Genomic DNA, 288,358 nt, shown 5'->3' on the forward strand with positions numbered 1-288,358 from the left:
GGAAAAAAAGTAGCATATGTTTGAGAGTTTTTTGTTTTTTTTTTAAACTTTTCTTCTCTTAACCATGCTGGAGTCCTCCCCTTGCTATTCCACACACTGTCTTATTACAGAGTGTGAGCTGGTGAAATCTTGATTAGCCTCATGCTAAGTGGGGTGGTGGGGGAGAGAGGCATTTTTCAGATAGCGATAAAGTACTGTAGAGTGACAGAAGTCTCGTCTTTTCCTGGGTCTGTGAAACATTCTTGACAGCTTCTTCCCATCACCAACATGAATGTAAGCAGAGTCTAGTTACCCATCGGACTTTTCAGATCCCACTTCAAACATCTGTTGAGCCCACTGTGTTCCTCACTCTGCTCAGTAACTGGGACATGAAGATGGAAACAGGTCAGTTTGGAGTTTGATGCCAGCATGGCATTTCAGCCTTTCTCTAGGCTACGTGGAAGTGGAGATGGTTCCTTGTTTTATTCATGTCTTGATAGTCAATATATGAACAATTTGTCCCATGCCCTTGAATTGATGAAGATTTAGAATATTAATAAGTGAAGCTAATCTGAATTTGTAAAAACTGTCTTATACAAGAGGGCATACTAAGGAGCAAAAGAGCTGTCTTCTGAAGCCACTCAACAACAGTCTGTGTATAGTTCCTTAAGTTGATGCATCTGAACTGTATGAAAAGAATGCTATTTTCTCCGGTCGATTCCAAGTCTCTTTATAATGAGGGCTCCCTGATTTTGCTTGGTAACCTCATTCCTCAGCAGTAAACCTACGGTTTCCCACTGCAGCCCTTTTCCTACACATGATGAATGACACTGATCATGAGATGGGCATGTTTGACTGGTGACTGACAACAGGTAGGTTTTAAATTTCCCTCATAGCAGTCTCCCTGGGTTGTACACTTGGCGGTGGGCATTGGGGTCGGGGGAGGCCCCTTTTTTGTCTCACAAGGATTCCTTGGGAAAGGCCTGCCTACTGAGCAAAGCACTGGGGCTGTTTGTGATGCTGGAGATTCATGGAACTGTCAACCTTAAAAGGATGAGTCATCTTTCACATCTCAGACAGAATCTTTCTGAAAGCGACATCACGTGATTTGGATTCAAAGTGTTTATTTGCTGCCAAGAATCAAGTTGCAGGTAATCCTCTTACAGCCTTTTTTTTTGAAGAAAACAAACTGTAGAACTGCAGTGCACTCCAAGTGCCATATATCTATTTTATTCTTCAGGAAATTATATTTTTCTTTTACAGAGCACAACAGGAACCAAAGTAAAAGAGTAACAGATACAGCACTCAGGATAAATCAAATCTTTAAAATAATAATAAAAAATTTACACCTTGTCCTATATCCTGTTAGTATTTTCATAATATGGCCATGATTGAAAAAACAAAAAGCAAGCATTTACAATTTTTTGATAGACTTTTTATGCCAGGAATGGTTAATTGTCAACAAAAATTTATACTAATCAGGCTGATGTAAATCTATTTTGGTAGCATATCATTAACAAATTTATTTTGGAGATAGATAAAAATATTGCCCCTTGATAATAAATCATTTTTTTTCTTTGATGCAAACAGCTAGAACACCTTTTTCTTTTCCTTTTTTTTTTTGATATTCTAAGACAAAAGAAATGGTTAATCTTCAGATTAATAAATTAGGTCATTATAATAATAAATTAATTTTTTTTAAAGTTCAGCAACCTCTGTCCAAGTATTTACAACAATACTTGAAAGTTCCTTTACAAAACAGAACACGTTTTCTTTTCACATTAAGCATACTGGGTATCTGTGTCTTTCACAACAAGCATTTTTAAAAGAAAAAAAAAAAAATCAATGCAACAAATGGGTAATTAGTATAAAAGTGCTAAGAGCTGTTTGAAAAGTTTAACACTATAGTATACAGTCAGTTATATCTGAGGCAAACTACAACAGACTTCCAGCTTATTATGGACAATATTCCAGTAGTTGTTTCAAACAGTTGTTTGAAAGAAGAAAAAAATCCAGGAGCTGATTAGTGATGCAGCTAAAACTGCCATCGATGTCTCTGGCCAGTGAGTGAATTGAAAACCGAAAGCAAATCCAAATGAGGAGGAATTTAATAAAGGAATACCTTCTCCATGGCAGGTGTGGGGCTGACTGCTCAAGGCGTGTGCATACACACACATACACTCACACTCACACACACATTTCTCTTCCCAATTAAACTGCAGGTAGAATGAGATTTTGTGTTAATCAAAAATTTGTGATGGAATGCCTGTTTGTTTTTGTTCTGGTTAAAATCTCATAAAAATACATTCAACAGGAAAACATAAAATTGTATGTGTATAAATATATATGCATATATATATTATATACACATGCACACAAATACTTTTGTTTTTCTGAAGCATAAGAGTTACATAAATATTCCTATAATTGCTAGAGTTTAGAGGCATAATTTTTTTTTTTGAGCTTCAACCAAGGTGCTTGAATAATATACAATTAAAATGAAGTAGTTTCTATTTTGTAGATTCAGTATATAGTAAGGAAAAAAAAATATCCCCAAACAGTCTTTTTTTAAAAACAAAGTTTCTTTTTAAGCTAGAGCTTCAAGGAAAACTATGAACAACCAACAACAGAACAGAAGAAAGCACAACAAACAAGTGTAGCCCTGGAAATGCCTGGTGACCTCACCCTCTCCTCCTTCCTGCCACGTGGCCGTCAGAAAGCTCCAGTGCTCACTTCAAGAAACGACTCGGGTCCTGATCATCTGCTGACTCTGCTAGGAACTGGCTGATTGGCTCGGAAGAAAAAAGAAAGCAGCAAAAAGTATAACTGTGTAGATCCTTAATCACCCGCATTAGAGAAACGTGGCTACCCCATGTCTCCTGCTTCCTCACCGCCTACTGCAGCTGTGACTGTATAGAAAAGAAGCATGTGGCTTGAGGCCTGGGATGGCTATCAAAAGGGTCTGGTGCTCTTGTCTGGTAGTCTAAGGTGGTTACAGGCAGAAGGATCGCAAGGCCTGTTTTCCTGCTCGCTCAGGCCTGAGCTTTGCAGTCTTCCGAGCAACAGGAAAAGATATCCTCTGGGCCACTGGACTGGACTTCTCCCCGAGCCGAGCTGACCAACTGTGTCTTTCCACCACCACCCCCCTCCCACCCATTCTCCCCAACCAAACTCACTGTCCCCGCCCCCAAGTTTCTACAGCTATATTACAAGCAAATACATCTTAGCAACTTTGAAACCTTTGGTTCTAAGACACCACTTGGTCAGTGATCTTGAGGAGGAGTGGGAATGCTTGCTCTGAGTGCCGCCACTGACAGAGCCCAGCCCAGGAAGTCCTCAGCGCTGTACATCAAGTCACAATCCAATACAATCCACTAAGCAAGTGCACGAATTCGAGTTTACTTTTTAAAAAGCAGACTGAGTCATTTTTCTGTCTTTCGGAACCTCGCTGGCGCCACCTAGCTTCACACCGTTTGGTAGAAATTGTCTGCCTGTAGGTGGTTCTGTTTCTGCATGCTGTAGAAGCCACTGAATCTTGCATCTGGTTCCGCGATTCTCAGCATTCTCTGGGAACCGTCCACCTGGACCCGGGTTCCTTTCTTGCAGTCCACAGACACTAGCTGATTATTTAAAGAAGAAGGCTATTTCATAGGAGGAGAGGGGAAAGAAAACCATAAAGAATTAGCTGCTTTATGTATCTTGAATCTACAGATATCTAGGCCTCACTCAAGTGAGATGACAGCATCACAGCACATGGATGAGCGGACTACATGGGGTAACAGCCTGTTCTGGAGCCAACTATACTCTTTGGGGTGGAGGTGGGGGGGGGCATGCTGCATAGCACACGGGATCTTAGTTCCCTGATTAGGGATTGAACCTGTGCTTCCTGTAGTGGAAACAGAGAACTTTAACCACTGAACTGCTGCTGAAGTCCTACCGACTATACTGGGATACTGAAAAACTGTGTTTAAAGGCAAAATGCCAATAAATTATGTCTCCAATAAACAAGGAGGAGATAATAACTGAGAAAATACCGAAGTGACATAATTATTTTCAAATTCTTGAAGTACAGATCAGTCCTTAAGAGAGTTGAAGGATGAATGGAAGGTATCAGGTAGGCAGCTGTTGAGATAAATGGACCATTTCGATTCACTCAGGCTGTGGAATGAGCATCCCAGTTTGGGCCAGACCCTCTCTCCAGCCATAGCTTTCCCCAGCTCTGCAGCTGAGGACTGTCCTCTATAGCCTTGTATCCCAACCCAGCACGTGCTCAGCCCAGAGGCAATTTGCATATTTGTTGGAAAAAATCGGAGGCAGGCTATTCCATCTGATAAGTTTTCTGTGAAAGGGTTATCTGGATGATAAAATGGCTGTTTTCAATTCTTAAGGTTGTATGACTTTTTTTCTTGAGTAAATGAATTACTTCCTACTTTTTAAAACAGGCAGATAGAAGCCCTTTGTATCGACAGCAAATACATGTTCTTTCTGCAATACGAAATCTGGCTTTCTCCACCCTGCCTGGTATTATTTCACACAATGTCTCCGTCTTCTCCTCTCTGCTTGCCTTTGCCATGGTTCCCTGTCCTTTGGACCTCTGTGCATCTTCATGAGCTTCCAGCTCTCCTTCCCTCTTCTGAGTGTTACCTTCTACCCTTGTGACTGATCTTTCCTCTCCCAATTCTATGTTGATAGATGATTGAGAAATACCAAGTGAATCATCTAAGTTTTAATCTCTAATACAAACAACAATCACTTAAACAATACCCCTGGGTTGACTCCTATTTGAAAACTTTAAATTCAGGACACTGGACCTGTGAAAAAGGTCGGGTTCGTTAACCGATGGATGATGGAGAATTCATTCAGTGACTGATCAAGCCCCAGGCAAGTACTGTATATCTGATCACTATAGCCTGATGTACATTTGAGGCCATGAAGAGCAAAGTAAAATTCGGCTGGTAGAGCAGATATCCAGCAATTAAGGAAACACAAGCATGGAGGCTTTCCTAGTTTGATTGTTTAAGAGGTTGAAACTTTGTCAGGACAATACCTTAGTTGGTGTTCGATACCAGCAAAGCAGTGGTATCCACTGTTTCTTCTGATTGATGAACAGGAATGCTATTATGATAGAGAGGCCTATTATTATGGGAACCACAACCGAGGCAATGGAGTCCACCGAAGAATCTTCTGAGTTCAGCCTGGTATTATCTCTGTAATCTATCTGGGGGTGACCCATGTCTAGGAGAAAAAAAAAAATTACAAGCATTTATTACCTAAACCAGAATTTTTAAGGATTATCTTAATTACACTGCAAACAGAGATCAGTGGCTTGGTTTTATTGCTTCCCAGTACTTTAAGGCTGAAACATGATTAAAGTCTAATGTGGATCCAAAGAGCTCTTATGAAAGGGCAGAGCTCTTAGGATGGATGTAAAAAAGGAAATATTAGAAGGTTTAATAACTGGGCAGGATGATACTGATTCTAGCTAGTCAAAATAAGATTCTTATGTAGACTTTAAAAATGACTAAAAAATATTTTGATTAATGTTAACCTTTATGGTCCTTCTGAGATTCTGAAACAGAAACATCAGTTTTCCTCCCTGCTTATTTATACTCGCAAACAGGAGGCGAGGACAAAGTACATGCTTCTACTTAGTAGTGTAACAGATAAGACTAATCAGTAGTGCACTAGTGAAAACCAAGCCAGGATCAAAAGCTTGGTCTGTTGGTTGATATTTCAGTTTACTGAGCTCTAAGCAAAAATGCCTTACCTTTCATAAACTTAATGAAAATTCACTGGGCCTGTTAAATCATTTTCCTGTATAAGGGACATTGAATTTTGCTTTTATAAATGATGGGTCTTTTTGTTCTTTTAAATTACCATTCTTTAAGAAAGGTAAATATACATCAATCAAGAGCACTCTGAAAATGTCCTTATTTTGTTTTAAGTAAACCACTGTAGTCAGGATCAGTTAGTGAAAGACCAGGTTAGTGAAAGATGCAGAACACATACAATCAAAAGGACCTGATTTTGAACTGTTTTGGAGACTCAGCTCATCAAGCAGCACAGCTTTGTGATCTTAATGCTGTCTTTAATTTAAAACTGAGATTTTTATTAATATACTTCTATGTGTTTGTGGGGGGATGGAAAGAAGAGACCCTTCCTAGTCATTTTAGCCACCATAGATGATAATACTTTATTTTATTGGAGAAGGAAATGGCAACCCACTCCAGTATTCTTGCCTGGAAAATCCCATGGATGGAGGAACCTGGTGGGCTACAGTCCATGGGCTCGCAAAGAGTCGGAGATGACTGAGCGATTATAGGAGGTGGGAACAAGCAAATGTATTTGTCAGCATCAAAAAAAATGCAAAAAAGATAAAACATTCTATTGATGAATTCAGGGTGCAAATATACAATGAAGAATGAACGTGTAGCTTCCCACAATATAAATGATATTGGAAGTGTTTTTAGGAATATATGACATATAAGAAGATTATAAAATAAATTGAGGCTTCGGGAAAGAAAAATGAAGCTTCAATTGAGATCTGTTAAAAAAAAAAATTTAGTCTTTAAATTGTTTTACGGCCTAAAAGCAGGCCATAAAATTTAGCTTTAAGCTTTCTAGCAGCCAAAGCAAAAATGGAAACAAGCATCATCAGTAAGATTCACATTGTCTTTAAGATGAAAACAACGCAGTTGCTTAGGAGAAGCATAGATTTCCTTGGTACCAACACACGAGACCCCTACGGGTCTTTATAACACAACTACTCTGTAACTCAGAGTCCTCAATAAATAAGGGCTATTCTTGTGGCCAAAACTCAGCACTCAAAGCAGCATGTGGCACGGAGCAGGCACTGATATTTACTGACTGAATGACTGTACACATAATGCGAAAGCGCCACTCAGTCAGCAGTTATATAAGGAGTCAAAACATGGGTCCAGGAATTTGGCACTCTGGTCATCTGGCTTGATCCAAGCATAACACTTACACAACATCTAAAGTAAGCAATCATTAATCTCTCAAGCAATGAATTAATTTCTTCCAAAAGAAATAACAAAAACTGTCTTAACAATGATTTTGAAAATGTCCTTGGAGTAGACAGGAGGCAGTACTGAGTCATGGCTAAGAGCAAGCTTATACATTTTGATCAAGAGACCTACTTCTAGATAGAAGGTTGAGATTGACAGGAACTTTGCCCTGCTTTGCCACTTAGCTGCCGAGAGGCAGAATAACATCTCTATTGCACACAACTCAAAGGACAGAGCAAGAAAAAAAATAAAAGCATGGAAAAGTCTGATGAGTGGGAAAATCAACATATCAGTAATAAACTGAACTCTCACAGAGTAAAAACTACCTGGAGATGGAGGGTAGTCTTAAGGCATAAATGCTTGACAGAGGATCCACAGGGATAGGTGAATAATTTATTATCACTTTGCTTACAAAGTTTATTCACATACATACATCTGAGAGCTGGCTTAGAAATTCCAGATACCAAGCTTTTATGACCAGGAACATATTTCTTTCCATCATCACTAAGTCTCTGAGCATGTGGGGCCGGAAAAGAGGCATTTTATCTGCAGACTGACTTCATCATCCCAGGCTGTTAAATATGTTACAGCCAAGCAGGTCTTTCCTGGACTGGTTGTTTGAGATTACTTGGACATGTGATTTAACAGGTTACTCTAAACCAGCAGCAGCAAAAGAAGTTTTTAAAATTTAAAAAAAAAAAAAAAATGTAAATCATACACATGACAGATTTGAGAGAAGTGAAAAGTTGGTAAGACAGTACAAACTCCGCTTCCACTGTGCACTAATTGAGCACCTGCAGTGAAATAAACTCTGCTACCTGCTGACTTTGGCACTTACCTCTGGGGAGATGGATAATGTCGTTTTCACTAGGTGTGGGCCACAGGGGGACCTCCATGTCAATCTCCCGATGATTTGTCTTCTCAATGGGTATATTGGTTGGTTCTGGGACATACATTTCTAAAAAGAAGGGAACATTTTTTTTGTAAAAGATGATTAGGGGGGAGCACCTTATGGACTTCTGTCTCAACCCAGGTAGACGGTGCATTCAGTTCAATACAACACAATACAACATGTCCTGGGACACAGAAGATCCAGTTTCTGCACTGACATCATTAATGCCCGAGAATGACTACCTTTGCAGGGGTGGGAAACACGTCTTCCAGCCACTTAAAAGGGGGAGGAGAAGTTTACTCCTCCACTGAACTCAAAAGGTCTGCATTTTCATAACAAATGCTGCTGACTACAGACTTGTCCAAGCTGATGGGCACTGGCTGAAATGAAAGGATTTCTTTTACTTTCCATCAGATAAATTATACTTTAATAACTGTTGCTCTTTAATCCATGGGTGTTGAATCATTTATATGAAATATGTCACAGGAAGTGAAAAAGTTAAAGCACCTCCATTCTTTATTCATTTCCCCTTCACTCTCCCCTCAAGAGGAATGGACGTCAGCAGACCTCATGAGGTGCTGCCTGATTTAAGTCTTACATGTCTGCTCTGTTACTCCTGGAACCATGTAGACTGGAAACTGAACTTGAGTAAATATGTTTATATTATCTAACTCAATCACACAGACACTTTGATCAACAAGATACTAAAACATGAAAAAAACCCCGAGAAGAATGATACATTTGTTAACCCCAAATATCAGGAATATATTCCCAACGTCATCTGGCTAACAATTAGCCAACTTTTTAAAGAAATAATTCTTAAAAACCTCTTTTTCCAACATATGACAACAGAAATCTGCATCAAACACTTTTCTTGGCCAAGTCCTGCCATATTATTAACTGATTTTTATAATAAGGTTATCCAACATTGGCAATACTAAATACTAATAAATAGCCTTGTGCTGTGCTGTGCTTAGTTGCTTAGTCTTGTGTTTGACTTTTTGTGAACCTATGGACTGTAGCCCACCATGCTCCTCTGTCCATGGAATTCTCCAGGCAAGAATACTGGAGTGGGTTGCCATGCTTTCCTCCAGGGGATCTTCCCAACCCAGGGATTGAACCCAAGTCTTCAGCATTGCAGGCAGATTCTTTACCATCTGAGCCACCAGGGAAGCCCAATAAATAGACTTATTTAGACCAAAATAAAATACATGAAATATGTTTTTATAAGTTAGGATATTCCTCTCTGCTCAGAGTGATCGATGGTTATCCCAAAGGTACCAGTCTTTTAAGAAGTGAACCTTAAAAAAGACAGATTTGAGAGAAGTGAAAAGTGACAGAGAAGAGTATGATCTCAGCTTCCACTGTGCATTAACTGCCCAAGGTTATGCATCCAGGAACAGCAGAGCTAGGCTTCAAATGCAGTCCTGTGAATCTAAAGCCCAGGTCTTCCTACTGTCCCCAGGAATAAAGTCACTTTGGCTTTAGCTTTCTTAGTTAAATTTCAAGACCTCCCCCAGTAGCTCAGTGGTAAAGAATCTGCAGGCAATGCAGGAGCCACAGGAGCAATGGGTTTGATCCCTGGTTTGGGAAGATCCCCTGGAGGAGGGCATGGCAGCTCACTCCAGTGTTCTTGTCTAAAAAATCCATTGATAGAGGAGCCTGGCAGGCTACAGTCTGTGGGGTCACAAAATGTCAGATACGATTAAAGCAACTTAGCATGCATGTACTCAGACATGGCAGGAACTAGACACTCTTAAGAGTTTTGAAAGGTTTAACAACTCCCTAAAATCAAAAAGAGTTTACTGAAAACATTTTCATTTATAGAAGCACAGGCCTGAGTATCAACTAGTTGATTCCAAACTTTTCTATCACATCTGAGTCACCCAAGGCCCTTGGTCCTGATTTGATAGCTCTGGGCTGGGTGGTTCTAGGCTGTGTGTGGGCATGTGTGTTTAGCTTGCCCACTGAGACATCTTGATATGCAATGTGAATTTCCTGGAGGAATTTGGGAAGAAAACCCCTTGTTCAATGCTATGGTGTCCTGAGCCCCTGCCCTGCCGGGTTCAACACACAGCCTTGAGCTGCCTTATCACCCCAGGGGCTGACCTGCCATTGACCTGCAGCTGCCTCAGGAGAAAAGGCTAACATGAGACCCACACGGAAAACCTGTGAATGTCAGCAGCTAAGTAACAAAGACTTCTACGGAGTCCCCCAGGGCTGGGGTCAGCTCAGGGTCTCCCTGGGTGACAGCAGCAGAGAGAAGCAACTCTGAAATTCCTGTGCCTCATTCCTGCCTGGAGGTAGATTTCAGTGAAACCTCCCACACCACACAGGCTCGACAGTGTGCATTCTCTTCCCACAGGTGCTTAGAAAGGCTCTACCTGGCGACGGCTAGGAATGTTGGAAGGGTCTGCCCAGGATGGAGGAGGACTGTCTTGCTCAGTGGTTACTTAATCACCATCGCTTAACCAACATTTCATCAATACTTCCTATGTGGCAGGCACTGGGCTAAGTCTGGAGCACACCGTTGTGATCAAGACCAATTCTGCCCTCATGGGCCTCCCGTGATGAGTTTCATCTCCCCACAGCCTGTCCTCTGGATCAATTTGCTCTGCTAAACTCAGTTCAGCTCTGATTAAAATCCACCCATACCACCTCCTTTATCACCAAATATTCAAAGCTCAGTTCAGAGCTCTTGGGTCTAAGGGGAGAGGGTCATTTCCCTTTAATGTGAACTTAAGAGGGAAGCCACCTCTGAGCATTTTTGCCAAAAAGGATACATCTTTCCAAAAAAAGTGCTTGGAGAAACAAAAAGAAGTGTGGGTGCTGCTGTGCTTCCACGCCGAGACCGAGGCCTGCCATGGCCAGAAACTGCAACAACCCCAACTCTCAAACAGAACCCTTCTGACATTTACTGCAAGAGCCCTTTATAAAGCTGCTGGCCCTGTCGATGACAGGGGAGTGACACACAACTTCCCCTGGCCCCGAGGCACAGATCACGGGCGCTCGGTCACAACTAAGAATCACAGCTGGGGTCCAATCTGCTCTGAACTTCAGAGGAACCTAAGACAACGTAGCGGCAACATGTTTTCAATTCAAATACACAGACCTGGCCCATTGTAAGATTCACCTTCCTTAAAATGTCTGTTTCTGGAAAATGGGACAGGGTGCTTGGGACTTGCAAGGTGAGGACACCATTTTTGGGGGGATGGAACTCCAGGTTAACCCAGGTCCAGGACTCCCAGGTCTTCTGCTAATGAGCTGTGTGGCTTTGGATCATTCACTTTTCTGACCTTCAGTTTTCTATAAAATGGGGCAAGTATTGACCAGCAAACCACTTCACAAGTCTTTTACTCATATCCAGAGGTGGCAAAAGGAGGAAATGCTTGGTAAGGGCAGGGCTATTCAGAATGTCAGCTGATGTATGCAGGGGGCAAAGCCAAGTAGCCTGAACCATTTGGGGGAGAAGCAGCCATCTGAAACTTCACAGACAGGCCACGAGAAAATGGGACAGGAGCCCAGGCTTCCTGGCAGGCCACACTTAGTCAAACGTGAAGTGGCAGAGCTCAATTGACTATAAAATGTGTGGAGATAAAATGGAAAAATGATTCATCAATAATACATCGGAAGCAGAAAGGGGAGTTAACAGAAATTAAGTTCCAATCCAACAGTGCACGCTGACAGAGAAGTCACTGGAGAAATCTTTAGTCGTGAACAGATGCCAGTGAAACCTGCATTCCCTCCTGTATCACGTGTGCAGTCGGGGAGAGCGGACCTGCCTCTCTTCCTGCCACCATCACCTGGGACGTCTATAAGGCAAGACACAGCTGTCCTGGCCCCGGGTCTCCCGGCTTCAGTCCCTCCTGCAGACCCCGTTAGGCTCCCCAGAGCACCGCCATGATCTTGTGTCTCATCTGTTTAGAAAGGAGCCTCCCAAGAAGGATAAAGGACAAAATCTACCTCTCTGTTTGAATATTAAAGCCCTAAACATCTTGACCAAAGTTGTCTTCTCTACCTCCTGCTACTAGAACTCCCTATTCCAGGGGCATCTGGCCTCTGTCTCAGGGTCTTTGGTCAGATGACTCTTACTCCAATGAGGAGAACCTGCCTGTCTTTCAAGGCCCAGCTCAGTCCTTCAAGTGAAAGCTGCACAGACAGACCCCTCTACTCCACAGGAAAATCCTGCCTGTGAATCGAGCACCGTGGTCTGTAGCTGAGGGGTGCCATGGTTGTCTGTAATTCACCACCCACCCCTCCTTTCTGAAACCATCTAAGCAGGCTTTGCTGCCACCACTGTAGGGAAACGGCTTGTCAAAATGACTCGGATGACGCTAAATGCACAATGGTCAGTCCCTGCTTCTCACCTGATGTCACCCACCAGCACTTCTCCACCCTCTCTCCAGGTGGCTCCCAGGTCACAGCTCTTGGTGTCTTCCCATGTGGCAGGGGCTCCTTTTCTGTTCTCTATCCCCGACCTGCCCAGATCCCAAAAGTGGAGGGTTCTTGGGCTCAGTTCCAGACTCCCTTTTCTTCTCTATCTCCACTCACTTCTTGGGTGACCTTGTGCAGTTTCAAGGCTTAAAAACCTCCCATCTATGACAACGTTCAAGTTTATAGAAACATTTCCTCTCTCTCTCCTGAACTCTAGATATTCACTGTCTATTCACTGTCTCCACTCAGGTGTCCAATGGAGATTTCAAACTAAAACAATGCCCAAATAAAACTGATTTTACACCAGAGCTGCAACTCCATGTTTTAGTCAAAAACATTACAGCTGTTCACAGTGTCTCTCCTCTTCCTCTCACTCCTCACGTCGTGTTCAAATCCTGTGGAATCTACCCTTTCACTAGGATCAGAGCCCATCACTTCTCCCACCTCACATCTACTGCTCTGGTCTCGGCTTCCACTTCTGCAAGAAACACTCCATCATTGCTCTACTCAAAACCCTCCAGAGTTTCTATCTTATCTCAATAAAATTCTAAAGTTGCCCATGTGATCTCATATTTTGGTGCATGGCTACTTCTCTGCTGTCTTCTGGTTACCCTCTCTGCTCCAGGGGTCCCATCCACACAGCCTCCTTGTTTCTCTCCGAGCATCCACAGCATACTCCCACCCACCGGGCTCTCATCCTGCTTACGTGCAGAGGTTCTCCCTAATCCATGACTCCTGCCATCCTTCTGGGTCCCTTATAAATGTCGTCCGATCCGTGAGGCGTTCCTGGATCATCAGAACACCTCGTCCCCTCTTCCGTCCAGCCCCTCCCTCTCCCGCCCTGGACTGGCTCCGTGTCTCTCCGTGGCCTGTGTCCTTATCGTGTGTTCTCTTTGCTTGTTTGCTACCTGCGTCTCCCTAAGAAAACATCAGTTCTGTGTGGGTGGGGACTTGCTGGATTCACTGTTTGTCTTGCCCAGGCCTCAAGCAGTGCTTATTTGAGTAGGCATGAAATGAATCTTGGTTCAGTAAGTAAGATAAAGTTTTACCATTTAGATCATTAAAATTAAAAGCACATTACTAGGGAAACTGGTATGTAACTTGGGAATCAGGTGGAACGTATTAGGTAAAGCAACTTGGATGCAAAATACATGTTTCTCCTGATATTTCTCACGCAAAACACGCACAGATGCCGTTTCTCCAACGTGCACGCCTATTGATACAACATGGAAATGGTCTTCTGACGCTTGGTCCACATCACAAACAAGGCCAAGGGGACGAAACCATGAAAAGCACCCAATGGAGGGACCTGAAGAGGGCTCAGTCTCCTGACCCTTTTTAAGTATCCCCTTCTTTTTAGGGAATAAATGGACATTGTTAGAATTGTCTTGCTTACACAGCACCTAAACAAAAGGCAAACCTGCGCTGAGCTCAATGAAACCCTTGAGATTTAACTGACTGTCCCATTTTACAAGTGCATGGTATGGATGCCCTTCCAGGCTGCCGTGACCTCTAGCCCACTGTGCTGCTCAGAGCCAGAGTCTCTAATGCAATGCTACAAGCAAACACAGAATCGGGGTGAAGATGCGTGGGCTCTTGCCTTGCTAAGGAGCGCCCTGGGCTCCTAGAGTGAGCCCTCCCTTCGGTCTGTGTGGTCTGGACTGCCTGCAAAGCCTGCGTGTCCAGGGCTTTCGAGCTGGAACACTGCCCAGAGGCTGTCTTGACAAGGGCTCAGGCCCTGCGTTGCTGGGACGAGGGGCAGAAAACAAAGGAGTTGTTTTGGCAGGAGACACAGACAGGGAATCCAGAAGGCCTGGGGGAGGATCTGGGCAGCGGACGGGGGCTCAGGTTTAAACTGGGAGGCGGATTACTGGGCTGATGTGAATGGTGGGATGTGGAAACATGTAGACAAGCGGTCTATCTGCAAAGGCCAGCTGGGGGTGTGCTCTGTGGTTCCTGTCCTCGCTGGGAAGAGATGGAAAGTTCAGGGCAGACAGCCTGGGACCGCCGGAACTGATGCGCTAAAGAGACTGGGCCAGGATCGTATTCTTTAAATGCAGCTCTTCCGTTTTGGTTTTGGCAGACAGTCACCTTAGAAGAGCTGTCAAGTGTATCCCCTTCTGTGTCTGACCATGGACCTTTGTCTCTAGGCTCAGCCAACAGTGCTCTCAAACTGTGCTGCTCGGATACGGCAGATGTCACTAATACCCATGAGGGTGTGCCCATCAGGCCCGCCACTGACATTTTACAGAACGCCAATCAGAAGAACCAGAGCCATGCTGGCATGGAACCAGAATCAGGTGCTCGCCTGGAGGTCTGTCTCTCAAGCTACCCTCCATGTCTCTCTCTGGGCCAAAGGAATTAGTTCCGTAGGGCTGGGTCCAGGAGGCTCTCATTCTGCTCTAGTTTGCTCTTAAAATCAACATCACAGGATGAAAAGTGGCAGGGTGGCAGCTTAAGATACCTGGGCACATGGGGCAGCAGCTGCCTTCCACGTTGATGGGCTCGATGCAGGGGAGCGGCGGGCAGCTGACGGTGGAGCAGAGGGTCTGGCCCTGCAGGCAGTAGCAGTGTGTGCAGCTGTCGATGTCCCAGCGCTCCTCGTCAGCGTAGGCCTTCCCGCTGAAGTGGCACACCACCTTCTTTGGGATTGTGTCCTCTAGGGAAAAAAGAGGACAAACGCTGGAGTCACTCCGTGTGACAAGCACAATCTTTCAACATAGTTGAGACGTAAACGGGGACAGCACTGCGCAATCACGGCACGCTCTGGGATGCCCAGCATTGGGTGAAAGTTCCGCTTCCCCCGTCCTCTGGCTCAGCAGACTCATCAGAACACTCATTTTGTGGCCTGAACCTGCTCAAGGGCCATCAAGGCTGACACAGGGTGGTAATTATAGCAGCCAGGAAACATACTCGCTGTCCAAGAGTCACTGGACTGTCATTGCAAAATATACTAACTCAATCATTGTATGGCTGTTGAACATGCCACGTGAAAAAACTAAAACACAAATAGGTAGGGAGACATGTTCAGAGGTTTTGTTCCATGTGGAAAGAGATTAAAAAGCCCAGCTGAGCATCCTTATAGAAACAGCTTCCATCTCTAGTTACTCTCTGTAACGAGATGATGCAGGCGAGGGGGAAGGAATTTCGATGGCCTCTCCCAGGGAGCCGGCAGGTTTCCTGTGCTCTCCCACAGGGAACTCGGACTGAGATAACCATTGCCTTCATTTTACAGGAATGCTGGATGCATTTCCCTCTCATCAACCAGGACATTTCTACTTCAAAAACAACCTTATTTCAACCTATTATTTCCAGCAAAGTATGGTTTGTGAAAACAATACAGCTTTTTAAGAGTCAGTTTTTGAATATAAGAATTTACAGAAAATTGGCTCAGTCATGTCCAACTCTTTGCAACCCTATGGACTGTAGCCTGCCAGGCTCCTCTGTCCATGGGGATTCTCCAGGCAAGAATACTGGAGTGGGTTGCCATTCCCTTCTCCACAGGATCTTCCCAACCCAGGGATTGAACCCAGGTCTCCTGCACTGCAGGCAGATTCTTTATCATCTGAGCCACCAGGTTGATCTAAGAATTTACACTGTACACATTCTGCTCTTCTTCCTCTGTCGTTCCCGGCTGTCCTTGAATCCTCCCCTCCCTCAACCTGTTCCTTGAAAGTTCCTTTCTCTTGGATTCAACACCTCCTGATTTATCTGAACTTATTACTAGTGGTCACATTCCCTCCAGAACTCAGAGTGAGGCCCAATGACCAGCAAAACGGAGATGGGGTCAATCAATGGAGAGACACAGGATGGGCGTGGGGCAACCCCTCCCTGTCACTGGCCAGGCTGATAACGGGACGGCTTATACTAACCTGGGGAAATTCTATGCTCAGCTTCTACCGGCAGCTCCACTCACCACTGCATGCATGCTAAGTCGCTTCAGTCATGTCTGACTCTTTGTGACCCCATGGACTGTAGTCCCCCATGCTCCACTGTCCATGGGATTCTCCAGGCAAGAATATTGGAGCGCGTTGCCATATCCTCCTCCAGGGGATCTTCTTGACCCAGGGATCAAACCTGCATCTCTTATATCTCCTGCATTGGCAGGCAGGTTCTTTACCACTAGCGCCACCTGGGAAGCCCACTCACCACTGGTCACTAGTTAATGAAAAATTATGAAGGCATCTGGAAGGAAAGTTTCTGAAGAAAGAAGGGTGGGGAGCTCAGTTTCTCCCTGGAAGGCATGTAGGAAGGTCTGGCCAGAGCGGTGTTCACTGCCCAGGCACAAGGACAGAACTCACAGTGCCTGAGGGGCAAGGAGGAACATTTCTGTGCAGGATACCAGGCCCACACCCTCTGCAGTCAAGCGTTCCCGGGCGGTTGGACTCGCTCTGTGAAGAGCCGGCATGAAGCTTCCCATGGAGCTCTTCCAGAGAAGGATCACAGGCAGAACTATGTCTTTGGAATCCATACTCTCTTCTTACCAATCACTCAAGCATATGCCCCTGATGGATGGCACTAATAATGTCTCGTGACTCTAATATTTTGTGTTGCCACAGACGGACGTCTCAGTCCATAATGGAGTGTGTAATCATGGAAATGAGTCTGTCAAGTATTTAAATGCATAATCTCTCTGCTTCCCAATGCTTTTTCACTATTTCTGTCATTACTGTTGCCTGAGGTTCAGTAAGGGAGACAGTTGAGTTCTAGTTGTAAAAAATTCCACAGCAAGAAGAGAAGAGACTCTGCATGATGTCAATACCTTTAGACCATGAAAATTTTGCACCTTTGTTTTAATCCCTGGATATGTTCCAGTATTTCCTAGTTTACAGTCTGTGGGAACTTGAATAGAATTTGTATGCTGCTGTTGTGTGAAAAAAAAAGTTCTAGTTGTAAGCAGAAATTCTTTTTCAATATCTCTTTAAAATTAAAATGTATTTCATTGTATCTGGGAATACTCCATAGAAAGGGCTCTGGTGTATGGACCAGTAAGCTTAAAAATTCATTTGGAAGCTTTCATATCAAACTCATCTCAGAAGTTTTCGCTAATCTGAAATCCTTAGAGGAGGTGATTTTACTAAGATACCCAAAATGTACTCAGCGAATGGCTGAGCAGAATCACTTAATGAACTTAATTCAAGTAATACACTGACCTCGAGCCAACACTTGATTGAGGACATTAAATTTGCCATCAAATCTACAGTCTATTATGCAGAGGATTCTTTATGAAAGGAAGCATTTCTTCATAAAGCAGTATTACTGATTACATTTTCCATACACCTTGCAGCAGCTCACATGATGGACCAGTATCACTGCATAAAATTTGAGTAATGCATTACGGTGCAGGGACCTCCGGGGAGAAGGTCACAGTGTCACCTCGTCTCATCCATCACTTTATCTACTTTGTGTTTTTCCTCCTACAGGTATTTTGCCAGGTCTCTTCTTAGAGAAGAGGCAGAAGACAATGAGAAAGAGCCACAGAAAGGATGAGGAGTCATTTTAATAAAAGAAGTTCATCTCAAGGCCAACCACTGGTCTGTATTTTCTTAAGATCGAGGCAAAAACACCCATCGCATCTGAAGACGTTTAACTAATTAATGCTAATACAAGTCATATTAAAATTATCTATAATATTAAGATATTAAAATAGTAATTGTGTGTTAAACATTATAAAGACATTCATTCATTTAGTCCACAAACATTTATCATCAGTGGGAAAAAAGGCAGGACCTGGAGCCTGACCCAGAGGACTGAGCAAAAGTGGGGGAGAAAGGCTATGGTGACTGGGACTCCTCACCAGGTACCACGCAGCAGCCACTGTTTTGTGAATTCAACATGGAGCTGGACAACACAACTCGGAGGGCGGAGCGACTAACTCTGTTGGAACTGGGAGAGGCTTTGCCCAGGATTTGATGTTTTAGCTTTATTTTGAGAGATGAGTAGGAGAAGATGAAGAAGCTGGAAGGAAAGGTACTGAAAGCAGACAGTGGTGAGTCCAACAGCCTGCTCCACCAGAACAGTGGGAGGTGTCAGGGCTGCAGGCAGGATGGCTGGAGATGAAGCTGGGGTCAGATCGTAAAGGGCCATGAAGAGCAATGACAGGTTTAGATCCTTCCTGCAGTGCAGGGGATAGGCCTTAATCAGTTTGTCTTCAAGAAGAGAACTCTGGAATACGACAGTATGGAAGCCTAAATGCGATTAGGAAGATGGGAACATTGTTGACAGGGATGTGTTGTGGGCCTGGAGTGATGTGGTGATGGAGATGGAGGGGCAAGGCGAGGTTTAGAGCGATCTCTGAGAAACAGCCGTCAGGATATGGATGGTGGGGGGACAGAGGTGTGAAGGACCACTCCATTTCCTGAGTGGGAGGTGATGCAGAAGTAATTCCAATGTATGAGTCACTTTCCTGCTTTAAGAAATAAACAGCTGGTGAGCCTGTCAAGGACCTGGTCAAGCCTTATCAAACCAGATATTCCAGTGGGTCAATCAGCAGTGCAGTGGTTCACCTTCAAACTCTTTGGTTTTCTGTATGAACGCAAGCATGAAGCTGCCTCTAGGGATTTGGGGCTCAACAAGTAAAAGGGGTGCTGACAAATGTCCATCGAGTCAAAGCTATGGTTTCTCCAGTAGTCATATATGGATGCGAGAGTTGGACCGTGAAGAAAGCTAGCACCAAAGAATTGATGCTTTTGAACTGTGGTGTTGGAGAAGACTCTTGAGAGTCCTTTGGACTGAAAGGAAATCAAATCAGTCAATCCTAAAGGAAATCAGTCCTGAATAGTCATTGGAAGGACTAATGCTGAAGCTGAAGGTCCAATATTGTGGCCACCTGATGGCAAGGGCTGACTCATTAGAAAAGACCCTGATGCTGGGAAAGAATGAAGGCAGGAGGAGAAGGTGACAACAGAGGATGAGATGGTTGGATGGCATCACCAGCTCGATGGACATGAGTTTGAACAAGCTCCTGGAGTAGGTGATGGACAGGGAAGCCTGGCGTGCTGCAGTCCATGGGGTCACAGTCGGACATGACTGAGCGGCTGAACCGACCGGAAGTAAACGGGGACACTTTTTAGTCCCCAGTGGTGAAAATGTGTGGCAACAGGCAAAGCTGGCAGTATCCCTCATGTATCTTTGCAAACCTTAAACTTCCTTGATCAAATAATTCTATTTTTGTCAGCTGTCCCAAAGAAATAATCAGAAAAGACCTCAAATAGGTTGTTTACATAGATGTCCATCACAATATTATTTATAATAGCAAGAAATTAGGGGGGAAAAAAAACCTGTGTCCAACACCTTGGGACTACTAAAATGACTCATGGTACAATCATGTATGAAAGAATACTGTGCAGCTATTAGAATGCATCATGTGTAGTAGAAGCTCAATCACAGAAAGAGAAAAATTTAGAATTGTCTAGAAAGAAAAGAAAATGTTAACAGTAAGTAACTGTCAGGACCAAGGGTGAATTTTTCTTTTTTTTTCCTGCAATGATTATGAGTTACTCTTGATAAAGGCAAAAATATTAAATTATCTCAAACAGACATGTCCATGCATTAACCACCTGCCCCCTCATCCCAACACCGCCACCCCCGGCCCTGACACACACACTGAAGGAAAGAGCTCAGTCTAAGCCTGCTTCTAAAGAATATGGTCACGTGTGTGGCACTTTCGGAAGGCTGCTGACCCACTCTGAGGAATTTCAATGGATTGCAAGAAAAGAAAAGAAACCGCCAGAGATCAAGTGCTGAGCTGCAGCATAACTCGGTGTCCCTGGAACTACTAAGTCAGTAACTTACTGTATGGTATCACTGTCCCAAGGAGTATTCATCAAATGATAAAGAAGGAGAGAAACTACTCTGGCTGTCTTGGAAGGGAATGGGTTGAACAAAGAACTTCGACTATATATTAGATGAAACTAAACTTTTTCATTTGATTTTGTTACAAAAATAAGTCTTTTTCTACATTCAAGGAAGATGAAGAGTTCACAGCAGCGATGTGATGACAACGAAACAGTGAAAGCCGTTAACTGGGAACCGACATGCTGAAGCTGCAGCAGGCTCCACGCATAGGTGCTAAGGCAGAGCTGGGTTGGTGGAGCCCCAAGAGTTTCAGGGGCCATAATGAAGCTCCTCCCCTCCAGGGAGGGGGCTGACTACCATGGACCCAATATCCAGCTGCTTCTACCAATTTATCTCTATTCCATTCAAGTTCTCAGCACACTGTCTTGGAAACATCTCACCTTCAACTTCAGCTCATTTTCAACAGAATTAACTTTGACTTGAGGTCAGGAAGCTCTCTTATTAGGTTCAAACAATGGGTGTAGGCGAGGGTTGGTAGAGCTCGTAGGCAGATGCCAGTCAACAGCTGGTAGAAAGCAGGAGCTGAGAATGCATCTCTTGCTGGGGCTTCCCAGGTGGTGTAGAGGTAAAGAACCCACCTGTCAATGCAGAAGACCCCGGTTCAATCCCTGGGTTGGGAAGATCCCCTAGAGAAGGAAATGGCAACCCACTCCAGTCCTTCTGCCTGGAAAATTCCATGGACAAAGAAGCTGGCAGGCGAGTCCATGGAGTCACAAAGAGTAGGACACAACGGAGCGACTGAGCACGCACACACAGATCCAAAAAAGATCTTTTACAGGGACCTGATTGCAGGAACGAGAGGTCTCAAGGTTTGCCCAGAAGTCTAAAACCAGTGTTTGGGCTTGTGTGCAGAAATCAGCTGGACCACACAGCATGATCTAAGATCCATATGCCCAGCACTCTCACAGCTGACCTCCTTACAGACTGCAAGTCCGAGGATGAAAATGGCAGAGAGACGGTTCTGAAAGAAGGATTTAGGGCCAAGCAATGACGAAGAGAACTGCTGAGCATCTGTGGCACCGAGGCACCGTGCTCAAGAGCCCCTAAGGTTCAGCGAGAGGAAGGAATCTAATGTAACCAAGCAGCAGGCAGTGGAATCTGCTCCTGCCTCCATCTGACTGCAAAGAAAACCACTTTCTTTGCCCTGCCTACATGCATGGTCAGGTGTGTCCGACTCTGTGACTCCATGGACTGTAGCCACTAGGCTCCTCTCATCATGAGATTTTCCAGGCAAGAAGGCTGGAGTGGGTTGCCATTTCTTCCTCCAGGGGATCTTCCCGACAGGGGTTGAACCCCAGTCTCCTGGGTCTCCTGCACTGGCAGGCAGTTTCTTTACCACTGACCACCTGGGAGCTCTACCTAACAGCTCCCTCTCTTACCCTCCCAGGAATACACAGAGCCCTCTGCCTGTGGTCTTGACTATGCCTGGGCCTCTCTGAAACAGTGGACAGCTTTTGGGCTCTCCAGCTTTTTCAGGTGCAGGTCAAGCTGAATCCGATGTGCTGACCCGGGGTGAGCAAAGGTTAGCAGCGGACAGTTTACATCAGGGCCGGCCAGCTTAAGGATGCAGACTTCAGTACAGGACAAGCCCCATTTTCTTTTTTCAAGAGAGAAAAGTTCCCCCTGATGCTTGCAGTGGGTGGTTTTCTGTGATATCCTCAAATCTGATCAGTTTGAGTACAAAATCAATATATTTCATAACAGTACAGTTTGTTTCTTCAAACACGCTTTAAAACAAAGCTACATTTAAGATGTGGGTTGGTTACCACTCTGTGGAATTTTCATGTGAGATAAATGAGGACTCCTGTTTTTGAAAAAAGCCTTGACCAATTTTTTCCAGGGTGGCTGCTATGTGGCCCAGATTAGACTAGATTAGATTTCAGTTAATCAGATTTTGGCTAATGAGGCTTTATAGAAACATCTTTTCTTTAGACCAAATTTCATCTGAAAAGCCAATGATCTAAACAGAAGCCTGAAATTATGTTGTGAATTTCAGTTGACAGATGGATCCCGGTGCTATTTCTTTTCTTTTTAATTGAAGTATAGCTGATTTACAATGTTGTGTCAATCTCGGCCGTACAGCAAAGTGACTGAGTTTTACATATACATTCATTTTTAAAAATATTTTTTTCCATTATGGTTTACCCCAGGAGACTGGATTTAATTCCCTGTGTTATACAGTAGGAGCTTGTTATTTTGGAGAAGGAAATGGCAACCCACTCCAGTGTTCTTGCCTAGAGAATCCCAGGGACAGGGGAGCCTGGTGGGCTTCCGTCTATGGGGTCACATGGAGTTGGACACGACTGAAGTGACTTAGCAGCAGCAGCTTGTTGTTTATCCATTCTAAATGTAATAGTCTGCATCTACCAACCGCAAATTCTAGTCCAACACCCCCCTGCACCCCCAGCCCCTGCCCTCTTGGGAACCACAAGTTTGATCTCTACGTCTGTGAGTCTGTTTCACAGATAGGTTCATTTGTGTCAGAGTTTAGATACTACATAAAAGTAACATCATATGGCATTTGTCTTTTTCTGTCTGACTTCATTTAGTATGATAATCTCTAGGTCCATCCATGTTACTGCAAATGCCCCTATTTCTCACTTCTTTTCTTGGATGGGTCACGTCCTCCCATGGCACCTTTGGGTCAATTTGAGAAAAGCTCTGTCAAAAAATTTTAGAAATGACTTGATTTACAGGGAGATATGATGGCTAATTTACCTGATTTGAGGTTATAAATAATCAATAAAGTCATTGTAGTTTTTTTGGGGAAAACAACATAGCCTAATTGAAAGTCCACATTAAAAGCATTTTAAAGCATTTTAAGGTTGAAGAGGGATATAGAAATAGAGACACGGGACCTATCCAGCTAAAAGCATCTGAATGGTTTATATTTGGTTATCGAGTGGGTTGTGCCATTTCATTCTGTTGTATTCATCACTCCAAATAGTTGCTTATGCTGACAGTGACATTAGGTTTATTCTTCCACACCTAATAATAATCATAACCTCCACTTACTGACTGCCTACTCTGTCCTGGGCACAGTGCTAACCAAGCTTTTTTTGTTTTTTGTTTGTTTGGCTGTGCTGCAAGGCTTGTGGGGACCCTACTTCCCTAATTTGCCAGGAACTGAACCCAGGCCCTTGGTAGTCAGAGTACAGAGTCCTAACCACTGGACCACCAGGGAATTCCCTAATGAAGCATTTTTCACAAGTCAATTTCACATGCTTTCCACAACCCAATGGAACAGGGTATATTGGAATTCCACAGAAAACTGAGGCACAGGAAAAATAAGTAACTTGTGCAGAACGCATGGCTGGGAAGTGGCAGGGCCAGAAGGGGAACCACACGCACCTTGATAACTGCACACCGTCTGCCTGCCGAGTCCCCAGTGGGATAACCCTCGGGGGGGCATGTTCCTGGGCAGGGATCTGGGCCACACAAACAAAAGTGGCTACTGCTCATGCCTCTGGAGAACGGGCACTTGCTTCTTGCCCCAACATCTGATGAGGCTGGAGGTCTTTATAACACTTCCCTGACGGCTCAGCGGGTAAAGAATTCACCTACAATGCAGGAGACATAGGTTCGGTATCTAGATTGGGAAACTCCCCTGGAGGAATAAGTACTGGAAATGGCAACCTATTCCAGTATTCGTGTCTGGAAAATCCCATGGACAGAGGGGCCTGGCAGGCTACAGTCCATGGGGTTGCAAAGAGTTGACTGAGCATGCATATACGTCTTTGCCTTCAAAGGTAGATTACCCTTCAACCGACTATATCAGACATCGGGACACTCCTGACAGGACTGGAGACACAGTGGCTACTGAAGACTTGTGGTTCTTCTCAGGATAATTCATATTTAACACTCCTTTCTCTCTCAAGGAAGAGGACTAGAGAAGAATGTTCCAAGGAAACGTGATGTATGACACTAATATAATAAGGCTTATTTTTAAAACAAACACATTAGGAGCTATATACCCAAACAAACGTGATGCCCTTCTAAAACAGTCATTGTCAAGGGCTACAAACATACTCCAGCAGTTCTGCTCTTGCTCCATATGGCTTTGGAATTTTTCTTCTGCAAGGACATCCAGAGTCAAATTTTGAAACAAGCAAGGAAGATGGTTACTATTTTATGGCCACTCCTTGGTCGAGGTCAGCTCTGGTATTTGGTTTCCTCAGGTCTGGTCTCTATCTTATCCATCAGATTGGTGTGAAATGACTTTTAGCCTCTATCAGAAAGAAAGGTCCCTCCCTGCTAGAGGATGGAGGGTTATTCTGCATCAGTATCAGCATTGTGAGTTGCAGGCTGGGTGTTAAACTCATGGAGCGATCAGACATACATCTTATATTTTTGGATTCAAACAGAAGCAACGTTATCTTGCTTCTGCCTGACTACAATAAAAATATGTGATCTCTTTCAGTGATAGAGTTTGGAAGATTCGGTGTGGTTTTTCTTTTTTTCCCCTTTTTCTTGATTCTGGTTATATGAAAAGAAAGGAGGAAGAAATGATGAGATTTTGAAATATTAACTCCTTTTGAACTGATCTCTCCCACCACCTGAACCTTGCTAAGAAAAAAGGATTACCAGGCCATTAAAAGTTGGATTTTGCTTCTCATCTTGAGCTGTTTTACTAATTACACCATAAAGCTAATTCACAGCTGGGGAGAAACCTGGATACTAAAGTCGGGTGATTTTCCTCCTCTCTAAACGTCCAATTGAGTCCTTTAGGAGTCACTGGCACAGCAGTTCAGGTGCTGCTCTGAATCTGACCATGACACAAAGAAAGGGTTTTCAGACTCCCTACCTCCTTTCCTCTGGCAAAGGTTATAAAAACTAAAATCTGTTAGAAACTGCAGGACAGTTGGACTTTTCCATTTCTGCCAGGAGACAACTTTCCTACATAGATGGTTCAGGTTCTAAATCTGGCTGTGGTAGGTCATGAAGTCAGAGTCTCAGTGTGGGAACAACTTCCTGGGAGGAAGTTGGGCAGCTTTAGAAATGGCATCAGTTCTTTCAAATCTCCAGAGTACTATTTAGGGACCTGAAAAGTAATTTACTCTGGGATCCTAGTGGCCAAGAAACTAAATGCAGCTCCCGTTCCTGCAGCAACTCCCGCGGCAGAACAATCCAGCCCAGGGGTGCGGTGGGTGCTCATGCTCCCCACACCTCACTGTGGAGGGCGCCACTCTAAACACCGGGGATGGGGACGCGGCGGGGGAGGCGCGGAGGGCGCCGTTTCTACCCTCCGGGAGACTCCTGGATCCCAAGGATCTTAGCAGCTTTATGTGACTTTAGGTCCAAACGGATGTGCCAAATGACTTGAAAAAAACTGTGCGAACTCCAGGCCCTGCTAATAATAATACACTTCAAACTGGTTTCTTAAGATTAAGGTTCGAGGAATCTGAAAAAAACTTTAGTGCAATCATTTAGGCAGGTGGAGAAAGGTACCAGTTACACTCTGGGTAATGTAAGACTAGAAGTGAGTGGAAAAGTCAGCAAGTATTCCCACCGACACGGCTGAGCTAGGGAATTCCAGAGGAGGTGCTTTTTTAAACTGCTGGCTAAACTTCACAAAGCACTGAGAACCTACCATTACCTTATATTTCACTTTCTCTTAACTGACAGGACACTGTGATCCCTGCCCTGTGATATACTCGGCATTTTTATATCCCAAGCTGGGCACACTCTACGAGGGAGAGTCAATGGAATGCGGGTGCCTCCTGTTGGAGAAACTAGCTTTCCTTTTTCTTTTACATAAAGTGGGGATAAACAAAAATCATAACGAAAAAGGAGTCTGAAAAAATGAGCAGGTCACTAAGAAGTGGAGAGACTTGTAGGCACAGAAGGTGAAGGCTGGTTTTGAACATGCTGGTCTGCGGGACCTCCAAAGACTGACAAAGAACACAAAAGCAGAACTCAGTGAAGTCTTACTAGAAGCAGGTGCAAGGAGCCTAGACAATTTCAGTGAGGCAGAGATCTAACAGTCATTCCATCGGCAAATGATAAAGCTTTTGGCTAAAAATGAAAAAATAAAACTTAATGATTAATCTCAAAAACTGAGTACTTTAGCTTACAACTTTTAGCTTCTAACAAAATACTTGCTCTTAATTCACTTACATAGAAAGAAAAACTGAGACAACTGATCACAGTCAGCCATGTAGGCTGTCTCTTACCTCCATATACTGTGTTTTTTGGTATTTTTTTGGTGGGGGAAGGGGGCAGAGAATGGTTATGGCAAGGAGAAAGGTGGCTTGTACTCAACGGTCTCGATCTCTATAATGTCTTCACTGCTGAAAAGGCAGATCTGCTGGTTTTAAGACTTTTCCCGAAAGGCCCATTTCTGCTTTTATTCCATTTCTTGGGATGGGAGTCCAGGTCTCTTTACAAAGGCCAAAAGAGCCTTTCAGGTTTCTTCAACATATTGGAAAGAATAGGTGCTGACATAGGGTTCCAAGTTAATAGAGAAATTATAAACTTTTCTGAGTTCCACCATGAGAAATCCTACCAAACTGATAAACGCAGTGATCTCTGATTTCTGCTGCATGCAAAGAGGAGGGACTTTCTCAATGACAGAACTTATTCATCCTTGTATAAGCATGTTATGAGTTGATTAAACACTTCCTGGATAGAAGTTCAAGGAAACATTCCATTTTGAACTTTAAAGAGTATAAAGATTGACTCTTCTCTAGATTAAGAACACTCTGAAGTAGAAGCCAGTGAGTGGGCTTCCCAGGGTGGCCAGTTTCTGCACCAGAGGAGTTTCTGTACTTACAGGAGGTACTTCATCCCATTAGAGCCTGAGCTCGGTCAGTCTGCAGACTGACTTCAGGTTTGATTGTATTATTTCGCTGAAATGCAGTCCTGCTAAAGGGGGTCCTCCCTCCTCATCAGTGGGTGCACAATCAGGGCTGGCCCCCGGGCAGAAGCCAGAGGCAAAAGGCAGCTGCTACGACTCTGCAAGCACCAGTGCCAGTCTGCCTTCTGTGCAACAGATGTCTTTAAAATAAGAGCACAGAGCCAAAGCTCAGATAAAGACATGCCACTCAGAAGTTTCCCCCAAGTAACCAGAACAACTTGAATTTCTATTTACACAGCTAGGGGCCTGGAAAGGATATAGAAGTGAGAGGGGAAAGCTGCCTATGGGATAAGCAAGATGAGATGCTTCCTAGGGTGGAGGGCATGATCTAAACAAACTGAAATCAAACCCTGTTTATTTTTGTCATGACAACTTTAGACCAGTTCCAAAGTTAGTATACTGCATGACAACTGAATGTTATCCGTCTTACACCCTCCAAACAATACACAGAAAAGCATCCCGCTTTCCCTTTGCTCAAATCACTCGGCACTGTCTGTGACTACCAGGGTTGCAGAGCAGGGACCCCAGGGAACTAGAGCTCTGAAGAACATGCAGGAAGCACTCGGGTGCCTCCCCTGATAGTAAACACCACATCTTCTGCTTCCAGGAATCATAGCGGATCCTGTACAACGAGTCCACAGCTTCCCCAGATGGGACTAGCCTCTCAATGCAAACAGAAAAATAAAGGAGCTCCTTCTCTCTTCTGTGTGATGTCCAGAGGCATGGAAGGAAAGTGAAGCTCTGAAGCCTGGGGGCCAGGCACTGCTACCACCCAGGTGCAAAACAAACTTGCAGATAGCACGCTGCTTCCACTGGGGTCATGATAAGGTGACTGAGGGCATCATGGGCTATTTATTTAAACTAGAAGTGTGCAGGTATGCCATCAAAGTGTTTTCTCAGATAGTTGCGTCCTTCAGAAATTCATCACTGGGATATGATATCCAGTTTCTCTTGCAGAAAGGTGGGTGCTGTATTTAAAGTGAGATATGAAGAGTCCCTGTGGTGTCTGTCACCTAGGTCAGGTGCACCATGTGTTCAAAGAGCTGTACCTCTGAGCCAATATATATTCATATCCTATTTACCATTTTAAGGAGCTTTCACATACTGGGCTTCCCTGGTGACTCAAATGGTAAAGAATCTGCCTGCATATGCAGAAGATCTGAGTTTGATCCCTGTTCGGGAAGATCCCCTAGGGAAGGGAATGGCTAACCACTCCAGTATTCTTGCCTGGAGAATTCCATGGACAGAGGAGCCTGGCAGGCTACAGTCCATGGGGTCCCAAAGAGATGGACACAACTGAGCAACAGACCGACTTCGCATAAGTATGGACTTCTCATAAATATGGTGGCTCTGACAAAAAAGAATCTGCCTGCAATGCAGGAGACCCAGGTTTGATTCCTGGATGGGGAAGAATCCCTGGGGAAGGGAATGGCTACCCACACCATTATTCTTGCCTGGAAAATCCTATGGACAGAGGAGCCTGATGGGCTACAGTCCATGGGGTTGGAAAGAAGTCAGGCATGATGGAGTGACTAAGCATGCATGCACATATGTATATCACTTAATTTTCACAGAACTTTAGTGAAGTACAGAACAATATTATTATTCTCATCTTACAAATGAGAAAACTAAGCTACAGTTATGTCTTATCACCAAGACCTACAGGTAGAATGTGCCAGAGATGGTGTCATAAACACCTTGGCTTTAAAGTACATTCTCTTCCCAACACACAGAAGTTTTTAATTTTAGGAAAATATATAGGAGAAATAGCTGTGAAAAGTGTTCCAATGAAGATGCTAGTATTATAACATGATGGCTGAAAAATGTACAACGTTTAGTCCTATGGATTGTATATCTTCAGTTCAGTTCAGTTCAGTTGCTCAGTCGTGTCTGACTCTTTGCGACCCCATGAGTCACAGCATGCCAGGCCTCCCTGTCCATCACCAACTCAAGGAGTTCACTCAAACTCATGTCCATCGAGTCGGTGAAGCCATCCAGCCATCTCATTCTCTGTTGTCCCCGTCTCCTCCCACCCCCAATTCTTCCTAGCATCAGACTCTTTCCCAGTGAGTCAACTCGACGCATGAGGTGGCCAAAGTATTGGAGTTTAAGCTTCAGCATCAGTCCTTCCAATGAACACCCAGGATTGATCTCCTTTAGAATGGACTGGTTGGATCTCCTTGCAGTCCAAGGGACTCTCAAGAGTCTTCTCCAGCACCACAGTTCAAAAGCATCAATTCTTCGGCGATCAGCTATATCTTAGTGATGCTATATTAACTATTTCCTGTTTGATTCTTGGGCTAAGTTAAATACACAATAATCAACAGATGTTCCAAAGAGATAGTATTTATATTTATCTCTAAGAAAAGATATTTAAACAAATAAACAAAAATCTAGGCAAAAACAAATGCAGTATGATAGACTGATATAAAGCATAGTCATTACCAAGCTGTAAGTCTTGGTAAGTCTCCTTACCAAGGAAAAATATTATTAATCATTTGCTAGTTAAAGATCACTGTGGAGAGGAAACATAATGACACCAGTACAATTGAGTGCCAAGACTGCTGGACTCCACTTGAAAGCTCCAACTCAAATGTTAATATAAGACATATAAAAACATAAAAGTAGCTAATCTCTAATCAGACAGATGTTTTGATACAACCCACAAGAAAACCACTTTTTCATGTACCATCTATACTAGAACTCATTTTCACAGATCCTTAAAGATATGAGATACTTAAAGACACTTGAAAGATACTGATGACTTGAAGACATGTAATCAGAATATAATTTTGTTCACATCGAATTATGAAATAAATATGTGTGTGTGTAGATAAACACACAAAAGAAAAAATGACTATCCTCCCAAAATAACTAAGCCTTTGACAAAAACTTAAATGAGAAAGATGCAGTGACTCAGGATTTCCAGCCAATAAACTTGGCTCTAAGTATCTGACCTCAGATATTTTATAGAATAACACACAGCTACAAATAAAAATGCTTGCCAAATGCTAAGTTTCAAGACAATTCAGTAAGTCCCATATATATAGATGAGTTCCATTCCGAGAGCACGTTTGTAAGTCTAATTTGTTCAACAAAGTTAGCCTAGGTACCCAGCTAACACAATCTGCTAAATAAGCCTTCCCTGATGGCTCAGCAGGTAAAGAAACCATATGCCATGCAGGAGACACAGGAGACTTGGGTTTGATCCCTGGGTCGGGAAGATTCTCTGAAGAAGGAAATGGCAACCCACTTCATTATTCTTGCCTGGGAAATCCCTTGGACAAAGGAGTCTGGTGGGTTACAGTCCATGTGGCGGCAACAGAGTCAGACACGACTGAGCAACTAAGCATGCATAGAGTACTATACCGTAATGGGTTTATGATGCTTTTTACACAAATAACACATAAAAAACAGACACAAAGAAACAGAGAAAACATTTTTAATCTTACAGTACACTATCCTGGTGAGTGCAATACAATGCCAGCTGCATCACTGCTGCTTTTATGCTTGTTTTAGGACATCCTGGGCTCGAAATAAAGATACTGTACTACTGTACTCTATACAGTCCTGTAAAGTACACAAGAACACAACCACTCGTAGAGGCTACACGAACGTGACAGTGTATGCCAGACACGCAAACTCACTGACATGATTGAACATGTGAGGGCATGTTTTCATCTTTGAAAGTTTGCAGCTTAAAGGTTCATGTGCTGGGGACTTACTGCATTCTGTGCACTGAGTCGTACTTATGACTTCACCAACACAAGAGTTGCTTATTCAGCTCCTCATCTGGTGGGGGGTTGCGGGGGGGGACACCTGAACATCTGCATTTCCAAAGTCATCAGGTATGATGCAGCAGTGATATAGGCTTGAAGACCCCAAACATTAAATGAAGAAAGATCTTTATGATCAATGTAGTGCCCTTTCTTTATAGTATTTTATAATATTACAGAATATCTATAGTAATAGATACTATCAATTTTATAATGTTTTACATTACATAATTCAAAGATAATAGTTGTGAATATAACATTCAGGAATGACTGCACTCCTGGACATGGTGCAGGTCTGCTGGGCTACTGACAGAAGATGCCAGTCTGGCCCTTGGCAGAAGCATCAGCGACAGCAGAGCAATGGTGATATGTCAGCACAAGCGCCCCCTCAGGCACAGGAAGCGCTGCTGGCACACCACCTGCCGCCCTTCAGCAGTGACGGGACAAAGATACCACCGAAGCACTGAAATTAGGAAGGTTCCAAACAGGCACGAAGCATGCAGTCAGTGATTAGGCCCCGCTACCTTGCAGGTCTGACGTGGAGAAGGCATCTGCTGTTTCTAAGGAACCATGTGTCAAATCTGCTATCACACATTAACATTCCCACCAGGCCTTGTATCCCCACCTAAGCTACATTTAAGTCATCTCTTGATTCTCATTCTCCTTTCTTTAAGCCATCATGACAGCCAAAAAGCCTATGAGAATAAAATCTAAGTTTCTATGTGTTTGTGTAGGAAGCTGGAATAGAAAAAATTCAAGAATCTGAAGATGTTCCATTAAAATGATTGGGTAATTACTACTTAGCTTCTTTCCAGTACAAAGAGGAATTCCTTAATGATGGGTATTATAGTAATTAGACAAAGCTGTTCACTTTTCAAAATTAATCATCAATCCTATTAATTATGTCTGTATTACACATTCTATTAAATTAGCACACATAATATGAGGCCTTCACATATTAGAGAGAAGCATTATCATTGCACTTTAGTGACTTGATAATTTATCTGAAAGGAATACCAAACATTTGTAATAATACTATGTTTAGCAGGATCACCCTTTTCAATTCTCTTGTGGTAAGAAAAAAGGCTACTTTACAAGATGAAAGCAAGAACACTTTTCTTCAGAGGTTTTATCACTAAAAAAAGAAGTCAGATCAATGGCAGGTATCTGGTTTTTTAGAAATCTATATTTGATTGATTTGGAAGAAAATGCACCCAGGGAGGAGATCTGCAGCCATGGTGAGGTCAGCACTGCAGGCTTGGTGGAGGTACACATGACCCTGGGAACAGACTGCCTGGGTTAACAAGGAGCTGGGTTCACACTGAGAAAGCCTACAACAGGAGACAGTGAAAGCACTGGTCCTTGGAGCCTGCCGAGAAGCCATCGGGAGCTTTATGACGTGCAGAGTGATGGCCTGCCCACTTCTTCCCTTTGCTCGATGGTGTGGATGGGGATGCAGATTTTGCCAGTGAGGCAGAGCTGACAACTGCCCACAGGCATGCTACTGCTGCCCAGGCTTGGTGCCCTTACAGAGGGACCACGCTGATGGGAAGCTGACAAGAGAAGAAGTCTGGAGAGGTGAAGGGAGCAAACTGGAGGGTCAGAAAATCCTCATATCACAGTCATGAAAACGGCATTTGACTTCATATGCTTGAATATTAGCTAGGGAAAGAATGAAGCCCAATCTGAAAGGCTAATTGCAAGAAAGTATGACACGTACAGAAGCTCCTAATGAGTATTTCAGGGCTTCCCAGGTGCCTCAGTGGTAAAGAATCTGCTTGGATTACCAAACAGGAGAACTGGGTTCCATCCCTGGGTTGGAGAAGCAGGAAATGGTAACCCACTCCAGTACTCTTGCCTGTCGGAATCCCATGGTCAGAGGAGCCTGGCGGGCTGCAGTCCGTAAGGTTGCAGAGAGTCAGACATGACTGGGCAACTAAATGATAACAACAATGACTGTTTCAGAAATGAAAGATGTGTGAAGCAATGAAGACGAATGTGGCGACAACAGCTGACAGTATCGCTCACCAACTGGGAAAGATCCCCAGTACGTTTGGCAGAAGACACCTCACAGGTTTATACAACACAGTTATACCTGCAACCATGTGGCCGGGGCAGTGGGGGTGGGCGGGGTTGGGGATTATTTTAACAGAATCAAAATTCCTACTCTGTCATCATGAGTTTACGTGAACCACAATTTAGTGAAAGTGCTTATAATCTAATTTGAAATCAAAATCACAAATTGAGGCCAAACTGTTATTTTCCTCCTCACACTAAAGAATGTACAGTCTAGATGCAGGAATTGGAATAGGAAAGTATAAAAGCAAAAGCAAAAAAAAAAAAAGACAATGAACACAGAATACTATGATATGCAGGTTTCTTTCCATAAGTATCAATTTGTTAAACTGGTTTTGTGAGACAGTAAAGTGATTGACTATTATCACATGGAAACACATTAATTAGTTGAGCAACTTGCTAATCATATATTCAATTAAGGAGCAAAACACAACAGGCAATTTTTCATCTTAAAAAAAAAAAATCAGAGCGTTTAAACACATGAGAAATTCACCGCTGGATTTTTCCTCTGAAGGTTACAGAATTCTCAGGTTTCCTGGGCCCTGGTTTCCAACTGTGATCCAAGAACTCCTGGTTGATTTATAAATTGTCTCCTTTAGGACAGAAGTTTTGGTATTTCAATATGTTGGTCCTGGCTGTACATTTCCGCTCCCTCTACCAATGCCCTGGTCTGAAATAGTGACCTGGTTACACTTTTCATTCAGATCTCATCAAAGGCTATGCCATTTTTAACAAGATGAATACCAGTCAACTCTCTGAGAAGACATGTAGCAGTAAGCTGAATGGATGCCTTGATACATTTTTGGCATCTGCTTACAAGCTACAAAGCTTATAGGTATTATAGCAGATCTAAGTTCATGGGGTCGCTAAGAGTCGGGCACGACTGAGCGACTTCACTTTCACTTTTCACTTTCATGCATTGGAGAAGGAAATGGCAACCCACTCTAGTATTCTTGCCTGGAGAATCCCAGGGACAGAGGAGCCTGGTGGGCTGCCGTCTTGGGGTCGCACAGAGTCGGACACAACTGAAGTGACTTAGCAGCAGCAGCAGCAACGTCCCTGTCACTAAGAGGTGGGGCAACCATAGGTCCCCACTGGTTTGGGACACTCCTGGTCTAGAGCCTCGGTCCCATCAAAATTATGAACAGTCTCCACTTCACTCACAAAAGCACAGTTTAAAGAATAAACTGGATAGTCACCCTGTGAAAAGAAGAGAATCCATTTCACACGTAATTTTTAATATTCCCTAACCATGACACTGAGAAAATCAAGCTCTGTAAAATTTCTGAGACCAGAAACTGTGTTTTAAAATCTTTCCATCTCTTGTATACTAATGTGCAGAATAAGTTTTCAGAGGGAGTGACCCCACAGAGTGGCCAGAGGAGCTATCCTGAGAAGCTTGAGTGGTGGCCGATGGGCACCTGAGCGCCATTTACTGAGTCACCCACACGGGCTGCTACAAAGTCCTATGGCCAGAGAATTTCTCCTCCTCCTCATGCATTTACTTCAAATATATGCACTGACTTGCATCTGGAAAGCATGCAAATATCTTCCACAATAAATGCATGATGCCTGTCATTAATACAGCTTGCCTAATTTTTCACCTGCTAACTCTGATTATAGGTTCACAACTGGACTGGGATACGTCATTGTCTTTCACTTGACTTTATGAGTTTTACTTGAGACAGAAGTAATCGGGGAGAATGAGAGCCTTGGGAGTAGGGACTGTGCTTGTATCAGAGCTGCCAGCTGTCTGAGCCTCACCTTCTGGACTCCAGAACAGCATCTGGCTTGTGTACATAGGACCAGTTTTGGTATAGATGTCAGGGGCTAATATACGTATGTCCTCTGATCGTAAGACGCATCCCCGTGGGTCCCATGAAGGAGAGGGCTCTGACAGTGACACAGGCCTCACTCTGTGTCCCTAAGCCCCCAACGTGGACAACCGCATGGTCTAAATAGAATCGAGTAAGTGTTAGCAGACAGGAAGAACTGGGAGATTAAAGCAGCGTCTGGAATTTGGCTGATCTCATGGTAGTGGCAAGCTTCAGGCGCTACGTATGCTCTGATTCGAGACATGGTGGCTCTGTGTGGGCGCAAAGACCACAGTCAATAACAGGGTGAAGGGAGAGCGTTCCAGCTCTAACACTGAAACCCCCGAATGCCAGAGGAGCGCAGTGGAACCTGACGGCATGACAACATTATGACATCCTCAGGAGGCACTTCTGTACCCCCAGTGTGTTTTACCTCGGGAACACAGCTTTCACACCTTTGCTCCTCCTGCTGTGACCCACAGTGGGTCTGCGTGGTATGTCAGCCAGAAAGACGGATTTCAAAACTGCTAGCTGATCTAGGCATATAGCTGTCAGTAGAGAAGCAGTGGTCGCTGGGCAAGAGAAAGGATTTTTTTTCTTGGTCTTACCTATGCAGTAGGGACAACACTGGCCTTTTCTCAACACAGGTCTCTCACAGGATACAGAAGGGCAAGACTCGGAGTAACAGCTGATGACGCTATCCATGCACACGCAGCTGGTACACACGTCGGGTTTCCAGGACTCAGCTGCCAGGAATATATCCCCGTCGTCGTTTTTGCAGTAACTAGGCACACTGTCATTGTGGGATGAGGAAGGCCGGAGAGGTTCATCTGCAAAAGTGACCAGAAGGTCAGCAGGGGAAAGAAAACGCTGCAGGGTACCCACTGTGTAACAGAGTGAGCTTCACGCTGCCCCACACAAAGTGCGCTCGCCCACCAGCCATTCGTGTGTCTCCTTAAAACAGACTCAGGAATGAAAGGGCATGTCTGACTCGGACCAGGTCTGGGGTTTTTAGGCAAAACAACAGACACAAAAGGTCTGTTGCAGAGATTCTGTTAGTTGTGTGCACGCCATCCATGCTACCTTTTCTCTTTAGCATAACAAAGTCCTGATTTGGGGGACAGGAGGTGGGGTGGCTGGGGACTTGGACCACAGGTTGATACGTCAGATGGGACAATCTGCTCCTTCCTTTTCTAGTCTCCCACACACCTAGGGGCAGGTGTGTCACTAGGCTGTGGCTAATGGATTTACTGGTAATCAGGGGACCTCTGGGAAAGCTTTCGCTTCCCCCCTTTTCCTAAATATTTTTGCTTATTTTTGTTTTTGTGGCCACACCATGTGGTATGTGAGACCTTAGTTCCTCGACCAAGGACTGAATCTGAGCCCCCTGCAGTGGGAGTGGAGTCTTAACCAATGGACCACGAGGGAAGTCCCAGCTTTCCCTTCCTTAAAAGAACGGCAGATGTGAAGTGACCCCTAACCTTCCAGCCTGTGGCCTGTAGCTGTAATATCCTTCTCATACCTGTAAAAGAGAGGCCTTGCTATCACTAAGATACTAAATCAATGTGGTCAGCACCTGGCTCCAAGCTTCCCAGAATGCATGGAAAAGAAATCTCTACTTGTTTAAAATCTGAGCTGGATTTTCTCCTATTTGCAGCCCCATGCAGTCCTAGCCAACCAACATCCAAACAGACTTCTAAACCGCATGTGACACTTCAGTGTTCAGGCATTCACATTAATGGCTAAAAGGTAATGGGCAATGTAGTAACTCCTGAGGATGTACCTACAGAGAAACTAGCTGCAAGTCTTGTGTAGTTTCCCTACGTACAGACAGACCAGCGACTCGAAATCTTGCAACAACTTAACGGAAAAGAACGTCGCCAGAAAACCCCGGATATCTCTTTGGGTCTTAGCATTCACTGAAATGACTTGAGAACTGTTAATTCAAGCAGAAAGCTGATGGGATATAACAAAGCAATGCACAATTTGGTGAGGTTCCTGGTTGAGTAATGTCACCGACAGGAGGGCACTTCTAACCACCTCTGCACTTGAGAGTCTAGAAGAGGCAGGATGGTCCCACCCAGCAATTCTTGAAGAGAATCCCATTTTCTCAGTGGACACAGGGACAGAAGTATCATCTGTTCTTCTCAGAATCAATTTCATGAAGTCTGCTCTTTAATAAACATGCAGTTATCACAGTCCCGCAGAAGCCCTCAGTGTCCCACTTTCTGTCCCCCTCATGAGTACACCCTCCAGCAACAAGTCTGGCTGGACAAGGAGAGTCTCTATGAGAAGTGGGGTAGCTGCTTTGTTCTGGGCTCTGAGACCAAATTGTATAACTGTATCTCCTACTGCCAGTCCTGAAGGCAGCAACAGAGAAAGAACAGCCACTGGTTTCCACTGCTCCAAAAGTGCTCCAGGTTCAGTTTTAGGAAAACTGGATCACATGCGTGTGAGTTAAACATGGGAAAGCTTTCTCAGGGACCTTTTCTGGGTCATCCATGTTGAGGGCTAAGTTCTTTTTAAGAAACGGACTGACGTTAACTTTTGATTTGTCTGGCAATCAGGGCAACTCACACTAGTCTACATGAGGTTCTGCAAACTGGCATGAGGTTTCTGTGAGTTATGACAGCTTAGCTCTTGGCAAGCAACACCCAACCTGGTATCTGAAAACTCAGAAGCGAAAGCAGTGATGAACCATGAACTAGCAGCTGAAACGAGTATTCTACAGTCTGGAGGGGACCTCGGGGGACAAAGGGGTGTGCCAGCAGAGCTGCAGTGAGACCTGCAGCTGAGATGCAGTGAGGGCAGGAGACTAACTGAACCCTGATGAAGGTGTCAGCTGGTATCTTGCCCACGGTATCTTCCTTCGTTGGGCATCTTTCTATTTTTAGGAAGAAAGGAGAACCCCTCTTTATACATCTGATGCCAAATATTAACAAGTTCCTGACTAGAGACATGTGTTTTCTGTGATCCAAACATTATTGACTAGAGATGTTTCAATATTCACTCACATAACAAATTGCCGGTCATAGGCGTTAGTTTCTACAAAAATCCCCCGGTCAGTAGTGTGTTAACTTATTCTGTTTTTTACCAGTTCTTTCACTGGCGTTCATTCATTCTTTTTATTTCTATTCCGGCTCCCTCTCTCTTCAGTGCTGTCTTTCTCTCCAACTTTAAAATATCAAAAATGAAAGAGAATTTTAAAAGTGTGAAAAAGAAAGAAGTGCTCTTCTATTTTCTCCCTTTATCATCACCTACAGGGATGCTCAGTCTTTCATGAGTCCACTTCTAGACCTTATTCAAACCAGGCCAGATGAGAGTGTAAGTTAAGGACAGAGGGACCAACAAAGCATCCGAGGAGACCCAATCACTATAAGGGATGCAATTCTTCCAGTTTTATAACCTATATATCATTTGGGGACAATATTACAATACAATTATCCTAAGATTGGGCTTCCCAGGTGGCACTAGTGGTAAAGAATCCACTTGCCAATGCATGAGACGTTAGAGATGAGGTTTGCTCTCTTGAGTCAGGAAGATCCCCTGGAGGAGGGTATGGCAACCCCACTCCAGTATTCTTGCCTGGAGAATCCCATGGAGAGAGGAGCCTGGCGGGCTACAGTCCACATGGTCACAAACAGCTGGACACAACTGAAGTGACTTAGCATGACATAATCCTAAGATTAGAGATGGTATTCTTCTAGATGTGAAGTACTCCATTTACCAGTGCTGCTGTCGATCTTCACTGGGAGGTGAAGAAATTGATGGCTTGCATTTTAAGACTTTTTATCACTGCAACACAACTCTGAATGGAAAGTTCTGAAAGATCAATGATGGGGTAGGTGACTGATTTTAAAATATAAGATCATTTCAGGTACATGCTTATTCACAGATTTAAGTGTAGCCTTTGGAATACTGATCTAGGAAACAAAGTCCTAACATTTACAATAAAGGCTATCATTGAAGTATCCCTCAAGTTATATGCAAAGGAAGGAAGAGTCACCTAGGCATACATTAATAAAGGAGAGGTCAAAGACAGGTATACAGGAGGTGCTTCTTCCCTTTTCCTGGTAGAATCAGTAGGGCCTCTGCTCACGTGCATGGACCTTGAGGCCTGGCTCTAAGAAATCAGTCCTTAGCACACAAAGGAGTCCCATTTCTAGGGACCTCTTGTTCTTTGCCTGGGCTGAACCTCTGAGTCCAGTCAAAGGTTAAATCTGAGCCAGTGGTCATGGAGATGTCCCGTCCCCTAAACCAACCTCTGTATTTCTTCTCAGATCCTAAGATGAGTAGCAACTGAGGTACATCTCAATTTAGTTAAAGCCTCCTAGGTTACAGGTGCTTTTTACATTTATTCTTTAAAAAATATTTATTTATTTGGCTACACTTGAACTTAGTTGTGGCATGTGAGAGTTAGTTCGCTGACCAGGATGGAACCTGGGCCCCCTGCATTGGGAGCATGGAGTCTTGGCCACTGGATCACCAGGGAAGTTCCTACATGTGCTTTTTTTTAAAATGCTTTCCTTTCCAGGCACTCCTTTCACTCTGTCATGATTTACTTAAAGGTGGAATACTAGACCGTTTAGCTCTTCTTCTGGATTATTGCTTCATAAGACAGGAGTTGTGTCTGTTCTCATCAACCCCAGGATCCCCATGGCTCAGTTCAGGCATTCCCCAAGCACTTGTAAAATGAAGCTATAAATGGATTTAAATTCATGATTATCAATGAAAAGACCACTCAAAGTAGTTTTCATCAGGAGGATGGGAATAGTCATGATCATATATTAACAGAGAAATATTAGTAGGGTTTGTATCTAAGTAAAAGAGTTGCTGCTGCTGCTGCTGCTAAGTCACTTCAGTCGTGTCCGACTCTGTGTGACCCCATAGACGGAAGCCCACCAGGCTCCCCCGTCCCTGGGATTCTCCAGGCAAGAACACTGGAGTGGGTTGCCATTTCCTTCTCCAATGTGTGGAAGTGGAAAGTGAAAAGTGAAAGTGAAGTCGCTCAGTCGTGTCCGACCCTTAGCGACCCCACGGACTGCAGCCTACCAGGCTCCTCCAGCAGGGACTAGGGTATATCAGGTAAACAATCCTCCTGCAAGGGAGGAGACCCAAGTTCGATCCCTAGGTCAGGAAGATCCCCTGGAGAAGGGAATGGCTACCTACTCCAGTATTCTTGCCTGGAGAATTCCATGTATAGAAGAACCTGGTGGGCTAAGTCCATGGGGTCGCAAAGAGTTGGACACAACTAAGCGACTAACTCTGTCATTTCCAGGGTATATCCTAACAACATAACACATCTGAACTGGTACTTATACTAGAAAAGATGTCACACTAATTAAGCTTTTCAGATTAACATGGTTGAAAATTACACCAAAGACTCTGTACTAAGATAAGACCTAAGCAGCAGGGCATGGTGACAACAGCAAAAATGTGGCTTTCCCTACAATTTCATCTGATGCAATTAAAAATATCATCAGTGTGAACCCAGGAAGATTTTGGACATCAACTATGCTGGTTATATAATGACAGAATAATAGATTCCAGTTGGTTGACTAGACAATTCAATGTAAAGAAACTAATCAAATGCAAGGGTTTATGTTTTACTGAGCAAAAATGCTCTAAGAATATACATTTAGAAAATAAATGATTACTGATTTAAGTTGACAAGATAAAAGACTGAGCAATAACAAAACTACAGTAGTGTTCTATCTACTTGGTAATGATACATATACAAATTAAGTATCTTCTGGAAAAAAGTTATATATTCTGGCATTAATTAGAATTGCTACTTTAGTTGCAAGATCAGTAACTTATGTTTAAAAAGTCTGACAAAATTTCATTGTATTTGTTACATGACTATAAATTCATCTGCTAAGGCCAGATTATCTGAGGACTGAAAAAAAAAAAGAAAACAATAGTGCTCTTTGAACATATGCAGTGCTGGTTGTTTAATAGTTTTGGATCTTAATCACTGCAGATTTGAAAATGTGGGTGTTATGCATATTTTAGCAATTCTTCTGTTTAACAAAGTATCTTCATCAAACACATATATCTTACGTTTTTCAAATAATTTAATTTACATTCTTTATCAATAACTGCTCTTCACATTTTGCAATGACAAAGATGACTTTTCACAATAGCAAAATCATTTGGAATAATTTGGTGCAGGAGGACTCTCTCTTGAGTCTGAGATTTAGCAATAAGGGGAAAAAAAGGTAGAAAGACACAATTTTCTGTTATTGTCTAAAGTCACCTCTGGTGCAAAGCATACTAATGGCATAAACATTTGATCGACAGAAGGGAGTGAATTTAGGAAGCCGGCTGCCCGGGTCACTGCTGTCTGGGATCCTGCTGACCGGGCCTGGCATGTTACCACACGGGGCTCCGCCCGGCCCACTGGTCTTGCAGGATGACGAGGCTCGGGCTGGAGTCCCCCCCCCTCCCCGCCCAGTGCCCCCTCTAGACGCAGCGCCGGTTACCTGGGCACTGCGGGCAGCAGGAGTCCTGGGTGCGGGTGGGGCTCTGGCAGAGCAGCGGCGGGCACACCTCCGTCTCACACAGCACCCGCCCGCTGTGGCAAGTGCACTGGGTGCAGGTGTCGATGTGCCACGTCTCTCCCTCCACAAAGTACTCTCCCCCGGGGGCGTGGCAAATGGAGGGCGTGCTGAGCTCTGGCTTCTGCACCACGAAGTCATCTGGGGAACGAGAGAAGACCCAAACACAGGAAATGATCCGGCTGCAGTCTCACCAGCTAGTGAAGAATCCGGTGCTGCGGGCTTTGAGGGACAGAGGGGACGAACTGGTGGCTCCTACCCAGAGGATAGGGAAGGAAACATTCCATGCACAGAAATATAAGGCAGAAGAGCTATTTTTCAGGAAATGGTTCAAGTCTGTCAATATGGAATGACAGAATCTGCCGAGACAATTAAATTGCAGAGACTCTCATGTTGAAGGAAACAGGAGCCTCTTAGGGGATGTCTGTGAATGTGTAGGATCGTCTACAGTAAAGATCTCTCACTAAGGTCCAGTTTCCATGTTTAGTGCTTCACATGTGTCACTTCGTTTATTCCTAACACCAGCTGTGTGAACAGGTACTGTTATCCTATTTTACTTATGATGAAACCGAGAACTTAGAATATTAAGGGGAAACAAGGCATTTGAACCTAAGTCTACGCGTCCTTGCATCATGAATATGCCTATAGATTAAACAGAACTGCCAACTGGTGTGCGCTTCATCCTCTTCATTATCTCTGGGGCCCTGAGTCCTTTCAGGCTCAGAAATAAGTCCTGCTGTTAAACAGGACACACCGCACTATACACCAGCTGTCAGCCCAATGAACAGAAATGCTTTTTCATAATCTACAGTGTGAAACCTCACCTGAGACTAAACATTCGGTGATATGATCAAGAGAGGTAAATGCTCAGAGCTGACGGTAAGTATGAGCTCTTTATCCCCAGTGGAGGGGGGATTTGGAGCTCCTGGTGAGATGATAATGATAGAGAGGGAATTTAATGCTGAAAACGTCTGAAGAGGCAATGGGAGTTGCCCTGAAGTTGTGCTGGGGAAATGAGAAGTATGAAGATATTAACCGTGTTCGTATCATCCAAACACAACAGGCGTTTCAAGAAGGTGCTGACAGTGGGGAACCCTGTGGAGCAGCCGTCTGCAGACACTGCGGCGGGCTCATGCCTGGAGCTCAGCGGAAATCGGGCCCCAGTAGAACTACCCTGTTTGTGCAGAGATGCTCAGGGCTGACATCTCCTAAGAACTCATGGGCTGTGTCTTTCAAAGCAGTGTTCAGCCTGAGAGTTAGCAATACTGAGGAGATACAGTGGTGTGGACCAGGGTCCAGCTAAGAAGGTAACTTTTAAGACAGCTTCGTCTCCAGGGAGCTAGTAAAGACTGGAACTTTGACCAAGTGTACATACCACAGAAAACTGACATCAGCCAGCGCTTATGTGCATAAGCAACTGGGCCAGACATTCTAGTATATGAGGGAAGTAGAGAGGAAGATAATTAGAATAAAAATTGGGCTGGTATGAGATAAAAGTACATTTCTCATGGCTTACAGGAAAAGATAAAATTGTTCCAAAGAGTATCAGTGCACTAATGTTGGAAAGAAGCTCCCTTTGGAAGGGACTTGCAGAGGGTTGAGAATTGCTGCCCTTTTAAATGTGGACGACTAGGGAAAATGGTCAGACGGAAAATGACATGTGTCTGCAGGTGCCTTACTCTGTGATTTCCTTTGCTATATACATTCGTGTGCCTCAAGGCAAAACATGAATGATTAGATGTGACAGAAAAACTGAAAGGTAGAAAAAGTAAAAGGTAGAAGGTAAGAGAGATAGCGGAAAAAATCTGAGAAACCGTATCATCTAGTGAATCTTCTATCAGAAGAGTTCAGAGGTTGCTCATTTATCTCAGAAGGAAAAATAGCTGATCTCTGAATAGAAGATAGGAGAAAATACTCTTTAAAGTAGGGGTAGGAGTCCATGAATGTATCAGTGCTGGGTATCTATTCAGAAAGATCCATACATGGCAACTCACTAAAGATTTTTGGAAGAAAACATACCTACATATCTATATACGTCAACACCTGTATGTTTTTGTATGTGTATATCTAGATAGTCACTCATCCACAATTACACAGCAATAATTCTGTGTGTGTCTGCATAAGAACTTTTCGTATCTCTGTAACAGAGAAAACTACATTTGCTTTCACTGACTTTCAATATTCCAGTCAGTCATCTATTCTCAGTAATATCTTTGCATTTCCACCAGTTAAGAGTTCTTCATTGAGTATCAAGTTTAGCAAAGACCCAGATGCAGGCCACACTCTACACTGTCATGCTCATAATGAAAGCATGGGGGTCTTCACTGGAATAAATGATTTTTCTTTCCCCTAAGAGTCAAATCAGTTCTGTCTCTTTAGATTTGTTCATTTATCTTCTGTTTCAATAGACACTGGTGGTTTTTCATATTTAACTAGCAAAACATGAACCAGGGAACAGTTTTGATACAGAGCACATCTGGCTTAACCAGGGGAAACAAAACAAACTTAGTCATCTGGGCCACTATTACAGGGGCACGGCGGCTGCCTGGAACCCTCCTTAGTGATCGAGGAATGTGGACTCCAGGGCTGAGAAGGCCCTCCAGTGCCCCTCTGCCTATTCCCACCCTGGCAGGCAGAGCAGGTGCAGGCCAAGGTGCTAGTGTGTGGTGCCTTCCCTCCCAGGCTGGGCCTCCCTTGCTGCCAGAGGCCCAGGCCTCAGGTTCCTGAGTGCACCTGCTGCACAGGCAGAGGGAGATACAAAACCAGGACTGACCAGGGGAAATAGCCTCACTACTCCAAACTCAGACAGTACATTTCAACTTTAAAAGAAACCTGATGCAAGACTCAGCAGACTTCACGGCTCTCTGGCCTGCCAGCTGACGCACTATTTTACTTTGGTTAAGAGAGTTAATCTCTGTGTCTGTTTTCCAAATGAAAATCTGCCTGAGTTTATTTTTCCCTAACTCAGTGGCCTCCACTTAGTGGAAGAAATAATAAACATAAAACTGTGCTGAGCTCTTTGCTTGTAAGGCACTAGATGAGGTATTATCGTAATAGTTACTGTTATGGACAACCATAATTTGGAGCACTGTGAAACATAAATCTGTTCTTCTACTAACTTATCTTGATTATTATTATCATTATTATGATTTTAAATGTTTTGGATATGTGGTCACTCTAAACATCTCCATTTGGCAAGACTGCCATATATCTATTAATTAGGAATAAAAAAAAATAGCCACAGACTTCAGTAATTCTCTCCCTCTCGATTATTACTTTATAAATAAGAAGCTTTCATGGAATAAAATCAACACCAAGCCCCTCCAATAAACTAACACATTCAGCCTCAATACACTATCCATAAAGTGAAGGGCTGGAGTTTTAAGTACGTAAGCCCACAAACCTTTATACAAATGGAGTTCAAAGACCAATCAGGAAAACGGAGTTCAAACCTTCAAAATTTAGGAGAGTGCTTTTAGAGCTCTAGAACAGTCTAGTGGTTTCTGGCTAATCATTTATCATGCCCTGTTGATGCTTGTGGCTACTGCTGATGAAAACCAGAGAGCTGAGGTGTGTTCCAGGGGTCCTGCACTCCCCCCAGAGTTAGAGACGTGATGAGGCCCTAGGAGGCTAAGTCGCTTGCTGAGGGAGCGAATGAGGCGCCAGCCAGCCTTTACCTGAGCACGATGGGCAGCACCGTCCCGGGTGAATGGTGGGGTTACCACAGGCAGGCACGGGGCAGGTGATCAGGGCGCACATCTCCCGTCCACTGTGGCAGTAGCATTCCCGACACCCGTCATGCCAGCTCTCCTCATTTTTATGATGATGGCCATCCATGGACAGACATGTGCCTGACAGGACGGGTGGCCCGGCGGAGGCAGAGACCTCTGGACAGACAGAAGGCAGCCTGGTAAAGCAGCAGCTACTGCACAGGAGAAACTGCCTGCAGTGTCTTTACAGGCAACGCTACCCAGTCGCCAAAAATCCCGTCGACACAGCACAGTTCGTGATACAGCAAAGGATCATGAGAATAATTCATGCAAATATGCCCCCAATTTTGAAAAATGGGAGGAAAAAACCCTTGCAAATCCGTGTTTCTCCTGCTGGAAGGCTTGTAACTGAAATTTCTTCCTTTCAGTCTACACTCTCTTTATGTGCTCAGTCTGTCCAACTCTCTGAGACCCCATGGACTGCAGCCTGCCAGGCCCCTCTATCCATGGGGTTTTCTAAAACCAAGCGGGGTGGGCAGTGGGGGCAAAGTCCACGGAGCTGCAAGAGATGGTCCCCTAGAGAGTGACGGTGCTGTCAGAGCGGACAATGACCAGCGAAACCGTTTCACCGACAGGCTATCCTTTCCTTGGTTTCTGGGGAAAGGGCATGCACTGGCACTCACCTCTGCACTTGCAGATGAGACAGCCATGACTGTCCTTCTGGAAACCCAGGGAGCAGATCTTACTGCACCGGAGCTCTGGGCATTTCTTACAGCGACAGATGTCACAGCCGTGCTTATTCTTCCTGAGTAATTAAAATTTTGTCAGAGGTCAGAAAATCCGAAAGTCTCAACTGATGCCCAACTGCTCACCCCCAGGGTCATGGAAGTGGTATTGTCATTAAGCAGAATGACTTGACCTTCTCTCACGACCCCCTGGAGTGATGTGTAATTAGCTCCCTGGGGCCATGACCACCATCCACCCGTGGCCAAGGGTTAGAATTGCCCAAGCACTGAGGTGTCTCTAGGATATGACTATCAGAATCTCGATGACAGGACTGTTGATTTGAGTAGGAAAAGTGGTACCAAGTACAAAAAAAGATGAACGTGGAACTCCATGGATAAGAAGGTAAAGGACATGAGGCTGGTCAATGTTGGAGGCCAGCATTAAAGGCAGAAGTCCTCCTTTTGTTAGGGCCACTGCCTTCCTCACATGACCACATTCTCTTAAGAAATTTCAGATACCAGTAAACATTTTACTGTGATATCTATAGAATCTTGTAGTAGATAGATGGAGAGCTAAAGGACACACAGACATGATGAAGAATAAAACATGTGAGAAGTTCTACAATGTCCGATAATTATTTCGTTAATCAGTAAAGAATACCAATTGAAAAATGCTCCACCTATGGGGCATGACTGAATCACAGAGAATAAAGGAAAATGGGTGGATGAATATTTTTTTTCCCTTTAATAAACTAGAGTGCCTAAATTTTGTGATCAGAAAGATGATATTAAATAAATATGTGCTTATTAAAATATCACCATGGTTCAAGTGGACAAAAAATTCTCAGCAGCGATTCCTTATTTTCTCTAAAAGGAGAATGATCTTCTCCGTTACAAAAGGAGTCCATCTGCTCTCCTCTTCCTTCTACGCACTATCTGCAGCTCCAGGTCCTCCCTTAGACTTAACATCTCCTCTACACGCTCTGCCCTAGCTGGGCTTCCTGGGCAGCAGAGGAGGAGGAGCTAAGTCTAGCTACCTTCAGGTTTCATCCCAGGGAGCCCTAAGTGGCAACAGTGGTGCTCAACTAAAAGAAAGAAATAAACCCTGTTTTTTCTTATGTTGCACAAATTAAGAGATTCTAAAAGACAAGAGCCCTGTGGGAAACGTTGGTATGTAACTGACCAAGTGACAAACTACAATCTGCTAAGTGAAATGAGAACACACACCAGGGTTTACATATTTACGTCAATACAATGAAAACAATGGATTAAATGAATGGCTCACACTCATGCCATAGGCTGCGCCATCTTTGAGCCCTAACAAGTCTTTAATGGATTTGTTTGTACATTAATTTATTCACCTGTCCATTCCTTCTCTCCATCCCCCTCCCTTGTGTAAGCATTTGCTGCACAAACACAGTAATGATCCTCTCAGCAGGTATACATGAGCATTAACCTAATACTCCCATGTGGTGTCTGGCCAAGATTTCTCCTTCAGAGGCTGTCCTTGAAACACATGTGCTAGCCATTCATTTGCCTACAGGAGTCAACTTGTCCTCCTTGAATGTGTTTAATGACAGGAATATCAAGTGGAATCCACAATCCTCTAAGAGATTCCTCTCCAAAATGAAGTTTGGACTTGAGTGCAGCCTGGGTTCTGAACTGTTATAATGCTCTAGCAAAAGGCTGTAGGTACTGTTATGATAATAATCCTTTATTCTACATTAGCAATTAAGCTAAGAAATAACTGTACTTTTATGAGTATCGCATTCATATTTTAGGATTAAGAATAATGATGATTTATTAGTTAACTTGGGGAATTTTAAAGAATAATGTCTCCAACTTAATTATCCAATTAAAATTAAGGTTCCCCTCTCCCTGTTAAACATGAATTTCCAGGGGGAAGAATAAAAACAATGCCTTTAAGGTGCTGGGCAAGAGATGATGGCTCCAAGTCCCTTATACTACCAGCGTTATATAAATGTATCATATTGGAAAGGGAGAGAGACTAAAACGGAAGGAACCAAGGCAGGAAAAATTCTGAAAGGCTATTTTTAAGGAATAAACTTGACACATGCAGAAGGAGATGCTCAGACAGACAGTAAAGTAACAAATGTGAAATATCTATTTTCCCCGGAGAATACTCTGAGTGTTCATGGGGTTTGAGTCAATAAAGAATATTTGAAAATATAAGTCATAATTTTTATCTCCAAGGAAATTCATAAAATCTACTGCTACTGAAAAAAAAAAAGCATAGTGTAAACTGTAGACAAGCATCAAGGTAAGATAGGGAGGCAGGTAAGGATGCTCCTTATTGCAAATCAGGAGCTTGACAGCTACTGATTCATCCTAAAGTATGGATTAGATAGGTTCTCACAAAACAGTTGCTGCGACAGCTGTGCAAAGTCAAAGAGCTTACATCTCTGGGACCTCATGACAGGTCCACTGCCTTTGGCAGTGTCCAAAGGCCCTACCTATGAGGAAATCTCACCCAACAGCCCAAAGGCCAGTGTCATAACAAGGCTCTGGCCCATCCTCAAAGAAAAGTAAAACCTGATTCCTATCCTTGGACATACCTCCTTTCCCCACTTTCCGATTCCTCTAACAAAATAAGCATAGATATTTCGGAATTCAGTACATCACTGATTTGTTCACAAACACACAAAAACAGCCTCCAAAAATAGGTAACACACTTCGTCAAGTTACAGACAACTGAGAAGAGCTCTTCTGATTAAGAAATACATACAGATATCCAAACGGACAATGCTTCTCACAGACTATGGGTCTGCACTTCCTGGGGCGCGGGCGGCACTGACAGGCCTCACAGCCATAGGCGTCGGTTAGGAAGCCGAAGGGGCAGTTCAAGGTGCAGCCTCGTTTGAGGCCCGTGCAGAGCTCCTCCCCTGTGAAGACACACGGACAGCACATTTCTTCCAAAGATGAAGGGACCGGAACACCTCCGACGCTTCAATGCCTTCCCCTGATCTGCCAGTTTTCCACAGATGTGAAGTTCTCAGTTCTATCACAGCATCAGCAATGGTTAAAAATGATAGATGGTGCCACTTCATGTTTACCATGTTTATCGGAATGTAGCTTCATGTTTTGTACTAATATACAGAATAAAGTTCAACTCTGAATAATAGTTTCTGATGTTACTCCAGTCTAGGGCTGAAGAGCAGGCTGGCAACTACTATTTAAGATGTGGATAAAACGGAGTGCGCTTTCTCATGCAATTTGTTCTTACCAGTCTTACTTCAAACTTACTTACAAGAACTTACTTGTTCTTACTTCAAACCACTGATTACTATTTATTATTCAAATGTGAGAACTGAAAGCTTACACCTCAAATTTCATTATGCATTTTGTTCCTACTGCATGCCCATGAGAAGCACATTCACATATGTTTTATGAGTTTTAGATGTTACTGTATAATACTGCGTACTATATGGAGCACAAAGGTCTGCTGCTGCTGCTGCTGCTGCTAAGTCACTTCAGTCGTGTCCGACTCTGTGTGACCCCATAGACGGAAGCCCACCAGGCTCCCCTGTCCCTGGGATTCTCCAGGCAAGAACACTGGAGTGGGTTGTCATTTCCTTCTCCAACGTGTGAAAGTGAAAAGTGAAAGTGAAGTAGCTCAGTCGTGTCCGACCCTTAGCGACTCCATGGACTGCAGCCTACAGGCGTCTCCATCCATGGGATTTTCTAGGCAAGAGTACTGGAGTGGCTTGCCATTGCCTTCTGCTTACCTTTTAAGAGGTATATTTCTAATAACTAATACAAAGTGAAATAATCAGTGTTTCAACTAGATACTTTTATCCCCATTGCAGAAAAAATTCAGCTATTTAGATACACTTGGCTAACTGACAAAAAATGTGTATGGCAAAGAAATATCTAGATTAATGTTTACCCACTATTTGAAATGTTCAAACTCTCCCCTGTTGACAGAACCTGGAGTGATGGCTGACTGTCCTCTGAGTCAGTCATAACTTAGGAGAAGGGGGAAAAGAGGGAAGAAGAAATGGTGGCTGGCACAAGAAACTTCTATTAGTTTAATGGAAATCTTCTAAAGAAATTTAAAAGGTATGACACAGGGATTACAAGAGTAACATAAGCAATAAAAATGTTAAGGTAAATAAGAAAAGCATGCTTGGTGATGTAAATAAAGAAGTTGAGATTTGTCTAAATTAAATGCAGAATTTGAAAGATAGTCAAATTTAAAGAAGCAGATATGATGGTGAAAGTGTGGCAATGTTTAATTAGTGTTCTGCGTGGACTGGTAAAATGGGAAGCAGAGACTACTTTTGCTGGATAAATGCATTTATGTGGATATCCTCTGAGCATAAACATTGTAAATAATGTACGTATTACTGGGAAAACAGAACACGTGTCCCTTCCACACACAAATCTTTTAATCTAAATTTAAACCGTGCTGCTTAGTTGCTTCAATCGTGTCTGACTTGTGTGACCCTATGGACTGCAGCGCACCAGGCTCCTCTGTACATGGAAAGAGAAACAGAGTGGGTTGCTACGCCCTTCTCCAGGGGATATTCCCGACCCAGGAATCGAACCTGGGTCTCCTGCATTGCAGGCAGATTATTTACCACTGAGCCACCAGTTCAGTTCAGTTCAGTTGCTCAGTCGTGTCTGACTCTTTGCGACCCCATGAATCACAGCACGCCAGGCCTCCCTGTCCATCACCAGCCCCCAAATTTAAATCTTAACTACAATTAAATAGGTGAAATGGGTTCATGTTTTACATAAATATTTTTAAGATAGCATCTTTTGTGAATCTTAGCTGGCAATACTTGATATTTAATATGCTATCTTTTAAAAAGGATAATGTGATTTATGGTATAATTTTCTAGTTTGTCATCATCATAAACCTTTCATTACACATATTTAATGTAACCCCATGGGTCTGTATCACACAGTGAAGCAACTGATTACTAATTTGCATCCTTAAAAGCAATATTCTAAATGGCTCATTTAAAATTTTATAATTATATGACTTGAAAGGTCATCACGGCTTCCCCATTATTACAGGAATGATGAAGGAGGGAGAAGACTTTCATAGCCACACTTCTTTCTCTGACACCAAGATCTAAGTTGTAAATCCATTTTTTTTAATTGCAGAAATTTTAAGTCTTGACATCAAGTACATTATGTTGGGAAATCCATGAATTAAAAACACCCTGAGAACATCCCTGGGGATTGAATTCCTTGAAACTCTGAGTCTGAGCACCTCTGTGCTTTTATTTTTCTGGTGGTCCTGTAAAGACAAGGAGTTTTCCCATAGATCTTAAATTTGTTGGGTTGGCCAAAAATTTTGTTCAAGCTTAACCAGAAAGACCTGAACAAACTTTCTGGCCAACCCAATAGAATGGGCTTTCATCCTTAATAACAGCTGTTGTATCACTAAGCTTAAAAATTTTGAAAGAAACTAAGTTTATCTTTACCTCTGCTTTGCAGTAGAAGGGAACTTCAAACAAAGGCTGCTATGTTGAAACAAAAATACAGGACATTCATGGTCTTCAGACTGGCTGTGACTTCCTGAGTAGGTTGCCCTGACTTGGGCCAGCTCATCAGCCTGCTATCTCATTTCCCTCCCCAGATGAAGGGAGCTCTAGGGCAGGGACCCACTTATAGTCCAGGTGCTATCATGGTGTTCAGCATGGAGTGAGCACTCAACAAGTTACTTGCTAAGGGAAGGAACCCGTCAAAATTCTTGCTATTTACTCCTCCACTCTCATCAAGACTAACATGCTCATAGAAAATAATGGGATGAAAAAACTTAGTATCGAAAAACTTTAATGATACTGGAACTTGCTAAATGTCTCCAAATATCACCTAACTCAGAAATAGGGAACATTAAAGAGTTGAACACGACTGAGCGACTGAACTGAACTGAAAGATTTCAAAGTATTCCTAGATCCATGTATCAAATTTATGAATTTTTCTTCAGAGATGTATAACTTTAAGGCAAACATTTTACAAGAAGAGTAGAACAGATACGTTAGAAACACCTTATTTATAGATGGGTAGGGTTTATAGGTTTGTTTTAAAAGCTTCAGTAGAAAGAATGGTGAAAGAGAAGTTGCTCAGTCATGTCTGACTCTTTGTGACCTCATGGACTATAGCCGACCAGGCTCCTCATCCATGGAATTTTCCAGGCAAGAGTACTGGAGTGGGTTGCCATTTCCTTCTCCAGGGGATCTTCCTGACCCAGGGATTGAACCCGGGTCTCCCGCATTGTAGGCAGATGCTTTTACTGTCTAAGCCACCAGGGAAGCCTTTATGTTTATAATTTTTCAATGGTATGACTTCACTGTGATCCACAAATGCCTTCCAATCCAGAGGGGAAAATTCCCATTGAAGAGAAGTGATAAATAACGGCAAACTACAGAGTCTGTATGATATGGCTGGTTGACAGCAGCTATGCAGTAAACTTTGTTTATTTGGGAGAAAAAAAGATGCTTTTGCTCCCAGGGGCACAATGTGGCCCCAGCTGTGGGGAGCTCTGTTTGTGCTTTGCTTTCAGTGAACACCATGGGGACGGCACACTGAACACAGCATGATGGCACCCCTAGAGCTGTGCTGTGCTTCTCTCCTGTAGGACTTCACGCTCTGGGGTTCTGGCAGTTCCCATCAATCTGCAAGTTACGGATACCACAAATAAAGTTCCTAAGGCTGTTAAATAAAGAAGTGTAACACTGCAAACAGTGGTCCCAATCTTGCCCTTGATAAGTGTTTGTTCAGAGTAACAATGACATGAAAACAGGAGCCTGCTCCTGTGCATTTGATGCTGCAAGCTTCTTTAGATGATTGCTTCAGATATATATTTCATGAAAACTATGAAAGCTTTTTCCTCTTCCTGCTACCACTAGTTTTCTATGTCTGCATTAGTTTCTAGCTAAAAGCATTATTAATCCCTGGAATTACAGAATGTTAAAAACTGGAAGAGAAGTTACAAGTAATTTGATGAAGCCCACTTGATTTTATTTTTTTTATTTTTTATTTTATTTTTGAACAGAGGAAAATTTATGCATCGAACCTGGACTGGTCACTTATGATAATATGCTACAGTTCCATTCTCCCCAATCATTCCACCTTCACCCTCTCCCACAGAGTCCCAAAGACTGTTCTAAACGCCTATGTCTCTTTTGCAGTCTCTTATACAGGGTAGAAAAATGGTAACCACTTGATTTTAAAATGTAAACAAGATGCTCAAAGATCGACACCATTTAATTCATATGGATGTCACTTACTAGATACAGTACCTGCCGTAAGCAGAAGTGCATGATGTATGACGGCAAACATTTCAGGTAAAGTAATGCTACTAACAGCTTGGTATCAATAAAGTTATTTTTAGTAGTTTATCCAAATGATTTTGATTTTGACCTCTGTTTCTATTGAGCATTCTTAAGCATTTTCCACCATGTTTCTTTTCTTTATTCTAAATATGTCTTTGAAAAAATGAGTCAGGGACAGTTTAAATTGTCTGTATGCCCCTGATGCATTATTTTGCTTGGCAGTGTTATAAGAAATGCTATTTGTTACAGGTTAAAAAAGCAAAGTTACACCATGTTCAAATAAAATCATCCTTTGTCATATATATTTCAGGTTATTTTTAAAGATTTTTTTTTTGATGTGAACCCTTTCTTGAAGTCCTTATTGACTTTGTTACAATATTGCTTCTGTTTTATTTTTTCGGTTTTTTGACCCCGAGGCATTTGGGATCTCAGCTCCCTGATCAGGGATTGAACCTGCAACCCCCTGCATTGGAAGGTTCACTGGACCACTAGGAAGTCTCTCCATGTTCTTTTTAAGGACGTGTTTCAACTGGGTTTTGATTTCAATCTTCAGTGACCATCTATGATATGCTTGACTATAATGTAATAGCATTACAACCTAATTGCATATAACTAATATTACCAACACATTACCAATACTAGTCAGGGATAAGGTCCATTTTTATCTTTTTCGTACTCCTAGTGTTTGGCATACAGCAGCCACTCAATAACGGAGAAGGCAATGGCAAGCCACTCCAGTACTCTTGCCTAGAAAATCCCATGGATGGAGGAGCCTGGTAGGCTGCAGTCCGTGGGGTTGCTAAGGGTCGGACACGACTGTGACTTCACTTTCACTTTTCACTTTCACACATTGGAGAAGAAAATGGAAACCCACTCCAGTGTTCTTGCCTGGAGAATCCCAGGGGCGGGGGAGCCTGGTGGGCTTCCATCTATGGGGTCACACAGAGTCGGACGCGACTGAAGTGACTTAGCAGCAGCAGCCACTCAATAAACGCTAGAGGAATGAAAGGAATGAACCAGCAAACAACAAACCAGCCACAGAGGAGAAACAGTCATTCGGTGCTGGTCCTAATTTTAAGAAAGAAATCTTGACCCCAGTGGTTTATACATATAATCTAACACTTCGGTGGGATGCAGAAAAATAGGGTAAAGGAGAGATTTAGACACAATCCATACTTAACGTGTAGCTGCAATGGGCAAAAGAACATATTTCGCCATCCTTTAGTACAAGGGACTTTCATTTTTCTAAAACCAGGTGAAAGAGACTGAGGGTTAAAATGAAAGGCAAAAGGAAAGCTGTTTGCATGCGTGCCCTCAGAGGACAGGAAGAACCGGAGGCAGGCTGGTGTCGGAACAAAGGAGGGGAAGCTGGGGGCTTTCCGCGGCGGCCAGCTCCAGCTGACTCGGAAGAGCAGGTTACAAAACAGCTATTGTGTAGAGTAAACAATTACCATATGTCAGGTACTAAAGCTAGCTTTGCATTCATTAATTAGTTGTCCTCAAAATAACCCATTAATTTGGTATTATTACCTGCCCTTTATAGATGCAGACATAGAGGCTCTGGGAAATAAAGCAATCTGCCCAATCACCCAGAGACAAGTCAGTCTGATGCCAGAGGCTTGGTGGGAAGCTGGGTCCATACAATCACAAGAATCTGACAACGGAGGATGTAGCAGTTTGGTTTAATTTGATTCACCTATGAAAAGGTGTCAGGATTGCTCATGGCAGGGGATGACAGCAGGAAAGCTCTGTGGCTTTGTCATGTACCTTCCGTGTACTTTTGCTCGTTTGATACAGACAAAATGACAAATTCCAGTTGGCACAAAATGCAATGGTCTCCTGTACTTATTTCTTCCTACGTGTTAATGAAATGAAGGCATAAAGCAAGCAGGACGTGGGGCTGTTCCTTTGAGAAAGCCAGGCAGAGCAGAATTCTCTCCACAGACTCACCTTGCTAAAAGCCAGTCAGATGTTTTTGACTGGCTCCACTGACAGCTGAGGAAAATGGCTCCTTTGGATTTAACTTACAAAGGGCTCACTGTGAATCTGTTGCGTGCTTATCTAAGTGTGCCCATGTGGCTCCAAGTTCACAACACCAAAACCCAGGTGAAGACTGTGGGTGGGGTGATTAGGCACAATGAAACATAAATTGTTAGACTTCAAAAAATTCAGGGAAAAATATTAGGTATGCTCCCGTGATCAAAATGGGTGTATAGCTCAAGAGATACAAGAGAAGGATTAAAATATAAACTCTTTGTGATACAATCACCAATTATCTTGGGATCAAAAAACCCAAGCTGACCATTTAAGCCAACAGATACTGCTGCCAAAGCAGCTGCCTAGTGAACTTGGCCTTCCAAAGGGAGATATAAAAGGCAGATAGGTGTATAACAGGGACCTGCCCCCCTCTGAACAGAAACAAGCACAGGAAGGAACACAGTCCCTGACTGGTGGAAGCTTATGGGAAATTTAAAGGCAGGAACAGCCAGCATCACAGTAGTTTGATAATCTCCCTTGCAGCACTAACTCCATCTGGCAGACAGTACGATGGTAACAAGTAACTGAGAAAACTGAATTAAGCTACTTCTACTGAGTGTCTTCAACAAAAATATCCTTACAAAAAAAAGCGCTGAACGATTAAAAAGAAGAGGAACACAGAGTCCAAGAAAACTGATAAATCAGAAGGTAATCATCTCTCTACATTAACTGATTTCAACTCTCTGTGCCTAGGGTAATCATACCTAGAGGCTCACAGAGAACCTGCTGATTACAGAAGCACTGTCCATATTTGGAGACATCAGAGAGAAAAGAAAGAGATTTCAGAAAACTAAAAAAAGGCCAAATGTTGATTCAAAAGGGACAAAGGATCCTAACACTACAGAAACCTCTGCAGAATGAATGTTTAAACATGGGATTTTCAACATTTAGGAAAGAAACCAATGACTATCAGGAGGCAGCATGGTGAAGTGAAAGTCGCTCACTTGTGTCCCACTCTTTGCGACCCCATGGACTATACAGGTCATGGAATTCTCCAGGCCAGAATACTGGAGTGGGTAGCTGTTCCCTTCTCGAGGGTATCTTCCCAACCCAGGGATCGAACCCAGGTCTCCCACACTGCAGGCAGATTCTTTACCAGCTGAGCCACAAGGCAATATACCTTCGTGAAAAACAATCCACACCCTATCAACTTTGCCATGTTTAAAGTAGGGTTTCCAGCAAAAAAATGTTGCAAATAGAATGTATTTTGATCTTAGATAAGGTACAGGCCAAGAGTTTCAAGATTTCCTTGTGGACATGGAGCTGATATGATGCTAGTTGAATAACTCCAAAGAAAAAGTAAAAATTGTGTTCAAAGTCATTTCGCAGGTGGGTCTCTGGTGCTAACAGGGCCCTGTCCCTGGTTCTGTACAGTTTATTTTAGGGCAATGATTTAGATGAGGACATGTAAGTTACGCTCATTTAACATAAACTGAGAGATACAGATAAAGTATGAGATCACATCATTAAAATTCAAAAATATCCCAACTAACTCGTAGTCAGTTGAAAATGCTCAGGGTAATTTCTTGTCCAATCCAACCCTGCATTTGTATCACTAAAATAAAAAGAATCAAATGTCCAAATACAGAATAGATGAGAACCACCTAAGAGCTGCTGCTGTAAAAAGCACCAACTGGTTCCATATCCTTATAAACTCAGTGTTAGCTGATAGCGTATAATCTAAAGAGCTAACACCCACTTAGGCCACACAATAGCAGGGCAGTGATCAGACCAAATTCTGGAGTATTCTGTTTGTTTCCAGGCCGTACATTTACATAAAAACCATGACATATTTTAAGTGTATCAAAAGATGGAAAGACCCAACAGAATTCTAGAAACTGTCACCTGGAGAACGAATAAAAATGTTTATTCTGGTAGAAGATTTAGAGGAATTCAAAATAGTTTTAAACATGAAGGGCAATTCCCCCCGCCCCCCCGCCACCCCAGGAAGAAATGCAATCTACCCTATCTTATTTCAGAGATCATGGTGGAGACATGATTGGAATCTACATGGAGGACAGTTGGGGTCAATGAAGGGGAGCGCATTCTAAAGATTATGGTGCCCACGGGTGGAATGTGACACTTCTGTGTGAGTGACTTCTTTGTCACAGGATGACCCAGACAACGGTGGTACTGAGAGCGCCCGGAGTGTTTGGAATCCTGTGCCCCAGAGCTCCCAAGGCTGCACCCATGAAGCAGCTGGACAATAAGGAGTATCCTGATGTATAATGAAATGAAGGCGAAAAGCAGAATAAAGGGCAGCTCTTTTTCTGCAACTGACTGTGTGTTTACATTAAGTACACTTTTTTCCCCTCTTTCAGGTTGCTAAGGCAATGACATGAACAGGAATGAAAAGGATATTCAATCACATAATGTGCTTTGACAATATCATATTAGGCTCTGAAAAAACACAGTCTTCCATGTACTCACTGTTTTTGCACTGACAGGTTCGACAACCATTGTGATCGAGTTTGAAACCATAAATGCAGTCCTTCTCTGTCAGGGTACAGTTTGATAACTCCCCACATGCAGGTGGATCAATTGTGATGTAGGTTGGTTCTAATAACAAAGAGAGAGAGAAAAAAAAATCAATGAAACATATGAGTACCTCTTAAATGCTATTCAATCTTTGAAATCCCACACTATGGTAAGTTATAGGAAGAAAACCTAATCAATAATTTTCATCAGATCCTAAACTTTTATACCTTCATAATGTTCTTAACCCCTGAAAAAAGAGATATTTTTATTTAGATTTTTGAAAATCCGACCCTCTAGTTCTTTATGTTTGAGCAATTTATACATTGGGTACCTTCTATAGAAAGCAGGCAAGAAAGGTTGAAATGAATTTAAACTTTTAACTGTTCCTCTATCCTCTCCTGATGTTTTCTGACTTTTTAAAAATAATAATTAGGACACAGCTTCCAACTGTCAATTATCTTGCTCTCCATTTTGCAATACTTCTGATATCTGAGTATTTTTTTTTTTTAGTTACTAAATCAGAGATGTTTCTGAGACTTTAAAACATCTGGATTTCTTTGATCTGTTATGTGACACTCTCTCAATTATTACAGATGACAGAGCAGATAACATCAGCTATGGGAGCTTATACTCAGGGCCCAGGGCATATGGGAGTGGGAGTGAGAAACACGCATTCTGGAGGAAAAGAGAGCATCTGTCCTGGGATGAGACGCACAGAAGAAACCAAGGCCAGAGGCGATCTTGACTTTCCCTGCTGCGTTAATAATGAAGAACTGCTCTGGGTGATGACAGTAATCACACACTTGTATATACAGTGTATTACATATCTACATAATGTCCAAGGTGCTCCTCACAAATGCTTCCTCATTTTAGATCACAGTCCAATGAGATGGGTGTTATCATTATCCCTATTTTAACTGATGAGGAAATCTAGCATCCTGACTTGCCCAAGGTCATGGAGTTAGTAAGTGGCGGATCCCAGATTCAAATCCACGTGTTCTGGCTGTAGGGTCACACGCTCAGCTTCTGTGCAATACAAGGCACCTGACAAGGGTACCTGTTTTGCAGTGGCTGATAATGGACAGTTTACACAACCTCAGTCCATGGCAAGAGTGCCGTCCAAGGGAACAGGGACAATGGCATATTTACGTGGCCTCTTTTCAACCCAAAGATGCTATGAACTTCTTCAGAATAAGCTAGTTTTCACAATATCTTTGGGAAGCACTAAATACAGAATGTCTCTAACCTATGTTTTCACAAATGGAAAATATGAGGTGCAGAGAGGGTAAGTAGCTTATCTAAGTTTACATAGCAACCCAGTAGCAGGCTGTGAATAGAATAGAACAGAGGTTCCTGACCTCCTGTCCAACAGTCTATCCATTAGTCCACACTGTCTTCTCAAGTTTCATCTCCAGTTACCATGGAAGAGAGACCAAAAATAAGTGTTTTAGCTGCCACTGCTAAGATCAAGAGTTCTACGTTTTTATCCACCTGCTAAAAGAGGCCAGCGAGTCAACTCTTCACAGGTGGTGAGCAACGAGGGCTTTATTAAAGAGATGCTTTCATCAGCATTCTCCCAGCAAAAATACATATGAAGACGGCGTAGCACATTCTCTATTTTTATTACAGCACAGTTGAAGAACATCTCCCTGAAATTTTTATCTAATTTCCGCTGCTGTGAAAGTTCTAATTTTCTTTCATGACTTCGTTTCTTCTGTATCTGTTTTGACGGGTAACTACAAACATCAAAAAGTGGTTTAATTTTCAGGCAAGTTTTAAGAATTAGTGGATTAACTACAGTAGTTGCTTTCCTCTCTTCTCTTAAAATTCACTGTAAACATCGCTGACCAGTTGCTTTATCTATCTATGTTGCCCCTTGTGGCATGTGGTGATCTTAGCTCCACGACTAGGATCGAACCTGTGCCCCTGCATTAGGAACACAGATTTCTTAACCACTGGACCACCAGGGAAGTCCCACATCTTCAGTTTTTAAACCTACAGACTTTCCTTTATCACTACTCTTCCTACCCATTCAAGATAACTCTCTATCAGCCTTTAGCCATAAGACGGCTGAGGTTTTGTCAAAATTATTCTAATCACAAATATAAGATAGAGCAGGGGACCAGGATCGCATCTGAGTAAACCACATCACAGATAATCCCATCGAAAGAGGAGTTTAGGTCTACATTCCAGAGAGTTAAGGATCAGGGGTGGCTTCTAAACTCTTTGTCTAGTGCTTCAGTGAATGGCTTATGGGTAAAGAAATGTCTTGGGCACATCCACACAGACCCAAAGCTTGTATTCTTTACTGATATTTAAGTTGATGAGAAACTTCTGCCTTCAGAAAGTGTATGATGGAAAAATATATACTTGGGCAGATGACACTGACACTGAAAATGCAGAATAATCCCAGGGCAGTATGGGATTTTACTTTCAATGAGTTTTAGGGATTTGTTAAGAAAAATGGTGATGTACATGTGTATCACTGGTGATGTGCATCTTATTTTTGGTGCATGTCCTGACTAACGAATGAGATAAGGATTGTGATCTGGGGCTAGAAAGTAAAAGAAAAAAAAAAAAAAAAACCACGGCATTGAGGATAGAACCACAACACGGACTCAAACAGTACCACACTTTATCCAATGGCTACATCTGTTAGGTAATCAGGTCTCAGGTGTTTATCAAGCACACATTTCTCCAGTACAGGAAATACATTCAACATGCCTCCCTACAACATTCAGGATAACAACTTCAGCTCAGTTTACCAAATGAGCAAAAAAAAAAAAAGCATAGAAGCATTTAAGTAGGTGCTGGTTCAACAATGCTGCATTGTAAATATTTTAGGCAAAATAAGTCCTACTGAGTGTCTTCCAGGTTTTGACAATGTGGTAGATTGTAAAGAAGGAAAACATGATTTTGTGCCTCTAAAATTAATATTTTCCCATTCATCAGTGATGTACATCAGAGGGAAGAAACTGTAAAGCACAGAACTCTCAAATTCTGACTCCCTCAACATTTACTATTAAAACACAGAAAAACTCAACAAAACCATTTATTATTCAACAGAACTTAATTACTCTAAAACTATTCAACTGCCCCTCAACAGATTAGACTGAACACAACGCTCACTGTGATATGTTAAATATAGACAGATGTCTAAATTATTTTTAAGAAGCATTTTAACACTAGTCATTTCATTTTATTACATTAAACAAATAATTACTGCTTTTGTTTTCAAATACAAAGTGGAACAAATTTCAAAAGCCTTATAAGGGTGGAGGTGCATGTTTTGGGGGTACTTACTGCTGCTGTCCTTTGTCACTGGAGTAACTGCTGATTTGTAACACACACACACATGCCTGCTTCCCCGGTGGCTCAAATGGTAAAGAATTTGCCTGCAATGCGGGACACTGGGGTTCAATCCCTGGGTCAGGAAGAGAATGGCTAACCATTCCAGTATTCTTGCCTGGAAAACTCCATGGACAGAGGAGCCTGACAGGCTACAGACCATGGGATCGCAAAGAGTTGGACATGACTGAGCGACTAACACTTTCATAGATACATACAGGTAACTAGCTGTCACCTAACATTTTACCTAAGTTCAAACATTACGATCTAGTCCCTTTCAGCATTCTCTCAACAATCTAGTGCTCAGTTTCCCACCATGTGAGGCCGTCTCTATTTTAGAATTCCATTAAGAACAATATAACAACAGAAACATGCAACGGTAAACTGCCCAGCAGAATGCTGACATTATCATAAACGAATCTGAGTCTGCTTTCAATCCAGTATATTAATATGTAATCTCAGAATTGGTCTTATTACTAACATCAGGGTTAATGTTTTGAGAATGAAGTGCTGTGAAGCTACTGAAACCCAATTTCTTATTCTGCATAATGAACTCTGAAGTGAGACATATTTGATAGCATCCTGAACTAGAGTATTTCAAATCAACATCTGAAACATGTACAGTCCTTAGAGAATAACCAAGAGCTGGTTAGACTTTTTGTATAGTTTCGATACAAGGAAGTTCTTGGTGGGGAAAGAGGTAAGGTTGAAGAATCTAGAATCATGTTATCATGGTATGATTGTTTCTAATCCAAGTAAACAAAGGAGCTTGAGGAAACGTCTGTTGGGCTTGTTAGAGCATCCGAAACTTTTGTAATGGGAATTGTTATTTCCCGGGTAGCTCAGTGGGTAAAGAATCTGCCTGCAATGCGGGAGACCCTGGTTCGATCCCTGGTCAACATCCTGGAGAAGGGATAGGCTACCCCCTCCAGTATTCTTGCCTGGAAAATCCCCCTGGACAGAGGAATCTGGTGGGCTGCAGACCATGGGGTTGCAAAGAGTCAGACACGATTGAGCGACTAAGCACACAACACTCTTTCTTTAGTCTATGCAACAGTGCTCTGAATATGGAAAATATCTGGATGGGGTGTGGCCTGAAGACCAGATGATTCTTATTTGAAACCTATCTTTCTGTGCTCTTAAATGGTTGCTGTTGTTGTTTAGTCACTCAGTTCTGTCCGACTCTTTGTGACCCCACAGACTGCAGCACACCAGGCTTCCCTGTCCTTCACCATCTCCCTGAGTTTGCTTAAACTCATGTCCATTGAGTCAATGGTGCCATCCAACCATGGGGGTAAAATACTGACATGAAATGCCAGAGAGCATATGCCTTTTTAGAAGGATGATGGTAATGCCGTGTCCTTGGAGGGTATCAGTTGAACAGACTAAGGCTTTTGGAGACATTAATGCATCTGCCTGTTGTGTGAAGCAAATAAAATGGTGTTCCTTTAAACTGGTTGGGCAGAGATGTCTCTAGTGGGCCTCTTTCAGAGGCAAGAAATGCTCTTGGATCTCCTTATTTAGGAGAATGGGAAAATGCTTGCACAAAGATGGATTTGGCAAGAGGAAATTCAATCAAGTACTGCTTACAGGATCACCCTGAAATTCCATCTCATCTTGTATTGAATCAGCTGAGGAATTAAAGAAATACCTTAAAGTCCTCCAAAGGAAGAAGGCTTGAAACAGCAGGAATTCATTGTCTTTGGCTACAACTATTTCTAAAGGGAACCCTGGAACCGCTTCTTTGTGGAGAAGAACTCTAGAAATATTTTCTGAGCCTAGAAGCAATAAAGAACAAAAATGGGTGTTTGTTATGTCTATATCCATTTGCTGTTTCCTACCTTGCATCTGAGTGGGAATCTCTACTTTCCTCGACCTATCCTTTTCCTGAATGATTTTTAAAGAGTTTCCAGGTACCTATACCTAACACTGTCCAGAAGAGCTATTTTTCACAAGAACCCTTGGAACTGTGTCAGGAGTGCAGATGTTCAGCTACCAATTCTTATCCCAAGTCTCAGAAAACAAAATTCTGGAAAAAAAATTATTATAGCATGCAGTAACATAAGCAAACACATGTTGGTTCTTCATTTTATAGATTATTAAAATTTCCTTCATATCCTAGGAAGTCCAATGAACCTCTTATCAATAAAAACATTTCCAGGAAAATAATCACATTTTTCAAGACTTAGCCACAGACACTGAGTTTCTGAAGAACGCTACCAATATTCTGCACTGAAGTTCAGGTATTTCCTAGAAGCAATTTAATCCACTCAATAAGGATATTAAGGTACTACGATTGCAATGAATTTGGTTACGGGTATAAAGTTGAAATAAAATCATTATTTCTAACTCCAAGGCCACAGCACTAGACCATAAAGCAACATACATTTCATTATTCAGGAGGTATAAATGTGTTAAGCAAATCTAAGCGCTAAACTTTCTTGCTTCTTATTTTAAGGAAAAATTTCCAAAAAGAGGAAAGGGAATTAAGTTGAAACTCCAATCCAACCTTTTAAGGTCTTGATTTAAGTTTTAATATCAGTCTTATCATCATCATATTGGATAGTTCAACATGTTTGGAATGACAACAGAACAAAAGGGAATGTATTTTGACTACCAGTTAATTAAAAATGTGCAATAATAATGTGAATTTGCTTCTTGAACAATGTATATAATCACTGGTCTTTAAATTTCACATAGATATAGGTTAAGTGAAAATGTTCAGATTCTTTTTAACTTGGTGTCTAAACTGTGTTACTCCACTGAGTGCCTGGTTTTGAATAAACACAAAGTTCTTCTCATTACCTTGATTACTATGAGCTGTTTATCTTGCAAATAATACTAATTATCTCCATTGAGAAAAGTGGGAAGCACTCTTTCTGATTAGCAATCCTGGGAAGGCTGACAGCCCATTAGTAGCTCTTGAGGATGGGTGGGTGACCTGGAAAAACACACTCGTGTAAAGCATACAGAGCCAGTGTGCTTAGGACTGTCTGCAGAACTGACTCTATTAGGAGGATAAAAGTTAGCTCAGGTTCCAGATCCCAACTGTCTCCAGGTGTGCTGATCCCTCCCTGAGGTGTGTTCCGGGCGAGCGGCAGGTCTGGAAGGCCTGGCATGGGTAGCAGCTGCCTACCAGCATCCTAGATTCCTACAAACCCATACAAGTGCACACACGCATACACAGACAGACACATACCAAGAAAAGTCTTCCTGGGAAAAATCTCACTACAGGTAAAGTAGTTCTCTATGGCAGATATGTTCCTGTATTTCTTTTATGAGTTAAAAAACTTTCATACAGAAGTGATAAGATAAACAAAGCTAATTCTTATCTGTCTCATTACTTCTCCTTTGAGGATTTACTAATGATGTGCCTACCTCATGGAGCTCTTCCATATAAATATACAAGCCTGCTTATTCGATTGTGGGAGACAAAGATGACTAATGATGTTCTCTTTTCAGACCTAATTCAGGCATTTTCTTCCTTAAGATTTTTTGCCGGGGTGTGGTGGGGGTGGTGGTGGTGGCTGGGCTTGGTTAAGCCATGTGAACATCTAATAAATGGGAAAATTCCAAAGCTTCACTTGGTTTATATGGCCATATATATCAGTCCTCCTTATAGCCCACCAATTACTGGTAGCCTGTCTGGGATCATAAAACTGGAGATAAAGCTGGCCAAGTCAGAACCGAAGGAGCTGTTTACAACAGCTAATCTGTTTTACTGTGTTGTCATGTGTCATTCTGTTACCACAGTTGCTTTTCAAATGTGACCATAACTAGTCAGAAAACCATTCAAATAAATCAGCAAATTGTTAACATAATTGCAGCCTGGGAAGAGGTATAATAAAGATGAAATATTTCCAAATGAAGTTAGAGGGGAAAACTCTATTAACGTAGACGATGAAAGAAAAAGAAAACAACCAAAAACTGAGGATACAAAAATTCCCTAATCTGGAAGTGGGAATTTCCATGGGGTATGAGTGTGTATTTAAGAAAGTCTCATTAAGTCATGGAAAAAAATCTCCTACAGTTGGAGTTTTCAAATTCTTTCAGCCACCACACATTTAGTTATCCTTTTTTCCTTTGTATATATTTCTCATAACAACACCTACATCCTTGTAATTTCTAAAGTACTAATCTCAGAGCAGTTTCTTTATTTTAAAAATGAATGGTGTGAAAATGTTCCCAAGACTTGTATTATTTTATGGGCAGATAGGGGAGCATTATATTTATTTTAGGCCTATTTATTAACTTTGTATTCTTTTTCCAAGGAATCTTGGCTGTCAGTCATGTTTTTCTTCCTTTAGCAATCTCATATTTAATAGGAAAAGACAGTACTATGATTATGTGATTATTAAAAGACCACAAAAAGTAAAAAAAAAAAACAACAAACCCTCTAATTGAGAATGGGATATCTTTTTCTAGGAATTCAGCTTGCGAGAGCTCATAAAATGGTTGGATTCCAAGAATAATCTTTTAGACTTGTCTTATATTTTATCCTTGTATATATTTTTACTGTTCATTTTCATGGAGACTATATCTTGGTAAGTTTTAACTGGAAAAAATGTGCCATATTTATAAGTACATGTGTATATGTGTGTACATTTTAATAGCTATATTAAGCTGGGAGGGGGTGTCAGATGGGTCAGAATTCCGGGATCTCACCCCAACCCTCTGGGAAATAGCTGAGGTCCAGGAGGGAAGGATCTTGCCATTAGAGGCAATGGTTTATTCAGTGTTTACAACTTTAGCATTTAACACAGTGCTTGGTCCACTGGAGAACTTAATGAATGAACAAAGAGGACAAAAAGACATCTGACAACTCAAAGTTGGGACACATGTTCTGAGAAAGAGCCCTATTCAATATTGTCCTCTCCTGGCTGAATCTCTCATTTCCTAACTTTTCTATTAGGATCCTCATCGTGGCAGGATCTCTTGCACATAGTAGATACTCAATAAATGAGCTTCACTGAAGTAGCAAGCTAGATCAGAAGTCTGCTGTCAACCCAACACACTAACAACAATGAAAACTAAATGCACATCCCCAAACCCAAACAGTCCCAAACAAGATACTCAGTAGTCTATGAATATCTTAAGCCTGTGAAATGTTTAAATTATGATCTGCACTTTTGACCTAACAAGGCCCAACAGTACACAGAGCACTGTAGGCGGCCTGTCTTCAAAATGCTGAACATAAAACTTGACACCCCAAATTTCACTCATCTGGGGAATTCACTCTGTGATGACCTCATTCCTTGATGGTGCCAAATGAATAAAGTGTTATTAACATAACCTCAGAAATAGCTGGGCACTCGCTCAACCCCGCGGCTCATTTCATCCTGCATGAAGGACAGGCACTCGTGCTGAAGGCTCAGCCAATCTGCCTCCTGATTAAGCACAGTTGGGCAGGAATTAGAGGGAGATGAGGGAAGCGGGCAGGTCAGGATGCACAAGTGTTGAGGATGGTATCTCGGTGCTGGGCACACTCAGTGGAGACTTGAGCATCACTGCTCGGGGCCTTCAGCTTGGCAGGTGTGAATGAGGCTGGGCCCGTGGCAAGCATGAGGATAAAGACATCTGGGGAGACAACTCAGAGCTTGTAGGGGGTGGTGAAAGCCGCTTCCCCAAGTGGGAGAGGCAGGAACCTACTGGGGGAGCAGGCTTTCCAAGAGGTCTAAAGGCGAGGTCAAAATTCCAGATGGAGGTTCAGGAAAAGAACCCAGATCAAAGGTAGGTCACAAAAGGTCAAAATAACAGCAACTGGGTCTCAGCAATGAGAACGGAGCCAGGAGCAAAAAGGTTTTGAATCTGAGCCATGACAATCAAGTACTTTCATGTCCACTGACTTCTTTTCCTCATCCTCTCCCTCCTTACGATCTGGGTCTCAAGAGAAGCAATGCTAAAGACATGGGCTTGGGGTTAGAAGGCTCAGCGTGAGACTCTGTTCATTCATTACCTTACATGTGACGATGAACCTCTCTGGACTTCCATAAAGTAGGAATTTCCCCTATTTCTACCTCACAAGATCATTATAAGACCCCAATAAGATCGTAAAGAGGGGACTTATTCTGTAAACTCAAAGGGTGACAAAGATATTACTTGTTGCTGTAATTGTTGTTGAAATGACTATCATGCCGGCTCAGAGTCAGAAATGGTCTCAGATGATGGCTCAGTAGATGAATTACGAGCCCTTTTGCGGGCCTCAAATGTTCAGCTGATAAATGGTCTGACAACTGGCTTGGCATTGTGAACACTGTCCATTGTAACTTAAGCATCATTTCTATCTCCACTGATAACATGAAAAGCATCTGGGTCGTGGGTGGGTCCATGACATCCTTTCATATGGTCTGGTAAGCTTTGGAGCGTGTTAGTGACCAGCCACTGGCGCCTTTCACATTTGCTGAGCTGCAGTCTGAACATCATTGTTTCGACTTTTGACTGTGTCCATGGTGTCTCGAAGAGAAGAGAAATCTCTTCATAATCAGCTTATCCAGTGTGAGCTGAAACAATGCTCCTGTGTGCCTGGCTGACCCCGCACTTCCTCTCTCATGATGGGGGCCTTGCTGGATCTTCGGGGATGAAGGCAAATTCATCAGAGGACAATGTATACTGTTTTGGTATAGCTTTGCCAGTAGTCCTGCCATTCTCAAGTTGAAAGAGGGTATGGAAGTCCCAACTCTAAAAGATGTCTTTGATCAGCAAATTTTAGTTTCAGTAAGTCAGTGATATGAAACATATCAATATTAAGAGACAATTCAACCAGTACTTTCTTAATAATAGTTGTGTTTCAAATAATAATGTTCTCAGTGTCTGTCACAGCAATGTGGATCACCCCTATTGAATTCCTATGGCCTAAAATCTCCCTTGAATCTTTTAAAACTTGGTTCCCAAAAAGCATAGTTTTGAAAAGATCTAAGCTTGCTGTCCTCTCTTAACTTGCAAGGCCTGAGGCTAGCGCCAGCAGACAATTTATTATCTCTGAATATTTTTTTAGTTTCACTAATAAAATAGACACACCTGAATTGCTTTTAATGTAAGCTGATTTTCAGGGCAATAGCTTTCCAATTTGGGGCTTCCTTGGTGGCTCAGATGATGAAGAATCTGCCTGCAATGCAGGAGACCCAGGTTCGAGCTCTCGGCTGGGACGATCCCCTAGAGAAGGGGATGGCTACCCACTCCAGTATCCTTGCCTGGAGAATTCCATGGACAGAGAAGTCTGGTGGGCTACAGTCCACGGTATCACAAAGAGTTGGACGTGACTGAGCGACTAACACATATAACTTTCCAATTAAGGTAAAAAAGAATACTATTTTGTGTCTTCCTACAGATACCCAAACTATGGGTGGCAGGACCATAGTGCAAGCTGTGGGCATAGGCAACGGGAGGCACCGAGCACACAAACAAGCGTTAAATCTACTCTGCTGGATCCCAAAGCAGACCCAAGGCAGTCTCAAATTATAGCTTAGATGACACTGTTTAATTGCTATGTTGTGTCAGACTCTTTTGTGACCCTATGGACTGTAGCCCTCCAGGCTCCTCTGTCCATGGGATTCTCCAGGCAAGAATACTGGAGTGGGTTTCCATTTCCTTCTCCAGAGGATCTTCCTGACCCAGGGATCGAGCCCCCATCTCCTGCACTGGCAGGCAGGTTCTCTACCACTGAGCCTCCAGGGAAGCCCATATCATATATGTATACGTAATTAAAGTGAGAAAACGAAGACCAAGGTAACTTTTAAGTAGAAAGAAGACACTGCAGCCAGGGATGAGGTCCTGAGCACATGCTGTGAGGTCCTGCCTCACAGCTGGGGAGGTGGCTTACAGACTTAACGCTCAGTCTGCTCTAGCAGCCAAGGTGAAAAATCAAACCCAGAGCACTACATGACTCTCAGGGTCCCCCTGTTGGTCTTAGAAGGTTCTTGGGGAGTCTTAGTCTTGGTTCATGATGCTGCAAAGTAAAAGCATTCGGTTTTTTATTTGAATCGAATCTTGTCTTTGACTCACAGCAAATATTAAATTCTGTGGTCTCCAGTGGTCTGAACCCCTAAACGGGGCTCTGTTTCAGGCAAGTGTGTTAAATCCAGCTAATCTCTTAGATAGGAAAATAAAATTCACTTGATTGGTAAACAGGCATCTTGTAAATATACATGGCAAGTGAAAATTTGGTCAAACTGCTAATAATTCAAATCAAATTGAAAAATGTATAATGTGCAATGCATCACCATCCTCTCACGTTTCTAATAAATTTCAAAAAAGTACTAACGGTTCCTTATCGCTTATCTCATATCAAACTTGGATCAAACTGATGGTTATGACCCCTCGATCAAGATCTGATGTTGCCAAATACCCTGGTAACAGCTGTCCTAGTCTGCACGATGATGGACAGTGAGCATGTCAGGAGTCTCAAATGGAGAGGGTGACAGGTGGGTGTGATCCAGCTCCCTGTCACCTCAGCAACCACCTGTGTCGGGAGATCCATCAATGGGCAAGGGATGCTCTTTGACAGACAGCTTCATTCCTTTTGTCTGCCTTATTATTTTATAGCAATACTGCAGCAGATATTTTATCCTCAACGATCGGACAGACACAGCAAATACTTCAATAGGGCCTCTATAAACAGTTCACTGGGTAGCTTACCATCTCTAACCCTCATGTATTAAACGATAGAAATCACTTTGCTCATTTTAAGGTTAAGACTATACCATGAAGACAGTTTAAAATGGCACAATATATATAGGGGATTAGTCTAATAATTTATTTGAAAATAAGTCTGAATGGAGCACTTGCAATCCCACAAAAAGTTGAATATAATAGATCACCATTTAAATATATGCCTCTAGCCCCCAGAAGTCATATAAATACTATGTGGTAAATGGATTGATTCTTTTTTCCAATAAACACACCAGGAATTGTACTTACAAATAAATGTTATTGCTAAAAATGCTCACTTCTGGGGGTTATATGCTTGTACTAAAATGCTGCTCAAGCTAAAATTCTATTTGAAATTTCTCTTCAGAGTTGCTGCCAGAGGAGATTACTATGTCATAGAAGACAGAGTGCTTCTATTTTACTGTCACTTTTTGCTTCCTCTGAACAGTATTACCCAGCCTTTCCATCAGGCTTAGGTGTGAATGTCTTTGACTATTTCTAAGGGCCTAGTAAAACCTCTGAAGTCAGGGGTTTACAAAGCTAAAGATACTCAAAAGGATGTGTTGCAAGCTGTAATGTCAGTTTCAACAGAGAAGCACCCAAAATACTCTGAATGACTATACTCCTGCAGTAGCTGTACAGTTTCCCCATATATCTATCTTGCAAGGAGAAACACTTCACTTGGGTATGTAAACCTTGGTTTGTTTAAAAATGTCATTATGTTTAAAAATAATTTTATTACTTTATGGTTGGACCTTGTATGACTGGAAACAAATAAACGAGCTTCATATAAAAAGTGCTGTCAGGTGCTTTCAATACAAATGTGTTGAGACCAACCTACTCCTTAGAACCGAGGCAAACAGTGGGAGAAGGTGAAGATGAGGACGTTAACCTAAGATGGTCTAATCAGCCGTGGCTAGTAAAGCAGGGCATCTTTCGAAAGGGCAGACAATGTGATCACCAGTTAAAATATGAAATTCTGTTAGGCTGACAAAAGCAGAAGGGAAAGCAGTTCTGCTACTTCTGGTCAATGGCTGTACCATGAAGAAAACAGAATCTTTCTTTTTAATGTCCACAAGCCTCTTCTGAAGGGCATGTCTCTTAATAACCTTCATTAACTTCTGTTTGGCCTAAGAGTTGTCTCTTTTCCAAAAAAAGTTTAACACAGTCTCAGTAGAGATTGTGTTTATTTAAGCTTGTTGGAAAAACATTCCTATCATTTCAAGAATGACTAAATATTTTTCATCCACATAGCTGGCATTCCAGACTGTGTTTTCCTGCCTCCGTTGATTAGATGAAAATTAGCAGGCCCAAGTCTGAACTATTAGATTCGATGATTATCTCAGTAGGAAAATTATGAGACTCCTGGCAATAAGGCCCTTTTAGGGATGGGAAGTGAACAGCAGAGGAAGCAGAGAGGAACCAGCCCCTTCCAAGGCCATTGTTACAGGGAAATACTTAACAGTGGGGACTGCTGAAGGCTGGACAGTCAGAGACAGAGGTTTCTAATCAAGTGTTTCAGAATCAGCTCTGAACCATAACATTCTAAAGTTACTTGAAATACCTAAAGCTTTTTTAAATTCCTAGAGAAAAATCAGAATACTATGATATTCATTCATGAACAATTTCGGGTGCTTAAGTTCAAGGCCACCAAGCTTGACACAAGGTCATCTGCTATGCATCTGTTACCCCGCATATGACCTTATTTGGACAAGCCAAAAAACACACTGTGCTATATTTTAATTTCCATTTATGGAACTATTTTCCAGGACACTTAGAGTTAAAGGATGAAAGAACATGCCTAACAGTCTTTCAGATATTACGACTATTTTATTATTCTTGGCCTGCTAATAATAGCCTAGTATATGGCACTGAAGCAATATCACCCATCAACTGAGTTTTGATCCCTGTTATGTATCAGAACATTAATATCATGTGACCTATGGCATCTTTGACTTCACAGACTCTGGGGTCAGCCAAACTATGTCTGATTCCTTGCCACAGAAGCAGTAGCTTAATCATTTGAGATACTGTTTGGTGAGGAAGTATTGTGGGCAGGGTTGGAAACATTTTTTCTTATTTCAAGGAATTCCCACCCAGATATGTGCCTGGTACAGACTTTTCTGGCAGGCCACTAGAAATCACATTTGCAAGGTGGCTTGATTCAAACTATATCATCAGGATTTATAGGGAAGAATATAGTGCACCCATAAAATTAGGATTGATGATGAGGAAGACAGTCTATTTGACAGTTCAAAAACCTCTAGCTCTTTAGAGGAGTCCAGGATGTGATCTATCCAATGTGCTGATGCTGAAGTGGCTTACTAAATCCACAACAAGGGCAAGAAATGCCTAATGTCCTTGCTTCAAAACTGTCCCAAGTAGGACCAGGATTTCCAAAATAAGGGATTCAAGAAAGCCAGGTAAGCAGGAAGAAAGCCATTGCCTGGTTCCATCCTAAGTCCAGAGAATTAGAAAGAATCTATTCCTCCACTTCAAGAGCTGGTCAAGTCCAAGTCAGCAAAATTAGAAGGCCTGCCTGAAACTCAGTTCAGTTTCAGATAATAACTCTGCAAATAGCATTCATTTAAAGTTTTCAATGACAGAAAAATCTTTTAAATACCAAGGAAGGTAGAGTAATACGATGGACCCTCACACATCCATTACTCAGCCACAGCAATCTATGACTATTTGATTTCCTGAGTGAATCTGGAAACGGATTTTGCTTTTGTTTCAGAGAAACAGAAATAGTAGAAAGGAAAGTACCTGTTGTGATTGGAAAGTACCCAACCGCAAGCAGGGAATTTATTTATTAGCAACCCAAAGCGTAAGACTGAATGCTACCTAGTAAACTATTACCTATGTTGTTTCTAGTTCTTGAAAAGTGAGACTCTTGGCTTTGGCTCTGAAATCCCCAGGGTCATGGAAATTGTCAACTCCTCCCAGCAGGAAGACTCTGCACACCCTGGGCCTAAGGCACACTCAGGTCACAATGGCCACCAGGGCAGGGTCCAGCCACAGCCCAAGATGAGACAGCAGATGAGATCTGACATCAAGGCTCATGAAGGATGATGAAATCCTTATCTCCTGCATCAGGTGTCACAGCCAAGCTGGCCTCACAGTTGTCCACATAGCCTGCATTTTTCTGTTGAGTCATCAGGCCATGTCATTACATCATGCAGCCAAATTGCCCTCCCCAACACCTTATCTTACCTTTAATTATAAAACAGTTTTGTGTTTTTTTTTTAATAGAAAATGGCACTCTGTCTTTAGGGTCTCTCTGATGTTAAGAATCAACCAAGACAGCATTTATGTCTTGCATTACTGGGAAATAAGCAAATTATTCTCAATACCTAAAAGTGATATTAAAAAGTCTAGCTGGAAACAAGATAGTGGCCCCTATACATTCTCAAAAGCAGGTCGAAAAGCAGTATGTGAAATGTGACAGTGAGCATTAGCCTTGGAGTGCCTGGAGAAGGCACACTTGAACTCTGTGATTCTGGACTGCAGGGGATGAACTGAGAGAGAGGATGAATTGCAGTTTACAAACCAGGCTTAGAAGGTTGTTCCAGGGAGGGAATGAAGAGCTAAGTGCTCATCATGAGGGTGAGCGGCCACTCTGAGCTAACTGGTCAACCCACCTGCAGACATCTGGACCCACTGTGTGCCAAACATACTTCATACAGCACTCTGGTTTCTGTCCTCAGAGCACACTGTCAAACAGAAGCATTTCAACATTCTTCTTTCATCAGCTCACCAGAGGTCAGCATCTGACCTCTTTAACAGCACTGGTTAAGGAAACCCTAGATCAGGGTCTGCTGCCTTACTCCAGTCTTTTCCTCACTCATTCATTCATCATCCATTAATTAACTACTTTTAGCACCTACTTTACATGCCAAGAGCCATTTTAAGGATTCAAAAGCATATGGTAAAATCCTAGCTCATGGGGATGTAGCCTCTTTCAGGTTACTGGTCAACCCAGAGGATGCACAGCATTCTGTCTCAGAGGCTGTATTCCTGCGGGGTCCACAGTCAAGGCTCTAGAGATACTGCTCTGCAACTTTTAAGCTGTAGGAACTTGGGAAAGTCATACAACTTTTGAATTTTGGGTTCTGCCATCACAAGTTGTGATGGCAGAACCTGCCACAGAGAGAAGCTGTGAGTATCAAATGGGCTGATGCTCTTAAAGCACTGAGGTCTGACTCACAGTCAGTGTGCAAGAGGTAGTAGCTACTCTCATTAAGAGCTATAATAAGACAATGCAAATGGTGCTAGACGCTGAGGAAGACTCAATTCTGCTGCCCTTCTTTTTCACTTTTTGTTTGTTTTTAAGACAATATGGACATATCTCCCACATGGACGCTTAAAACTGAAAACTTTACATGCTCTTCTGTGTATTTCCACTCTAGCTTTTTACAAGGGCCAAAAAATAGAAATAATGTGACTGATGAATAAGAGGAGAAACAGAGAGCCAACAGAACAAAACATAAGAACATGATCAATTACAGAATGAGATGGCTTATCTGTGTACCTGAATTGGCTGTTGACACTAATTTGCTAAGACTTAATCATGAGAGTACTTAAGTGCCAATTTAAAAAGCACTTAGGTACTTGTGAATTGAGGTAGCTGTCAAGTTAACAGCATAGTCTTTAAGGGCCCCCAAGTTCACATCCCCAGTCCTCTAGGAGTAACCAAGCACGTTATGTTGTCATTTGGAAGGTATGTATCTCTAATAACAGTGGCAGTCACAACAAGGTTTCTTCCTCCCTACAGGACCTAACACACCATATTTGTTGATGCCGTGATTTATTTAGGAAGAATTTAAACCCACAATCCTTGTGTGGGATCCCTTTCATCAAATTTCAGACCCTGACTATGTACCTTGGGATTGCAGCTAATAAGGGTGAGGGCAAACCTTGTTATGCAATTGCGCTCCAAGGAATTTATTGTGTATAAATTTAATAAATACCAGTGTTTCTGTTTTCCTCCAAATAATTCTGGCTGATTATTCATTAAACAACAATACCTAGCTCTTTTCTTATTTTGTCTAATCCTTTGGCTCTTCTGAAATCACTTAAAATTCTATTTAAATATGCTATTGAATAACTGCTGAGAAAAATATTTTCAAATAGTTTCAGGGTCTTTCTTGGATCCTAAAAACTAAGCAGTAAGATTTATTTGCCTTGCATAATGTTGTAAGTTTATTATTATTAATAAATAAGTTACTATTATTCGTAAACAATAAAGTTTTACAATCATTATCCTAAGCTGTGCACTGCTTTTTGATCCCCATATCAAAAGAAGAGCGTTGCCGACACAATGGACACGAAATTGAGCAAACTGAGAGACAGTGGAGGACAGAAGAACCTGGTGGGCTACAGTCCATGGTGTCACAAAGAGTCGAACACGGCTTAGCGACTGAACAACCACGACCAAAAGAATCTTTCAGTCTTCTGAAAACATCTCAAAATCAGAATGTTACTGAAGAGTAAACACTATCTTATATGCAACTCACTACTTAAGTGACTGTAAGACAAAAACAAGAAACAGAAGGCAAAGTAGTTCTCCAAGAACTAGACAATGGAAACTTCTGAAAGCCTGGGTGAAGGGACACAAGTGCTGGGGCACAAGGCAGACAGAAAGGAACTGAGACCCTCAGAGCCTAACAGCTTGGAATAAAGACGCCAAGTCTGGTGGAGGAGACGACCTGGACGTGAGGTCTGAGAAGCAAATCGAGGCTGAGTCTCAAAGGTGTCCTTCCCCCAGGGTCCTCAGATTCAGGAGATCACATGGAATACACCCGGAGTAGCTGTCAAACTGCAAATGTCTTCCTCCCCGTCAACGGACTTCCAGGTCTCCAACACAGGGCCAAAAGCCAGAGATGGAGAGAGATATAAGGGAGCTAGAAATAGGGGTAGGAGGAGACTGAGATGACCTCTGGGAGCAGGGAAAATTGACACAAATGTAGCTGAATCTGTCAGACTTCAGTTGACCCCAGCTCAGCCACATGTTGGCAACTGACCGTGGAAGAATTTACCTAAATATCTCCAAAACCTAATTTCCTCATCTCTAAAATGGGATCATAAGGCCTACAGCACAGTGCTGATGTGAGGTTTAACGAAATCAGGTACACATAAAAAGCACTCATCCCATAGCATCTGAATACAGACATTCCTTTTTTTTCCTGGTTTAATTTAAAACAGCCCAAACGAGATGGCTGGATGGCATCACCGACTCGATGAAGGTGGGTTTGACTGAACTCCGGGAGTTGGTGATGGACAGGGAGGCCTGGTGTGCTGTGATTCATGGGGTCGCAAAGAGTCGGACACGACTGAGCGACTGAACTGAACTGAACTGAACCAGTTTCTTTGAAGTTTACTAGGAGATGTCTTTTTTCTTTGTGTCCAATGTGGTATCTGAATTACGGAAGGTGGTTAGTACATTTTTTGGAATTAATGGCTGGCTCAAACTGTCACTCTTTTCTCAAACAGTGGAAGATAAGATTACAACCTGACTCAAACATTGCAGAGACCAAACTCTAAGTGATCAAACTAATATCTCCTTCCTACCCAAACATCTACATAAGAATAAATCAGTTTTCTCATATATACTTTTTTTCCCCTTCTATTCACCACCTGCTTCCCTTCTCTGCTCACCCGGATGGAATTGCTGCTGCTGCTAAGTCGCTTCAGTCATGTCCTTTCTGTGCGACCCCAAAGACGGCAGCCCACCGTCCCTGGGATTCTCCAGGCAAGAACACTGGAGTGGGTTGCCATTTCCTTCTCCAATGCGTGAAAGTGAAAAGTGAAAGTGAGGTCTCAGTCGTGTCCGACTGAGTGACCCAATGGACTCAGCCTACCAGGCTCCTCCATCCATGGGATTTTCTAGGCAAGAGTACTGGAGTGGCTTGCCAGTGCCTTCTCCAGGATGGAATTGCTAATGACTGCAAAAGATGAATGCAAAACGATATGCATTTACTTTTAGAAATGAAGCCCTATATATTTTTTTTTTACAAGTCTTTTATTTTTAGTCTTATTTTCAATCTATGATTCAAGACTCCTGAAGTTAAAAGGTTAGTGCTTACTGGGTTATATATTATGCTTTTTAAAATTAAAAAAGAAATTCTTCATTATCATGCATACATATATACTTAAACATTGCAAATCAACAACAGATTATCCCTAATTTTTAGGAATAGACAGTCCCATTTCAATCTGCACCAGCAAGGCATCCTTCCTTGTAAAGCTGATCATACACCATCATACTACTGTGCACTCCATTTTCCAGCACTGAAATGCTTCCTTTAGGGGATAGGAGGAGTATATTGCAAGGGTGGGGGGGGGCGGTGCGTGATTTCCATAAAATTGGTCATCTGGAAGCTATAAAGTTTTGGAGTGTGGCACCTGCATTGTAAGTAGAGTAATGGTGAGGGAACTGGTGATGTCAATAGAACCAGAATCCTCCAGTTTAAATTTTTATATGACTTTTAAGATCTTTAATAACTCCAACCCCTCAGAGGTTAATGAAGCTAGTCAGGCAAACTCTGAAGACTGAGTTGATTAAAATTGAGGTAGAAGCAAAAGCCTTCTCCACAGAAGACTCAGTCCACTTGACTGAATTTCTGAAAAAACTGGTCATTTCCTTAACAGCTGTTTTTAAAAATTCTAGAAGGATCCATCTTCTATAAGGATTAATTTCCAATCCACTTTAGTTCATTTCACTATACAAATGTGTTTCTTAGTGATGGATACTCTCTATTAGATCTATCAGCATACATATTCAATCTCTGTATTAACAGATATGGACTGGGGATTAGACTGACTTGAATAAATGTACAAAGAATCTTCCCAGGACGGTGAAAATGGCCTAGCTTAGGGGTTGAGATGGAAAGACGAGTCCAGGATATCTCAGGCACCTCTTCACTAAAAAGGAAGAGAGGTCATGAATGCAGGTAACCAAGACATAAGTGAAAGCCTGAGAGGAATTGCAAAGCCACAGCCATCATGATAATAGAAACAATGGACACTCAGAGGGAGGACTCTGGGCAGTGAAAACTGCCTTTGATGGTTCCAGGTCTTTCTTCTAGCTGCCAGGACTCTTGGGCTTATAGAAGCATTACAAATTGAACAAACTATGCTTTGAGTATGGGTCTTATTTCCAATTTCATTTCCCTGATTTGACCTTTAGATGTTAATTAGGCTTGTGGTGAACTGATTTCAAATGCATATATTCTTTGAGTGTAAAGTATTCAGCTAAGTATTATCTGCAGTGGTAAAATAAAGACCACACTGCTCTCACTGTAAATCTGCAGCATATCCTCCAAATGATTAGCCTGGGCTGTATCATAAAATCATCTAACAGCAGGAAGCAGACCTAACACCTGAGGAAATAAAATCCAAGGAAGCACACACTGGTGGAAGTTGATCTGACACGAGACATTCACCAGGGGCTCACTAGGATCCACAAGGTTTACCTTCGCATACGGGGCAGCACTCCCCAGGCACTTTGACGGGGTTCATGCAGCTCTGTCCACAGGCCGTCGCCACGCAGTGGGGCTCCCCATTGATGCACTGGCAGAACGTGCAGTCATCTTCCCGCCACCGGTCCCCGTGGGCGTGGATCTGGCCATTGGCATAGCAGCCAGCAGGATTGTTCAAAGGATACACAGGATCTAAATTCAAACGTAAGTTCCAAGTAAGACCGAGGGCATTCTACATGTTATTTCTGCCTGCACCTAGAGACATTATTTCCCCAGGTTCTCCTCATCAGCAGTTCTTTTCCAGCTGTGCTCAGCAGAAGCTCGGGGCGGCAGGAGGTGTCTCTAGGGTGACATGCAAAGGCAGCCATCATGTAGAATTTATGCCCACCTATCCTGACATAGCTCACAGGGCAGGGGGCCTGAGGCATACAAGCCAGTGTGCAGGTGTTACTGTTTCATAAAGGTGCAAAACTTCGTGGATAGAGCTGTGGGGTGGTAATCAGAAAAAACAAAAAATGCAGATCCATTTTAGGCTCTGCAGATGCCTTCTGAATTGTCAATTTACAAGTTTATTATACCTCAATTTCAGCCCCCAGTAAAGTAGAAAGAATAACGCCCCATCTAACTTATAGGGGGCCTGCTATTTCTAGGGCTAACTGGAATCTATCTCATGGTGCCTGGTGGTCCCTGAGATAACAGTGAGATATAGGCAGGCCCCTAAGGGGTTTATTCAGGACAGACCTCAAGATTGCTGGGAGAAATATCAATAACCTCAGATATGCAGATGACACCACCCTTATGGCAGAAAATGAAGAGGAACTCAAAAGCCTCTTGATGAAAGTGAAAGAGGAGAGTGAAAAGGTTGGCTTGAAGCTCAACATTCAGAAAACAAAGATCATGGCATCTGGTCCCATCACTTCATGGGAAATAGATGGGGAAACAGTGGAAGCAGTGTCAGACTTTATTTTTTTGGGCTCCAAAATCACTGCAGATGCTGATTGCAGCCATGAAATTAAAAGACGCTTACTCCTTGGAAGGAAAGTTATGACCAACCTAGATAGCATATTAAAAAGCAGAGACATTACTTTGTCAACCAAGGTCCGTCTAGTCAAGGCTATGGTTTTTCCCGTGGTCATGTATGGATGTGAGAGTTAGACTGTGAAGAAGGCTGATCGCCGAAGAATTGATGCTTTTGAACTGTGGTGCTGGAGAAGACTCTTGAGAGTCCCTTGCACTGCAAGGAGATCCAACCAGTCCATTCTGAAGGAGATCAATCCTGGGTGTTCATTGGAAGGACTGATGCTGGGACTGAAACTCCAATACTTTGGCCACCTCATGCGACGAGTTGACTCACTGGAAAAGACTCTGATGCTGGGAGGGATTAGGGGCGGGAGGAGACGGGGATGACAGAGAATGAGATGGCCGGATGGCATCATCAACTCGATGGCCATGAGTCTGAGTGAACTCCAGGAGTTGGTGATGGACAGGGAGGCCTGGCGTGCTGTGATTCATGGGGTCGCAAAGAGTCGGACGCGACTGAGCGACTGAACTGAACTGAACCACAGAGGGCACTGCTTGTGCCCTGGAGGGAATGCCATGAACCTACACAGCTTTTTCTCCACCTGAGCTGAGCGGTCAAGCAGTAACTGAGGCTGGGAGACGTAGTTAACCAAGGCTACTGTGACAGAGTTTTCTGAGGTTGTTGATAGCACATAAATATAAAATCCCCAAATATCCTTATACATCACAGTAATCAGACAAATCACTCAACTTTCTTTTTACAGACACATAAAATCTGGCCTCAAGAGAAGCAAGTGCTGCTGTGCTGGGAGGAAAGTCCAGGCAGTTGTGAGTTTGGTCCTCTTTCTTTTGAAGAGGAAGAAAGTTTAGTTACAAGAGAGTCAGAAGGCCAGAACTGAAGGCCGTGAAGTCACAACTTCAGAAAGGCAGTCTGTCAGCCACGGAAGCAGCCAAGAGACCTGAGTCAGATAAGACTTCATAAAATTTCTTTATAAAAAAAAAATATTACACTGCATACTTCATTTCTACTTTGAGCCTGGATCTGAATTCCAGGAAGTGAGACATAACTGGATCTGTGGCCAGACAACTCGTTATAATTACTACACAGAGGTTCACATCTATGCTTTTATACCACCAACTGTCACCAACTTCAGGGACTATTATACACCGGCGGTAGTGAGGGGACAAATCAATCGGGAAGGTTAAAAGCTTGATGTGACTTTCTTAAATCCCCTATGACACCTAAAAAATCCACCTTTCTCCTATGTTAGCAAAAATAATTTCTAATAGGTGAGCGGGCCTCCCTGTTAGGAATGTAATAATATTATACAAATAATACAAATAATAGTTTGTATAATCTAAGCAATTTCAGATCTTCAGATTCTGTGGTAAATAAAGCTCAGATACTAAAAAGAAATGGGATTCTGAAAACAGAGCAAGTTATAGGACACGACACGAAATTCTGTCTTCTCGTTTCACGTGCGGAGGTTAAGGGTGGCAGGAGTGTCAGACGTGAGGTGGACATGCCTGACTCGGGACTGAAGGTCTGTGGCCCAGAAGAGAAGAGATGCTCATGAGACCCTCCCTTCTGGGGAAACTGTAGTGTGGTTAGACCAGAGACACAGTTGGGCACTGTTCCTGGCTTTACTGGAAACTCAAGAGAGGAGTGACTACTTTTCTGACTATCCTCATCCTTAAAATGTGTGGGATGTAGTGTGATATTCAGTTATCATTCTGAAATGTCTTATTTCTGGAGAGCAGAGACAGGAGGGTTGAGCCTATTGGAGGAACATGGACCTATTATTTCTTGGAGGGAAAAGGGGACTAAAAAAAAAAACCAGACCTTGGGGATCCTTCTGCCCAGGGCTAACCTGGACACTTGTCTGGGCCTTGACCAGGTGCCACACCACGGCCCCACTCTCACCAACACACTTTTGCAAATGCCAAGGGGCCCTGCTCTCACCTGGAGGGGCATGGGTATCAGAAAGGAGGCAGGGTCGGTCCTCTCTGAGTGGACTGGTTGAGGCTGTCAGTCACTAGGGCTGTCCTGTCCTCCTGTCCCCACCCACTCTGAGGGGAGCAGAGTGGGAATCCTACTGTCAGGATGAAGAGAAAGTCCTAGGACTTGCCAAGAAACTGCTGGAACTGCAGAGGAGGAACAGAGAGTGCCTCCGGGAGACCTCATGGTGACCTGTGGAAACACGACTGCTGTCTACACCCAGGGGATAATTTCCCTCAGGGAAGTGTTTCCACATCGTCTACCTGGCATTACCTAAAAGGCAAAACATGTGACAAAAACGGGGAATTCTTCAATCTTCCTCTATTTTTGAGTGAGACTGAATTACGTCAGTTTTGACGTTAACACTTTAAACTATGTCTATGATTTGCTGTTCAGTTGCTCAGTCATGTCCGACTCTGTGACACCATGGACTGTAGCCCACCAGGTTCCTCTGTCCATGGAATTCTCCAGGCAAGAATATTGGAGTGAGTTGCCATGCCCTCCTCCAGGGGATCTTCTAAACCCAGGGAATGAACCCATGTCTCCTGGGTGTCCTATATTGGTAGGCAGATTCTTTACCATTGAGCCAGCTGGGAAGCCTATTCTTATTATTCTCTGATTGGCAGCTTTCCTTACCTTCACACACAGGGCAGCACTCCCCTTCGGGCATGTAGTATCTCTCACAGCTCAGCTCACCACACTGGGCAGTGAAGCAGATGGAAACACCCCCTTGGCACCGACAGAATCGACAGTTGTCCATTCGAAACATGTCTCCATCACTGTACTCCACGTTGTTGAACACGCAGGCTGGCTTTGTTTCTAAAGGAGTTAAAACAAACAAAGCATATTCAAAGTCATTTCTGAGTGGCGTCCTTTCATGTTTTTCAAACAGCCTCTAGAAAATACTGCACGAGGTTAAAATTTAATGGAACTTTACTAAACTCAATATAATTTTTTACAACAGAAGCAATAAAGCTATGTAAAGTACAATAAAATAAACAAAGCACATCATTATCCTCATTATAACAAGGAATCAAAACTCCCCTTAGTAAAATCTACACTGGCTTCTCCTCACCCCAAATAAAAGTAATTATTTGACCATGGAACTGACATTTCTGATATGTGATTGAAAAAGATTTAGTTTTGTTAAACAAAACGGGTGTTTTGCTAAATCACTGTCTATCTCAAGTAAACGATCCTGAATCCACATTACGTTATGTTCTGCCTCAAAAAATTTATTTAAGCCTCTTAGGTTATGTTTCTGGAGAAGGCAATGGCACCCTACTCCAGTACTCTTGCCTGGAAAATCCCATGGACGGAGGAGCCCAGTAGGCTGCAGTCCATGGGGTCACTAAGAGTTGGACGTGACTCAGTCGAGCAACTTCACTTTCACTTTTCACTTTCATGCATTGGAGAAGGAAATGGCAACCCACTCCAGTGTTCTTGCCTAGAGACTCCCAGGGATGGGGGAGCCTGGTGGGCTGCCGTTTATGGGGTCGCACAGAGTCAGACACGACTGAAGCGACTTAGCAGCAGCAGCAGGTTATGTTTCTGTTTCTCCAGTGTTTTCTCTGAAATTCTTTTTTCTATTTAGTTAATAATCTATAATTATAATAGTGCTTGGCCTTTAAAAAACACTTTCTACATACGTTACTTCACTTAATCCCCCAAAGGTCTGATGTAGAAATACTTATCCTGCGTGTAGAAGCAAGGAAATCCTAGGTAATTTGTGCAAAGTTACACATTTAGCAAATGATAGAAGCCAAAACAGTAGTTCTTCAACTAAAAGCTTGTACTACTCGCACTGTTTTTCAAGACTATGTTTTCTGCTAAGGACTCAAAACCCTACATTTAGAATGATAACCATACCAATGATTTATAATTTTTCTCTGCACGAAAACACTCTCCCCTAAATCTACTCCTTAACTCTAATTTTGGTTGACTTAAAAGAACTCCCTCCAGATAAAGACATCCCAAGAAAAGGAAAACTATAGATCTATAGCTTTTATAAATATAAACATAAAAATACTCAAAAAAGTACTACCAGACTGAATCCAGCAGCATATGAAAAATATCATATACCAAGTGAGATTTATCCCAAGAATGCAAGGCTGGTTTAACATCCAAAAATCAATTCATGTAATTAATTGACTATAAGGTAATGTAATGTCTATAGAATAAAGGACAAGACCATAGGATCATCTCAACAGACACAGAGAAAACATCTGACAGAATTCAACACCCTTTCATGATAAAAACATTCAACAACTTAGCAGCAGAGGTGTTAAACAGCAACTTGATAAACGGCATCTATGATGTTAGCACATCATATTTAATAGTGAAAGCTGAATGCTTTTCCCCTTAGCTCAGGATTAAGACAATGATGTCCACTCTAACCACTTTGATTCAGCTTTGTACTGGAGGCTCCAGTCAGGGTAATTAGGGAAGAAATTGACATAAAAAGCACCCATATTAGAAAGCAGGAAAACTCTAATTGCCAACAACATGATTTTGAATTTAAAAAGAAGGATCTACTAAAAAACTATTAGAACAAAAAGTTTAGCGAGATTTCAGGGTAAAACTGCAACTTCAATAAATTGTATATCTGCTGCTGCTAAGTCACGTCAGTCGTGTCTGACTCTGTGCGACCCCACAGACAGCAGCCCACCAGGCTCCCCCGTCCCTGGAATTCTCCAAGTAAGAACACTGGAGTGGGTTGCCATTTCCTGCTCCAATGCAAAAGTGAAAGTGAAGTCGCTCAGTCGTGTCCGACTCTTAGCGACCCCATGGACTGCAGCCTACCAGGCTCCTCCATCCATGGGAGTTTCCAGGCAAGAGTACTGGAGTGACACTAGCAATAAACAACCTGAAAATAAAGTTAAAAAATTCCATTCACAGTGGCATCAGAAAGAATAAAATATTTAATAATAAGTCTAAACATAAAGTACAAAACTTGTACTTGAACACTAAAAAACTGTTCAAAGAAGATATAGAAGCCCTAAGTAAATGAAAATATATTCCATGTTCATGGACTGAAAGATAATACTGGCAAGATGAAAACATTCCCCCAATTGATCTACATATTCATTCAATCTCTATCAAAATTCTAGTTTTTTTTTTTTTGTAAAAAATTGACAAGTGAATCCTAAAATCAGTAAGAAATTCAAGGAAATCAGAATTGCCAAGACAAACTTGAAAAGAAGAACAAAGCTAGAGGATTCACACTTTCTGATTTTAAGACATACTACAATGCCATAGTATCAAGACAATGTAGTACTTGACATCAGGATAAATATAAAGTTCAATGGAACTGATTAAGAGTTTAGACATAAACTCTCATATTTAGTGACCTTTAACAAGGGTGCAATCTGATATTTGACATATATAAGAACTTGTATCCAGAAAGAATAAAAATAACCCAATTGATAAATGAGCAAATATGTGAACATAAATTTATCCAAATAAGATGCAGAAATGACCAATAAGCACTGAAAAGATGCTCAACATCACTACTTATTAAGGAAATACAAATCAAAGCCACAATGAGACATCAATTCATATCGTAGGATGGCTAAGATGAAAAAGATATAGATAATAACAAATGTTGATGAGGATGGAGAAATGGAAACTCTCATACATCTTGGTGAGTGCAGTTGTCTTGAAAAAACTGTTTGGCAGTTCCTCAAAATATGAAACAGAATTACCAGAGGATCCAGCAATTCTACTCTTAGATACACATCCAGGAGAAATGGACACGTCGACCCACATAAAACCTTGTACACAAATGTTTACAGCAATGTTATTCACAGTAAACAAAAAATGGAAAGAGTCTAAACATCAACCAACTGATGGAAGATACACAAAATGTGATATATCTATGTAATGGAATATTGCTTGGCCATAAAAAGGAATGAAGTTCTGATATATACTACAACATAAAGGAACCTGGGGAACATTATGCTAAGCAAAAGAAGTCAGTCAAAATATACCACATGTTGTGTAGGATTTTATTTATGTGACAGGCACATCTACAGAGACAGAAAGTAGATCAGTAGTTTCCTAGTGCTGGAAAGTCTGGGGGATATAGGGAGTGACTCAAAGAGCTTGGGGATTCCGGGGGGATTGATGACTGTGTTCTAAAATTGTGATGACAATCACACAACTCTGTGAATACACTAAAAATCATGGAATTGTGCAACTTCACTTGGTGAATTGCATGGTATGTATCTCTGTAAAGCTGGGAAAATAAAAGTAATTCCAAAGTAAAAAAAAAAGTTCTCCTGAGCTAATGCAACCTACTTAATAAAGTAGGAAAAACTGGATTATGACATACATAAGTCATGGGCTTCTCTGTCCTAATATCATTTCTCCATATCTCACCTTGCATGTTCGAAATACGTGAGATTTCCACTGCATTTTGAGTATATTTACATTTGTTTTGTACTTGGACAAACTAGTGTTTTCTAATTTGACTTTATAACAATGCTGTTGAGAATAGAGAACAAGTATTAACATCTACTTCTTCAATGAGGAAAATGAAATTTAAAGCGATGAGGCAGCTTGCCTAAAGTCACATCATTAGTGTGAGATGATCTGTGTGCATGTACTTTCACAAAGGCGGTAAATGTGCCTGTCTGAACCTCTTCCCTACTACTGGCTGGATATACTACTTTTTTTTTCCCCCAGAAAACTCCTGTCAGAAAGAATCATCTTATTACAACTCAGAAGTCTATATGCTTTCATCTAACACACTAAACTGAGCTGGGATTGGAAGGAATTGGGCAGTTATACCCCAAGTTCGAAAGTACAGGAAATGAAGCACTTTTCACCAATCAAATTTGCATGCTGTGGAAGGAGGCAAAATACTGCATTCTATCAAAATGCTGAGTTTCCGTTCAAACTGAAGAAGAACATTTTTTAAGAAACCAATCAGTATTAATTACCTATCTGCCTTCATCAACCACAATGACCATCTGGGTGAAGCGACAAATCTCGGTGCAAGATTTGAAGAAGTGAGGAGGAAAGGTTGTGGTTATGAACAAAGTGGCTCCAGATGAACTCGCTTTTATGGCGGGTTGTGCAGAAGCTTGAGTGGGAGGAGACGAGATTGACAAGAAGGCTAGGGCAGTTACATTTCACTAGCATAGGCAGCGGAGAAGGCAATGGCAAGCCACTCCAGTACTCTTGCCTAGAAAATCCCATGGATGGAGAAGCCTGGTAGGCTGCAGTCCATGGGGTCACTCAGTCGGAGACGACTGAGAGACCTCACTTTCACTTTTCACTTTCACACGTTGGAGAAGGAAATGGCAACCCACTCCAGTGTTCTTGCCTGGAGAATCCCAGGGACGGGGGAGCCTGGTGGGCTGCTGTTTATGGGGTCGCACAGAGTCGGACACGACTGAAGCGACTTAGCAGCAGCAGCAAGGCAGAGAGCAAGGGAGTGGAACTGAGAGAGATGGTGAGAACCAGAAAACACAGCCTTGAAAACACAATTGATTCTTTAAGATTAAAAAAAAAAAATCACATAATATAATGAAATCCCTGTTTGATGCTTAGACAAATTTAGAGAAGCTCTTCAGAAAAGTGCATGATAAAAACGGCTGGCAGTATTCTTTGAGGAGCAATGACCAATTACTTCTTCACCTGGGGATAGAGATGAATTTCAGAACCATAGGGAGGGTACCACTACCTCTGTAAGAGGACATTTTCCATGGATGGAGAAAAGAATAATATTACAAATAGAATAACTTACTATGCAACTTGTACTTCTCAATGCATAAAAGTGCATATGCACTGAGATGCACAAAGTATCTTTTTAAAGATTTTTGCATGTTTTTTTGTGTCTTTCCAATTAAATTTTATGTTTCTCAGTTCTGGAATCTTCTCTTCCCTCTTTAATATATTCCAGAACTCCTGAAAAAGAATTTTATAGTATAGATTGCTAGTAAGTTCTATTGCCTGGCCAAATCACGCTGATTGGCAGATGGTGACAGATATATAATTTTAGCAAAGGAAAAGACTAAAATGTAGAACTTCACATCAAATGTGAAAATGGAGGGGAAAAGTCCAAATAAGTATACTTCTGTTGCTTTTTCTCTTTAATATCTCAGTGAAAAAATGGCTGATGTCTTGCCTCTGGTCTCCTTTCTCTGGGGGTGAGTGTTACAGGAACAAAGTGGGCAGACTTAATAAGTCAAAAAAGAGATAACTGCATGACAAATGAGAAATGTCTGAAAATTTCTCCATAAACCAACAAACTGATGGAATCACAAAGGCAAGGTACCTGAGCTTCTATATATGCGAAGGAAGAAACCACCTTTTCTGTGTGGGGGAAGCTGGGTGTGTGTGCTGGAGCATACCGGACAGAGGGTACTTCAGGATAAGAGAAGGGGAACAGTACTGACAATGCAGAATGCTGTATGACTCTTATGCAAAATTAGCTTGGTAAGGCCCCCAGAACACAATGGATGCTCAACAAATGCATATTGCGTGGAATATTTCTTTCAAAGTGCCATATTCTCTCCATCACTGTAGAAGGAGACCTTAGAGCCCCAGAAATATTACTGAGCATCACTGCTATACAATAGGTTCTCAACAGATACTAACTTTTAATTAACAAACTGAAGGTCTGAGTTTTTTCTTTTCTTAAAGATTTATTTATTTATTTTGGCTGTGGTGGATCTTCATTGCTGCGCACTGGCTTTCTCTAGTTGCAGAGAGTGGGGGCTACTCTCTAATTTGCAGTGGTCAGGCTTCTCACTGTGGTGGCTTCTCCAGTTGCGGAACAAAGGCTCTAGGGCACTCAGGCTTCAGTAGTTCCGGCCCCTGGCTCTAGAGCACAGGCTCAGTGGCTCCAAGGCATGTGGAATCTTCCTGGAGCAGGCTTTGAATCCATGTCCCCTGTATCGGCAGGCAGATTCTCAACCACTGGACCACAAGGGAAACCCACGGTCTGAGTTTTCTAGGCCCAAATTTTACACAAGGAGAAGCTGACTTTGGATCTGGCTCTCCTATGATTGATTGATTTTACATGTTAGTGTCTGATGCTGGAAGAGTCAGTGGCTATGACACTCAAATGGCTATGACACTCAAGCCACGATGTTCCAGTTTGGCTGTCTGTGCATTTTTGTATGTTGGAGACCTGATATCTAAGCAACCAAATGATCGCTTCTGAGCATGGATGACTTCCCTATTCAAACCCAAATGCCTTTAGAAATGAGTGAGCTGGGCCAGTGTAAGGCAGTAAGATGTACTGTTACCAAATGGAAAAGGACACATGTCCATCTACAGCAGAGGCCTTCACTCAACCCCCGGTGACGGATGAAAAAGCTTGTTTTGGGCCAGAGCAGACACAGAACCATTTCCCCAAGAAGATGTGGGATTATTCAACACTGCTGTGGAGGCCATCCTTCTAGGTGATGATACTGATGTCTCATAAGTTCACACAAAAGGAGCACAAGCTCACCGCCTGCTCATTTGGTTTCAACAACAGGGTTCCCATTCAACTGCCACCGTGCTGGCACTCCTTTCAGCCCCCAGTCACAGACTGCCACAACCTGACGGGCAACTCAGCCAGCCTCCCACCAATACAAAACCAAACCCAACAGAAAAGAGGAGTAGCATTTATGGAGAACGCTCTTTCCATCCATTCATCTAGGCCAATGTTTTCAAAACTCAAGAGTTCTTGAACTCTTTTTAATCTTCTGTTTTCACTATAATGCTTATCTTTAAAAAAAAAAAAATAATGTAAGCCTATGGATTACCTGTATGGCAGCTAGTGAACTGAGTGCTGGCAGGTAACCTCCTTTTCTTCACATGGGGTTAGACAGCAACCTGCTGTCTCCTGAACTGGGGTTCCCAGATCTACTCCAATACCTTCCGACATGTTGCAGGGGTACAATGGTGGTGGGGGCTAGGGGGTTGGGCAGCATTCTCAAAATCAAGAAACAGATCTTCAGGCACCCAGGTTCCAGATGGGTGTTCAACTCACCCCTGAAAACTGCCTTCACGGAGGTGTATTTTAATATTTTGCTTTTATTTTTTATTGAGAAGAGCAGCCAGAGGAAATTGGGAGTAAAGCAACTGAGGACACAATTTAGTGCGTCATCCAGCGCTCTCTTTTCAAAAGTTTCCATACAAGGAGAATGCTGCCCTGTCTGGCAGGTTTCTTGTCTCTAAAAATAACAATTGTGGGTCCGATTCTATCTCCATTTCCACTTTGACGGCCAGGATGCCGGGGGCCTAACCTGACATTTAACTCCAGCAATTACATAGACAGATGCTATGGCTTGCACACCTGTGGGCACTTCCTTTTTGCTTTTCAACTTTTACATACAATTCTACAGTCTGACTCTCTTTTCTCATTAATATTTTACCACTATTTTATTGTGTCTGCTCTCAGTGTAAAATTGCCTCAAATCCTTTGTGGGTAAGTAAGGCTTTATATATATATATATATATATACACATATAAGGCTTTAAAAAATATGTATACATAAAATAGACCCCTGCTCTTCCGGGCAATGATAATGAATTTTTGATAGGTAATACCCTCTAATGGGGATCTTATGACAATAGTAAGATGTCCCCAGGGCACTGGGTGCCAAATAACCAAATATACATACACACATACAAAGATGTGTATGGAAAGGAAGTGTGTGTATGTACGCCAAAGAAAGTGAAATACAGACTTTGAGATAGAATTCCATAAATATTATCCTGTGGAATTTAAAATCTTCAGAGTACTGTAGTTTCTAGTCTCACCTACAATTAATGACTAATAGAGTAACAGACAAACTACAGCAGGACAAGAAGTAAAGCAAAGATCACCCAACTAATTTATGGTGGTAAGAAAGAGGAAAACACCAGAAATCCTGTTACTGCTTTGTCGTCTCAACATTTTCTCACAGTATAAGGCCTGTTCCTGAAGTCAGGGCTCTATAAATGGGAGCAGGCCCTGGAGATTTATCCAAGGCCATTGAAGTCAAGCAGGGGCAGTAATCAGCTGCCCAAACTGCATCACATTGGGGAGAGATGTAAAGTGAATGTACCGATGAGAAGGCCTGACACTTGCGTTTCTATAAATAAAAAGCAAAGAAAGAAGAAAGGTATTTCACTTTCTCACCCAGCGGATACAACAGCAAGTTGTATTACTAGAAGTATAATTTCCAGGGTATAAGAGACTTCAGATTAAAGTGTGGGGCAGTAAAAGATAGTGGATTCTCCCAAACAACTCCTCTATGGGCTGACAATTAACAGCCACTCTAGAGGGAAATAAGACAATATGAATCAGGTCACTTGCTTGCTCACCCAGCCATGCGTCAGCACCCAGGTGCCCCGTGAGAAACAGGCGACATGCTAATGTCACAGGCACAAGACAGATTCCCTGTTTGCTGGCAGCTCAGGTTCTAGGGTGAGAGAGAGACACGCAGAGGGGTGAGCACCAGAAGGAAGCACATCCGAGGTGCTAGGAGCCCAGGACAAGGACCAACTATTTCGGTCCCGATGGTACGAGTGAAATATTCACAGAATATCACTTACAGTCAATTAGCTTCAGCAGAAAGTACCAGAGGCTTGGCCATTTGCAGGTGGTGAAGACATTACTACCGGCTGGATGATAATGCAGGTGGGGAGAAGCACGGAGAAGAGTGTATGTGCGTGCAGCCTGCCCTGTATCTCTCCCTGCATGCTTGAAGTCAAGAAGCAACGTCCTGTGACGTCCAGGACAGTGAACAGGAAGGAGGCACACAGAATCAGAGAGACTATTTGCTCCTGAAGCACAATTTCTAGTGCTTCACATACAAAACCTCACTTCACTTACTGTTATTCTCTCCGTTTGACAGATGTGGCAACTGAGGCTCAGGGAGACCAAAGGGATGACCAGAGCTATACAGCTGCTAAGTGGAGGAACTGATTTTCAAACTGAAGTCATCCAGTTCCTGTCTGTGTTCTCTTTTAACCACAAAGCCATACTGCCAGTGCTTCTTCAAAGCGGGGAAAAAAAAGCAAAACATGTAGCCTCTGGCCTAAAAACTACAGGACTCAGTGAAACAAGTCTGGACTTTTCATATAACCCTTTCTTGTGGGGGAGGGGCAGCTTGGGAGAACGGCAGGAAACCCTCTGAACCCTGATTTCTTATGGGCAACAGTTAAAATGGACGCTCCTATCTGTATAATTTTGTTGTATCTGTCCACATTCAAAGTCATTTTCCTTGTGTGTCTAAGTACTGACTAAATAATGCTCTCTAAAAATCACTGACACTTCACTTGCTTGAGTTTATTCTTTGCTTTTCTTCTGAAAAGTCTGATGGAGGGGCACGATTTAGGCTCTCCTTCCTTCTAGCATCTAAATTCAATAAACACCAGGTTGTCACACACCAAACCCTCTGCTGAAAGGTGAGAGGGAGAGAGGTGGATTTTATGCGAAGGAATCCTGGGACTGAAGAATGGCTTTTCTGGTCCACAAGTTTCCAGCTTTAATGAGGACAATACTATTGACTAGGGGCTGGCCAGAGGTGTTTCCTCTAATCAGAAAGGATGAACGAGAGGAACACGGTCTTTTCTCTTTTCAAACTGTGGTCACTCCAGCGTGGCATTAGTTACACAGACTATGTCCAAAAGCAACGGGACGAGGCCTTCTGTCTGGAAGAACACGGCCACATTTTCTGTGGTCCTTTTCCTGCAATCCTAGAATTTCTCAACGACTGACACACGGCAGAATATGACGGCCACGTGTAGTCTGCGATGACCTTTTCAAAAATGCCTTCTCTAAAAGATGGAATGAGGATTCCCTTCCTAACTTTCCCTACTGCGTGGTGGGATCTTGAGCAACTCTTCTGAATTTCATCAACTCCCTGAGCATATTGCCTGCCTTTTAAAAAGACAGAAGCGGCTAGATTGAACCCTCCCTCCTCCTCCTCCTGCACAAATGTACACTCGCTGAGAACAAGAGAAACCCCACGTACCATTAACACATTCAAAGACATCACAGCACTTTCCAGGTGTCCCATCTCCACGAGAGACTATGCGGGGAGTGGATCCCACCTCACACATGGGGAAACCACATAAGCCAGAGAGACACTCGCATCTGAAACCAGAGAAAAGGGAAGGAAAACCCCGTGAATAAACAACAACATAGAAGTTGGGAGACCACAAACAAAGTGGCTGTGGCACACTCCTCACCCCTCTCCATGACACTGTCCTGTGTATCTGGTGTCACCGGGGAACGGGGAGTGGGTCCTAACGTAATTGGCATTCCAAATAACTAAGGCTCATCTCCTTAGTATACGCCCAGAAAATTTAACATTAACCATTTGGACAGAAAAATTCCTAAAATGCATTACTTCATTTCTTACTTAACCAGACTGGTATTGAGCATAACAGACACTTTCATGATGACTCAGGGCCATCCTTTTATGCATACATTATCCTGTCTCTCCAGACAACAGTGATGCTTGGACGGGCTGACACAGAACGGTGCTCCCGCATTTTCTAATGATTCTATGATGCTGCTTTACTGCTGCTGACCTTTAGTTTTTCAGCTGTTTTTTTTTTTTTTTTTAATCAGTGTGATTGTGCCTAGTAGCACCCTCCTCTGGAGCTACATTAATTTATAATTATATAATAAAAAACACAGATTCTGATTGAAGACCGAGGAGCTCTTTACAAATAAAGGGTATAAGCTGTAGCATTATTTTGCTGGATTTTGTGACATCTGGATGCTGAAAGTTTTAATGTTTTAGATTTTCTAAGCTGCATGTGTACATTCCTCTGAATGCAAACTACCTCTGTTGGCTCTTGCCCTTAACTTCAATTCTCCTGCAAAACGTGCTTGACCGCAGGAAAGTAAGAGGCAGGTTTAAAAAAAAAAAAAAAAGAGGAAGTAAAAGATGTTGTCAACTGTCCGATGCTGATGTGTCAGAATAAAATCGGAGGCAGGAAATGAGAAGCCCAGTGCAGCAGGGCGTCAGGATGTAAATGTAACACAAGGGAGGAGCAGCCAGGCTCTGCCTGGGACTCCCCTGGCAATGGAAGTGTGGGTCAGAGGTGGAGGATGACTAAGGGAGTTCCCAGGTCGACAGCAGTGAAGGGAAGGCCTCTTAAAAAGAGACATCCTTGCCGGAAGCATGTGGATATTTATGTACCAGAGAAGTCAAGATTTGGGGAGGGTAACATTCCCAGGAGGGAGGAACTAGTAACACATCAATTCATTAACTCTGTTTTTTCCCCTCTTCTTATTTGATTGCTTTGTTCTCTTATTTTTCTTCAGATCTTTTCTAAAATAAAATGTCTGTCTTCCACAAGTACTTCCATAAGCAGATCCAGAGATTTAATGACATTTAGTTAAGTGTAGAACTAAAACAGAAATGAATTCAGATAAAATCTGCACCAAAGATCATTAAAGCCACTGGAAAGGTGTGAGTGACCCCTCTGAGGCCTCTGTGGGGAAATGGCTATATATGCTTTATAGTGGAGTTGAGGGTGTTAGGTAATTAAGGTTTGGCTGCAATGGTATTTCTGACTGACTTAGAATAAACGTTTGGCTGTTTGGTGTGAGCAGAGCGAGGAGCTCTCGATTCATAACCTGTATTCCTACAGGACAATCACCTTCCACGGCTGAGTAAACATGAACTGAGCTTTTAGTCCCTGGAAAGGTTATGCGACAGTCTCTCATTTTTATGTGCGTGGCCACTGCAGTTTTAAACAGATGATCATATTCCTGTGACATTATGGTAACAATATATCCTTTACATTTACTGCACTTGACACTCTGTACAACTTTAACTTTTCAGAGTTCACAGACTAATGGGGAAAGAGCATTGAGAGGCCCCGCCCTGATTCCAGTATCTGGATATAATGACAATGAAAGCATCCTACAAGAACAGCTGACCAACCTTCCACATCTTTGGGGATTGGGTATCTTGTCTCCCACTGCTGGGTTCTAGGAAATCACTCTAAGTTAAACACCCGGGAGCATACAACCGACCAATAAATACCTCATCTGATGTCTTTTGACCTTTCAGAGATCTTGATTGAACACGCATGTGCACTTGTGTGCCAGGCTTTGTGCGAGGCTGTCAGAAATCACACCAACTTGAAAAACATAACTAAGTTCGCCTTAAGTCTATTCACCCCGCTTTGTTGTTGTTTAGTTGCTAAGTCTTATCTGACTCTTTTGTGATCCATGGACTGTATAGCCCGCCAGGCTCCTGTGTCCGTGGAATTTCCCAGATGAGAATACTGGAGTGGACTGTCGTTTCCTTCTCCAGGGGATCATCCAGACCCAGGGACTGAACCTGTGTCTCCCTCACTGCATGTGGATCCCTCACCACAGGGCCACCATGGAAGCCTGCTTCCCCCACTTTTATGTTTGACCTATCCCCACTTTTACATTTAACCTATTTCCCACTTTTTAAAATACTTTTCTTGTTTTCTCAGAGACCCACATGAGTTGTCTCTGGTCCGCTGCAGAAGATCTAAAACTGCATGACTGCCTAGTAACCCCCTGAAGAAAGGAAAACTCTTTAGGCTGAATTTTTATTTCTAAACCCAGAAGGACCGCACAATACAGAACCAAGGATTCCGACGCCCTGGTTTTGGCAGGTGGGCTTGCTCCTGCTCCCTTCCCCTTGGGCAAGCCCTCCGTAGTTACTGCCACCTTTGACTCCTCAGAACCTGAAACTAGCAGATGTTCAAGACCACCTTAAAAAAGAAGGAACCTATGAAGGAAACCAACAGGGGAAAATCTGGGCTCAGGCTGGATATCCAATGAGCAAGTATCTATTAGGTTGAGGCTTTACAAAAACTGCCTTCTTTGCAGATCAAAAATAGTCAAACGCAATTTCACACAGTTCAACAAAATACAACTCGTGTGAGTTCTCTTTTGATGGATAAAGTCTGTACTGTCTCAGGTAACAAATGAGGGCCGATCAGGAACCTTTTTCCCCAAGGAAATCTATTACATTATAAGTAATGTTGAGTTCAAGGCAGCTTGATCAAAATTCTCTAGTAAGATTACTCCAGATTCTCTGGTTTACCTACATTGGAGGTGGGGAGTCATCCCTTCCACAGATGGGAACAGTGAGGCAGGCAGCCTCGTCAACTGATCTGAACTCAAATAAGGTTTCCTATCCTGTTATTTATAGTGAGTCATGAGGAGGAAATGCTAAATTACAGAGCAACTGAAGCACGCAAGCGGAATCTTGCCCTTATCACCATTTCTCTTCGTTCTTATTCTTTTTTTGGTCCCTCCTCCCAATCTCCCTCTTACCCTTGACCCCAAAGCCTGGATAAAGAACAAGCAATGGAATGGGAAAACATGTGGGTTAGTGGCTGAGGAAACAGACTAACCTGTAAGCAAATCAATGCCCACACTTACTCCTCGCGTCTAAAACCTTCCATCCTCCAGTTTCCAGGTTCCGACCTGGTCTCCCCTCACCGAGGCCTCTCCTTCTCCCAGCTCACGCCACGCTCGACCCATGGTTCCGCTCCTGTACTTGCGTAGTCAGAAGCCTTCAGTGACTCTTCATTTAACTGGTAAACTTGTCAGCCTAGCATTCAACACTCTCAAGTCCGCCGCATACCCTTATTCAAATGCAGTACTTCTCTTCATTCTCTTGATGCTAGCCACCTTCTCCAAACAGGCCCTCCCTCTGCTGCCTCTGCACTGCCTACTCTACTCCCTGCTGAACATCCCTTATCTAGCCTTCATCTCCCGCTGTCTGTCTAGATACCATCTGTCTTTCTAGATTACTTTAGATAATAACTCCTCTCTGAAACCCTCAACACCACACTTCTCTTAGGACACCTGGAGCAGAAGTGCTAAGGGCTTTTTAAAGAAAACTGATAAATAAAACAACAGCTTTATTGAGACACAATTCACATACTATAAAATTCACCCCTGTACAGTATACAATTCAATGGTATTTATATTCACAGGGTTGGGCTACCATTCAGTTCAGTTCAGCCGCTCAGTCGTGTCCTACTCTTTGCCACTACCTAGATTTAGAACATTTTCATCATCTCATAAAAACCCCTGTACTTCCCATTTCTCTTCTCCCAGCCTCTGGCAACCACGAGTCTTTATTCTTTCTCCATGGATCTTCCTATTCTGGTCAGCTCATATAAAAGGAATCATAGGCTAAGGGCTTTTTAACCTCCAACAAGAACCAACTTGTATTTGCAATCTGCCTGCAAATTCAAGCCTTTAATGTTATCCTCGGTATTAAGATAATCATCAATCAAGGTACCACATTAATAAATGTTTGCATAATGTAATCACAGCTGCAGCCAGGTAGGTTAGTGAAGCTTTTTTCCCTCTCTAGTAGGTAATGGATCCAGCTTAGTGGCAAGCACAAAGATGAACAGCACTCAGAAAAATCATCTAAGCCCCTAGAGGGCACTCCCTTCCTTAGGAGGCCTGCGTGGGCTGGTTCTCTGGGCTGAAAGGCAGTGCACACTCTGGCCTTCCCTTTGTGTCGTTTACTTCCTGATCTACACAGACACTCCCAGGCAGGCCGGAGCCCCAGCACAACTTTTGAGGTGCTCCCAAGTCAAGTCTCTACTTATCTTCTAGCTTCCATATTCTGTGACGTGTGGAGGAAACAGTAGAATATGCCTGCACACATATGTGACACAGTGTATGCACATATGTGACACACATATATGCAGACAGTGACAATGGCAATCTGCGATCACTGAATCCTCCTTCCCTACCCCCATCACTCAGTGCCACAGCTCAGCCAACCTTGCTGTCTCAAATGCCTGCCTCTCTTTCTCCCCAGGCAAATTCCATGCAGCCTTAAGGCTGCCCGCTCGCTCCACAAGGCCCTCTCTCATCAAATAAGCAACCAGGATTAGTTAGCTCTCTCTCCTGGTACAGAGCTGCTCCTTGTACAAAATCAAAACCCTACTGTTTCTCCTGTGAATTCCCCTCGTGCAGGGACATGTCTTATTTGTCTTGTAATGAAAAAAATGAATGATATAAAGACATCCAAACAATAACCTGGAATAAGATTTTTTTTTCATGGCTAGTAAGTCAGAGGTTAGACCATGTATTGTTTTTAAAATTTTTATTTTTTTATAAATTTTAGACACAGAGATACTCAGTGCAGTGCTTTTCAAAACCAGTGTGTGGAGGGAAAGGCTATGGAATTTGTTTAGAATGCAGATTCCAGGGTACAATTGTCAAGGACTGTTTCTCTGAGAGTCTGTCTGGGGCAGGGCTCTAGAAGCTGCCTGGATAATAAGATCTCCAGGAGATTCCACTGGGAATCTGGGGCCCACTTTCTGAACAATTTGCTCCTAAAGGAAGTGATGCTGAAGTTGAAGCCACCTGATGCCGAAGAGCTGACTCACTGGAAAAGACCCTGATGCTAGGAAAGACTGAAGGCAGAAGAAGGCGACGACACAGGATGAGATGATTGGACGGCATCACCAACTCAATGGACGTGAGTTTGAGCAAACTCTGGGAGACGGTGAAGGACAGGGAAGCCTGGCGTGCTGCAGTCCACACAGTGGCAGAGAGTCAGACATGACCAAGTGACTGGATGACAACAAAGGCACAGTGTCTCAAAAATGTAGGTTGCACTTCCCAGTGGCAAAAGCCATGTACAACCAGTTTTGTCATTTTACTGAGTAGTATATTTTAATCAGCAGCACATGCTCTCGATCACTTACTAAGTCTCCTTCCTGCCTGAACATAGCTAGCCTATGAGTTAAGAGACGTGGAATGAAGAAAAGAATAACTGAATTCACTATCCAATACCATCACCCATCAGGAAGTGGATGACTGCTAGCCAGCCACTTAAACTTGGGATGCTCAGTTTTCTCCTCCTTAAAACGAGACGGTTGGACCTTCATGAGCTTTCTTCTAACTATAAAATCCCAGGATTCCAACACTGTCATTCCCATCCCAGTCTCATCCTGCTCATCCCTGTCTGCAGCTTCTCCTTGTCTGCACCTCATCCTTGAAGCACATCAAAGTCTATCCCTTCCCCCTTCCCCCACTCCCCAAGCACCTCAACCTTCAGGCCTGGCTCATGATGGGCCTGGTCTCTTTCTTTTTCACCCAAGGAGAATGCAGGAAAAGGAACGATACATTCAATGCTGGCATTTCCGTATTACCAGGCATGTCTTCATAGCTACATTGAAGAATCAACAGTCGGTTTCACCACAATGATGACAGAAACTGTAAAGGATGCTAAGCCACAGGGAGATGGCAGAAGGCGCTGCGGGGAGAAAGATCCTCTTGGCCCCTCCTCCCACCGCTCAACAAAGCGGCACTCTATCAGACTCCTCGTTGTCCCCGAGCAGATCCTCACTCCTTCCTGTTCCTGGAGCAAACACCACTTATTGAGGCCCCTGCAAACATGTCTCCCAACCCTGGATGCATTCCACATCCAAGCTGAGTGCTGAGCCCTTGGCAAGGAGAAAATCAGTGTCTATAAATAAAAAATGACTCTATTTAGGTGGGAGGCAGTGCTCTCTTTACACAGGAAACAAGAATAAATGTGGAATTAAAAGGGCAAAGCACGTGTACCACTAGGATTCCACACACCATAAAAATAAAATAACTGTCAGTAATGGAAGTTGTAATGACACATAAAACATATTCCTAGTCTATAAAGAGTAGTTTTAACTTTAATTAAATCTGATCTATCTACTATCTTTCTACTGGTTAAATTTCTAACCTCTTTCTAGCTATGAGTAAGTTCTGTGTTGCTTGTTTTTTTTTGTTTTTGTTTTTAAAGAAGGCTGCAAATAAAACCTCCAAAAACAAATGAGTTTCCCAGCTGAGGGCCTGCCTAACCTGATAGAAAACTGCCCTCCCTGTGTAAATTTCTCACCATGTTTCTCCTGCTTCATCTGAAAGATTTACTACTAAGTGACAACCCCCACCCCATGCCATCCCCAGCCCATTCCTCCACCATCTCTTTCATTTCTACCACCCAGGAGGTTCAGCACGTCCCTTAGCCGTAGCAACAAGCACAGGGCCTGGCTCCAAGGACCACACATCTCCTCCCAGAGGCCTCCTCACTCCTCTTTTCACCTGTAAAACCAGAAACCCCATGTTCTGCATCACTTTCCCTTCAAAGACAACAGTAAAATCACTCTGTGCTTTTTGGTCGTTGCTGTGTTTTGCATTTTTCTGTGGGGAGCAGCAGAAGGATGTGCTTCAGTAAAGGGACAGTATCAACGGAGGGCAAACAGAGAAAACAGTCCTCAGGACTTCCCGCTACACGGTATTAATAACAACAGTAAAGTCCACTGTAAGCCCTTAATGACACAGGCATTTGACCACCCTCTTCCTAACTTTATCAAGGGGCCAATGATTATGGCTGGATTCTCAATGCTGGCCTGTGGCTCAAGGAACTTAACTGTAGGTGCTAAGTTTGAGAGAAAAGTGCTATAAATCGTAAGACAATAGGAGCTGTGGGCTCACACCATTCCTAGAAATCACCTTCCACAGCCAAGCCCCACAGTAAGCAGGTGAGGTCAGGAGAAAGCCAGTGTACATTGCACAGGTCCTCTATCCCACACGACTGTTTAAACAAGAGAGTTGGGACTGTTCCCAAGAGTCTCCTCCTGGCAGCGGGGGAACCAGAGGCACAGACACACAGCTGGGAAGCGCCCCCAGGGCCCATGCCCCTGTTGAAACACGAGACCTCGGATCTGGTGGGGGTCCTGAACTGAACTCAGTGGGGTCCAACAACCTGATAACTACCACAACCCCGGACAAGAAGCTCTCTGCCTTCACCTCCCCAGGCCCGGAGCAAGACCCTGGTATGTGCTTCCACGGCGGGCAGGACGGCGGCAGAGAGGGGGCAGGAGTGAGAGGTGCATGGAGAGCCAGGCAGGAGGAGGGGATGCGTCGCACCCTGGGAAGGAAGAGTGGGTCTGGTGCGGACAGTGTGTTCTAATAAAGCAACATCAGGTGTTCCCAGTTCAGGGCTGGATTTGCCGACTGCCTTAGAAATGGATGCTTCAGGACGTGGGAGCAGCTTGCTGGTGAACATGCCGTGATCCTAGAACTCTCTGCCGGGTAGGTGCGTGCAGCAGGCACTCAGCTGGGTGGGCTCTGGATACACAGGGCCTGGTGCTTTGTTCAAGAAGTATGGTTTAGGGAGGTATCAGGTATATATAAACAAACCAGAGCACAAGCAGATGGGGACCATTCTGCCTCCTCCCTGTATCACGTGAAGAACAAACATCAACATCAGGACTATTTGGAAATGTGGAGACCCTCCACCGCCTGGGCTGCTAACGCTTCTGTAGGCTCTCAGAGCTGCTTGCAGCCTGAGCTGGCGCTGAAAGAGCCGACTTTGAGCACGCGTCACCTGGATCCCTTGGGGCTGTCGATTCCCAGACCTCTCATCCTTGTCATCAGTGTAAAGTGCAAGGTCCTCTGGTCTCCCATCCTCAAGGGAACGCACATCTTCAGAGACTGCCCTGCTTCCCAGGGACTCATCCTTTCGTACCCACTGCTGTGCCCCCTACCCGCACCCTTTCCTCTCCCAGAGTCCGATCATCACAAAGTGCACCATCAAATCTGTTCTAACCCTTACCTGGCTCAAATGAAACTATTACTTCCTTAAGGTGAGACCATGAACTCACCTTTCCCCTGGACTTGTTCTTCAGTGACTACAGGCCAGCCCTATGCTGCTGTTTTCCTCCCTCAAGCCTCCATGCAAGCCCCTCAGGCCCCCTGGGGCCTTATCTCCTGCCCATTTCCTACAGAGGGGTGGAGGTTCAGAGAATGTGCTCCGACATGCAGGAATCTTAGGTGTGAGTTCTGGCCACGTGGGAGCTGTATGACCTTGGGCCCCCCATCAGCTCTCTCAAGCTCACTTGTTCCACATGTAGGACAAGGATGATTCAAGCTTCCCTACTGCATGGGATTGCGACGTGGATTCAATATACTGATGTGTGAAAAGTAACCAGCACACTGCCTGGAACATAGAAGCACTCAACATCTGTGAACTGTTTCGTATCACTATCATTTGGAAGCTTCCAGGTCTATGTGGAGGACGCCTTTTCACCATCCTGACTCCCTCACCTGATCTTTTGGACTCCAGTCACCCTTGCTGCCCCTTCACTTCAGCCATCTGCTTTCACCAGCCACAGTTCTCTCAAACGTCAAATCAGACTTGCTACAATCCACAACACTGGGGGTTGATTTTGGCATTTCCAGGATAATGGTTCATTTTTCCTTTCCATTGTCTCAGGCCCAGGCTCCCACCACACTGACTCCTCAACCTTACTGAGACTTCTACTCCTAAATGGTTCCCTTTTATTCTAAGCCTGGGCCTCATCTGATGGTACCTCCTTCACAAAAAACAGCCCCCAAACCCATGGCATTTTACCTGAGCCACCAGTTTCATGATACTTCTAAATTCCATGCCCCTTTAACCTCCATCCATATCTTGTCCCTTGACATCAACCCCAAGTCAGATACACCCTGAAATGGCAAACGTGACTGTCTTCTTTCAAAGAGCGGAAGGGTGTTGTGGACAACTCTAGAGGGTCTGTGCCCTCTGAGGGGGCTTCACTATTCTGCATCTTCAACCCTGTTCTGCATCTTCAACCCTGGAGTCCCTCATGTGTCTGAAGACCTCCATTCAACCCTTAGGATCATTCTTCCAACTGCAGGCACAAAGAGCCGATGCCGTGTGTATGTGTGTGTATGAGCAGGGTAGTGAGAGTGGGCACAGATGGGAAGTGTTCATGCCACATGGGGAAGAGAGGGTGGAGGGAAAGACATTCCTGGAAGAGGGAAGAAACTACTCACATTTACAGAGGCAAGAAAGAACAGTGTATTTAGGCTGGAGCAAATGGTTCAAGTCATCAGGAGGATATTGTATGCTGGGCTGGAGAACTGGGGGATATTGTGGCGGAAACTTGCGGGAGACATGAACTAGTGAGATAGGTCAGAGCTGGGTAACAAGGGGCCTGGTGTACCATACTAAGAAGTACCTTTAATTGAAAACAGTAAGAAAGTAAAAAGTATCTAGATCTACTGATGTAGTTTTGCAAAAGGGACGATTATCAAAGGATAAAAAACCAACAACATGGGCATGAATTCCATTTTTCTTGAATCATCAAGTGTGCTGTGTGCTCAGTAGCTCAGTTGTGTCCGACTCTTTGCGACCCCATGAACTGCAGCCCGCCAGGCTCCTCTGTCTGTGGAATTCTCCAGGCAAGAATCCTGGGGTAGGTTGCCATTTCTTACTTCAGGGGATCTTCCTGACCCAGGGATCGAGCCTGCATCTCTTTGCGTTTCCTGAACTAGCAGCAGCAGCAGCACTACCTGCATGGCTGGGATCAGTGCTAATTTTTTAAAAATACTTAATTTGAGAATAATTACAATATTGTTGTGGTTTTTGCCCTACATCGACATGAATCAGCCATGGATGCACATGTGTCTCCCCATCCTGAACCTCCCTCCCCGCCCCATCACTCTGTCCCAGAGCACCGGCTTTGAGTGCACTGAACTTGCACTGGTCATTATTTTCCATATGGTAATATACATGTTTCGGTGCTATTCTCTCATATCATCCCACCCTCACCTTCTCCCACGTAGTCCAAAGTCTGGTCTTTACATCTGTGTCTCTTTTACTGCCTTGCATATAGGATCGTTGTCACTGTCTTTCTAAATTCCATATATATGTATTAATACACTGTATTGGTGTTTTTTAAGTTGCAAGACACATTAAAAATATAAAAATCGATGACCACAAGAGCCTATAATGCCCTTTCCTCTTTCTCCATCTGGTGAACTCTGATTCATTCTTAAAGACTGAGCTCAAAAGTCAAATCCAACAGTCAAATTCCAAATCAAAATCAGTATCTCTTTATAAGCTTACTGTTTTTTGCACAATTCTACTTCTAAAGCATGTAGCACTTTAAATTGCTCCAATTATCTACATCTGTCTTCCCTTTAGACTGTAAGCTCCTTGATATCAGTCTCTACGTCTTATTCCTATAAGGTTAGCAAAACATCCAGCACATGATAAACATTCAAATATTTGTTCTCCACACAGACTAAAAACATTATGGGATTCTGATGCTAGGACTTACTACAGCTTAACTACTATAAATTTAACTAAAAGTGTATACTGGGTATTACCTGTGATAGACAATGATGAGATTGAGACTTACAAGGTGCATCCTTATCCTCAAAAAAGTACACAATCTAACATCTTAGGAAGTGTCATAAGAGTCTTCAAGAATCCATGATCTAGTTAATGGAGATCAAAGTACTCCATCCTCTTATCACAAGAGCCATAGCATACAACAAAGGCAAAATCAGGAAAGGATCATTTAAAATGTACTTGTCTGTGTGATAATACATTCACAACAGACTGAGCAAAAGTCCAAAAGAAACCAGTTATCTCTACCTTCAGGGATGCAGTCAAGCAGTTAAATGTCTGCTAAGCTAATATAACTCTCAACCCTCTGCAAACTGTGTCTACACAATGATGAGTCTTATCACCTACAGCCCATGTAAAGGTGCAATGAAGAGTAAAATACAGTTCACAGTACTGGGTGCTGCTTTTGGTGTTTCTAGAAGAGGGAGGATTTTAACAGGTTAGATTTGCTTGTTAATTTCATAAGTAACTTCATAAAACATTTCTGCAGAACTGTCTGGAGCTATTCTTCCAATAGGCTGAGTCATGATGATGATGATGATGATATCAAATGAGAGTGGGTGGGGAAAGCCCTCTGAGATTCCATATTATCCAGGCTGTGGATTCGTCTTTCCATTTTTAACGAAAGTCTTATGGAATTCAGCTGAGTGACTTTCAGTGACAGTCAGAGGGCCATGTATTTATCACCTGGCGATGGCCAGTCTCCCTCATATCAAACTGAAAGCCCCTGAGTGACAGCCTAAAGCTTTTTGTTTCAGGAGTGAAACAAGTACAAAATAAGAACAGACACTGGTCAAATGCAACACTAAAGGCATAAGACACTAGTACAGGAAGTGCAGGGTTACACATCTGAAGTGAATTATTGACAAATTAAACTCTCTATTAGGGAGATAGTTCATCTCCAATAGGCAAGGGTTTTACTTCGAGGAAAGCATATTTTCTTCATTCTGGGGACAAGTCCAATAATAACATGGAATTCCTACAATTATTTTGTTTTACAAACATCAGAGTTTAATATAGACTCTGGCTTTTTTAGTCATGAGTTGACTTGCTCCTTTGGGCCAAAAATTACTGTGACAGAGGGCAAGAGAATAGAAGTTCTTTTCTTAGTTGAGAAAGAAGGGCTTCAAATATATTTCCAAATTTTCCTGCATGTATTTAAAAACAGAATGCTGCATGACAGCGTGTCAAGAGTCAGGAATGTTTTAAATCTGCTCTATGCTAATGCATATTTTACATACTGTATAAGTTAATTTTATTTATCCCCCAAAGCAGCTGGATAAATTATTCAAATGAAAGGGAACAAACAAAATATGAACTGAATTAGAGAAATCTGTCTACTAATAGATTGATCTAAAATAAAAAAACTGTTATTAAGTGCCATCTTCTTCAAGACAAGGTCTTGGGAACAGATGGACATGATAATTAATTACAAGACTTTAATTCGATCAAGTCCTTTTGAAAATGAAAATTCAGGGATAATTCTCACTAGTTAGTTTCAGTAAGCATCATACAAGCAACTTAATTACCCAGCACACTATTAGGCGCACAGGGATCTACAGAAACTGTTATTGGATGATCTAAAACTTAACACTGTCTCAGGGGACTCAGAGGGGCTCCCTAAGCTTTGAGAAGGAACCTGGCTTTTCTGAGCCACCTGCAGGAAGTTTCTGGCTTTGACTTCCCTGTCTGGTTGGGCTGATGTGCCTGTGATGAGTCCTGTCCTCCATGTTTCTGACCCTTGTGTAATCATCCCGCCTACCCGCTGGTCCCCAGCACCCTCTTAAAGACACCATCCAGCTGAAGACAGGCTGAGGTTCTAGAGTCAAGACTTGACTGGGGAGCTCTAGAAAACTGAACCACCCAAGTGCACGTGTAGGAACCAAGAGAAAGTTAAGGTATTTCTGACACTGACCCTCTAAGACTATTACTCAGCTGTGTCCGACTCTGCGACTCCATGAACTGTAGCCTGCCAGGCTCCTCTGTCTGTGGGATTTTCCAGGCAAGAATACTGGAGTAGATTGCCATTTCCTTCTCCAATTATTCAAAAGTGGACAGATGTTAAATGATGCAGAAGAGTGAGATGCGACTTCTCTATAAGCTGGGACCTGTAGATTCCAAGCTTGGAAACTACAGGCAAGTATGGAGGGATACGAAAAAAGATCATCAGTGATTCTGTCTGTGTGTATGCTTTTTGAGGTCCTTGATTTTGTAGTTTGGATTTAAGGCTTGCCTAGTCTGGATTTAAAGCTTGCTGTTTGCTTTATTGCTTTTTCTTAAATGCAGTTTTCATTATTTGGTAGAAATCCAGTCTATGACTTGACTCTTTCCTGGAAGGCAGATTACCTGTGTGTGTGTGTGTGTTCCTTTCTTACTACCTTTCAAAGGTCTGAAATTTTTCTGAGATGGGTGGAGGTGGTATTTGTGAGGTGTTGAGTTCCTTCAAGCCTAAGCCTTATCTTATTCATCACCACACCCCATACCAATCCCAGTATTCTCTGTCTTCCATGAGAATCTCAATGAGTCTTGGCTATTTAACTGAGCACTTCCAAATCTGCACCTTGTTTTCGCTCACTGCAGCTTTGTGGTTAGATTAAATTTTGATGTAACTCAAGCACTTCTGAAGGGAAAGAACAACCTGCCAAAGATTCCATTCTGCTGGCTTCATCCAGGATGAGTCAATTTCAGGCTGTAAATTCTGAAACCCCAGAAAGCTTCTTTTCTAAATATCTACAACCAGTCACAAAAACCAGTGTGCAGCAATCTCCAAGACTCTATTATCATAATACAATACCAACAAGGCAAACTTTCTTGAGAGTCCAAAGAGATCAGGATGGAGCAAAGAGAACTAAGCACCCTGGATTTTCACCTTGAAGCAGCAGCATATGACTATTTAGATGCTGTAGTAAAATTCATGACCTTCATTCTGGCCATTGGCTGTATATCTGATGTATCTTTCTTATACAACAGGGTTGGGCATCCTTCTTTTTATCTTATTTCCCTTCCTGGAATTACAGTATTTGGAGCTTTACGATATGACAGGGTATGAGTGAGAAACTGTCTTCTAAGGTCAAAGTCTTATGAGACAGAAATAAAACTGAGGCTCAAAAAAAGAAAAGGGACTGTAACTCAATAGACCATTTTTTACTTGAAGAGACATAGAGGAAAAATGGTCTAATCATAAAGCTAGAGAATCTAAAACTCCCACACAAATATAATGCTTTGTGTGTGTATACACAACTTAGTGTGAAATACAGAAAAATGCAATAAAAATATGGAGAACCTGGATACAGAGGTGTAACAGGGAAGAGAGACAGAGACGGACTTTACCTTAAAGAGCGCGGGGCAGCAATAGCTGAGGGCAAACAGGTACGAACACGGCTGTGGAAGCCAGTTGGCAGCCATGTACAGGTTGATGGAGCTCACACCGGTGAGCCTGAGGGGCCATAACGATGCTACACACATCACCCTCCCCACACTGCACACATCAAGGCAGGCTGACAGGCAGGGATGTCCACATTCTATTAGAAAGCAGTTTAATAGAGTAAATCCTTATCTTACGGATTCAGCCTTTGGCCAGACAGTGTCTGTTCCTGCTATATAAGGGGCTATCTATTTATAGATGTAAAAAAAGAAAAAGCAACTAGTGATATCCAGCTAGCCATTAACCAACAAGCAATCTCTTTTGTTGGATTACCACTCAGCCTTCACAATTCAACCAGTTTCTGATTATCCTGGTTTAAATGATTAGTCTATAACATTTTTACTAGACTAATAATTTATTTCATTTTGCCTTACCTAATTTTTTTAATAAAATAAAAAGTAACTGTAATTCTTGCATGACTTCCTTTGGACTTTACCCCCTTCCTATCATGATGAAAACCATCTCTCTCACTCTTTCATTGTCTTCTGACTCTTGGGATTTTCTAAAAATTTTCCTTGTCTTCTTTCCCAAAAGTCTCTGATCACCAGAAGGTTGGGTTTCTTTTTACCCCCATTCTAAAGAGTTTGGGAGAAGTCCAAGAGTTTAAAGGTAGAATTTACTTTTGAGATCATTAAATCCCTCCTCATGTCCTCCTCTCTCAGGTAGGAAAACAGACCCAGATGATGTTGGGAGGCTTATCCAGATTCATGCATAAGTGGACATGGATTCTAGAACTCAGATCTAGACACGGGCTCTCTCTGCTCGGCACCAGGTCATGTGTGGAGGAGTGTTCTTTAGCTGTCTACTGATATGTACACATTTGCTCACAGACTACAATGGAAAGGAAAGGGTAGCACATGGAGCAAGTGAGCTCAGGGCCACAGGGGCCCAGTGCTGCCCTGTGACTCATGCTCACAAAGCCATGCTCTGCTACTCAGCAGGCAGGACCCTGCCTGAAAGCAAAGAGCCATACAACCTATCTCCTGGGTGGGTGGGGGAACACTGGGATTCAGGCTCAGCTGCATTTTCACTGGAACTGTACTCAGAATCTAACGTGCTCAAGACATTCTGTTAAGCTTTCCAGTGAAAACCAAAGTCATGTATTAGTCAACACTGTAACTAACAGATAATCTAAAATCTTTAATTACTTTGGACTAAGTAATTCTTAGTCCAATGCTTCCAAATGTTGATTTAAAAATAAGACAGGATTTTCAGTATAGAGTCTCAGAAAGCAAGTGATATAAATGTTCCGGATATAGGCTCTGGAAGAGAATCAGACGCTTTAGTCAGAGAGAGGCTGGAGCCAGGAGGGAGCTTGGGAACCTGGCGTGATACACTGCACACAACCCAGGAGAAACTCTATTTTAAGTTTTTGAACATTATAAACAATGACTTCATTTATTTCCACCTCAAAATAACTGGATTGGGTTTTTCTCAATAACTATTAGGGAATGCATATTTAGAGACAGAAATTGATAACAGAACGTTTCAGAACAAAAAGTTTGGGACAAATCTCATTAAAATAAGTTTAGAATGGCTGACTGTAAATGACATATTACATTCATTCATCTTCTTAATAAAAACATAAGAGAGTCACATAACATAGCAGAAGAGGCATAATGATGTTAAAAAACTCACAATGTACAGTACGGAAAAAGGAAAGACAGGAGAGGTATTACTTTTTAGATTTTTAACTAGTTAACTTCTCTCCTGTGAACCTGTACCTAAAAATCCTGGTGAAAAATTACAGGGGCAAAGGAAAAACTGTAAAATGAGGCATGCACACTGGGGACAGCAAAGAATACGGAGCATAGAGGAAAAAAATCATGATCTAGGAGCTTTCTCCTTAAGACAGTCTAAGCTGGCTGACACAGGAGGGCATGGGATGCACAGAGGCACAGCCCAGACTGGCTCCACACTCCAGGCACACCTGGTGGGCCCAGTTCTCTCAGACAATCATTCTGTAGTCAACCAGTCTGGAAGGGAATTACCATGTATTGGGTTGGCCAAAAAATTCTTTCAGATTTTTCTGTTAGATGTAAGATGTTTTAAAAATTGACCCGGTTTTATCAGGCAGATCTTGTGGTGTCCAAAAATGGTATTTCCTATTATGTGATGGGGCAGAACTAAGTTTAACTAGGCAGTCACAACATTCCGCAAGGAGAGGAGTTAAAAATAATGATCAGCTAAATGAGGCTTAAAGTTTAGGCAGTGCTCAGAGGCTTCTAATCATGTATCTACTCCCAGGTAAACGGCTGACTGGCCAGGGAAGGAAGAAACAAGAAGGGAGTGGCTGGGAGAAAGGAGGCCATGAGCCCCAGGCCAGAAGGACACTGGTCTTTGGAAAAGAAAGTCACAGAGCTGTAGCACTCCACCAACTCTCCACCATCAGAGAAGGAAAACTAAAGGAGTCCCTATTGTGGTGACATGTATGTTATGGTGACTTAAAAATGGCCTCAAATTCTTTGCAGTTTCTCCCAGTTAGAGGCAGAATCCACTGCTCCATTCTTTAAACCAAGGCTCACCCTGTGAACTGCTTATACTAGTAGAATGTAGTGGAGGTCATGCTGCGTGACTTCCATGCTGGTCTCTTTTTAAAGCTTTGCTACTACCTCCCTTGTTTCTGCCATCATATGAAGAAGCCAGGATGAAGGACCACACAGGGGGCGACAGGCCCTTCTGGTCCACACATGTGAATGACACTGCCTTGGAGCATCCAGCCCCAGACGAGCCACCAGCAAGCTGCAGAAGAACCTCCCAGTTAACACACCAAGGCATAATAAATAATAAATCTTCACTGTTTTAAGCAATTACTTTTGAGGGTGGCTTGTTACACAGCAGTGAGTAACTAAAACATATGTATATTGTATTAATATGTACTATAATGTTATAAACAAATACGATGGTTATTAACTCATATTCATTGATGTGTTTCCTGAGCTTTACAACAACAACAAAGTATTGTTTTTTTTTTTTTTTTTTTAATGCAGTGGAGAGTACAGGGCTTTAAATCAAAGAACTTGGGCTAAAGACTTGGACCTGCTCAGTCCCCTGTACCAAACGACGCTTGTGATCTTGCACAAGTCACTTATTCTCTCGACCTCTGTTTTCATATCTGTAAATTCCTCATGGAGTCAGAAAGACAAAATGAGGACAGCAAAAGTTAAAAAAAAAAAGGGCTTTGTAAACGGCAAGGCACATTTTAAGTTAAGCTATCATTATTACTGCACGCAGATGTTACTTAAAGACTTTCCTGTTTTTCCCTTCCTTGCAAAGACATCATTTGATCAATGCATCTGACACGGCTTTCTTTTTCTAAGTTTTCTTTCTCATGGAGGCACTGGCAAGTATATCTGCGCACATGTACAAACGGCCTTATGAACCATGAAGTGTTGTGAGCTCCATGGATAGTCCCGTTTTTCCTTTTTGTAACCACGCAGGGTTCAGGACTAGAGCCACTATGACTCATTCCTTCCTACTATCTCCTGACAGGTATGATGAGCTGCCATTTACCTCACAATGTACTCAAGCTCCAACAGAACAGAAAAGGATGAAAAGTACCAGCAAGGTGCTTGAAGCCTAAACCAAGCTGAGGGAAGGAAGAATTAATCATGATAATTATATCACACAGAAGAACGATGTCTAAACAGGATGAAAGTGAAAGTTGCTTAGCTGTGTCTGACTCTTTGCAACCCCATGGACCGTATAGTCCATGGAATTCTCCAGGCCAGAATACTGAGTGGGTAGCTGTTCCCTTCTCCAGGGGATGTTCCCAACCGAGGGATCGAACCCAGGTCTCCTGCATGGCAGGCGGATTCTTTACCAGTCGAGCTACCAGGAAAGCCCTAAATAGGATGAAGTTCAAAAGAAAAGACAGAAAAAGAGGTGACAATGGAGAATGGGGCATTAAGAAAATGCAGAGATGGAGCAAGGAGAGCAGGACTAACCTATCCTTGGAAAGGGCAGGGATGGGTGGGAGAAGCAGTACTTGGCAGGCATGGAAGTGGAAAAAACACCTGGAAGGGAGTGTCTTGTCACCTGGAAGAGCTCGGCTCAGCTCGTGTTCCATGAGTGAGGGAACAACTGAATGAAAAAATGAACTGAAAACAGGCAGCTCCAAAGAAGATTCGCAAAGTGAGCAAGGACTGAAGTAGGGCAGCCAGCGGCCTGCACGGGCCACAGTCTCACTGAGAGCGGCAACTCCATGCGGATGGGAACGGAGCTGGGAGGAGTTTATTCTTCAAGACGAGGGGAAACATGTCCACAAACTCCTCTTCTAGTCTATGCAAGTACAATAAATCCTACAGAAAAGGGGTCTGTGACTTCTGCCTAAGGTAGACCTCTCCTGCTAAAGCTTCCAATACTTTATACTCCATCCTGACTGTAAAGGGCTTCTACCCCAGAATTCTCCATATAATCAGTTCTGATCTCAAAAGGCTTTAACTTCTTAACAATGCTCTTTATAAATATGCTGGTAAAGGTCAAGTCATCATAACAGGGTTTTGCATATTCTAAAATGATCTTCTTTATATCTTATCATGGTCTCAAAGAGAAAACTTTTGATGTGGATCACACACAAGGAAAAAGTTATGTAGCCTTTTCCCCCTTAAAATATTATCACTATTACAACATATTAGGCTTTCTTTCTATTTCCACTTTCATGTGATTGTTTGGGTTTTTATTCTCCTGACAAAGAATGACCTGAATGCCATCCTCCTTAATAAGCAGGAAGCTCAATATGCTCAAGTCAAGTCATGATCTGAGTCTATTCTGCATTTACTGATTCATTTGAAATTAACGCATATGCAGAGGAAAAGAAAGAACACAATTCCTGACCTGTAGAAATGTCCTTTAGCTGGTGAGACAAGACTTTATCCATGTTAACAGTTACATAACAATGCAAGGAAGTATATGATTAATTGGCAACATGGACAGGATATGTTGGGAGCACCTAGGGAGCAAGCTGCGTGTTGGCTGCAGAACAAAGACCTCGTGGATAAAGTGGAATTTAACTGAGAGGTGAGCCCAGTGCTTGGAGCAGAGGATTTCTGCAGTACTAAGAACTGGCCGTAAAGGAGTTGGGGGAAAACTGCAAGGGTTTTATAGTGAGACAAGGAGGAGTATTACCACCTAATGGCAGAAAGATAACGTTTCTCTTCTGCAATATGTAAGTCGTCATGGCCAACAGTGGGCCTGTTCATTCATTCCTTCATAAATGTAGGTTCACATTTTATACCATATGGAAAGCTATAAAATACTCCCATCCCTTGAGAAGCACACAGAGTTTAAGAGAGACTGCCCCCCCAAAATCACTGATTTCAATGTATTATGAAAACTGCTATGATAAAGAGATACATGGGAATTATTATTAATTATTATTAATACATTATAAGAGTAGAGGAGACACACCTGTCATCTTTAGGGGCTGAAGACTGAAAAACACTTCAAAGAGAAGGAAATGCAGTCCTGAAAAAGGAGAAGCTTGTAGAAGGGGAAGGGCCCAAAGCCTGAGAGCATGACGGGGGAGGGCAGGGTGCAGGGGAGTTAGAGGGGCTATTTCAGGTGGGAACACAGGATGCACATGGACAAGGGGCAGCAGGGGAGGAAGGGTCACTGACTATTTAGAATACAGGAAACCGAAGATCTGTGAGAACTCCCTCCCTGCAAATAATTTACCGTGGGATTTCTGAACGGCTTTTCTCCATATTTCCAACTTCTACATTAGAGTCACCTTTAACTGACCACTCTTTGTTTCTGAATGCCAATGTAAAATTATGTCAACATATAATAACCATCCCAAGGTTTATGTTTACAGAACTCACAGAAGCACGGGGATAAAACAGAAGGCCTCTACTCGAACCTCCTTTCCAAAGTGATGTTTTTCCTAAGCATCTCTGGAAGGTGGCCATCCAGAGGGAGAGAAGGCTCTCCAGCCACAGGGAGCTCAGTTTATCGCTGGAAACAGCCCAGTTCATGACTGTACACCATTAGTTGTGAAAGATTATTTTTTCCTTAAATTGAGATTAAATATGTCTTCCTGTGGCTTCTATCCATTTTGACCCCCTACCGTGACTGAAAAATTAGCCTACTGTGCCTCCTACATGCAGATGGTGCTACATTATGTTCATAACAGTGCATTGAGACTTGTCCCTTTTCCTCTCTAAGGTCTTGTGAATCTCCAACTGGGTCAGTTTTGATTAAGTGGTCTAATATCATGTGCCACCTCTCTTTTCATGAAGACCCTGAAGGGACATCTGTCGCTGGTAGCAATGCTCCATTCTTTCTTTACTGATAAGTAAATATGTTTGTACAATACTTCAACCCTTTCCAAGCATTTCACATAAATTAGCACATTGTAATGTCATAAGAAAAGGCTGCACCACTGCATTTTAGTAGGTCACAAAAATCTTTGCATGTGTTTTATGATACACTATAAAGGACTGGGCAAGTCCTGTAAAATATGTCTGAGAGAATCCTATGGTTTCTCTCAGGACAATGATTAGGAAATGCCAAAGAATTAAAGCATTTTAAAAGAAGAAAGAAGAAACCAGTAAGAAGAACCAGTTCTGGATGTCTACTACTCCAACCACGGACAAATCACCAATACTTACCGTAACTAGAGACCACACACATTCCTATCTTAGCAAACCGTTTGTATCATCACAATTACTCATGCAACAGATCTAGATGCTAAGTGCCTGGCACTGGGACTGGGGGAGGAAGAGGCTAGACATGGGGTTAAGGAAGACACCATGTTAACTCTGGATATTAACTGTAGACCAGAAGTGGAAAGGAATGAGATGACTTGTCAGAATCATGACTTAGTGACCTGGGAAAGCTGGAGGGGAGGGCAACTCAGCAGGGGAAACAGCATGTAAACCCCCAGTTTCCAAGCTCGGTCTCTCCAGAAGCAAAGCACAAAGTGCCAGCTCTATGGTGGTCCTAGGAATCCCGGCGAGGGTGGGGTCTGGGCACCCCTGAGTTCTAGAGTCAGCCTAGTCCCACAGGGTTAAGGAGACGTCATGCTGCTAAGACTAAAATGACAGCAGTTTTCCCCCTATCAAGCCAAAGAGAGATTTGTTACTTCAGAAAGCAGTATAGAAATCTAAACTCATTGTGGCCTAGGCAAGTTATGGGTCTGGGCAGATGTGTAATAACAAACGTCCAGGATCCCTGAGGAGCAATTCGATGACGCATGCAGGGCTTCGTCCCATTGGACACAACAGTTAAACACCTTAAGATTCACTGTGGAGGATCAAACGACATGCTTACCGTGGATCCATACCTCGCTGCCTACCTGGCTACATACTGAGGGACACACGTGCCTGCACAGGACCCAGCCTAGAAAGTGCACAGGTGCCCCAGCCTGAGGACTCTCTAAAGATTAGGGACTTATCCTGAGGACACCTGCCTTTGACCCGTACGTGGAACTACCAAGTCACAGCAACAGTTAAGTGACTTCCCCACACAAACAGGAGGATCTTAGGGTTCCCTGGTCCTTGGGAAAAGCAAACTGCCTGCCTGAAATTGATTTTTAGAGGCAACCACACTGGACAGAGGAGAAAGCGTGATAAACAGACAACAGACCAACCTTGTTGGAAGAGTGCAGCAGCCGTCCGCTGTGAGTCTGACTTGGGTTTCGTAGCTGTCCAGGGGACACACGGTTTGCTGAAAGGAGGGGCACTCCACGGTGCTGCAGTCCACACTGAAAACTGGGGGCAGAGAGGCACGGGTCACCGTTACGTTCACTCGCACTGAACAGTCCCCACATGAAAGTCCTGGCTCTTGGAATGTTTGCAGTTTCCTTGTTTCCTGAAAACCCTGTCTTGGCACTGGCATTTTCATTTCAATCAATGCGAGAGAACTATAATATGACCCAAATTTTCTGTTCAAGAAAAGAAGGGAACAGGACACTGAAGAGTTAAGATGCAGACACAGAGAAAGACAAAGAGTTAGACCAATGGTGGTTCTGGGGATGGTGACGATCAGCCAGAGGAATTTCAGATGGAACAGTTCAAGAGATGAGCAAGGGATGGTGGGGCTTGAGCATTTAACTAGCAGTTAAAAGAAAAAAAATCTGACTAATGGTTAGAAACTTTCAAAGAGGCAATCACTCCAGTCCAGAGACCTATTCACAGACCACAATGCAGTCATAAGAACAAGGACGCTAGAAATGCCATAAAGCAAGGAACAGTTGGGACATGACAACAAAACAAATGTGGCAGAGAATTTGAGTAAATAGTCAAAGATGACTTAGCACATGCTATAAAGTCAGCTGAGGAATGGTGGGGAGCTGGCAAGAAGACAGACACGGGCTGAGTATTTCACTATAAGATGGCTGGTACTTTGATGCATATATTTATCTAAAAATAACTTTGTTTTATGTATGATGATTGTTTTTAAATGTAATACTTTAAAATGACAGATATATCTGCAAATGAAGATGATGACCTTCTCTGGGGGAATGAAGGAGGCAGCCATAGGACCATAAATTTTAACCCTACTGCCCCTATCAAGCAAACCTTGAAGGAAAAAAAAAAAATGAGGAGAAAAAGCCAGGATCCCTCTCTGAAGGTGCAAATGTACCAGTTGATTATCTGGTCCTCTGACTGGAGGGCAGAAGTCAGACTACCAGTAGCTCAAAGGAGCAGGTCTGCAGAGCTCATCAGCATCGCGTGTGTCGGGGGGTGGGGGTGGGGGGGATGGGAGGTGGTGGCTGGCTGCTGCTACCCTCTGATGCAAAGCAGCGAGGCTGCTGGGACCACACCTGTGCATACCTGGTTTGCACTCATAGAGGTCACAGCACTCTCCCGGCTTCCCTGAGGCTTTGGACACAAGGATGTTCAGGTATCCTGGCTGGCAGACTTTCCGCAGGCAGCCCGCGGGGTCACACACACAGCGGCTGGGGAGGGGGCAGCACTCCCCAGGGGGCGCGTAGCCCTCGATCAGAACGGAGTCTTCTGGACAACGTGGAGAGAACTGGACTTCACAGCGGGCCTTGGAGCAATCTGGCTTCTCTTCTGAATGGGAGAGAAAGAGTTTAGCACAGGCCCAAGGGGGCAGCGCGGAGCACTTTCCCCAGAAGTGCAGGCAGTCTTTATGATCTATCTAGGCAAGAGGAGGTGACATACAGATAACCAGCGAGAACCTCAAATGCAGCTGAGACTTTTGTGGGACTCTCTCCCGAGCAAGAGGTGGACACTGCCTCTCCCATTATCCTATCCCCCTTCCTTGTGCTGAACAACACATGGACCAGATGAAGAAAGAACAGGGGAAGATACGGACGTGCCATGGAGACTCTGAAAACGGGACTGAGTCGCTGACCAACGAAAAGATCTTTAGTTTGAAGTTTTAAGGGCTGTTCTTTGTGAACAGTGCACGTTTAAACACCAAAAACGGACCCACAAATACCTAATGGCTATTTTGGGGTCTGAAGACAAGGTGCCTGGCAGTCAACATGGAGGAATCTGACCTCCCCCCTCTGAAATTTGAGGCGATGAAGTACTAAGATGATATGAAAGCTTCAGCAAGATGGAAATTGAGCCCAGTTCCCATGTCATTTCCCTAAATGACATCTAGAGTGTTTCTATCCCTAGCAGAGGTCCATCAGATGTACCTCGTTCTCCCTTCTCCAGTACTGTGTCACCAACCTACTGCTGCACTTCCATTTTAAAGAGTAAATAAATAAATCAATCAAGCAAAGACAGACCAAGTTTATGAAGCCCCAGTCTACAGCTCAGTTTCTTGGTTTAAGCTTTCCGGAAACCTAAAGCAATGTTAGGCCTTGGAGAAAAACCCTGAAATAAACCAAAAGCACATCATCACAGCCCTGTGACCTTTGCGAGAAAAGAGTTTGGGACTTGTTGGGGGAAAACACACCATGCGGTACTAGGGTATGTTCGTAAACTGTCTTTCCTAGAGCAAAACCTACAAAGAATCACAAAGCTGGGTAAGGTGCAAGAGGTCTCCCAGTTTATCCTTCTAAATGAAAAATTTTAGTCTGTTTTGCAGATAAAGACCTAAACCCCTAGCATTCAAGTGATCTATCTAAGGTTAGTGGTAAAAATAAAGCAAGAATCCAGGCCTCCTCACTTCTAGTCCACTTAGCTCTTTACATTATAAAAGTAAGCCTATTAACAAAATCTAAGTGCCCCTCGGGTCATTTTCAACTTTGATCGCTGTATCTTTCATTTCACTGTCCATCTCCCTTGTCTAACTATTTCTTATCTAATCAAAAGATAGCATAGGTGAGTTCTCATACTCATAGTTCTAGTAAATTCATGCAAAGATATTTCTTGAGTGCCTGCTGTTCCAGCAGCCTTGTTTCCACAAGGAAAACAAACGTAGATCCCTGACCTCATACAGTTTACAACGCAGGAGAGAGTGGTATAAAACAATCGGTACAATAAATAAGCAAACTATATAGCAGGAGCAGGTGGTAAGTGCTGGCTGTATGTGGGGCGAGCAGAACAGAGCAAGGGGGAATCATAGTGCATGGAAGAAGTGGCAGGGGTAGGGGGTGGGTCCAGTCACAATTTGGTCGGAACAGGCATCACTGGGAAGCTGATGTTTGAACAGGTTTACACAAGTGAGGGGTGGGCCACGGAGAAGCGTGTCCCAGCAGAGGGCACAGTTATGGCACTTCTGCGTGTCCCAAGAAGAGCAAGAAGCCAGTGTGGCAGCAACAGGACGTACAGAAGATGCATATACCCGATTTCACATCACCACCCTGAGCAACTGCCCTGAGAAGAGAACATAATTAAAAGGAATTCCGTTCCTGGATCCCCATCAGTGTGGGCAGAACAGATCAAAGAGCTGAGGAGGAGAAAGCTGTATGGGAGATGAAGCATGTAAAGTACACTGATGCATGATCTGGCAAATACAAACACATGGTCTCATAATCAGTAAGAGGGCTATGACTTTAACTGCAACCAGCACTTAATTTCTACTCTTGTTAATGTGCTGTCATCGATGTATTCTGCACCACATTCTACTACATTCTAATCACGCAAAATATTTGTTACATATGATCAGACTTCTCAAAATGCTTCAATACAACCCAACACATTAGATCTTCCTATTTATTCTGCTCTTCAAGTTTCTTTTAACAGTTCCAACATTGTCACCTACTGGTATATATTTTGCAGCTCAAGCCTTGAGAGATTTATTTAAGACCTGCCTTAGTCTCACAGGTGGGATTAAGATAGGCCACCATAAACACTGTCTGAAACAAGTCTGAAATGACTTAAGAATGTTAAAAACAAGGATTAAATCTTACTAAATGCTTTTTCAACTTTTGTCAAGATTCATACTGGCTTTCCCTTTAATTTACTAATATGATCAATTAGTAGATTTCAAACCGGTCTGAGGATAAACCCTCTTTCTAAAAACCCAACTGGATTTGACTTCCCAACATTTTGATATTTTTAGATTAATAAGTTTGTAACACTAGCCTGGAGCTCTCTGTGTGTATGTGTGCGTGCATGCTGGCCTCAACCAGTCTTAGTTTTAGAAATTTCTTAATGAAATGTTTATCATTCTACCTCATTCTACCTCTTTCTCAGCTATAAAGCAGTTCAAGTAACCCAAGATTTATCTATTCTTTGATGTTTTCATACAATTCACTTATGAAACTACCTGAACTCAGTAGTTTTTCTGTTTGTTTGTTTGTTTTTTTAAAGAAGGAAAGAACAGATTTCTTCTTTGGTTACTAGATTATTCAGGTGTTCCGCCTCTTTCAGAATTATCTGTACAAATACATATTAGTTAAGAAATAGCTCATTCACCTAGATTTTCAAATTCACTGCAGGCTTTACGGACCCAGCTTTCTTTATTTATATGTTCTAGGGTTCTTTCAAGTTTTCAAATCTATTCCTTCTTTGTTTTTCAGAATGTTTAACTGGTTTTCCTGTAAATTTAAAGATTGATATTTAGTTCACTCTTTTATTTTCTCAGAAGTATGAATAATTTTAATTATGATTTTAATACTTTAGCCAGATGCTGTTTTTGTTTTAATTTCTGATATGTACTACTTTAATGTAACTCATCATTTCTAATTCAATTTGATCTCCTCTTTAACTAAAGACATTTAAGAACAGTGTTACCAAATTTCAGCATGGGTAGATTGTCTTTGGCTTTCTTTTTGAGTTTAATTTATAGTTTCACTGCCCTACTGTCAGAGAATTTAGGCTATACGATCTTCTACTTCTGTTAATTTCTTAAGTTTATCCACTTTTGTTTTTTGGCATGGGGGTATGTTTACATGGCCGATGGCCAACTTTAAAATATATGAATATTAATAAAGGACATATATTCTGTTTATTAAATACAAACCTGAAAATCTATTATATCAAGCTTAATTATGACCCTCAGCTTACCCTGAATTCCAAGAAGTATCTATAAAAATCTCCCACTATGAACCAGCAGGCATAAGATTCAAGCCTGTTATACTGACTTGGCAAACTGTAAATGATGATGCTTTCAAGGAATTTAGATTTCTAAGATACGATTTTTAAATTTTGTAATCATTAATGTTCTTAGCTTTATTCTTTTCTTCCACCATCTATTCACCTTTCAATAGATTACCTAGAACACTCACTCATCCAGCATCCTTCCCTTCTTCCAACCAGTCATCTGTCTTGTCACTTAAACCCAACTATGGTTACCATAGCACCAGGAATTGTCTAATACCTTCTTTCTCAGCCTGTTTCTAAATAATTCCTGCAGTAGAATTCATTTATTCATTTGTCTCTCCTCCATCTCTCTTTCATGGAAAAAATAAAGAGAAAACTATAGACACACCACATATTTTTCTATCATTTAGAAGGCTGCTATGACATTACCTCTGAATTTTAAGTTTTATCCATTCGAACAGAAGCCTCTCCTAACTCTTTCCCTATGGTGTCTAAGAAATCAATATATAATACTTAACTTAATTAACAAGCTTTTCAGTCTTGTTCCCCTGGCAACACTTTGCAACTGGCATCTTAAAAAAAAAGAAAAAAAAACTGCCCCAGATATAGAAAAACTAAAATGACAGTATCACTTACAAGAGAGATAACTAAGGGAAATAAGCTGGTTTCATCGTATTAACATTATATTAATAATCTTCCTTTAAGAGGTGAGTCCTCAAAATGCTGAGAGTCACCCAGTATTAAAGTGACATTATAATAATAATGGCAAGTTTCTATAAATCCTCATCACTTTAACCCATGTACCTGCATCTTGGCTATTTGTAGACTTTCTCCAGGTCCATATGTCAGGAGGAAAAGTACAATCATGATCTACAAGTAGCAAATGCATTCAAGGTTTTATTTTTTATTTTTATTTTTTGCTTTAAACACAGATTTAAATAAAACCAGAGCCAAATGAAAAATGACTAAATAGAAAAAGAAAAATTTAACTGCCAGATCCTCATTCTATTTAATTTCTGTAGAGTCTCACACATCTGACACTGAAGCCTTCTTCCTTTTTCAAAATCTCTTAAAATGGTCACTTAAAAATAACAGCAGATACCCTGTACACTTATTAATGGAAAACAGGCCACGTGAGTGAAAGTTGCTCAGTCGTGTCTGACTTTGTGACCCCATGGACTGTAGCCCACCACGGTCCTCTGTCCATGGAATTCTTCAGACAAGAATACTGGAGTGGGTTGCCATTTCCTTCCCCAGGGGATCTTCTCGACCCAGGGATGGAACCCGGGTCTCCTGCATTGTAGGCATATTCTTTACCATCTGAGCCACCAGGGAAGCCCTGCTACTGCTGCTGCTGCTAAGTCACTTCAGTCGTGTCCGACTCTGTGTGACCCCATAGACGGAAGCCCACCAGGCTCCCCCTTCCCTGGGATTCTCCAGGCAAGAACACTGGAGTGGGTTGCCATTTCCTTCTCCAATGTATGAAAGTGGAAAGTGAAAAGTGAAAGTGAAGTCGCTCAGTCGTGTCCGACCCTTAGCGACCCCACGGACTGCAGCCTACCAGGCTCCTTCATCCATGGGATTTTCTAGGCAAGAGTACTGGATTGGCTTGCCATTGCCTTCTCCGCAGCCCTAGGCCACGTAAAATGGACTAGTTAATTGCCCTAGGCAACTGCAAAGCCAATGCTTCTGGGCACTCTGCTTTGTTGAAGTCTATCCTGCTTCTCATATATACAGCATACATGCACACAGGGGACCCGTCGTCACACACACAGGGAACCCATCATTATTCTGAGACAACCCTTGGGCATTCCTAACTATGGAGATAATTCAAGGGACCCCAAATTTGGATTAGAAATAATGTAGTAGGTAGAAGATGGCATTAAGAAGGGAAGAGTCTGGGATCACTGTTTTCCCCACACCTCCCTGGTAATCTCCTTCCTTTATTATAACCTCATTCCTTTATAATCCAAAGTCCCAGAGTAGCTATGGCATTGACGGAGGGTACCACAGGGGCCACTAGGTGGTCCTGGGAGACACATCTTGGTACCACTTGAGATACAATCTATGAATCCTTTTTTAATCCATTTATTCAACACATATTTACTGAGTGACTTCCATGTACCAGGGGTTCCAGGCAGAGGGCTTAGAGCAGGCAATAAAACAAGGTCCTTGCTTGCCTTCCTGGATTTACCATTCCAGAGGAGTTACATAATAAACAAAGAACTACACAGCATCATGCCAGATAGCAACAAATTCTTGGAAGCAGAACTGGCCATCTGGGTATAAAGTACTGGCCAGGTAGGTGAGGTCAGGACATGGCACCTGCACGAAGACCCGGATAAAAGGCAGTGGAAGGTGGGCAAATGTAGGGCCGGGGGGTGGGGGTGGGGTCCCAGATTTGGGAAACAGAAAGAATAAAGGCTCCAAGGCAAGAACAAGCTTATTCTCCATGTAGAAAATATTTATCTCATGATAGTTAAGAAGAAACCTGATTAGTACAATTCACAAGTAGAAAATACCAGTAAAGACAAGAAAAATATTCTGATGAGGGACAGTTCTTATTAAGGATTCAATTCTCACTACCAGGCTAAGGCACTGAAAGCAGCATCTACCCACTGGATACACTCTCCGAGGGAGGAGGCACCCTGCCTTGCCTCGTGCTCACGCCCCTTCACCCTCCCATGTGAAGGAGATGACCTCGGGATCGCTACTTGGCAGATGAGGAGACAGGCACAGAGAGATTAAGGAACCTGGCGGAGGTCACGCAGTTAAGTGGCAGAGCCTCCCAAGCATAGTCTTCACACTAATGCGCGACGCGGAAAGCAAGAGAAACTTCAGCTTTCCTGGTATTTGCGTGTCTAGTCAATGGCGACAGTTTTGCTCACACGTAGAATGCGAAGGTCACTTGCAAAGATAAAGAGGTTCAGGGTCTTCGGCTGTGTCCTCATCACTTTCTGGCTGGCCATTCTCCCCGTCTCATTTGCTCTTTGGCCGTACAGACATAAAGGAGGGGCTTTCTTACATCCAGCATTATTTTGTTCTGAAAGCTTCTATTACAAATGCAAGAGACATGTCATCCTTATGCTTTTAAAGACAGACTCCTTTAAAGTCACACTGTGAATTCTTTTCATTCACATTCCATGATTTTATCATAACCTTTTTTGGCAAGCTCTGCAGTGAAGACTTGTTCCACACAATCATAACCCCAAGGGGAAAAAATTAGGCTTGTTGATACAGTCCCAGAAATATTTCATATTTCAGCTCGTTCGGAAACACCAGCTGTACTTTCCCAGCACTTTCTTTCAGAATTTAACAGTGATGGAACCCATGCAGAGCCTTTCCTTGGTCGTTTATTAAGCATGCCATATTAAATTGTTTTCAAATACCTAATAAAGTTGTACCAGAGTGGAATATAAATTAGCCCAATATAAAGAACAATAATTAAATGATCTGTAAGACCACAACATGTGATTCTTAAACTCAGTGGTTCTCAACCCTGGCTGTGCATTAGGCTCACTTACAAAGCTTTTAAGTATGCCACTGTCTTGGAGCCCATCTCAAATCAATTACATCAGAATTTCTGGGGGAGGAACCTGGGAATTTCTATTTGTTTCAATAGCTCCGTGGTGAGTCTATCCTGTGATAAGGGTTGAGAACCACTGTGCTACTTCTTCCAGCAAAATAAGAATCTTTACAATGGAGTTCTCTATTGACAACACAGCTTTATCAGGGGCACGTTCAAACATCCTGGCAAATGGCAGCTGGCCAAACGCCAAAGAAGTATGAAGCCCTCCAGATGTCTTTCTGCCACTGAGTGGTCCAGGCTGTATGCTGAGCCCCTGGTATCTCCAGGAGTCTTCCAGACCACACATCTTTTCCAAGCTGGATATTACTGACCTGGGTTGTAAACGATGCTTTCAATTAGAGCCTGGTTGGGCCTGCAGCACCTGCAACAGTATCAGCTGGGAGCTTGTGAGAGCTATAGAAGCGCAGAGCCCGCCCATGCCAGGCCTCCTGAGTCTGAATCTGCATTGAAGCAAGATGCCCAGAAGCGACAAAGTGCTTTAGATGGGTGGTTCTCTAACAGTGGTCCATGGACCAGCACATCAGCTTTTCCTGGGAACTTGCTGGAGAGGCAATTCTAAGGCCCACATCTGACCAGCAGAATCAGAAACTCTTAAGCGTGAGGCCTGAACAAACCCTCTGCTGAACAAAGTCTGTCTGAAAAAACCCTCCAGGGGATTCTCATGCGTGTTATCCTTTGAGAACCGCAGTGCTAGAATTCTGATTCTCAACATCAGAATCCCCTGTCGAACTTTAAAAGGTTCAAAAGCTCAGAATACATCCCAAACCAATTAAGTCAGAATCACTAGAAGTGGGACCCCAGTATCAGTCATTTCTAAAAGTCTCCTAGATGACTCCAATATATAGTAAGGATTTATTCACTGTTCTAGCACACACACACACCACTCCCATTCCCTGTTCCATGGACAGAGGAGCCTGGCGGGCTACAGTTCATGGGGTTGCAAAGAGTCAGACACGACTGAGTGACTAATGCATTTTTTTTTTTTTCACTAGCATACACACAGCACTCCCATCCCTTATTCAAAGCCGGTTTCAATATTAGGAAATGGGAATCAACAATTTCTCTGGAATCTTCCTAAAAGAGGTCATAGCTTCCTGGGAGGAATGAAAATAGCTTGGAGGGGTTTCCAGGATCTGTTTCAGGTGGTAGGTGCTGGGGAAGAGGGAGCAGGGCGTGGGAGACAGAGATCCCAAATGGGCCCCATATGCATCTGCCAGGGTTTTAAATCATAGTTTATGGAAGTTTATTAGAGTTATTGGGCCCAGAGACATTTTATTTCATCATCAGTTAATTCACACCAGGAACATATATTGAATTTACTCCCAGAAGGATTTGCCATTCAAATAATTAATTCATATATTCATATACGGTAACAAGATGGACAGGGAGGCCTGGCGTGCTGTGGTTCATGGGGTCGCGGAGAGTCGGACACGACTGAGTGACTGAACTGAACTGAACTGAACAAGTTTTCAAAATGTAACAATGAATTCATTTTTTCAAAATTCTGGCAATAAAATAAGGCCTAAGGAGAGCCTGGATAAATGTAAAATAACTGAAGATTGGTTTCAATAAGATTAATTTTACCTAATAAACTATATAGCCTTCTCTGAATACTTCTTGTCCCCTTCTTGCCATATATGCGAGCCCACAAAAAATGAATGAAAATTATCAGAGAATAAGACAAATGACTAATGAGGAAAGACTTAAATGAACTAAATTTGTACAGTCAGTTCAGCAACATCTTAAGAGGAATCTTCATAACAGCTTTAAAATGTCACACAGGCATAAACATTAGAAATGAACTCTCCAGGGTGGCGAAAATGGAAGGCACCATCCATTATCAAACACAAACAAAGCCTCTATTGTGCTGAGTGGTTCTGAGACTTTTGGGTGGGTCATTTTCCATACTTCAAACTTTCCTCCAGAGGAAAAGGATGCTGCTACTAACTTGGTTCTTACTTTGTGTAAATGTGACATGGATTTGAGAAAACAGACTAAAATGCCAGATGTTTAAAAGGTAAAATGGAGGATCTGATCTGGTGCGTCTGTAAAATGAGGCACTGGCCTTTGTGGGCGCCTAATGGAGAAGACTCTTGAGAGTCCCTTGGACTGCACGGAGATCCAACCAGTCCATTCTAAAGGAGATCAATCCTGGGTGTTCACTGGAAGGACTGATGCTAAAGCTGAAACTCCAATACTTTGGCCACCTCATGTGACGAGATGACTCACTGGAAAAGACTCTGATGCTGGGAGGGATTGGGGGCAGGAGGAGACGGGGACGACAGAGAATGAGATGGCTGGATGGCATCACCGACTCGGTGGACATGAGTTTGAGTGAACTCTGGGAGTTGGTGATGGACAGGGAGGCCTGGCGTGCTGCGATTCATGGGGTTGCATAGAGTCGGACGCGACTGAGCAACTGAACTGAACTGAACTGAATGAACCTATTCCAACCAGAAGTCCTGTGAACCCTTCCTCTGTAATCAGGTTCTGGGGGCTCTTGGCCTCTGCTTGTTTAAGGAAGACCAACAAATAACTAACTGTTGGATTAAAGGAGGGACCAGTCTTTTTTTTTTTTTTAAAGAACTCTAATATTTGTTATCACTGTAGTGCTTTTGCAGTATAGTAGGAAATGTGATCTTATGTGATTTTAAAAATCAAAGAACTATAAACCAGGGGCTCTGTCAATAATATTGTCAATAACTTCCTGAGTCCGAGGTGGTATATGGATCTCAAACATCTTCAGAAGGACTCCAAAGAATATTACGTGCCAATCTAACATCTTCAGAGGTTCCTCAAAGTGACTATATTTATGTGGTTAAAATGATAAATCAACCACAAAAGGCAGATGAATAAAGGACAGTAGAGTCTACAGAACACTGCTGCTGTTCTGTCTCTGCTGACAACAGCAGGCAAATAAAGAACAGCAAGTTCTCTTACTGTTCACCTGGTAGTTCTCATGAGGGTTTGCACATTCTGGGGAGAAAAAAAACACATGTGGCTAAAAATATAGAAACAGTTTTGAAAAAATATTTTGGCCACTTATTTTTTCCTTCCTCTTCCTACTTTTCTTATTTCTGTTTTACTGAAGATAAACACTTGTCTGTATCACCTATTGGTCATTTAACAGTGGTCACTTTTTAATTTTCCTTACATGGGAGTCAGTTAAGCTATGGCTTTACCACTAATGTTTGAGAGCCAGAAAGAACTATGTTCAAATCTTGACTCTTCTATAACTAGTTGTGTGATCTCTCTGGGTCATAATTTCCTCAGGGTTGTTGTAAGTGTCAAGGAGATAAATATTACAAGTAGGCCTATACCTGGCACATCTACGTGCCCAACTAATAGTAGTTCTTATCATCCCCATCATTAATTACTAGAAAAAGTCTGGGCTTTGAGTTAGACCTCAGAATACTCAGCACACCTGTGTATTGAACAGGGCATAAAAATACCTGTTCCACAAGGACTCTTGTGAAACTGTAAGATGGCACAGGGAACTCTACTCAATGTTATGTGGCAACGTGGATGGGAGGGCAGTTTGGGGGAGAATAGATACAGGTGTATGTATGGCTGAGTCCCTTTGCTGTCCCCTGAAGCTACCACAACATTGTCAATCGGCTATATTACAATACAAAATAATAATAATAAAAAAAAACCTTACTTTACAAGACTTCTTAGAGACTAAAAGAATATACATTTTTTCAAATATAAAATATTATATAAATATAAAAGAATATTTCATATATTTTATATGTATGCATATGTATGTGTATAAACACACACACACACAACACTCATAGGCTCTCTGATTAGCTCACTTTCTGTCTCAGTTTTAAACCTAACGCCCAATATGATGCCTGGGCATAAGGAACAGATAAGATCATTAAATGTTGGCTCTTACTGACAAAGGTAAGTGTTAGTCACTCAGTCGTTTCCAACTCTTTGCGACACCATGGACTGTAGCCCACCCAGTTTCTCTACCCATGGAATTCTCCAGGCAAGGATACAGGAGTGGTGGGTTGCCATTCCCTTTTCCAGGGGATCTACCTGACCCAGGGATTGAACTCAGGTCTCCTGCACTACAGACAGATTCTTTACCGTCTGAGCCACTAGGGAAGCTCAGGAAAAACAAAGGTAAAGATGACCACTGCAGATGTAAATACGCCATATTTCACCCCCCGACACACATACCTTAACATGCCCAACACACAGCATCATCTTACTGCGCTACAAGTCGTGCTCGAGTGCTGTTTCTCGGTCAGCCTCGACTACTTTATTCATTCCTTTTTTTGTAAAGGTTACTTGTAAAGACTAGTTCCTCACTCTAGAGAGAAGACAGGCAGCTGACTTATTCATGTAGTTTTCCCTGGAGAGTCTTCCCCAGCTATTTCTGCATTCAGGATGTGTGGATGGGCTCTGCTTCCACAGAGACCTGACAAGACGGCTTATATGGTAACAAGTGACTCCCCCACACCAACGCCTCCTGACATTTACCCTATGCCCTGAAGGAAGGCTCTCCCAGTGGGAGAGACCACCTCTTCACTGCAGACTGCCTTTGACGGTCACCTCCTCTCACAGCAGCCTCACTCCCTTCCCATGACTTTCTGTGAAGACTTCACCTCTCTGACCTTTCCCTTGGCTCCAGCTCCAACTTTCTGACCAGACATGCGCCGGGCTGAGCCCCCGAAAGGGCCCCCCGTTCCTATGCCGTCTTTGTACCCTCTGTGTGCCCATGTTGCAAACCCTTGTCTCCTGCGAAGGCACCCGGAGACTACAAATATGTAAGCTGCAGCTGAGCAAAGGGATGTGTTTACTTTCCATCCTGAACTACAACTTGACCTGCAGCAAAAACAAAAATACTGCAATGTGTATTTTTTCCCAGAAATGATAATTATAGCACTCCAAACATTTTTCAAACTTCAACTACCAAAATGGAAAAGGCATCTCAAAAAATAATTTATTAAATAGGCACTTATATTCTTGATAGCCCTTACATGGCAATTCCACTTTTTTTTTCTTCATAGCCATGAAAGGGCTTGGCTCCTGGCTCTACACCCCCTTCCAGATTAACGTCGGACTCAGCCTGCCAGGCTGAGAGGTAAGTGGCTGAAGAGCCTTCCCTCTTCATTTGCAGTCAGCAAGGGGCTACAGCACTTTTCGCCGCTTTAAAAGTACTGGCAATGGTAAGGAGCGAAGTCTGTCCCCGGGGTGGTACAAAGGCATATCTGTACAAGTGGCGAGGACAGATGTGGAAGCAGGAGGCCACATTCAGGAGGCACAGCATTTAGACCCACTTTAGGAGCAGCACAGGAATCCCAGCTTACTTTTCCTCCTCTCTCTGAAGAGGATGTTTCCTCACCTCAATCCCCACTTGGTCCTTTTTCTCTAGCTGCAGTTTTTCTGGACCAGTAACTCTCATCAGTATACAGACATTGTAACCAACACTCTCAGCTCTTCCACACTCATCAGAGTCTCCTCTAAACATGGTGGAAGGCTTCAGAAACACAGGCTCTGAACCTCACCTCCAGAGCTGTTGACTGAGTTCTGCTGGGTTTGGGCCTGAGAATATGCATTTCTGACAAATCCACAAGTTTGATGCTGCTGTCTGAGTATCAAGCTTTGAGAACCACTGCTGTGGACCATATCTGTTCCCCTCTTGTAAGCTCAGCCAGGTTTCCCAGGTGGCTCACTGGTAAAGAAATCGTCTGCCAATCAGAAGACTCAGGTTTGATCCCTCAGTCAGGAAGATCCCCTCGAGAAGGGCATGGCAACCCACTCCAGTATTCCTGCCTGGGAAATCCCATGGGACAGAGGACCTTGGCGGGCTACAGTCCATGGGGACGCAAAAGAGCTGGACAGGACTCAGCAGCTAAACGGAAAAAAGCTCAGCCAGCCTCTCCCCTGTCCCTAGGCAAAGCTGTCTCTCTACCTTTGTTTTTGTCTCTAAAGGCATGTCGTGGAGCCTGCTTTAGGGACAAGAGTGAGGCATGCTGGATGAACTTGATGAAACTGAACAACAGAGGCCCTAGCCAATCTCACCAAGTTTCATATTAAATAGCAACTCGCATGGAGTTACCATCTCAGGCCAAAGCGAGGGTTCAGAGAGCGACTCATGGAGACAGCAGGCACTCTGTTCAGGCCTAAATGCTAGATGGCAAGAGAGGGTTGTGTTGCTGCCAATGAACACCATGCTTAGTGCTGGAGCTGCTCCCCCACTTCAGGGACATAGCTTATTTCCAAATATTTTCAAATACAACAAAGGACATAATGATTCCATTAATAAGTCTAAGCAGAACAAATTAAAAGGGGACATAGAGGTTTACGATGAAACAAATCTCACAAATGCATACCCTACTAATTGGGAATTTGTGGCAATTTGGAATAAGAGTGCCATGAAATTTAACTTCACGTGTATTATGGGCTCCATGAAGTTGCTTGGCACCTAAGTTCCTTTATTTTTTGGCGCTTCAAAACCTGCTGTGTTAGGGGACTGCTCTGGCAGTCCAATGGTTGAGACTGTGCTTCTACTGCAGGGGGTTCAACTCCTGATCTGGGAACTAGGATCCCACAGGCTGTGTGGTCAGAAAAGAAAAAAAAAAAATTTAATGGTGGAAAAAAAAACACAACAACAAGCCTGCTGTGTTAGCCCGTGTTCATAGAGTCTTCCAAGCAGTGGGAAGGGAGAAAAGTGGAAGCAAGGCACAGCTCTCAGGGTGTAATGTGAAAAGTTACACTATTGCTGCTTCTCTCTCTACATAGCCAGGACTGAGTCGCACAGCCACGCCTACCTGCAAGGGAATCAGGAAGCGTCATCTTTATTCTGGGTGGCCATCTCTCTAGTTAAAATTGTATATCACTGGGAGAACAGGGGAATGGACATGTGGGTATGAGGATGAGAAACCCTGACAGTAAGTTTCCTAGGAAAGTAAAATGTATAAATAAGGGAAGTATCTTGCTTGCCCTTTGAGGAATGAAAGTACAAAAAGCATTCTGAAAAATCACCTGGGAAACACTCAAATAAGCAATACATGTGCTTCATACCAAAGATCCACATCGAGATGTTAAAAGTACCTGGAGGATGCTTATTCATTCAGCAACTCCACAAATATTCAATAATCAATTACCATGAATGAGACATGGTAATAAGTTTTATATTTTAATAAACCCTTAGCTATCAGTGAGCCTAGATTTTTCACACATATAAACTTCAAGCAGAAAGCCTGGGCTTTTTTGAAATGTTCTGTAACTCACAATTTTCGACAAATCAACCTGATCTTTTCTATAACTAAAGTATAAAAAAAAATGATGGACTGGAGATTTGAAGGTTTAACTGCAAAGGAGTAGAGGAATTAATATACTTGTTCTTACATAAAAATGTGGGAATAGTTCTATCCATAGGACTTACTTGTTGAAGGAGAAAAAAAGTTTTCTTCATCAGAAATTCTTATATCTAAGTAGAGAAGACAGTGGCCTAGAGAAGCCAAGTGACTTGCCCAGATCACTGGACCTAGAAGGGCCAATAGCCAGGTCTCCTGGGGAATCCCACAGTGGTTCCACCAAGACACACCATCATCATCCTAACTTTCTCACCTTTCAGTCTGAAGTCTGATAGTCACCTCTTCCTTAACAGCAAAAACTGCTTAGATTCTAGCTTAAATATCTGATCATGAAACTTTATCATGATATCAGCTAAATATACAAAGCAAAGCAAACCAAAAATAACCTTTGTAAGCAGAATGGCTAAGAAAGGTCAGAACAACCTCTGGTCACAGGGTGGCTGGGGTGCTATCCACCACCCAGGTGCTGATAGGCTACACACCCACACAGGCATAGCCTCACCCTCTGAGACACAGAGAACAAATATGCTGGGAATGGGAGGGATGGCAAGCCTGCCAAGATGGACCACTGGGGAATCTGCGTGCACACCAAAGGCCCTGGGACTGGGCCATGAAGGGAGACGACTCCCAAGAGAAAACTCCAGTGCCTTCATACCATAGGGACTTCTCTATAACAATTCAATCCCCAGGAAATTTAGAGCTCTGGCAATTTCGCCAGCCCATTCAGAATATGAGGCCCAGCCAGAAAAAAAAAGTGGAAACTAAGACCAGAGGAGCTGGTCATACCAGACAGGGTCTTTCAGCATTGAAGATGATAGAAAGTTTCTTGTGGAAGCTAGAGACCACTCTCTGCTCTAGTTCTGCTCCTAGGTTCTGTGGTAGAACGGGCTTCCCTGGTGGCTCAGACAGTAAAGAATCCGCCTGCAATGCGGGAGACCTGGGTTCGATCTCTGGGTTGGGAAGATCCCCTGGAGGAGGGCATGGCAACCCATTCCAGTCTTCTTGCCTGGAGACGTCCCATGGTCAGAGAAGCCTGACAGGCTATAGAGCATATGGTTGCAAAGAGTTGGACACGACTGAGCGACTAAGCACGCGTGCACGCACAGACTTATCTATACATCTGCTCCTGGTGAAACCCTATAGATACGCATAACCCACAATGTACAGAGACTCAGTCTTGATGCTGAGTGTATGCGTCTGCCTGCCCAGTGTCAGAGCACTGTGGGTTCTTCATCCAGCAATGAGCAGAGAGCCAGCTGCTCTATTCCCTGCCTTTTTCTTTTCCTTACTAGTTTCCTGTTTAAAAATCATAGCTGTCCTTATCCCCAGGAAAGCCACTCTTTAAAATTCAGGGTTTATTTATGTCAATACTATCCTCTGTCCATGTTAAAGCTGGGAGTTTAAAAACTTGCTTTGGACGGAAACTACATATGAACAAGGTGGCGCAGGGGGCGAAGGTAATCCCACAAGTTATAGTGATACTGGGAGTCTGATGCTTTGCTGTACGTGAATTTCTATTCTAAGCACTTTTTAACAGCAGAGTAAGATGTCACCTTTCTCCCTGATCTAATGCCCAATCTCAGACCTCCAGGATTTAGGGAAGATACTGTCCCAATCTCCAGTTCTACTTGGAGACACACTGTCTCACTGCCCTCCCTCTACAGGAGGATTTCCTCCTAGGAGGCTGGCAGAATCTGATCAGCCAGATATTCTTTTTGGAAAACATAGCCAGGTGTTTAATACAAGTGGTTACTAACATATGCTAGGAATTTTACCTGATCTTAAAGACTTCAACAACAAGAGATTAAAGACATCTCAGCTGACCTACAAGATTAATGGTGTAATTTAAAAAGGTTATTCAGTCACCATATCACTCCTCAGCCTCTGTAAAAGAAAAACAGGTGGAAATATATTTCAGTCAGAATTCCACAAGGGAATCCCCAAGGTCTTCACAAACACTAATGGGTGCACGATGGATGCCACAGATTACAGGTGTCCAAAAAGTGCAGTCTTATACACTGGTCAGTGTACTCCCTGAGATATACCTAGAAATTGCTCTTATTTTTGAATCACACATTTCAGAGATTCAATCTACTGCCGACCATAGCACACCAGCTTATACGTTTGTCCCAGATTTCTGTTTGTTTTCTGGTTAAAAAAAAAAAACTCACTCGTAGGACCTCTTTACTCCTCTTCAGTCTTTATCATGATCCCTACCAACGGGCTTTCTTTTATAAAGAAAAAAAAAAGAATTGACCAGTTCAAGACTTCCTACATACATGATAATGAGCTAAAAACAACTGGACAGTCAGCTTGTCACCAGCTAAATGATCTGCCCTTGCATAGGTATTTCAAGCACACCTGATTCAAACTACAAATTACTCTATGTCATGGATCTTCTGGGTCATTGTTTCATGAATAATTGAATTCGAGAATGTTAAGTCAATGAATCTGCTGTGTTGCTTTCTGTGTAATGAATCTTGCATAAGTCATGGTTGTTTCTAGTTAGCAATAACCTTGTACCTAGCTCCCCCCTCCCCAGTGCCCACTTGAGAACGCATTCAGAAGGCTACACCTCATCTGAGCCTCTAATGTTGGGGACAATAGAATTTGTCACCAGTAAGCCTCCTTTCCAGTCACAGAAGAATTACTCATTTAGCAATTTCAAGGGCGCTGTAAGGTCTAATTTCCATCCTTAATTATGTCGATAGGAAGCAAATATTATTAAGAAAATTGCTTTTTTAGTACTGGAAAATAACTTAGACCAACTTACAATCACAACTGAAACATTACTAAGCTTAAACTGACAGAAATAAAGAAAGCTGGCTGAGCCCCTCAAGTGAGTTTTAAGTAATGAATCAAACAGCCACGTTTAAGAGTATCCTGGTGAAATTAACAACAAAAATCCCGCCCAGCAGCTGCTCTTCTGAAACTAATTCTGAATGAACATAGCTTACAGTTGAAGCCTTATTCTCTATACATTTAACGTACTAGATAGATGCCATATTTTTAAGCTGAGAACCTCACCATCCTCACGTCAGCAAGAGTGCCAAAGTGATACTCACTCTTTCACTTATGAAAGCTTCTAGAGCAATTATGTGACCCCCAGTCAGTGTGATACATGGTTCCTCATCTCCAAAAATTCACAACATAGTGTGGGAGAAAACAAGCACAGATCTGGCTCTGGCCACAGACTTGAGCCAGTCACTGCTTATAGGATCTCATATAACTTTTTGCTTCTCTCTGGGCTTCCCAGTTCCTCCTCTATCAATGGGAAGGTTAACAGATGATTTCCAAGCTTCTTTCCACTCCAAGAAACAGAGAACAATACAGGAGAAGTTTAAAAAGCAACACAAAACTAATTACACTGTAATTAAAGAGATGACCCAAGGCAATACATTATAAAGTGTGCATGAGTGCTACAGACAAAATGGGCTGTGATTTTAGAGATGGGAGAGCTACTGCTCCTGAGAGTTGTGGAGAAAGCCTCCTGGAGGAAGTGTCACTTTTTAATCAAGGCCCTGAAACACGGATAGGATGGAATGCGGGTGTGTGGGGGGTGTGGGACACAGGGACCACTGCTGGCCCAAGAGGGACACGGTCGGGGAGAAAGGACAGTGGTGCTGATGTAGCTGCCAGCCACACATCCAGAGTCACCCTGTCGAAGAGCAGGGCCCTTACCTGCCCTGTTTTCTCACCTGGGGCAGCCACACCCTCCAATGTTCCTTCCCCAGGCTCACCGCTAGCCAGATGCCGCCACCTGTCCATCCAATGCTCACTGAGCACTCACTACATCCTGCATACTTTGCTAGGGATTCAGAGTTATATTGTGAAAATACACAATCCCTGTTCTCCCAGAGCAACTGGTCATTTTCAAGCAAAAGTCACCGCCTCTGTGAAACAGCCTTTCACCTCTGTTTCCCCCAAGTCTGATTCCTTCCTCTATTTTTACAGACTCTGTATGAGTATCAATTATACAAAATTTTCACACCGCGTTATTAATTACTTAAATCTTGGCATTCTATGACCAACTATGATTTCCATGAGGGTGGACTTGAGTCTTGTACTTTGTTTTCCTACTGCCCAAAATAACGCTGAGGCCACAGCAGGAGGCCAATTAACTCTTACCTCTCATTAATGTGCCCCACCACTTCTAGTGCCTTCACTTCTCTCAGCTGTCTATCTACTGCCTACCTACGTACACTTACAGAGTTCTACTCCTTACTACTAGTGTAGGACCCTGGCAACCTCTCATGGCTTTGGTTTCCTCATCTGTAAAATGAGGATAATAAGTTTCTACCTCTCTGGTTTGTTGAGAGGTTTAAGGAACATATGTCAAGAGCTTACACTAATACCTGGCACATAAGTATTATAAGCATCCACTTGTTAGCCCTGATTATCAGTAACTGCTGGCCTTAAAATAGGTACAAAAGGTTCTGGGATCTTTTTGGAAGACATGGAACCAAATCAGCAATGTAAAGTCAAAGCATCAAATGATACAAGGGCAAAGGACTCAAATAATTTAGCACAATAGTTGGTGGCACCAACCCAGAGCATAAGCTTTCCACTCTTAGCTATACAATAGCAAAAGGCCTGGTCTCTTTAATAACTGTGTAGTTATTACTATTATCTTCCTTTAGACATGTCTGCATACAATGAACTACACATTACCAGAATACTGTACTTCAGCCACATTGATTTTTGTTAACAAAGGAATCCTGTAAAATTGATACAGTCCTTAATTAAGTGACTGAACAGAGGCTGTGTCTCAAGAGGTAATTAACTTTAAGGACTTTTCAAAGGTCTCCAGATCCAGCCTGATAACTATTTTAAAGTGTTAAAAACATGCTCTAACAAAAGCCTCACACAGACATGCAATTCAGTGAATCTTGGGCAAATTTAGTTTCAGTTCAGTTCAGTTCAGTCGCTCAGTCGTGTCTGACTCTTTGCAACCCCATGAATCACAGCACGCCAGGCCTCCCTGTCCATCACCAACTCCCAGAGTTCACGCAAACTCATGTCCATCGAGTCGGTGATGCCATCCAGCCATCTCATTCTCTGTCGTCCCCATCTCCTCCCACCCCCAATCCCTCCTAGCATCAGACTCTTTTCCAGTGAGTCAACTCGTCGCATGAGGTGGCCAAAGTATTTGAGGGGCCCCCTAATATGACTAGTTACCCTGAGAAATACAATGCTGCTACTGCTAAGTCACTTCAGTCGTGTCCGACTCTGTGTGACCCCATAGACGGAAGCCCACCAGGATCCCCTGTCCCTGGGATTCTCCAGGCAAGAACACTGGAGTGGGTTGCCATTTCCTTCTCCAATGTGCGAAAGTGAAAGTGAAGTCGCTCAGTCGTGTCCGACCCTTAGCAACCCCACGGACTGCAGCCTACCAGGCTCCTCCATCCATGGGATTTTCTAGGCAAGAGTACTGGAGTGGCTTGCAATTGCCAATTCTCAAAATCAGTTCTGAAAACAAAAACCTAAATTTACTTGCAGTTTTTAGAAGGTTATAGTGCATTGAACTGAATTCTAAAGTACTCAAAAATCTCTGAACTATACAATTAGGAGATTCCACAGTCAGAGTTGTAAAATACTCTACTCTAATTCCTTTCTCACCCAAGGACTCTCAATATTGTTTCTACTACATATACTACTGATACACTTGAAAGCTCATTTGAAAGAAAAAAGACTTAGTCTGGATAACACATTGGGGTATTTTTTAACTAGTCCTTGGGTCTGACATATTCAAGGAAGCTGAGAAAATATGACAAGAGGAGACAATGGACAAGAATCAAGACAATAAACTTTTGCTTCAGAACCAGTACTGACAACACAGACAGATCCTGGTGAGAACAACAATTTTGGAGGGATTAAATGGAGTATTTGGGGAGCTGCAATGAGAACATGACAAAGATGAAACTGGCATCATTAAATCTGGGGTGGAGGAGACATGAGAGACAACAGATAATCTAATTCAAGAAGCTGACAAATACCACATTATTTAAAAATTTGTCCCTTGGAGAAGGGAAAGGTTACCCACTCCAGTATTCTGGCCTGGAGAATTCCATGGACTACAGTCCATGGGGTCACAAAGAATCGGACACGACTAAGCGACTTTCACTTCACTTACTATAGTATTACATCATGGTCACTGACAAACCACACTTTTAGTATCATAATAACAGCTACAGGAGCAGAAGCTTACCCCTTTCCAGATGGGGAAGTTAACTACTTATATTAAGGGTGAGCTGGAGGATGAATTAGTGGTAAAATAAGTTGTATAAAATAAGCCCTGGCAGTTACTGAGAGCCAAACTTTTCAGATTCTGAGAAACAATGTTTTGGGGATAATCAGATTTTCAAGTGATACAACCATTCAATTACACAGGGGAAAAAAGGTTTGCCATATTACATCCTATTAGTTCTATGTGCTGAAACCTCTGCCATCTGGTGCAAGTATATCCACACATATACAGTAATATACTAATTAATATTCTTTTTTAATTAAAAGATATAATATTTAATGTACAGATTATGACCCCCAAAAAAGGGATAAAGCCCTCAAGAAACAAAATAACAGGACTCACACATTCAAATCATGTTATTCTGCAAAGTCACCTTTATGAAGTTATATAGTTATTCCAATTCTGCCATTTCTGAACACCTTTCTGTAGAGTTCCTTTTGACATTTTCTTTAAAGGCAGTTCATGAGATTTATTATAACAAGATCAGCTTTAGTGTCTAATAGTTCTAGCTTATATTTTAACAAAAATAGAATTCCCCAAAGGGCTCACCTATTTTATTAATCAGGTATAACTCTATATGCCTTTTGATTATTTCCCCAAATAAAAATTCAACTTACAAAGGGTGAAAGCTGCACTACCAAAGGCATTCAAAAGAAAAAAGCTACAAATGCTGAGAGCAACTAAAAACAAAACAAAGACAGGGGAAAAAAGGAGAAAAGGAAGAGCAAAAGGAGAGAAGACGACCTCCTAAGGTACTGTGGACATCTTCTAGATTTTAAAGCATGTTTGGAATTTGATTCAAATAGTCCCCACCTAAGAAGCTTAATATGAGGTATATCTTACTACATTTTATTCTACTCTTTTGGCCAGGGAAATTCTTTCCCTAAATAAGGTAAGGCAATACTTTTGCACCCTGATTGAAATGTTTATCTTCCCTTCAGTTTTCTGACTGAAAGCAGAAGAGAATGGGTTTTAAATAAAAAACAAAACACACAACTAGTTTCATATCTAATCATTCTAAGACCAAAAAAATCACCGACTAATAAAATTGTTTTTTGAAAAAAATGCCATCAAGAAATATGTTGTTAGCTTTATGAAGGTTACGTTTAAACACTAGTTGGCAGAATAAGCATTTTAAACGTACTGATTATATCTCTTTGTGAAGTCACTCAGTCGTGTCCGACTCTTGTGACCCCATGGACTACAGCCTACCAGGCTCCTCCATCCATGGGATCCTCCAAGAAAGAGTAGTGGAGAGGGTTGCCATTTCCAGCTTCCCTGGATTCCAGGGTATCTTCCCAACCAAGGGATCGAACCTGGGTCTCCCGCATTGTAGGCAGATGCTTTACTGTTTGAGCCACCAAGGAAGTCCAAACGCTTCTTCATAGCATTACTTAAATGTGTAATTTCTCCAAAATGTTTTAAACTTAATTGGGAAACAAACCACAATTGCACAAAAGCCATACATTTAAGCTTACATAAAAACTTCTTTGGAAAACATCTCTCTATTAATCTTACAAGTGAAGTAGCCACACTTGCCTCTCGAATGACACTTAGGATCCAGTCCTGTAAGAGGAGGGGGTCTTTGTTGCAGTTCTAGAGTCTGTGTGTTTAGAAAGGTACAGTGACATCACTGGTGATCACTGAATCTCACTACTGCTGCTGCTGCTGCTAAGTCGCTTCAGTCGTGTTCGACTCTGTGCGACCCCATAGACGGCAGCCGACCAGGCTCCGCCGTCCCTGGGATTCTCCAGGCAAGAACACTGAGTGGGTTGCCATTTCCTTCTCCAATGCATGAAAGTGAAAAGGGAAAGTGAAGTCGCTAAGTCGTGTCCGACTAGTAGCGACCCCATGGACTGCAGCCCACCAGGGTCCTCTGACCATGCGATTTTCTAGGCAAGAGTACTGGAGTGGCTTGCCATTGCCTTCTCCGACTGAATCTCACTGGTGACTGCTAAATCTTGACAGACTTAATAGTTGCGACAAAGTAACAACTAATTAAGAACATGGGATCCAGAATGATCGCACTGGGTAGGCTGTGCAACCATGGGCACGTTACTTCACCTCTTTAACTTATTTCATGGGGCTCTTGTGCGTATTAAGTAAGCCATACAAAGTGCCTGGTGACAGCCAGTACATGGTAAGTACATGGTACGCATGCCAGAAATGTTAGTTATTATTACATCACAGTCCCATTCTCAGATAGAAGAGGCTTGCTGCTGCTGCTGCAAGTCGCTTTAGTCGTGTCCGACTCTGTGCGACCCCATAGACGGCAGCCCACCAGGCTTCCCCATCCCTGGGATTCTCCAGGCAAGAACACTGGAGTGGGCTGCCATTTCCTTCTCCAAGGCTTACTCTTAAACGAATAGGTAAGAGAACATTTTAACCATGGAAGATCTGAAAGACAAGATATAAGAAGACAGAGGGCAGGAAGTTGGAGAGAGAATTAAATATGTGTGAATTAAGGCCTCAAACAAAGACAGGAAACAATAAGACAGAGGAAATAAGAGTCAAAAGTAAGTGATGAACACTGAAAATAAGCAGAGAACAGAACAGGATTTTAAAGTTGCAGGGTCAGTAGAACAAAGAAAACGATCACCTCATTGGGCCTTAATGCTATCAATTTGGTATGAATTTATTTACGGGCTGCCATCATTTCTTAATCTCACCACCAGATACAACCACTGTATACGACCACATCGCGGGTATTGTAAATGTGCTGTGCAGAGCACCCACATCAGAATGTCTCCACAAGTCCTTCTTTGATTTATTTACTCATGCATTTCTCACCTTTAAATAATAACTGGCTCCAGAGAAAATAAAATGAACCCTTATGCTCAGATTCTAACCTAAGCTTCAGGAGTAAGAAAAGTAATACTGAAAAAGCTAACAGCTCCACTGGCCAGAGACCTCGATCTTAAAATCAGTGCATTCAATCTCTTCCACGTGATAAATAAGGTAAGTAGACAAAGAACCTGGCACATTACAGAGAACATGGAATGTCAGTGCCCTGGGTACAGCTTTAACAAGTTGCCAACATCTAACCTACCTAGTCTGGGATGCCAATGAGTCCATTTCAAGTGGCAATAAAATATACTCTTGTTGATAATGCAAATAGAAGACTCTAACATCAACCTAAGTACTTCAGGAAACTGCGATTTTTACTGAACCATATGTGTGTCCTGACGCAGTCTCAACTTTCCAAACAAGTGCTCGACGTAAATGAAAAGGACAAGGCTACTAATGAATCTAACTAAAGTGTATGCACATTTTAACGCTGCAAGGAGTCAATTAAGTCCTCTCTCCACAAAATCATGAGGTCATCCAAATAATAAAGAGGTATTTGTATGCCTAGAGCTTTTGTTTTAAGCCTTAGGATACTTTCTGCTTAAACACTCCAAGCCACTTTGCTAAACTGTTAGAAAATTTCTTTAAATATGTGAGTGTTGAATCAGGAACATCCACTTATATTTATCACAGGATAAATCAGGTTAATAATTACAGCAGGAGAGGGAACAGAAGTGAGGAGGAGAGATGAGGTGGAAAGGCTAGAGCTTGGGTGTGTATCCAACTTTAAACAGCGGTGGCCTAGGACGGTATCACCATCTTGCTTTAACAGATAACAGGCTCCGAGAGGGTCAACTTGTGACCCAAGTCACAAATCCACGAAAACCTCAGGATGAACACCCAAAAGAAATAAAACTAATAAAACTTTCAATCAAGACAACCATGACTCGGTTTTCTGAATCCTGCCAACACAGTTGTAGATGTGATTTCCTGTTTAGAGACGGTCACTTTCCCATTTAGAGAAGGCAAAAGGAGAAGAGGGCAGCTGAGGATGAGATGGTTGGATAGCATCACCAACTCAGTGGACGTGAACTTGAGCAAACTCCGGGAGATAGTGGAGGACAGGAAGTCTGGCATACTGCGGTCCAAGGGATGGCAGAGTCGGATGCGATTGAACAACTTTACCTCATTTGGGGGGCTGATTCCATGGCTCAGTGGCTTCACCCACTTTGCACTGTCAAGGGAGCCTGGACACAGCAGAACAAGGGCCAACATCTAAAAATCAGTACTTCAAGGAAAGTGCTATGCCATCTGGGGCCTTATACTCTTGTTTTGTACCTTGACTTCCTCCCTCTTTGCTGGCTCTTCCCCTCCTGTTTATAAGCATGCTTAAATTTCTAAAATTTAGAAAGTTAGAAAACAATTTTCCTTTAGATCTTATAATACCTTCAAGGCAACAATTCTAAGCTGCTCCTGTTTCTTTCCTCACCCTTCAGAAAGTTAGAGTCAGCACTCACTTATGGCAAGCCCCCCATAAGTGAGCCCCATGGGAACATCCACACTCCCCCTGCACATGAGGGGTGCTTGTCTACACCCTCCACCCTACCTCCTGCGTCTGGAGGGCCCTTTGTCCTTCTCCATCTATCGAAATCCCATCCATCCTTCAAGGTTCAAATAAAACACTGCCTTCTCTGGGAAAGAGACTTTCCCAATCAGAATATCACTCTTTTCTCAGCACCCTTGTAGACTTTGTATCTTTAATTACCAAAGTATTTATTTCATTCTACTGGATTGTTTTCATGTCTGCCTCCCCAAGAAAACCGGAAGCACCTTGAGCTAGGGCTCCATGTTACTCACTGTTGTGTGTGTGAATGTTTACTGAATGCAGTAAAATCTTGGTAAGAACTTAACTGTGACAAATTTATTTTGGATCTTTCTATTACCGTTTTTAAGATATCACAGATACAGTGGAGACTGTTTACCTCTGAAGACCCCAGAAGGATCCCAAACTTCAACAACTAAAATAATAATCTCCTGAAATAAAACAGATGGAATCCAGAACAAGGAAAACAAGATAGAAAGGTAAATAAAATATATGATCCGCTATAACAGAATTTTATTATTTCAGGCTACCAATGCTTCCATAAACTGCATTAACTTTATTAAATGAGCAAATATTTTAAGTTGGTAAAAAAAAAAATGAGATGCATTAATATTGCTGGAACGAGGCCAACATACAAGGCAACCCCTTTGTATTGGGGGAAATGCAATGGTGGGGGATAGATGGGAAATGAATTAGAAGTATGGAGGAAGAGATAATAAAGGAAGAAAGAAGATGGGTGAGGAAAAGGATGTCAGGAAAAGTTACAGAGCAAATTAATCACTGAAGACATAGGAGCTAAGTGGCCTGGACAGGAGTCAAGAACAGAAGAATAAAGGAAGAATTACAACATCTACATGGAGGAGAACAACATGCTTCTGCAGGGGACATGGTGTCCAATGTGAGTAAAGGGATTTTGATTAGAGGCTGTTGTGCTTCTGTTATCAGCTGAAATGTCTAAATTGATCTGGCTGCTCTTCCCACCTCTCTGCTCTCCCAGCTCTCAACCCCAACGTCTGAGGCGCTGAGGACGGAATCAGAAGCAGAGGCCTGGCAATGGCTTCTGCTGTGCAGCTGGCCACACTCTGGAGCCAGGACAGACTGGGCTCAGGAAAGAGGCTTTTCAGCTACAGAACAGATTCTCCAATTAATCAGGAATGGTCATGGGAGGAAGAATCTGAGCCAGTCAGCTACTGGTTTGGATATTGCTAATAATTTCTCTCCTTGGTTTCTGCAGGATCTATGCCAGGGTTTCTTCCAGCTACATACAGCAAGCATAATTTTGCCTTTGTATCTGAAAAAATTGGCAGCAATAATACCAAAAAGAAATGTGACCAGGACCAAAAGGGTAATAAGCTTCAATGAAATCAGGCATCAATAAAATCAAGTGATGGGTGAAAAAAAATATTAAACCTGTATGTCTCTTCCTTTCAGAGGACAAATAAAAGTATTACAGTGTTGGGTTGGTGTCCTGTCTTCCATCACCTGGAAATCTCCAATGATTACATACTTCTCTCCTTATCAGGTCAATGACAATATTCATGATCACAACCTTGAATTTTTCTAAATTCTGAATATGTTTTACATTTGAGGATACCTTCTGATATGCACCCTGTTTATACTGCCTCTTTATTGACTTTCTACTCTTAACCCTTCTTCTTACAAGCCTGCAGTGGATCCACAGTCTTCTCCCATCTCAGCAAAGAGGAGCCACTGTTGAAGCCATCAGTGTGGGGTCAGCCTAGAGCCCACCTGCTAACCTGATCTTCTGATCCAATCAATTGGAGACTTTTTTCTTTTTGTTTTTTTTTTTAACTTTATGGCCTTTACGGTAGCACCACATGGCATGTGGGGTCTTAGTTCCCAGACCAGGGATGGAACTGTACCCCTGCATTAGCAGTCCAGAGTCTTAGCCACTAAACTGCCAGAGAAGTCTTGAGACTTTTTAACTGTACCTCTAAATGACACACAGAATCCACACCTTTGTCTCCAAGTCCTCTGCCCAAACTGCTGTCTGGCCTCATAGCACCCTCCAGGCTCTCTCTCTGTGTCCTCACTAGCCCCCTGTTCGACTCTCCCTCTTGTGACAAGACCCTTTCCTCAGAGCAGCCAGAGCTCACCCATGCTATCACCATCAGAGGGCATCCGGTCATCTCCACTTGAAGCTCAGAACCGTGTGATGGCTTCTGATCACACTTGGAACAAAATCCAAACTCCTCACCTTAGAATCTCTGTGACTGAATCCCTCCCTCTCCCCATCTCTCACTCCACTACAGCCCCTAAACCTCTCATTCCCAGCACACAAAGCTTGTTCCCTCACCGAGGGTGTTCATCCTGCCTAGAATGTGCTTGCTCAGGCTCTGTGCACAGCTACTTCCTTCTTAACTCTCAGTGCCACTTAAACATCATCTCTTCAGAGAGACTTTCTCAGCCCTCCTATCCTGGTTTCAGCATTCTGTTATCCAACTGCTCTTATACTTTAGAGAAAGTGTTAGTTGCTCAGTCATGTCTGATTCTTTGAAACCCCATGGACTGAAGCCCACCAGGCTCTTCTGTCCATGGAATTCTCCAGGCAAGAATACTGGAGTGGGTTGCCATTCCCTTCTCCAGGGGATCTTCCTGATGCAGGAACTGAACCCAGGTCTCCTGCACTGCAAGCTTCAGTGGTGGCTCAAGTAGTAAAGAATCCACCTGCAGTGCAGGAGACTCGGGTTCCATCTCTGGGTTCGGAAGATCCCCTGGAGAAGGAAATGGCAACCCACTCCAGTATTCTTGCCTGGAGAATCCCATGGACAGAGGAGCCTGGTGGGCTACAGTCCATGGGGTCTCAAAGAGTCAGACATGACTAAAGTAACTTAAGCATGCATGTTCCGGCATTGTAGGCAGATTCTTTTTACCTTCTGAGCCACCAGGGGAGCCCTTTATTATACTTTCATTTATGGCTCTTTTCTCTGTCCCCATAAGACTGGAAGCTTGAGGGGACTGGGACCTTGTCTGTCCTGGTCACTCTGCCTCTACCACAGTGACACAGCGAGGGTTCCACACATATCTGTAAAATGAATGCATGAATGAATGAATTAGGGGAAACTTCAGAGGCATCTGCTAAGGGCAATGTGCGTTTACAGGATAAATATATTCAATACATAAACTTCAGATAAAACAAGATTTTATGAGTCAGATGGCTTTGAAAACTACTTTTAAGGCTACTTTTAAGTCTGTTAATATCTCTGCATAATAGTATTGCTTCCTAACTTCTCCATCTCCTAGAACTACACAAACAGCCCATAAGAACTGGTGATGTCAAAACCTGAAGGTCTGTAGCCGTGAGTGGCCACAGAGACCACTGTAAAGAAAGACACAGGCCACCAAACTCAATGCCTCTGAAAAAAGAACACCTTAGAGAATGCTGCTCCATATCATTCAAGATCTCAAGGAAAGCTCACACACACAGAAGCTTATTGGATGCAAAGCTGAGAAAACATGAAGATGCTCCTGCCTTACTGTTTTGATGGAGTATTAAGTTAATGGCTAATCAGATGCCATAGAATCATTTCCGAAAGCTTTAAGGGACCTTTCCTCAGTGATAAATGACAAACATGACTGAAATACTAATAGAGCTGAAATAAAGTATCCATGTCAAAACACATACACTTTATACGCACTTATATTAAACTAGGTTCTCTTCTCAAGCTACAGAAGAAACTTTGGAAAGAACAGCTTCAAGCAGCTAAAAATGCAGATGAAGATCCTCTAACCAGATACAGATGAAATACCTTGAACACAGTGGCAATGACTCCAGAAGCTCAAAAAATACATAGGCCACTGACTGTTCATAGTAAGTTTTGAGTAGGTATCTAATTTTATACAAAATTTATATTTGTGTGGGATTCTGTTTGTCTGTTTTCTGGTTCTCGGCTCCCTCTGAAACAACAAGCCATTCAGTGAGGCCCTGCCGTGGAACGCCGAGCAGAAACATATTGCTTCTGGCCTCACCACTGTCCTTTCCCGCTTGTGTGAGAAGCCTGTGTTGACTGTACCGTGAAAAAACTTGAAGGAAAGAAAAGCCCCACTGTTGTAACTGTGCCAAGAAAGTATAAAGAAACAAAACCCAGATGCTAGAATTTGAGGCATTTCCTCTGTTATGTGACTATGTCCTTTAACTGAAGGTCAAAGGAACATGAAAGGACTTCAATATTTTAAAGCCCCAAATGGGTATTTTTGTGGCCCTCTCAGTTTCTGCGTGCCAGCCACACACATTTAACTGACATTTAACAAGCAGAAATTATTCAGCAGCATTCAAGGGAAATCCTGGTATTGCTCTCAAACACGATTTATTTAAATTTCCAACGCTTTATATTAATACAGATTGGTTCATTTCCCTGACAGCCTGAGTTTTTCCAAAATGCCACTAAGTGAATAGTCCTTTTTAAAGCCCAGTCCACATCTACCTCCTAACCCTTTAATATGTCTATGGCTTTAATTTCATAACCTCTTCTTCGGGGGACATTTATTTCTGATGCTACAGATAATAGTAAATAATGCAAGATATAATCATGTTATTTCTCAGGAGGTACCTGACATCAGATTTTATAAAGACTTCAAATGTGTTTTCTGGTCACAGAAAACAGTATCTTAGCCCATGGGAAATATAACAAAATCAACCATGTTTTATCATGTTTGGGAAAACATATATCAAACAGGCCACCTCATTTGGTAATGACTCACACCAGTCAGTCTTCAAAGCATATCTGAAAGAAAGGAATTCTTTTAGAAGTTGGCCAAAAAAAAAAAAAACAACCCACAAAACTTGATGGAAAGGTTAATATGATTGAGGAATAGATGGATAACTCAAAAACCTTGAAGCATCATCTCAGTATGTGATTTAATTAAAATCTCTCTGAACTGAGCAGTGAGACAACTATAAGATGTGGCAAGGATGGTCTAAGGGTTTCACATTAACCAATAGAGCACTAAAACACATGAAAGAGCTCCCACTGCAGGGCTCTGATGGCCATATATGGAGGCTCTGGAAAAACACTATTTCTCTTGGGCTGATCCAGAATGAGCTAACCTCAGAAATGTGGAGACTTCTATTTTCTGTTGGTCCTTACCTTCTTCCCTAGCAGTCTCCTTCCCCATATATAGAAAACTGAAACCGCTTGTCAGTTAACAACCACTCCCCTTTTGTTTACCAGAATTCTGAGTTATTCACTGGAATGTTTTAAATAATTCTGTTGGGAGTCATCAGAGTTACTAATGGACATACCATCTGATCATGACCTGTAGCCTCTTGTCTACCCAGAGGGAGACAAGCTTTCTGACTTGTTGCTCTAGAAATGTCAACAAAAGGAAGACAGTTTTCAACGTTATCTCTCATATTTCCTCTGCTGTTCAAAGGGTCAGGTCTGCTAGCGTGTGGGAAGCAGATAGACAACACAGTGTAATAGCAAAGTTGGGTGTGGTTGTTATGGTGATAAGGGAAATGAAAGTGGAAGGAGTTTGAATAATATTTATTTGAAGAGTCTTGCCTTTTCCTTTATAAGCTATTCACAAAGTGCATAATATTACACCAATTCTTAAGAAGAATTGTTGGAATGCAGAACGAGGGTTCAGCTTCTATGACTAATTTCTATCATCAAAGATGAACACAGTTTTCAGAAAACTCTTAATGAGAGAATGTACCACCATTATCAGCACTGTCATATTTATTAACATAAGTAAATATGGACATACATGTATCAGGAAAGATAATTTATTATTATTATAATTTACTATTGCATTTATTTCCATGGATTAATTATAATGCCACCATGCCTGTACGTGTGCTTACCTACATCGAGTTACAGATTTGTACATGCACATGGATGTTATATACATAGATTACACTTTCTGGCACAGAAAATACACAAACGCACATGTGATGTGTATTTTTTTCATAGGCAAACCATATTTCCTATGCACACAAACACACACTATTATAATCCAAATGGGATATACTCTCTGGATTAAAAATGTTTGCTTAGTTATTGATGGATCTAAAGGACCCTTAAGGAAAACACTATAATAAGCCCTGAATTTAGGGAGACAGAAAGCCAGGCCAGGAAGCATGCAAGAACGCAAAGAGAACATTTTTGGGAGTTCCATGTTGCACTATGTTATGACACCACAGTCTAACTGGTCTGAAAAATTCCTAACGGAGACAGAAACAGGTCAGTTCTCAATCAGAAAACATTCAGAAGGTTCCACTGTGAATAGCAACCCAAATGCCAAAGGCACCAGGAACATATAAATGGGATCATACTTTCCTTTTACTGCCAAAGAGATAAAATTTCACTTAAAAAAACTAATTGCCACAATCTGGGTCAGACACAATAGAGATGGTTAGATTCGTTTCAAGCCTTAGAAAGGAAGCCAGCCAGGTCCTTTAATGCCACAGCAGGACCCCCACGGGACAGGTCACCAGTGCCCTTGCTCGGTGTGGTTTCAAGGATACTTAAGGAAGTCACTGTAAACCACCTTTGCCATGAACTCGAACTGCTGAAACAAGCATCCTTTCATGGCCACTCTTGCAAAAACACACCCGTGATATTTAACAAAGCTCTACGAAGCAGTTGGACTTTATTTGTGCCAAAACAGCAGAAACAGTAAACAGCAATTTTTTCTATAAAACAGATAAATAAATCAGAATGTATTCTAGACAACTTTGAAAAATGTCCTTCTATTAAGGGGACAAAAACTGGTCTTACTTATCTTTCTAATTTTCAGGACTTTGACTCTTAACAACAGACCATGGGAACAGATTCATCCTTTATTTCATTTTTTAAACTGCATAAAAGGGCAGGCAGGGGGCGGGGAGGGACTAAGAAGGACTTGATAAAATATGATCTCATTTTACTGACATGCAGTTTTTATCTATGTCTATAAAACTTGGATTTTATCTACAGACAAATATATGGATATATTCAGAAAAGGGGGTATCAATTTTTAATATTATTAAATTCCTGTATTGTTCTTTTGTTATTGCAACAGGAAAAGAAAGGCTACTGATAAGGAGAAGGCACTTTACTTGCTTTTCGGGAAATTAAAAAAAAAAAAAAAAAAAATCCCAGTGACAGAGAATAGAATAATGAAGTGTAGGAAAACCAGGAAGTTGTCAGCCAGAAAGGAAAAACACATTCACAATTTAAAGGAACATTCCAGTCTCTGAAAAAACCACACAAATATTAACTCATCATGTGTTAATTCCTTCCCTCTTCCAACTTTACAGGCACTACTTATACCGCTACTTCCTCCTGATGCAAAGAACACTTAGCAACAGAGACCGCAAACCGAAAGCAGGAAGTCACCCTATAAAAGGGTGTTTCCCCAGCTTTCGATGTTTCAACAACCAATGTGAATTCACTTATCCTTATTTCAGAGACCATGTACCATCAGAACAAAGGTCTCATAAGTTTCAAAATAAATTATTTAAATGCTCAGAACAGTATCTTAGTGGTCAATATGAACGAGGGAATGAGTTAGGTTTTATTTTCATTAGAGCACTTCTATTTTAAAAAAAATCAAATACTGACTGCTAGTGCTCTTAAATACCTTTCTTGAGAAAGCTATACATTTCACAAAAAATGCAGCACCAGCTCTGGAAGTAAACATAGTATGTTTATGCATCACAAAATAGCATGTCAACTGATTGCCTACCATGTACAACTGTCCAGGCTGGGAATGGCCACTCTGCTCTGATGACAACTGCCTGTGTGTCCATCTTATCTCTCCCACTAGAGGTGATGCCCTTTCCATGTCCCCTTGATGCCCTGGTGCAGCGGGGCTGGACCCAGGTCCACGCTCCCCAGGTGTGCAGGACACAGTCAGAAAGGGGCAGGATTAACATTTGGGATCCTTGCTCCATGCTAAAGAGCTCTCCTCCTTCTGGGCTGAATCCCTTCAATAGGAATTCCACAATTAGAAAGGAAATGTGAATGAATGCTCGATGAAGCAACATTCTAGAGTGTAATCCATCAATAAGAGGTTAAGTATTTAAAAAATTAAAACTCCTTTTATTCAAAAAAGTTTTTTTATTGTTGTTGTTTTTTGCCTGGAGGATCTCTTAATCAAGGTACTAGGTAAACACTGCCAAGGCTGGAAAATGGAAAAATTACACTATCTACCAGAAAATCCTTATCTATTTTGATAAAATTCTAAGAACATCTGAAATAATCACTTTTTGATGGAATGCAAATTCCTGCTAAAGTTATTATGCCCCCAAAACTGTTTCTTGAACTTCCCTTTGAAAAGATTCTTTTCTTCCATGAGCAGAACTAATGCAAACCACCGAGCTTGCCTGAGTTGTACAGAAACCCAGATTACGGTTTGGGAAAACTGATTACACTAATTAATGAGGTTTTAATGGCGTGAGTCTGGGAATGACAACTCCTGATGGTCCACACCCTCTGAAAAGCTGATGGAGACAGCTGGCCTGGGGCTGGACGACACAGAAGGGGTAGCTCCAACTCCCCGCAGAGGGAGATGCCTTGCTCTGGGGAGCAGGCCCCACCCGGCTCCCTTTGTAGAAGCTCGAAGGCCTCCTGGTCTAGGATTCCAGACCCTTCGCTCACGTCAGGAAGAGCCTTTGTGGAGGCCAGCGGTTAGATGGACACAGCTGGGCAAAGCAGCAACTCAGCAGCTCAGTGTGAGAGCACACGCCAAACCCTGGGAATAACTGAGAGGTCACCTACAGCCAACTCGGAAACCACAAATCCGCAAGGGACTGCTCAGCGCTACCCAGAAGCTAAAACATTAACCTGCTGAAGGCCGGCATTAGACCAATATTTCTTAAGCATCCTTGGTAGGTGGAAATACAAAGTTTTCAGGATGGCCCCCCCAAAACATTATTTCTCTGGCTGAAGGTGTCAGGTTGCTTTTTTTGTCTTTTAACAAGGAATGTGTGTGTGTGTGTTTTTTAACAGTATTACTAAGCATACGGTATTTAATCTTGAAACAAGCATACGGTTGTAGTAAAAACTCTTCACCTATAATTTCTGGGACTCCTGTCACTAACCTGGGGGAAGGTATAGGACAGACAGATGGTTGAGCTAAACACAACTTGGGACAGAAGAGATGGACTGAAAGCACACACACAGAGCTAAAGCAAAGAAAGGGGAAGGATGTGAGCAAGTGGAACAAAGCACTACTGCACACAAGCATCCTTCTGAGGGTCAGGCTTTTCTGAAAAAAAGGTCCCTCGAAACACACACACACTCCTCTCTTAGCACAAGGATGTAACATTTTTATCATGACTTTTTTTTTTTTTTTCCTGCTGGGCACAAGAAATCACAACAACCAGAAGGTCACTGTATAACTTCTAACAGTTAAAATGCAGGTATAAATGTTCAGCCAACTGCTCCTCTCCACCGGGGTTTATGCCAAGTTCCCCAAGTTTCCTGTTTTGATTTCCCAGATATTCGAAACTGGCTTCCACCTCTTGGTAGCTGTTTTGGTTTTTCTTCTCCTTCCCCCGCCCCCATGCCAGTTATCAAGACATCAGAATAACAGCTTGTACCTAAAACATAAAATTATAAAATACTGACTTAGTTGTCAACCTAAATAAAAATACTTCTGTCTACACTTTCTTTCCCCAGGACACTGCTGGAATTTAAAGTGAAACACATGTATTTAGATTTCAGAATCAGTTTACATAAATGAACCCAAAAAAGAAAGACATAGCACATTATCAACTTGTGATTGCCTTTATAGAGGGCAACAGCAGTACAGACTTATAGTTGCCTAAAAGCCTTACTGCCTTAATTAAACAAGTATCCTTAATGGTACTTGGGCAGCCTCAGCAAAAATCAAAATCAGGGAGACCTTGACACTAAGGAGGTACCTTATCTACCTGGAAGGTATGGTTAAATATGTTTATCTGGTCAAGGGGAGGGTTTGTGCTTCCAAACTTGGTAAGCAATGTTAACTGAATTCCTCAAAAATATATTTTTAAAACAATTGAGATGGTCTAAAGCAATATATTCACAAACATAACACTAATTTCAGATATACCGAGCCTAAGAAAGATAGAATCTGTGATGAGTAATTTTAATGAAATAAAAAATGACTAACTTAAAAATTGTGAATTGGTACATTTGAAGGTCTGGAAGAGAGATTGCAGAGTCTCTAAACACACAACGCTTGCCTTCAGAATAAGAACCAGAGTTGGAGAGGCTCTCTCTTTTTTTTTTTTGATAGTTCAGTACATATATTTTATTATAAAGGATTATGGCATCTGGTCCCATCACTTCATGGGAAATAGATGGAAAAACAGTGGAAACAAGTGTCAGACTTTATTTTTTTGGGCTCCAAAATCACTGCAGATGCTGATTGCAGCCATGAAATTAAAAGACGCTTGCTCCTTGGAAGGAAAGTTATGACCAACCTTGATAGTATTTTAGAAAGCAGAGACATTACTTTGCCAACAAAGGTCCGTCTAGTCAAGGCAATGGTTTTTCCCGTGGTCATGTATGGATGTGAGAGTTGGACTGTGAAGAAAGCTGATCGCCGAAGAATCGATGCTTTTGAACTGTGGTGTTGGAGAAGACTCTTGAGAGTCCCTTATACTGCAAGGAGATCCAACCAGTCCATTCTAAAGGAGATCAATCCTGGATGTTCATTGGAGGGACTGATGCTAAAGCTGAAACTGCAATACTTTGGCCACCTCATGCGACGAGTTGACTCACTGGAAAAGACTCTGATGCTGGGAAAGGTTGGGGGCTGGAGGAGAAGGGGACGACGGAGAATGAGATGGCTGGATGGCATCACCGACTCTGTGGACATGAGTTTGAGTGTACTCCGGGAGTTGGTGATGGACAGGGAGGCCTGGCGTGCTGTGATTCATGGGGTCGCGGAGAGTCGGACACGACTGAGCGACTGAACTGAACTGAACTGAACTGATGTAACAGCAGTTTTGAAAGGCCAAGGGCTTCCCAAAGTTCCCTGAACTTCATCAACCTCATAAAATGTACAACAGCCACTCCCTTTTCAATTCTCCCTCCAAGAGAATTATCATACTGATAAGTTGTAAGGATCTTATAAGTTTAACGCTGCTCTATCACAATCTTACAGTGCATGGCAGTTATATTTTGAGAGAACATGTAATTTGACTCTTGTATGTCTGAGTCTGTGAGTTAACAGTTACACTGGATCATCTCTACTATGGTCAATACTATATTATGAAAGATTTTGCAATGATATTTAATACCAAGCAGATCAATACAACTGTATGAAAATCCATAGACATAAGGGCCTAAACATATTTCTAAAGTTTAGCAAAGATCGAACAGGTAAAATTACATAGAGGATCATCTCTACTAAAAACAAAACAATTTCCCCAGGATCCACCTTTGGGGATTTGCTTGTTCCTCACTATGTGATCCTACACAGGCACCATGAAATGTCTCAGTGGGGTTTTAATCTCTATTCATACTAATTGGAAAAAAGTTTTAAAGTCATACAATGGAACTATTACCATGTATTAATACTTGAAGTAAAGTAATTCATATACAGACTCTGTTTTTAAAAACAAAAAGTATTAGAAAGTCCAATGATTACTTAAAGCCAAGATATTCTCTTACACCAGCACAGCAAATCCAGGGACAAAGATTCATATAAACCCTCTATGACTCCGCTACTCAAAAGTGTGGTAAAAAACCAGCAGGACTGGAAACACAGATTCCTCTGCCCTGGTCCAGTCCTGGTAAATGAGAGTATCTGTGTGACGGTCAAGCTCTCTCAAATTTAAGAAACCTACTTGGGACTTCCCTGGTGGTACAGTGGCTAAGAACCGCCTGTCAACGCGGGAGACAAGGGTTCGATCCCTGGTCTGGGAAGATTCCACAAGCCACGGAGCAGTGAAGCCTGTCTGCAATTACTGAGGCCTCGTGCTAGAGCCCAGAGTCTGTGCTCTGCAACAAGAAACGCCACAAGAGCGAGAAGCCCACACACCACAGTGGACAGTGGCCCCCACTCTCTACAGTTAGAGAAAGCCACGCACAGCAGCGAAGACCCAGCACAACCACCAAAATAAACGACTTTTAAAAAAAGAAACCTATGTGATTTCCTCTGCTTGATACCCAGGGCTTGCCATGGACCTCAAGCACCGTGTGGAAACTCAGGGAGGGACAGAGCTGGGTGCATATGCTATCTCTTTTTATATTATGGGATGGCCTCAGACTTCTTGCTCAAGATGTGTCTCTATCCAGCGCTGTTCCAGTGGGAAGAGGGTCAGGAGGGAACTCCACTGTACTTTCTCAAAAACGGAATGGATATTAAACAGCATGCTAAGCTCTGTTGGATGACATTTTCTTGGGGTGCTTTTTTTGTGAGCATCCTACTAACCCCACAAAAAAATCCAAGAACTTCTGAGTAAGAGAGTTCTGTGAATAAAAGCGAATGGCATCATAATTCACTAATAAAATGTGTGTCTACTGACAAACATTACAGATGGCTTCAAGAGCTAGAATATCTGATTAGGTCACACAGCACAGGTTGTACTGTAAGCTACAGACCAAGAAAAAGATACCAACCAAGAATAACATTTAGCACTTACACTTTACTTGTGTGAAAAAAGTAAGTGCAATGTAGAGAAAACTAAAAATGGAGTAAGATGCTCACGTAACATTAACATTTCCTTAGGTAGGATTGAAACAGTGAATTTAGGGCACAGAATAATTAATAAAACTTAAGGCTCTGAAACACCTGCTATTTGGATTTTTAAAAGCTGAAAGAAAAGTCTATTAATCAGAAGCCATTTGTCTATATCAAAATTAGTTTAGCTTCAGAGAATATAGACTTACACAATATAAGAAATCAAACTTCCCTTTGCTTTAAGCCGCAGAAAAAATACAGATATGAAAGCCCACATATTCTTTCTAACCTTTAATTTTTGCCTAAGCATATAAGAACTGATGCTGAAGCTCCAACGCTTTGGCCACCTGAGGCAAAGAGCCGACTCACTGGAAAAGACCTTGATGCTAGGAAAAACTGAGGGCAAAAGGAGAAGTGGGTGACAGAGGATGATATGGTTGGATAGCATCATCAGCTTAATGGACATGAGTCTGAGCAAACTCCAGGAGATAGTGAAGGACAGGGAAGCCTGGCATGCTGCAGTCCATGGGGTCACACAGAGTTGGACATGACTTAGTGGCTGAACAACAACAAAGCATATATATCATGCAATGTAAGTTTTGGAGATAGACAAATACTTAAAAATATCATTTAAGACACCTATAAAATATCTTTTAAAAAAAGTCAAAATTCCATAGTGGATCTAAAATGTGTGTTAATTTATGCATCCTGCATCTTTCAGGCCATTTAGACAATGGTCCCTTAGTCAAAGGCAAGACAAAGTCAAACTAGTAGCATCTGATGTGCAGTGACACAGAGCATGTGCTAAATATTATTATTTACCTTTTGAGTAAACAAAGGAATGAATGTGGGCTTCCCTGGTGCCTCAGACAGTAAAGAATCTGCCTGAAATGCAAAAGACCCAGGTTTGATCCCTGGGTCTGGAAGATCCCCTGGAGAAATAAAATGGCAACCCACTCCAGTATTCTTGCCTGGAGAATTCTATGGACAGAAGCAGGAGGGCTACAGTCCAGGAGGTCGCAGAGAGACACGACTGAGCGACTTAACATACACAAGGAGTGAAGAACTAAAGCTGCTCTAAAGTGACAGCAGTGGCCTCAGAGGGCGCCTGGAAAGAGTGATGAGGAAGGGAGCGCTCTGGGCCCACAGAGCCTACAACTATCCTGCCATCTCTTCATCTTCCTATCCCGTTATTTAGTCTGAGTGCTCCTACTCTGAATGGCTCAAACCTCAGCTGCGTCTGACCAGCTCTCTCAGACTCAAGACACTTTAAAGGCCTCTTCAAATAAGGGTACACAAACAAATGAATTAACCAATCAGTTAAAATGATATATTCTGTTTTATACATTCCACTATCACGGGTGCCAACATCTGTGTTCTAGGTTAACTTTCAGTCAGTTGACATAAGTGGTCCTGAGGCTTTCTTCCACCAAACTAACAAAGCATGCAAATGCGTCCTACACCATCACCAATACACAGGTCATTGCATGCCACTTTTGGTGTGTTAACACTGATAGTCACTCTTTTTCTTCCATTATGCATGTAACTGTCATTTAATCTTCCTAAAAATGCTCATACTCCTCCCATTATTTATAAACTCCAAGGTCACTGATAGCACCATATTCTCTCCCTGGGAGGATGACTCACAAATCCTTATCTCCAGCCCAGATCTCTGAGTTCCAGACTCATAACTCCCATTTTCCCCTTGATTCTCCATAGATGGTTCCCAGCTGGCTCAGTGGTAAAGAACTCTCCTGCCAATTCAGGAAATATAAGTTTGATCCCTGGGTCAGGAAGATCCCCTGGAGAAGGAAATGGTAACCCACCCTGGTATTCTTGCCTGGGAAATCCCATGGACAGAGAAGCAAAAGAGTCAGACACAATCAAGCAACTAAACAACAAACCTCCACAGTAAGCTCGAACATAACAATGCAGACTCAGTATCTACCTCATCTTACCGCCCATAAAGCTGCTATCCTTGTATTCCACATCCTAGTACATGATACCACTATATAGCCTGACCACTGGGCCTACCCCAAGGATCCAAACAGTCACCCCTCCCTTCCAATTCTGGGAGTCTTTCTCTTCCTCATTCTCCAAAGTCAGCTGCTAAAGCCCATTGACTCGCCACTTTTTCCTTCCCATCTGGCCCTCTCTGTCCATTCTCTCTTTGCTACTCCAAGGCTCTTAAACTCTCCTTTCCCTTCTGTTGAGCCGCTTGACATGTCTCTCTGAGTGGGACTCCGTCCCCAATTCCTCCAAGATGCCTTCCTGGCTTTACCCTTCCCTACAGCAGTTCTTATTTGTCCACCCTGCATAACACAACGATATAAAGTATCTCAAGACAATTTTTGACTACCTTTTCTTTAAAACATCTCACAGAGAAAAAAAATAATATAGCCTAAAATTAAAAAACTTTAAACATTACCTCTAAGGGCTTTCAGCTAAAACAAAGGAGGACATTCTTAAGTTCCAAGAGTCTTCCTCCTTTGGCAAAATATTCATTGTGTAGCTCCAAACAGGAATGAGTTTCACAGAACCCATACTATTCCAGTAAACCACACGATGCATGATACAGCAGTGCCGAACATGCAAATTTAAGAACACATCTTATGGACCCCACACAGATATCCCTCTGGCTAGACTCTGCCTGGTGATAAATCAGTGTGAACTGGGTTGATATTATTTTTCTTTAGAAGCTCCCCACAAGGCTAGACCTCCATATAGAAGGAAGGAAGGAAGGAAGGAAGGAAGGAAGGAAGGAAGGAAGGAAGGAAAGTCGCTCAGTCGTGTCCGACTCTTTGCGACCCCATGGACTGCATGCAGCCTCCCAGGCTCCTCTGTCCATGGGATTTTCCAGGCAAGAGTACTGGAGTGGATTGCCATTTTCTTCTCCAGACAGAAAGGGCAGATTTTTCCTCAAGGATGTGTGTCTATCTTTGTAGTCCCTAACATACTTATCATGAAGATATGGATGTATGAATGCTACTTAACGAGTTAATTACATCAAAAATTATCTAAATAACAAACAGCTCTACTTGGGTGTCAAGTTTAATTTATCTGAAACAAAGCTCCCGAGTTCCCCCTTAAATCTACTCCTGCACATAGTAAAAAGTATTACAATTAGCTTAAACTCCAAATGTAAGAGTTTTCCTAGATTCCTCTTTCTCTCAGCCCTACATGTAATCCATCAATAAGCCCAGTACCAAATCACCTCCCATACACGCCTCCTCTCCATCTCCAGCTCTCTCGGGTCTGAGTCCCCGTTCTCTCTTACCTGAACTACTACCTGTGGACTCTTTCCCATTCTTGCATCTTCCCAGTCTCCCCACAAGTCTTACTTCTCCACCGAATTCTTGTTTGAGAACATGGATCAAATCACATGACACTCTAGTTCACAATCCTTTAGCCACTTTCCTACGTACTCATCACAAAATCCTGAGCATCATCTACAAGGCAGCACGTGATCTGGCCCTCACTCCTGTCTCACTCTCATGACCTTCCCGCCACCCTGACCTTTCCTGCTTTCTCGTGACATTCTTTCAACTCACCAAGCTTGCTCTCACTGAGGGCTTTCCCGCTTGCAGTGTCCTGTGCATGGACTTCTCTCCCCTCAGATCATCACCAGTTTGACTCCTTCTTACAGTCGGATTTCAGGTCAAATGCTCTTCCTTCAAGGAGAACTTTCCTGACACTGACATCCATATCCAAAACACCTTCCTTAGTCAGCCCAGTAATTCTCTGTCATATCATCCTGGCGATTACTCTTCACAGCTCTTATCACACTTGGGATACTTTCCTCTCACTTCTGAGTTTACCGTCACCCCTCCCTTTCTGCATGTGAGCGCCACAGGAGCTGTATCCGCAGCAACTGAACTATGACTAGTACATATTTGGCACTCAGTGAAGACCCGCTGGATGGAACAATAGAGAAGAATGTTTTCCAGTGTGGTTGACATCCTTCTCTAAACTGGACATGATTTCATATTCCTGATTACTTCTCAAATTTACTTCAACCACTCTGAATTATAGTACATATTTTTGGGAAAATACTTACCCCAATCTGGAGTCAAATGCAAGCTTAAAAGTCCAACTTATTCACCATATCATGGAAGTCTTTCATATCAACTTTAGCTTCCATGACTAAGACCAAAGAGGTCCCTCCAGTAAACCTTTGGGGCAGCTGCAGAGGCTAGTACTGCTCCTGTTAATGTGCTCCCCTCTTCTGATGGTCTATCAATTTAACTTTTGGGGAGCTCAGTACAGCATGCACCAAGACAATGAAAAATAGGTAGCATGGCATAAAACTACAAGCTTTGTTAAGATCGAGGTGGGATGACTTACAGGTCATTCCCTGTCTCTCCTTCCTCAGAGAAATACAGGTGATTCTGACAAATCATTTTGTACATAAGGCATGACTGGCTGCTATCCACTATCGTATTTCCTCTAAATTTGTGACAAACAAACTTTATGATGCTGTATTCATTAAAATCCAGGACCAACGACATCCCTTTTAAACAAATAAAATACTCAGCAAGCTTTTTAAAAAAATACCCTGAATCATCATGATTCTTCACAAATCTTTATTGACTAAAATGACTTTCATGCATTTTTTAAAAATGCTGTTGCAATTATGCCTAAAATTCAATTCAAGTTCAGAATTCACTCACAAAACATAGAAATGAAGACCCATGCTTTTTAGCATGATGCTCTGGCAACAACACTAGACCTTTTCTGCCTTATCCCTAAATACATACATACCTTCACACTAAAGAATGCCCCAGAGAACGGGGCTTAAACGAAGGCTTTCATTAACTAGTCACCCTCTCATAAGAAACCGCAAAAACCAAGTCTAAATTTATCAGGTCATGCATCATCTTGGGACTTAATCTCACTTGGCTCTGCAAAATCACCCATGCTCTGCACAACCCTCCCTCCTGAATACCTACTGGGCTTTCTAGAACTCAGACTGTCATCACCAACATCCCTTTTGCTGTCATTCTCCCCTCCAGATGCTCCTTCACCTCTGTGCTCTAATGAACACCTGCGTCCTCCCTGACTGCACTCTGCCCCCTGAAATCCTCCCAAGAGGGGATGGCTTCACCTTCCACATGCCATAAATCCTGAGGGTGGGGGAGGGGTCTTCTTGGTTTTCATCACTACTTTCAGATCATTCTTCCTTTTCCCCTTTAAAAAAAAATACCTTGTTTGCATGAAGCACATGCAATCAGATGCTGTCCCAGCTCCATGGAAGTGTTGCATTATCTTCTTACAGAACTTCTGCCTCTTGTTCATTCCCTATTCACTGCTGCTTCCTCCTTGCCAGCAGTGATGGCTTGGCTGGTCACCATCTAAGTACTCTCCTGCATAACTCTACCTCGGGGCCCTTTGCTTTCTATAGGACTCACTATGAAAAACCCTTACCCTAGTTAAATCCACCTTTCCACCTCCGCTGCATGCGCCAGAGCCAGAGAAAAGCACACAACTGTGCTGGCTGTTCTCCCTTCAAATTTATAGCTGCTAACCTCAAGCATGCTGTCAGCACTAGCAGATGACCCTAATACACTTCCCTACTTAATTCACTCCTCCTCTCTCTGAGTTGTCTATTTTCCATTTCCTCTCCCTCCTCAATTTTTCACACCCTTCTTCCACCTCAACGTTAGCTAACGACCTTGTTTTATAACCTCTGAGAGACAGGAACAATTTTGCCCCTCTCCCTCCTCAATGCCTTTGCTTCTACAATCATTACTATTCTTATGTTATTAGTTTCTCCCTTTTTACTAGATCATTCTTGTCATCAAACATGCTGCAACATTTGCCAAATTTTTAAAGTCCTTTTTGATCTTAGATCCCTCTGAAACAACCACTTCACTTGTCGGTTCCAAGTTTTGAGATGTTTTCCCATTGCTGTTACTTGTACCATCACTCTTCCACTATTTCAGGTTAGGAAACCAGAATTACCTTTGTATATTTTCATCCCTCCCTTACCTATAAGCAGATACTTCATGTTCTTCCATCAAAATGACACGCATCTGTTTGCTCTTCCTTGCCTTTCCCTTGCCATCCCCTAGACCCGTCTCTAGTGGCACCACATCTAAATAATGTAAAGAGCTCTCCTATAAGCCTCAACTGCAGAATCTCTCCCTGCAAATTCATTACACAACTCCAATCTGCCTAACACTGATTTCTTTATGCTCTGCTGCTCTTGGCTCATAAAGCTACAGTGACTTTTGATAGCTCCTGTCACTGGGCCTGAGTTCCCTGCACCACGTGAAAGACATTTCATTATCTGGCCCTGTCCCGACTCTTCATCTTTAGTTCCTATTTACCTACAGACACAAAAACTTGCTCTCCTACATTCATTTCCCAAGTATCTTACACATAAGTCATGCAAATCTCACCTGGACATTTTATTCTTTGGTCCACATCATTGTGCCTGGAATCCATCACCATCCAAATTCTAAACTGTTCAGACTCCAACTCCTCCACAATACTTTATCATAATTCCAGGTAATTATAATTCCTGGAATTATGATAATTCCAGGTCACATTTTTTTGGCCCTAAGTTCTTATGGCATTCCAAGTCCTCAATGCTATTAATGATTTAATTATATGCAGTGATATACCATCACTAACTTTTTCATTTGCAATATATTTGAATATAGAGTTTTTTCGTCAACGTTGTCTCTCAAGAAAGGAAACCCCACAGTACTGACTTCTTCAGTTCAGTTCAGTTCAGTTCAGTCGCTCAGTCGTGTCTGACTGACTTCTTACAAGACCTCCAATACTACAGGGTGCTTTATTTAAAAAAAAACAAAGTACGGGTCTAAACAGACATTTCTCCAAAGAAGACATGTGGATGGCCAAAAAGCACATGAAAAGATGTTCTCAACATCACTAATTATTAGAAAAATGCAAATCACAACTACAAGGAGGTATCACCCTACACCAGTTAGAATGACCATCAGCAAAAAATCTACAAACAATAAATTCTGGAGAGGGTGTGGAGAAAAGGGAACCATCCTACTTTATTGGTGGGGATGTAAATTTGTACAGCCACTATGCAGAACAGTATTGCATGTGTGTATGCTCAGTTGTGTTGGATTCTTTGTGACCCCATGGACTGTAGACGGCCAAGTTTCTATGGGATTTCCCAGGCACAAATACTGGAATGGGTTGCCATTTCCTTCTCCAGGAGATCTTCCCGACCCAGGGATCAAATCTGCTTTCCCTGTGTCTGCTGCATTGGCAGGTGGATTTTTTTTTCTTATTGAAGAATAATTGCTCTACAGAATTTTGCTGTTTTCTATCAAATCTCAACATGGATCAGCCATAGGTATACATATATCCCCTCCCTTTGAACCTCCTTCCCAACTCCCTCCCCCATCCCACCCCTCTAGGTTGATACAGAGCCCCTGTTTGAGCTTCCTGGCCATACAGCAAATTCCCATTGGCTATCTACTTTACATACGGTAATGTAAGTTTCCATGTTACTCTTTTCATATGTCTCACCCTCTCCTCCCCTCTCCCCATGCCCATAAGTCTATTCTCTATGTCTGCTTCTCCACTGCTGCCCTGTAAATAAATTCTTCAGGACCATTTTTTAATACTCTGTATATGTGCATTAGAATACGATATTTCTCGTTCTTTTTCTGACTCACTTCACTCTGTATAATAGGTTCTAGGTTCATCCACCTCATCAGAACTGACTCAAATGGGTTCCTTTATTATGGCTAAGTGATATTCCATTGTGTTCTTTATCCATTCAGCTGTTGATGGACATCTACATTGCTTCCATGTTCTAGCTATTGTAAATAGTGCTGCAATGAAAAATTGGATTCGTGTGTCTTTTTCAACCTTGGTTTCCTCAGGGTATATGCCTAAGAGTGGGATTGCTGGGTCATATGGTGGTTTTATTCCTATTTTTTTAAGGAATCTCCATACCGTCTTTCATAGTCGCTGTGTCAATTTACATCCCCACCAACAGTGCAAGAGTGTTCCCTTTTCTCCACACCCTCTCTTCAGTTCAGTTCAGTCGCTCAGTCGTGTCCGACCCTCCGCGACCCCATGAATCACAGCACGCCAGGCCTCCCTGTACATCACCAACTCCCGGAGTACACTCAAACTCATGTCCACAGAGTCGGTGATGCCATCCAGCCATCTCATTCTCGGTCGTCCCCTTCTCCTCCCGCCCCCAACCTTTCCCAGCATCAGAGTCTTTTCCAGTGAGTCAACTCGTCGCATGAGGTGGCCAAAGTATTGCAGTTTCAGCTTTAGCATCAGTCCCTCCAATGAACATCCAGGATTGATCTCCCTTAGAATGGACTGGTTGGATCTCCTTGCAGTATAAGGGACTCTCAAGAGTCTTCTCCAACACCACAGTTATTATTTGTAGACTTTTTGATGATGGCCATTCTGACCAGTATGAGGTGATATCTCATGGTGGGTTTGATTTGCATTTCTCTAATAATGAGCGATGTTGAGCATTTTTTCATGTGTTTGTTAGGCATCTGTAGGTCTTCTTTGGAGAAATGTCTGTTTAGGTCTTTTTCCCACTTTTTGATTGGGTTGTTTGTTTTTCTGGCATTGAGTTGTATAAGCTGCTTGTATATTTTGGAAATTAATCCTTGGTCAGTTGTTTCATTTGCTATTATTTTCTCCCATCTGAGGGTTGTCTTTTCACCTTGCTTATAATTTCCTTTGCTGTGCAAAAGCTTTTAAGTTTAATCAGGCCCCACTTGTTTACTTTTGATTTTATTTCCATTAATCTAGGAGGTGGGTCATAGAGGAACTTGCTTTGAATTATGTCATTGAGAGTTCTGCCTATGTTTTCCTCTAAGACTGGCAGGTGGATTCTTTACGACCGAGGCACCTGGGAAGCCATGGAGAACAGTATGGACGTTCTTTAAAAAACTGAGAACAGAACTACCATATAACTCAGCACTTCCACTTCTGGCCATATACCCGAAGAAAGCCATAATTCAATAATTGGAAAAGACACATGCATCCCAAATGTTCACTGCAGTACTACTTTACAATAGCCAGCACATGGTAGCAACCTAAATGTCTATCAACAGAGGAATGGACAAATATGTGGTACATATACACAACAAAATATTACTCAGCAATAAAAAAAGAACAAAATAATTTCACTTTTGAGATTGTCAAACTGAGTGAAGACTCAACACAGGAAGACAAATATCATATAATGCCACTTATGTGTGGAATCTAAAAAAGGGTACAAATGAGCTTACTTACAAAACAGAAGTAGAGTATTTGGATATAGAAAACAAATTTATGATGACCACGGGATGGGAACTGGGACTGACACATATGCTTACCATACATAAAATAGATAAGTAATAAGGACGTGCTATATAGCATAGGGAACTCTGCTCAATGCTCTATAATGGCCTATAAGGGAAAAGGATCTGAAAAAAAAGATATGTATACATATACATATGTACATGTATAAGTGATTCACTTTGTTGAACACCTGAAGCTAACACAACATTGTCAACTACACTCCAATAAAAATTAAAACAAAAAAAACAAACAAAAAAGCCCCATGAGATCCCCTGGAGTAGGAAATGGCAACCCACTCCAGTATTCCTGCCTGGAAAATTCCACGGACAGAGGAACTTGAAGGGCTACAGTGCATGGGGTCGCAAAGAGTTGAACACGACTAAGCAACTGAGCATGCACACACAATCTGTGGAAGATACAGTAACCTTAAGTGACCTCTACCAATCCTACGTTTGGATTTTTTACACAGAGGCCATCAGACAGAATCTGTTAAAAAAAAAAAAAAAAGCGGGGGGGGGCGCGGGGAGAGCATAAAGAAATGTAATCAGCCACAGTAATTATTCCCGAGGGAATGATCTCAAAATTGGAAGTGCTAGATCTTGTAAACAGCCTTTTCAGAAACACTTTAAAAATCAATGCAGTGAACTGCCACATTGTAAAGATCATAAATATACACCTCACTAATTAAAAATGTAACTGTCCTAGTTTTATGTGCAAAGATACCCCTGTTTGGAACAAAATTTGTGATAACCTGGATTCCAAATCAGCTGTATCTCCAACAACTTAGATGGCAATGAGGAAGGTGTCCTCAGAAACGGATGTTAAATGACACAGAAAACAGCTCCAGCAAAGACAATGACAGTGACGGAGATGCATTTGAGATGTGACTAAAACAGTTAAGTAAAATATAAGAAGAGCAAAAAGTAATCCTTTAAACTGCTATATGATGTGACTTAGAATATGCATGAATAATTAAATGAATTAAATAGATATTTGACCACTTATCTATGCGCCTGAAAATTTATACACTGAAGTTGGCAAAAACACTGAAAAGCAGGCAATAGAGGTGAGGACAGGGGTGAGCAAAGAGCCTCAAGACAATATAAATAAACTTGGTTAACTGTTGTCAACAGCATAATATGATTCAAAAAAGAGTTCACAGGCCTGTCAGTCATCCAGTGTGTAGAGCTGAAGTTTTCAATTTTCAAACTGAAGGACTAAACTAAATGTTATCTAAGATTCCTGAGGTTCTAAAGCTTTCTTTTGTTTTCTCCTCTACCATTTTAATGATCCAGCAACACTGGAAAATACAAACAGAAATGTTATTTTAGAGGCTACTATACGTTTCCACAGATAGCAAAATGGCTGTCTGAGGAGGCCTTACAAATAGCTGTGAAAAGAAGAGACGCGAAAAGCAAAGGAGAAAGGGAAAGATATAAGCATCTGAATGCAGAGTTCCAAAGAATAGCAAGGAGAGATAAGAAAGCCTTCCTCAGCGATCAATGCAAAGAAATAGAGGAAAACAACAGAATAGGAAAAACAAGAGATCTCTTCAAGAAGATTAGAGATTCCAAGGGAACATTTCATGCAAAGATGGGCTCGATAAAGGACAGAAATGGTATGGACCTAACAGAAGCAGAAGATATTAAGATGCGGTGGCAGGAATACACAGAAGAACTGTACAAAAAAGATCTTCACGACCAAGATAGTCACGATAACGTGATCACTGACCTAGAGCCAGACATCTTGGAATGTGAAGTCAAGTGGGTCTTAGAAAGCATCACTATGCACAAAGCGAGTGGAGGTGATGAATTCCAGTGGAGCTATTTCAAATCCTGAAAGATGCTGCTGTGAAAGTGCTGCACTCAATATGCCAGCAAATTTGGAAAACTCAGCAGTGGCCACAGGACTGGAAAAGGTCAGTCTTCATTCCAATCCCAAAGAAAGGCAATGCCAAAGAAGGCTCAAACTACCGCACAATTGCACTCATCTCACATGCCAGTAAAGTCATGCTCAAAATTCTCCAAGCCAGGCTTCAGCAATATGTGAACCGTGAACTCCCAGATGTTCAAGCAGGTTTTAGAAAAGGCAGAGGCACCAGAGATCAAATTGCCAACATCCGCTGGATCATGGAGAAAGCAAGAGAGTTCCAGAAAAACATCTCTTTCTGCTTCATTGACTATGCCAAAGCCTTTGACTGTGTGGATCACCATAAACTGTGGAACATTCGGAAAGAGATGGGAATCCCAGACCACCTGACCTGACTCTTTGAGAAACCTGTATGCAGGTCAGGAAGCAACAGTCAGAACTGGACATGGAACAACAGACTGGTTCCAAATAGGAAAAGGAGTACATCAAGGCTGTATACTGTCACCTTGCTTATTTAACTTATATGCAGAGTACATCATGAGGAACGCTGGGCTGGAAGAAGCACAAGCTGGAATCAAGATTGCTGGGAGAAATATCAATAATCTCAGATATGCAGATGACACTACCCTTATGGCAGAAAGTGAAGAGGAACTCAAAAGCCTCTTGATGAAAGTGAAAGAGGAGAGTGAAAAGGTTGGCTTGAAGCTCAACATTCAGAAAACAAAGATCATGGCATCTGGTCCCATCACTTCATGGGAAATAGATGGGGAAACAGTGGAAACAGTGTCAGACTTTATTTTTTTGGGCTCCAAAATCACTGCGGATACTGACTGCAGCCATGAAATTAAAAGACGCTTACTCCTTGGAAGTAAAGTTATGACCAACCTTGATAGTATATTAAAAAGCAGAGACATTACTTTGCCAACAAAGGTCCATCTAGTCAAGGCTATGGTTTTTCCCGTGGTCATGTATGGATATGAGAGTTGGACTGTGAAGACAGCTGATCGCCGAAGAATTGATGCTTTTGAACTGTGGTGCTGGAGAAGACTCTTGAGAGTCCCTTGTACCGCAAGGAGATCCAACCAGTCCATTCTAAAGGAGATCAATCCTGGGTGTTCATTGGAAGGACTGATGCTAAACCTGAAACTGCAATACTTTGGCCACCTCATGCAACGAGTTGACTCACTGGAAAAGACTCTTATGCTGGGAAAGGTTGGGGGCGGGAGGAGAAGGGGATGACAGAGAATGAGATGGCTGGATGGCATCACTAACTCTGTGGACATGAGATTGAGTGAACTCCGGGAGTTGGTGATGGACAGGGAGGCCTGGCGTGCTGTGGTTCATGGGATCGCAGAGAGTCGGACACTACTGAGCGACTGAACTGAACTGAACTGATACGTTTCTTAATGGGCTTCCCTGGTAGCTCAGCTGCTAAAGAATCCACCTGCAACGCAGGGGACCCCAGTTCAATTCCTGGGTTAGGAAGATCCACTGGAGAAGGGATAGGTTACTCACTCCAGTATTCTTGGGCTTCCCTGGTGACTCAGACAGTAAAGAATTCCCCTGCAATGCAGGAGACCTGATTTTGATCCCTGGGTTGGTAAGATCTCTTGGAGAAGAGGATGGCTACCCACTCCAGTATTCTAGCCTGAAGAATTTCATGGACAGAGGAGCCTGGCAAAGTCAGACACGACTGAGCAACTTTCACTTTCATATACATTTCTTATTCTTTACAACCATTTAATATGTCTTGGAACAATACAGTTCAAAAACTTCAGTATTCCTATACTGTCTTTATGAGCTTGATTTTGGACTTGAAAAACCCTTGGTATTCCAAACTATACAACCAGCTTCTCCATCATCATAGAGATATAAAGTGTATTTTGCAGTGACATGGATAAACCAAGAGACTGTCATACTGATTGAAGTCATAGAAAGACAAATATGATATCACTTACATGTGAAATCTAAAAAAATGGTTACAAATGAACTTATTAACAAAACAGAAATAGAGTCACAGATGCAGAAAACTCATGGTTACCAAGAGGGGAAAAGGGGGTGATAAACTGGGAGAGTGGGATTGACATATATACACCACTGTGTGTAAAACAGATAACTAATAAGAACCTGCTCTATAGCACGGGGAACTCTATTCAATGCTCTAATGAACTACGTGGGAAGAGAATCTAAAAGAGTGGCTATATGCATACGCATAACTGATTCACTTTGCTGCACAGCAGAAACGAACACAACACTGTAAATCAACTAAACACCAACAAAAAGAATTACAGAAAACAAACACACACACACACAAGAATGTCTCATTCAGCCCTCTTTTCCCCCCGAGTGGAACCTGGGGCTCTGAGATAGTTCACTGCTGCCCAGGGGCACGGCTGAGTCCAAAGCCCAGGCCTCACCCTCTGTGAATTCCGGCAACGAGCCGCGGCACCCAGCTCTGGCTATGTCACTCCTGATTACTACAGTCATGAATCATACTTTCAAGTCCTCCACCTCTCACCTAGGTTTTATGCATGAATGTACAAAAGTTATGGGCCACTTTAGTATAATTTTCTTGTTATTTTAATGTGATTTCTGACTTCACTCTAGAAGGGAAGCACCCCATGACCTGGGCACCTACGTGGTTTTGCCCCATGGCAAAGCCCACCTCAGCCTCCAAGAGTCGCTGCACAAGGCTCCCACCTCCTCTAAACTGCACGTTCTCGCCAGACTGCATTTCCAATCGGCACTCTCCTCCTGGAGCACCATTCTACGGTAAATCAAGCAGAATGGACATGGTGACAACAGATGCTGACCTCAGGCACGCCTTGTGTGACATCATCCGTTAAGCAGAGGTGACCTAGGCAGGCAGGCACAAACTACTCTGCCCATACTGCCCCGGCGTCACCATCCCACGGCTTTTAAGAAACACACACGTGTGTGCAGACACACACGCACGCATACACCATCACATCCGCACCTGGTCAACTTTCGGAATCCTGTTTGAGATCAAAGCTACTACCCTTTCTGTAAGCTCGCCTTTGCCTTTTCCAGGTCAAATACCATCACTGCTCAGAGTTATGTGATGCTAAGGCTTGCGACCAAAAATGAGTACTCACCTTCAATCCTCTTTAAAGCTGAAAGGCACATATCCTTCCTTGGAAACTCGAAGGGATTGTTACAGGTTCGAATGGTGTCACACTCACATTTCCCATTGATTAGATTGCAGCCAGAGACAAGGTTTTCATTGCATGGTTCAAAACCAAGCAGTTGGTCATCATCCCAGTTCTCATCTGGAAAACAATTAACAACCACATAATGTTTGCCTGTTAGCTTCATTCAAAGGCCTGTCTGAAAGCAAAAAATGTGTGAGGGTGTCAAGATTAACATCCAATTTTGAACCTCAATTCAGGAAAGGCAGTCTGGCTGCAATTTTACAAATGAATGAAACCCAACCTCCTAATAAATGAGAAGACTGAAATCACCAGTCGCATCAACATTAGTTAGCTATATCTACAAACATTTCTAATCAAAAACTACTACTCCTCTGATGTGTTATTACAGTAACAATTGAGATTCCTTTAAAGTTTTTCATTGTAAACAAAGATTCCAAGATTTCCCATGTTCAATAAAACTATAGGAGCTGCATCTGTCAATCTACAAAATTATTCCAAGAAAAACTCCAGTTTTTTTTTTTTTTTTTAACCGCATCTGATAGAGACTAGTTTCAGGTTTAAAATAGTCCTGAAACTTCATACATCAAGGCAGTGCTAATAAATATAAACAGACACCACCCTCCAATGAACACACTTCAGTTCAGATGCTAAGGTCCACTACTGCCCAAAACCAAGGTCAGGAAAAACAACAAACAAAACTGAGGGCTGCAGCCTAGTAAGAGGCTGAAGTTGTCAAATTCTGAAGCTGAGACCAAATCAATGCCCGGGTCAAGAAATGGAGTTGACTGTAAGAAATAAAGTGAAAGTGTTAGTCACTCAGCTGTGTTCAACTCTTGGTGACCTCATGGACTGTAGCCCACCAGGCTCCTCTGGCAATGGGATTCCCCAGGCAAGAATACTGGAGTGGGTTGCCATTTCCTTCTCCAGGGGATCTTCCCAACCCCGGGATTGAAGTCAGGTCTCTCACATTGCAGGCAGAATCTTTACCAATTGAGCCAGCAGTGTGAATGAAAGTCACTCAGTTGTGTCCGACTCTTTGCAACTCCGTGGACTATACAATCCATGGAATTCTCCAGGCCAGAATACTAGAGTGGGTAGCCTTTCCCTTCTTCAGGGGATCTTCCCAACCCAGGGATCAAACCCAGGTCTCCCACATTGCAGGCGTATTCTTTAGCAGTTGAGCCACCAGGGAAGACCCTAAAATAGATTTTAAAACCAACTTTCATGGGACCCAGTTCAGAAAAGTGAAACAAACATGACAGAACCACAGGCAGACACCATCCTTCATTGAATTCCTCATAGTTGAAACACCTCTTCAGGAAACCAGACTATTTCTCTGAGTCTCTGGTATGTTATATGAGTTCCCTCTCTTAACATTATCTTTAATAGATACTTTATCACACCTTAACTGGGTACTGACTATTAAATAGTAAACATGTTTCTGATAACCATATCTTGAGAGAATATTTTTAAAGTGCTTGAATTTAAGGCACTTAAACCTGTTGCTCAAAGTAAGGCAGGTATAAAGCCATCTTAAGAATGTGTTACTGCAGAAGACAGTGCAAACAAATGGGTATGATTTTTATAAGGCCAACTTTTCCTTCTGGTGACACTACTGACTGACTAAGTCAGGAAAAGACTGTTTTCCCTCATTGAAATAAATAATTTTCTTGTCAAGGTGTCTTTAGAAGGATATCATTTACAAAACAAAGGGCTTCTGGGTGATTCTTTGAAAAAGGAGAACAAAAAATCTCCTGTGTTTTGATTTCAGAAGACCAGGCTCTCTTATTTGATGAAACCTTCAGCTCTCAGTAAAATGATTTTAGAAGTTTAAACAAAAACAAAAGTTACCCGTTTGAAGATCTGTTTTCCTATTTAGTCTGTATTTGGCCTTTAGAAATAACAGATACATAACATGTACACACACAAAGGGACATTCCTATCTTCAAGATGGAAAACCAGAAAAATACACCAAAACAATTCAACAAGGTAAAATAGGTGATAATTTTGTCTGCAGTTATAATACATGATGAAATGGCTCATGTAGATGATTTCTTATCTCTATATTTAATTGCTGACATGTCATTAGTACCACCAGCCTAATCCAGTTCTGTGAAATTTACCATGAAGAAATTTTTTGACTGAATATTCAAATTTGGAATTCAAAGTTAATTCAACCCTAAGAATGTAAAAGCTAGTAAGAAACTCAAGTAACATTCAAACCACTGAAAAACTATATTTCTCCTCTTTCCTATCTCGTTCCATGAAGAAATTTTTATCACTATCATTTTAAATATGTATAGTTACTGTATCAACAATGTGTTGAGGGGATTCTGATGCAGATTTTCCCTCACAATAAACACCCCTCCCCTCCATTGTAACTGGAGTTCCCTGACACATCACTCCTCTGAAGCACGGCAGCACCCTCTCACCTGTCTCCTTGCATTACCCCATTAACTCACTCTGTCAGCAGAATCTTCTTCCTCAAAAGACAAACTAGCTCATTGGCTCTCTCCTGCTAACAAGAGAAAGTCCAAACTTCTCATTGTAGATAAGATTCGTTATGATACAGCTTGTACCTACCTGCACAGACTCACTGTGCACCAATCCCTCACACAACCTAACGCTCCAATAAGTACACAGATTCTCACCACAAACCCTCAAGAAACGCTCCCAAGCCTTTGCTCACAGAGTATCGTCTGTCTAAAACACCTCCTTCTCCCCTTCCTCTTGATAACTCCTATTCACTCCAAGACCCAAGTCAAGGGGTGGGATGAGTTGGGAGACTGCATTGACCTACATACACTACTATGTGCAAAACAGATAACTAATGAAAATCTATTGTGCAGCACAGGGACCTCTACTCAACGCTCTGTGGTGACCTAAATGGGAAGGAAATCCAAACAAGTGGGGATATGCATAGCTGATTCACTTTAATGTACAGCAGAAATTAACATTATAAAGCAACTGTACTCCAATAAAAATTTTTTAAAAATTAAAAAAAAAAAAAACTAAACTAAAATGCCCAAGTCAAATGTCACTTCTTCAAGACGTCTACTCCAGCTCTGAGCTGCTTTATCCTCCATGTTACTATAAATACTTGTGCACACCTCTTATCTAGTAATGGCTTCATATAAGTCAAACTTCCCCATTAGACAAACAGTCCTCATGCACAAGAGCCAGGTCTTATCCAACTTTGAACATCCTTAACCCCACGACACAGTACAACATTCAATAATCATATTTTTCATGTCACTGATATGGTTAATGCTGTTGTTTATGCTTTAAAAAAAACAACAGAAAATGTCTTGTTAAAAAATGTATAGATATATATCAAGGAAAATTATGTTTCATTATAATGAACTTGTTTACACAATAAAAATCTTATTCAAAAAGCTTATTAGTAAAGTGTTAATGAGGCAGGCATTTTGAAAAAAATTTCAGACATACTTTGGTACTTTTAGGCATTATCTGTCATTATCTCTTTTCCAGGTCAGCTCTAGACTTCAGCCTTATCACCTGAATGGCATCAAGGGCACTTCCAAGGAGTTCATTTCAGGGCCAATTTGTTTTCACTGCCAGATGTTTTTCTCTGCCTCCCCACAGGAAGACCATTTTCCGGGAGTGTGGAGTCAGAATTAAAAGGCAACTTCCCTTAATACCTACCGCAGCTCCTTACTGTTCTCAGCAGAAGCCTCTTGGCAGCAATGACAGGCTGCATCTAACGGTGCACAGGTAAGCCTGGCCACCCCCTCAGGAAATGTCACGGCCACGTGTCCAGTCAGGAGGCATCTGACTCTAAAGTCGAAAATGTCTTATATGCTTTTATTTTCTTTCTTGAGAGGAAACCCTTCCAATTCTATGCCCCCATCTTAATCAATACTTTGTTTTTCTTCTTGGCAAATAGTTTCCTTAGCAACCGCTGCTTCACAGGATCAAGTACAACATGCTCTTGAGACAAATGCTTTTGTGTTTTTCTATTACAGAACATTATACTTTAAAATAATTGAAAAGCCAACCAACAGGGACTGAAAAGCAAAAATTCAGTGAGGTTTGATTATACAGAAATCAAATCTGAGCCCAACAGTGCTGCTGACAGCACTTGGCAAATTTGATGTTTTAAAATTTCTTAAGTAAATCCATGTATATAGCACAAGGATCAAGGTTCTGATTCTGATACAGTTTTTCATTTCTCCCTGGACTGGTCAAGGGTTAGAAGGGAGAAAAGAAAGGAGTTAATAACAGGAATAGCTATGACAAACCTGGACAGCATATTAAAAAACAGAGACATTACTTTGCCAACCAAGGTCCATCTAGTCAAGGCTATGGTTTTTCCAGTGGTCATGTATGGATGTGAGAGTTGGACTGAGTTGGACTGTGAAGAAAGCTGATCGCCGAAGAATTGATGCTTTTGAACTGTGGTGCTGGAGAAGACTCTTGAGAGTCCCTTGGACTGCAAGGAGATCCAACCAGTCCATCCTAAAGGAAATCAGTCCTGAATATTCATTGGAAGGACTGATGCTCAAGCAGAAGATACAATTCTTTGGCTACCTGATGTGAAGAGTTGACTCATTAGAAAAGATCCTGATTCTGGGAAAGATTAAAGGTAGAAGGAGACAAAGGCATGACAAAGGATGAGATGGTTGGATGGTACCACTGACGTGATGGACATGAGTTTGAGCGAGTTCTGGGAGTTGGTGAGCAAGTTCAGGAAAGCCTGGTGTGCTGCAGTCCATGGGGTCACAAAGAGTTGGACACAATTGAGCGACTAAACTGAACTGAATAACAGGAATATTGCCTTTATATCAAGTAGTTTTACTCTGGTGCTCTCCATATGACAAAAAGTAGTCTTTGAGACTGAAAGGTCAAGATATCCGACATACCTCTGCAAATGTATTTTTAAGATTGTAACTTCTGCAAGATACCAAATCCGAATGCTATTTTTTCTCAATATAAAACGAGAGAAATTTTATAACTTCATGTATGAATTAAAATACATGCATGTTCAAATATAACTAAATATTTGAGTACTCTAGAGAACAGTCAGTTATAACCATGGCTAATCTGACCTTCCAACTGGGATGTTTATAAGACAATGTGATGCTTTTCCTCGAGACAACTGTGGGATTTCAGTAGGTAGGATTTTTTCACGTGTACTTTCCATTTCATTCCACAGAATATTCATAAAATGTGTAACCAATGAAATTTAGGAAAATTAGCACTTCCCTTGTGGTCCAGTGATTAGGAATCTGCCTGCCAATGCAGGGGACACAGGTTCGATCCCTGATCTGGGAGGATTCCATGTGCCATGGGGCAACTAAGCCTGTGCGCCACAACTACTGAGCCCGCAAGCCTAGAGCCTGTGCTCTGCAACAAGAGAAGTCACACTATGAGAAGTCCGTGCATCACAACCAGGGGGAGCCCCCACTCACTCCAACTAGAGAAAGCCCCCTCGCAGCAACAAAGACCCAGTGCAACCAAAAATAATTTTAAAATGAAAATATTTTTTAAAAGAGACTTAATAAAGTTAGTAACATGTACTACTTCAATAAAGGGCATTGTTAAGGGAAACTGATTTTTTCACTTGGTTATTAGTATTAATTTACTGCAACTGAATGGTAGTAACTGACTAACACAGTTTGGTGTCACAGCCTCTGCTCAGGCTAAGATGTCAGCAGTTTTACCAGTATTGCTTTTGTACCACCAGTGCCAATGTTGACACACAGAATAAAAGCAAATAATATGTTAGTATTACTGTGAAAATAACTCTGACCTCATGCACTACCTGAAAAGGTCTCTTGCGGTTCCCCCAGGGGTCTGTGGCCTGCACTTTGAGAAGTGCTGTTCTAAAAAGCATGCCTCACTGGTATACTTAGGCCAAGACAGCACAGGAGCCAGGTTTAAGAACTAACAAAAGGACACTGGGTACCTCTTCTACTAAATGCTACTACTGAATCATAAAAACATGTTTCTCTAATGTGACTTTACTTAATACATAATTTGGAACAAAATGATGTCAGTATAAAGCAGAAGGTGGGCTGTTCATGTGTGATTTTAATGCTACATTAATGTTATAAAAAGATCAGGAGCAAGTTCTCTAACAATAAGAGGAAAAGTTTGCAGTTAATGAATATGTTAAGAAAATATCTTATAATCTCATTTAAATTCCTTCCTCTAGTGCAAGAAATGGCTGCTCCAGTGGCTGAACTTTTCACTACATTCAACTGTCTAGGGAGGTTGTGAATGAAAGAGCTAGAGCTATTCTCCTCTGTGTTTAAAAATCATGATGAAGAAACTACCTCTGGATGTTTAATTCTGATGAAACCAGTCTCCATTCAGAGTAGGTATCTGTGAGGCCCCACCCCCGGAGGAAGCAGCATGTGGGGCTGCAGAGATGGGCTGCCAGAGCCCAGATGCAAATGTAAAGGGCGGCTTAACTGAGTCTGGATCTTTATTTGGATTTTTATTTATATTTATCCTCTGGGTATGCAGTTCCATAGGTTTTGCATGACCTGCCGTCCCTATTGTCCCCAACAGCTCTCTATAGTCTAATGAATGATTTAACAAAAGAAAAAAAAAATTTAAGAGTGTGCATGGGGTGCCAAATCAGAAACACTTAAAACACCTGTACGAACAACAGCCACCCTCAGTCTTATTCTGGACTTGGTGTTTCTGCTTCATGGACTACTTTCCAACATTCTTGATGATGCCTGAAATTCCTTCTTCCCACAGTTGATATAACAGATTGTAAGTGCAAAGGCTAGTGAGAAAGGAGCTGTGATCCTCAGGATAGGGGAGGGGAAAAGGATGTGAAAGAGGAGGAATCTTGGAAGATGTACGAAGACTCATCAGCCCCAGATCTGGGAAGCAGCAGTTGTTGTTTAGTCACTAAGTTGTGTCCAACTCTGCTGTGACCCCATGGACTGTGGCCTGCCTCGGGGGTTATATCCGCTCTATGCTCAGGAACCAGCCACAGCAACCCTGGCCTAACTGGACCTAGATTCCACTTCTCTACTCTTCAAAATATCTTTCCATCTGCTTGCTGGAGTCTGAAATTCCACTAACATGGAAAAAAATGTTTCAGGTATGACTGCACATATTGGACAAAGTACTGCGTGTTCATCTGAAATGTCCAACTTCCTGAAGGCACAAAGGATTCCCAGACTCAGAGCCTTACCTTTCCCACCTCATAAGAGCTTAGGGTACCGCAGCTTACTCCAAACCCAGATACAACTGCACCCCATTATGTGGTATTCCTCTCACCAGAAACACGCTATAGCAGCTATTAAAAAGCAAGACACAAATTCATAGTACACACTCAGAAGCTCACAGTAATGGAATTCTGTTGGCAGAAGAGAGGCTGCCGGGAATATATATCAGATTAATTCTCCAGCTGTTCACATATCCCTGTGGCTACAGTAAGATGCAAATAGCTAATACTGGCATCTCTTTCCATGCCAGCCTAGAAACTGTTGTAATGTAAAATCGCGGCTCTTAACTCCCCCAGTTCCTGGCTGGCTGTTATCAGGCATTCTGTTCTGCTCAAGGAGGAATCTGACACAGCAAGCTTTCATTCTCTCCCCTTCCAGCCTACGGAGTTATGTTCCAAAAGCTGGTGCTTCCCTCTCCCTCTCTTCTGCATGCTGCGATCGGCGCAAAGCAAGAAGGGCAAAATTATGGTTATCAACAGAAATGACTCACGTTATAAACATTCGTTTTATAGGCATTTTCATAGAATAAAACTATGTTAGGCATAGGAAGCTATGTACCAGAGTGGACAAAGTCTGAATCTAAAACAATGGAGATATTAAAATATGCACACAATTTTTTTGGAAAGATTCTTAAACCAAAGGAAACCTCTATAAATATGTAAGAAGCAAACATGACCATTGATTCATATTATGTCCAGGTAGGGAAGTCTTCGAAAAACAATGCTGATTCAATTGATTAAATCAATTTATAGTAAAACATTTGTGAAGGAAAAGTAAATGTTCCATTGCTGTAACTTTTGTCAGACACCACGACAATACAGCTATCAGACGACAACCACAGAGGAAGTACAGCCATGTTAAGTCATCCATCCATCCATTTCACACATTCATTCCTCAGTTATTGGTATTCTATTAGAAATCAAGAACTGAACAAGGAAGGTACTAAGAATTTAAAACACTAGGAAAGAGGAGTTTACAGTACAATTTCCCACCACTCTAACCAAAATCATACCAAGTATGTGAATAAAATGTTCCTAGGAATCCTGAGACAGAGGAAAAGATTAAGGAAAGGATAATTTCCTTTTTGATAATAGGAAGCTGGTGGGGACAGAGAAGAACTGAAGGAGTATCTCTAGAAACAAGGAATTCATGAAACAAGATGAGGAAAAGAAAGATCAGGGCTGCAGAACACAACTCTATTTCACAATCCTGCCTAAAGCCGGGACTGTCTACCCGCAACTCAAAGTGGAAAAGTAGAAAGCCCAGAGGTCTGTCCCCATGGAGAGGGGATCACAACCTTAGTTCTGTCCCTAGAGTGACTCTGAGTGAGGCAGTTGGTCCTCTCGGCTCCAATTCATTTCATCACTAATTTGGAAGTGTAATGGATAATCCATGAGGTCCCTTCAGACTTCATCCTGTGTTTCCTCGATTCTGGCACCTCTGTTGAAGTTATACAATTCAATTTACTGGACACAGTGTCAGAGAACCACATGCTTATAGTGGTCATAATTTAAATTTAAAATAATTTCTCATTTATCAGACCAGTTCAAGGTTTGGAAACCAATCACTATGCATTGTAAGGCAAGCCAAGAGTGCTTTTAATATAACAAATATCACTCTGCAGGACATTTCCAGCACATCCAGTCCTAGAGGATTTACTGGCTAAGGTCTCAACAGATTAAAACCAGGATTGGCCTTGAATTGATAACTACTAAAATCACTGCAGATGCTGATTGCAGCCATGAAATTAAAAGATGCTTACTCCTTGGAAGGAAAGTTATGACCAACCTTATAGTATATTAAAAAGCAGAGACATTACTTTGTCAACAAAGGTCCGTCTAGTCAAGGCTATGGTTTTTCCCGTGGTCATGTATGGATGTTGAGAGTTGGACTGTGAAGAAAGCTGATCGCTGAAGAATTGATGCTTTTGAACTGTGGTGCTGGAGAAGACTCTTGAGAGTCCCTTGGACTGCAAGGAGATCCAACCAGTCTGTTCTAAAGGAGATCAATCCTGGGTGTTCATTGGAAGGACTGATGCTAAAGCTGAAACTCCAATACTTTGGCCACCTCATGGGAAGAGCTGACTCACTGGCAAAGACTCTGATGCTGGGAAAGGTTGGGGGCGGGAGGAGAAGGGGACGACCGAGAATGAGATGGCTGGATGGCATCACCGACTCTGTGGACATGAGTTTGAGTGAACTCCGAGAGTTGATGATGGACAGGGAGGCCTGGCGTGCTGTGACTCATGGGGTTGCGGAGAGTCGGACATGACTGAGCAACTGGACTGAACTGAACTGAAAGCACTGCGTTGCTACACAGTTGCCTCAACTTCTGTGTATATTTGGAAACTTTCATGATAAAATGTTTTTTAATGGGAAGAGACTGTAGGAAAATTCACCAAACACCTCAAATGAAGAGCAATAGAAATGGCACAGGTTGATATTGATGGGACACAGTTAAGGCAGTGTTTAAAGGGAAATTTCACAGGAAATAAGGTAAAAAAAAAAAAAATGAGCCAAGCATTCCATTGAAATTAGAAAAAGAGCAATAGAGCAAATCAAAAGAAACAAGAAAGATAATATATGGAGAAAATGCAATAGAGATAAAAGCAATAGGGGTGATTAACATAAAAACTGATTCTTCAGAAAGATTATTATGGTATCTCATAAATGGTTTATGACTAACAGTCCCATCACTGCATGTCACCTCATCCAGGTAGGTACTTGGACGTATATTAATACTGTTTTCAATAGGTTTCTCTTCAGTGGTTTTACCAGGAAGTTACTCAGATATTAAATGGTTACATTTTTGAAATTTTTTTAAATAATCAAAACAAGATACTTCATTACTCATGGAAACTCTTCCCTAGCTACAATTAGTCTGACTGAACCCAATGGTGTAGAACTCAACCCCCTACATTTCTTCTACTTTGAGACTGAATCTCAGTATTTTTAAAGGAAAACTTCAGGCCTTCTCCACCACCCCATGCTTGTGCAGTGTTAGACCTTCATGCCATTATTAAGCCACACAGGCTTCTCTGAGCATGAATGTCCACTAAAACATGTAATTTCCTTGTTTAACCAGCTTTAAAGAATATTGGCACTGTTATCAAATGCACTGTTACTTACCAATTAATACATCTGAGTTGAGGGAAAACTTATCTTGGAGAAGTATTTAATTCTTTCGCATTTTCTCTCTTCATCTCAATTCCCTAAAAGTCATCCTTTAAGCTAGATGATTAGCCATCCCTTGGGCACCTGGCTCACAGTGTTTTATTTTCCTACAGAAGCACTTCGATGTAAATAACACCTAGTAAGGGTGTTATAAGAACTGCCCTATCAAACTTCTTAAGGAGGTGGAGTCAGGAAACAGCAATTTCCAAATGAAGTCCAACATCTGGCCGTTCAAGTCTCTGGCACAGAACACAAAGCCTTGTTTAGATTTGATCGCAAACCACCTCTTCACCCTCATCTCTCCCACTCTTCCCCACTCACTGCAGCAATATTTTATAATGGCGTGTTCCCAAAGGACCCATACTGTTCATGACCCCCCGGTTTTGCAGAGCCATCCTCTCTGGCTAAGAAAGCTGCTTCTCTTTACCTGCTTTGAAAGCTCCTATTTAATCTTTAATACTTTCTCTGGGTTTCATTTGCTTTGTAGGGACTAAATCAAGAATTATCTCCTCTGTAGGAGTTTTATTATATATCTATTAGAATTACTTCACTTATGGCAGTATAATGAAATTGCTCATCTCATCTCCACCAGAAAAAGTAGGTTCTTTTTTGTTGCTGGGCTATCACGGGGCTTGCAAATGGTAGCTTAGCAAAATAAATATTTGCAGAAGGAATAAACAGGCACAGGAGGACCTGAATTTCAACAAAGCAATCCAAATCTTTAAGTGCCAAACGTTTTTGGAAAGTAAGTTTGGTGGTAGGAAAGACAATTATTCAGAAATGACTGAGAAACACCTTTTGATCCCAGTTTTTCTGCTGAAACATTAAAACTGAAAACATTTCCTGTGAAACATTAATACTGACTCAAGTTTTCTTTCAGCCTCAACATTTTATTACCCAAAATTTCCAAATATCAATAAATATTTATGACGTGTTGAACGGGTGAACGAATGTAATATTCCTCAACCAACATTGGATAAATAATAACTTAAATAATAATAAACTCTTGTTATCTCCCTTCTTACCACTTTTGTCTATCATGACCATAATTAGATAATGTGACACAAGTTAATGCTTCTTGTCAGAAAGGTAATTGTGAGTATGAATAATACACAGTACCACTTGATAAATATAAATGTATGCTCCAACCTAAAATCTGTTAGTCAAATGATCAAGAATCAAACAGAAGACTAGATATGGGACTGACATTTTTACTTGACTGTACTCACCCAAAAGTATAAAGCACGACAGGGAAAAGAAGAAATGTGACCAGAATTCAAACAAGAACAACAAAATGAGCGTGGTATTCCAAAAATAAGCACTCTGAGAGCTGTAAATGTTTCATTATACTAGCTGAACAATTAACACAGATAATGAAACACATTTCGCAACATGTCCCACCCCTTGAGTCAAACCTTCTGATAACAGCAAACATTTCCTGAGCCAAGGACCTTACTAGGTGCTTTCCATAGATTTCCATACAAGCAGGCAACAGGAGGATCTGAAGAAAACAGGGAAGGGAGGTGGGCAAGAGCTGGACAAAACGTCAAGTCCCAGAGTCCAGAGAACCCGAGCACCATGGAAAAGAAAGGGAAGTTAAAGTCCTCAGTCGTGTCCGACTCTTTGCGACCCCATGAACTATACAGTCCACGGAATTCTCCAGGCCAGAATACTGGAGTGGGTAGCCTTTCCCTTCTCCAGGGGATCGTCCCAACCCAGGTATCGAACTCAGGCCTCCCGTATTGCAGGCGGATTCTTTACCTGCTAAGCCACAAGGGAAGCCCCAAAGAAAGGGAGGAACACTGTTATTCTTTCATCTCACACTGGAGCAGCCCATCTCAAGTGAATGTGATGGTCCACGGCTGATGGTCATTAGCCGAGGAGCCAGCAGAGCCTCTGACACCTTCTTAGCCAAGACGATGGTGTTGCTGGTACCTTTGGAAACATCTGGAAACCCGACAGTATGAACATGATCTCAACTATTCTGTCATCCAGGAAACAAGGGTTTCCTTGTGAAAGTAATAATGCCTCCACATAAAGCAATACTCCTGAGGCGAAAGTAATGATTTCTAAGAGGTGTAATGATCTGTAAGTAGCATTAAGGAATCCTTTCAGGATAATGAATTAGTGAAACCAGTTAGCAACTGTTTTGAAAGAAATGTCTTTATAAATCAACTTGGGCACTGCTGTGAACCTCAACCTAGTAATTTTTCAAAGTATACCAAGCAGAAGATGATAAGTGAAAGAGTGATCACCTTTGATTCCAACAATTGTATTTCTGATTCTTACCACAGTCTCAATACTATTCTACAAAAAAATATCATCCCTGAATATCACGTACCCAAAGCTTTAAATTTTTCTGTGAGGCAAGTTTCTATGTGTGATCTTATTTATCCCTGCACACTCCATGGATCTCCAGTTACCTGGTCCTGGCAACAAAACACAATTTGCCAGCAATATTCAATAAAAACTTTTTTTTTTTTATGTTTCATTGTAAGTGAACGTTTGATGTATATGTCCAGATCTCTTTTCTCTTAAAAAAATATTAAAATCCACATTGCTACTGTATGCTTATATGGGAAGAAGTATTAGAAATTAGTAATGAGACTCAGAGAAGTCCCTGGTGGTCCAGCGGTTAGGGCTTGGCACTTTCATTACAGGGGCCTGGGTTCAATCCCTGATTGGGGAACTAAGATCCCATAAGATGTAGGGTGTGGTAAAAAAAAAAAAAAAAAAGAGAATCAGAATGACAACTGTGGTCTATTAAGAAATCTCACACCACACAGGGCCTCTCTGATATACTGATTCTTAAGGTCATCAAGTCTTTGAAATTTACCCTGGAACTCTCCTCCTAGAAGCAAATGTAGATAAGGGGGCAATGAAAAACAGGACTCTTCAACTTCCCTGGCTTCACCTTCCAGTGGTGAAGACTCTGCACTTTTAATGCAGAGAGCAGGGGTTCAGTTCAGTTCAGTTCAGTTCAGTCTAGTCGCTCAGTCGTGTCCGACTCTCCGTGGGGAATTAAGATCGCACAGGCTGTGCAGTATATGTGGGGAGGTGGGGAAGGGTGGGTTAAGACTCTTGCCTTAAGGTATGTCAAGAAAGGAACATTAATCACTTGGAAGGTCTATGTTTTATACAGCAATGATTTTATCCCTAAGATTCACGTGAAATAGACCATACAAGCAAATATAGCAAGGCCATTTAAAAAAAAAAAAAAACACTAAGCAATTTTAAGAACATGTTTGAAAAATACATTTGCACATTTCCCTCAATACTGGAGTTTCCTCTATGTAGTAATCAAATCCCTACAACTCATGGATGTCAAGTTCTGAGACCCTGGGGGTCTCAGCAAAGACATCAACTCTACCCAGCCATCTTCAATGGCTCCCACTTGATTCCAGAGTCAAGCCTAACCCCTCACACTGATAACTGGGACCTGTGCCTGGACCCAACTAACCTCCCAGTAACCTACCCCCTATTGAGTGGCCAACAGCTCTTACCTCCAGCAATGAAGCCTCAGGACCTGGGAACCTGTGTCCCCTCCACCCAGATGTCCCCTGCCCCTTCTGTGCCCACTCTCCCACCCCTTCAGGATTGCAATCAAACTCAACTACTTGCCAGGAAGTTCCATGACCACTCCATTCAAACTGCAAACCTCTGCACAGCTGTTCCCCTTCTCGGCTTTATTTTCCTGCACAGACTGCATATCCCTCTGGCACAGTACATGTCCTATGTACTATTTATAATATTATTCATTTTGTGTCTACCAGAAAGCTCCAGATTGAAAGAAATTTTTGTCTCTCTTGGTCATAGCTCTGTCGTCTGTACCTAGAACAGGGCTTAGCACAGTAGGTCCTCCATAAATACTTACTAAATCAATTCTGAGGTTTCTGCTTTTTCTATTCCCTCTGCGAGGCATGGGCTTTCTTACACTAACTGGAAATCTGCTACCATCTTCCTGTGTGTGGCTTAAATGTCTTCTCCTTGAAGTTAACTTGATTTTTTCCCACCCATTTCACTTATCCAAAGACACTGCTGTGTGTTTGCAGCTGGATTCTGAGCTGCTGGGGGAGTGGGGGACTGTGCCTTTCTTATTTCTAGAGCCACTTCATGATGTACTGAGTAAGATCCCAATCCTTACTTGATAAATGGTGAAAATGAATGGGAAACTAGTGGACTACTCTATTAACAATATCCCATTGTGGGGTGGGGGTGGGAAGCAGCAGCTTTAAATATATTTAAAGATATTCTGTGTAAGATTCAGGTTTACTTATGTTTTTCAATCCTTATGCATTTATATTTCATATCCTTCTGGAATATTTTAAGTGTAAAAGAATAAGCTTTATAATTCATGACTACCAGAGGCTTAGGAAGCAAGTATCATTTTAGTATTTTAAAATATTGCAAAGAAACTTTCTTTCAAAGTAAAAAAAAGTTGATGAATTTCTTTCTGCATTTCTAATTTAAACACACACATGCATAAACATACACATTTAGAGAATAACTAATTTGCTACCAAAACAAAACAAATAAAACCCACATGAATCGCCCAGTCCTTTTCCAAATTCTACAAAAGCATGTATCCCCACATGCAATTAAGTAGGTGGATTTTGCAAGATCTCGATTTTTTAATGTTATTTCATTCAAAGTTAGTCTTTGTAGAGTAAAAGAAGCATCAAAAAAAAAAAAGTTCAAGTGAGAAAACTCATCATTTCTTGGAATATATGGAAATATATCTACCTTAACTCCTACCTGAAAGGTTAAAAATTATTGTCTATTTTATTAGGTTCAAGATACCTTTCAAGAACCCATGGCTATTAGGATATAAAGGAAAACTTTAAATGTCGACCATTCCCAAAGGATGCTCTGCTCAAATCCATATCTTATTTAATAAGGATTAGAATATACAGAGATACATAGCTTTGAACTTAACATACAAGCACTTCACATGTTCTTTAATAATTCTGTTGTTTTAAACTTTCAAGTTTAGAGGACTGCTAGGTTCTCAGAGAAGTCCTCTGATGCACACCTTGAGTAGCGAGACACTGGCCTGCTCACCTGCTGCACTGCCTGCAGCATCCCCACAGGCCTCCTGGTGGCTTCTGGTATCAATCAGGTGGAGGAAGGGTGCCACATGCCCTGAGGTTCGCAGGACAAGTGAGTCTGAAAACCAAGACATCTCCACTTAGCCTCAGGGCCACTACTCCCAGGACTCTGTACAATCTTACATGAGAAAGGAGACATGAGTGTCCTCACTTCAGCAGGATGTGTGGGACCACAGAACACTAATTATCACTTAAGACAACCCTGGGCATGGGAAGAATGAACTGACTCAGCCTGGAGAGATTCCAGCTGCAAAGGAAACCCAACCCCTTCAGGAATGTCGGCAGTCAGGAGGGTTCTCTTCTTAAATGGGTGTTGCAGAGACACCTGGCCACATCTTGATTCTATTCCTTTCCCACAAGCATGGAATTTAATTGCAAATACCACCCCCCCCTCAATGAAAAACTGTCTTGCCATCCTGGCAGACCTCATGAGCAGTCTGGCAACAGTGCAATGCTCCTGGTTTCACAAGGGCCCACATGGGGCATCTCCAAGCCCTTGCTGTGCATCCCGCATGGTGCTTTAATAGGGAGCAAGTGGAGGATATGAGGTGACCTTACCCCAGAGCCAGTCAAGGAGCTGGTGTGGACATCATCACTGAGGCCTGACCTCATGGTTTCTGAAAATCTCTTCGAGGGTGGTAACTGACCACAGTGTGTGCAAAGGAGTGGGCTGTGGGGTGGGGTGGAGTGGGGGATGCATCCGTCACTGACAGAAAACAGAAAGGGATTACTAAGTGCCAGTCAATCTCACAGCTGGACGGACAGCACCCCACCTGCCGCCAGTTTACCAACTCTGTCTTGCAAAGGGAGAGCATGTGAAAAAGCTCCAGGGCCTCCAAACGAGGCAGCGGCTTCTCCAGAGAGGCCTTTCCCACCTTCTGAGGTATCTGGTTTCTACAGTGAGACTGTGTCTGGTCTGAACAGGGATTGGACAGCCTTCCTTCCATCTGCCGCCCTCACGCCCACCAGCTCCTCGGAGTCTCCCCTGCATTCTGGTCTGCTGCTCCCCTCTCCCCCTCAAACCTCTCCCTCTCGGTCCCACATGCTCTGGCCGCGCAGCCCTGCTCCCGCACGGAGGAAGCCTGCCGGTTCAGTCTGCACAAGGTGCCCTGCCACCTGCTCTCCCGTGCTGGGGAGCCGGCTGGGTCTACGTGGGGAGGCAACAACGGCCGGCGCTTCCTTTCCCTCAGTCCCACCCCAAGGCCAAGGGGCAGTCTACCCCTCCCCTGAGGCTTTCCTGTTTCCCAGGCCAGGTCCATCCAGGACACTCACTGCCAGGGGTCAGAGTGCCACATTCCAGTGGCTTCACATCCCCACAGGGAGGGCTGGGATTCCTGCATGGGGGGTAGGGGTGGGGTAGGGCGGCGGGCAGGGAGAGAACTGTTCAGCAGAGGCTGACTCGGCCATTGTGCCCATTACCCTGAGACCAAGGTCAAGCGGTGGGAAGGGCAACAGGAGTCCCACAGCTCCCTCCAGAGTGAGCAAGAAAAAGCCCCTCAACCTCGTTGGGCTTGGAAGAGGCAGGAGTAGCAGAAACTGCAAAATGCAGTCAGAGAACATAAAAAGCTGGGCCTCAGTTCCTTAATCTGTAAAATGAGGGGGCTGGCCTAGAGACGCTGTTCCAAGGGCCCTTCCAAGCCTGTGATTCTGACCCCTGCTACAGCAACAGTTCTCTGGCCTCAGACATTTCAAGGTCTGATGTACTTTCGGCTACAAATACAATGCCATCCTCATTCAGCGGGCAACCAACCCTCTTTAACCTTCCAGAGCAAAGCTCTCCTCTGGCAGCACCGGATGCCTCTGCCTCCAACTCCGTGCCTCCCAGGGTCACTCGGCATCTTTCTTGTGATCTCTGGGCCCCGTGAGTTTCAACTCAAGCCCTGCCTTCTCAAAGGCTTCCCAGCTTCTGCAGAGCCCCAGCAGAGACCAGGCTCCTGGATGTGCATCCATTGAGGTCACCCTCTGCATTCCAGGCCACAGGGTGGTGGGACTCGACACCACCCGCACCAGGCCTGAAGGGTGGGGGTCGGGGGCACTGAGAGGCCTGGCACCCAGTGCTGCTGAGAACCTCAAACACAGAAGCTCCACTGCACAATCAGAGCTGTGGAGGAATGAGATGCTGTGAGCCCAATGTGATCGCTATGTGAATGGAAGAAATAAGCCGACTCCAGCCTGGGCTTGGGAACTCCTAATCCCTCCCAAGGATGCTCAGGGTGACTTCCTCTCCTGGAGGATGGGGGTGCAGGGCTGGCATTCAGCCTCCTCAGGACAGGAGCCAGCCTGCTCATCAGCTACTTGACAGATGGCAACAGAATTTGAAAGGGAAGGTAAATAAGATATGGTGCTGAGGAGAGTGGGGAGGAGAAATAAGTGAAGAAAAACCCACTGAGGGCTGCCATTCATGTGATAGACAAAGTCATAAGCAGCTTTTGTTAGCTGGGTTCTGCCTCTATAATATGCTCTGTGGAAAACACACTCCTACGTGGTCAAAATCTACCATTTCAACCAACTGTCTACCTTTCCTTTTTTTTAAACCAAGCAGTTTTTAATAAATCCCTATGAGTAAAGTCTGACAGCAAAGACTAAATCTGTGGATAAGATGATAAAAACAAACCTGTGAAAAGGTATCCTGATGTAGAGGCATCTCACTCTAAACAATTGCTTTTATTTAAAAAAAGAAAAAGAAAAAACAGATTCCCTGATCAATTTCTTCTGGTCAAGCCAGGATTCAACACAGAACACTCCCTTTATTTACTAAGACCCAAACAGTAGTGAGAGAGTACGCATTCTGTGTGGTAAATCATCTGGAACTAACTAGAACCTGGACTTTTCCCCCCCACGAAGGTACTACCTTTCACAGGAAAATAGTTCAGAGTTTTGCTCAGTACAAGCTGCACGTCACAGCTCTCCCTGTGCTGCCAGGCTGATGGCCACACAGGAACACAGGGTAGAGCTGCAGCAGAAGCAGTCAGGTGGCCCACAAAGTGAGCCCTAGGAAGCGCATCCTTTCATGAAGAACAAGTTTTAAATGGGCCGCTTCAATATGGGTGAGGGAGACAGAGGGATGGTGATCACACACTCCTATTCTTTTTATAAAACCATGAATCCAGATGATTCACCTGTGAAATAATCCTGCCGGACAAGAACCATACTACACGCATCTTACACTGGAATAAATTTATTTTTTTGAAGTTGGGTACCAGGGGAGAATTCAACAGTTTAAAAAAAATTTTTTTGGAATACAACGAGACATTAAAAAAAAAAATGGGGGGGAACCATGATTAAAAAATGACGACAGACAACAGAAATGGCGTTTTTAAAAGGCAGAGCAAGCTTTTTGGTTTGAATGAGTATGCGTGTATGTTTGTTTAAAGCTCTTCCAGTTTCTTCATAAAGAAAAAGGGCTGTTGCAATCCTGTTGCATAAATCGTTTTTTGAATCCATAAATAGTTTTAGAATGAAATAAGCACTCACAAACCACTGACAACGGGCTTCAGGATTATGTTCTCGTCACCTTTATGGGTATGATTGGTATTTTGAAATCATCGTTTCCAAACTGTAATCTCCAGGTCCTGGTCAAAAGTGCTTGTCCTTGTGATCACTGTCCCGACTAAGAGAACACAAGGATATACATTCTTCAGTTCTCACCACAGCAAATATTATCAGCGTAAACTTTTAAAACCAACTTTCTTAACTTAAAAAACAATGACTCACCTCTTTCTATTAGAGCTGTGATCTTCATCCTGAGTATGGCCCAGACGCCTCATCAAAGATGAGTGATGGTGCCCTTCTTCCCACCATTTCATCAAGATTTTATTTGCAGACTCTTTATTCCTCTCATGGTAGATGAGCAGTAACTCTGAGAAAAGCCCTCAATTCAATACCCCAACAGCAGGACAGAAACACTCGTATCAGGTAGCAACTGCCTAAGGGTAAAATCGTAAACAAAACCTCCTAAAAGGAACTTCCAGGCACTGGTGTGATATAAAGGAGAGAAGAATGTCCCATGATTTACTTATTAACTGAAAACATTATTTACTGAGCAACTGCCACTTCTAAGGCCTCACGCTAGGCGCTGGGTGGGCTACAAAGAAGCAAGAACCTATTCAATGAAAGGGCACCTTGCTACTCATCTCCACCTCAAAAGCAAACATACGTTAGAATGTACAGTGAACACATAAAGTGAGAACAGAGCCTTGTTTCAATATAGTTATCAAATATGCTGGAGTCTGAAACCTTCCAATAACAATCCTCACTGGAAACAAATTACCTGATTAAGCTGTTTTGCCCTTTCAAAATTACCTTGGGAGCCTGTGAACAGGAATCAAACTTCTGCCATACTGAGTATGTTAGGTCTGATGAACAAATCATGGGCACACGGTTACTGATAATGAATTTGGAACATTCTGCTACCCTATCCCCAACCACAGGATAAATGTCTCCATGCCTACAATGTTTTGTTGCAACCAAATATTACTACTTTCAAGGCAAGAGATGAGGAAATAATTTTTGCATTTTCTGAATGTTACAACTATTCAACAAAATCTTTAATGAGCGCCTATTATGTATAAACCACAGGGTTCAGAGAAAATGACAACTAACATTTAGCATGCACTTACTATGTATAAGCCACTCTTCACATGCTTTACACAAATGAGTCAACTTAAGTCATTCCTCCTAACAACCCTATGGATTCCTCATAACAATCCTACTTTACAGATAGAAACTCTACACAGAGGTCAAGTGGCTTGGCCAGGACAACGCACCAGGCAAGGCGCTGGGTGGGACAATGAACTGACTTCAGAGCCAGGATGCCCTCCAGTATACAATACTGCCTCTCTCATTAATAAAACATGGTTTCTCCTTAAGGAACTTATTATGTACACTTCTCCTGAGAAGTCATTTCCTCTGGGCAGTGTTGAAGACCGCAACCCTAAAGCAACCAGGGAATGCCTGTGAGCCCTTCAGGCAGGTAAATGCCCCAAGTCCAGGGTGATTCACGGTCTGGCGAGCAAGCAACAGAGCCAAGGAGGCAGGGCCAGCACTGGGAGCCAGGCCAGTGCCACCACTGAAGGCAGGCGAGTTGCCCCAAGATGAGGAGGGCTGTGGTCGGGCGGGCTGGGCAGTGTCCCTGAGCTCGTGACGGCAAAGAGCACCTGTGTGCAAGACGGGGCTGACCCAGGGCAGGCACTGGACGTGAGGCTTCCTGAACCCACATGGGTGGGAAGCAGCGGAAAAGGACTCAGAACCTGCACAAGGGGAGGCAGGGATCACAAAGAGACCAGAGATTCGGGGGAGCTCAGGGGCTCAGAGCTGCTGTCCTCGCTCTGAATGCCCCTGTACTCGGTAACATATACCCAGATCCACACAGAGCCAGAAGGCCTCGCAAACACACCCCGCCCCACTCCTGCCCCAAATGCTATATATGCGGATGCTTGGGAGTTCATTATTAAAAAAAATAAAAAAGTCTCATGACAGGTCAGGAAGTTATTTCACTACAACTGCAGAAAGAAAGGGAAGAGTGGCCATGATTGGCGCACCGGAGGAAGACTTTTGAGACACCCATACCAGTGGGATCCAGACACTGAGCTTCACCCCTTGGAAGCACCAACTCTGAGAGGTAAAAGCGTGAAGCAGCTAAAAACAGATCCATCCATAAACAAATCCATCCAGCACTTACCCTGGCGAGAACCTCTGAGTCTACAACCTCCCTCAAACTCTATTTATGACTGCGCCCACAGTCTCACATCGCAACAGCCAGAAATAAACTCAGGGCTCTCAAACCCAAACCTTTCCTCCTCCCCCTCACCCAAGCTGGCCAAGCTCCAGGGCTCTGTGAGCAAGGAAACACAGCCCAGCGACACTGTGTGAGCACTCAGCCGCTGCTGGAACATTCCGCTGAACACAGATGCTTACTCTCTACCATGGGACAAGGAACACATACGTCAATTTCATTATCCATTGATTTAAACATTCGTAATCACATTATTAGGAAGGTTCTGAAAAGAAAATATAAGTAGTTTGGGTTCATAATAAAGATCAGCTGATTAATGATTAACTGTTCAGCACTGGAGGCAATCTGTTGATTCCCACTTTCAGATAAAGTTTCATAAACTGATTCCAACAGGAGCTACGGGCGCTCTCCCCCATGTCACACTTTTTTCCAAAGGGTGGTCGCCTTCCCACGCCTCTTTATATTCATCCTGGAGACACAATTTCAATACACATATTTTGGTGGTGGTAGCAGGTGTCAAATTATTTGCTTACTATTGTTGAATGTAAGTATCTATTAAACTTTGTGCTTTAATTTTGAAAAAACCTTAACAACACACTTGTTGACATTATGTTACGGTCTCATGAAAGAACTAAAATTCCACAAATATCCAACGTTAAACTGTTACATTTGATGTGATTTCACCTTCAAATTACTTTTTCAATACAAAGTGTACTCTTATTTTAAATCAATATGCCAATAGAAAAAGTATTTATTAAATTCCACTTGTACACAGGCACTGCTGTGCTGTATGCTATGGCTTAAAGAAGACGGAACAGGTACTCTCTCCAACCGACAAGAAGTCAGGTAAGGTAAATGTCCAGTGCTTTCTGGACTGAAATATGTTGACTGGTATATATCATGCATGATTCACAAATTTTCAAAGATTTATGATTTAGAAACTGTAATATTAAAGAGGTAATACAATTTAGGTCTTCCTTTTGATAATCGAAGAAGCACTTGGAATTTATATAAAACCTATCTGAAGCCCGGTGATTTGATTCTGCACAGTTTGCACAACTGAGAACCTATATTTTAATTTTAAAAGTTACAGAAATGAATCTGAAACAATATCTGTACCTTTTGAATGTAAAACTGGATCCGAATTGTAAAAACCATTTTTAATATTGTATCATCAATAACAATACAAGGAAAAAAAGTGTTTCCCTGATAGAATTTCAACAAACTTAATTGCAAAAATGATCCAGGTTTTTTGAAGTGTTCTGTGTGTGCCTTGCTGGATAACTCCCAGTCCTCTGGTAGAAGAGGGCAACTATTTCAAGTCCTTGGAATCACTGGTAGCGTCGGTAACAAGAGCATATGTCGCATGCATGCAAAGCACAAAGGCTGCAAATTCATCTTGGAGTAAATATCTAGTCCCTGTTTAGGGCATAGTTAATTATATCCATTTTTCATACTAAGTAAACATTTGTAATCCAATAATGCACTACCAAAAAGCAACAGAATTAAAATGTCTCTACCCAGAGGGCTGGTTATTTGCACAAACCCTACAAGTCATTTCAGGGCTTCAGTGTCCTCAGAGTCAGTACAGTTCTGGTGGCAGCAAAGATCTAAGACAGAACAATGAAGGGCCGCAGAACTCACACCACAAGTCCCAGACACAAGTGGTCAGACCCTTAGTAAGGGGAGAGACACAATCATGGGCATCTGCTTGGAGAGACCAGGCATTCATGAAAACAAAGACTACACAGAATTTTCCCATAAATTTGCCTTGAATGACGATTTTTTTTTACTTCTTGCCTTTTACACTGTCCTGGGGAGAGGAAGTGAAGAAGAAAGTTGCAGCCAGTACACCTGGATTAATCTGCTGACATCACAATAGAGACTGTGTAGCAACATAGGAAGATGAATTTGGTGTAACTTTAGGTTGAAAGAAGATATGAGATGTGATTAAAAAAATATATATACACAGAGAGAGAGAGAGGCAGAGAGGGAGGGTGAGACAGAGAGAGATACCAGACAGTTTGAAGTGGAAAGAAGCAAGATGTAAGGTGTAGGATACAAAAATACATGTATACAGCGAAAGACTATACAAGATGTATATATAAGAACACACAACTGATTGTCCTTGGAATATGAGCATTTTGGGTCACTTTATCTTCTGTTTTCCAAACTGACTAGTACCTTTATAATAGTTTCCTTAAAAACAAAAAGAAGGCAGAGCACCTGGTATTTGGCCTCAGGACGAATACTTAGTTATGGGAAGTAAGATGTTCAGGAAATACAACTACAGAGAGGAAACTTAGGTAACACTTTTGATCACAAAAGAGATTTGGGTCTCTTTTTACAAGGCAAGGCCTTTTCCCACATGTAACTAAGCTCCAAGAATCTCTGAGTATGAACATTTCTAGGGAATGTCTGTCGGAGAAGGCAATGGCAAGCCACTCCAGTACTATTGCCTAGAAAATCCCATGGATGGAGGAGCCTGGTGGGCTGCAGTCCGTGGGGTCGCTAAGGGTCGGACACGATTGAGCGACTTCACTTTCACTTTTCACTTTCCACTTTCACACACTGGAGAAGGAAATGGCAACCCACTCCAGTGTTCTTGCCTGGAGAAGCCCAGGGACGGGGGAGCCTGGTGGGCTTCCGTCTATGGGGTCACACAGAGTCGGACACGACTGAAGTGACTTAGCAGCAGCAGCAGCAGGGAATGTCTGTATCAGCCCTTTTGATGGTCTAACCTTTTTGACACATGGCAAGGGTAGGACATTAGCCACCACAGATGTGATGAGAAACTTATTAACTGCAGAAGACAAGGCGCAGGAGCGAGACGCCCACAGCATTATGTAAGTTGCTTAGGAATCAATCTACATGTATTTATCTATATAGATTAATAATGGCACACATAGAAAATTTTTTCTGTTGGAATTAACAGAACCTAACACTCCAATTAGAAGAAAAGGCTATCATCACAGAGAAAGGGACATAAGAGACAGACTATCAAGACAAGAACACGGACCCCAGGAGGAATTTTTTCACATGTTTGTGCACTGCACATACGGATGTGCAGCACGTCATTTGCAATGTGTGCACAGCTGCCCACTGCAATGACAGTTTTCTACTGGAACAAAAGACCAGGTCTGTGCTTCCATGAACTCTAAATTACACGCACATGTGCAGCCTGCCCACTGCCTGCTGCCAGTCCACGGGTTCCCCTGCAAGGCTTCCCTAGTCACTGACGAGTCAGTCTCTACTCCTCAGAGAGCCCCATCTGCTTGCTTTCTCTGGGACAAGCATGACATTTTCCCCCCAAGTGTTTTCACGGGGTGTGGCCATAGGCAGGACAGCCAGTAAGAGTCTGGTTCAAGAAACCAATTTCTCATAGCTCTGTGAGGTGACTTTTCCGGACTCAGAGCAACACGACTATCTATACAGCTGGAAACGGTACTTGAGGGTCACACTTCACACCCTCTCCTGCTGGTCCTTGGCTTCCAGGAAGTCTACTTTTCAGTTACAAGGACTGTTTACCTTGGCTTCTGACCTGAGGGGCACCTCCCTCCTTCAAGTGTGTTCCCCAGTCCTCTGCCTCCATTCATTTATTTTATTAAAGTCTCAGGATAAAATGTGCTGTTCCGGCAGCAAGAACAGCTCTGGACCTTCACCCATCGCCTCAAATAAACTGAAGAAGCCCAGGTTTGAGGGGCACACGTCTTGAGTTGAACAGCCTCCCCCATTTAAGTCAAATACTCCCCCTGCTGATAAAGAGGAACACAAGACAACGGAGAACACACTTGCCCCCAGGGTCTGAGAGCCGACTTTTAAACTTTCAACAGTAAGGAAGCCACATGAAAGTTAAAAAGAGTATTTTTAAAGAGTTAGAGGAACATCAAATGGACCCTCAAAAATCATCTCACTTAGAACCTTCACCTTTCATTGCCAGCTAAGCATTATATTAACAACTTCACTTAGCAATCAGTTCCAGCTTGCCCTCCTCCCACCACTGTCTAACAACCAGTGGTGAAGAAGAAAAGGCTCTAAAGTGAGTTACTGGAAAGCCACCAAATCATGACACCCACACTTCGAACAATTACCATCAGGTTGCGAGATGAGTTAAGGCGGAAAAGTTGAAGGGACACGCTATAGCGGTGACATCAAAATTAAACTTGCCCTTAAACTTAGCCTAAGACAATGGAGCTCTCTGGGCACATTCACTGGAGTGATAAAAGGGTTTGGGTGCCTGAGCTTATACCCAGGATAGTTCTATGTTGTCTAGGAACCTGTATACTTGATCTTGACCAAATCTCTTTCCTCTCCCAGTTGAAAAGCTTAGCGCCAAATATATGACCCAAAGGTCGTAATTTGCTGTTGTGTCCTTAAGTGTCTCAAGTTGCACTGTCCGAATTTGCAAACCGCTTTCAGACCTTCAGAAAAATAAACAAGCAAGCAATGGGTTCACGGCTAATGGTGAAGGAAAAAACAACTCCACACTGCTCAGTAACAAGTTGGGACTCTAGCCATGAGTCATCAAGAATTCCTCCATCTCTGAAGTCATAGGGCTTGGAGTGAATCCAAATGGGATTTTGCTTTTTAAATTCCTTATATTGCATTCCTACGGGCTTCCTGTGAAAACCATTGTGCGGCGTTTTTATTATTCACAGTCATACACTTCCACCCTCCCGTTCCTTCCTCAAAGAAGCTGTACAGTTAAATTCCTGAGGACACGTGCAGATCACCTGGGGGCAGTAAACAGGCTGTGTCATTCACTGGCACAGCACTCAGACTATTCAGTGCACGTTTGTTAAACTCCCTCCTCACGTGTCAACATTTTCGTCTTAGACCCAATCTTGGATTCGCTGAAAATCCAGAAGTTTGTTTCATCATCATCGGTTATTCGTATGGCCACCTGGAACTAATTCATACTTGTTTATCAGTTGTTTACAAGCAGCTGATTGCCATGGCATCTCCACCGCTGCACGCACAAGATCCCTGGGTGGTAAAGACCTTATAAAGAGCCACCCACAAGGATAATTCTTACCAATGGATGAAGGCTTGGTGGATGAAAGATGACACCTGTATGACAAACTGGCCAGAAGAAAAGTCCCCACAAATCAAAATTGCCTTTAAATATTTACCAAAATAAATACAGCTGAAACTGACCCATTGCAGCAAACTTTAAAAAAAATAAATTCTAAGAATGATCTGGGGGAGAATTCGCTGGTGGTCCAGTGGCTAAGACTCCCAGTGCGGTGCGGGTTCAATCCCTGCTCTGAGAACTAGATCCTGTATGTGGCAACTAAGAGTTTGCATGCTTCAACTAAAGATTCCACACACTGCAACTAAGACCCAGCGTAGCCAGATAATTAATTAAAAAATAAACATTTAGAAAAAGAATGATTTGGGGAAAAAGGGGTAGGAGAGGCCATGAGACGGTCTCAAGTTGTCTTCTGCCAATAATAGGAGACTCCTCCTAGGTAAGTGTCATCTATTTTAGTTTCCACAATACAGACCAAACTGTTCAGATGGAAATGTTTTTGTAGGATATCTTCAGTTCAGTCGCTCAGTTGTGTCTGACTCTTCGGATATCTTAGATGACCTTGAATCGAGATTTAGTCAACAAATGCTCATTGAGTTCTTCCTGTATGCCAAGCTCTAGAATAACACACTATCCTGGCACTCAAGGGGATCACAACCAGGCCGGGAGACTGAAATGTGAACTCTAACACAGTGTGAAAAGTGCTGTAACAAGGGAAGGATAAAGTGCTATCTATGGGCAGGGGGAGGACTGGGAGGATGGCATTATTTTTTCCCTGGCAGGGAAGGAAGGCTTCACAAAAGAAGCAGCATAAAATTGTGGAGGCTGAGGATAAGAAAACATTTTGAAGGATATGTGAAGATAACTCTGGGGAATCTGAAAGTCAACACCACATTGATTTTCCAGTGGCTACTTTGCCTCCACACTTTTGAGGGCAACAGATACTAGGAAGTATGTGTCAAACATACCTCCTAATTTTCTGAGTTCTCAAAGGGTGTTTGTCCAAGATAATCTTGAAATAAATCATAGTCAGGTACTGAATGAATTTCGGAGTCAAATTTTCCTTTACCTGTGGGCTTTTAGTAATAAGATGCAAATTACTAAGGCTCTAAGGGAAGTTAAACGCTTATTACACTAAGATTATTTTAAAAAGTAAAGTTGGGATCATTATGCATAGGACAAGAAAAAAATAAAGCTCCCAGTTCCTTCCTTCCTGGTCGTCATTCTTCCTGTCTCTCTCTCTGCAACCCTTGACGCCCTCTACTTTTCCATTCTCTCAAGAAATAGTACTTCTGATGCAAAGGCACAGGCTCACATATTCACACACAGTTTAGAAAATATAATACATAGACTATTTTCAGTGCCAAATGCAGCTGTAATTATATATTTCTTTTGGACATGTTTTATGTTATTAAAGCATGTAAATACTTTATCTCCCTCAAGTTTTCCAGAACTCTATTGGCAGAGAGTCTTTTTCCTTTCTCCTTCCAAAGCATCAAATACAATTTCCTTAAGAGATAGTCAATAAACTTGCTTGCTAAGGGCTCACCTTTTCCCAGCACAGTCTTTGGAAATGATTTATCTCTTTCCAACAAAACACGCCTCTGGTTTCTTGTATCTCCCTTTCTGCGCACCCCGCCCCCACTCCCAGAGGTGTTCCAATTCTCCCCCTAAATTTCTATTTTTCCTATCACATGTAAAATTCCCATGTAAGGCCAGAAGTTATGTTTAGTGATAATCTACTATAAATCAGCCCACACCGCCTTAAGGATAGTAAAACTTTGGTCCCAATCACCAAGAAATGAAATCAGTCATTTTCCCAAGCTCCACTTGTCCAGATAGCTATCCCAATTAACCAGGCAGTTTAAAAGCCAAGGCACTTTAATTAAAATTGTTTTTTTAATGTCATAAAACAATGCACCATCTTTATTTATTAAGAAGTCATTTTCAGTTTGCTGATCTACAGAGTAGATAGTACACTTAATTTGCTTCAAGCATGGAAGCTGTTCTCAGCATGTCCATAATACAATGCAAAGTATTCTTCGTGTTGTGCCACAGCAACTGAACGCTCACATGCACACGTACACACTCTATATGCAAAGTCATAAAGAAGGAATTATCACAACTTCCTGTCTCTCAGAGTCACATCTGTAACTGGACCAGGGGCCAGTTGCTGATGCTACGGATACATTTTATCATCCTAGACACATCTTCTTAAGCCAGCAAGGCTACCACAACTTCATAAAGATTCTTATATTATGTTTTTAGCACTTTCTAATCCACAGTATCATATTCCGCAGTGTCAAACGAGTTCCATGTACTGGCAAACACAGCTTTCCCCCCAAACATTTCTACAGACTCTTCTGCCAGTCTGCTAGCCCAGACACCATTATCAGAAGGGTCCTCATCGAGGATGCGACCCTTGGCACCTTCTTTTCAGAGGTGGGTTATGTACAGCCAGAGAGAGAGCTGCATGCACCCATACTGGGGAGGAGGTGGAGGCAAATGGGAAGATGCTTGAACACGTGCCTTTCCAATGGCTTTCAGAGCACGAGATTCAGCTACACTGGGTCATGGCATGGATTCATCAGGAAAGGAGGAGGGCCAAACCACAGCACAAAGCTGTGGATGTGAGAGGTACCAAATGGACCTTCTAGAGGACTCTTCTGCTAACACATATACACTAAACCCTCTGGCTGCTTCTAAGAGAGAAGTGTAGGGCCCCAGGCATTCAGAGTTTTCTTACCGCCCCCACAATTTAAAAAGGTCTTAAGTTAATATGCATCAACCAAATAGGAAGAAAACCAAATAAAGACCTATTGAAACAGCAAAGAAGAGTTAAGCAGAAGCTCTTCAGGCAAAAGCTCGGGTTACTAAATGAATACCACCCACCCCTCAATGGCTATTTCAGATGCCACCACTACTAGCTATCCAGAAATCTACCCTGAAAGAGAGAGGATAAGAGCCGGAACAGGATTTAACTTTTAATATTATCTTTAAAAGAGAAAAGGAGGAGAGACAGAGCAAGCCATAGTACTCCACTAGAAGTGTTCTCCATTTAACAACATAAAATGTCTACTCAGTTATTAATAAACTTACAAAAGCTTCGCAGATTAGAGCAAAAAAAAAAAAATCATCTTTGGGTGTATAAAGCAGAATGTCATAGAAAACCAGAACTTAAATAAGTTCACATTGCTTCACGGAAGAGATCTACATAATAGTTGCTGAGTTTTCTCCTGTCGCACACTCCCAAATGGAGTATTTAGCGCTCAGCAGACTTATTAACGAATAAATGCCCAACTGGAATTTACTATACCTCATTCTGGAAGGCTGCTCTTGGCAAAAATGTAACATTCACGAGGCACAGCAGGCTGACTACTGGTGCACATCACGGGCTGGGCTGAGCAGCGCATTCTTTAGAACCACACGTATCACATCAAGTTTAAGAGCCAGAGGCGCACACCACCTAGCAGCACAATGCCCTGTCACTGGACAACGTGCAAAGTAAGGGGGAAGCTTCCAGACCCCAAGAGACAACTTTCCAAGCTTCACGGCTGACCTGGACGGGAGTCTTCACTGAAGACTTGCCATCTCGCGCACCTGCAGAGCGCTTCCCCGTGGGGGCGGCAGGGCCTCCGCAGAGCCTCCTTCACTTCACCCTCCCGTATGAGGCGCCCGAGTGCCCTGCAGCCCCGGCCCCTCCTTTCGTGCATGATCACTGTTATGCTTCTTTAAATTCAGCTGCTGCTTAAGGAAACTCCCTGGCAAGTGAAAACAGCAGCAAAGGTAAAAGAATGCTGAGAATTTGGCTGCTGCCTGCAGTATTAGGAAGAACAGCAATTACTCAACTCTCTCCGAGTGTCAGAGGCAGAAACGAGCATGTGAGTTTGGGCAAGTTTTGGCCTGTCTTTGCTCAAGCTTCTGCCTTTGCAGTATCTGTCAACTACCCACCTCACAGTCATAGTAACTAAAGAAGTAAATGAGAAAATGGAGAAAAGAGTGAAGGCATCAGACGAACACAGACATAAAAGAAGTGTAAATTCCATCCCAGATCCAGATTAGATCATAGTTAATGCAGCTTAAAGATCACCAGCGTTTGAAAGATGTCACCGACTTCCCAATAACTGTGATTGCGGTCTCCGTCGCCTCACAATAAACATAACTACAGGAGAACTCCTGATCTCTTCCTCCAAGTCCTTCCGTCTACGGCATTTGGCATACAGTCATGTAGACACTACTGCTTTTTCCTTCTCTGGCTCTGCAGACACAAGGTAATAGTTGACTCTTGCCCAGGACTTCTAGGTCATAAAAACATTGATCTTATGACCAGAAGGGCCTTAAGATAGCATCTGGTTCAGTTCCCCTGCCTTCGGGTAGGTAACTATTTAATTCTTTTTGGACAAATCAAGGCAAAGTCAAGTCAAGGGAAGCTGAGAAGGTTTTATTTCAGTTACCGGCGATTAGAGGATGGAGGAAGACCTGGAAGCCAGGGCTACATTTTTTCTCCTTAATCGTACTACATTCATGTACAAGAATTTTGCAAAGTCTACTTTTCTGAGCAGCCCTAAATCCTACCAGCAACAAATGAGAATCTATACAAATCCACTCATTCTTTTGATTAAAATATGGACATATATTTGGCCTTTCATTTTAATGTTTAAATTTAATGGACACGGTAATAAATTTTCCTAAAATCTGTCTGAAACCTAAGAACTCAGTATTTCTGAACACACAGCACACCCAATCTTTCTCAAATCATTTAACAATCCTTCAAAGACTCTGGCCTTCAGCAAGAAAACTGTCTAAAAATCTATCCCCTTTTCCTCCCTCAGAATGTAAATGCCCTTTCCTTGAAAAAAGGCAAAGCTTCCAACTATGGAAAGTAAGAGAAGTTTTTTCAAGATGTGCATCTGACAAGATGATGGAGTGTCCTTCCTCTGCAGAGTCATAAACACACACTCTGAGGGGACAGAGCCCACACACCCTGTACAGGATTCCTCACACTTACAGGGCTGAAGTAGTCCAACGAATCCTCAATATTCAAAGTCCAGTTCAGGCTACACTTTTTCAAGACAGTTTTGCCTTATCTTGGCAGGTCTCTTGGAGTCTTTAAAAAAAAAAAGAAGAGGTATCACAAGTCTCCAATATTGAGATGCCTTTTGTTTTATCGGTTGTGAACAGTTTCGCTTGTGGCCTTTGGATAAGATGCTAAGTTACTTCTTGTAGACCGAGATTTTGCAGGCTCAGGTTTCATTGTGCCCTGCCAGAAATTCCTTTCTGTTTTGAATCTGAGATGTTTGTTTATGGTTTTTGTTTTGAAATGCTAAATAAGATAGGCAGAGTCTCTAGTTACAGCCTATACCTTTATTATTATTATTATTTTACCTTGCCACAGCCAGAGTGGCTGGTTGCTAAGGACACAGCTAAAATTTCCAAAGGGCAGACTCTTGTGATTCTCTTCTCAGGGACTTGAAATGTAAAATACCTGAAAACACAATGAACCCTTAAACGTTCATAAAACAAATATTCCCATGATATTTCAAAATGAAGGTGTTCTTTTTGGATTTGACAAACAAATACTTAAGCAGAACTCTAAAATGTGGACGTTTCTCACCTTGCCTGTAGGCTGCATATTTGAATATCCACACTTGTGATGAAAGAAGCACTACAATGATAGGTATTAGAGAGTCTCAGTAAAAAGAAAAAAAGTCAATTTTGACTGTGTAATATGTTTTGGTTGTCATGAAGAAAATAAAGAGTTGTAAACTACTGATTTCAAGGACTGTATCATCATTGTGTTTCCTTCCCCATGGGGCATAATAGCCAATATAAGGCATTTATTTGCCTTGTAAGTTCTCAGCCCATGTTTACTGGATAAACAGAGGACTTAAAACAGTCACACTTCTGTCTTTCCTAAGTGGGACCTCACCTACACTAGGAACCAGAGAGACAAGAACATCAGGTGTTTTAATTCTAGGTTTTCTTTTCTAGCCTTCCACTGCAGCACACACACTCCAGAGAAACCACAATGCAAATCCCCAGTAAAGCTGCAGCGTCAGTCCATGTGGAAGATGGATGGAGCGCGTCGGATCAATCAGAGCAACGCAAATGTACCCTGAGCACCACCTCCTGCTCATCCCCAAGCCTGCCCTGGTCTCTGAGCCAGCGGGCCTGCTGCTCTTTCTTCTGGAACCCCAGTGACCCTATCTTGCCTTGGCAATGCTCCTGGGGGCTGTGAGGTCTCCAGCTATGTCTGGAAACCCACAGAAAACTTCTAACAATAAAATACCATTTAACGCACTTCCATGAGTCCATATGCCATCCATACTAAATAGGTCACCTTTTAACAAAAATACTAATTTGAAATAGCTCTGTGGAAGCAAGCATTCAAACCGCAAAATAAAGTGGATGGCCACATTCTCTGAAGCACTGAAGGAACTGAGAATTACAATCACACTGGATCAAACCTATGAAGGTGCTTTTGGTACAGAGATCCTCAACTCTTGGGGATTCACTGTCCCCTTCTCTCTGACAAGCATCAAGAGGCCATAATTGTCGGAATCCCCTGTTAAAGAGATTTAGTTAAGTGTAGTCAATCCACAAAGCAGAAATTTTAGCTTACACAGAGAGAAAGCCATAGACACACAAAAATATGTGTAATGGCCAGTAGAGTACCTGGTACTGAAAAAGATAGTTAATATTCCGATTTCCATTCTGTTTTTTGTCTTCTCTCTCTCTCTTTTTATATGGGCTTCCCTGGTGGCTCAGAGGTTAAAGCGTCTGCCTCCAATGCGGGAGACCCGGGTTCAATCCCTGGGTCGGGAAGATCCCCTGCAGAAGGAAATGGTAACCCACTCCAGTATTCTTGCCTGGAGAATCCCACAGACGGAGAAGCCTGGTAGGCTACAGTCCATGGGGTCGCAAAGAGTCGGACACGACTGAGCGACTGAACGGAACGGAACGTATGCATGTATATACATAACACACATACATGTAATCATATATATTTTAATATATGTAATAATTCTCTCCAACCCTCACTGTAATTACTTGATAAAGCTATTACTATTCCATTTTCACAGATAAGGAAACTGAAACTCAAAACAGTTAAGCACACTGGTAGCTTACAGTTGAACACGGTTGATTTAAACACAGGTCAGTCTGGCCCCAAGGCCTACTTTTCCCTACCACACCCTGCACAGACGGGCGAGGAGGAGGAAGGAAAGAGATCCCCTCAGGCCTGGCTTGCTGCGGCACCCCCCTAAATCCTTCTTAGTAGTCAAAGGTGGAGTTGGGGCCCCTCTTAGCTGCCCCTGAGATGCCCAGCACTTCCTAGCTCAGGCCTTACTAGCTGTAAATTATTGTCCTGGGCTACAACAGGTGGTCCCAGTTTTCACTGTCTACCTTCAGACCACGGCCTTTGTGAAAGTCGGGCCCCTATCATTTATTTTGGTTGAAAACAAATTACTACACAGGTCTTACTGTCATACGCCATACTCACGCTATATGCTTTACGTGCACTATCTTTCTGCTATTTCAAGTGTGGTCCTGGGACCAGCAGCATTGGCATCACCTGGGAGTTTATTAGAACTATGGACTCTCTGGCCCTATCTGGACCTACTGCATCTGAACCTGCAATGCTTAATGAGATCCCCAGGTGATTTGTGTGCACATTAACATTTCAAAGGCACAGTTTTATCTCATTTAATCCTCAGAGCAAACCTAGGTGGTACCTATCACTATTAACAGCTGGGAGAACTCAAGCTTAGAGAAGGTAAGTGGTTTCACGAAGACCAGAGCTTCAGCAGCTGGTCGGTAAATACTTATGGGCAGAGGAGAGCCGGGAAACAGGTAGGGCTGCAAAAAGGACGGAGGAATGGCCTGGCTGAACGCCTGACCTCTGGTTTTCCCTCGTTTGCACCTACTCCGGGGACAAGTGAGACTGTGGCCCCTTTGCAGGTAAGTTGCAGCTCTACAAGCTGTTTCTGCTGCTCAAGCCAGGCCAAATCCCATGCTGATTGCCAATGTGGACACCCCAGGAGCTAGGAGCAAAATCTTCTTCCAGAATACAATGTGACAGAAAATGCACACTGCTAGTAAGTGTGAGTTTAGGTATTCCCCCTCCCTCAAATATTAGTCCACAGACAAATGGTTAAATTTACGGTTCCTACAACCTGTGGCACTAGTGGCAAAGAACCCGCCTGCCAGTGCAGGGGACACGAGACGTAGGTTCAATCCTCTGGGTCGGGAAGATCCCCTGGAGGAGAGCATGGCCACCCACTGCAGTATTCTTGCCTGGGGAATCCCAAGAACAAAGGAGCCTGGAGGGCTACAGTCCATTGGGGCACAGAGAGTCAGACACGACTGAAGCGACTCAGCACAATGCAAAAAGTTTCAGATTCCTCCCTATTTTTACTCCAAATATACAAATTTTACAGAAACTATTTAGACCAAGTATAATAAATGGGCATCAGGAGAAAGGTAGCAAATAGCTTCAGAGGCCTTTTAAGTTTTTTAACTTGATGAATTTATGGTGTCGGGATATGAGGGGACCTGAATTCAATAATAATCTGCTCCCTTTCTAAGAGCCCAAACTCCTTAACCACCAATGATGAAACACTCAGATGGCTGAAGGTTAAACAGAACAAGAAAATGAGCCTGTATCTGATTATTTTACTTCTGCTGCTTAGTAGCTTTGTTGTCCTTCAGTGTTTACCATATGCAAGCCGTTGTTTTAAGTGCTTCACGGGGTTCACTGAGTCCTTACAGAAACCCTATTATTAACCCCACTAAACAGAGGAGAAAATGTAGATGCACAGAAGCAGAATGTAGATTTGACCCCAGAAACCAAGTTCCTAACCATTACACTCTTGGATCAAGATACAAGTATTTCTCACAAGGAATTAACTGGGGTTGGGAGAGGGAGATAAGGAATTGAACCCTGTTCACTTAGTAACTACAGAAGAAAAAGGAACCTCTTGATTTTTCATTTTTATTATTTAATGTGGGACCCAAATGAACCAATGTTTACCTTGAGGGCATTCTTAAGAATAGTTCACCACATCTCTGTCCTGTCTGGAAGACCAATGAGGTCTTATCCAAACTTGGAGGTTCTCCATGATTTGATCAGACTAACTGGCCAGCCCAAGCAGCAGAGAGTGGTGAAATCAGGAGATGCTGATAAATAGTTCTCAGTTCACTGCCGACAATGCTCACATGCCTAGCGGAACAAGCTAGAACAAAGAGAGAAGTGCTCCCAAAAGGAAAGTGCCACTTTGAACAGCTGGTACAGCGTTAAGAATGAAGCCTCATTCTCAAACATGTTGGGAAGCACTCTTGATATCTATCACAAGAACTCTGAGAATGGGCAGGATCCCTTCCCCATCCCCCACTGAAACAGAGTTCTTACTCAGGCTTCTGTACCTTATTGGACTTTGAATTCTCCTTTTCAGTTTTGCCACCTGAGCCTGAAAAGATCACCTCAGATCCTGTGATTCCTACAACAAATTTTAACCACATCTCTCACTCACCAACTAATCGTATACAGACCCGAGAAATCACTTCTACTTGGCTTGAACTTATGATGTAGACTTTTGAACGTCTTGCCTCATTCTTTATCTTGATTATAAGTGTGGCTGGAGTAGGGCTTAGGTCTGATAGGACCCCAGGTTTTCCAGCTCCCCCGCCTCCCCTGCCGCCCCAGGAGAAAGCCTTGTACAGAGTAGATCAATGAATGACTGATTGATTTCTATGCAGAGACAAGCCAGAACTTAAAAAATTCAGCTTTGGAGAATTCAGTCTCTGAGAAGGAAGGATTTCAGTTTGCTATTCATTCATGCTTGGCTAGCCTACTGTTTCTTCCTCAAATAATTCATTGAGCTTTACTGGGGTGTCTCCAAAACCCTCATCCTGCATATGCCCTGTGGAACACAGTGTCACAGGAACCTGCTTCAAATATATTTACCTTCCACTCATTTTACCATCATCTACCTGATGATATTTACACACAAAAGCGGCACTGCCATCTCTCATGTTAGTGCCATCTCTCATGTCAGTTAGTGCATGTTAGCCTGAACGACGTTAAACACACCCACATTTTTCAGGAATTTCACAATTAATGTCTGGAATGTGTTTTGGATTATTCTTCAAAGGATGACACAGTTGCCCTAAGATGAATTCAGTATTTTTCCCTTCTCCCATTTGTCATTCTTTAGTCCTCCCACTCCATTATCTTTCGGGGCCATCTGTTTTGTCTATCTCCCCCCCCGCTTTGTAATTCCTGCCCCATGCTTCCCTGCAGCATCCCCTTGTTCATCCAGATCATCACATTTTAAGCCACAAACACAGAAACCTGCACCACACTGGTAGTTCTCCAGGCCAGAATACTGCAGGGAGTAGCCTTTCCCTTCTCCAGGGGATCTTCCCAACCCAGGGATCGAACCCAGGTCTTGCAGTTTGGATTGCAGGTGGAATGCATTGCTGGCAGATTCTTTACCAGCTGAACCACAAGGGAAGCTCAAAAACTCCCACAACTGGTTTGTTTTAATGCCCAAATTCTAAGGATTATTCAGATGGTTTTCTTCATAAATTAATAATATTTATTATAGTAAATTTACCTGTATGTTCATCGTGGTATTTGTAGAGTAAATGCATGTTAATGGCAGCAAGATCCCCAGACTTGTTATTTTTGCCCTTCCAGTGCTATGCCACTCATCCGCCCCTTGCCAAGTGTTTTATGTGACTGGACTCTCGAAGACAGTGAGGGTTCTGTAAGCTTGACAGTCAAAGTCATGAAGTCTTGTCATTTGAATATGTGCAGTGAATATATGCTCCACATTTTGTCAATATTTACCCTGGGGAAGAACTAATTATTTCCTTGTTTACTTACATTGGTTCCTCTTCCCATGCCGTATTAAGGTGATTTCATAGGCCCTCTGCTTGCTTCTGTCTCTGGCATCTAAGAACTTTACCTAAAGACTTTTGAGATGGAAACTAAAAAACCTTCCTCAAAAACAAAGAGCTCTGGGTGTTTTCATTTTTCTAACATCAACACAAGAATATTAAGTTTGCCCATCCGCTCTTCTATTTAACTGGTAAAAATCCAAATCCATGTCTGAGTCCTACATTATAGATGGATGAGAGGAGATCTGTGGCTGGTGTACAACAAACTGGTTTGATTTGTTCCTTAGCCCTCACCTCAGATCCTCCACAAACCTTCCAAGGAGTCTCCAGTAAGTGAAAAGAAACCGTAACCTTCTAACGTCAACAGTTTCAGAAAGCATTCTGCTCTCTGCTATGAATACCCACCCCACATCCTTGGTTTTACTTACTGCCCCGTGACAAGTGGGCGGAAAGAAAAGTTAAAATACCTGAGGGAAATCAAAGGATTGAGTTTTGAAAGAGACAGTTCTTACATGGCAGAGGTGAAAACACAGTTCCATTCCATAAACACGAAGCACTGAGTAAATAATCACCAGGTGGGGAAAATGTGCTTCTCTGTGATAGGGATCGCCTGGCTCTAATGCAAAGTTCTCAGAGCAAAGCACTCTATAGTGTCCACCAGGTTCCTCACCACTCTGCCCTCACGAACCGTCAATCTTAAGCCATCGCTGCCCTTTCCTTACTTACAGAAGGCTGGTCATGCTCCCCGCACCCACCCCTTCCTTTCAGAAGCATACTATACGAGTTCACAGAGGAGGAAAAATGGACCTCACCCCTTGTCTGAAACATAAACGTCACTGGCCAATCAAAACATTCTTCCTAGAAAATCTCATTTGAGTATTTTTTTCCAACACTGTCTTTCATCTCCCAAAGAGGTCTCCCACCCAGTCTTCTCCCTCAGGAGTTCAGACTCCAAACTTATTTCTATGGCTTCTAGGTGATTTACCTAGAGGCAAGCACCTTCACCAAGGAGCAGGCCACTTAGGAAGCTGCAAAGGGCACCAGGAAGACTCACTGAATCAGTGGAAATGGGAAAGGGATCTTCCCAGGGGCCAGAAACTACTTCACAGAGTAGAGAAAAATGGAGGTATCTGGCTCTCTGCTCAACTTTAAATACAGACGTAGCCAAAGATTTTTTTTTTTTTAAGGAACAAGTATGTCAGGATTTACTTAGTTAATAGTCTAAATGATGCAGAAAAGAAGTCCAGGTGTATGTGTCACATGATGCACTCTTCGCATCATTTAACCTTTTCAGAAAATATTTTTCCCTTAGTGTTCTTTCTATGGAAAAAACTGTTCTTCCATGTATTCAATGCACATTCACTGAGAGCCTACTATGAGCCAGCATGCCTTAAAAACCTAAGGCAGGGAGCCACAATTTGGAAGGGGTCCATTTCAGACCCTACTTTATCCACTCACTTTGTGAACTGAAGTTAAAAACCTGATTTTTTTCTTCTCTCATAAAGCCAGTACGGGGAGTGATATAAATAAAAATTACGGCAAGTTGGCAGATAGAGCAATGTAATTTGTATTTAAATTATGTCAACGAAAACAGGTTAGTCATGATAACATTTCTATACCATGCAATATGTTTTCCTCAGTATAGTCAGTTAAACAAGTTTCAAAAGAGTTTTCATTAACAGATACAACCAGTAGGGGTCATTTTAGTGCAAAAATTGCAGCAATAGACTTCCTCATGAATAAAATGTATCAATTTCTATTTGTTAGTTATGATAATTATGTGCAAATTTCTGAATAAAAATGGAAACTGAGGGAAACACTGGCCATTGAGAAATTTTTTGCCAACTAAGAGAAAAACAAGAGAATGTCAGCATCCTCTAGGTAATCACTGCCATAGAATGACTCCTCTAATTCTTAAAAAGGAGGAAGAAAAAAGGCTACTCACTTGTTTTCCATAAATCTTGTAATCACGAGGAAATTCTTGAAATTTTAGACACCCTATTGAAATAGCTGTCTAAATACAATCATCATGCTAGGTAACACTGTCCTTTCTACTTTGGGTCCATAGATTGCAACCCGATTGCTGCTTTTAGAGTTCTATAAAAAAATAAAATAAAAAAATGCCCTAAGCACACAATTTTGGTAGCTGAAAACAGGCTGGCTAGATGGAAAGTGTTGTTAAAGAACAGTAAATGTGATATCATCATGCCAATAAATGCTTCCAAGCATTTTCAAGATTAATACCAAGTGTGTAGAGTGTTAACAGAAGAAACGAAGCTATGAGGGATCACCTCATTTCAGAGGAATAAAAGGCTCACCAACAAACTGCCAAAATAACTCTATACTATGATACCAGGATATTGGTGCCAAAGCACTTGATTAGTGTGAATGTTCCCTGAACTCCACATTTCCTTCACCAGAAATCTATCATGAAGTAACAAAACAAAGGTTAGAATCTTTAGAACCTTCCCAAGTCCTTCTCAGAGCACAGCAGTTTCCACCACATTTAACCTTGTTTCAGGGAGCTTGTTCTTTTCAGATTTATGGGAGGCTGGCTTAAGTAAATTACACACTCCAAGTAGCAGAGTTCAAAGCTGCATCTTTTGGTCCAACTCATTCAGAATTCCCAAAGTCAAACACATAAAATTGTATCAGAAGTTAATCTCCTGGCCATTTTTCTTCTTTGTGAGAAACAGAAACATGTTACACGGTGGGACTTAACACCAGGTGAGAGGCTTTTGTACTTGAGGTAAACAAACTCTGGTAACCCAATGTCCTCAGGGTGCATCGATGCACTTTCCTGCAAGGGTTCCCTTCACTCATTACTGCCCACTAGCTTCCAAACCAGAAAGGCCATCCTGATTTTCCAAAACTGTCCAAAGTTTAAAACCTGCCTGATGGCTCAGTGATAAAGAACCCGCCTGCCAATGCAGGAGACGCAGGTTCCATCCCTGGGTCGAGAAGATCCCCGGGAGGAGGAAATGTCCAGCCACTCCAGTATTCTTGCCTGGGAAATTCCGTGGACAAAGGCGCCTGGCGGGCTATATAGTCCATGGGGTCTCAAAAGAGTGGGACAGGACTGAGCAAACAACAATAATCAACAAGCATGCGTGTATGTAAAGAGAACCACAGAATGGAAGCCTTTCAACAGACCCTTAAGGCATCTACTTCCTTTCTCGGTTTCCCAGCACAATAAACAGACACACAGAAGGATGCTTCAGAATAAACCCCTCCCTGGTCTCCCGCGCGCAGGCTGTGAGGATTGAGGAAGACAGGAGCAGGGGTGCCTGTCCCTCCTCCGCCCCTCCAGAGTAAGGCTGCTGCGCTCTGCTCGCACACCAGGATGCCCCAGAACAGCATCACCGCCCCAACGTCAGCCCGAGCAGGGATCCTACGTTTCACTGGTGCTCACTATTTGGCATTAGCCAAATAAAAAGAACTCACTGCGTCTCTCTAGACCCCAAACCTGATCAGGCACCCCGAGGCCGGCGGGCAGGGCTGAAGGCCAACACCCATCAACAGTGATTCTCCCAAGAAGGAGGGCTCCGCTAACCCAATCATTCTCCTTCCATCAGACACCACGGTGCACAATACTTCACTGGAGAAACCAGCAGAACAATCCTCGTTATTAAACACACAAAAAGAATAAGCAAGACGACTGGAAAGACGCGGATATCTGATCTTAAAAAGCAGCCACTAATAGTACAGAAACAACTTTTCACTCCTAGGTGCAAGCCCCCCGCCCCACTTCATTCAGGAAAGAAAGCCTTTGACCGCTTTCAATAGGCAAATAAATGAGTAACCACCGTCTGTAACTTCCCCTGGGCTGACATATTCCGGAGCTGAAACTGATTTATATGCGCAGGAGGAGGAAGGGGGTGAAGGAAAAGCGCAAGGAAAAAATAATACAAGAGTCACACAGGGAGTGTGAGCTGGAGACACGTCTCCTCCGCCAGCAGAAAATGGACTTGAGTGGACGTGGTGCAGCACTGGGTTCCACACTGCGCTAGTGCGGGGAGGGCGGCAGGGGCCGGACTCCCCGAGGGGCTCGCCGTAGCCTCCGCAGTGCCCCCTGCCCGCGGCGCCCCCACCTCCGGGCGCAGAGCCCGGCCACTCCACCCAACCCCAACCCGATGGGCCACACGTGTCTGTGCGCGGCCGGGGGCGAGCTCCCACTCGCCGGTCCCCGCCCACGCGCCAGCCTCTCCCGCGGCTGGCCGGGCATCCGGGGGAAGCAGCGAGCTGGGAACCCAGGGACGCGGGGCTCACTGCCGGGGGTGGCGGGCGCCCCTCCTTGCCGAAGAGCCCTCTTTCCTCGGGAAAGTCTCGGCCAAACTTTGTTCGGCGCCAGCAGCGCCGAGGGGGCGGCGCGGGCCAGGTGGGAGGGGGCCCGCGGCGGGCGGCCGTACCTTCGCAGACGCCCACTTCGTACTCGGTGATGGAGTCGCCATTGAGCGGGGGGCGGATGACACAGCGCAGCCCCCGGTCGCAGGCTCCGTGGAGCCCGTAGGCGCCGCCGCAGCTCTCGTTTCTCTGGCGGGCGCACATGTAGCAGCAGCCGCAGAAGCCCTGCACGATGCTCCCGGGGCAGCTCTTGGGCTCTTCGCACTTGGACTCGTCGCAGGGCAGGCAGACCAGCGCCCGGGTGCCGGAGCGCGCCAGCAGCAGCAACAGCCCCAGCAGCGAGACCAGGAGGTGCCCGCAGCCGGCCAGCCCCCTGCCCCCCGCCACCAAGTACATCCTCCTGCGCCGCCGCCGCCTCCTCCTCGCAGCCGGGCCGGGAGCGGGGCGGGCGCCCTCCCCTGCGCGGGGCACACGCGCCGCCGCCGCACCCGCAGCCCGCGGTCCTCGCCGCCCCCCTCGGGGCCCCCGGGGCGCGCCTCCCCTGGCGGGGCGAGGCCCCCGCTCCCCTTGCGGGCCGCGCCGACCCGGAGCCCACTAGCGTTGGCGCCAGCAGTGGCTTCCCCTCCTCCTCCTCCTCCCGGGAGGGAGGGGGAAAAAAGAAAAAAAGTTTCCTCCCGGCAGCTCCGCTTCAACCCAAACTTCTGGCGGCGGCGGCGGCGGCTGCGCTCGGCTCCAGCCCCGGCTGGCGGCGCCTCCTCCCTCTCTCCTCCTCCGCGGCGGCGGTGGTTGTGGCGGCGGCAGCGGCGCAGCCTCCGGGCCGGTCCCCGCCTCCCGAGCCGCCGAGTGGGCGCGGTGGCGCAGCAGAAGGTCCGCGGCGTCCGCTCCGCGCGCCCGGCTCGCCTCACTCCTGCGCCGCTCCTGCGGGCGCTTGTTTATGGCTCGAGCCTCCGCCGCTCGGGCTGCGCCCTCCCCCATCCTACCTCATCCCCCAGCCCGCGCCCCCCCGCCCCGCGCCGCGCGCAGCTCATTGGCTGCCCCCCCACCCCTCCCGGCCGGCCCCCTCCCCCCTCCGCCCTCCCTCCCCGGCGGCCCGGCCCTTCCTCCCTCGCACGCCTCCCCCTCCTCCCCCGCCGCCTCCCGGAGCCCGACGCACCGAGCCGGCCCTGCGGCCGAGTCTCCGCGCGCCTCTCCCGCTACGGCATCGCCGGCGCGCTGCGGCTCGGGCGCACCGGCGAGCTACGAGAGTCGCGGCGTTCCCCGGCGCCCGCCCGCCTTCGGGGCCACCGTGGCTGGCTTGGGAGTCCCGAGGGCGAGGCAGCTGCACCTCCGGGAGACGCTTTGAGCTCGGAGAGTGGCGGGGAACCCGGAGCTCGGGGCGGAGGGGAAGGCTGCAGCCCTTGGCTGGGGCGCCCGCCCGATCGAAACCCGGGCGAGGGAAGCAAAACGCATGGAACCTCTGCAAAACTGGATGAGAATCCATCTTCCACTCGAGCTGGGAATAGACTTTGTAAAAGATATTATGTAATGGAGTCTCGGAACGCTCGAGACGTCTCCAGCGAAGCTGCTGGCGAATTAATTAAGTGCTTTAAAAGGTCTAGGTAGATATACCGGAGGGAAGACTGTTGGGGGCCGCTGGAGCTCGAGTGCGTTTTAGCTGTCCACATCCTGGTGTGTTTTGTCGCTCTGCCGTCTGTGCCGAGGTGCTTCGTTAAAGGAGGGGGCGGATGGAAAGTAGAGGTGAATTTTTCGCCCTTGAGTAAGGCCGAATTGGATTACTACAAGTCTTGACATGACTAGACCTGCATATCTCGTGCATCATTAATGTCATCTGTCATTGCCCCCTTTTCCCCAAGGTGGTGGACAAAAGTGGGTTTTAATTTTTTCATTTTCTGTGAATGTGCTAATAAAGAAGATGTTCTTTGTGTTAAACCAGGTAAAGAAGCAGCTGGAGGGGTGCAGAATGCATCGTGTGGAGGTTGTTTCTCATCTGTCGCTGTCAGAAAAAGCATCTCGAAGTGATAGGCTCTGTAATGGCCCACCATTCACAGGATGTGTTATAGGGTCAATAAAATTAGTGAATTAACAGAAAGTGACTAGGATCAGTGTGGGGGAAAAGAAAAATCAGATCTTGTGGCAGGTGTGAGATGGGAATGGCCTGCCGACCTTTTGATCCAAGATGGTCTGGCTGCAGGAAGGCGGCAGCCAAGTGGATCTGAAAATCCTGACTAATGAACCCAAAGTTAATAGCAGAGCAGTGTAAGGAGAGAAGAAACAAAGATGCCTTTGAAATCTTCTGTTTGCGGAACAAATTTATACTTCTTATAAACATTTTGGTTTAACCACTCTAATCCTGAATGGAAAAGCCAAAGGTATCAGTGGAAGATTCCCCAGTCATTGGAATCAGAAAACTAAACATTTCTCCAATCACAGTTCTTTGTCCTGAGAAGGGGAAGAGGCTCATTAATTATCACTGATTATCAGCAGTGGAAAGTGGGGAGTGAGCATACCATTTTCTGGAAGCATTTAAAGAGCTGTTGAGATGACTCATTTCCAGGGATGTTGTAGAGACAGTTCCTGCAGTTGTGTAGGAGGTCAGGTTAGATGATCTCCAAAGGACCTCATACCCTAAGGTTCTATAATTATAAGTATTAAGTGGGAAAATCATTTCAGGTATGCTTGATATTCCATTAGCAAAATTCAAGAACAATAAAACATACAACGCTGTTAAACATGATTCTTGGACCCCAACAAGGCACCAGTACTCTACCGTGGGATTTGCCAACAAGCTGTCATCATTGAGCTGTGTTAAAAGGCCCTTTCCACTCTTGCAGAGGAGGTTATCTATATTTCTGTTCAAATGCAAGTATAAAGACATTATTAAAATGTAGCAGATAACATTGTAGGACTTAAGAGGAAAAGCCAAGGTCAGGTGATGGAAAAAAAAATACAGAAGTGAGAAAGCTACTGTAGTTGAAAGAAAAGAGAATCATTGCCATGGTCTTGCTTTTATGTTTGTTTATTTTTAAAGGCAATATATTAAAGTTAGAGAAACCTGGAGATTGAACACAAGCAAGGGACATCATTCCTGGGATTCCAGAGGTAGAACCTTCTGGAAGGTAGATCAACACAGGTGATAGTCTGACTCCTCATGGGAATTGAAGTCAAATGTACACTAATTTGGATGTAACCGCTGAGAAAATTCCTTACACATGGTCCTTTACCATAGCCTTAATAGAGAAACAAAAGAGAAAACAAGCATAGTTCCTTAAAGCCTGTTCAGTTCAGTTCAGTCACTCAGTCATGTCCGACTCTTTGCGACCCCATGAATCACAGCACGCCAGGCCTCCCTGTCCATCACCAACTCCCAGAGTTCACTCAAACTCATGTCCATAGAGTCAGTGATGCCATCCAGCCATCTCATTCTCTGTTGTCCCCTTCGTAACTAGTGGCAAATAAGAAACCTGCAAGGGCCTGGCAGCTTATCTGAAACAGGGTGTAAAATAGGAGCTCAGTTATGAAATAGCCATTTCCCCTCTGGGATCCAGGAGAGACAGTAGGTGGCCAGAAGCCAAGGCGATGAATTTGGGGCTCAGACACAAAAGAATTCCCTCATCTTCAGAAAACAGACTAAAGATTCAGAAGAGAGATTAGGTGGGCCCAACATGGTGACAACTGGGAGTCCAGGGAGAGAGGGAACTGGGGGGGATTATACAGACCCTGAAAGGCATGTACAAATGTAAGAGTTAGAAGCATACATGGAATGTGGTTTAACGCCTCCTCTTCTGGGAAGCGCCTTGAGCTTATTCCCTTAGCTTATTCCCTATAGCATTTTGTAATCACCTCTGCTTACATTTATCATGTTATATTACAAATGCTTATATATATATATAATATGTAAATAAATATGTTGTAACATAAGCCTTTCTCTAAATAGTTCTGATTCACCCCCATTAGATTGTCAGCTTCTTGGAGAGGCCAGAACTTCTAAGAACGTGTGAGTACAGGAGTGGAAAGAGAGGGATGGAAGAATTACAGACAAAAGGTTGTTTGAACTTTTCCATCTGTCGCCCTTTTCTCTAGATTTTAGAAAATGCCTCTTTTAAAAAAAGCACTTGAAAGGGCTGGTTGGGGAAGGAGAGAGTCTTCTAAACTGGGGTGGGGTGGGTTTGGTACCGAATAGTTCTGAAAGGAAAAGGAATCAGAGTTATGTGGCTGGTAGACTTCTGGAAGAAGAGACAGTCCGCCCTCTATTGGCCGATGCGGGGGTTGGAGGGGAGGGGTTTGCTACATCGTTGAAAATGACTGAGAATCAGTGTCCAGTTGAGGGCCTAGCAGCAAGTGGAAATGAGATGATAAAATAGCCAGACCTAGTGTTAAGGCCCTCCTCCCTAGATACAGTGTCTATCTAGCCTAGCCTCTCTACTGTAGTCAGCTCTAGGAAGTTGCTGTGCGGATTTTCTGTTCTTGAGACGAAAATAGAAATGTAGAAGTTATCTTTTGAGTCAGACACACAGACTCTTAGAATTGAGTTGCGGAAAAAGTCTCGTTGTTTTATAAAGATGTTGCATACATACGAGAAAGATCTATGACAAAACCAGGACAAGCAGTCTAACTGCCTTCACCTTCTTCCCCCATCTTTCTGCTCCTCCTCAGCTTGGATTCACTTGGATTCTCAGTCTTCTAGGCTTGGCCATTTCAGTGACACAGGAGGATCCCTAGATTGGGGGCTGCTGCTGCTACTGCTGCTGCTGCTGCTAAGTCACTTCAGTCGTGTCCGACTCTGTGTGACCCCATAGATGGAAGCCCACCAGGCTCCCCCATCCCTGGGATTCTCCAGGCAAGAACACTGGAGTGGGTTGCCATTTCCTTCTCCAATGTGTGAAAGTGAAGTCGCTCAGTCGTGTCCAACCCTTAGCGACCCCACAGATTGCAGCCTTCCAGGCTCCTCCATCCGTGGGATTCTCCAGGCAAGAGTACTGGAGTGGCTTGCCATTGCCTTCTCCGAGATTGGGGGCTAAGCGTCTGATTTTGGACTCTGAATTTGGTACTTGGACTCATTTTTACCAAGGGAGAAAGTGGTCCCTGTCTTATGTGTCCCGCCCATTTATGACCGCTGCTCCAGAGTTGGCAAGGATGTGCACAGAGCACAGATTCTCTTTAAGGTTTAGCCTAGGATCTTGTCCACCACCACCTCCACACACACCTCCCTTTGCTGTTTACACACCATTTTGAACAAAGTGTTCATCTTTTCTGAATCTGTTTCCTCCTCTGTAAAAGGGAGACCAGAATGCAGAAGACCAGTCACCCAGGGTACAGTGTGGATACAATGGTTGTTCTCTTTTTATTTTTAGAGTCCTTCCACTTGAGAGTCTCCTTGGGTTTTATGCTTGAGTTGGGATCCCTGCTCTATGATATCTCAGCACCTATTTCTATGCAGCATCTGCCAGACCAGAAACTTGCTTTTCTTCTTCTTCTGATCAGTCGTTTGGTCCCACTTTGGCACTCTGTCTAATCTCGGGGTGTTTGTGATATTTTCTTGGACCCATTCCAGTCAAAGACTTATTTTCAAGGGTAGTCACTAATAATAATGATAATAATAATAACTAACCTTTACAGAGAGCTTGCTAATAAGCACATCACATGGCTTATTTTAACGAATCTAGAGAATAGCCCTATAAGGCCATTGCCTTAAAGAATCTCCAATGCCTCTGTGGGCTCCACTTCATAATTGAGGAATCAGAGGCACAGGAGGTTGTGTGATTTGCAAGGGCTCAGAACTGTATTTGTGACTTTCCTGTTTGGAACCTAGTGTACTTAACTGCCTCATGCAGTAATTTGAGGAGTGGCAGGTTGCTTTCCTTTGCAGTTTTACTGTATTTTGTGAAACTACTTTAAAATTATTAGTATCTATGAGGGTATCTTGCTTTCTTCACTAAGTTGCATATAAAAATAGTGATTTGTATTTTTCTAAAAATGGAAATAGCTCCATTATTTTCCTAATTACTGAATTACAATATTTATATAGTGTTTGCTTTATGCATATTGACTAATTACCTGGGTGTATTACCACTTCTGGGTAATTACCACTTCTGGGGCTTCCCTGGTGGCGCTAGTGGTAAAGAATCTGCCTGCCAATGCAGGAGGCATGTTTTCAGTTCCTGGGTCAGGAAGATCCCCTGGAGGAAGGCATGGCAATTCACTCCAGTATTCTTGTCTGGAGAATCCCATGAACAGAGGAGCCTAGCAGGCTACAGTCCATGGTGTCACAAAGAGTCAGACATGACTGAAGTGACTTAGCACAACATAGCATATTACCATTTCTAATCCTCACTCCAGCCTGATGAGGCAGGTACAGAATTACTTGCATTTTGCAGTGAGAAACCAGAGATACAGAAAGGTTAAATTATATGCTCAATAGAATATTTATATAAAAGGAAAAAATGGGATGCAAAACAAGGCAGTATGGCTCAGGAATCCACATTATGCAATACTACTCCTAGTATATATTCTTTATAAATATGTGCCCATTGAGGGGGAGGTTGAGAAAATATAAGGTTTTTTTTAAAGGAAAAAATTAATGCTACCCATAAACCACTCTAATAACATTTGTTATACATCTTGAAGGCTTTTTTTCCCCTATCCAGTATAAAATGAAAGATGGACTAGTCATCCTAATTTATGATTGCTTTTTTACATATTCATATACATAGCATATTAATTTTTCGGGTCATATTGATCTTTAGGGTCAATAACTGCATCCTTTTTATCACTGAATATCATTTCATTGAATGGGTATACTATGTTATATTTAATCATGACATAATATACTTTTAGGATTTTTTGTTTGTTTATTTTATATTTCCACTGTCATAAACAAAGCTGCAATGGGTTCCTACTTAGCCAGATTTACAAATTGTCTAATGATTTTCTTTGGGCATTTCCTAAATTGGAATTGATAATTGTGGGTCCAAAAGTAGGCTATTTTTTCACATGCATTGCCAAATTGCCTCCTACAAACTCTTATCAGCACACATTCCCTCCAACATTTAGTGAAAGTACTCATCTCCCCAGGGTAGAGGGCCTTGTTAAAAACCTTTCCCTGTTGGTTGGAAAGCACATTACATTGCAAAACTTTTCCTTTTAACTTAAAAAAAAATTTATTTTTTGGTTTGCATTCATTCTTTTATTAGACGCTTTAAAATGTTCAGTATTTGGAGGCTGTAACTATGAATCATCAAATATGTTAATATTACATATTAACAAATCATGTAGCCTGATAAACTGTATGCAGTAGGATTTTAAAGGACAGTGTTATGTCCTTAATTAAAAATTTTCTCCCAAGAAAGGACTTTTTATAAAACCAAACTAATGAAAGGGAATAAATGAGATCCATCCAAAAGGTAAAGCTATTTTAGTTGATATTCTCTGCTTATGAGCATTCTTCTCAATGTCTGAGAAAAAACAAGAGTGAGAAAATTGAGGAGAGACTCTTGAGCTATGGCGATAAAGAGATTTTCACTCTTGCAGTGCTACCCACCTCCCCATATTCTCTGGTTACTTAGCCGCCTGTTCTGTTTCCTTGTTTGAACAGCCTGAAGGTTCATAGATCCAAACTGCAGATGCCTTTCCCCAAATCTAAATGGCATCTGGGCTTCCCTGGTTGCTCAGTGGTGAAGAATCCACCTGCTAATGCAGAAGACTCAGGTTTGATCCCCAGGTTGGGAAGAAGGCCCTGGGGAAGGAAATGGTAATCCACTCCAGTAATCTTGCCTGGGAAATCCCATGGACTAAGGAGCCTGGCGGGCTATAGTTCATAGGGCTGCAAAAGGGTCAGACACAATTTGGTGACTAAACAACAAAAAATGGCATCTATGTTAAGAAATACAGCTATATTTTTTTCAACAGTGATATCATTACTCAATGCATTATAAAAGTATTTTGGAATTGCCTTGTGAATCTCTTGAAAAAATAAAACTCATTGTTTAATCTTTGTATCTGACCCAACTTATTGTAATTTAATTTTTATGATATCAAATTCATCCTCTAAGAATGGATATTTGTTGTGAATGTTTAAAAGAACCAACACATATTCCAGAGAAAATCTTTTTAAAAAAGAGTTTAAAACATGGTGATCACTTTACAACATATACAAATATTGAATCATTATGTTGTACACCTGTAAATTATATAATGTTATATGTCAATTATATCTCAATTTAAAAAAAAGTGAGAGTCATCAGTGGCTTTCATGCAATAAACATACAGCTTTTCCAAGTAACAGCAGAAAGGAGAGACATCACTTATCTCAACGTAAATTCTGATATGATACTGTTCATCAGAATCCTGATTTTTTATATTCATAGGCTATATATCATAAAGCTGTTTTGTCACTGAAATGAGAATTTATTACCTATTTTCTGGTGATAATGATAGTGCTTACCAATATCCATATTCCTTCTTTCATTCTGGACACACAACTAGACAACACTTGGCACTTTCTTTTCAGTAGATGGGCACCTGGAATATAAATAGGTGTGGTGGGGACATTGTCCAGGTTTACCTTTATTCCTGTGTATTTTCCACAATCCTGTGTATTTTTTTCTTCTCTCTCAGCTAGCTGGTTGCAGAGCATACTATGGGGGATCCTAAAGCCCTGGAAGAATCTCAAACCATTAAGTAGTAGATCCTGAGTGCCTGCATGACTGCATGAAGCAGATCTCCTATATACAGATACATTCACATATACCTACTTCACGGAATCTCAGGAGTCTGTAATTTGAGTGAGAAATGAATCTTTACTGTGGTAAGTCACTGAGATTTGGGGCTTATCTGTTATAGCAGTTAGCCTAACCTGTTATTTTAAATAGAAATAACATTAACCATTTATTCTTACATTTGCTATTATTATACATTCTCAGACAAGATGCAATTTTGACATGCACTTATTACTAACTTGCATTTGTCTGTAGACTGTATAATGAATAAATAATGACTAGGTTACCAATCCTGGCATTTAAAATATTTTAAATATTATGGTGTTCCAAAAGACTTTTTGTTAGTACTGATTAGTGGCAATAAAATAAGTAATATCAAAACTTTCCACTTACTCAAATAAGAGGATGGTCAGCTAAATATATCATGTTTACCCAGTGAGTTTTATTTCCTGAGCTACCACAGTCTTAGACAGTCTCTGCTGCTGCTGCTGCTAAGTTGCTTCAGTCGTGTCCGACTTTGTGCAACCCCATAGACGGCAGCTGACCAGGCTCCGCCGTCCCTCCCTGGGATTCTCCAGGCAAGAACACTGGAGTGGGTTGCCATTTCCTTCTCCAATGTGTGAAAGTGAAAAGTGAAAGTGAAGTCTCTCAGTCGTGTCCGACTCTTAGCGACCCCATGGACTGCAGCCCACCAAGCTCCTCTGTCCATGCGATTTTCTAGGCAAGAGTACTGGAGTGGCTTGGCATTGCCTTCTCCGATAGACAGTCTCTACGCATGACTTTTTTATGGGTCACCAAGGTCCTGGGTCCTGTGCAACTCATTAAAGAAGGAGACGCTTCAAATCCCCATTTTCCTTCTTTTTTCCAAGTCCTTCAGAACATACTGCTTCCTCTCCAAATCTCTTTGTCAAGACTGCCTATGTGTGCTCCTCTTTGAAGCCTTCCCACTAGCATCAACCTCATTACATCCACAGACTTTAAATCAACACCTCCTCTGATTTCTCAATGGATCTTAAGGTATATTTTAATATTTTGGTTTTGTATTTAGTATATTGATATGATATCTATATTCTCTGTCATTAATTATCTTTGATAGCTTAATGCATCTTGATCATCTTGTTGTTGTTGTTCAGTTGCTAAGTTGGGTCTGACTCTGTGATCGCATGAACTGCAGCACGCCAGGTTTTCCTTTCCTTCACTATTTCCCAGAGTTTGCTCAAACTTATGTCCATTGAGTTGATGATGCCCTCCAAACATCTCATCCTCTGTTGCCCCCTTCTCCTCCTGCCCTCAATCTTTCCCAGCATCAGAGTTTTTTCCAATGAGGCAGCTCTTCGAATCAGGTGGCCAAAGTATTGGAGCTTCAGCATCAGTCCTTCCAATGAATATTCAGGGTTGATTTCCTTTAGGATTGACTGGTTTGATCTCCTTGCAGTCCAAGGGACTGTCAAGCATCTTCTCCAGCACCACAGTTCGAAAGCATCAATTCTTTGGCGCTCAGCCTTCTTAATGGTCTAACTCTCACGTCCATACATGACTACTGGAAAAACCATAGCTTTGAATATATGGACCTTTGTCAGATGTCTCTGCTTTTCAATATGCTGTTTAGGTTTGTCATAACTTTTCTTCCAAGAAGCAAATGTCTTTTAACTTCATAGTTGCAGTCACTGTCTGCATTGATTTCGGAGCCTAAGAAAATAAAATCTGTCACTGTTTCCATTGTTTCCCCATCTATTTGCCATGAAGTGATGGGACCGGATGCCATGATCTTAGTTTTTGGAATGTTGAGCTTTAAGTCAGTTTTCTTCACTCTCCTCTTTCACCCTCATCAAGAAGCTCTTTAGTTCCTCTTCACCTTCTGCTATTAGAGTGGTATCATCTGCATATCTGAGGTTATTGACCATCAAATGGTCAATACTGAAATCAGATTGATTATATTCTTTGTAGCCAAAGTTGGAGAAGCTCTTTGTCAGAAGTCAGCAAAAACAAGACCTAGAGCTAACTATGGCTCAGATCATGAGCTCCTTATTGCAAAATTCAGGCTGAACTTGAAGAAAGTGGGGAAAACCACTAGACCATTCAGGTACGACCAACCTTGATAGTATATTAAAAAGCAAAGACATTACTTTGCCAACCATGCTCCGTCTAGTCAAGGCAATGGTTTTTCCCATGGTCATGTATGGATGTGAGAGTTGGACTGTGAAGAAAGCTGATCGCCGAAGAATCGATGCTTTTGAACTGTGGTGTTGGAGAAGACTCTTGAGAGTCCCTTATACTGCAAGGAGAGCCAACCAGTCCATTCTAAGGGAGATCAATCCTGGATGTTCATTGGAGGGACTGATGCTAAAGCTGAAACTGCAATACTTTGGCCACCTCATGCGAAGAGTTGACTCACTGGAAAAGACTCTGATGCTGGGAAAGGTTGGGGGTGGGAGGAGAAGGGGACGACGGAGAATGAGATGGCTGGATGGCATCACCGACTCTGTGGACATGAGTTTGAGTGTACTCCGGGAGTTGGTGATGGACAGGGAGGCCTGGCGTGCTGTGATTCATGGGGTCGCGGAGAGTCGGACACGACTGAGTGACTGAACTGAACTGAACTGAAACTGAAATCATATCCCTTATGATTATATAGTGACAAATAGATTGACTATTGACTATTCAATATAGAGGTGACAAATAGATTCAAAGGATTAGATCTGATAGAGTGCCTAAGAACTATAGACAGAGGTTCATAACACTGAACAGGAAGAAGTGACCAAATCTATCCCCAAGGAAAAAAAATGCAACAAGGCAAAGTGTTTGTTTGAGGAGGGCTTACAAATAGCTGGACAAAGAAGAGAGGCAAAAGGCAAAGGAGAAAGGGAAAGATATACTCGACTGAATGCGGAGTTCCAAAGAATAGCAAGGAAATGTAAGATTTTTAAGTGGACAATGCAAAGAAATAGAGGAAAACAATAGAATGGAAATGACTAGAGATCTTTATTTTAAATTAATTTATTTTAATGACGCTAATTACTTTACAATATTGTGGTGTTTTTTGCCATACACTGACATGAATCAGCCATGGGTGTACATGTGTTCCCTATCCTGAACCCCCCTTCCACCTCCCTCCCCATCCCATCCCTCAGGGTTGTCCCAGTACACTGACTTTGAGTGCCCTGTTTCATGTATCGAACTTGGACTGGTCATCTATTTCACATATGGCAATATACATGTTTCAATGCTATTCTCTCAAATCGTCTCACCCACGCCTTCTCTCACAGAGTCCAAAAATCTGTTCTTTATCTGTGTTTCTTTTGCTGTCTCATGTATAGGGTCATTGTTACCATCTTTCTAAATTCCATATATATGTGTTAATATACTATATTAGTGTTTTTCTTTCTGACTTACTTCACTCTGTATAACAGGCTCCAGTTTCATCCGCCTCATTAGAACTGATTGATTCAAATGTGTTCTTTTTAATAGCTGACTAATATTCCATTGCGGAGAAGGCAATGGCAAGCCACTCCAGTACTATTGCCTAGAAAATCCCATGGATGGAGGAGCCTGGTAGGCTGCAGTCCGTGGGGTCGCTAAGGGTCAGACACGACTGAGTGGCTTCACTTTCACTTTTCACTTTCACACATTGGAGAAGGAAATGGCAACCCACTCCAGTGTTCTTGCCTGGAGAATCCCAGGGACGGGGGAGCCTGGTGGGCTTCCGTCTATGGGGTCACACAGAGTCGGACACGACTGAAGTGATTTAGCAGTAGCAGCAATATTCCATTGTGTATATGTACCAAAGCTTTCTTATCCATTTGTCTGCCGATGGACATCTAGGTTGCTTCCATGTCCTGGCCATTGTAAACAGTGCTGTGATGAACATTGAAGTACATGTGTCTCTTTCAATTCTGGTTTCCTCGGTGTGTATGCCCAGCAGTGAGATTGCTGGGTCATATGACAGTTCTATTTCCAGATTTTTGAGGAATCTCCACACTGTTCTCTATAGTGGCTGTACTAGTTTGCTTTCCCACCAACAGTGTAAGAGGGTTCCCTTTTCTCCACAACCTCTCCAACATTTATTGTTTGTAGACTTTTTGATAGCAGCCATTCTGACTGGTGTGAGATGGTACCTCATTGTGGTTTTGATTTGCATTTCTCTGATACTAAGTGATGTTGAGCATCTTTTCATGTGTTTGTTAGCCATCTGCATGCCCTCTTTGGAGAAATGTCTGTTTAGTTCTTTGGCCCATTTTTTGACTGGGTCATTTATTTTTCTGGAATTGAGCTGAAGGAGCTGTTTGTATATTTTTTAGATTAATTCTTTGTCAGTTGGTTCATTTGCTATTATTTTCTCCCATTCTGAAGGCTATCTTTTCACTTTGCTTATAGTTTCCTTTGTTGTGCAAAAGCTTTTAAGTTTAATTAGGTCCCATTTGTTTATTTTTGCTTTTATTTCCATTACTCTGGGAGGTGGGTCATGGAGGATCCTGCTGTGATTTATGTCAGAGAGTGTTTTGCCTATGTTTTCCTCTAGGAGTTTTATAGTTTCTGGTCTTACATTTAGATCTTTTATCCATTTTGAGTTTATTTTGGTGTATGGTGTTACAAAGTGTTCGTTTCATTCTTTTACACATGGTTGACCAGTTTTCCCAGCACCACTTGTTAACAAGATTGTCTTTCTTCATTGTATATTTTTGCCTCCTTTGTCAAAGATGAGGTGTCTATAAGTTCGTGGATTTATCTCTGGGCTTTCTATTTTGTTCCATTGATCTATATTTCTGTCTTTGCACTAGTACCATACTGTCTTGATGACTGTAGCTTTGTAGGATAGTCTGATGTCAGGCAGGTTGATTCCTCCAGTTCCATTCTTCTTTCTCAAAATTGCTTTGGCTTTTTGCATTTTTAAAAAAATTTCTGTACAAATTGTGAAATTATTTGTTCTAGTTCTCTGAAAAATACCGTTGGTAGCTTGTTAAGGATTGCATTGAATCTATATATTGCTTTAGGTAGTATACTCATTTTCACTATATTGATTCTTCCAATTCATGAACATGGTATATTTCTCCATCTATTTGTGTCAACTTTGACTTCTTTCATTAGTGTTTTAGAGTTTTCTATATATAGGTCTTTTGTTTCTTTAGGTAGATTTATTCCTAAGTATTTTATTCTTTTTGTCACAGTGGTGGATGGGATTGTTTCCTTAATTTCTCTTTCTGTTTTCTCATTGTTAGTATATAGGAATGCAAGGGATTTCTATGTGTTAATTTTATATCCTGCAACTTTAACTATATTCATTGATTAGCTCTGGTAATTTTCTGGTAGTGTCTTTAGGGTTTTCTATGTAGAGGATCGTGTCATCTGTGAACAGTGACAGTTTACTTCTTCTTTTCCAATATGGACTCATTTCTTTTTCTTCTCTGATTGCTGTGGCTAAAACTTCCAAAAGTATGTTGAATAGTAGTGGTGGTGAGAGTGGGGCACCCTTGTCTTGTTCCTGACTTTAGGGGAAATGCTTTCAATTATTCACTGTTGAGGATAATGTTTGCTGTGGGTTTATCATATGTGGCTTTTATTATGTTGAGGTGTGTTCCTTCTATGCCTGCTTTCTGGGTTTTTTTTTTTTTTATCATAAATGGATGTTGAATTTTGTCGAAGGCTTTATCTGCACCTATGGAGATAATCACATGATTTGTATCTTTCAATTTGTTAATGTGGTGTATCACATTGATTGATTTGCAAATATTGACAAATCCTTGCACCCCTGGGATAAAGCCCACTTGGTCATGATGTATGATCTTTCTAGTATGTTGTTGGATTCTGTTTGCTAGAATTTTGTTAAGGATTTTTGCATCTATGTTCATCAGTGATATTGGCCTGTAGTTTTCTTTTATTGTGGCATCTTTGTCTGGTTTTGGCATTAGAGTGATGTTGGCCTCATAGAATGAGTTTGGGTATTTACCTTCCTCTGCAATTTTTTGAAAGAGTTTGAGTAGGATAGGTGTTAGGTTTTCTCTAAATTTTTGGTGGCATTCACCTGTTAAGCCATCTGGTCCTGAGCTTTTGTTTGTTGGAAGATTTTTTTTATTACAGTTTCTATTTCTTTGCTTGTGATGGGTCTGTTAAGATTTTCTATCTCTTCCTGGTTCAGTTTTGGAAGGTTATACTTTTCTAAGAATTCATCCATTTCTTCCAAGTTGTCCATTTTATTGACACATAGTTGCTGATAGTAGTCTTTTATGATCCTTTGTATTTCTGTGTTGTCTGTTGTGATTTCTCCATTTTAACTTCTAATTTTGTTGATTTGATTCCTCTCCCTTCTTTTCTTGATGAGTCTGACTAATGGTTTGCCTATTTTAATTATCTTATTAAAAAACCATCTTTTAGTTTTGTTGATTTTTGCTATAGTCTCCTTTGTTTCTTTCTCATTTATTTCTGCTCTAATTTTTATGATTTCTTTCCTTCTGCTCACCCTGGGGATCTTCATTTCTTCTTTTTCTAGTTGCTTTAGATGTAAAGGTAGGTTATTTGTTTTATTTTTCTCTTGTTTCTTGGGGTAAGCTTGTATTGCTATGAGCCTTCCCCTTAGCACTGCTTTTATTGAATCCCATAGGTTTTGGGTGGTTGTGCTTTCATTTTCATTTGTTTCTATGCATATTTTGATTTCCTTTTTTATTTCTTCCATGATTTGTTGGTTATTCAGAATTGTGTTGTTTAGCCTCCATATGTTTGTATTTTTAGTATTTTTTCCCCTATCAGTCAGTTCAGTTCAGTTCAGTTCAGTCGCTCAGTCGTGTCCGACTCTCTGCGACCCCATGAATCACAGCACGCCAGGCCTCCCTGTCCATCACCAACTCCCAGAGTTCACTCAAACTCATGTCCACAGAGTCGGTGATGCCATCCAGCCATCTCATTCTCCGTCGTCCCCTTCTCCTCCCGCCCCCAACCTTTCCCAGCATCAGAGTCCTTTCCAGTGAGTCAACTCGTCGCATGAGGTGGCCAAAGTATTGCAGTTTCAGCTTCAGCATCAGTCCCTCCAATGAACATCCAGGATTGATCTCCTCTAGAATGGACTGGTTGGATCTCCTTGCAGTATAAGGGACTCTCAAGAGTCTTCTCCAACACCACAGTTCAAAAGCATCGATTCTTCGGCGGTCAGCCTTCTTCACAGTCCAACTCTCACATCCATACATGACCACGGGAAAAACCATTGCCTTGACTAGATGGACCTTGGTTGGCAAAGTAATGTCTTTGCTTTTTAATATACTATCAAGGTTGGTCATAACTTTCCTTCCAAGGAGTAAGCGTCTTTTAATTTCATGGCTGCAATCAGCATCTGCAGTGATTTTGGAGCCCAAAAAAACAAAGTCTGACACTGTTTCCACTGTTTTTCCATCTATTTCCCATGAAGTGATGGGACCAGATGCCATGATCTTTGTTTTCTGAATGTTGAGCTTCAAGCCAACCTTTTCACTCTCCTCTTTCACTTTCATCAAGAGGCTTTTGAGTTCCTCTTCACTTTCTGCCATAAGGGTAGTGTCATCTGCATATCTGAGGTTATTGATATTTCTCCCGGCAATCTTGATTCCAGCTTGTGCTTCTTCCAGCCCAGCGTTCCTCATGATGTACTCTGCATATAAGTTAAATAAGCAAGGTGACAATATACAGCCTTGACGTACACCTTTTCCTATTTGGAACCAGTCTGTTGTTCCATGTCCAGTTCTAACAGTTGCTTCCTGACCTGCATACAGGTTTCTCAAGAGGCTTGCACTCATCTCACATGCTAGTAAAGTCATGCTCAAAATTCTCCAAGCCAGGCTTCAGCAGTATGTAAACCGTGAACTCCCAGATGTTCAAGCAGGTTTTAGAAAAGGCAGAGGCACCAGAGATCAAATTGCCAACATCCGCTGGATCATGGAGAAAGCAAGAGAGTTTCAGAAAAACATCTATTTCTGCTTCATTGACTATGCCAAAGCCTTTGACTGTGTCGATCACAATAAACTGTGGAACATTCTGAAAGAGATGGGAATCCCAGACCACCTGACCCTATAGTTGACATTTAATCTTACTGCATTGTAATCAGAAAAGATACTTGAAATGATTTCCATTTTTTTGAATTTACCAAGGCTAGATTTATGGCCCAGGATGTGATCTATCTTAGAGAAATTTCCATGTGCACTTGAGAAAAAGTGAAATTCATTGCTTTGGGGTGAAATGTCCTATAGATATTAATTAGGTCTATCTGGTCCATTGTATCATTTAAAGTTTGTATTTCCTTGTTAATTTTCTGTTTGGTTGATCTATCCACAGGTGTGAGTGGGGTATTAAAGTCTCCCACTATTATTGTGTTACTGTTGATTTCCCCTTTCATACTTGTTAGCATTTGCCTTATGTTTTGAGATGCTCCTATGTTGGGTGGATATATATTTATAAGTGTTATATCTTCTTGTATTTTGATTGATCCTTTGATCATTATGTAGTGTCCTTCTTTGTCTCTCTTCAAAGTCTTTATTTCAAAGTCTATTTTATCTGATATGAATATTGCTACTCCTGCTTTCTTTTGGTCTCCATTTGCATGAATTATATTTTTCCAGCCCTTCACTTTCAGTCTGTATGTGTCCCTTGGTTGAGGTAGGTCTCTTGTAGACAGCATGTATAGGGGTCTTGATTTTGTATCCATTTGCCAGTCTTTGTCTTTTGGTTGGGATATTCAACTCATTTACATTTAAGATAATTACTGATAAGTATGATCCTGTTGCCATTTACTTTGTTGCTTTGGGTTTGAGTTTATAAACCTTTTCTGTGTTTCCTGTCTAAAGAAGCTCCTTTAGCATTTGTTGAAGAGCTGGTTTGGTGGTGCTGAATTCTCTCAGCTTTTGCTTGTCTGTAAAGCTTTTGATTTCTCCTTCATATTTGAATGAGATCCTTCCTGGATACAGTAATCTGGGTTGTAGATTTTTCTTTTTCACCTCTTTAAGTATGTCCTGCCATTCCCTACTGGCCTGAAGAGTTTCTACTGAAAGATCAGCTGTTATCCTTACAGGGATTCCCTTGTGAGTTATTTGTTGCTTTTCCCTTGCTGCTTTTAATATTTGCTCTTTGTCTTTGATCTTTGTTAGTTTGATTAATATGTGTCTTGGGGTGTCTCACCTTGGGTTTATCCTGTTTGGGACTCCAACTAGAGTTCTTGATCATCTTACTGTCTACGTTACTTGTTCTTCACTAGCTTTTTCAAACTCCAACTAAAGTTCACAGGATAAATCAAGTTCATTGACCAACTGCTAGTTACCAGTAGGCTGTAACTGTGTAAATGACTACTGGTCTGAGATTAGCAAGAAAATTGGAAGATTAAGATAAGACGTGAAACCTTGCAGGAAGAAAATACAGGAAAAAGATGCCAAGAGTGTCTTCATCATCAACTAATTATTTCCAAAAATCTTGTCATATTTCCTATCAGATTTGCCAGGGAGAGCAAATTAACACTAATCACAGGTGATTGAAGAAGACTATCCATTTTTTCCCTTGACAAATTATTAGCCAAATGAGGAATCTCCTCAGTGATGATGAGGTACTATGCCATAAAATACCCTAATGGAAAGAGTTTGATCTTGGTAATCAGATTGACCTGGCATCAAATTCAGATTGTGCTTAACACTGTCTGTGTGACTTTGAATATGTGATTTAATAAGAGTTTCATTTTTCTCACCAGTCACTTAGGAAGTTAGCACCTGCAGGATTCAGTGCATATAGTAAGTACTTAGTAAATCTTCTAGTGTCTTTAATGATGGTTTTTTTTATCTTAGCCTGTAATAGGTTCAGATATTCACTAAAGGTTTGCTACTTGCAAAACTTGTGAGATGGGTTATAGTCTGTGATTCATAGCACTTCTGGTCTATACGAGGTTCAAACCTAAGAACTCCACCTCATAGTGACTGTACTCCCTAGCAGTCTGTACTTTCTCAAAAATGTCACTTATTTCTTTTGCCACAAGGCACAGCATGCAAAACTTCCCTGACCAGGGATTGAACCAGTACCCCTTGCAGTGGAAGTGCAGAGCCTTAACCACTGGTCTACCGGAGAAGTTCAAAGATGGCACTTTTCATGTCTTTCTCCCCACTTAGGGTGCATGATTTCCCACTAGGCAGGAAAGGGACTTTGAAACCAGGAAGCAGGATTCCACATTCTTAATCCCTATCCTGATTACAAAAATAAATGTCACTTTTTTCTGTGCTTGAGGAGCCCGCTGTCTAGGATGGACAGCTGGTGCATTAACTGTTTCAAGACCGTGTAACAGAAGCTTACAAAGTTAAGTCTATATGAGAAAAACTGGAGAAAGTTTCACAAAACTTTTTCATGAATGAGAAGATGGTTGGTTTGGATCTTGAAGGAAAAATAGACATCTGGTTTTAGGGGTTGAGAGAGGGAGATTCAAAATGAAGAAAACAGTGATATACTTAAAATAGGGCTTGGTATATAGTAGGTGTTTAGTAAATGTAGAAGGAAGGAAGAGAGCATATGATTTTGCAATTATAAGAAATGATATAAATGAACTTATTTACCAAACAGAAACAGGCTCACAGGCTTAGAGAATGGTCTCAAGGTTGTTAGGGGGGAAATAGGGGCAGAAATAGTTAGAGAGTTTGGGATTAACACGTATCCACTGCTATTTTTAAAACGGATAACCAACAAGGACTTACTGTATACCACAGGGAACTCTGCTCAATGTTATGTGGCAGCCTTGATGGGAGGGGAGTTTGGGTGAGAATGGATACATCTGTATGTATGCCTGAATCCCTTTGCTGTTCACCTGAAACTATCACAGCATTGTTAGTTGGCCGTACATCAATACAAAATAAAAAGTTAAAGTTAGATTGGAGGCAGCTTGATAGCTGGTGGCATGTGTTAGAAGACAAGTCCAGTAAGGTTGGGTAGGATAGTGGAGGCCCCAAATCTGTTGCAGAGTTCAGAGTTCATCCTATGGGCAGTGTTTGGAAGCTTCAGAGCCAAAGGACCTTAGTTGATTCCTATTTTATAGACATACTATTTATTATTGATTTTAAGACACACTTTAGAAACAGTTTAATAACTCTGAAACTCAGAAGCATCCCACAACTGATGGTGTCATAGATTAATTAGCAGTTGTCTATTTTCTTTCTCAGAAATATATAAAATAATGTGGTTGCTTACAAGTGATGGCACCTTATGTTTTGACATTATAGCAGCAGAGTAAGAGAGGAACAATGAATGGAAGCAAGAAAACTGGTCAGGAGATGCACCAAACAGCAGAGCTGTGTGATAATGAGCTATGACACAAAGCCAAACATGCCACAATAGATTTTGAAATTCCAAAATAAAGGAGGCGTTCCTAAGTTTAATGGGTTAGACTTAGCTTTCGGCTTTCCATTTTGTTATTTGCCACATGGTTAGAACCTGAGCACAAGTTTCTAGCTTTTCATTAAAACCATACTTTCTCAGATGAATAACAAGCATAAATAGTATTACTCAGCATCTACCAGGCAACAACATTTTGTGAGGAAGGTACAAGACCATTCAAACTAGAGGCTTGAGATTTCTAACAGAAATAAAGGAAACTTATAATACTGGAAGAGGTTTCAGAGATCCTGAGGTATAACTCCTTCATTTTATAAATGAGGAAAATGAGGTCCTGGCTGCTAATGATCTTAAATTTGCTGGCTCTTTGCCATTTCCTACATGGTGAGTCTAGCATGGAACCCTCCACCATGCTCCTTGACACCAGCCGTTTATTTGTTTACTTCTGCTTTTACTCTGGTTCCAGTTCTACTATGGAGCAGGCAGTATGAAATGACATTGTGCCTCCAACTGCCACAACTTAGAGCCAATAAATTTCTTATCAGTTCCCCTCTCTTTTTTCTGACTCAGTGTACAGTTGCAATCTTATCTCTTTTGTTTAAACACCTGGCTGTCTGCCTCTTAACCTCTGTTGATGAGTAATGATGTCTCTGTTGCCTGGGCATTTGGTGTCTGAGCTTCTGATGGGCACCACCTGCTGTTATGCAAACCAGTTGCTCCCACCCTGAGGCACTTTACCTAGTCCCAAAGTACAGTCTCCAGAAAACAGAACTCCCCACAACTTTGTTTTATTTCTCCATTTGACCGTAGATTATTGGCCAAACAGACCTGTTGAATATTTGCTCCTTTTCCAAGCTCCAAACTCTGAAATCCTTACTTAGTATGAAAACCACTTTCTCATCTTTAAGGAGCCTATAAAACACCAGTGGTACGTGTGGACCTGCATCCTTTTTTTTTCGGTTGGACCAACTTTTCTATACACTGGGGATCCCTTCTCATTGGCCTCATTGCTCAGGCATTTGTTCTGATTATTCAGTGTTCACACAGTTTAGATCCTAAACATTTTTAACATCTGCTCTGCTTCCTTGCTGCTGCTGCTGCTGCTACTGCTGCTAAGTCGCTTCAGTCGTGTCCGACTCTGTGCAACCCCAGGTTCCATTAATTGAGCACATGGAATTGAGTAGATGCTACATGCTTTTGATATCTTAACTATTAATCCTTATAACAATCTCATTACAGGGTATGATAAAACATATTTTTACAGAAAAGGAACTGAAGCTAAGAGAAATTACCTAAATAGGCCAAGGACATAAGCCATGTGCCTGAGTCAGGATTTAGATCTGGGTCTCAGTGACTTCCTTCCTGCATCGCTATGATGCGATGCTGTGTGCTGGGCAGTGTTTAGTTGCTCAGTTCTGTTCGACTCTTTTCAAGCCTGAGGACTGCAGCACACCAGGCTCCTGTGTCCATGGGGACTCTCCAGGCAAGAATACTGGAGTGGGTAGCCTAGCCCTTCTCCAGGGGATCTTCCCAACCCAGGAATTGAACTGGGGTCTCCTTCATTAAAGGTGGATTCTTTATCAAGGAAGCCCATGATGCTGTAAGAACCCTCTATCCAGTACCAACTTACCATACAACACATTGAGTCTGTTCCACTTGACTTATTTTGGGATCAGAACCTCTTGGCTAGGCTTCTTGGTGCTTCCATGTCCTTACTTGCAGATTAGAGCAGTGGCCATTTACCTCCTGAGTAAACTCACTTACCCATGAGTTTGCCCAAGTCTTCAAATCTGGCTTCTAGGTCTTTCCCACCACCTCTGCAACCAACTCACCCTGGTCCTGCATGCATGCTAAGTCACTTCAGTTGTATCCTACCCTTACTGACCCTGTGGACTATAGCCCACTAGGCTTCTATGTTAATGGGATTATCCAGGCAAGAATACTGGAGTAGGTTGACATTCCCTCCTCCAGGAGACCTTTCTGACCCAGAGATTGACTCTGCATCTCTTATATCTCCTGCATTGGAAATGGGTTCTCTAACACTAGGGTCACCTGGGAAGCCCACCCTTGTCCTGTTCCCCAGCTATCTAAATCCCACTTAGGTGATGCCCAAACTGTATATGTCATTCAGACCTGGGAAAGGATTTGAAAGTCTTTCCTTAGTCTCATGTTGCAATATCCTAAAAGCCACTAGAAAACTAAGAAGAGAGTTTCCTGTGGTTTCTTATTTGTTTCTTACTGTAGAACTCTTAATTATTTATTTGGCTATATCAGCTCCCAGTTGTGGCCCACGGGCCCTCTAGTTGTGGCTCGTGGACTCCAGAGTGCATGGGCTCAGTAGCTCTGTGGCATGCGACATCTATATAGGTTATAGATGAAATACTTATCAGCTCAGTTCAGTCACTCAGTCGTGTCTGACTCTTCATGACCCCATGAATCACAGCACACCAGGCCTCCCTGTCCATCACCAACTCCCAGAGTTCATGCAAACTCATGTCCATCGAGTCGGTGATGCCATCCAGCCATCTCATTCTCTGTCGTCCCCTTCTCCTCCTGCCTCCAATCCCTCCCAGCATCAGAGTCTTTTCCAGTGAGTCAACTCGTCGCATGAGGTGGCCAAAGTATTGGAGTTTCAGTCCCAGCATCAGTCCTTCCAATGAACACCCAGGATTGATCTCCTCTAGAATGGACTGGTTGGATCTCCTTGCAGTATAAGGGACTCTCAAGAGTCTTCAACATCACAGTTCAAAAGCATTAATTCTTCAGCGATCAGCTTTCTTCACAGTCCAACTCTCACATCCATACATGACCACTGGAAAATCCATAGCTTTGACTAGACGGACCTTGGTTGGCAAAGTAATGTCTTTGCTTTTTAATATGCTATCTAGATTGGTCAAAGCTTTCCTTCCAAGGAGCAAGCGTCTTTTAATTTCATGGCTGCAATCAGCATCTGTAGTGATTTTGGAGCCCAAAAAAATAAAGTGTGACACTGTTTCCCCATCTATTTCCCATGAAGTGATGGGACCAGATGCCATGAACTTAGTTTTCTGGATGTTGAGCTTCAAGCCAACTTTTTCACTCCCCTCTTTCACTTTCATCAAGAGGCTTTTGAGTTCCTCTTCACTTTCTGCCATAAGGGTGGTGTCATCTGCATATCTGAGGTTATTGATATTTCTCCCAGCAATCTTGATTCCAGCTTGTGCTTCTTCCAGCCCAGTGTTCCTCATGATGTGCTCTAAATATAAGTTAAATAAGCAGGGTGACAATATACAGCCTTGACATACTCCTTTTCCTATTTCAAACCAGTCTGTTCTTTCATGTCCAGGTCTAATTGTTGCTTCCTGACCTGCATACAGGTTTCTCAAGAGGCAGGTCAGGTGGTCTGGTATTCCCATCTCTTTCAGAATGTTCCACAGTTTATTATGATCCACAGTCAAAGGCTTTGGCATAGTCAATAAAGCAGAAATAGATGTTTTTTGGAACTCTCTTGCTCTTTCCATGATCCAGCAGATGTTGGCAATTTGATCTCTGGTTCCTCTGCCTTTTCTAAAACCAGCTTGAACATCTGGAAGTTCATGGTTCACATATTGCTGAAGCCTGGCTTGGAGAATTTTGAGCATGACTTTACTATCATGTGAGATGAGTGCAATTGTGCAGTAGTTTGAGCATTCTTTGGCATTCCTTTTCTTTGGGATTGGAATGAAAACTGACCTTTTCCAGTCCTGTGGCCACTGCTGAGTTTTCCAAATTTGCTGGCATATTGAGTGCAGCACTTTCACAGCATCATCTTTCAGGATTTGAAATAGCTCAACTGGATTCCATCACCTCCACTAGCTTTGTTCGTAGTGATTCTTTCTAAGGCCCACTTGACTTCACATTCCAAGATGTCTGGCTCTAGGTGAGTGATCACACCATCATGATTATCTTGGTCTTGAAGATCTTTTCTGTAGTTTTTTGTATAAGTAAGATGGTAGGTATTATGAGAGGGCATCAGAGGGCAGACACACTGAAATCATAATCACAGAAAACTAGTCGATCTGATCACATGGACCACAGCCTAGTCTAACTCAATGAAACTAAGCCATGCTGTGTGGGGCCACCCAAGATGGGCGGGTCATGGTGGAGATGTCTGACAGAATGTGGTCCACTGGAGAAGGGAATAGCAAATCACTTCAGTATACTTGCCTTGAGAAATCCATGAACAGTATGAAAAGGCAAAATGATAGGATACTGAATGAGGAACTCCTCAGGTTGGTAGGTGCCCAATATGCTACTGGAGATCAGTGGACAAATAAATCCAGAAAGAATGAAGGGATGGAGCCAAAGCAAAACCAATACCCAGTTGTAGATGTGACTGGTGATAGAAGCAAGGTCCAATGCTGTAAAGAGCAGTATTGCATAGGAAACTGGAATGTTAGGTCCATGAATCAAGGCAAATTCGAAGTGGTCAAATAGGAGATGGCAAGAGTGAAGGTCAACATTCTAGGAATCAGTGAACTATAATGGACTGGAATGGGTGAATGTAACTCAGATGCCCATTATATCTACTACTGTGGGCAGGAATCCCTTAAAAGAAATGGAGTAGCCATCACAGTTAACAAAAGAGTCTGAAATGCAGTACTTGGATGCAATCTCAAAAATGACAGAATGATCTTGATTCATTTCCAAGGCAAACCATTCAATATTACAGTAATCCAACCAGTAACCCTGAAGAAGGTGAAGTTGAATGGTTCTATGAAGACCTACAAGACCTTTTAGAACTAACACCCAAAAAAGATGTTCTTTTCATTATAGGGGACTGGAATGCAAAAGTAGGAAGTCAAGAACACCTGGAGTAACAGGCAAATTTGGCCTTGGAGCACGGAATGAAGCAGGGCAAAGGCTAATGGAGTTTTGCCAAGAAAACGCACTGGTCATAGCAAACACCCTCTTCCAACAACACAGAGAAGACTCTACACATGGACATCACCAGATGGTCAGCACCGAAATCAGATTGATTATATTCTTTGCAGCCAAAGATGGAGAAGCTCTATACAGTTAGCAAAAACAAGACCAGGAGCTGACTGTGTCTCAGATCATGAACTCCTTATTGCCAAATTCAGACTTAGATTGAAGAAAGTAGGGAAAACCACTAGACCATTCAGGTATGACCTAAATCAAATCCTTTATGATTATACAGTGGAAGTGAGAAATAGATTTAAGGGACTAGATCTGATAGAGTGCCTGATGAACTCTGGACGGAGGTTCGTGACATTGTACAGGAGACAGGGACCAAGACCATCCCATGGAAAAGAAATGCAAAAAAGCAAAATGGCTGTCTGAGGAGGCCTACAAATAGCTGTGAAAAGAAGAGAAGCGAAAAGCAAAGGAGAAAAGGAAAGATATAAGCATCTGAATGCAGAGTTCCAAAGAATAGCAAGGAGACAGAAGAAAGCCTTCCTCAGTGATCAATGCAAAGAAATAGAGGAAAACAACAGAATAGGAAAGACAAGAGATCTCTTTAAGAAAATTAGAGATACCCAGGGAACAATTCATGTAAAGATGGGCTCGATAAAGGACAGAAATGGTATGGACCTAACAGAAACAGAAGACATTAAGAAGAGGTGGCAAGAATACACAGAACTGTACAAAAAATACATTTAGGTAATAGATTAAATCTAGGTAAAAATTACTATTACCTAGAATTCAGAATTCTCAACCAGGGATCGACCCTGTGTCCCTTGCATTGCTCAGCAGATTCTTAACCCCCAGAGTACCAAGAAGTCTCTAAAACTCTCTTTTAAGTTCCTAAACTGAAATTTGAGGAGTCTAAACACATCATCAAGACTGTTTACCTGCAAAGAGAACAATAAAACATACATTTAAAAAATGTTTTAAAGTAGAATGGTGGTTTAAGTTTGAGCAGGTCATGAAACCAAACAGTATCATTGCGCTTAAGAATGGCTATTTATTGAGCACTTAAAATGTTCTCAGTTCAATTCTAAATACCTTACACAGATATTCTCATTAAATTCCCAACAACTCTATACAGTAGGGACTATTATTATTTTCATTTTATAGATGAAGAAACCAAGGCACAATATAGTTAGATAACATGATTGGTCACCCAGATTCTGAATGAAAGAGTCAGAATTTGAGGACAGGCAATCTGATTACAGAGTACAGGTATTTAATCAAGCCTAAGAAGACTCTTCTTGAACATCTGGGAGTTCACGGTTCACATATTCCTGAAGCCTGGCTTGGAGAATTTTGAGCATGACTTTACTAGCGTGTGAGAGGAGTGCAATTGTGCGGTAGTTTGAGCATTCTTTGGCATTGCCTTTCTTTGGGATTGGAATGAAGACTGACCTTTTCCAGTCCTGTGGGCACTGCTGAGTTTTCCAAATTTGTTGGCATATTGAGTGCAGCACTTTCACAGCATCATCTTTCAAGACTTGAAATAGCTCAACTGGAATTCCATCACCTCCACTAGCTTTGTTCGTAGTGATGCTTTCTAAGGCCCACTTGACTTCACATTCCAAGATGTCTGGCTCTAGGTCAGTGATCACATTATCGTGACTATCTTGGTCGTGAAGATCTTTTTTGTACAGTTCTTCTGTGTATTCTTACCACCTCTTCTTAATATCTTCTGCTTCTGTTAGGTCCATACCATTTCTGTCCTTTATCGCGCCCATCTTTGCATGAAATGTTCCCTTGGAATCTCTAATTTTCTTGAAGAGATCTCTTGTTTTTCCTAGTCTGTTGTTTTCCTCTATTTCTTTGCATTGATCACTGAGGAAGGCTTTCTTATGTCTCCTTGCTATTCTTTGGAACTCTGCATTCAGATGCTTATATCTTTCCTTTTCTCCTTTGCTTTTCGCTTCTCTTCTTTTCACAGCTATTTGTTGGCCTCCTCAGACAGCCATTTTGCTTTTTTGCATTTCCTTTCCATGGGGATGGTCTTGGTCCCTGTCTCCTGTACAATGTCACGAACCTCCGTCCATATTTCATCAGGCACTCTATCTATCAGATCTAGTCCCTTAAATCTATTTCTCACTTCCACTGTATAATCATAAGGGATTTGATTTAGGACATATCTGAATGGTCTAGTGGTTTTCCCTACTCTCTTCAGCAGTATGTGAACCGTGAACTTCCAGATGTTCAAGCAGGTTTTAGAAAAGGCAGAGGCACCAGAGATCAAATTGCCAACATCTGCTGGATCATGGAGAAAGCAAGAGAGTTCCAGAAAAACATCAATTTCTGCTTCATTGACTATGCCAAAGCCTTTGACTGTGTGGATCACAATAAACTGTGGAACATTCTGAAAGAGATGGGAATACCAGACCACCTGACCTGTCTCTTGAGAAACCTGTATGCAGGTCAGGATGCAACAGTCAGAACTGTTCATGGAACCACAGACTGGTTCCAAATAGGAAAAGGAGTACGTCAAGGCTGTATATTGTCACCTTGCTTATTTAACTTATATGCAGAGTACATCATGAGGAACGCTGGGCTGGAAGAAGCACAAGCTGGAATCAAGATTGCCGGGAGAAATATCAATAACCTCAGATATGCAGATGACACCACCCTTATGGCAGAAAGTGAAGAGAAACTCAAAAGCCTCTTGATGAAAGTGAAAGAGGAGAGTGAAAAGGTTGGCTTGAAGCTCAACATTCAGAAAACAAAGATCATGGCATCTGGTCCCATCACTTCATGGGAACTAGATGGAAAAACAGTGGACACAGTGTCAGACTTTATTGTTTTGGGCTCCAAAATCACTACAGATGCTGATTGCAGCCATGAAATTAAAAGACGCTTACTCCTTGGAAGGAAAGTTATGACCAACCTTGATAGTATATTAAAAAGCAGAGACGTTACTTTGCCAACAAAGGTCAGTCTAGTCAAGGCTATGGTTTTTCCCCTGGTCATGTATGGATGTGAGAGTTGGACTGTGAAGAAAGCTGATCGCCAAAGAATTGATGCTTTTGAACTGTGGTGTTGGAGAAGACTCTTGAGAGTCCCTTGGACTGCAAGGAGATCCAACCAGTCCATTCCAAAGGAGATCAGTCCTGGGTGTTCATTGGAAGGACTGATGCTAAAGCTGAAACTCCAATACTTTGGCCACCTCATGCGACGAGTTGACTCACTGGAAAAGACTCTGATGCTGGGAGGGATTGGGGGCGGGAGGAGAAGGGGACGGCAGTGAATGAGATGGCTGGATGGCATCACCAACTTGATGGACATGAGTTTGAGTGAACTCCGGGAGTTGGTGATGGACAGGGAGGCCTGGCGTGCTGTGATTCATGGGGTCGCAAAGAGTCAGACACGATTGAGCGACTGAACTGAACTGAACTGAAGGATTATAATATTTTTCTTCAATAAATATACAGAAATCAGATATAGAGAGGATTATTGTTTTTCAATGCACTCATGCTGTCATGTTGGGAAAATAAACCCAATTTCTAAGAATGTTGTCAATTCTCAAAATATTTTTGGACCTGACCTCTGATCCACTTACAAGTCTGTAAGGAGACTAGGTTCATTAGGCTCACATCTTGGTTTTGATTAAAAGCAGCCTTACCTTAATATAAAAATCATGCCATAAATCAGTAAAATTGATGAACATTGCCTCTTGATGGAAATATGTGACAGGTAACTCCCAAAGAAGAAATATAAATGGTTAATAAACATATGAAAAGATGTTCAACTAAATATAGTCAAACATATGAAAATCAAAATAGTGAGAAAACACACTCCATCTATCAGATTGACAAACATTTTTAAAGATTGACAATATCCAAGATTAATAAGGATGGGAGAAAGAAATAACTTTCATGAATTATTGGTGATAGCATAACTTGGTATAATTTTTCTGGAAGGCAGTTTAACAATACACTGCAAAATATTAGCTGGGCATATCCCTGATCCAGATATCACAATTTTAAGAGTTTATTCTAGAAAATAAATCTTATTCTGAGAAAATTTATCATTCTAAGAACTCTTTTCCTAAGAAGAGACTAAGGTCAAATATACAAATATCTAACAACCAGGATGTCCATCATAGTGTTATTCATAGTTGAAATACTGAAAATAAACTAAATGTCCTTGAATGGATTGCTGATTGAATAAACCTACCTAATGGAAAATTATAGTTATTAAATTGATTGTGTGGTTTTATATTTACTGTATTGGAGAGATATCCACAATGTAGTGTTGATTATTTTAAAGCAAATAATAATATAACAATTATGGTGGAATCTCATCTTACCTGTTTTGTTTACATCTATATCTCCATGTCTGTCTATCAAGACACAAACACACTTACAGATAATATTTTAGAAAAGCTATTTATTAATATGTTAAGAATGATTATGTTTGTGTGTTAGGATTTTAAAAGCAATTATTTTTTATTTAATTATTATTTAATGCAATGATTTATATTGTTATAGTTTAATTTTATAATATTCTCTTCATATAATTAGGAAAAAATTGATTTGTCTACATGTTTTATATATTATTTAAAAAAAATTTTTTATTGAATGATAATTGCTTTATAGAATTTTGTTGTTTTCTGTCAAACCTCAACATGAATCAGCCATAGATATACATATATCCCCTCTCTCCTGAACCTCCCTCCCATCTCCCTCCCCATCCCACCCCTCTAGGTTGATACAGAGCCCTGGTTTGAGTTTCCTGAGCCATACAGCAAATTCCCGTTGGCTATCTATTTTACATATAGTAGTTGACTCACTGGAAAAGACTCTGATGCTGGGAGGGACTGGGGGCAGGAGTAGAAGGGGACGCCGGAGAATGAGATGGCTGGATGGCATCACTGATTCGGTGGACATGAGTTTGAGTGAACTCTGGGAGTTGGTGATGGACAGGGAGGCCTGGCATGCTGTGATTCATGGGGTCGCAAAGAGTCGGACATGACTGAGCGACTGAACTAAACTGAATGTAAGTTTCCATGTTACTCTTTCCATACATCTCACCCTCTCCTCCCCTCTGCCCATGTCCATAAGCCTGTTCTCTATGTTTGCTTCTCCATTGGTGTCCTGTAAATAAATTCTTCAGTACCATTTTTTTAGATTCCGTATATATGCATTAGAAGATGATATTTATCATTCTCTTTTTGACTCACTTCACTCTGTATAATAGGTTATAGATTCATCCACCTCATCAGAACTGACTCAATGGGTTCCTTTTTATGGCTGAGTGTTATTCCATTGTGTATATGTACCTCAACTTCTTTATCTTTTCATCTGTTGATGGACATCTATGTTGCTTCCATGTTCTAGCTATTGTAAATAGTGCTGCAATGAACAATTGGATATATGTGTCTTTTTCAATTTTGGTTTCTTCAGGGTATATGCCTGAAGTAGGATTGATGGGTCATACAGTGGTTTTATTCCTAGTTTTTTAAGGAATCTCCATACCATCTTCCACAGTGGCTGTATCAGTTTACATCCCCACCAACAGTGCAAGAGCGTTCCCTTTTCTCCACACCCTCTCCAGCATTTATTGTTTGTAGACTTTTTGATGATGGTCATTCTGACCAGCGTGAGGTGATATCCCACTGTAGTTTTGATTTGAATTTCTCTAATAATGAGCGATGTTGAGCATCTTTTCATGTGTTTGTTAGCCACCTGTATGTCTTCTTTGGAGAAATGACTTAAGTCATTTTCCTACTTTTTGATTGGGTTGTTTGTTTTTCTGGCATTGAGTTGTATGAGCTGCTTGTATATTTTGGAAATTAATCCTTTGTCAGTTGTTTCATTTGCTATTATTTTCTCCCATTCTGAGGGTTGTCTTTTCACCTTGCTTATAGTTTCCTTTGCTGTGAAAAAGCTTTTAAGTTTAATCAGGTCCCATTTGTTTACTTTTGTCTTTATTTCTGTTACTCTAGGAGGTGGGTCATAGAGGATCTTGCTTTGGTTTATGTCATAGAGTGTTCTGCCTATGTTCCTCTAAGACTTTTATAGTTTCTGGTCTTACATTTAGGTCTTTAATCCATTTTGAGTTTATCTTTGTGTATGGTGTTAGAAAGTGTTCTGATTTCATTCTTTTACATGTAGCTGTCCAGTTTTCCCAGCACCATTTATTAAAGAGGATGTCTTTGCCCCATGGTATATTCTTGCCTCCTTTGTCCCAAGTAAGGTACCCATAGGTGTATGGGTTTATTTCTGGGTTTTCTATCTTTTTCCTTTGGTCTATATTTCTGTTTTTGTGCCAGTACCATACTGTCTTGATGACTGTAGCTTTGTAGTATAATGTGAAGTCAGGAAGGTTGATTCCTCCAGCTCCATTCTTCTTTCTCAGGACTGCTGTGGCTATTTGGGGTCTTTTGTGTTTCCATATGAATTGTGAAATTTTTTTGTTCTAGTTCTGTGAAAAATTGATTTGTCTATGTTTTGAAAAAAATTTACTATTACCTAGCTGGATCAATCAGCATCTTTACCAGACATGATATTCAATAATTTTGGACTGTATTCAAGACAAGAAATACACTCACAGATAAAGTGAGTTTGTCTCAGCTAAAGACATTCTTTTGTTATGTGAAACACAGATCAATTTCAAGAGAGAATTTACAAAGTTGTTTCATAATATCATTGAAATAAGTCTCCAAGTGGTGAAGACATTTAAATCCTCAACATCTATTTGAAGATATAATTCTGGATTGTTTTTTAACAAAATCGTCTCACCACTTTTATTGTTGTGCCTCTTATACTCTGTTTATTTACATCAGTTTTCATGAAAATTTTGAGAGAGTTGAGCCCTGAAGAAATTGTCTCATGCAGTGGATAAACAAGCTGTAATTTCTTTAGCTTTGGCATGCATTGGTAAATGAATGCATATTTTTACTTGCTTGACCAAGCTCAGGAATCTGCAACTCTGCTAACATTGCATTATGTGGATTGTGCCCTGAATAATACCATGTGCCCTGTTGCAAAAGCTGAAGATGCACTTGTGGAATTTATTTTATTCCGATTTATGAGGACTGCTGCACACAAATAGATTATTGTAGTGTCTGTGATTAATGGGACACCACATGGCTGCATGGACTTCATAAATCATTTGATGCAATGTCTGAGTGAATCTTACTTGCAAAATCAGTTTCAATCAGCTTGGCTCGAAAACTAGGTAAACTAGAAGGATGTGTCCAGTTGTGGGAGGTAGCAAGGTGGCATAGCATTCAGTTCTGGGTCCAGTTTTATGTCTCTTGTTATCAGTGATGTGAAAGAATGAAGAAGCAACACGTTAATTAAATCTGCAGATGGAATTGGAAATGTCACAAATGCTGAGAAGGCCTGGGAAATGATACAAATTGGCCTAAAGTGATAAGCAGGGGTTGGAAGAAAGGCCAAAAATACAACAGACCTGAGCATGCATGCGCACACATACGCACACATGAATCAATATGCGATTAAAGAAATCAGTTAATTTTACGACTCTCCTAAGATCCTGACATCATAAGAAAACAGCTTGGGAATAATGAATATTAAAAAAAAAGACTGCAGGGTTTTATTCTAAGATCAATGTTTAGCATTTGTTTTAAAATAATTATTTTATTGCTTTTCTGATACATGGTAATACATATTCATCATAAAAGAATCAGAAGCTTCAGATCAGCAATGATAAAAAATATTCTCTACAATAATCATATATACACATATATGTATAATAAATTAAAAATTAGATCATATTGTATATTCAATTTTTTATCCAACTTTATTAATGTAAGAATACTTCTTTTCTTTAAAGGCCATGATTCTGAGAATCTTGCTCTGTACCCACCTTTTTCTTACTCATTGAATTTGTTCCCTTCAATCTTAGTAATTAAGAACTCTAAGAAAATGACAAAGGGTTGCTGTTTGTATATGCTAAAGCTGGAGAGGAAAAAAGAAAAATATATTTTTTTGAATACTCTGTTCCTTAGGAATTCCTGACATCACCAGCTATCCATCTATTTCTTTCAGCCCTCATGTGTCAGCCTTTTACCAAGGGAATAGTCATAGAAATCCCCCCATCTTTCTTGACCTTGCAAGGAGGCTGGTCCTCTGATTCTGAGAATTATTGGCATTTCAGCAGAATCACTATTATGAACTGAGGGGCATTCCTATTTCCACAAGCAATTTAAAAGGAGGAGAAAATTCTCTACAGTAAAGATAATTCGCAAGGATCGAGGAAGGTAGTAATCTAAGACAAATGTCCTTTGTAGGGTGGAGCTGGAGGAGGGATGGAAAGAGGGGAGGAAGAGGAAGAGAGAGAAGGGAGAGTGGGAAGAAAGAAGAAAAACAGAAATGAAGAGAAGTCTGCCCCCCTCCCTGAAATGGGCTTCCCTGGCAGCTCAAAAGCTAAAGAATCTGCCCGCAATGTAGGAGACCCGGCTTCGATCCCTGGGTCGGAAAGATCCCCTGCAGAAGTGAATGGCTACACACTCCAGTATTCTTGCCTGGAGAATTCCATGGACAGAGGAGCCTGGCAGGCTACAGTCCATGGGGTCGCAAAGAGTCGGACATGACTGAACAACTAACACTTTCACTTGCCCTCTCTGAAATATAGCTCTGAGCTTGCATGAATGTGTATTTATTAATACAGTGGAATTCCTTCACTAATAAATGAAATAAAAGTCTAATTCCAACAGCCAACAGCAGAATCTGAATGCTATTGAATCAGACCTGAAATTGCAAGGAAAAGATTGTATAGTCAAGGGAGAACAAATCAGCCTTGCGGTTAATTTTGGAGCCTTGAATTTGGCATTGGGTAGCCTTGACAGGGGGTCTGGAGAAGGCACTGGCAACCCACTGCAGTACTCTTGCCTGGAAAATCCCATGGACGGAGGAGCCTGGTGGGCTGCAGTCCATGGGTTGCTAAGAGTCGGCACAACTGAGCAGCTCACTTTCACTTTCCTACATTGGAGAAGGGAATGGCAACCCACTCCAGTGTTCTTGGCTGGAGAATCCCAGGGACGGGGGAGCCTGGTAGGCTGCCGTCTATGGGGTCGCACAGAGTCGGACACGACTGAAGCGACTTAGCAGCAGCAGCAGCAGCAACAGGGGGTCAGCATCCTCTTTCCCAGATGACCTGGGCTAACCTGTCCACACAGTGACCAGATAAAAGAGGAAGAGCCATGGATAGGAGTCTGTGGATACTGGTTTCCAGTTTTCTCACCAACTACCTAGGGTCATTAAACAATTCCTATCACCTCTTTTGGGTCTCAGTTTTCTCATGTGTGTCGTAACGTGTTTGCTCTGGATCATCTCTAACATCCTCTACAGTAGACCCATGGTACTCAATTTTGGTTGCAAGTTAGAACTACTTGGGACTCCCTCCAGATTATTTACATCAGGATCTCTGGAGTGAGACAGGTGTTAGGTGTTTTACGCTCCTTGGGTAATTCCACTGTGTTGCTGAGGTTGGAAATCTCTAAACAGTATTAGATAATTTTTTATTCTAAAATAATAAGAAAAACAATAACTAATTTTTATTCCGTCTTCACCAAGTACTTCACCAGAAGTACTTCACATATTTTGGCTCATGAAATCCTCACAAGGACAGTAGGAGTTAAAAACTTAAACATTTCCTCAATGCTACAGATGCTGACATTGAGGCTTAGAATAGTAAGGTAATTTGTTGGAAATTAGCCAGGCAGGAAGTAGGCAATTTGTTTCCAGAACTCAGGATGCTGCCTCCCTAAGCCATACTGAACAGCCTCTTGGAAGTGGAGTTAGGTTTTGCAAGTTTTGTAGAATTTCCATTTTATTTTCCATAAGATAAAACTGGTTGAGACTATGTCATTTTCTGGTTCTGATTCCTGTCTCTACTTCTAATTTTGTAAATCCCTTTCATTTTTACTTAAAGTGCTATAGCAGCAGGGTTCTAAAGTATCTGGACAAGTATTGCCATATATACTGTTAACTAGTACTTACATACTGCTTACTGTATGATAACCACTGTCCGAAGTGTTTTTTTGTGTGTTTTTTTGTATATTTTTCAAAACAGACCACAATATGTTTGAGCTCCTCTCTTTAGGAAGTAGGCTATTTCTTTACATCTTAATTCTGGACTAGGCCACATGGGTTGTTTGGCCAAAGAGATACCAGCAAATATGACACAAGAAAAGGTTTAGAAAGTGCTTGGGTACTTGTGTGTGACCTCACATTTCCAGCCTTAGAACTCAGCTGCCACATGAAGAAGTCCAGACCAGCCTGCTACATGCTAGAGATACACAACTGAGTTGTCCAAGCCAAGTACAAGACATGCAAGTGCAGCCAACCAGCCCTAGCTGACTGCCAGCTGAGTGCCTGGGGGCACCAGCAGAACTGCTTAGCTAAGCCCAATGCAAATTGTCAACCTAAGGAATCATGAGCTAATATTTATTGTTATAAAGATTTACATTTTGGGTCAGTTTTAATGCATCAAAAGCTAACCAATACATATATATAACGTCTTTATTTCTTGTACAAGACTGTGAGGTGGATTTCATCTTTATTTTGTAGATGAGGAAACTGAGGTCCAGGAAGGTTAAATACTCTGTCCAAAGTCACTTAGCTGAGAAGTAGTTGCACTGGGATGTGAATCCTAGACTGGATCTAGAATCCATGCTCTTAACCTCCATGCCATGCTATCCAGCTAGTGTACATCTTTTAATAAGAGTATGCTTTCCTGCGTTCATTTTCAATGACTTAGAGAAGATATGGCATCCAAAAGAGAGAAATTTGATATAATTTCTATCCCTTACATTATAATTCTAGTGTTTTCTTCTCTCTCTTTCCTTCACCCATTTGTTCTCTCAGTATTTATTAAGCTTCTACTATTTTCCTGTGTCAGACAGTAGGGCTATAAATATGAATCAGACACATGCTTTGCCCACAAGGAGATCACATTTTATTGGGGGAGACAACAACGTCAATAAATAATTATAACACAAGATGAGAAGTACTATTGTATGGACTTGCAAAAAAGCACTGTCATGGTGCAAAGGTGAGATGATCAGCTTTCCTGAACGGGGATGAGGGAAGTCGAAGCTTGTCATACCATCATCATTATTACTTTTATGTTTTTTTCATGTAGTCCTCATGTGTTCATCTTTAAAAAGGGAATAATTCTTTATTAACACTTGCTTTGTTTTTCCTATCTTCCTCCTTCTAACCTTCCTCCTTTCATTTTGCACTTCCTTCCATCCTTCCTTCTTTCCTACGTCTTTATATATCTATAGAATACCTACTTTGTCGCCAAGCACAGTTCCTCAGTGAATAAGACAGACAAGCTCTCTGCTTTTCTGTAGCACGTACTGAAATGAATGGAGACAGATCATAAATCAGCAAGAAAATTCTTACTGGTAATAAGTGCTTTACAGAGACTTAAAACAGATGACATGATGGTCATCTCAGTTCAACCAAGTGGCTGCTTTAGAGGGGATAGTTAGAGAAGATCTCTTTGAACAGGTAATCTTTAGGCCGAACTATGAATGACTCCAAGTGAGTCATCTGAGCACGAGACATGAAAGCATTTCTGGCAGAGGAAACAGGTACTGTCAGTTCCTAAACTGAGAATAGTCTTGAAGACTCGAGGGCATTGTGGCGGGATGCGTAGATGAATGCGGGAAAAAATGGGAAAATCGGATATAGTGAGGACGGAACAAGTTTACTGGATTAGAGGTCTCAGTGAACTGTTGGGATGGGTGTTCTGGAGCAGGTGACTATGAGGATAGAAGGTTGTGAGCAGAGAATAGAATGCTTGAAATTAAGATTTCATAGGAGACCAGGTCAAGGGGACGACGTGACAGTGAGTGGTTGAAGAGGGGTTGGAGAAATAGATCATTTGCTTCAAAGAGGTTATTAAAACTAAATTGGTTGCCCAATATCTATTAAGAAAAAATTTTAGAAAAATGAACAAAAACCTCATTTAGAACAGTCAGCTAAGGACTCCCGAAAGGTATTTTAAAGTGACACAGTGATATACTCTATAATGATAGGTAGCAAACAAACACTCATTCAAATTTGTAGCTACTGTCTTCAGGATCTTTGTAGTTTAGCATCAAAAAAGAATTGGGAATAATGTTTGGGGTTTAATTTCAATTCAAAAATTGAAAAGGGTATGAGTTTGAACCAGTGAAGGTGGGGCTTCTTAAAAATCATTTCTTATGAGGCAACAATTTGAAGAGAGAAATGGCAGTCATTGTCAACCATTTCAGATCCCAGGGCCCCTTTTAATAACAAATAATTTGCAAGGCTCTCTTTATTTTCTTCGTGGGTAAATTATAGATAACATGCATATACACATAATTTAAAAACTCAATATAATACTCTAACTAAAATACAAGGAGTAATTATAAGAAAACAATATGATACTATGTATTTCACTTAGTTAGTGCTTAGACACAATTTGAGCCCCCTGGGTCTCAATTTGAGCTACCCAGGAAACCCAAAGAATCTGCCTGCAATGCGGGAGACCTGGGTTTGATCCCTGGGTCAGGAAGATACCCTGGAGAAGGGCATGGCAACCCACTCAGGTATTCTGGCCTAGAGAATTCCATGGACAGAGGAGCCTGGTTGGTTATAGTCCATGGAGTTGCAAAGAGTTGGATATGACTGTGTGACTAACACACATGCACAGACACATTTACATTAGAAGACAGTAAAATAGACATATACATAGGATCCTTTGTGAATTTAGATACAAATGCAGGTTGATACAGGTGTTTTATTTTGGTGACTTAAATTCCAGGAATAGCATTGTTTTGAGTAAATTATTTTTTTCTAAAATGTCTAAGAGCTCTTGGTAAAGTTCTGAACTTAAAAGAGAACAGTCTTCTAATTAATGAATGGCTGCTTCCTAAAAAACTCAATATATACTAAAACTATGAAAATGTTTTTATATTTTTATGTATATCTACATATGTTTATATGTAATACAGAGTTAGTTTCCAGGATGAGATCTTTAATAAACAACTCTTTTCAGCAACATGAAAAATCCAATCAGACATTAAAAAATAATGCAAAACACAAGACAATTGTTTGTTTAAGGGACTGGTGCATGAAGTATAGGAGACAGATCATCCCTAGGCCCAGCCTACTGAATGCCGAGAGCAATGCACTCTTACAATCATTATAGCCACAAAGATGATACCCATAAATTTTGAAAAACTGGTATTTGAGTCCCACCCCAAAGAGTCTGTTTAATTGATCTAATGTGCAGCCAGTATGGAGGAAGCCCAAGTAGGAAGGGTCTGTCTGTGCAAAAGGATAGACACTTTATTTTGCAACAAGACCATCAAGAGTGGTTGCACAGGTTGTGCACTGCACAGCCCTAGACAGCACATGGTCACAGAGACTCTGAGGCACTCTTCATCCATTCCGTAGAAATTACAAACTTGCTGGCTGCCTCAAGTAAAATCACATGTGAAGGTATAAATATATTTTAGGCAACACGGAGTTTTTCTTTAAATAACTTTAACTGGGTAGTACTTTAAAATATTTAGAAGATATTTTTCTTCATAAAAGCCTACAAAGTTTTATTTCATATATTATTTATTACATTTATTAAAGATTTTTTCAAAAAGTTAAAAATTCCATATACCTACAAACTCACCACCACATATCACCTCTTGACTTTTTCTAAGACACCCTATTTTATCAGAAGTCATAATAAAACAATCCTGTGGTACTCAGAAAATTTTGGCAAAGAACTTCCTGAATTAGAAAGACAACAGAATTTCAGATATTCTTCAAAACATAATGTCCAAATTACCTTATTAGGACAATTAGATATATGAAAACATTTCATAGAGGAAAACAAGGGGGTTGATCATTTGATATTACAAAGTGTGGTAGGTGAATGTTTGACTCCCCCTACCCCCATCAGTTCATATGCTGAAGCCCTAACTCCCAATGTGATAGTGTTTGGAGATGAGGCCTTTGGGAGGTAATTAGGCTTAGATGAGGTCATGAGGATGGGGCCCTTATTATGGAATTGGTGCCTTTGTAAAGAGGAAGAGAGCAGAGCGTTCTCTTTGCCATGTGAAGTCACAGTGACAAGGTTGCTGTCTGCAAGCTAGGCAGAGAGACCTCACCAAGAGTGAGATCTACAAGCACCTGGATTCTAGACTTCCCAAGCTCCAGAAAAAATATGTCTGTTGTTTAAGCCACCTTGTCTTTGGTGGAAGCCCAAGCTGACTAAGACAAAACAATTCTTTACAGTGGAAAATTAGACTCTTATTTACAAAAAGATTTATTTTATACCTTAATACAGTGATAAAAGGACTTGGTCTGTAATATTCCTTGGAGCATACTTCTCAAGCATCTGAATATTCATTGACAATATTTTGACAATATTTATTTCATTCCTACAGTGTGCCCCTCACTATGCTAGACTCTGGGTATTTCTTTTAAGATGAGACACCATCTCCGCCCACAAACAGTTTTTGGTTTGTGAAGAAGATGCATAAACTGACAAGTCTAACACAACATCACAGTGGTGAAATAAGGGTTGTGAAGAAGTACCTAAAGGAAGGTAAAGGTAACTCAGGCTGGAGGAGGTAGAAAGAGCCTTACTGAGGCATGGGAGTAGTTGGATTGAGTCTTTAAGGAGTAATTGACATTTACCTGCTGGAGAAGTAGGGAGAAAAGTGATTCAGGCAGAGGAAATAGCAGGTGCAAAGGCACTGAGGTCAACAAACAAACTGGCAGAAGAGTAAGACTAGGGCTGAGGGGGACAGCATTGATGAAATGCAGGATATAGACTATTTCAGCCTATGGTGGACTTTGAATGTCATGCTAAGAAGTTTAGACTTTATCCTGCAGAAAACTGGAAGTCTACCAGAGTTATCAAGCAGAGGATAATATCAATTTTGTTCTTTAGGAAAATAAGTGGCTGCTGTGTGGAAGACAGGCAGTAAGAGGGAAAGACAGATGGCACAGAGAACGGTGTGGAGGCCTGTGCTAATGGGCACCATGCCCAAACGTTTCATATGTAGATTTTGCCCTCTGCAGTCAGGTCAGGAGTCACTGTAGGCAGGAAGGTAGGTTAGAAGGGAAATATGACGGTGGCTATCATAAGTAAACAGGTCAGCAAAGTGAGTAAAAACAGAAAGCAGTATACAGGAATGGAGTCTGGTCCAGAGAGGTCAATGGAGAGTAGAATCAAGAACCTAACCCAGTAGAAAAGAAAATGAGAGAGACAAGAAACAGTGGAACAGGCATCCAAACCAGAGGGTCTTGGAGAGAAATGATCAGGGTTTAGGCAAGAGGTCTGACTTTTAAAATGGCACCAGATAATAAACATGCCAGGGCTTCTGAAAATTTAGTGTGCATCATAATCACCCAGACAGCTTGTTACAATCCAGACTCCTGGGCCCACCCCAAGAAGTTCTGATTCTATAAACATCTGCAGTAGGATCAAATAATCTGCCATCTCTACAAGTACCATGGGATGCTGTTACTCCTGGTCCATGGACTAAATTTTGAGGAACAAGACTGTAAGGGCACTTCCAGTTCTAAGATTACCTGAATTGTTTTCAGGATTTTAAAAACCTTTGAACCTTCAGAGAAGACATTCAGCTACCAGACTGGAGAGAAGTCTGAGAAGGCGGACACAGTCCACTTCCTGACAGACCAAACGTTCAACTTGAGAGGCACCACAGCGAAGTTGGCAGCTGTGCATCAGGACCAAATGAGACTTGATTAAAAAAACTTTTTTTTTTTTTTAGTTCCTCTTCTCTGTAGGCAGTTGCTATTAAATGGGCCTAATGGTGGTTTAAGGAAAAGGGAGAGAAAAAGGCAGGCCAAAGCAAGCACTACATAGACGTCGTCTCTTTGGAAACTGAATCTGTCAGTCGGGGAGCTGGGGGTCCTGCTTTTCTAATCCTTCTCTACTCCGGCAGTCCTGCACTGGGAACACATGGGTCCTTCTGGGCTGATCGAACTCACTTATTCTGAAGTCCTTCCCCTGACTTTCCTGAGGAATTCTTAAAACAGGAATGAAGGGTTTTGTTGCACTATTAAAAAGAAAAAGTATTAGTTGCAGATAATCATATTCTTGACTTGATTAAATTATGGTGCATCTTTTAATATGACAGACTGAAGAGGCTTTCAGAAACTAGGCCAAATTTTCTGGAGAGTTGCCAGTAATCACATGACATAATTACATATATAAGCAAGATGTTAATGCTCAAGAATTTTCTTTCCCTCCTGTGAAGGTAACAGTAGCACTGAAGCCATATCCAGTACAACCCAAGCAGCAGATGGCAATTTGCTTAAACTGCAAGATGGATTTGAAATTGGAACTGATGAAAATACTAGTGCCTATAGTAGATGAAAAGGAGTTGATTCATTTCCCAAGATTCTTCAAATATGGAAATTATTACTCAGTGAGTCAGCTAGTTTATCACTAGGTATTAGCACTATAAACACAAATCCCTCTAACGTTCCTACCTATGAAACATAAATTCCTTTAGTTGTGTAAGCAAACACTTCAATTCTGTGTGGTTGAATAAATAAAAAATAATCAAAGTGGGACTTTCCTGGTGGTCCAGTGGCTAAGACTCCACACTCCCAATGCAGGGGGCCTTGGTTCAATTCCTGGTTAGGGAACTAGATCCCACATGCCACATTAGACCTGGCACAGCCAAAATAAATAAATACAAAAAAATAATCAGAGTGACAGCAACTGGAACTGTTCAGGGTATGTATTAGGTTGTTGTTGTTTAATTGCTGGGTTGTGTCCGTCTCTTTCGAGACTCCATGGACTATAGCCCGCCAGGCTCCTCTGTCCATGGGATTTCCCTGGCAAGAATACCAGAGTGGATTGCTATTTCCTTCTCCCATATGTGTGTATTGAACAAATATGAGCACGAATGAAGCCCAAGGCAGAAAGTGGAGGTAACTGGCAGTCTTGCACTGCTGCTGCTGCTGTTAAGTCGCTTCAGTCATGTCTGACTCTGTGGACCCCATAGACAGCAGCCCACCAGGCTCCCCCCTTCCCTGGGATTCTCCAGGCAAGAACACTGGAGTGGGCTGCCATTTCCTTCTCCAATGCATGAAAGTGAAAAGTGAAAGTGAAGTCATTCAGTCATGTCTGACTCTTAGTGACCCCATGGACTGCAGCCTACCAGGCTCTTCTGTCCATAGGATTTTCCAGCAAGAGTACTGGAGTGGGGTGGCATTGCCTTCTCCAGTCTGGCACTAGGAAGTGTTCATTGTCTGGCTACAGAGCTCCCAGTTTAGAAAGCAGGAGATGCAGAAGGATAGGAGAGGTGGAGGTGGCAGGAAGGGAAGGAGAACAGGAAAGACTTGTCAGGAGGGGCTGGGAGGCCAGGAAGGTCAACACAGCAGAGACTGAACTTCTGATGAAAAACATTCTAGTAAAGTAGCTCTTCAGATGAGGAACAGAATACTATCAGCGTTGATAAAAAGAAGTTCTTGGTTCTAACTACTGGACAAACAAAGCTGCAAATCTCAAAGGTGAGTGGGAGAAGCTGCATTGGAGGTTTTGAAATCTATCTTGAAAGTTCTGAGGGAAAACTTGGAAAGCTTGAAGTGTTGAGGACAACAATTTATTTAAAAAGAGTTTACTAATCTCCTAATATGTACAAATATTTTGCTTGGTATGGAATTCCTGTCCTGAAGAATCACACAGTCTATATGGGGAGAATTATGTTCAGGAATAATCATCTAATAAGACAAATTTTTTTAAAAGTCCAGAAATATAAGAATGATTTAGAATATTAATCCAGCCATTCCATTCATTTCTTAGTGTGCAATTCAGTGAATTTTAGTATATTTTTATAACTGTGCAACTGTCACCACTATGTATTTCCAGAACGGTATCATTCAAAAAAAGGAGCCCAGTTCCCTCATAGCTCAGTTGGTAAAGAATTTGCCTACAATGCAGGAGACCTGGGTTCTACTCTTGGGTCGGGAAGATCCCCTGGAGAAGGAAATGGCAATCCATTCTAGTATTCTTGCCTGGAGAATCCCAGGGACAGAGGAGCCTGGCAGGCAACAGTCCATGGTGTTGCAAGAGCCAGACACGACGAAGAGCCAAGAAGACCATTTGCTCTTACCCTCTTTCCTGCCTCCATTTCTCTAGCCCCTGACAACCACTAGTCTCTTTTCTGTCTCTATGGAGTTCCCTATTCTCAGCTGAATTCTCAGAATAAACTGACCGTAATGTAAGGTTTATTTCTGGACTCTGAAATGTATTCCATGATGTTTGTCCACTTTATGCCAGTACCACATTGTCTTGATTACTGAAGACTTATAATAAGTTTTGAAATCAGGAAATTTGATTTGAATTCTTCAGTCATGTTGCTCTTTTTCAAGTTATTCTTTCCTATTTTGGATGTCTCACATTTATACATAAATTTTAGGATCAGCTTGTCAATTTCTTCAAAACAGTCAGCTGGGATTTCATTTAATCTGTAGGTCAATTTGGAGAGTAATCTTAATAATTTTAAGCTTTCCAATTCATGATCATGAGATTTCTTTCTGTTTGCTTAGATATTCTCAATATCTTTCAACAGTATTTTGCACTTATTATTTTTTTTTTTCTAAATTTATTTCAAGGTATTTTATTGTTTTTGATATTGTTGTAAGTGAAACTGTTTCCTTAATTTCATTTTCAGAGTATTTATTGATAGTATATAAAAATACAACTGACTTTTATGTATTTCTCTTGTATCTTACAAATGCTGAATTTATTAGTTCTAATTTTTTTTAATGTGGATTCCTTAGGATTTTCTGTGTACAAAATCATGACATCTGCAAATAAAGATAGTTTTATGTCTTCCTTTCCAGTATGCCTGTTATTTCCTTTTCTTATTTACTTGTTCTGGCTAGGACCTCCAGCAGAATGCTTAATATAAGTGTAGAGAATAGATATCTTTATCTTATTTTATTTTTTAAATTTTTTGGCCATGCCGCACAGCTTGTGGGATCTTAGTTCCCCAACCAGGGATTGAACTCCGGCCCTCGGCAGTGAAAGCTTGGAGTCCTAACCACTGGACTGCCAGGGAATTCCCTCTTTTTTGATTTAGGTGGGAAGCTTTCCTTCTTTTTCATTGAGTATAATGTTAACCATGGGTTTTTCATAAATGAATCTTTATCAGGTTGAGGAAGTTCTCTGTTATTCCTAACTTGTTGACACTTTTCATTCATAAAATGGTGATTGATTTCGTCAAGTACCTTTTTTATGTCTATTGAGATGATTGTGTGGGTTTAATTCAATGTTCTTTCTATTGATACGGTATGTTACATGGTTGATTACTGTATACTGAACCAACCTCACATTCCTAGGATAAATCTCACTTGGTTGTGGTATACTTTTTATATGTTACTGGATTCACTTTGCTAGTTCTGTTGAGGATGTTATATTGGTCTGTTGTTTCCTTTCTTGTGATGTCTTTATCTAGTTTTGTGTCAGTAATGCTGGCCTCATAGAGCAAGATAGGCAATATTCCCTCTTCTATTTTGTGGAAGCATTTGTGAAGGACCTGTATTCAATCTTCTTTCAACACTTGGTAGAATTCACCAGTGAAGATACCTCATCTTGGGATTCCTTTGTAGGAAGGTGTATGTATGTATGTATATATTATTACTGACTCAATCTCTTTACTTCTTACAGGTCTATTCAGATATTCTAATTCTTCTTAAATCAGTTTGGTACTTCATGTCTTTCAAGGAATTTGTCTGTTTTATCTGGCTATCTAATTTACTGGCATACAAATTTTTTTGTATAACCACTGCTTTTTAGTTCTGTATAGTTGATAGTACTACTCCCTATGTCATTTATGATTTTAGCAATTTGAGTCGTCTTGCTTTTTTCTTGGTCCAGTCTAGATAAACATTTGTTCATTGTGTTATTCTTTTCAAGGAACTGAATTTTAATTCTATTTTCTCTGTTATTTTTCCATTATTTATTTCATTCATTTTCAGTTCGATCTCCATTATTTCCTTCCTTCTCTTGTTTTAATTTGCTGTCCTTTTTCTATTTTCTCATGATTAAAGACTAAGTTATTGACATTCTTTTAAAATATAGAACTTTATAGCTATAAATAAGGCAGTAAAGAATCTGCCTGTAATGCAGGAGACCCAGGTTTGATTTCTGGGTTGGGAAAATCCCTGGGAGAAGGGAATGGCAACCCACTCCAGTATTCTTGCCTGGAGAATTCCATGGACAGAGGAATTATAAATAACCATCTAAGTGCTACTTTTGCTGCTTCCCATAATTTTAGAATGTTGGTATTTTCATTTTAATCATTTCAATATACTGTATTTTCTAATTTTTCTTGTGACTTCTTTTTGGCTCACGATTATTATTACTGTATGTACTTATTATTATTATGTATGCACATTTGTATTGTTTTAAATTTCCATATGTTTGCTAATTTCCCAATTTTCTTTGATTTCTAATTTCATTCCATCATGGTTGAAGGCTGTACTTTGTAATATTTCTCTCCTTTTGGATTTATTGAGGTTATGTTATAGTCTAACATATGGTTTATCCTGAAGAATGTCCCATGTACATTTAAAAAGAAAATATATTCTACTGTTGTTGGATGGAGTGTTCTAAGATGCCTGCTAGTTCTCGTTGGTTTACCGAATTCTCCAAGTCTTCTGCTTCCTTGTCCATCTTTTGTCTTGTTCTTTCCTCAATTAGAAGTAAGGTATTAAAGTCTCTAAGTATTCTTAATAAATTGTGTAGTTTCTGTTCAATTCTGTCAGGTTTTTTCATGCATGTATCTGGGGGCCTGGTGATTTAGGAATCTTAAGAGTTAAAGAACATCAGGAAATGCCCATTCCCCAGACACACAAATACACATGACCATATGTGTGAGCAGTCACACACACACCCCATTGTCCTTTAAGCAACCTGTTTTTCTGTGGAGTTTTAATAACATTTAAATTTGTTAAGTTCTAAATGGCTTCCTCAGTTTTTATTTGGCAGGTTCCATAAAAAGAAGTCCTTGTCAATTCAAGCCATAAGAATCCAAATCCAAAATTTTCTGCAGCCTGCTTGAGAGATAATCTCTTGATAAGAGGAGAAAGTAGAAATTTCTTTCTCACAGCACCAAGGAGGAGTTTTGAACATTTCCTGAATAGCAACATATCATCAGGATAAGCTGAAATGTCTTAATTCCTTAAATCCCCCAGTCCAATCTGGAATACAGATGGGCAACTGGAGAGGTCCACCAGGTGAGATTTTCATGGCAGAGTGGGAACCATGTGGGAATAAACTCTGGAATGAACTCAGAAGAATCTAACTGCAAAAGCCATTGTTCCTTTGACATCTATTGGTTTGGATACTGTGCTTCGTTGCTGCCTTGCAGATTTCAGTCTGTTTTTCATTCTTTTGCACATTGGAATCACCATTCCTTTCTATTCTGTGACTTCTACCCAATCCTCAAATATTAAATATTAATTTTCCCTATGATTTAACAATAAGTGGATATGTGGCCAGAAAGTAGTGGTATTGGAATCAAAACCAATGAACAACTCAGTCTGTTCACAGCTTATGGATGTGAGGGGAGGGAAATAGGCTCTTTTACTAAGGCTCAATCCACACACATTTATAGTCTTTATGACTCTTGCTGTTAAAGGCAATCTGGAGACCACTAGGTGTCACTCTGTACAGATCCCTACACTTGCAGATGCAAAGGTAAGAAAGAACTTGATTCCTTGGTAAAACTTTTCTCCTTTTCTTTAGGAGACAGAGCAAAGATTCTGGGCACAATGAGTTAATTCCCCCTTTCTAATCAGGGGAAGTCTTTATCTTTTATTTGGATCTTGAAGGAAAACTTTCTTAAGTTCTTTCCCCTCAAGTCAATCTTTTTTTTTCTCTTGAGTTTAAAGCTAAGGAAAAGTCTTAAAAAAAAAAAAGGAAGAAACACATGTTGAAGGCTAAAGAATCACACATTACATGAGCATTGTGAAGGTCTTCCTTTGGAGGGTCATATAGTGAAACATTTCCTCAGATGTATCAGCCCTCTTGGACAAAGCAAGATTTAAGAGAGGCGACCACTCTTGTGGTGTGATTTGAAGCTATGACTGCAAGCATTTCCCCTTCCTCAAATATCCACTTCATTGGTGAGTCCTTCCTATCTGGAGTGAAGTTTGCACCAGTGAAATCTTACCCCTGGGCTGGGCACATTGTAATAAATAAAGAACACTGTTATTTATATGTATATATATTCTATGGTGCCCTCTCAAGCATACTAGCTTTAAATTATGTAAGTATATTGTTAAAGTTAAAAATCTACATGTCCTTTTGAAAGGCACAGAGAGTATATATTTGAAGGTATATGTTTCAAATAATAAAGAAAAAAGGAGGAGGGATAGATCTTGATTAAGACAATTAAATTGGACAGGCCTGGACCATAGCAAATATCAAGGCCAAGTTGATCAGGGAGCATAGAGGGACATTATCTGTCCTTGTTTCAAAGGTACTTCTCTCTTTCTCTCTCTCTTTTTTCCCCTCACCTTTTCACAACTCAGGGGATACTTCCTTGTAGTCCAGAGGTTAAGACTCCATGCTTCCAGTAGGATGTGCAGGTTTGACTCCTGATTGGGGAGCTAAGATCCCAAGTGTTGTGTGGTCAGGCCAAAAATAAATAAAATAAAAACTACATTTAAGATACAACTTGGGGACTGCCAGATGGGAGAGACACATAGAGTAACATGTGGGGGCGGCACGCAGAACTTCTGTGCCCTTTCCAGGAGCACCACTCTCCCAGCACTTCCACATGCCCACCAGCCTGTGAGCTCTCTGACCCTGTCATTTAGAGTTTTTATGGAATCTTCATTTGGGGCTTCCCTGATAGCTCAGTTGGTAAATAATCCACCTGCAATGCAGGAGACCCTGGTTTGATTCCTGGGTTAGGAAGATCCCTTGGAGAAGGGAATGGCTATCCTCTCCAGTATTCTGGCCTGGAGCATTCCATGGACTGTATAGTCCGTGGAGTTGCAAAGAGTTGGACCTGACTGAGTGACTTTCACATTACACAGTTGTGATTGATTACACCATTGGCCACTATTGATTAATTCAATTTCCAGCCCTTCTCCCTTCCCCCGAGGTCCAGGGTCAAGGGAGACTGAAAGTTTCAACTGTCTAATCACATCCTGGTCTTTTGGGGAAACAATCCCCTTCTTGAAGCTATCTAGAGGCTCCCAGTCACCTTATTATACAAAAGACACTCCATCACCCTGGTCTGTTTTTCTCTTTATCACCCATTCTATGACCACCCCTTTTCTCTTGTCTAATTTGGAAGGTACAAAAGATTTGGGCTATATTTCATAAAGTAGTTGATATAGTGATCAAAAAAAGCAGAATAATATATAAATTGTCTACCATGCTCTGGGTGCCTATTTTGTGCATTTTGAACATGAGTGCATTTCAGTTATCCTTCCATAAAGAGTAAGAAAATTAAATACAAAGTGTTAAGTAATTTTCCCAAGTTCCCATAGACAGATGAAGCTGAGCCAAGGCTAGAACACAGTAGAAACTTTATTTGACCTTAAGGAAATAAACTGGATAAGGCTGCTTAAGAATCTAGTGATACATGTATGAGGGCATTTTTTGTAGCATTGTTAAATGGAAAAACTATAAACAACCTCAGTCCAGGAGTAGGAAAATGGTTGAATACATTATGCGCCTGTTATAAGGAATACTGATCTTTTAAGTACTTGAAGGAAAAAATTTCCAAGCTAGGTTATAAAATGAAAGGCAAGACACAAAAGGATTATATGCAATATCCTACTGGTTTTAAAAAGAGGGTGCACACACATTTGTACTCTCTATGAAGACAGACTTTTTTCTCTTTTGTTCACTGATGTAAGCTCATTGTCTAGAACATTGCCTGGTGTGGTGACAGACCCCAAGGTGACCCCCTAATTATTCTTCTTCTAGCATTCACATCTTCGTGTAATCTCTTTCCCCTTGAATGTAAATAGGACCCGTGACTGGGTTTTAACCAGTAGTCTATGGCAAATGTGATGGGATGTCATTCTCATGATTATATTTGATTAAGATACATTAAATATAACTTTGTTAGCAAACTGGAACTAAAGATACTTCTTGTATCTTGATGAAGTAGGTGTCTAAGTTAAGGAAGTCCAAGAGGTAAGGTTTATAATATCTATTCATGTTGCTGTATATGAGTTCAGTTCCTTTCTGCTTATTAGTATTCTGTGAAATGAGTGCACTGTAATTTATATAATCTTTCACCAGTAATGGACACCCAAGTTGCCTCCATTTCTCTGCTATTGCAAGAATGTCTTGGTGACATCAAATATCACAACATGGAATGTGGGGTATACGTGCAGGAGTGGGATAGCTGGACTATATGGAATATCGTAATTAATTTCACTAGGTACTGCCTGATTGATTCTGGAATGGCTATACCACATAGCATGTTCAAAGCAGTGTGGAATGGTTCTTCCCAGTATTTTTTTTATCTGACTGTATAATTGTCATATTACTCTAAAACCCATTTATTATCTCCAAAGTTCATGTTCTTATTATGTTTAAATGATATCTTAGTCATCCACGTTTTGAAGATATTCAAAGATAATGTTTTTAAAGATGAAAAATACAAATACTCCAAAGTTCCAGACATTACCCAAATTTAAAAGCTCGGTTATTGTTTGAATATGTTTGGGTCCATTTTTGTTTGTTGTTCTCTACTTACTTCTCTTCTGATTGTGAAAGAAAAATAGCATTGTGAGAAGAGACGTTTGAAGTATTGCACCTACGTATCAGGGAAACAGGCATGTGTATGTGTGTGTGTGTGTACACATCTTACACACGCACACACACACACAAAGAGTGAGGGAAGAGAGGCTAAGAGATGAAAGTGAAAAGAGAACAAAAATGACATGGAATAACAGAGGGAGGTTTTTTTTTCTTAAGCCCCCCTTCCACTATCCCTTCCACTTGATTGGAAGTGAAGGAAATAAGGGTAGGAGATGAGGAAAGAGATTCTTCATATGAGCTTGCATGTATGTGTGGAGTGATACGGGAGGTGGGACGACTGATCAACTTCTGCTTCATCTGGTTGCTAAGGCCATTTCCATATATAGAAGGAGCGTTGGAAATCTACCACATCTAAAGAGCAATAATTAGCGCTATTCTTTTGAGCTTGGGGGGATGAGGAAAAGGTAGAATTCAGTGACTGAGTGAAGCATTAGTCACGTCAATGACTTGGGTCATGTCAGCATGACCGAGTTCTTCTTTGCTTTTTTCCTTTAAACTAAATGGCCCGGGTGCTGGAAAAGAAACTTGTAACTAGAATCTCCTCATCACCAAATATTATGTTTTAATTGCTGAGCATGCCAGGTTTAAATAGCTATTACCAAATCTGCATATCTGAAGCACATAAAACATAGGTTTTTAAAAGAAATTAAGATCTCTATAGGTTTTCCTTGACAAATTTTGTTTGGAAAATGAATGGAAAAATACCAATTTCACTTTTACGAATTATGACTGATTTAAGTAGTGTTGTTGCTCAGTCACTAAGTTGTGTCCACCTCTTTGTGACCTCATGAACTGCAGCACACCAGGCTTCCCTGGTCTTCACTATGTCCTGGAGTTTGCTCAAACTCATGTCCATTGAGTTGGTGATGCCATCCAACGATCTATTCCTCTGTTGCCCTGTTTTCCTTCCACCCTCAATCTTTCCCAGCATCAGGGTTTTTCCTAATGAGTTCTTTGTATCAGGTGGCCAAAGTACTGGAGCTTCAGCTTCAGCATCAGTCCTTCCAGTGAATATTCAGGGTTGATTTCCAGGGTTCAATCTCCTTGCGGTCCAAAGAACTCTCAAGAGTCTTCTCTAGCACCACCAAAGCACCAATTCTTTGGCCCACAAAGAAGGCGGAGTGCCAAAGAATTGATTTAAGTGTAACTGTCTTATACAGATCAGCAGCAGGGAATATCCTTATAGTTAAATGATAATCCATGATAGTGGAAGGGACTAAGATTTAGATAAGAAACCAATGGTTAAAAAAAAAAGTAGACATACTTTTGAAATGCAGTCATCTAAACACAGACTCACACTCTGCAGACGTCAGCCTGCCTCTCTCAGGGGTGTAACCTCCTCTCTGCCATTTGAAACTGGGAATCATACCCACCTTTGCCCTCTCCCACATTCGTGTTTCTGCTGGGGCAACAGGTAGACTAGAGGGGAAAGTCCAATATGGACCTAGAAGATCACTGAGCTCCAGCCTCCATATTGTGCTTAATTCTCCCCAACTTTGTCTGTCTAGATTCTGTTTCAACATTTCCAGGGATTAAATATTGCCTCTTTTACCCGTAGGTAATATAGTAGGAAGATTTAACTTTTGCTCTATTTATGCAGATATCTGCACCTATTTGGAATCCTCCTATCAGTCCTATTTCTGACTTTTTGGGTGACACAGGAAAAAAATTTCTGCTTATTTACAGTGATACCATTTGAAAGGCTTCTGTTATGTCAATTCCAAAGGTTTCCCTTTGTAAGGAAAAACCATTTCCAGTTTTCAGAATCTTCTGTGTCATAGTTTGAACCTGTCTTGGTCATTATCATCTGGACAACTTGTTTTCTAATAATTCCTCAAAGCTTAGTACTCAAAACCAAGCATAATCCTCAAAGAATAAGAGATTGAGAAGAAGGTGAAATCACCTAGAATAAAATGGAGTCAGACATGTTGGTAAGTAATCCTTGGGTGTTATATTCTTTTAGTGTGTATTTCAAAATCCAAGATGGCTGTTATAAATACAGAGGTAGAATGAGATTTGAAAAGTATTAATAGTCACATTTAGCTGCCATTGACAATAATAGTTATGGATGCTGGGGAAGAACTGATTTCCTCAGTGGGCAGGAAAGGTACTTGGGTACCAGAGGGCTGGTGTGGTCCATTGTTGGGCAGCTGATTCTGTGCTGGTTGATTTGTATCAATGGCAAATTTAAGAAGCAAAATTAATTAAACTGCCCCTCCATGCTTCCCTTTGTTGGTACTAGCTCCTCGCAGTTCAGCTACTACTGCATCTGGAATGACAGAAGCCCTCAGGATAGATCTTGAGGAAATCTACAATTCAGCTTAAACCTTTATGTTTCTGAAAATAGCTTTGGTATTTTCCAGGCCAGAATATTGGAGCAAATTGCCATTTCCTTCTCCAGGGGATCTTCCCACCCAGGGATTGAACCCGCATCTCTTATGTCTTTTGCACTGGCAAGTGGGTTCTTTACCACTAGCGCCACCTGGGAAACCCTTTGATATTTTAATACCTATTAAACTTCACCCTGAACCTAGATTATTGGTTTATTGTAAAAGGATATGACTCAGGAACAGTTAAGTGGAAAAAATGCATAGGGCAAGGTATGGGGGAAGGGCTGGGAGGCTCCGATGCTCTCTGCAGGCTCACTACCCTCCTAGACCTCCACATGCTCACCAACCCAGAAGTTCTGAGATTTCTTTTTTTTTTTTAAGGAGAGTAATATTGGGCAGAATTGAAAAGATCCTGGGACTTCCCCGGTGGTCCAGTGGCTTAAGAATCCGCACTCCCAGTGCAGGGGGCCCGGGTCGGAGCCCTAGTCAGGGAACCAGAACCCACATGCTGCAGTTAAGAGTTCGAATGCTGCACCTAAAGATACCATGTGCCACAATGAAGATCGAAGTTCCCACATAACTAAGACCTGGTGCCGCCAAATAAATATCTACTTAAAAAATAAAATAAAATAAAATGCTAAGGTCCTAAACGTTTAATGACATGAACAATAATAATGAAACTATCTATAGAAAGTGGGGATTATGGCTATTCTGCCTGTTATCTCTTGATTGGATTTCTGCAATACCCTCCTTGCTTTCACTGTGGTTCCTCTTCGTTCATTTTCCATGTTACAACCAGAGTGATCTTCCTACCACTTAAATTCCTCCAGTGACTTCCCATCTTTCCTGGGCCAATGACCAATGTTCTTACTAGTTCTTGCATGGTTTGAATCATCCTCCCAGCTTCACTCTATGTCAACATCCCTTGTCCTCTGCACACACACTGACCTTTGTCCAGGTTTTAGAACACATCATGGGCCACTGCCATGCATTTCCCCCACTCTCTTCATTTAATTAGCTGCCACTTCTGGTTGAAAATTAAGCTTAAATATCATTTCCTCAGGGGGACCCATTCCTGACCCTCCATTTTAGGTCACATCTCTTTCTTAAGTGCTCTCAAAATTTGTTTTCTTCAGAGCACGTATCTCAGTTTGTATATTAGCAGGATTATTAAGTTAATGTCCATGTAACAGGGGTATGTTTTAAACACTGTTCTGTCGTGAGCAAAAATCTCACCAAGACAGGCCACAGACACTCTTTCCCCACCACACACCTCAACCACTCTCTGTATTTCCAGGATCTCACTTCGCCTCTGATATGTGTGTATGTAAACAAGAGAGGGCCTATCTTTGCAGGTTGTTGGAAGGGGTCTGATCAAGGTTTTCCTTTAGATGATCACAGGCTCTGTACAATGGAAAGATCTCATGTCTTACTTGACTCTCTAGTGTTGGCAACAGATGGTGACCCCTCCCTTCTGTCTGCAAGCATCCTCTTGGCTTGAAAGTGATTTATTCACATCATCACATTTAACTCATAATAAACCTGTGAGATAGTATTTTTTAAAACCAATTTTTCAGATAAAGAAACTGAGGCTCTGAGGGCTATGATAGCTTGCTCAAAGTGACACATTAATAAGTGGTAAAGCCAGGATTTAAATTCAGGTCAGAGGGACCCCAGAGGGCAGAATTTTAGCCTCAGTGCTTCCTGACATTCATAAAATGCTTCATAGTTTTCAAAGTTTTGTTTTTGTTTTTTACTTTTTATTGGGACTTTGCTAGTGGTCCAGTGGTTAAGAATCTGCCTGCCAATGCAGGGGACAAGGATTTGATACTTGGTCTGGAAAGATCCCATGTGCCATGAAGCAACTAAGCCATGCACAACTCATGAGCCCATGCTCTAGAGACTGTGCTCTGCAACAAGAGAGTAGCCTCCACTCATCACAATTAGAGAAAGTCTGCACTCAGGAACGAAGACCCAGTGCAGCAAAAAATAATAAATAAAGTTAAAAAATAAAGAAATTGCATCTTCAAATAGTTTCTATTGGAGTATAGTGGACTTCAATGCTGTGTTAGTTTCAGGTGGACAGCAAAGTGAGTCAGTTGTATATATACATATATCCACTCTTTTTATTTTCCCATATAGGCCATTACAGAGTACTGGGTAGAGTTCCCTGTGCTGTACAGTAGGTCCTTACTAGTTATCAATTTTATATATAGTAGTTTTCTTAACACCTATTTGTAGGCACTATCCTAACAATTCTAAGCATAAGCAGGGCAGATGTTATCATCCCATCATACTAGTGTGTGCCTTGAAGCTCTGAGGAGCAGTGAGACTTACTCAAGTCATGGAATCAGAACTCAGACGCAGGCTTGGACTTTCTACTGTACAGTCTTCTTCCATAGATCAGAAGCAGGTCTATCAAGGTGACTTAGCAGCACACAGATAGTGTCTAAAAAGAATAAAGGCAAAGGGTGCCTGTCCTACAATTTACTGAGCTGCCATTGGTCAGGGAAATGGAGTGGTAGTCACAGATACTGAAATTTACATAACTTTAATTGAATGATTCTGATATCACTTAGTTGTCTATGCTCTGGACCCTCAGATATGTTATCCTGTGTGAACCACACTCTCTGGGTACACATGAATTTCCTCTGTTATCATCACGACTTGTGAGAATTGCCTGCCCATCCACAGGGGCTGGCCTGACTGCCATGTTAACAGCATGTGAAGCTCTCCTATCCTTTCTCCACTTTGATGAGACCAGAGTGCATGCCCCATTCAGTTAAGCTGGTTAATTTCTCTCTGGCGAGAACGAAGAGAAGTGGAAAACTGAGCACTGGTAAGAGAGAGAGGTATAGGGTGGGAAGGGAGGCTGGCAACTGAATTGAGAAACAGAGAAAGCAGGTCATGCAGAAGTAAGAACGAACAAATCATGCAAGAAAAAACAAGCAGAGTTGATAAAGACGATAACTCTTCAGACTCCCAGAGTATTTCCAGTTTCTGGTTCCACTTCTGTCTGGAGGCTTTACTGCTTTCCTGAGACACTAGCTGGAGTTGGGTTTGGTGGTTTGCATCCCAAAGTGTCCTAAGTGAAGCTCCAATTCTGGCTGATGAAGAGTGGAAAGGACTGGCTAATGCCAGGGTGATCATGTGCATGGAGATAAATTGCAGAAGAGTCTCTGCTTCAGAGTGATGGCCATTGTAGAAGCAGAATGAGACAATTACTTGGGACTTCTAGTGATATAAAGACTTGTTAAAGTGTCGCAGGATTCATTTAGGTGGTAAAGGGGAGGAGGCTTTTGATCATCCACAAAGGACATGAATATAATAAAAAGCAATCTGGTGTGCATTGTGCTCTTTTCTGTTTTCCCTTCTTTGGTTACTATGACCTTGGGACCAAGCTTTACTATGGCTTCTTCCTGGATACTTTGCTATATATTATAATGGTGATGAGTCTGGAGAACACTGAAGTACCAGGATGAGGGGTGACAGTGTAACCAACATCTGTATCAAGCTCTACACCTTAAAAAAGGACTTTCGCATACATTATAGTTCTGTGATTTATGGAGCACCTCTTATATATCAGGGGCTCTGTCATGGCTTTTTATATAATAGCTCTGATTCCCACGACCACACCCAAAGGGAAGTATTCTCATCCTCAATTTACAAATCAGGAAACTGAGGATCACAGAACTTAAACGACCTGCCTGTGAATATTCAGACGCCAAGGTTTGAAAGATGTCTTTTGGCCTGCATTTTGCATTCTTATTGCCGTGTAATAATATTATCCCCCACTCTTCATTTCACTCCACTTCATCCATACAGATGAGAGAGAGTACACTTTCATAAAAATATGCATGATTAGGTCATGGTAATGGCAGGGGAAGTATTCAGAAATAATTGAGAACTATAACAGAAATATAGAACAACTCAGGGAAGTCAAGGGTGGAAGTATTTGATCAATTCCATTCGATTCTCTCTGGCAGAGGTGAGAAACGAGGCTCTCATCAATTTTAATTTAATTTATCTATTTAACAAATTCAACAAATACTTATTGAATGCTTGTCTATTCCATGCCAGGTATTGAGAGAGATGCTGGAGACAGAAGTTGGATATACATGGATACAATTCATAGTCCTAATGGGCTCTTGAAGCAGTGGGGAGACAGATTTATAAGCAAGCCCCATGCAGTCTCTTAAGAGCACTGAGGGAGGTAGGATGTTTTACAAGGAGTAATATGAATTTAAGTAAAATGTGTATAGAGTGTTCGTTTTTGCTGGGGCTGCAGATCAAGGACACTGAAGGTATGACAGAAGAGGTAGTGAGGGGCTGGGGTGTTGAGGATGAGTAAGAATTTTTTAGGTGAACAACAGGGGTATTGTTAGCCTGCAAAAGATCACTGCCTACTTTGTTCATTTCAAGAATCCACAGAGCAGAATTTTCAGAGCCGTTTCCTCTATCAGCTTGTGAATCTTTTTTTTTCCCTTGGAATTAACTTGTACTAAAAGAGGGATCTGAACAGCATTGAAAGGTGCTTATTCAAAATCTGCTACTAAAGTTTCCTGTCCTGAACTTACTACATGTAGCTCTTCTGCATGCAGGTATGTATGTGTGTGTGTGTATTCATCTTCGTGGGCTTTTCTTCCATTAGCCACTGGAGAAGGGAGTACAGCAACCACTGTGACAATATACAATCTGATAAAGTGCTAATTTTATTTCTGGTTATTTTTTTCTCACCATGATTAATCAATATTTCATCAGTAAGTTTCACATTATATGTGCAATACTTATATTTTTGTTTATATGTTTAACTTCCATATCCACTGTATGCTCCTTTAAATGCTGGGTTGTTTTTTTTTTGTTAAACAGTTGCTGTTTCCAGATGGAAACATACTCATCAGTACACTTTATTAGAAATTTAATTTGATCATGAAATTCATCAATCAGTAAATAAATGGTCAATTAATATTTAACAATTTAAAAATAACTGCATAATTACACTAAAATGCTCAGTAACATCTTCTTGCATACTCTGAACATTACTTAAAGGAACATTTATTCAGCCAAGAAAGTTTTGGGTGGTATAAAATATCTAGACCAATACCCTGAACTTTGTGATTTCTTAAACACTCAGGTTTTCCAGATCAGTGAGAGCATCTAATGCAATACTGATTTAATGTGACACATTATAACAAATGAACTATCAATTGATGACTAATGACCATATGAATTGATTTGTCCATTTGCCTAACACATTATAGAGCAGGCCACTAAATGCATATAGAGCATGTACTGGTAAAGACAGGCTGCTTTCTAAATGTGAAGGTTATATGTGTTGTGGCCAACATAGTCCCGGTGGGAAACATTCTTGGAAATTATAATTGAGTCATTGGGATATGTTATTAGTTTTTAAAGGAATTGATTTACATAATGTCTCAGGAAAATATTGAATGCAATATAACGCAGAACCAAGGCTACAGTGTTGTTAAATGTGAAAACAGCCTACAGTAACTTGATTCATACAGAGTTTGACACAAAAAGGCAGAAGTAAAACTATGTGCCTGTGATGAGGGATCATAAATGAGGAAATACTTGAATTGGTAAATATGGGTAAGGCCTGAAAATACTTCATGGCCATCCCAATCGTTCTGGGAATTGTTGATCGTGTGAGAAGTCTTCAGTTTCCCTCGGGAGGTGTACTTAGGGAGAAGGCAATACAGACAGCATAGTTGGACCTTGAAGGGTTTCATTTCATTTCCATTCCTCATGGCATTAACATCAACAAGAAGGGTTTTTTTTTTTTTTTTTTCCCCGCTTACTATCTATCCACCTGGGTTGACACTGTCAGTAGATAACACTAAATTAGTATGTTATTTTTTAAATCTCCAACCTGGATAATGCAGTTATGAGCATCATCAAGTTTGCAGACAGCATCAAGATGGAAGGGCTTAACACCTCAAAACTCACACATTAAGAGCACAGTGTAATCTTTTGAGTCAAGGAGCCTGAGAGCAGTTCCAAATCCTCTTCAGTGATACAGCAGTAGTCTGTGGCTTATCATTGCAGAAAGTACAGGGTGCTGCCTTCTGCAGAACCTGTTGAGCTGTAAGAATTACCTGGTTGACATTTTGTTCCAACTCAACAGCTTTGTGTTAGCTGACACACAATAGACAATAAAGAATTATCTCTCAAACTGGCTCCAGGATGTTGGCTGTGTTTTAGTAGGCCTATGAAAATCTCCTCTCCCTTACAATTCACTTCCTTCATAACACTTTGTCTTAACAATTATAAGTTCATTTGTTGATTTACTTGTTCTATAAGTACAGGACCAAGTATATCTTTTTTATTAATAATTTTAATGCCAGTTGTTATTTATTTATTTAATTTTTAACTGTGGTGGGTCTTCGTTGCTTTGAATGGGCTTTCTATAGCTGTGGCTAGTGGGGGTTACTCTTTGTGGGGTGTGTGGGCTTCTCATCGCAGTGGCTTCTCTCGTTGCAGAGCATGGGCTCTAGAGTGCTGGCTCAGTAGTTGTTTGAGGCTTACTTGTTCCACGACATGTGGAATTACTTGTTAAGTGGCAAGTAGAACCTTTCTGGACCAGGCAATGGATTCTTGTCTCCTGCATTGGCAGGTGGATTCTTATCCACTTTGCCACCAGGGAAGTCCCTAAGTATATCTTCAGAAAAATTTTATCAATGTATTCCCAGTATCCAATACCTAACGTGTTCTGTATTATTCGAAGAATAAATGAACCAAATTTAAATTCAGTGACTCACAGAAGTCCAGAATTCACCTTCATCAAGGGCTCCATTTTAAACCTGAGTTATGTCAGTTGCCAGGTTCAGACACATCTGGACTTCTCTTTTTGGAGGGTGGAAAGTACACTGGAATCTACATTTATTTTACTGAGTTAATGTGCACGGGAGGAATAGGAATCAAAATATGGCCCCCAAACCTCCTGTGTGGAGCACTATGTTGAAAGGTGGACAGAAAATGAAGGATTACTTTCCATGAGGACTCTGTGAGTTACGTGAATACATATAGTCTATGACATAAGTGGATGAGAGATGATCATTTCATTGCTCCCAAGGTCATTCTGGAGTCTCAAGGGCTGGCATCTCTGGGAGGGCACAGGTGTCACGGACATGAGTATTCACACGAGAGGACCAGTACCATTGATAGAAGAGACACATTCTATAAAGTAGACATCAAGTGGAGAGCAAAGATAAGAAGAATGTGGCAAGGTATGTACTTCACTGGCAGGTTCTTGATCCCAAGAGACACTTGGGCATTTTCAGATACAAGCACAGGAGGATTTATCCCTTTTCAAGTAGATATAGTTAAGAGCCAATAAGATGTGCATTATTACTGCATTGGTGATGCCATCTGCACCCATAGATTTAAGAGGCCTGGAAAAGCTTAGGTTACATTTCTACCAGGAAATTTTTTATACTTCTCTAGCCCATTGATTGGCAACCTTTAGTTAACATGGCCAACTGACATGTTTAACTTTATCTAGTTGTCTTTTGAGCTCCTAGTCCAAAACTAAGCTTCTGGGTTGGAGATTCCATAAATCACAGAAAATCCTTTCCTAATTTGTCATGTGGATGTTCCGAGAGGAGAAGTAATAGTCCAGGATTCATGTTCAACTAGTCTGTAGATTGTGGTTGTGAATTTCTGTCCTCATTGGGAAGTCCCAGAGGGGAAGGTTTGTATCTTATTCATTTCTGAGTCCTCAGGGCCTTGCAGGGCACAGAGGAGACACCCAGGAAATATTTCATGAACAGTATTTTATTTTAACTTTATAACCCTGAAAGGTGGAGTTCATGAAAGTTGAATGTTCAGATAAAAGTTATTATTTTCATTGACAAATACAAAGGAAAAGCAAGTGAGGGTCTCACCAGATTCCTACAATGCACAGTTTCTGAATCTTTCTTGTTTGTGTGTTTTAAAGATCTATTTATTTATGGCTGTGCTGGGTCTTCATTGCTGTGCGGGCTTTTTCTCTACTTGAGGCAAGCGGGGGTTTCTCTGAGTTCCAGTGTATGTGAGCTTCTCATTGTGGTGGCTTCTCTTGTTGTGGAGACGGGCTCTAGGGCATGTGGGCTTTGGGGGTGGGCTCAGTAGTTCTGGCTCCTGGGTTCCAGGGCACAGGCTCAGTAGTTGTGGTGCACAGGCTTAGTTGCTCTGTGGTATGTGGGATCTTCCCAGACCAGTGATGGAACCCTTATCTCTGCATTGGCAGGTGGATTCTTTACCACTGAGCCACCAGGAAAGCTCCCCACACTTTTTTTCTTAATTCAGTTTCTCACTTTTCAGCCTCTACTCTAACAGCTGCTACTCTGACCTGCTCTCATATGTAGCTCTGAAGACACCATGCTACCCATCAGCCAGGTTCATGTTACCAGAAGTGTCCCCCAGGCAGGAAGCACTCTGAAATGTGTTCAGTGTCCTTTTCCCCTAAGTTCCATTCTTTGTACTAATAAGATGACTTGTGTGGGACAAGCTCCCTGGGATTTGCAGACTGAAATCCCTGGCAGAAGGCAGGATGACACATGACCATTACACCCTGCTCATCCTTTTTCCATAACATCTTGCTCCCCACATCACCCAGGCTACATCTTCTGCTAACTTGATTTTTTTCTGAGGAATGCCAAATATTTGGAATATCACAGACAGCCTGATTCTCATGGATGCTTTGAAGTCCTTTTAGAATTCTGTTAATAATTGCTGGAAACAGTAAGGAGTGAAATAACCACGTAAAACCCCAAAGGTTTCACTGGCCTAGTTAAGCCTACAGTATCAGGATAAGAAATGTATCCATCTTTTCCCAAAACTGGTGGTGTCATGTTGCCAACATGGCTGGTCAATGGGAAGGACCATCTGCGCTGTATACTCCATTGAATGGAGAACACATGGGTAGTCCCTTCAAAAGGAACATACTATAAGGGGTTGACTGGGACTCAGTATTGACTAAGAGCTGGTTTTATTTTCTGTGCAGTGATGTGAGTATCCAGCCTGTGGTGTCATTCCAAGTTATGAGTGTCAAGCTCCATTCTGAGCCAAAGAGTGAGCCAAAGATTGACTTTTTAAAAAATTCTCCGTGTCATACTGTTTAGTTTAATTAAAAGGATAGTTTCCTGTTTCATATTTAGTTCCACTTATATAAAACATTTTAAGTAGTAATAATGCCTTGTGATACTTTTCTTGACCAAGATATGTAAATTAATCCAATTAATTCAATGATCCAGTCAAGACATAGTTATTGAGTGCCTGCTTTGTGCCGGATCCTCTTCTGGGACCTGGGAACATGCCAGTGAGCAAGTCTTTAAACAGTTTCAGTCAGTTGGTTCAGTCACTCAGTTGTATCCTACTCTTTGCGACCCAATAGACTGCAGCACGCCAGGCTTCCCTGTTCTTCACCAACTTCCTGAGCTTGCTCAGACTCTTGTCCATTGAGTCGGTGAGGCCATCCAACCAACTTATCCACTGTTGTCTTCTTCTCCCCAGGCCTTCAACCTTTCCCAGCACCAGGGTCTTTTCCAATGAGTCAATTCTTTGCATCAGGTGGCCAAAGTATTGGAATTTCAGCTTCAGCATCAGTCCTTCCAATGAATACTCAGGACTGATTTCCTTTAGAATTGACTGGCTTGATCTCTTTGCAGTCCAAGGGACTCTCAAGAGACTTCTCCAACACCACAGTTCAAAAGCATCACTTCTTTGGCACCACCATCTGCAGTGATATTGGAGCCCCCGAAAATAAAGTCTCTCACTGTTTCCATTGTTTCCCTATCTATTTGCCATGAAGTGATGGGACTGGATGCCATAGTCTTAGTTTTCTGAATGTTGAGTTTTAAGCTAACTTTTTCACTCTTTCACTTTCATCAAGAGGCTCTTTAGAGTTCTTTAATTCAGGTTTATTTAAGTAAAATTCCCACTGTTTTAAAGATGTGTGGGCTCTGACAGGTAGCCAAGAGGCGCATGAGAAGATGCTCAACATTGCTTATTAGAGAAATGAAAATCAAAACTACCATGAGCTACCACTTCATACCAGGCAGAATGGCCATTATTTAAAGTCTACAAATAACAAATGCTGGAGAGGGTGCAGGGGAAAAAAGGAATCCTCTTATACTGTTGATTGGAATGAAAGTTGGTGCAGCCACTATGGAAAACAGCATGGAAGTTCCTCAGGAAACTAAAACTAGAGTTGCCATTTGCCTTAGCCATCATACTCCTGGGCACATGTCTGGACAAAACTGTAATTCAAAAAGGTAATGCACCTCTATGTTCATAGCAGCACTATTCACAATAGCCAAGACAAGGAAACAACCTAAATGTCCGTTGACAGATGATTGGATAAAGAAGATATGTACATATATTCAATGGAATATTACTCAGCTACAAAAAAGAATGAAACAATGCCATTGGCAGCAACATGGATGGATCTAGAGATTACTAATACTAAGAATCTAAGTGAAGTAAGTCAAAGAGAGACAAATACCACGTGCTATCACTTATATGTGAAATTTAAAATATGACACAAATGAATTTATCTATGAAACAGAAACAAACTCACAGATATAAAGATCAGACTTGTTGTTGCCAAGAGGAAGGGATATGGTGGAGTAATGGAGTGGGAGTTTGAGGTGAGCAGATGCAAACTATTGCATTATATATAGAATAAAATAGATAAGCAACAAGGTCCTACTGTATAGTATAGGAAACTATATTCAATATCCTATAATAAACCATAGTGGAAAAGAATATAAAAAAGAATGTACATATATATAAAAATGTACATATATATATATAAAATGGAATCATTTTGCTGTTTAGCAGAAATTAATACAATATTATAAATGAACTATACTTCAATAAAAAGATATGCAGGTTCAAAGATAGCAGAGTCACAATGTAATGGGGTTTTAGTTTATTTTCTTATTGTTTATTGTTCCTGTAGAAACACTGACTTAGTTATATCTTAGATTTTCCCCTCCTTCTCCCTTCCCTTCCTTTCTTTTCTTTTACTTTTCTCCTTCCTACCTCCCTCTCTCCTTATTTTGTTTCTCTTCCTGGCAACGTATGTCTAAGTGTCACAAGCACATATAAGACAGTGACAGACAATTTAATAACAGAGAATTAAGGCCTTAAGATGTCACTGGAAAGTAGAAAAATAGGATGCACACTCATGCAGAAATCACCTAAATGGTCTTAAAGATGCAGTGACTGTTAAATGGAAGGGCCGATCCTTCCTTTCTGAGACGTTCCTGAATTGAATCTGGCTGTCAATTAGCATCTACAGACACATGCATCTTTCTTCACAGAAACCATGTTACATGGGGAGATGGGTTGACAGGGACCAGGTCTGACTTTAACTGTGGGCAATGTTGCTATTGTATAGCCTCTCCCGAGGTGGGTGGGTGGAGGGGGGATGGAACATGGCCATGATTTGCAGCGCTGATTGATTCTGAGAACTCACCCAATAATATCTGACTACCCCAGGTGGAATGCAGAAATACATTCCCTGATCTCTGGTTTTCAGTCATCATACCTTTCTACTCAGAATGCACGTTCTCTTTTCACCTGGTCCCTTTGTTGCCTCTGAAGTCCATCTGCAGGACTGGGCATCGTGATGGAGGAATATGAGCAGCAGGAGGCTAGGCTGTGTGTTTGCTTCTGGAGGAAACATGACCTTAGAAGAAAGGAGTCCAAGAGTAAGGAATTCGACTGCTCTCGATGCCCAGAGGGACCAGAGGCTCTGCTTCCTCCTCTGCCTGTAAGTACATTGAGCAGGTCCCCCTCTTCTGTGCTATCGCCACTGCCTACTTGAGTCCTTCCACCACTGCAGCTGGAGAAGGAAATGGCAACGCACTCCAGTATTCTTGCCTGGAGAATCCCATGGACAGAGGAGCCTGGCAGGCTACAGTCCACGGGGTTGTAAGAGTCAGACACGACTGAGTGACTAAACCACCAATAGAGCAGTCGCTGGCTTCGCATACACTATTTGTGATTCTCAGTGAAGTACATATTTCTTTTGATCATGTTTTTTGGTTACTGTCTTTTTCTCCCCATTTAGTTTAAAACTACTTCAAGGTTGGGATTGTTTTAGTGTCTTCACATTTTCACAAATATGAACTAAGCTTTGAGTCACAAGAGGAAGAAAATAAATCAGTTCCCACCTATTTTCCTCATCTATTTACTTGTTCATTTCTCTTTTAAAAAATGTACATATTTAAAAAATTTTAAACTATTCACCATGTTTATTTAACGGTAGCACTGTAAGGTCAGACCTACTTGAATTGTGTCTTTAAAAAAAAACAAACAACTTTTAATTTTATATTGGAGCATAGGGTTTCCCTGGTGGCTCCGTGGTGAAAAATCCACTTGCAATGCAGGAGACTCAGGTTCGATCCCTGGGTTGGGAAGATCCCCTGGATGAGGGCATGACAAACCACTCCAGTATTGTTGCCTGGAAAATCCCACGGACAGGCTATAGTCCACTGGGTTGCAAAGAGTTGGACGTGATTGAAGCAACTCAGCACACATAGTTGATTAACAATGTGGTGATAGTTTCAAGTGTACAGAAATGATTCCGTTATACATATACATGTATCTATTCTTTTTCAAATTCTTTTCCCGTTTCTGTTGTCACATAATATTGAGCAGAGTTCTCTGTGCTATATAGTCGGTCCTTGTTGGTTATCCATTTTAAAGTTAATTTGTCTTTAGTTCAGTCAACATATAGGCATTGAGCATCTATTTTATGCCATCCATTGTTGTAGATATAGGGATATAGTAGTGAGCACAAAATTTCCTGATGTAGCATTCTAGAAGGGGGAGATAAACAAACAAATAAACGCATGATATGCCATATGGTAATAAGTGCTATGGAGAAAAATCCTTTAGGAACGGTCAGTTGCAATTTTAAATAAAGCAGTAAGAAACACCTTTCTGAGAAGGTGGTATTTTCCTAAAAAATGAACTGTATTTCCCATTCTGCCTGGAATGCATTGTCCCCAGGCTCCAGAGTAATTTAGACTCTACGTGCTCTATAAAACCCAGCCCCTTCAGTGGTCATGTTTATAACGTAGGCTAAGAAAAGTATTTTTGGGTTAACTGAGATTTAAATTTAACTGGGGCTCCTATGCTTTATCTGGCAGCCTTGGCAGCCCAATTCTTCCCTCAAGCTGGAAATATACTGTCTTTCTTTAGAGCTGCCGTGTCATTCTCTTCTTCTTTTAAGCCACCACTTGGACACTCATTATACTTCAGCAGTTACTTTATCAGCCTAGCTAAGCATTCCCTTGAAAGTCAGGAAGTAAAGTCAGAGAAAATGTGATGGGATTCAGGACAAGGAGGTTTCAGCTGCAGAAAATCAGGTCATAAAGACCCAGAGTACAGAAAATTCCTAGCAGGTATTTAGAGACGGCCAACATGAGGAAGTATTGCTAAATGGGAGCAGGAGAAAGTGCCAGTGAACTTCAAATTAGTTGAGATTTCAGCAGATGAACAAGGATAGAGCTTGATACTGAGGCAGAAAGTTAGGTTTTTCTTTCTTTAAGAAGTTGACCTTGCTGGAACTGGGGTGAAGCCTTTATTTCACCCTCTTTCTTCCCTCCAACAGGGACCTGACACATATGCTCAACTACCAGAAACAGTGGCAAGTGCAAACACCTGCTGGCACTGCTAATTACAAATGCCCCCCAGGATGAGGGCATAGGTTTAACACCTGGGCAGAGGTAGCTGACTGTTAGAACCAGAGAATGTTGACATTGCGGTTCTTGCAGATACCTGGGTCATTAATCAGAGAAATAGTGCTTTGTACCTAGGAAGCAGGGCCATGAAGAGTCTTTTACTTCTGATTACCGGGTGTTTGTTATTTAAAAAAAAACACAAAAAACAAACAGATTTTCTTAGCTTTCCTGTAGCAGAGAACGTTGGCAGTTTGGACGAGCCTGATGTGAACTCATCTGTATTTAGGTAAAATTTGTTGCCTGAAACATGAATGAAAGGTGCACTCATCAGATTGCTTCCTGTATAAACAACCTTAGTACTTCAATCTGATCATATTGTGCACCTATTGATTTTAAAGGCAGGCACTTTGATAACATGGGCGATGCAGTGACTGTTAAAAGGTTTTCAGAGAACACTAGTTAACAATTTCCCTTTCCTTTTTACTATGCCCAATAGTCTTTTCAGTGTTTTTTAAAATTTATTGTTGGAGGGATAATAATGGCAGAATTTTAAAGTATTTTTTCTACCCCATTGTCCCAGATGGTGTGTTAAGGACTCCATAAAAATGATCTCACTGAATTCTTTTAACAACTCTATGAGGAAGGAAATTCCCTGTCCAAATTTACTTATGAGGAAACTGAGGCTGAGAAAGATGAAGAGATTTGATTAAGGTCTTTCCTCTTTCCGTCTGTCTGGCCAGCCTGCCCAGTTTGGTACTTTTGCAATTATACAGCAGTAACAGCAATGGCACCCCACTCCAGTACTCTTGCCTGGAAAATCTCATGGGCGGAGGAGCCTGGTGGGCTGCAGTCCATGGGGTCTCGAAGAGTCGGACACGACTGAGTGACTTCACTTTCACTTTTCACTTTTCTGCATTGGAGAAGGAAATGGCAACCCACTCCAGTGTTCTTGGCTGGAGAATCCCAGGGATGGGAGCTTGGTGGGCTGCCATCTATGGGGTCACACAGAGTCGGACACGACTGAAGCGACTCAGCAGCAGCAGCAGCAGCAGCAGCAACAGCATACAGAAGGTGACTAAGCATACAGAAGGTGACTAAGCATACAGAAGGTGACTAAGCATACAGAAGGTGACTATCTCTTGGCACTCACCTTTGGAGGGAGATATTTGACATTCCTCCATTTGACCATTGGTCGGTCACACCTCAATTTCTTTCCTCACTCAGCAGATTTGTGGCCGGGACCTCCTCTATCTTCCTTGAGATATGGGTCAGACCCATGGCCTGTGATTTCTAGAAAAAGAATTCATGTTTAGTGCCCTGGAGCACCTACCCACTATCACCATGTACAAGGGCGTCATGTCAAGATGAGGTCTGAATTATGAGGTTAAACAAAAGTCATTGTTTTTCTGGTTCCATACATGCATTTCTTTATTGATATCATTGTATGCTGTGTCATACATATGATAATTTTCTATTTGTCTGCACTGCAAATAGTTAAAGGATTTTGCTAGTTATTTTAGAATTAAAAAAAAAAGGGAAAGTCTATCTTCTATTCAGGAACTGGAATATAATTTTCACTTTTCAGATGACGTAAAAGGAAGTACATTTCATCTACGTGCGTGGTTAGGAAACAAAAAGCAACAACAGCCCTTTAAAAACAATTATATCTCTATTGGAGACATAATCCAAAGAAACTTGGCTGTTTATCTGCTGCTATCTGAGATGACAACTAGGGTTAAGATGTCCTTGCAGCAAGTGCTAATCACACAACTTTTATTGAGATGTTTAAAAATCAACACAGAGCTATCCTTTTAGAAAATATTTGGGACATATTTAAACCTCTTAATATTCAGTGGGGCTGAAGAGATTTTAAAATCATGGTGTTAAGAGTACAGAGAAATGTTAGGGCAGTGACACTCCTCTGTGTGGCACTATAATGGCAGATACATGTCACTATTGGACAAGACCCTGCTGCCGGGAAAGACTGAAGGCAAAACTAGAAGGGGGTGGCAGAGGATGAGATGCTTAGACAGCATCACTAACTCAATGGATGTGAATTTGAGCACACTCCAGGAGATAGTGGAGGACAGAGGAGCCCGCTGTGCTGCAGTCCATGGGGTCACAAAGAGTTAGACCTGACTTAGTGACTGAACAACAATAACAAATATGTCATTGTACCTTTGTGTAGAATCCATAGCATGTACAACACCAAGAATGAACCCTAAGATAAACTGTGGACTTTGGGGGATAACGATGTGTCAAGACAGGTCCACCAGTTACAATAAATAAATCCCTCTGGTGGGAGATGTTGATACTGGAGGCTACACCTCTGTGTGAGGGGTTGGCAGGGGATATAGGAAATCTCAGTACCTTCCTCTCAATTTTGCTATGAGCCTGAAACTGCCTTAAAAATTAGTCTTTGTATTTTTGGGGCCCAGAAATCTAAATGTTAAGAAAATTATAAAATTGATTTTTTAAAGTTTTTTTCTTTGTTGTTGCTGTTGCTGCTGTTTCCATTTCCCTCCCTCACAAATATTTGAGAGCTACTGGAGTAGAGAAAAAGGCCTAAATTTCATTGTCTGTCAGACCTGAACCTTGACGCTGTCATTTTGTAACAGTATGACCTTAGGCAGATGCTTAACTTCTTGGTGTGCCAGCTTCGTCATCTGTAAAATGAGAATAATAGTATTTTCCAGGAAAGATTAGACGTCATGTATAAAAACCACCCATTGTAGTCCTGGCAAATTGTAAACATGTAACGTGTAATAGCTGCTGTTATTACTCATACATTGCCGTGAAGAAATAGCTTCACCTGACGCCAAGAGAACTGAGTCTCATAAGAAATCATTTAACACTTGCCATCAATTAACTTTGAAGGAGTTACTTGAAGTAGAAGGAAGCAATTGATTGAATGGCTGAGTCACTTCAGAAAAGTCTTTCTTAAAGCTTTGGGGCAGTGGTGGCTTGAGGGGTGCAGTCTCCCTGAACCTAAACCTCAGAAACCTAAACCTCTGGTCCCTAAACCTCAGAAACCACCAGAAACTCTCAGTTCAGTTCAGTTCAATCACTCAGTCATGTCAGGGTGCTTGTTATTCAGGTTGATTCAAGAGCTCCTTTTCCTGCTTGTCAGATCAGACCCTGGGGGTGAAGAATCAGAACATATAATAAGCTCCTGAGTTGATTTTTAGGAAGCCAGGGAAGCATTTGTTCGTTGATCAACTTTGGGAAAGCACTGCTTGCAGGACACAGTTGATGTCCTGATGTTATATTAGTCTTTTCTTCCTTCCAACCCAAACACTGAGCTCAGGCATTACGATTTCTAGTAGCAGCAGCAGTAGTGGAGGCGCCACTGCTAATAGTTATTGATACCCCCTTTCTGTGAGCCAGGGCTTGTTCTAAACTTTGAATACATTAACTCTTTAATCCTCAGAGCGATACTCACAGCCATTATAATTATCTAGATTTTACAGGGAGAACACTTAGGCACCACCGTTAAGTGCAGAGAGGAGCTGAAGCGAGAAGGCTTTACCAGTTCAACTAAAATGAGCCTCAAGTGAGCCTCCTGCTAATTGGGATGAAAGGGCAGGTCTGGAGGCAGGCTGGCCTCTGGGAAGACTCATCTTCCTCTCTGTTGAGGACAGAGAGAGCCCTGTCTAACAGCATATGGTCCTCGAACAGTGTCATTAGGTCGTTTGTACCGGACGGTGGTTGGAGGCCCTCTCCGATCACAGTGTAACATGCTGGCGTGTTGTGGGAACCCTGGGGAAAGCAGATCTGTGCTGTGGTTAGTTCCTAAGAGCATGACTGTGAGTTGAGGGAAACTAGTCTCCCAGGCTCAGCACTATACTCCTGTCAGGAAACACAAGGAATTTCCTGTTTGGAATTCCTCCACAGCTCATTTCTCAGGCCTTGGGGGCCAGTTCTTGGAAGCCCCAGCATCGAAAACTCCCTTTTCCTCCCTACTACATGACTTTCCCTTCAAAAATGATGGACATTGGGAATACATTATATAGCACAGAGAAATATAACCATTATGTTGCAATAACTTTAAATGAAGCACGATCTAAATCTATAAAAATATCGAATCACTATGTTGTACACCTGAAATGAATATAATATTGTAAATCAACTACACTTTAATTTAAAAAATGGTGGGTATTTCCATCTTCAGTGTTCCTGAAACACATACACTGTTTTCGTTATGACCCTTTTTATTGATAATCAATAAAAGGAAGAGAAACAGAGCAGCACCCCATGGTCCTCCCCGCTCTCATGTCCTCAGCCTGCCTTTTGTCTGTGGAAAAACTTTAGCTAATGAATAAGTTTAATCAGAGAAGTGAGAAAATGCAGAAACAAAGGCAAACAGACAAATGAGACCAAATAATAATAGTTTAGTCATTACGCAAATTCAAGGACCTTTAGTCCTTTTCAAGGGCTACAGATAATATTCTGAGCCATAGCCTGTGAGCTGTCTTATAGATATTGAAACCCCCACCAGGTAGAAGAAGTTAACTACATGACGAGCAGACTATAGCCATGATATAAGCTGCCACAGTTCCAAGAACTGGTCCCAGGGAAATGGGAACAAATTGACCATGGAACTGAAGTTTGTTCTTAAAACAATCACGATGACGCTGGTCTGACCAGTGCATGACAAATTACAAGATGATTGTCAGAGCTATGTTTGTTCTACATGTAGCCCCTTCCATCAGCCTATAAAAGCCCTTGCCAACTGATTGTTGGGGGTGGGGGTAGGGTGGAGTTGGCCTTTGGATAAGCTTTTCTCCCTTCTCACCTGCCTCCACCCATATTTCCCAATTGCCAGCATCCAAAATAAAGCAAATTTTCCTTTTCACCAACTTGGCCTCTTTATTGGCTTTTGAGCAATGAGCAGCCAGACCCCACTTTCTGTAACAGCACTAGGCAATGGTAGAAACCAGATCTCAGGAACCAGTCACAATGCAAAGGGGTCAAGAATCTCAGGGCCTTCAATCCAGTTGATGTACCTGGAATTGTTTCTGACTCTTTCTCGTTGGTTCCCCACCATCAAGTTCTCCTCCTTTATCCATTATCTCAGCAAACCTCCACTGTCCCTCAGCCTTCAGATGCTTTGGGAATTGGTTTTCCACCTTGACTATGTGACAGAATCTCCTGGCAGTCTCAGTTAATAATTTCTGGGATGGAGTAGGTCTGCAGATGTTGTTGCTGTTTAGTCATTAAGTTGTATCCGACTCTTTGCAACCTCAGGGACTGTAGCAGGCCAGGCTCCTCTGTCCCTGGGATTTCCCAGGCAAGAATACTGGAGGGGGTTGCCATTTCCTTCTCTAGGGGATCTTCCTGACCTAGGGATTGAACCCTGGTCTCCTGCATTGCAGGCCAGTTGCTTACCACTGAGCCACCAGAGAAGTACAGGTCTGCAGGGGAGGGAGGAGAATTTGCATTTTGAACAATTTCCCAGGTGCAGCTGAGGCTGCTGATGCAGGGATCACAATTTGTGAACTGTTTTCTGGTAACTTAAAACTCTCAGGCTTAATGATACAATTCAGGCAGAAACATAGGTCATGTAAAGGGGGGAGGGATCACCAGATCAAGTAAAATTTCTCAGTTAAATATGAATTTCAGATAAACAAATAATTTTTTAATGTACATCCCAAATATTGCATGGGACAGACTTAAATTAAAAATTATTTGTTGCTTATCTGAAATTTAAATTAACTGGAGTGCCTGTGTATACTGCATTTTAATTTGCTATGTCTAGCAATTCCATTTCAAGGGCATTATGTTTGTGAATTTCCTGATAGCATAAAAGCTACTCTGTGAATTAAACTATCTTCCTAGATCCTTTCCTTCTACCACCCAGTTCTCAGGTTCCTGAAATGGATTTCCCAACTCTGAGAAGGGTCCTTGTTCCAACCTTCCCCTGAGACACCCCTCTAGGACCTAGTGCTAACTTAATGTATCCCAGGTTGACTGCACTAGAGTCCCTTGGAGCTTATTGTTGCCATTCCTCTTCTGTATGAGTCTTTCAATTTCCTTTAATAGTGGAGATTTCAGGACAAGGCAGGAGAGAAAGTGGAGCCCACACAGCACTCAGTCAGCTCCCTCCTTTGCCGATGCCAAGACTGGTCAAGTTGGTGCACCAGACAGGATGCCTTAGCAAACTCAGAGAGGGGCAGTTTGTCTATTCAAGCAAGCGAGCCTGGTGGTGTTGCCATGTGGAATAAATGTTCATAAAACATAGTGTGTTAGTGCTGTTTCTAGGCAAGTTAAGGATTGCAATTTGTATTTAATTTTTAAATCCCGTTACTGCTCATGTAGAGGCATTTCTGAAGTTCGACAAGCTTCCTGGCTAGGATGTGTCAACTTTAGGATATTGTTCCTAAAAGCAGGAGGGGATATCTTTGCCACTGACCGTAACAAAGATGATAATGACAAGACAGATAAAGAAATTACTAAATGGAGATCAGTCTTATGAGACTTACATTTAGCTGGAGTTTAATGTCCAAGAGTTTGTCCACCACTATTGGTCATTTCCAAATGGAACATTATATTTGAACTCACAATCTAGCATCACAGTGAAGATCTCAGAGTTTGGGTCTTATAATTTTCTGCAAATTTCTGGAGTACATTTTAAAAGGACAGCATGGTTCTCTTCTTTCAGATACTAATAATTCTATTTCAAAGAGCAGTAACACAAAGCGTTTTTCCAGTAATGCAGTCCTATTTCTAGATATTTTAATAATGCTAATCAGAACCCTCAGGCTTTATTTTTGTTTTTCTCTGAGGAATGGATTTCTGTTAAGCATTTGTATTATAATTCTAAAACCTACCCTTGTTTGAGAAACAGATGTTAGAAGAGAATGCAATCAAAAGCGAGAAGAAATGACTGTAGATGAGAGCAAATATTTATTTTCACATGTATCTAGTGGCTTCCTATAATGTCATCAATGAACGAAAGTCAAATAATAACTGTCTGCCGTTTGTGTGCAAAATGTTATTACTAACCCACCATTAGACTTGACATACATTCTGAGTGTTTTTCCATTAGGCTTGAAGTATTTGGGCAATGTCACTCGTAGCTTCTTTCCTCATTTTACTAATAATCAGTAGCAGGCATTTAAAAAAAAGATAGCCAAGATCTTCTGGTATTTTTGTGGTCAAGGAGAAGAGCCAGGTTTCTGCTCCTAAGAAGGAATGAGCCCATTTTCTCAACCTGACATGGATATCAGAGATTTGGAGGATTTAATAATGGTCAAAGTTGAAAGTATGGTACATTTTCCTATCAGGAAAACCAATCAACTTTATTCCTGCTATACACTCCATGTGTTGACAAAAGACCAAATATAGCAGCAGGAAAAGACTATAGTCAGTTAATGAATTCACTATTTACATTCCAAACCAATAAGCTAATTTTTTGTTTGTTTGGCTTAACAGATTGTGCTTTAATTACAAGCCATTAGCCAGGCACTAATAGATGAAACTGTTTGGATTTCATAAATATTTTTGAATATTATACAACTCATTTAACAGTTTAATATACAGAAATAATGCTCTGATGTAGGGGAAACACTTAACCGAGATAGTGTTACTTGAGGATAGCCAGCCTTTCTGACTCAATCCAGCAGAGGGAGCATTGGGGGTGGAGTTGGGGGGGCGTGTTTCTAGAGGCAGACCATCTTTACTTAGGTCCTGACTCTGCCATTTACTAGTGCATGACCTTGGGTGAGGCCAGGGGCAGCGGCCGAGAGGAACTAACCCACGTCCAAGTGGCGGGGCTGCGCGGGCGCAGGAGGGCTGAGAGAAGCTACTCCATGTTCAAGATCAGGAGGGGCGGCCGAGAGGAGATACCCCTCGTCCAAGATAAGGTGCAGCGGCTGCACTTTGCTGGAGCAGCTGTGAAGAGATATCCCGCGACCAAGATAAGAGAAATTCAAATAAGACGGTAGGTACTGAGAGAGGGTATCAGAGGGCAGACACACTGAAATCATAATCACAGAAAACTAGTCGATCTGATCTTGTCTAACTCAATGAAACTAAGCCATGTCGTGTGGGGCCACCGAAGATGGGCGGGTCATGGTGGAGAGGTCTGACAGAATGTGGTCCACTGGAGAACGGAATGGCAAACCACTTCAGTATACTTGCCTTGAGAACCTCATGAACGGTATGAAAAGGCAAAATGATAGGATACTGAATGAGGAATTCCCCAGGTTGGTAGGTGCCCAGTATGCTACTGGAGATCACTGGAGAAATAACTCCAGAAAGAATGAAGGGAAAAAGCCAAAGCAAAACCAATACCCAGTTGTGGATGTGACTGGTGATAGAAGCAAGTTCTGATGCTGTAAAGAGCAATATTGCATAGGAACCTGGAATGTTAGGTCCATGAATCAAGGCAAATTGGAAGTGGTCAAACAGGAGATGGCAAGAGTGAAGGTCGACATTCTAGGAATCAGTGAACTAAAATGGACTGGAATGGGTGAATTTAACTCAGATGACCATTGTATCTACTACTGTGGGCAGGAATCCCTTAGAAGAAATGGAGTAGCCATCATGGTCAACAAAAGAGTCTGAACTGCAGTACTTGGATACAATCTCAAAAACGACAGAATGATCTCGGTTTGTTTCCAAGGCAAACCATTCAATATTACAGTAATCCAAACCTACGCCCCAACCAGTAACCATGAAGAAGGCGAAGTTAAATGGTTCTATGACAACCTACAGACCTGCTAGAACTAAAACCCAAAAAAGATGTCCTTTTCATTATAGGGGACTGGAATGCAAAAGTAGGAAGTCAAGAAACACCTGGAGTAATAGGCAAATTTGGCCTTGGAGCATGGAATGAAGCAGGGCAAATGCTAATAGAGTTTTGCCAAAAAACGCACTGGTCATAGCAAACACCCTCTTCCAACAACACAAGAGAAGACTCTACACATGGACATCACCAGATGGTCAACACCGAAATCAGATTGATTATATTCTTTGCAGCCAAAGATGGAGAAGCTGTATACAGTTAGCAAAAACAAGACCGGGAGCTGACTGTGGCTCAGATTATGAACTCCTTATTGCCAAATTCAGACTTAAATTGAAGAAAGTAGGGAAAACCTCTAGACCATTCAGATATGACCTAAATCAAATCCCTTATGATTATACAGTGGAAGTGAGAAATAGATTAAAGGGACTTGATCTGATAGAGTGCCTGATGAACTATGGACAGAGGTTCGTGACATTGTACAGGAGACAGGGACCAAGATCATCCCCATGGAAAAGAAATGCAAAAAAGCAAAATGGCTGTCTGAGGTGGCCTTAGAAATAGCTGTGAAAAGAAGAGAAGAGAAAAGCAAGGGAGAAAAGGAAAGATATAAGCATCTGAATGCAGAGTTCCAGAGAATAGCAAGGACAGATAAGAAAGCCTTCCTCAGTGATCAATGCAAAGAAATAGAGGAAAACAACAGAATAGGAAAAACAAGAGATCTCTTCAAGAAAATTAGAGCTATTAAGGGAACATTTCATGCAAAGATGGGCTCGATAAAGGACAGAAATGGCATGGACCTAACAGAAGCAGAAGATATTAAGAAGAGGTGGCAAGAATACACAGAAGAACTGTACAAAAAGATCTTTATGACCAAGATAATCATGATGGCGAGATCACTCACCTGGAGCCAGACCTCTTGGAATGTGAAGTCAAGTGGCCCTTAGAGAGCATCACTATGAACAAAGCTAGTGGAAGTGATGGAATTCCAATTGAGCTATTTCAAATCTTGAAAGATGATGCTGTGAAAGTGCTGCACTCAATATGCCAGCAAATTTGGAAAACTCAGCAGTGGCCACAGGACTGGAAAAGGTCAGTTTTCATTCCAATCCCAAAGAAAGGGAATGCCAAAGAATGCTCAAACTATCGCACAATTGCACTCACCTCACACGCTAGTCAAGTCATGCTCAAAATTCTCCAAGCCAGGCTTCAGCAATATGTGACCCATGAAATTCCAGCAGGTTTTAGAAAAGGCAGAGGCACCAGAGATCAAATTGCCAACATCCGCTGTACCATGGAGAAAGCAAGAGAGTTCTAGAAAAACATCTCTTTCTGCTTCATTGACTATGCCAAAGCCTTTGACTGTGTGGATCACAATAAACTGTGGAACATTCTGAAAGAGATGGGAATCCCAGACCACCTGACCTGCCTCTTGAGAAACCTGTATGCAGGTCAGGAAGCAACAGTTAGAAATGGACATGGAACAACAGACTGGTTCCAAATAGGAAAAGGAGTATGTCAAGGTTGTATCTTGTCACCCTGTTTATTTAACTTCTATGCAGAGTACATCATGAGGAATGCTGGGCTGGAAGAAGCACAAGCTGGAATCAAGATTGCTGGGAGAAATATCAATAACCCTAGATATGCAGATGACACCACCCTTATGGCAGAAATTGAAGAGGAACTCAAAAGCCTCTTGTTGAAAGTGAAAGAGGAAAGTGAAAAGGTTGGCTTGAAGCTCAACATTCAGAAAACAAAGATCATGGCATCTGGTCCCATCACCTCATGGGAAATAAATGGGGGAAACAATGGAAACAGTGTCAGACTTTATTTTTTTGGCCTCCAAAATAATTGCAGATGGTGACTGCAGCCATGAAATTAAAAGACGCTTGCTCCTTGGAAGGAAAGTTATGACCAACCTAGATAGCATATTAAAACATTACTTTGCCAACAAAGGTCCGTCTAGTCAAAGCTATGGTTTTTCCCGTGGTCATGCATGTGTGAGAGTTGGACTGTGAAGAAAGCTGGTTGCCAAAGAACTGATGCTTTTGAACTGTGGTGCTGGAGAAGACTCTTGAGAGTACCTTGGACTTCAAGGAGATCCAGTCAGTCCATTCTAAAAGAGATCAATCCTGGGTGTTCATTGGAAGGATTGATGCTAAAGCTGAAACTGCAATACTTTGGCCACCTCATGTGACGAGTTGACTCACTGGAAAAGGCTCTGATGCTGGGAGGGATTGGGGGCAGGAGGAGGTGGGGATGACAGAGAATGAGATGGCTGGATGGCATCACCGACTCAATGGACATGAGTTTGAGTGAACTCCGGGAGTTGGTGATGGACAGGGAGTCCTGGCGTGCTGTGATTCATGGGATCACAAAGAGTCGGACACAACTGAGTGACTGAACTGAACTGAACTGATACACTGGTTAGGGATTTACTAGATATTAAAAGTAAATGTATGAAAGACATGTTTAATAAAATCAAAGACAACCCCTTATATTTTAAGTCATCCTGCTAGAATAAATATTGTCTAAAGCAATAAAGAGAATAGTACAAGATAAGTACAGTTTCATTTGGAATCATTCAAATAGTGTTTCTAAAATTTTTTATATTTATAGGCTTTCAGAAATGGTATTGACCTAACAGAAGCAGAAGATATTAAGAAGTGGCAGGAATATACAAAAGAATTATACAAAAATGATCTTCATGACCCAGATAACCACGAAGATGTGATCACTCACCTAGAGTCAGACATCCTGAAATTAGAAGTCAAGGGGGCTTTAGGAAGCATCACTATGAACAAAGCTAGTGGAGGTGATGGAATTCCAGTTGAGCTATTTCAAATCCTGAAAGATGATGCTGTGAAAGTGCTGCACTCAATATGACAGAAAATCTGGAAAACTCAGCAGTGGCCACAGGACTGGAAAAGTTCAGCTTCCATTCCAATCCCAAAGAAAGACAATGCCAAAGAATGTTCAAACTACTGCATAATTGCACTCATTTCACATGATAGCAAAGTAATGCTCAAAATTCTCCAAGCCAGGCTTCAACAGTACGTGCACCATAAATGTCCAGATGTTCAAGCTGATTTAGAAAAGGCAGAGGAACCAGAGGTCAAATTGCCAACATCCTCTGGATCATAGAAAAAGGAAAAGTGTTCTAGAAAAACGTCTACTTTTGCTTATTGAATATGCCAAAGCCTTTGACAGTGTGGATAACAAGCTGTGGAAAATTCTTAAAGAGATGGGAATACCAGACTAACTGACCTGCCTCCTGAGAATTCTGAATGCAGGTGAAGAAGTAACAGTTAGAACGGACATGGAACAAGACTGGTTCCAAATTGGGAAAGGAGTACATCAAGGCTGTATATTGTTGCCCTGTTTATTTAACTTATACACAAAGTACATCATGCTAAATTCAGGGCTGGATGAATCACAAGCTGGAATCAAGATTGCCAGGAGAAATATCAATAACCTCAGTTATGCAGATGACACCACCCTTATGGCAGAAAATGAAGAAGAACTAAAAAGCCTCTTGATGAAAATGAAAAAGGAGAGTGAAAAAGCTGGCTTAAAACTTAACATTTACAAAATGAAGATCATGGCATCCGGTCCCTTCACTTCATGGTAAATAGAGGTGGAAACAGTGGAAACAGTGTCAGACTTTATTTTTTAGGGCTCCAAAATCACTTCAGTTGGTGATTGAAGCCATGAAATTAAAAGATGCTTGCTCCTTGGGAGAAAAACTATGACTAACCTAGACAGCATATTAAAAAGCAGAGACCTTACTTTGCCAAAAAAGGTCTGTCTAGTCAAAACTATGGTTTTTCCAGTTGTCATGTATGGATGTGAGAGTTGGACTGTGAAGAAAGCTGATCTCCGAAGAATTGATGCTTTTGAACTGTGGTGTTGGAGAAGACTCTTGAGAGTCCCTTGGACTGCAAGGAGATCCAACCAGTCCATCCTAAAGGAAATCAATCCTGAATATTCATTGGACGGACTGATGCTGAAGCTGAAACTCCAATTCTTTGGTCACCTGATGTGAAGACGTGACTCAATGGAAAAGACCCTGATGCTGGGAAAGACTGAAGGAAGGAAGAGAAGCGGATGACAGAGGAGGAGATGGTTGGATGTCATCACTGACTGGATGGACATGAGTTTGAGTGGGATCCACAAATTGGTGATGGATAGAGAAGCCTGGGGTGCTGCAGTCCATGGGGTCTCAAAGAGTTGGACACAACTGAGTGACTGAACTGAACTGATAGGCTTTCATTAAAAAAAAAATCTCTTGGTCTATGATTTTTGGACTTTGGCAGTAGCACCAACAAGCCATTGGAAAACCGGTGAATGGAAACAGCGCTGTCTTCAAGGATGTGGTTTCTAAGCTCTGGCTCTCTGCTGCAGCAGTCACAGCTGGGTAAGAGAGTAGGCATGGATTGCAGTCAGGCAAGGTAAGTGAGGTATGTCAGTGGAATCTGGGTGATTAGCCCACTCAAGCTGTGAAAATGTAGTGTCTGTGATTTCTTGACTACAAACACTTTTTTGGATGAAGCCCCCAGTTTTCATGACCAGAGCAGTCCAAGAATTAAAAGATAGGGATGTAAGGCAGGAAGGGGGTAAGCTAAGGAAATACACAGAAATGTGAGTCTTCCCTATGTTCTATTTGCTCTCCTACTGTGCTGGAGGCGCTTGGGAATTTTTTTTTAGTTTTTGGCCTTGACATGAGCATGTAGGATCTTAATTCCCCGACCAGGGCTCAAACCCACCCCCCTGCATTGGA

The 288,358-nt window shown here is 42.1% G+C and overlaps 1 protein-coding gene and 1 long non-coding RNA gene across 5 annotated transcripts; both read right to left on the bottom strand.

Moving 5' to 3' along the window:
* Positions 1–1,187: 1,187 nt before the first annotated feature.
* On the bottom strand, positions 1,188–210,023 carry CRIM1 (cysteine rich transmembrane BMP regulator 1). Of its 4 annotated transcripts, XM_088841545.1 has the most exons (18): positions 209,814–210,023; positions 209,114–209,480; positions 167,488–167,661; positions 115,374–115,616; positions 114,188–114,308; positions 91,989–92,110; positions 81,662–81,844; positions 78,001–78,198; positions 57,485–57,613; positions 48,454–48,610; positions 45,666–45,787; positions 44,950–45,159; positions 41,198–41,413; positions 35,321–35,542; positions 14,798–14,992; positions 7,846–7,965; positions 5,027–5,214; positions 1,188–3,620 (listed from the first exon to the last, which is right to left on the bottom strand). In XM_088841545.1, exons 1-18 carry the CDS (start codon positions 210,021–210,023, stop codon positions 3,444–3,446), a joined length of 3,354 nt encoding a protein of 1,117 aa, XP_088697671.1. In that variant the 3' UTR covers positions 1,188–3,443. The 4 variants fall into 4 exon arrangements, with proteins under 4 accessions (XP_088697671.1, XP_055255500.1, XP_088697669.1 ...); XM_055399525.2 differs by lacking the exon at positions 209,814–210,023 and having other exon boundaries at positions 209,114–209,634; XM_088841543.1 differs by lacking the exons at positions 167,488–167,661; positions 209,814–210,023 and having other exon boundaries at positions 209,114–209,581.
* On the bottom strand, positions 180,652–209,107 carry LOC129539179 (uncharacterized). The gene is made up of 2 exons (XR_008682410.2): positions 186,751–209,107; positions 180,652–186,646 (listed from the first exon to the last, which is right to left on the bottom strand). It is a non-coding gene; the product is annotated as an uncharacterized LOC129539179 (long non-coding RNA).
* Positions 210,024–288,358: the final 78,335 nt, after the last annotated feature.

The sequence above is a fragment of the Moschus berezovskii genome, chromosome 11 (genome assembly GCF_049115385.1).
Source record: "Moschus berezovskii isolate FMDL1 chromosome 11, NW_MosBer_1.0, whole genome shotgun sequence".
NCBI classification, from domain to species: domain Eukaryota; kingdom Metazoa; phylum Chordata; class Mammalia; order Artiodactyla; family Moschidae; genus Moschus; species Moschus berezovskii.

Bases quoted from the DNA above. Each gene is read 5' to 3' on its own strand.
- CRIM1 (XM_088841545.1), bottom strand. From the start codon at position 210,023: ATGGGGGAGGGCGCAGCCCGAGCGGCGGAGGCTCGAGCCATAAACAAG. The intron at 167,662-209,113 runs GTACGGCCGCCC...ATTGTTTTCCAG, and splicing joins CGAAGTGGGCGTCTGCGAAG to ATGAGAACTGGGATGATGAC. The intron at 45,788-48,453 runs GTATGTATTTCT...TTAATTACTCAG, and splicing joins CATTGTCCGTTTGGATATCT to GAAGAATAAGCACGGCTGTG.